Source organism: Rattus norvegicus, chromosome X, assembly GCF_021556685.1.
Source record: "Rattus norvegicus strain SHRSP/BbbUtx chromosome X, alternate assembly SHRSP_T2T, whole genome shotgun sequence".
NCBI classification, from domain to species: domain Eukaryota; kingdom Metazoa; phylum Chordata; class Mammalia; order Rodentia; family Muridae; genus Rattus; species Rattus norvegicus.
Window position 1 is genome coordinate 144,174,584 of NC_141554.1, and position 288,358 is coordinate 144,462,941.

General features: G+C 39.9%; 2 protein-coding genes and 1 pseudogene across 2 annotated transcripts; 1 reads left to right on the forward strand and 2 right to left on the reverse strand.

Annotated features, from left to right (window-relative positions):
- Positions 1 to 1,223: 1,223 nt before the first annotated feature.
- Positions 1,224 to 142,522, forward strand: Tm9sf2-ps1 (transmembrane 9 superfamily member 2, pseudogene 1; annotated as a pseudogene).
- A 36,772-nt stretch (positions 142,523 to 179,294) lies between these two features.
- On the reverse strand, positions 179,295 to 183,211 carry Gpr101 (G protein-coupled receptor 101). The gene is made up of 2 exons (NM_001108258.1): positions 183,058 to 183,211; positions 179,295 to 181,326 (listed from the first exon to the last, which is right to left on the reverse strand). Exon 2 carries the CDS (start codon positions 181,251 to 181,253, stop codon positions 179,727 to 179,729), a length of 1,527 nt encoding a protein of 508 aa, NP_001101728.1. The 5' UTR covers positions 181,254 to 181,326; positions 183,058 to 183,211; the 3' UTR covers positions 179,295 to 179,726.
- A 78,564-nt stretch (positions 183,212 to 261,775) lies between these two features.
- Hmgb4l7 (high-mobility group box 4 like 7) lies at positions 261,776 to 262,470 on the reverse strand. Its single transcript, XM_087601040.1, has one exon. It carries the CDS (start codon positions 262,329 to 262,331, stop codon positions 261,825 to 261,827), a length of 507 nt encoding a protein of 168 aa, XP_087457166.1. The 5' UTR covers positions 262,332 to 262,470; the 3' UTR covers positions 261,776 to 261,824.
- Positions 262,471 to 288,358: the final 25,888 nt, after the last annotated feature.

Consider the following 288,358-nt stretch of genomic DNA (forward strand, 5'->3'; position numbering starts at 1 on the left):
ATGGAGTAAGCTGCAGGCCAGCCATGACTACAGAGTGAGACCCTGTCTAACGCAAAACAAAACAAAACAAACAAAATGAAATGAAATAAAATCAACCCCCCCCCAAAATCTGGTAGATGTATTTTAAAACAAAGAGGTAAAATAATTTTAAGAAAAAGAAAATAACAATGTTACATTGTTTTATTACCTCATTACAAAGACAACTATTTAAAATTAAAGGACTTGATTAATTGTCTCCATTTAAAAATTATTTATTTATCATTATTTTTAAGTATTCACTTTACATCCTGCTTACTGCCACTGGGCCTCTTCTGGTCACCCCTTCCTACAATCCTCCCCCTCTCCCTTTTTCCTCTGAGTGAGTGGGGGCCTCCCTGTGTAGAGACTTGATATACCCCCTTTTTTTGACACATAGTTTCATTGTGTAGTTCTGGATGGCCTGGAATTAACTACCTAGTCCCAGCTGCCTTCAAAGTTCCAGAGATCCACCTGCCTCGGTCATTAGAATTCTGTGATTAAAGATGTTCATTGATGCATGGCCATGAAATCTTTATACCCACCCTTACCCTTTCTTCCAGTATATCTCACTAGCTCTGTTTCCTGAAAAGACGGGGGTGGGCTGATAATACTGTTAAGAATATTTTCTTTTTACATTTTAATTACATTTATTTATTTGATTTGGTGGGGGACATATGCCATGTTAAGGCGAACTTGTCAAGGTCAAAGAACTTGAGCGTGATGAGGGGAGTGAATTCTCTTCTTCCCCTCTGCAGGTTTCTGGGCATCAAACTGTGGTTCTCAGACTTCACAGCAAACACCTTTAGTCACTGAGCCTCACCCCACCCTGCACCATTAGTCTTAGAAAAAAAAATTCCCAAAAGTAAGACTTCATGTGGTTGAAACCACTAACACAATCTCCCCTCCCCCACACTCTCACCATGCCCCTGTGAGGCAGTTTGACTCCTGGCTAAAATAGCGGGAACACTGGGCCTGTTACTGGGCAAGGTTCATGAGGTACATGAAATACAGGCATGCACACTTGACCTGTTCACTCACTTCCGCTACCGGGTGTCCTAGCAACAGGGTCTTGCGCCAAAGGCTCTTGAGCCACAGGCTAGCAAAACCCTCTAATGGTTCTTCTAGAAAGTTCTTATCCCCACACACTCATTGCTTCATTTCCTGGTGGGTTGTTTACAGGTTTCCATCTTCTTTCTCTCTCAACGATGTTTATTCCTGACACAGCCTTTAAGATGGGTCTTGGTGGTCATGGTGTGGAAACCAAGCTCAGTCCTGGCCTCCACGTGCTGAAGTACCGGCTGTTGCTGTGTTTCTTGGCCACTACCTGTGAAGCTTTCTTCTTCCGGGGACTGGTTCCCATCACCTACTGTGAGGAGGGCCATCGCAACTCTTATTGTATGGTAAGGAGCAGGGAAGAAACAGGTCCTTGAAGGCCCAGGTGCTGAAGACAACTGGGTGGTCCCAGACCCAACATCTTGGCACAACGCCCTATTTCTTTCTAAGTTCTGTCCTCGAGGCATCTCTACTGCTTCCCATCCCATCCATTGCCCTCTCGCCCTGCCCATTCCTGCTGATGTGCCTAGGCTGCAGGTCCTCTTCCAGGCTCCTTGGCCTACTACACATCCATTCTGCCCTGGCTCTGGCCCTGTGGCCTACCTCACTCTAGCCTCCTGAGGGGATCCTCTTTCCTGCTCATTACCTCCCCTTGCTCTTCAGTCCCACCTCCCCGCCCAAAGCCTGTCCTCTTCCCTCAGCTTCTTTGCCTTCTTCCCCTCCCACTTGCTTCCTTCCCCTCAAGTCCTCTTCCCTTCCCTCCATTTTCCTGCTGCTCTCACTCCTAGGATCTTTCCAGCTCTGATTCTTGGTTACTTCCTCTGGCTGCTCTGGTCCCCAAAAATGTATTAGCATTCATTATGATGTCTGTTTCTACAGGCAGGTGGTACAGAAAGGGGAGCATTTGCCATGCAGGGCATTTCAAGAAATGGAACTATGGTCTCTGTGCCCTTGTCCTTTCCCTCTCCACCCTCCCACCCTGAGTGCTTTTGAAGTCAGGATTTGCATCTAGGCTAGACTTGAACTCAGCATCTATTCAAGTTCAGACTCAAATGTGGGCGACTAGGCAGCATTATTATTATTATCGTCACTATCATCACCATTATTCAATTTTGGTGGTGCCAGATATCTCCCTGGTAATCACTGTGCTTCACCACATTTGTGTGTGTGTGTGTGTGTGTGTGTGTGTGTGTGTGTGTAAGAAGATCTCACCGTGAGGCCTTGAATTGGCAATCATCATGCTTTCACGTTCTGCTTGCTGTAATGAAAGACGAAAGGCATGAGCTGCAATAAACATCTTTGAAAAAAAATATTGTTTTTCTTGAGTAGCCTAGGCTTATTTCCAAAACCAGCCTACCACCCTTGTGTTTCATCCTGTAGGATGTTGGGATTACTGGGTATGGATTTGTATATCTCATTTCTTTTTCTTCTTTCTTTATCCTCCTTCTTCTCTTCCTTCTCCTCTTGCTCTTCTTCTTATTTGTTTGTATGCTTGTTTTTCAAGACAGGGTTACTCTGTATAGCCCCAGATGTTCGGGAAATCACGCTGCAGGCCAGGCTGGCTGTAAACTCACTCAGATCTTTCTGTGTTTGCATTCCCCACCTACCCCCACCAGTGCAGGGAAAAAAGGCATGTGCCACCACCACCCAGCTTTTAAAAATTAATTTATTTTTATTTTGTGTGCATGGTATTTTCCCTACATGTATGCCTGTGTGAGGGTGTCAGGTCTCCTGGAATTTGAGGGTTTTTTTTTTTTAAGAGAAGGTTTCCTTTAACACAGTCTAGTCTGGGCTCAACCTATGTTTGCCTCTGATGTGCTGGAATTACTGGTTGCACCATAGCACTGGACTCTTGCTTCTTTTATTATTATACTATTGTTGTTGGCATCGTTGTTATTGTTATTATTATTATTTGCATTTTTGAGGCTTCTCGGTAGCTCTGGCTGTCCTCGAACACATTCTGTAAACCAGCCTCTGCCTCCCAAGTGCTGGGATTAAAGGCGAGCACCACCACACCCAGCTCTTTTTATTCTTGAAAACAGTTGCCATTAGCTCGACTTTGTGCACCTCGCTTATTTTAACAACAGAGCTTGAAGGTTATTTTATGTCTTGGCACAGCTCTCCAGCTTCACTCTTCCATAATTTATCATCTTTTCCCATTTTTTACCCCTTCCCTTTCTCTCTTTTTCTTTGCGCTGTATTTTTTTTTCATTTTCTAATCCCCCCTCCCCTGACCCCTGTCTATCTCTTTTTTGCCTTTGCCCTTACTCTTTTTTGTGTGTGTGTGTTTTTGTTGTCCTTCCCGTATTTTTATTATTTCTGGTTCTTTTAATCCTCCTCTCCCTCTTGAGGTTTTGTTCACTTTCTTTTCCTTTCTGTTTCTCACAAAGGCTCTTTCTCCTTTCCTCCTTTTCCCTCTTCTCTCTTCCCATCATCTCTCTGACTTCTTTTGTGTTTTCCCATCACTTCCCACCTCCTTTCCCACTACATTTTGACTTCTCATTCCTTCCCTTTCTCCTCTCCCATTTGTTTCTCCGTCCATTTCTTCCCTCTCACTTCCCCTGTCCCCTTTCTCTGTCATGTTGGCTTGCTTCTGTTTCACCCTTTCTTTTTAATTTCTTCACTACTACTTGTTTCTTTTTTTATTTTGTTTTACAACAGCCAATGCCTTTCTGTTTCCTTTTCTACCTTTGTGTTCCCCTTTCTTTGTCTTTCTCACTTTTTACTTTTTACTTTTTGTTCTTTGAAACTTTCATTTTGTTGTGTTTATCTGAGTCAGGGTCTCCGGTATTCCAGGCTGAATTGAAACTTGCAGTGTAGCCAAGGATGCTCTTGGACTCTGACCTCTTGTATCTACCTCCCAAGTGGTGAGATTATAGGTGTGTGATGTTATTCCCAGACTCATGTCTTTCTTTCACTTTCTTCCCCCATCCTTGTTTCTGTCTTTATTCTTCCCTCTGCTTTTCTGTTTTGTCTTTCCCATTTTCCCTTCCATTTGTTATTTTTCTCTTTTTCTCTCTCACATTTTATTTCTTTCTCTTCATCTTCTTCTCTTCATTTCCCTTTTCCTCTCTTATTTCTGTTTGTTTTCCTTTCACATCCACTCATTCTTTCTCTTTTTCTCCTATAGCTTTGTCGTCTCTCATTCTGTCATTTCTTTTTTCCCTTCCTACCTATGGCATTTCCGTTTCTTTCCCTTTTCATCCTTCTCTTCTCCTTCTCCTCTTTCCCTCGTCCTTCCCTTCCTCTTTCTTTTTTCCACTTTTCTTTCACCCCCCATCATCGTTTCTAACCTCTGTCCTCTCTCATCCCCTTCTTTTCTTCTCTCCCCTTCTTACCTTCCCTTTCCCTCTCTGTGACTTCCTCTTTCTTTTCCTTTTCCTTTTCCTGTCTTGCTTTGTAGCTGATACTCACTATAAAGATCCGGCTGGCCTAGGACTCATGGGTCATCCTCGTGCCTCTGTCCCCATAGTGCTGCCATTACAAATGTGTGTCACCACCCTGGATATATAACTTCCCTCCCCTTTTCTCTCTTCTCCTCTCCCCTTTTCTTCCTCCCTTACTTTCCTGCAACTCTTTTTATTTCCTTTATCTTTTCTTTCTGTGTTCACTAGTTTCTTTCTCTATTTTCTCTCCTTTTTCTTTTTCTCTGACTTTGTTTCTGTCTTTTTAAAGTTTTGCTCGCCGTCCTCTTTTTGTTTCCCTTTTATCATTCTGTCCTTTTTGGTTTCTCTATTTTCAATTTTTTCTGTCTTTCCCTCTTGTTAAACTCCCTCCCTCTCTCTTTGTAAAAATGGGTGCTAAGGTTCTATAGCCAGATTCTTTTTTAAACATGATATAACTCCCATAATGAATAAACTGTCTGACTTAAGTTTTTCAAAAAATAAAGTTTTCTTAAGATTGGATCTGTTTCTTGCAATGATATGATGAGTTGCCAAATGATTGAGATTTTAAATGCTCTGTTCATACTCTTGTTTTATAAATAAAATTTACATTCATTTAAAAAATCTGAATCCTGGCCTTCATGATTGTATAGTAAATGCTCTTAACTGCTGAACTACCTTTCCATCTTGAATTTGTGATCCTCTTCCTCTCCCTCTCTCACCTCTCTCCTGCCTTCTATCCTTATATTTTGCCATTCTCTTTTCCCCTTTCTTGTTTCTTTTTTCTTTCTTCTTTTTCTTCCTCTCTTCCTTTCTCCTCCCTTTCTTTTTGTCCCTATCTTGCTCTTTTCCTCTCTAATTTTCTTCCTCTTCAACTCCTGTCTTTCTCCACTTTCCATATGTTTTTTCCTCTTTCTGAGAGACTCTTACACTGTATCCCTGATTTATTTAGAACTCTCTATGTAGCACAGTGGGTTCCCTCCATCTTCTCCTGAGTGCTGGGATTACAGTTGCAAGGTACTTTGCCTGGCCTTGGTTTCCTCTTTTCCCCTCTTTCTTTTCATCTTTCCCCCTCCTTTATTTATTCCCTTGAAGGTTGGAGGACAATCTTTTGGAGTTCTCAGTTCTCCCACCTTTTCTTGGGTTCCAGGGATGGATCCCAGTTTGAGCTCTGGTTCCTTTTCCTTTCCCCTCTCCAGTTACCAGGATTGCAGGTTTGCAGTCTTCCTGACTCACCCTCCTTAGCATTTGCTTTTGAGTGTGTCATCACAGCCAGTTGTGGGAACTCTTAAGTCAGGAAATTAGTCTTGTCTGGAACATGTGGCAAATACATTTTTTTCATCTTTATCTGTTATCTTTTGGGTTTACATGGTTATTCTTTGCAATTTATACAATTTAATTTCTGTTTCAATTTGGAAATTTAGTGATTTCTGAGTTTTGTATACTATCCTAAAAGGTCTTCCATACTCTACACAAGATTATAAAGTAGTTCTCGTATGTTTTCTTTAGTGTTTAAGGCTATGCTCATATTTATGCAAGATGAATATATCGTTGGTGATTCATGACGTAAGGTCCTGACTGACCTTCACCTCTAGCAGTTATCAGAATGCAATGTACTTTTCTATAATTGGTATGAGAAACTATTATGATTCTTTTGAACAAAACAAGTTTCCAAATACGCATTTTAAACTATAGCCCAAATCTTGTACTTTCTAGTACTACATTGTGAATTTTTGTTCTCTGTCCACTACTATCTACTAACTACAGTTTTAGGGGATCCAGATCCCTCTTTTGGCTTCTTTGGGTACCACAAGCAGGTGGTACACAGACATAGAAGCAGGCAAAACCATAAAATAATAAAAAATTGAAAAATAGTAAAATTTAAAATGTTTTAAAAAACTGATCAGAGAATTTGAAGTGTGTGTTTTTCTGAGGCGAGAAACATTTGCTACTTCTTAAGTAGCTACTTCTTAAAAATGTATTTTGAAAGGGTTTTATATTTTTTTCTTAAAAGTTAAGAATGGTCAAAGCCAGGCTTGGCAGCTTAGGCCTTTAATCCCAGCAAACACTTGAATTGAAAGGCAGAGGCAGGCTCTCAGTGAGTTCAAGGCCAGTTTGGTCTACATACAGAGATCCAGGACTGCCAAGACTACAGAGATCTTGTCTCAAAAACAAACAAAGAAAGAACAGAAGAGATAGAAATTTGACTCATGCAGGAAACCCAGTGTCTTAGTTCGAGCTTCTGTTGCTGTGATAAACTTCCATGGCTACACCAATTTCAGGAGAAATTTATAACTGATGGGAGCAGCAGGAGGCCAGGCTCCCTCTTAGTTGCTTCCTTCTGTGTTTGGAAACACCACTTACTGTATTAGTGAATGCTCTTTTTCTTTCTTTTAGTCCTCAATTCAGGTGTTTGCTGATAAACTGTACTCAGTGGAAACTGTGATATTCTATGATTGTGAGAGGTAAGTGTAGCATAAGTGTTAAAAAAATCACCTTCAGAGATGTAGTTTGATTTTAAAACACTAAATCACGAGAAAGGTTCATGTGGAAGATTTTAGTGACTGATAATGCTTTGTTTAGTAATGTTCTCTATATGACATGATCAGCTGAGTATGGCTTAACATCTGGAAAAAGAAGAATTATCTATATGACTGAAAAAAGACCAACATGTCTTTTGGTATTAATTTATTTCTTCTACTAAAGTCAGGTCTGACTTTCATTATAATGCAAGGCTTAAATATAGGGTAGCATGAGTATTTAAAGTGTAGAAAATGACTTTAAAAAACATTCTCCCATTTATTTATTCACTTTATATCCTGATTGAAATCCACCTCCCTCCTTTTTTCCCAATCTCACCCTCACACCCCTCCTCTCATTCCCACTTCTCCTTCTCCACTGAGGAGGAAAGACAACCCCCATTGCTACCAATCCGCTCTGGCGCATCAAGTCACAGCAGGACTAGGTGGATCCTCTCCCACTGCAGCCAAACAAGGCAGCCCAGCTAGGGGAAGGGCAACAGAGTCAGAATCAGCCCTGCTCCAGTTTTAGGGGACCCCTATGGAGACCATGTTTCACATCTGCTACATATATGTAGGGAGCCTAGGTCCAGCCTCTGCTGCCTGGGATAGATCTTAAGTTGGGCTAATCAAGGTTGTCCATTCCCTTAATCAGTTTTCCATGTTTGTTCCTGTGCATCTTGAACACGGGGCATCTTTTGGATTGAAGGTATTGTTGGGAGGGTTGGTGTTCCCCCTCCTTCCATTGGAAATCCCATCCAGCTATAGGAGGTAGCCTTATCGGCCTCTGTATACCCTGCTGCTAGGAGTCTCAGCTAGGGTCATGCCCGAAGATTCCAGGGAGCCTCCTGTTCCCTGGCTGTACAAATCTTTTGCCATTTAAAATACATACAAGATTTCTATGTATTTTATCTTCTACTTAAGTCATCTTATATTCATAATAATTGAAAGAACATTCTAATTCCTTTTATTTACTAATTTTTTGAGGCTATGGGAATATGTTTAGGTACAACTTTGTTCTTTAAATTTGCTTTGATTAGAACTAATAATCATGGTTTCTGAATATATTGAGTTAGAATTAATGTGAATTTGAAACTGTTGTTTACTCTTTTGTGTAATTTAAAAGTTAACTCCCCCAAAATTGTGAGGTGCTTTTTTCTCTTTTCACCCATGACAGGGTTTTTCTGTGTGTCCCTGGCCATCCTGGAACTCACTTTGTAAACCCAGATGGCCTCAAACTCAGAGATTCTCTTGTCTCTGCCTGGGGAATGCTGGGAATAAAGGTATGCAATACCTCTGCCATGTCTGTGATTTTTTGAAATTGTCATTTCCTATGTTAAGGAACTTCAAGTACAGTAATGAGTCTTTATGTAATGCACTTAGCATTTTATTTGCACTCTTAACAATAGACACTTAAGACAAATTATAAAGATTGATTTCTTGCCAAGTTTTTTTATTTTATTTTTTTTAATTAACTTGAGTATTTCTTATTTACATTTCGAGTGTTATTCCTTTTCCCAGTTTCCGGGCAAACATCCCCCTAATCCCTCCCCCTCCCCTACTTTATGGGTGTTCCCCTCCCCATCCTCCCCCCATTGCCGCCCTCCCCCCAACAATCTAGTTCACTGGGGGGTTCAGTCTTAGCAGGACCCAGGGCTTCCCCTTCCACTGGTGCTCTTACTAGGATATTCATTGCTTCCTATGAGGTCAGAGTCCAGGGTCAGTCCATGTATAGTCTTTAGGTAGTGGCTTAGTCCCTGGAAGCTCTGGTTGCTTGGCATTGTTGTTCATAAGGGTCTTGAGCCCCTTCCAGTTCTTTCTCTGATTCCTTCAATGGGGGTCTTATTCTCAGTTCAGTGGTTTGCTGCTGGCATTCGCCTCTGTATTTGCTGTATTCTGGCTTGCCAAGTTTTAAAATATAGTACTTGAACTTTTTCTTTCTTAGTATTGACTTCTGTCAAGATGCTTTGAAAAGAACACCCTCTGAGACTCTTGGACAAATTCTATCTGGAGAACAAATAACATCATGCCCTTACAAGGTTATTCAGCTGATCTTACCAGTATATCTTATTCTTGAGAGAATTTCTCAAAAGTATTTAACACGGAATCTCTGTTTTAAAGGGAGGAAAGAAAAAAAGAACCTTGTGTTGATAAAGGAGTCTGCTAAAATATCTGTATTAGCTGGGTCCATATGAGAGAGGGGGGAGGGAGGGGAGGGGAAGGGGAAGGAGAAGGAGAGGGAGACAGTCAGAGACAGAGACAGAGATTTAGAGATAGAGACAGATGGGGAGAAAGTATGTGAGATAGTTACTGATGTGTGGGCTCTGGGCATCACATAGCCTAAGCAGGTGAACTTTGGTCCCAGGCTTTTTTATTTTGTGATGGATTCTATTGTGTAGCTCAAGGTGGCCTTGGAGTATTGAGTGTATCCCAGGTTGTCATAGAATTTGGGGCCAAGATTATAGATGTAGCCATCAGGTCCAACCTTTTTCTTGTTTTTCTTTTCTCCCAATGAGAGTATCACACCCCACAGTCCAGATTGTCCTGGAATCCACGTCCATCCTACTTAACATCACAAATTCTGCTATTGAAAGCATGAGCCATAATTTCTGGCTCGCTAAAGGTTTGATTCAAGGTATTTGATTTTTGTTTTGTTTTTACTTTATAAAGAAAAGCTATGAATGTATTGTATTGTGTTCATATTTTGGGTTGGGTGATCTAGGGAGATAAAACTAGATGCCGAATATGCATCCATTTTACTTTCAATGTCTTAATGAACAGGAAGCTAAGACTATTTCAGAACATCAACATTGAAACAACAAAACACTAGAAACAGGGAAGGGATAGCTTAGTTGGTAAACTGCTGGCCATCAAGCCTAACAATGTGATTTGTTGGGACCTAGGTGAAGCATTAAGGCCTAGACAAAATGTTAAGGCCTAGGTCACAGTTAACTGGTGAGCTTGCCATTATAAGGGAACTTTCTCATGTGTTTTAACTGTTACTAGGAAATTTTCTAACACCACTTGGTCTGTTATGTTCTGTGCCCTTGAAAACCAATCACAATAGAAGTCAGTAGACATGTTTTGTATGTTATCCACAATAACTTGGACTGGAACCAACCAATATTAGCATTTCTGCACCATGTATAAGTTTGTATGGTATAAGCTGCTCCTGAGATAGACCCCAAAAAAATTCAATTAGGGAGAACTAATGGCTCAATCTAATCACTTTCAAAGTGGCTCAAATCAAAACACTGTGGTCAGAGGAAATGTTTGACCTCTGTTAATTTCACTACTATGTGACTTTAAGAACTAAGGTTAATGATAAAGAATGATGCTATATTCGTTTTTGGGCACAAATCATAGTCAGACTCTATAATATAATATAATATGGGAAGATAAGTCCCTTCAGGTTAAAAACCTGTTGTATGCACAACTAGAGTAATAACAGTTACAAACAGAAAAGAGACAGTTGAGAATGATGATATACTTACATCTTTGAAGGGAAAAATATACTTGTAAGATAAACTGATTATTTGGTGACATTTGACTTATCACATTTAACCAAATTTCTTAGTATTTCACTTTTTATAGTTTTCTTTTAACAAAGAAGAAATGTGTGGAAAAGTCTGGATAAAATCTTATGGTCCAGTCAGTGAAGATGGAATGAGCATGTTGGCTTTTGAAGAAAGGGAAAAGCAGGGTTCCCATCAGCACGGGTATGTTTGCTGTCCACAAGTGATCTTTTTCTTTTCTTTTCTTTTCTTGTTTTTATTAACTTGAGTATTTCTTATTTACATTTCGAGTGTTATTCCCTTTCCCGGTTTCCGGGCCAAAATCCCCCTAACCCATCCCCCTCCCTTTCTTTATGAGTGTTCGCCTCCCCATCCTCCCCCCATTGCCGCCCTCCCCCAACAATCACGTTCACTGGGGATTCAGTCTTAGCAGGACCCAGGGCTTCCGCTTACACTGGTGATCTTACTAGGATATTCCCTGCTACCTATGAGGTCAGAGTCCAGGGTCAGTCCATGTATAGTCTTTAGGTAGTGGCTTAGTCCCTGGAAGTTCTGGTTGCTTGGCATTGTTGTTCATATGGGGTCTCAAGCGCCTTCAAGATCTTCCAGTTCTTTCTCTGATTCCTTCAACGGGGGTCCTATTCTCAGTTCAGTGGTTTGCTGCTGGCATTCGCCTCTGTATTTGCAGTATTCTGGCTGTGTCACTCAGGAGAGATCTACATCCGGCTCCTGTTTGCCTACACTTTCTTGCTTCATCCATCTTGTCTAATTGGGTGGCTGTATATTATGGGCCACATGTGGGGCAGGCTCTGAATGGGTGTTCCTTCTGCCTCTGTTTTAATCTTTGCCTCCCTATTCCCTGCCAAGGGTATTCTTGTTCCCCTTTTAAAGAAGGAAGTGAAGCATTCACATTTTGATCATCCGTCTTGAGTTTCATGTGTTCTGTGCATTTAGAGTAATTCGGGAATTTGGGCTAATAGCCACTTATCAATGAGTGCATACCATGTGTGTTTTTCAGTGATTGGGTTACCTCACTCAGGATGATATTTTCCAGTTCCAACCATTTGCCTACGAATTTCATAAAGGCATTGTTTTTGATAGCTGAGTAATATTCCATTGTGTAGATGTACCATGTTTTCTGTATCCATTCCTCTGTTGAAGGGCATCTGGGTTCTTTCCAGCTTCTGGCTATTATAAATAAGGCTGCTATGAACATAGTGGAGCACGTGTCTTTTTTTTATATGTTGGGGCATCTTTTGAGTATATGCCCAAGAGAGGTATAGCTGGATCCTCAGGTAGTTCAATGTTCAATTTTCTGAGGAACCTCCAGACTGATTTCCAGAATGGTTGTACCAGTCTGCAATCCCACCAACAATGGAGGAGTGTTCCTCTTCCTCCGCATCCTTGCCAGCATTTGTTGTCACCTGAGTTTTTTTTTTTTTTTTTGGTTCTTTTTTTCGGAGCTGGGGATCGAACACAGGGCCTTGCGCATCCTAGGCAAGCGCTCTACCACTGAGCTAAATCCCCAACAACAATCACCTGAGTTTTTGATCTTAGCCATTCTCACTGGTGTGAGGTGAAATCTCAGGGTTGTTTTGATTTGCATTTCCCTTATGACTAAAGATGTTGAACATTTCTTTAGGTGTTTCTCAGCCATTCGGCATTCCTCAGCTGTGAATTGTTTGTTTAGCTCTGAACCCCATTTTTTAATAGGGTTATTTGTCTCCCTGCGGTCTAACTTCTTGAGTTCTTTGTATATTTTGGATATAAGGCCTCTATCTGTTGTAGGCTTGGTAAAGATCTTTTCCCAATCTGTTGGTTGCCGTTTTGTCTTAACCACAGTGTCCTTTGCCTTACAGAAGCTTTGCAGTTTTATGAGATCCCATTTGTCGATTCTTGATCTTAGAGCGTAAGCCATTGGTGTTTTGTTCAGGAAATTTTTTCCAGTGCCCATATGTTCGAGATGCTGCCCTAGTTTTTCTTCTATTAGTCTGAGTGTATCTGGTTTGATGTGGAGGTCCTTGATCCACTTGGACTTAAGCTTTGTACAGGGTGATAAGCATGGATCGATTTGCATTCTTCTACATGTTGACCTCCAGTTGAACCAGCACCATTTGCTGAAAATGCTATCTTTTTTCCATTTGATGGTTTTGGCTCCTTTGTCAAAAATCAAGTGCCCATAGGTTTGTGGGTTCATTTCTGGGTCTTCAATTCTGTTCCATTGGTCTACCTGTCTGTCTCTGTACCAATACCATGCAGTTTTTATCACTATTGCTCTGTAATACTGCTTGAGTTCAGGGATAGTGATTCCCCCTGAAGTCCTTTTATTGTTGAGGATAGTTTTAGCTATCCTGGGTTTTTTGTTATTCCAGATGAATTTGCAAATTGTTCTGTCTAACTCTTTGAAGAATTGGATTGGTATTTTGATGGGGATTGCATTGAATCTGTAGATCGCTTTTGGTAGAATGGCCATTTTTACTATATTAATCCTGCCAATCCATGAGCATGGGAGATCTTTCCATCTTCTGAGGTCTTCTTCAATTTCTTTCTTCAGAGTCTTGAAGTTCTTATTGTACAGATCTTTTACTTACTTGGTTAAAGTCACACCGAGGTCCTTTATATTATTTGGGTCTTTTATGAAGGGTGTCATTTCCCTAATTTCTTTCTTGGTTTGTTTCTCTCTTGTGTAGAGGGAGGCTACTGATTTATTTGAGTTAATTTTATATCCAGCCACTTTGCTGAAGTTGTTTATCAGCTTTAGTAGTTCTCTGGTGGAACTTTTGGGATCACTTAAATATACTATCATATCATCTGCAAAAAGTGATATTTTGACTTCTTCTTTTCCAATCTGTATCTCCTTGACCTCCTTTTGTGGTCTGATTGCTCTGGCTAGAACTTCAAGAACTATATTGAATAGGTAGGGAGAGAGTGGCCGACCTTGTCTAGTCCCTGATTTTAGTGGGATTGCTTCAAGTTTCTCTCCATTTAGTTTAATGTTAGCAACTGGTTTGCTGTATATGGCTTTTACTATGTTTAGGTATGGGCCTTGAATTCCTATTCTTTCCAGGACTTTTATCATGAAGGGGTGTTGAATTTTGTCAAGTGCTTTCTCAGCATCTAATGAAATAATCATGTGGTTTTGTTCTTTCCGTTTGTTTATATAATGGATCACGTTGATGGTTTTCCGTACATTAAATCATCCCTGCATGCCTGGGATGAAGCATACTTGATCATGGTGGATGATTGTTTTGATGTGCTCTTGGATTCGGTTTGCCAGAATTTTATTGAGTATTTTTGCGTCGATATTCATAAGGGAAATTGGTCTGAAGTTCTCTTTCTTTGTTGGGTCCTTGTGTGGTTTAGGTATAAGAGTAATTGTGGCTTCATAAAAGGAATTCTGTAGTGCTCCATCTGTTTCAATTTTGTGGAATAGTTTGGATAGTATTGGTATGAGGTCTTCTATGAAGGTCTGATAGAATTCTGCACTAAACCCGTCTGGACCTGGGCTCTTTTTGTTTGGGAAACCTTTAACGACTGCTTCTATTTCCTTAGGAGTTTTGGGGTTGTTTAAATGGCTTATCTGTTCCTGATTTAACTTCGGTACCTGGTATCTGTCTAGAAAATTGTCCATTTCCTGCAGGTTTTCAAGTTTTGTTGAATATAGGCTTTTATAGTAAGATCTGATGATTTTTTGAATTTCCTCTGAATCTGTAGTTATGTCTCCCTTTTCATTTCTGATTTTTTAATTTGGGCATACTCTCTGTGTCCTCTCGTTAATCTGGCTAAGGGTTTATCTATCTTGTTGATTTTTTGAAAGAACCAACTTTTGGTTCTGTTGATTCTTTCTATGGTCCTTTTTGTTTCTACTTGGCTGATTTCAGCTCTGAGTTTGATTATTTCCTGACTTCTACTCCTCCTGGGTGTATTTGCTTCTTTTTGTTCTAGAGCTTTTAGGTGTGCTGTCAAGCTGGTGACATATGCTCTCCTCTGTTTCTTTCTGTAGCCACTCAGAGCTATGAGTTTTCCTCTTAGCACGGCTTTCATTGTGTCCCATAAGTTTGGGCATGTTGTACCTTCATTTTCATTAAATTTTAAGAAGTCTTTAATTCTTTCTTTATTTCTTCCTGGACCAGGTTATCGTTGAGTAGAGCAGTGTTCAACTTCTATGTATATGTGGGCGTTCTTCCCTTATTGTTATTGAAGGCCAGCTTTAGGCCGTGGTGGTCTGATAGCACGCATGGGATTATTTCTATCTTTCTGTACCTGTTGAGGCCCGTTTTTTGACCAATTATATGGTCAATTTTGGAGAAAGTACCATGAGGAGCTGAGAAGAAGGTATATCCTTTTGCTTTAGGATAGAATGTTCTATAAATATCTGTTAAGTCCATTTGGCTCATGACTTCTCTTAGTCTGTCTACATCTCTGTTTAATTTCTGTTTCCATGATCTGTCCATTGATGAGAGTGGGGTTTTGAAATCTCCCACTATTATTGTGTGAGGTGCAATGTTGTGTTTTGAGCTTTAGTAGGTTTCATTTACATATGTACGTGCCCTTGTATTTTGGGCATAGATAATTAGGACTGAGAGGTCATCTTGGTGGATTTTTCCTTTGATGAATATGAAGTGTTCTTCCTTATCTTTTTTGAGGACTTTTAGTTGAAAATTGATTTTATTTGATATTAGAATGTCTACTCCAGCTTGCTTCTTCTGACCATTTGCTTGGAAAGTAGTTTTCCACCCTTCCACTCTGAGGTAGTGTCTGTCTTTGTCTCTGAGGTGTGTTTCCTCTAGGCAGCAGAATGCAGGGTCCTCGTTGCGTATCCAGTTTGTTAATCTATGTCTTTTTTTGGGGAGTTGAGACCATTAATGTTGAGAGATATTAAGGAATAGTGATTATTGTTTCCTGTTATATTCATATTTGTATGTGAGGTTATGTTTGTGTGTTTTTCTTCTCTTTGTTTTGTTGCCAAGACGATTAGTTTCTTGCTTTTTCTAGGGTGTAGCTTGCTTCCTTATGTTGGGCTTTACCATTTATTATCCTTTGTAGCACTGGATTTGTATAAGGATATTGTGTAAATTTGGTTTGTCATGGAATATCTTGGTTTCTCCATCTATATTAATTGAGAATTTTGCAGGATACAGTAACCTGGGCTGGCATTTGTGTTCTCTTAGGGTACGTATGACATCTGTCCAGGATCTTCTGGCTTTTATAGTCTCTGGCGAAAATCTGGTGTGATTCTGATAGGTCTGCCTTTATATGTTACTTGACCTTTTTCCCTTACTGTTTTTAATATTCTTTCTTTATTTTGTGCATTTGATGTTTTGACTATTATGTGACAGGAGGTGTTTCTTTTCTGGTCCAATCTATTTGGAGTTCTGTAGGCTTCTTGTATGCTTATGGGTATCTCTTTCTTTAGGTTAGGGACATTTTCTTCTATGATTTTGTTGAAGATATTTACTGGTCCTTTGAGCTGAGAGTCTTCACTCTCTTCTATACCTATTATCCTTAGGTTTGATCTTCTCATTGAGTCCTGGATTTCCTGTATGTTTTGGACCAGTAGCTTTTTCTGCTTTACATTATCTTTGACAGTTGAGTCAATGATTTCTATGGAATCTTCTGCTCCTGAGATTCTCTCTTCCATCTCTTGTATTCTGTTGGTGAAGCTCATATCTACAGCTCCTTGTCTCTTCTTTTGGTTTTCTATATCCAGGGTTGTTTCCATGTGTTCTTTCTTGACTGCTTCTATTTCCATTTTTAATTCCTTCAACTGTTTGATTGTGTTTTTCTGGAATTCTTTCAGGGATTTTTGTGACTCCTCTCTATGGGCTTCTACTTGTTTATTTATGTTTTCCTGGAATTCTTTCAGGGATTTTTGCAATTCCTCTCTGTAGGCTTCTACTTGTTCTCTAAGGGAGTTCTTCACATTTTTGTTGAAGTCCTCCAGCATCATGATCAAATATGATTTTGAAACTAGATCTTGGTTTTCTGGGTGTGTTTGGATATTCCGTGTTTGCTTTGGTGGGAGAATTGGGCTCCAATGATGCCATGTAGTCTTGGATTCTGTTGCTTGGGTTCCTGCGCTTGCCTCTCGCCATCAGATTATCTCTAGTGTTACTTTGTTCTGCTATTTCTGACAGTGGCTAGACTGTCCTATAAGCCTGTGTGTCAGGAGTGTAGATCTGTTTTCCTCTCTTTCAGTCAGTTATGGGGACAGAGTGTTCTGCTTTCGGGCGTGTAGTTTTTCCTATCTACAGGTCTTCAGCTGTTCCTGTGGGCCTGTGTCCTGAGTTCACCAGGCAGGTCCCTTGGAGCAGAAAAGTTGGTCTTACCTGGGGTCCTGAGGCTCAAGTATGCTCGTGGGGTGTTGCTTATGAGCTCTCCGCGGTGGTAGCAATTGGAGGATCTGTGCCGCCGTTTCTGGGAGCCCCCGTGCACCAGAGTCCCAGATGGCGTTTGGTGTTTTCCTCTGGAGTCAGAGATGTGGGCAGAGTGTAGTCTCTTCTGGTTTCCCAGGCTTGTCTGCCTCTTTGAAGGTTTAGCTCTCCCTCCCACGGGATTTGGGTGCAGAGAACTGTTTTTCAGGTCGGTCCCTTCAGGTTCCGGTGGTGTCTCAGACGCCAAGTGATCTTTTTCATTCCCTTTAAAAGTAATTTGTTTTTTAAGTTTTATGTGTATCGCCATTTCGCCTATATATATGTCTCTGTGAGAGTGCCAAATCTTGTAGTTAGAAAATTGTGAGCTGCCATGTGTGTGCTGGGATTTGAACCTGGGTTTCCTCAAAGAGCAGTAAGTGCTTTTAACCACGGAGCCATCTCTCCAGCCCCTAAGAGTAATTTAATTGACATATAACTTATGTTATATTTTTGTGATTTGAATTTCATTATAATTGAACTTAAATATGTGTAAGATAGCATTTATGTTGCTCAATATGAAATGCTTGTTTAACCTTTTATTTAAAAATTATTCTTATTTTAGGGTTATTGATAACATACAAGTAATATGGTGTTATGACATGGAAGATGGAGAACACCATTGTGTATCAGGATTTCCAATCGGATGTTTTAATGCTGCAAATGACCAAGTGAAAGGTTCTTGCTTGATTAATGTAAGTATTGCCAACTTACAACAGGAGTACAAGAATGTTGCTTTACTTAAGTTTTACTTTCTGATTTACTCACTTAGAAAATATTAATGGGACATCTCCCATCTAGGCTGTGTGCTGTGTGTTTGGGGATACAAGAACAAACAATGCACGTTGTCTCTGTCCTAAATGCTCTCTCTGTACCTTTAAATTTGTAGTCTTAAGTCAAGGAAATATGCTTAAAAAGAAATCAGTGCAACAATATGTCTGGCTGTGGGTCTCTGCATTTTTTCCCATCTATTGAAGGAGGAAGCTTCTCTGATTGTGACTGAGCAAGCCACTAATCTGTGAGTATAGCAGAATATTATTAAGAGTCATTTATTGATACTGTATTTTTTACACTAGTGATGCTTGGTTTTGCCCTAGTTGTCTGGGCTATATAGTCTCTGGTTCTTTGTCACCCAAGCAGTGCTAGGCATGGGTTCTGTCTTATGAAGTGCGCATTAAGTCAAATCAGAAATTGGTTGGTTATTTCCATAAGCTCTGTGCCACCATTGCCCTCACATACCTTACATGCATGGCGGATTGTACGCCAAAGGTTTTTTTTTTTTTTTTTCTAGACCAATATGGCTGTTAATTTCTGTACAGTGCCAACTCAACACAGTAAACGGGGATACTTTTTTCCAAAGTTGACAGCACAGCTAAAGTTTCAAAAAATTCAAATTATATATCTGTATATATATATTTATATTTATATAAAAAGACCAATAATAGCAGTGTGTTATGCATCAACAGCAGCAACAGCTTTTCCAGATTCTGCAGTCATCTGAACAAAACTGTAGAGACATCCAGCACACTCCATTAAAAAAAAAAAGTAAAAAAACAAAACCAGAGAAAACAGCACAGTTCTGTTACTCTTGTGGTACCTGGCACCATTTTTTTTTTAAATTAGCTTCTCAATCATCATCTGGAAAGAAAACATTCTGAGCAACATCATTAAAAACAGCTCTGATAAAGCACGGTCACTACTACGTGTCATAAAGCAGGTACAAGCTATTTTACATCCACAGAGGTATGATACAGTACTGTCCTACATCTATAATACTAGAGGATACAATTTAAAAGGCATTATTTGAGACTTGATTCTACTTTTCCAGCAGAGGGCCCAAAGGATGGTGTGACACAGCTTTGTAAAGAAACATACTCTAGACAGGATTTCCTTTCACTAGTGGCACAGTTCTAAGGATTCATTCTCTCCATGAATGTCAGCTAAAACCGTTATTAAAAAAATGAAATATCCCTAGAACAAAACCGTATAACCACCGGATTCACATGAAGATGACCTAGTGGAGACAAGCTGGACCTCACCTTACCAACAAGCTATCAAATCTGTTATGTTTAAACAGTGAGACCTCCAAGGAAGGAGATGCCAAGTAGTGCTTCAAAGATTCCCACAATCAAACACAGCATCCTTTTCAACAGAAGCAGAAGCTCATCTGAATATGCTCAAGGATGCTGACATCAACATTTAATCATCTCCTCACTCATCCAGGAAGAAGGGGAGATCAGTTACTACTGTACTTTATTGTGTTCAACCAAATCACCATGTTACAAAAATAGCAAGCTGCCATAATAAAAAATAAGGCTCCTCTATCCAGCACCAGATAGCATCATTTTACTTTCAAGCCTAGAAATTGCACACTTGTATATAAACCAATCGAAGATGAGGATTGAGAGTTTATCTTGGTGGATTTTTCCTTTGATGAATATGAAGTGTCCTTCCTTATCTTTTTTGATGACTTTTAATTGAAAATTGATTTTATTTGATATTAGAATGGCTACTCCAGCTTGCTTCTTCTGACCATTTGCTTGGAAAGTTGTTTTCCAGCCTTTCACTCTGAGGTAGTGTCTGTCTTTGTCTCTGAGGTGTGTTTCCTGTAGGCAGCAGAATGCAGGGTCCTCATTGCGTATCCAGTTTGTTAATCTATGTCTTTTTATTGGGGAGTTGAGGCCATTGATGTTGAGAGATATTAAGGAATAGTGATTATTGCTTCCTGTTATATTCATATTTGGATATGAGGTTATGTTTGTGTGCTTTTCTTCTCTTTGTTTTGTTGCCAAGATGATTAGTTTCTTGCTTCTTCTAGGGTATAGCTTGCCTCCTTATGTTGGGCTTTACCCTTTATTATCCTTTGTAGTGCTGGATTTGTAGAAAGATATTGTGTAAATTTGGTTTTGTCATGGAATATCTTGGTTTCTCCATCAATGTTAATTGAGAGTTTTGCAGGATACAGTAACCTGGGCTGGCATTTGTGGTCTCTTAGGGTCTGTATGACATCTGTCCAGGATCTTCTGGCCTTCATAGTTTGTGGCGAAAAGTCTGGTGTGATTCTGATAGGTCTGCCTTTATATGTTACTTGACTTTTTTCCCTTACTGCTTTTAATATTCTTTCTTTATTTTGTGCGTTTGGTGTTTTGACAATTATGTGACGGGAGGTGTTTCTTTTCTGGTCCAATCTATTTGGAGTTCTGTAGGCTTCTTGTATGCCTATGGGTATCTCTTTTTTTAGGTTAGGGAAGTTTTCTTCTATGATTTTGTTGAAGATATTTACTGGTCCTTTGAGCTGGGAGTCTTCACTCTCTTCTATACCTATTATCCTTAGATTTGATCTTCTCATTGAGTCCTGAATTTCCTGTATGTTTTGGACCAGTAGCTTTTTCTGCTTTACATTATCTTTGACAGTTGAGTCAATGATTTCTATGGAATCTTCTGCTCCCGAGATTCTCTCTTCCATCTCTTGTATTCTGTTGGTGAAGCTTGTATCTACAGCTCCTTGTCTTTTCTTTTGATTTTCTATGTCCAGGGTTGTTTCCATGTGTTCTTTCTTGATTGCTTCTATTTCCATTTTTAATTCCTTCAACTGTTTGATTGTGTTTTCCTGGAATTCTTTCAGGGATTTTTGCGATTCCTCTCTGTAGGCTTCTACTTGTTCTCTAAGGGAGTTCTTTATGTCTTTCTTGAAGTCCTCCAGCATCACGATCAAATATGATTTTGAAACTAGATCTTGCTTTTCTGGTGTGTTTGGATATTCCGTGTTTGCTTTGGTGGGAGAATTGGGCTCCGATGATGCCATGTAGTCTTGGTTTCTGTTACTTGGGTTCCTGCGCTTGCCTCTCGCCATCAGATTATCTCTAGTGTTACTTTGTTCTGCTATTTCTGACCGTGGCTAGACTGTCCTATAAGCCTGTGTGTCAGGAGTGCTGTAGACCTGTTTTCCTGTTTTCTTTCAGCCAGTTATGGGGACAGAGTGTTCTGCTTTCGGGCGTGTAGTTTTTCCTCTCTACAGATCTTCAGCTGTTCCTGTGGGCCTGTGTCTTGAGTTCACCAGGCAGGTTTCTTGCTGGGGAAAAGTTGGTCCTACCTGTGGTTCCAAGGCTCAAGTTTGCTCGTGGGGTACTGCCTAAGTCCTCTCCGCGGCGGCAGCAACCGGGAAGATCTGCGCCGCTCTTTCCAGGAGCCTCCGTGCACCAGGGTTCCAGATGACATTTGGTGTTTTCCTCTGGCGTCTGGATGTGCACAGAGTGCAGTCTCTTCTGGTCTCCCAGGCGTGTCTGCCTCTCTGAAGGTTTAGCTCTCCCTCCCACGGGATTTGGGTGCAGAGAACTGTTTATCCGGTCTGTTTCCTTCAGGTTCCGGCGGTGTCTCAGGCGCAGGGGTCCTGCCTCTCCTGGGCCCTCCCCTACGGGAACCCAGAGGCCTTATACAGTTGCCTCTTGGGCCAGGGATGTGGGCAGGGGTGAGCAGTGTTGGTGGTCTCCTCCGCTCTGCAGCCTCAGGAGTGCCCACCTGATCAGGCGGTGAGGTCTCTCTCCCACGGGGTTTGGGAGCAGAGAGCTGCTGCGGGCCGGGATCCGCGGGTGTGGGACTTCCGGTAAACACAGGAAGTGCCCGGTACTAGAGGAATTTTGCCTCTGTGTGTCCTGAGTTCACCACGCAGGTTTCTTGCAGGGGAAAAGTTGGTCCTACCTGCGGTTCCAAGGCTCAAGTTTGCTCGTGGGGTACTGCCTAAGTCCTCTCCGCGGCGGCAGCAACCGGGAAGATCTGCGCCGCTCTTTCCAGGAGCCTCCGTGCACCAGGGTTCCAGATGGCATTTGGTGTTTTCCTCTGGCGTCTGGATGTGCACAGAGTGCAGTCTCTTCTGGTCTCCCAGGCGTGTCTGCCTCTCTGAAGGTTTAGCTCTCCCTCCCACGGGATTTGGGTGCAGAGAACTGTTTATCCGGTCTGTTTCCTTCAGGTTCCAGCGGTGTCTCAGGCGCAGGGGTCCTGCCTCTCCTGGGCCCTCCCCTACGGGAACCCAGAGGCCTTATACAGTTGCCTCTTGGGCCAGGGATGTGGGCAGGGGTGGGCAGTGTTGGTGGTCTCCTCCGCTCTGCAGCCTCAGGAGTGCCCACCTGATCAGGCGGTGAGGTCTCTCTCCCACGGGGTTTGGGAGCAGAGAGCTGCTGCGGGCCGGGATCCGCGGGTGTCACGCCAAAGGTTTTTTTAGTTGAGTTGGTTATGTTTCACCTAAACTATTCTTTCTCCCTCCTTGCTTTCCTTCCTTCCTCCCGCCCTCCTCCCTCTCTTCCTCTCTCCCTTCCCTCCTTATCCTTCTTCCTCTCTTTCTCTTTCTTCCTTCCTTCTCTTTTATTCTTTTTTCTTTCCTTTTTTCTTTCCTTCTTCTCCTCCCCCCTTCCCTCCTTCCTCCTTCCTCCCCCCCTTTTTTCAGAGAGGGTCTCATGCAACCTAAGTTGATCATCTTGCTTCTACCTCCAAAGTACTGGGATTAGACATGCACACCACCACATGCGGCAGCTTTTAATATATGTGTTGATACTGAACAATGGTTAGGGATAAAGAGCAAGGGCAAAGACAAGCATAGAACAATACTTAAGGTTCTGTCTTGATTTAGCTGGCTGCTAGCACTCTTGTTTCTTTTTAGTATGAAGGGTAGTTTATAGAAAAATTCAGTCATTCTTGTACTTGTCTGGAGACTTAGCCATAACACTTGTATTATTTGCCTAGTTTTTACATTTTTGTTTGTTTTGTGTGACAGGTTGAATTGGAACCCACTATGTAGCCTAGGCTACTCTTGAGCTCACAAGGAGTCTCCTGTCTCGGCCTCTTAAGTGCTAGGATTGCAGGTGTGATTGCAGATGTGTGCCACATGTCTGACTTTTATTTGCTTTAAAAAAATTCACTTTTTTATTTTTAAGAGGTATACCAAAGTCTTGGAAAAATTCTTTGGGGGTGTAACCATCAAAATCCTTGTCACTCAAATGAAACTCAAGTGAATGGAACCTGAATGCTTGTTTGGTTGAGACAGTGTCACATGCATCCCAAGCTGGCCTTCAACGCACTGTGTAGTCACCCATGACCTGGAACTTCTTATCTCCTGCTTTCTCCCCAAAAGGTGGGATTACAGATGTGTGCCACTGTATCAGGTTTGGACAGTGTTTGGGGTCAAAGCAGACACTTCGTGCACAGTAGGCGAGCACTCTACAATGGAGCTATATCCATAACCCAAGTGTTACAACTTTTACATCACAAGTTATGACCTGGTATTTTTACACAAGCTCCTGTGGAATGTGCACAATCTCTACTCAGTTCCCTATACACAAAATATGTAAAAATAATAAAAATTAAATCATAATGGTTAATTACAGAAAACGAAGCCTTTTTGCCCTATGACCATTCTTCAGCATGCATCAAAGTAGTACCGTTGGATTATATAGTGTTAGAATGCTAGATTAAGAATTTCCTGTTTGAGGGTCTGGAGATGTGACTCAGTAGAGTATTTGCCCAACATCTACAAAGCCCTGGACCTGATTGCCACCTCACATAACCTTGGTATTGTGACATAGACCCATAATTCCAGCACAGGAGAGGAGAGCTAGAGGTAGGAGGATGAGGATGTTCCTTTACTATGTGGCAAGTGGGAATCCAGTCTGGGCTACACAAGACTCTGAATTGAAAACATGTGTGCTTTGACTTGCTGACTTAACTTTCATAAGAGAACAAAACAGAACCCTAGTTCATGGATTTTGGCTTGGAATTAGTGTGAGACTACCCACAGTTTCTGAAACAGTGTTTAACATGTATGACATTTCATACTACACATTTATGCGATGTGGCATTCTTAGTGTTGATTATAAAATCAAAATATTGCTAAATGCTGGAAAACACTGAAGATATTATTTTCTAAAGTGTCAACACTGAGCCAAGTTTTTAATTCTCTGTGTAAAAATAATTAACTAATCTATTTTGTTAGTTTTAAAATTGCTTTTATCTTTGATGCATGCTAAAATTATATGGTACCAAGGAATTAATTTCTTAATGATTTATCAGTAAAGGATTGGGATAAGATTTCATGCACTTTGGCCTAATCCCAACTTGCTATATAGCCGAGGTGGCTTTGCACTCAGGATATTTCTGCCTTCTTCTCTTCCTTTTCCCTCTTCCATTTTCTTGATCATAGATTTTTCTCATACAGTATATACTGATTGCGGTTTCCCTTCCCTTTGCACCTCTCCATTCTTCCCTACTTGTCTTATACAGATCCACTCCCTTTCTGTCTCTCACTAGAAAAGATCAAACTTCTAAGAGATAACAAGGCATAGAAGAATAAAATATAAACAAAACAAAAATCATCACATAGAAATTGGATAAGACAAAAAAAAAAAAAAAGGAAATGAGCCCAAGAGAAGGCACAAGAATCAGAGATCCACTCATTTACACTCAGAAATCCCATAAAAACCCTAAACTAGAAGCTATAATCCATACACAAATGGCCTGGTGCAGACCTGTTCAGGCCCTGTGCTTACTGCTTCAGTCTCTGTGAGTTGAGATGAGCTTTACTCCTGTTGCTTCAGAGAGCCTTGTTCTCCTCATTTTCTCCATCCCCTCTGGCTCTTAGACTCTTTCTGCCTCCTCTTCTATGCGGTTCTTTGAGCTCTGGGGATAGGGATTTGATGGAAACATTATATTGACAGATGAATTTTCCAGGGTCTTTCTGCATAATATCTTGCTGTGGGTCTCTGTATTCGTTCCCATTTGCTGCAGGAGAAAGTTTCTCTGACAACTGAAGGCCAAACTCGCATTTTGCTTAAACTCTATACACTGATTACTTATTTTTTAAATAAAGGCTCCCATTCTAGCCCAGGCCAGTCTAGAACTGGAGTCGGTTCTTTTGCCAAAGCCTCTAATGTGTGGGGTTTTATAATCATGATTAACTATACCTGTATCTATTGATATTTTACTAGTTAATTTTATAACTCTGTATTCTTGTGTGGTAAAAACCTAAAAAAAGACATACTTTTATGAACATTACAGTTTTACAATATTGCTCCTTTAACAACTTTTTAATACAGAGTTGACTAATACTTTAGTTATTAGGCCAAATGTTCATGGTTGCGATTTTGAACTTATAGAAACATAGTTACTCTTCATAAGCTTAAGAAATTTACGTGTATTAGTATTTTGCCTATGTGTATGTTTGTGTGCTATATGTATGTCTGATGCTTGTAAAGGTCAGAAAGGGTGTCATGGCCCCTGGAACTGAACTTACAGCAGGTTGTAAAACACCATGTGGATGCTGGGAAATAAAGCAGGTCCTCTGCAAGACCAGTGCTCTTAGCTGATGAGCTAGCTCTCCATGTACGGTACATTTTAAAAAAGTATTAGTGTATCCAACTTTATTCCATCATCAGGTTTTGCATTTTGTAGTTTCTAGGAAAAAAGTCAAGTTTCACATTTCTTGTATCTCAATTCAACAAAAATAATAGTTTGTACCTCTTCAACCATGTTGACGTTACTATTACGTATCACATGGAAAGTGACACAAGCAGCAAACTTGCAAAGTTGATTAGTTCCAGAGTTGATCCCAGAAGGTGAGGACACCGTTTCTTTTTAAGTAGTTGCAATGATTTTAAAATGGGTTTAAAATGTAGACATTCCTAACTTGATAATGTTTACTTTTAGGAGACCTGTGTAGTATTATATGACATAATACATTTTGTCATCTGTGTAATCCGTATGCTGAGTATCTGAGTATCACAACGTGAGGAAGAATTCAGAAGAACAGATTTATTTAGAGTGCTGTAACTCTTCATTTAGTTGCTGTTTTAGTGTAAAGGGATTAATTAATATAAGTATATTATGATTTGTTTTTCTCGAGAGGGCAGCTTTAGTACCAAGCAACTCTGTTAGGAAAGTATCAGCTACTAATAAGAGCTCTTCATAGCTGAATAACAGCCTCAAGCATTGTTGAGTAGTTTATCCCTGGACACATGTAGGAGGAGCCTGGAGACTGATTTTTAAAGAGACTGAACAGTTAGACATCTACCACTGAACCTTGAACCCTAGTCAGTGTCTAACAAATGGTTCGTTCATCTTCAGTTAATACATCCAGAAGTCAGGTGGGTGAATCATATAGGAACCTCTGTTCACTTTCCCATAACGGCTAAACTAATATAATGGCTAAACTAATTTCCACTACCATTAGTAGTATACATGAGCAATATCTTTCAGTGCTAAATTTGGTAGTTTCTACATAGTAGGCTCTTACATACCTGGGTGCTTACAACTATGATTTCTTCTTCATGTACATAATGTTCTAGCTCTACTGTTAAAGTTACAGGATACTGCATTGAAGAACTGTGAGGCAAAAGGAGAAAACAATATTTTTGGGGGCAAAATTTCCTTTATTCCTATGCACAGGCAAAAGGGATGTTCTTAGCTATGAAGTTTTAGGCAATATATAGAGTCCCATCTGAGAGCTGGTAGCATTTAGAAACAAGGGTATTTTAAATAATGAAGAACTACACATGGGTAAGTTTTGGATTAAATGTAATCTAAACATTTAAAGTCAAGAGGTGGAGACAGATGATTTAAAAAGAGACTTAAGGAATGTAAGAGAAAGCTCAGTTTTCCTAGACTGCTATTATGTGTCTGAATAACCATGAATTGAAAATCTTATTAGTTTCATACACAAAATCCCTCCCAACCTTTCTCGTTTATTAGGTATGAACATTCAGGGGAAGGCCACCTAACTTGCAATGAGCCCCCTTTGGAAATTCCTGAAGAAGATACAGATAATTTAAATGTGATTTATACATATTCTGTGAAATTTGAGGCAAGTATGCCGTGCTCTCACCTTAAATTTTTCTAAATCAGGCATACAAACACATTTTACTTAATATTAAAGCTGAACCTTTCATCAGTTCAAATGTGTAGCAATGAAATTAGAGCATGCATAGGCCACGGTTCCTTCTTTAATCAATCTGTCTGTCTCTATACCTTTGTCTCTCTTACTATCCCTTCCCTTCTCTTCCCCTTTCACCTGCTTCCCCACCTTCGTTCCTTCTCCCTCCAGTGTGTCTGCTGGACCCCAATGCCCTCGAGCTTCTGATTCTCTTGCCTTCATCTCTTAAGTGCTGGGATTACAGCTGTGTACCACCATGTCTGGTTTATATCTCATATCATTTAATTCTCCTTTCCAGAAAATGTAAATGAGTAGATTATTTTATAGAGTTGGTGTGATTAATATGTGGGTCCCAAACAACAGGAGCAGGGACTATCCTAAAAGCTGTTGCCTGTACATGGGATATGTTCTTCTAGCTGGGCTGCCTTGTCTGGCCTCAGTGGGAAGCTCTTAGCCTCTCAGAGACCTGAAGTGCCAGGGTGGGGGTATATCCATGAGGGGGCTCCTACTCAGAGGAGAAGGGGATAGAGGATGGAAGGTGGGGTAAGGATTGCCGGAAAGGATGACAGGGAGGGGGCAGTGAGTGGGATGTAAAGTGAATAAATGAAAAATCAAACACAAATTTAAAATGATAATATATGACCTATGATATATAATAAATATAATTATAAATTATATAAATGTAAACAATTTAGAGTTATATATATTCTTTTAATATATGCTAAATAAAAATAATATATTTTTTATTAATCATTTTATTACTTTACATTTCAAATGATATCCCCCTTTTCGGTTTCCCCTCCATAAACTCCCCTTCCCATCCCCCCACTGCTCCCTCTCCTATACCTCTATGAGGCTGCTCCTCCACCTACTCACCTACTCCCACCTTACCCCTCTAGCATCCCCCTATGCTGGGGAATCAAGCCTCCACAGGACTAAGGATCTCTCCTCTTTTTATTTTCTTTTTTTCTTTTTTTTTTATTAACTTGAGTATTTCTTATATACATTTCGAGTGTTATTCCCTTTCCCGGTTTCCGGGCAAACATCCCCCTCCCCCCTCCCCTTCCTTATGGGTGTTCCCCTCCCAACCCTCCCCCCATTGCCGCCCTCCCCCCATAGACTAGTTCACTGGGGGTTCAGTCTTAGCAGGACCCAGGGCTTCCCCTTCCACTGGTGCTCTTACTAGGATATTCATTGCTACCTATGGGGTCAGAGTCCAGGGTCAGTCCATGTATAGTCTTTAGGTAGTGGCTTAGTCCCTGGAAGCTCTGATTGCTTGGCATTGTTGTACTTTTGGGGTCTCGAGCCCCTTCAAGCTCTTCCAGTTCTTTCTCTGATTCCTTCAATAGGGGACCTATTCTCAGTTCAGTGGTTTGCTGCTGGCATTCGCCTCTGTATTTGCTGTATTCTGGCTGTGTCTCTCAGGAGAGATCTACATCCGGCTCCTGTCGGTCTGCACTTCTTTGCTTCATCCATCTTGTCTAATTGGGTGGCTGTATATGTATGGGCCACATGTGGGGCAGGCTCTGAATGGGTGTTCCTTCAGTGTCTGTTTTAATCTTTGCCTCTCCCTTCCCTGCCAAGGGTATTCTTTTTCCTCATTTAAAGAAGGAGTGAAGCATTCACATTTTGATCATCCGTCTTGAGTTTCGTTTGTTCTAGGGATCTAGGGTAATTCAAGCATTTGGGCTAATAGCCACTTATCAATGAGTGCATACCATGTATGTCTTTCTGTGATTGGGTTAGCTCACTCAGGATGATATTTTCCAGTTCCAACCATTTGCCTACGAATTTCGTAAAGTCGTTGTTTTTGATAGCTGAGTAATATTCCATTGTGTAGATGTACCACATTTTCTGTATCCATTCCTCTGTTGAAGGGCATCTGGGTTCTTTCCAGTTTCTGGCTATTATAAATAAGGCTGCGATGAACATAGTGGAGCACGTGTCTCTTTTATATGTTGGGGCATCCTTTGGGTATATGCCCAAGAGAGGTATAGCTGGATCCTCAGGCAGTTCAATGTCCAATTTTCTGAGGAACCTCCAGACTGATTTCCAGAATGGTTGTACCAGTCTGCAATCCCACCAACAATGGAGGAGTGTTCCTCTTTCTCCACATCCTCGCCAGCATCTGTTGTCCCCTGAGTTTTTGATCTTAGCCATTCTCACTGGTGTGAAGTGAAATCTCAGGGTTGTTTTGATTTGCATTTCCCTTATGACTAAAGAAGTTGAACATTTCTTTAGGTGTTTCTCAGCCATTCGGCATTCCTCAGCTGTGAATTCTTTGTTTAGCTCTGAGCCCCATTTTTTAATAGGGTTATTTGTTTCCCTGCGGTCTAACTTCTTGAGTTCTTTGTATATTTTGGATATAAGGCCTCTATCTGTTGTAGGATTGGTAAAGATCTTTTCCCAATCTGTTGGTTGCCGTTTTGTCCTAACCACAGTGTCCTTTGCCTTACAGAAGCTTTGCAGTTTTATGAGATCCCATTTGTCGATTCTTGATCTTAGAGCGTAAGCCATTGGTGTTTTGTTCAGGAAATTTTTTCCAGTGCCCATGTGTTCCAGATGCTTCCCTAGTTTTTCTTCTATTAGTTTGAGTGTGTCTGGTTTGATGTGGAGGTCATTGATCCACTTGGACTTAAGCTTTGTACAGGGTGATAAGCATGGATCGATCTGCATTCTTCTACTGGTTGACCTCCAGTTGAACCAGCACCATTTGCTGAAAATGCTATCTTTTTTCCATTGGATGGTTTTGGCTCCTTTGTCAAAAATCAAGTGACCATAGGTGTGTGGGTTCATTTCTGGGTCTTCAATTCTGTTCCATTGGTCTATCTGTCTGTCTCTGTACCAATACCATGCAGTTTTTATCACTATTGCTCTGTAATACTGCTTGAGTTCAGGGATAGTGATTCCCCCTGAAGTCCTTTTATTGTTGAGGATAGCTTTAGCTATCCTGGGTTTTTTGTTATTCCAGATGAATTTGCAAATTGTTCTGTCTAACTCTTTGAAGAATTGGATTGGTATTTTGATGGGGATTGCATTGAATCTGTAGATTGCTTTTGGTAAAATGGCCATTTTTACTATATTAATCCTGCCAATCCATGAGCATGGGAGATCTTTCCATCTTCTGAGGTCTTCTTCAATTTCTTTCCTCAGTGTCTTGAAGTTCTTATTGTACAGATCTTTTACTTGCTTGGTTAAAGTCACACCGAGGTACTTTATATTATTTGGGTCTAATATTATGAAGGGTGTCGTTTCCCTAATTTCTTTCTCGGCTTGTTTCTCTTTTGTATAGAGGAAGGCAACTGATTTATTTGAGTTAATTTTATACCCAGCCACTTTGCTGAAGTTGTCTATCAGCTTTAGTAGTTCTCTGGTGGAACTTTTGGGATCACTTAAATATACTATCCTATCATCTGCAAATAGTGATATTTTGACTTCTTCTTTTCCGATCTGTATCCCCTTGACCTCCTTTTGTTGTCTGATTGCTCTGGCTAGAACTTCAAGAACTGTATTGAATAAGTAGGGAGAGAGTGGGCAGCCTTGTCTAGTCCCTGATTTTAGTGGGATTGCTTCAAGTTTCTCTCCATTTAGTTTAATGTTAGCAACTGGTTTGCTGTATATGGCTTTTACTATGTTCAGGTATGGGCCTTGAATTCCTATTCTTTCCAGGACTTTTATCATGAAGGGGTGTTGAATTTTGTCAAATGCTTTCTCAGCGTCTAATGAAATGATCATGTGGTTTTGTTCTTTCAGTTTGTTTATATAATGGATCACGTTGATGGTTTTCCGTATATTAAACCATCCCTGCATGCCTGGGATGAAGCCTACTTGTTCATGGTGGATGATTGTTTTGATGTGGTCTTGGATTCGGTTTGCCAGAATTTTATTGAGTATTTTTGCGTCGATATTCATAAGGGAAATTGGTCTGAAGTTCTCTTTCTTTGTTGTGTCTTTGTGTGGGTTAGGTATAAGAATAATTGTGGCTTCGTAGAAGGTATTCGGTAGTGATCCATCTGTTTCAATTTTGTGGAATAGTTTGGATAATATTGGTATGAGGTCTTCTATGAAGGTTTGATAGAATTCTGCACTAAACCCGTCTGGACCTGGGCTCTTTTTGGTTGGGAGACCTTTAATGACTGCTTCTATTTCCTTAGGAGTTATGGGGTTGTTTAACTGGTTTATCTGTTCCTGATTTAACTTCGGTACCTTGTATCTGTCTAGGAAATTGTCCATTTCCTGAAGATTTTCAAGTTTTGTTGAATATAGGTTTTTGTAGTAAGATCTGATGATTTTTTTGAATTTCCTCTGAATCTGTTGTTGTGTCTCCCTTTTCATTTCTGATTTTGTTAATTTGGACGCACTCTCTGTGTCCTCTCGTTAGTCTGGCTAAGGGTTTATCTATCTTGTTGATTTTCTCAAAGAACCAACTTTTGGTTCTGTTGATTCTTTCTATGGTCCTTTTTGTTTCTACTTGGTTGATTTCAGCTCTGAGTTTGATTATTTCCTGCCTTCTACTCCTCCTGGGTGTATTTGCTTCTTTTTGTTCTAGATCTTTTAGGTGTGCTGTCAAGCTGCTGACATATGCTCTTTCCTGTTTCTTTCTGCAGGCACTCAGCGCTATGAGTTTTCCTCTTAGCACAGCTTTCATTGTGTCCCATAAGTTTGAGTATGTTGTATCTTCATTTTCATTAAATTCTAAAAAGTTTTTAATTTCTTTCTTTATTTCTTCCTTGACCAGGTTATCATTGAGTAGAGCATTGTTCAATTTCCAAGTATATGTGGGCATTCTTCCTTGATTGTTATTGAAGACCAGTTTTAGGCCGTGGTGGTCCGATAGCAGGCATGGGATTATTTCTATCTTTCTGTACCTCTTGAGGCCCGTTTTTTGACCAATTATATGGTCAATTTTGGAGAAAGTATGATGAGGAGCTGAGAAGAAGGTATATCCTTTTGCTTTAGGATAGAATGTTCTATAAATATCCGTTAAGTCCATTTGGCTCATGACTTCTCTTAGTCTGTCTACATCTCTGTTTAATTTCAGTTTCCATGATCTGTCCATTGATGAGAGTGGGGTGTTGAAATCTCCCACTCTTATTGTGTGAGGTGCAATGTGTGTTTTGAGCTTCAGTAAGGTTTCTTTTACATATGTACGTGCCCTTGTATTTGGGGCATAGATATTTAGGATTGAGAGTTCATCTTGATGGATTTTTCCTTTGATGAATATGTAGTGTCCTTCCTTATCTTTTTTGATGACTTTTAGTTGGAAATTGATTTTATTTGATATTAGAATGGCTACTCCAGCTTGCTTCTTCTGACCATTTGCTTGGAAAGTTGTTTTCCAGACTTTCACTCTGAGGTAGTGTCTGTCTTTGTCTCTGAGGTGTGTTTCCTGTAGGCAGCAGAATGCAGGGTCCTCATTGCGTATCCAGTTTGTTAATCTATGTCTTTTTATTGGGGAGTTGAGGCCATTGATGTTGCGAGATATTAAGGAATAGTGATTATTGCTTCCCGTTATATTCATATTTGGATGTGAGGTTACGTTTGTGTGCTTTCATTCTCTTTGTTTTGTTGCCAAGACGATTAGTTTCTTGCTTCTTCTAGGGTATAGCTTGCCTCCTTATGTTGGGCCTTACCATTTATTATCCTTTGTAGTGCTGGATTTGTAGAAAGATATTGTGTAAATTTGGTTTTGTCATGGAATATCTTGGTTTCTCCATCTATGTTAATTGAGAGTTTTGCAGGGTACAGTAACCTGGGCTGGCATTTGTGTTCTCTTAGGGTCTGTATGACATCAGTCCAGGATCTTCTGGCCTTCATAGTTTCTGGCGAGAAGTCTGGTGTGATTCTGATAGGTCTGCCTTTATATGTTACTTGACCTTTTTCCCTTACTGCTTTTAATATTCTTTCTTTATTTTGTGCGTTTTGTGTTTTGACTATTATGTGACGGGAAGTGTTTCTTTTCTGGTCCAATCTATTTGGAGTTCTGTAGGCTTCTTGTATGCCTATGGGTATCTCTTTTTTTAGGTTAGGGAAGTTTTCTTCTATGATTTTGTTGAAGATATTTACTGGTCCTTTGAGCTGGGAGTCTTCACTCTCTTCTATACCTATTATCCTTAGGTTTGATCTTCTCATTGAGTCCTGGATTTCCTGTATGTTTTGGACCAGTAGCTTTTTCTGCTTTACATTATCTTTGACAGTTGAGTCAATGATTTCTATGGAATCTTCTGCTCCTGAGATTCTCTCTTCCATCTCTTGTATTCTGTTGGTGAAGCTCATATCTACAGCTCCTTGTCTCTTCTTTTGGTTTTCTATATCCAGGGTTGTTTCCATGTGTTCTTTCTTGATTGCTTCTATTTCCATTTTTAATTCCTTCTACTGTTTGATTGTGTTTTCCTGGAATTCTTTCAGGGATTTTTGCGATTCCTCTCTGTAGGCTTCTACTTGTTCTCTAAGGGAGTTCTTCACATCTTTCTTGAAGTCCTCCAGCATCATGATCAAATATGAGTTTGAAACTAGATCTTGCTTTTCTGGTGTGTTTGGATATTCCATGTTTGTTTTGGTGGGAGAATTGGGCTCCGATGATGCCATGTCGTCTTGGTTTCTGTTGCTTGGGTTCCTGTGCTTGCCTCTCGCCATCAGATTATCTCTACTGTTACTTTGTTCTGCTATTTCTGACAGTGGCTAGACTGTCCTATAAGCCTGTGTGTCAGGAGTGCTGTAGACCTGTTTTCCTCTCTTTCAGTCAGTTATGGGGAGAGAGTGTTCTGTTTTCGGGCGTGTAGTTTTTCCTCTCTACAGGTCTTCAGCTGTTCCTGTGGGCCTGTGTCTTGAGTTCACCAGGCAGCTTTCTTCCAGCAGAAAAGTTGGTCTTACCTGTGGTCCCGAGGCTCAAGTTTGCTCGCGTGGTGCTGCCCACAGGCTCTCTGCGGCGGCAGCAACCAGGAAGACCTGTGCCGCCCCTTCCGGGAGTTTCAGTGCACCAGGGTCCCAGATGGCCTTTGGTGTTTTCCTCTGGCGTCCGAGATGTATGTACAGAGAGCAGTCTCTTCTGGTTTCCCAGGCTTGTGTGCCTCTCTGAAGGTTCAGCTCTCCCTCCCACGGGATTTGGGTGCAGAGAACTGTCTATCCGGTCTGTTTCCTTCAGGTTCCGGCGGTGTGGATCTTCAATTCTATTGCATTGATCAACCTTTCTGTCTCTGTATCAATATCATGCAGTTTTTACCATTATTGCTCTGTAGTACAGCTTGAGGTCAGGAATGGTGATTTCCCCAGAAGTTCTTTTATTGTTAAAATTTTTTACACTATTATGAACTTTTTGCTTTTTTACATATAAAATTGAGAACTTCTCTTTCCATGTCTGTGAAGAGCTGTGTTGAACTTTTGATAGGGATTGCATTGAGTCTGTAGATTGCTTTTAGTAGGATGGCCACTTTTACTATATTAATCCTGTCAATCCATGAGCATGGGAGATCTTTTCATCTTCTGAGGTCTTTTTCAATTTCTTTCTTCAGGGATTTAAAGTTCTTGTCATACAGAACTTTCACTTGCTTAGTTGGACTCACACTGAGGTATTTTATGTTATTTGTGAATATTGTGAAGGGTGTCCTTTCCTTAATTTCTTTCTCAGCCTCTTTACATTTTGGGTAGAGAAAGGCTACTGATTTGTTTGAGTTAATTTTATATCCAGCCACTTTGCCTAAATTGTTTATCAGGCATAGTAGTTCTCTGGTGGAATTTTTGGGGGTCACTTAAGTATACTATCATGCCATCTGCAAATAGTGATATTTTGATTCTTCCTTTACAATTTGTATCCCTTTGGTAGCTTTTTGTTGTCTAATTTCTCTGGCTAGGTCTTCAAGTACTTTGTTGAATAGGTAAGGAGAGAGTGGGCAGCCTTGTCTGTTTCTTGATTTTAGTGGGATTGCTTCAAGTTTCTCTCCATTTAGTTTAATATTAGCTACTGGTTTGCTGTATATGGCTTTTACTATGTTTAGGTATAGGCCTTGAATTCCTATTTTTTCCAGGACTTTTATCATGAAGGGGTGTTGAATTTTGTGAAAGGCTTTCTCAGCATCTAATGAGATGATCATATATGATGTATGATATATGATATATAATAAATATAACTATAAATTCTGTATAAACATAAATAATATATAATTAAAATTATAACTATATATACTATATAAAATTAGTATATTATATAGTATATATCTTCTTAGTAAATATTCTGTCTGATGTGTCTGTGTTCTCAAGAAGTTTTAGTAAACTGCTTGTTTTTATACTGCTTTGTTTATTTTTGCTTGATATTTCTGGGGCACAGAAAGTTTTTTCCATTATATGGACTGTTTGAAATGTAGTGTGCTTTAATACTTCGAGCTCCTTTCTCTTAATATGACCCAAACTTCAGGGGCTCCATATGACTAGAACCTGTTCCCTTGGTGAAGGTATGGACCTCCACGTGTGCAGTTCCTGTCTCTGTCTTCGACATGGTTTTCCTTGCTTCTCCTACTATAGGGAATTTCATCACAGCCCAGGAGATGGATTGATTCTAGACCCTGTATCTGGGTAAACCGCAGTGTATCATCCTGCTTTGGATCATGGGAAGTCTTACATGTGCCTCTGGCATACAGACATTCAGGAAGTTGGATGGGGGCACAGATGTAATTGTGACATGAGGATGGCAAAGGGACATAAACGGAAAGCCAAATTCTGTAGACATATTGAACTGCTTAATGGAGTTCAATGCCATGCAGTAGGTACATTCCTCTAACTACCTGAATTACAGTCTCTGTGCACCCAGGACCACTCCTGCCACATTAAGGCAGCCAGCCACCTGGCTGTCAAGATTCATGAGTATATGAACTTTTTGGGTGAGATTGGGAGCTCAAACCCCTGATCTGGCAGATGTCGGCCACAGAGAAGTCCAGATGTAGCATAATGGTCTTTAGTTTTCCAGGTTTTGTTTTGTCTGTGTTTTGGGGATAGATGGGAGAAGGGTTGAGATAGAATCACACTGTAGGATGGGCCAGCCCGACACTAACTACAGCACAGTCTGGCCTCAGATTTGTGGTGATTCCTGCTTTAGTCTCCTAAGTGTTGGAAAATATCAGTATGTGCCATCAGGTCTCCATCTTATTTTGTCTTTTATTTAAGAATCTTTGTAAATATACTTTAATGTCGTCAGAGAATGATACATGTTCTCCAATGATACAAAACAGTTTATAATACAGTCATTCCAAAGGAAAGATGAATCATATTAGTCTTTGAGTGAACACTATTTTTATGGCAAATATTTGAATTCTCATTATGAAGTCATTGTCTTCATTACATACTATTATGAAGTATGGATATTGAGTGTCTGTTATGAATCTCTGAATGCTTGTCTAAAAATGCATGTGTTTACACTACTTTTATTTTATAAACTGTTTTATAGCATTGAAAAGGCTGAGGCAGGACAATCATGAATTGGGGGCTAGCATGAGCTACATAGTGAGATCTCATTTAAACATATAAAACAAATACCACGCTTTATGCACTTCTATTTTAACACAGTGTCCATTTAGTGAGAGAAAGTAAATGAACTTTGGAGGGAAAGGTGGTAGGGAATATGGCAAGAGTTAGAGGGGAGGGGATGGGGGATGAATTTCTTTAAAATATACTGTATGCTTGTATTAACTTCCTAAACAGTAAAAACACAACTGAATAAAAACAACCCTTACTTCAAAAAATATTGAAAAATAGATTCTTCTTGTATACAATATGTCCTGTCCAAAATTTCCCCTTCCTTCTCTTCTCCCAGTTCCTCCCCTAGCCTGCATCCCCTCTTCCCCAGATCTACCTCTCCTTTTTGTCTTCCAAAAGGAACAGGTTTCCAAGAGACAACAACCAAACACCACAAAACCAGTCACAATAAGGAAGGACAAAAGCCCCGATACTGAGGCTGAATAAAGCAAGCCCTAGGAAGAAAAGAATCCTAAGAGCAGACAAAAGAGTCAGAATCAGAGACAAAAGAGTTCTTCTCCCACCGTTAGGAGTCCCACAGAACACCAAGCTAACAGCCATGACATATGTGATGCTCAGGGGATGCCGCAGACCCCCGCAGTCCCTGTGCTTGCTGCTTTTGTGAGCACATGTGAGCCTTACTGTTTCCATACTATCAAAAAAAGATGGGCTTGTTTCATTCTAATGATAGAATTTTTGTTGTAAATTCTAGTTAAATAAGCTTTGTTAATGAACTAGCCTGAGACTATACCTACATTCATAGCACTGCCTGTTTGGTTTTGTTTGCAGTGCGGAGTATGGAACTCAGGGCTTTGCATGCGCTAGGCATGCTTTAACACCGAGCTATACCTGTTAGCCTTACGACACTGTTTTGTTGGAAAGTGCGGTTCTGACACTCAGACAGCATAGGCTAATCGTTGATGAAGAATCAGAAGATTCATGTTCTGGCCTGCCTTTAACTTGTATTGTGACTCCAAGCAAGTTCATTCTTCCCTTTCCCTGGGACCCCAGTCTCCTTCTAATAAAATGAGGGAGCTAACCTGGGTCAGGGGCCTTCAACTCTATCAGATTGATGTCCCTTAATAACAAAATATTTTGCAACTCTCCCTATGTTATGCTACCTTAATACTAATAGTTAATAGAAAACAAAACTTGTCTATGCATTTGATTTTAACTAATACCTGTATAACATTCTAACAACATTAAGGAGAGATAGGAGTAACTATTATATAATATAGCCTTTATGTATTTAATCCATTTTATATGTTTGAATATATGTGTGTAGTCATTGTCAGTGTGATAATGGGAAGATAAGAATATAGCAAATTTTTGGTCCTAATACTGCTATTTTTCCAATGTTATGAAATGTCAATCAATTTTGGGAACATTCCAAGACAAGTATATTGCTATTTTTCTCCCAGTTTACATAAGACAGTCCCTTCTTCTGTGGAAATATTTAATGCCTATTAAAATCATATAAAATATTTTATAAAGCAGAATTACCATCAAAGAGTAAGCAATCATAAGCTGTTTCTCACCTACATGAATTTTGGGTGGGACATTTGTAAGGTGTGGGACACAGCACAATTCTTCTCACTTGTCGGTTATGTTCAACCCCTGTGCACAGCAGCAGGATGCCTGGCTTTCGGAAGTCCAGCAGCAGCTGCACAGTTTTGCTATACACTGTAGGGTGCGCTGCTCTTCCTGTTGAAAACCATTAGTTGAAAGATCACGTGCCCTACAAATTTGAGTCTCTATACAGTTTCTGTTGACTGTAACACATATACACTACGTATAAAGAAGTCTTTGTCTCCACCTTGTTACTGTACAACTGGTGCCATCTTGCCAGTTGTGAAAATATTTTCCTATATGCACTTCTCACTTTTCTAAAGCCAGTTCTGTCTCTTATAAGAATTGCTAGCTTACAGAGGTTTTGATGCTTTGGGATAAAGACCAAGAATAACTCATTAATTTAAGCAGATGAAAAACTAGGGTCTCTGTTACTTTGTTATCTTTTATATATTTGTCAGTTTGTTCTCATGTGCCTTATATTTGTAAAATAGTTAATTTTCTTTGGGATTACCAATACATGTTATGATATAGTATTTCCAGAAGATGGCAGTGTTTGGTGCAAAAATGATGCTTTTAAACACTGCTAATATTTTGGCTGAAAAATTTTTTCCTATTTTTCATTTGTTTTGTTTTTGTTTGTTGTTGTTTATTTGAAAATGCGTCTCCTGTAGTACAGGCTGCCTTGAACTCAGCTATGTTGCTGGGCATGATCGTAAAATTGTAAACAGCAAAGTAATTGAGTTGTAGTAAACAAATTGTCTTTTATTTTAACTTAATATTGATGACTATATATTTGTAGATAGTGTATATAGAGTAACTGTAAGAAAATTTTCTACCTTTATTCTCTTAGCCTTAATTTCTCTTTATGAAAGCATAACATTATTTGTTTTCTAGCTTATCCTTCCAGAAAAATGATTGCATCTGTAATTTGGTATATGACTTTCTGGTGGGGAGTGAGATTTTTAAAAAAATATTATTACATGCATGGTGTTTGTGTGTGTGTGTGTGTGTGTGTGTGTGTGTGTGTGTGTGTGTAGGTCAGAGGAAAATTTCTTGGAGTTTATTCTCTTCTTTACCTGTCCATAGGTTCTAGGAATCAAGTTTGCTCTGTGTTTGTCCAGCAAGCACCTGCTAGGTCATCTTTACAGTTGGAAAAATATAATTTTGCTCTATGCACATCTTACTTTTCTAAGAGAGAGATTCCTTGCAATACATTTTGTTCTTTTTAATGTTTTTGCAGTTCACCATCATCTATTTTAATCCAAAAGAACATTTTTGGCTGTGGGTATTTACTTTTACAAATACCACAGTGACTCATTATATAAAATTTCATGTACTTTTGCAAGCACCGTAAGAAGTTACAGTGTAAATGAAAATGCGTCAGGATAAAAGGGAAAAAGGAAGTGTTTGATGGGTTTGGGACTACATATAAATCAATAGAAAGATGCTGTTTTGTTGAATATCAACAAATTTCTTCATAGTTACTTCTTTTACCTTTTCATTTTTGGTTTTAAGACAGAGTTCTTCTATATAGCCCTGGCTGCCCTGGAACTTTCTATGTAGACCAGGCTGGCATTGAACTCACAGAGATCTATCTGCGTTTGCCTTCTAATTCTTTCATGTAATGAGGTCAAGCATTACTAGCGGAAAGCACGTTCATATGTAAAGGTGGATGTCATGACTCCATGAAGCAGGAAGTGGCCAAACTCCATGCAGAGTAGCCTTCTTCATGCTTAAGTGGCAAAGGTCAGGCAAAGTCATTTGGTTTTCTATTTCGTTTTTGGAAACTAAAGCTACTGAGTGGTTCTCAGAAAGGGATTATGATTTGGAGACTACAATTGAGATCAACCTTTAGTTGATTAGGTAAGCACTTCCAAAAATAACACTCAAAGTAGCTTGAGGATTGGAAACATATATGATATGCTTCTCTGTTTGTAGCTGGGGTGGGGTGCACTGGACATTGAGCCTGGGTTTTGTGCACACAAGCCAGGGGCTCTACTTGGTTGTTTCCTCCTATAAAAGCCCTTTAGTTACTATTGTTTCAAGACAGCTCATGCATCCCAGTTTTGCCTTGAAGTTGCTGTATGGCCAAGGGCAGTTTTAAATTCTGTAGCATCCTGTTTCTTTCTCCCATGGGTTAAAATACTTATTTTTAAGTCAAGGTATTTTGTCACTACTGATGATACTGTGTGACATTTCGTTTGGGCCAGTTTCCCCTCTCATTCTCCTCTCCTGCCTCTGAGCATATCTAGTGAAAGAAAATATGTTTTCCATAAACTAATGTTTATCTGAAGGGAAAGGAACCTGTGATGTCATATATACTGTGTCTTCATGTGGACAATATTACATAGACAACATAGTGGTGGTGGTGGGCAAGATATAACTATGGAAGGAAGACTTATACAATGGATGAAAACCAGAGTTTGGCATAGTGACAAAAACTAGTTATCCCAGTAGTTGGAGGACAGTAGCAGGAAGATAGGTCAGCCTGATACTGTGTGGAATGTAGAAAGTTGGCATGAAAAAAACAGAGAACAAACAAAATAGAACACACTGTCTCTCTATGGGCTCAGATGGTCTGAGCAAATCCAAGAGTAAGAAAAAGTTGCAATTAGCTAAGTAGAGGGAGGTTGGGATGCCATGAAAAAACTGGAAAGAGATTATTGAAAGTCTTAATATGATGAGTCAGTAGCTTTTTAAAAGAGAATATCTTTTGTTTATTCTTTGACAGTTTGCCACATGTCAACAGATGGGCCTGATGATACACATTCTTTTTTGTTTTGGTTCTTTTTTTCGGAGCTGGGAACCGAACCCAGGACCTTGTGCTTCCTAGGCAAGCGCTCTACCACTGAGCTAAATCCCCAACCCCCAGATGATACACATTCTTAACTCCCCTTATCTCTCTCCCTGGGTACCAGAACATGTCCCCTCTTCCTTTTTTTGTGTGCTAATAATGTACTGAGTAGAATTAATGCCACCTGTTAGAAACTTGACTGATCTTGTTAAATTGATCTAGTGCAGTTAATCATAGCTGCAATGAGGATTTTTGTACATGACTATGCTATATCCCAAAGCCAGCATTTCATAACACTCACCCCAATCTTGTGGCTCTTATATTCTTTCCTTTTCTCTTTTGTGTGCTCACTTGGGGGTAAGAGTTGATATAGATGTCCCATTTAAGGCTTGACACTCAGTAGACAGTTATTCTCAGCAATTTAACTAGTTATGAGCCTCTGGATTAAGTGCTGACTACTGTTGACAGAAACTTCTTCGATCATGTTTGAGGGCAGAACTAATCTGGACATAAACATAAATATTTATAAGGCAGTTTAACAGCATATCATTTAAATTCCCTTCTTCCACGGCCTGTGAGCTCTCTAGCCATAATGGGCTTTAGGCCATCTGTATAGCAACACCCTAAATTCCTTTCCATGGAGAAGGACTCAAGTCGAATCCAAAAGCAGTTGATTGCTCCAATAACCTCCATGCCACTATCTTGCCAGCAGAGATGTATTGCCTGGAAGGTCAGTACTGGAATATGCAGGCTTGGCTGCAGGTATATCTTTGAAACTTTTCTCCCTAGAAGCTTGCCTAGTACCTTTGGCAAAATGAAAGCTAGTCAGTAGGGAAGAAGTTTTCAGGTTAGTTCAAACTTGACAAACAGCTCTCAAATTGACAATTTCATCAAAGCAAGTTATACAGCTTGGAGGATTGGAAAATAATGTGTGGCAGAGAATCCATTTGATAGGATGTTTGTTTATTTCCTGTTATCCTGAGTACCACTATAGTGTCCACGTGGCTAATGAAATAGAAAGGTCTCTGCTTAAATTATGCTTCCATTGATGTATCTTCTAATTAAAAGATCTTGAAAATCTTTAGGGAACTTCAAAAGGATCAAACCCTTTGATTGGAAATCTGATCATGGAAGGAACAATTTCACTGTGAAATTGAGGGATGGATGAACTGAGTCCACAATGATTGTTGTTATTAGAAAGAGCTGACAATGAGATAGGAAAAGGTGACAGCTTAGGAGATCATGTAGAGAAGAAGGGAAAGTGTATATTTAAAACGTGCTCCATCACTCCCATATTCTATAATAAGACAACTGGGAGCAGAAGAAAGCTGTAAAAGTAAACAGAATGTAAGGAAACGTGTGCCGCTGTGATATATACATCTTTCTCAAGGTTGTGATTCTTCTTAGAACCCATTGCCTTATAAAACGAGACTGGCCTCTGACCCAGATGGTTGCACACACTGTGATTCGAGCACTAAGGGAACTGGATCATAATTTTGAGGCCAGTCTCAGAAAGCAAGACCCTGCCTGTCACAGGAGAAAGGGACTGAGGGAGAAGGAAAAAGAAGGTAGCTTTCCCTTTATCCATATTTTTCACCTTCCTCTTCCATATAGTAAATACCTACAGAAGTCTTCTGTTTAAAAAGTACCACATATTGATCCAGCCACAGACCCAGAAGTTTCCAGTCTCCTTGGATTTTTTATTGTTTAATTGTTTTTAAACACACACACATACACACACATTCACACACACATACACACATATATACACACAAATACACACACACAAACACATATACACACATATATACACACAAATACACACACACAAACACACATACACACATATACACACATATACACATACATACAAACACATACACACACATACACACAAATACACACACATACACACACACATACACATACACACATACACATACACACATACACAAACACACATACACACACATACACATAAACATACAAATACACATACACACATACACACACATAAACACAGACATACACACATATACACATACACACACATACACACACATATACACACATACACAAACATACACAATCACATACACACACATACACACATACACACACATACACATACACACACATACACATACACATACACATACACATACACACACATACACACAAATACACATACACACACATACACACAAACACACACACATACAAACATACACAAACATACACAATCACATACACACACATACACATACACACACCTGCACATACATAAACACACATACACTTACACACATACACATACACACATACACACAAAAAACATACAAACACACATACACACACATACACACACATACACACACATACACATACACACACATACACACATATACACTCACATACACACACATACACACACATACACATACACACATACACACATATACACATACATACACACATACACAGACACACATACACATAATCATACAAATACAGATACACACACATACACACACATAAACACAGACATACACACATACACACATACACAAACATACACAAACACATACACACACATACACACACATACACATACACATACACACATACACACAAACACACACACATACACATACACACACGTACAAACATACACACATACACATACACACATCTGCACACACATAAACACACATACACTTACACACACATACACATACACACATACACACATACACACATATACAAACACATACACACACATAAACACACATACAAATACACACACATAAACACATACAGACACACAAAAACACAGAAACACACACCCATACACACACATACACACATACACACAAGCACACAACTTCACATACACACAAATATACACTCACATACACACAAACACACACATACACACATACAAACACATCCACAAATACACAAATATACACACACATATATACACACATCCACAAACATACAGACGCACACATACACACACATTCATACACACATACACATACACACACACATACACACACATACACACCCATACACACACATAAACATAAACACAGTCATACACACACATACACACACATAGACACAGAAAAACACACATACCCACACACATACACACACATACACACACATACACACACGGATACACACATACACACACATACACACACATACACACGTACACACATACACATAATACACACAACATACACACACATACACACACATACGTACACATACACACACATACAAACATATACACACAGACAATCACACATACACACACACTTATACACACATACACACATACACACACATGCACACACACATACCTACACATACACACACATACACACATATACACACAGACAATCACACATACACACACGTATACACACATACACACACATACACACAGACAAACACATATACACAAACTCATACACACATGTATGCACACACATGCAAACACACACATACACACACACAGAAACACACATACACACATATACACACATGCACACACATACACACACATATACATAATCACACACATACACACATATACATACACACATACACACATATACACACATACACACATATACACAAACATATACACACTCATATAAACACACACACATATACAGACAAATACACATACACACACATAAACACAGATACACATACACATGCATGCACACACATACACACACATACATATACAGACACATACACATACACACACATACATACACATTCACATACTTACACATACACACACATACAGAAACATACATATACCTACACATACACACACATACACACACATACACAAACATAAACACACACATACACACATACACACACATACACACAAATACACATACACACACGTACACACACATACACATACACTCACATGCACACACATACACACACATACACTCACATGCACACACATGCACACACATACACATACACTCACATGCACACACATACACACACATACACATAAAAACATACACCCACATACACACAAATACACATACACACATACACACAGATACACACACATACACACACATACACACCCATACATATAAACACACACATACACACACATACACACACATACACATACACACACATACACATACACACATACACATACACACACATACACATACACACACATACACACAGATACACACACATACACACCCATACACATAAACATACACATACACACACTGACACATACACACACATAGACACAGACAAAAACACATCCCTACACACATACGCACACATACACACAGAAAAACACATATACACACGTACACACACATACACACATACTCACACGTATACACACAGAAAGACATATACACATACACATGTACACCCATACACATACTACACAAAAATACACACACACATACACACACAGAGACACGCATACACATACACATACACACACAGACACACACATACACATACACACGTACACACATACACACACATACACACACCCACAGACAATCACACATACACACACACTCATACACACATATACAGACAAATACACATACACACACATAAACACAGATACACATACACACGCATGCACACACATACAAACACGTACATCTACACACATACACACACATAGAAACATACAAACACACATTCACACACACATAAACACATACATATAAACACACACATACACATACACACAAATACACACACATAAACACAGATATACACACGTACACACATACACACACATACACACACATACACAACCATACACACACATACGAAAACACATACACACACATATACACACATGCACATACACACACATACCCATACATACATACACACACATACACTCACATATACATACACACATACACACATACACACATACACACATGCACACACATATCCATACATACATACATACACACATACACTCACATATACATACAAACATACACATACACACATACACACATACACAAACATATACACACACATACATACACACACATACACAGATAGACACACAAACACACACATACACACACATACACACACATACACACACATTTACACACACACACATAAACACACATATACACACAAATACCCAAACATATACACACACATAAAAAACACACATACACACACTCATAAACACAAACACACACATACACACACATTCACACACATACACAGACATACAAAATACACATGTGCACACATATACAAACATACACACACATACACACGCATACATACACACAAACTCACGCATAAACGCACACATACACACGCATACACACACATACACACGCACACATACAGACATACACAAACATACACATACACACACATACACACACATACACACAAGCACACAAGCACACATACACACAAATATACACTCAAACACAAAAATGCACACACATACACAAATACATACACATACACCCATATACACACATACACACCCATACACACACATACACATGAACACAGACATACACAGACATACACACACATAGACACAGAAAAACACACATACCCACACACATACACACACATACACACAGACAAACACATATACACACGTACACACACATACACACATACACACACGGACACTCACATACACACACATATACACACGTACACACACATACACACATACACACACGGACAGTCACATACACACACATATACACACACATATACACGTACACACATACACATGCTACACACCACATACACACATACACACATCCATACACACACATCCACACACAAGCTTGAACACACGTACACATACCCACACATACACACACATACACATACCTAAAGATACACATCCACACATCCACACATTTCCACACACATGCACACATACATACTCATATACACACACATACAGATACATACACATACACACATTTACACTTACATATACACACATACACATACACACATACACACACACAGATATCCACACACATACACCAATATATACACATATATACACACACGCATGAAAACACACATATACACAAACATACACACACAAACACACACAAACACACACATACACACAGATACACACATACATGCACATACACACACATATACACAGAAAGAGAGACACACACACATACAAATACCTAATGATACACATCCACACATTCACACACATCCACACATAATCATATACACACACATACACACACATACACACACATACACATACACACACATACCTACACATACAAACACATGCACACACATACACAAATACAATCTTACACACACACACACTTATACAGACAAACACACATACACACACAAATACACACAAATATGCACACACATACACATACACATACACACACATGCACAAAAATACACAAATACACAGACACAAACACACACGTATGCCCACATACACAGATACACGTACACACACACACCCACGTATGCCCACATATACACACATATACATAAACACACATACACACGCACTTACACATACACACACATATACATACACACATACACACACATAGAAACATACACACACATTCACACACACATACACACATACACATAAACACACACATGCACATACACACACAAATACACATATAAATACAGACATACACAGGTATACACATACACACACATACACACACATACACAAACATACACACACATACACAAACATACACACAAACATACACACATACACACACATACACATACACACACACACATACACATACACACACATGCACACACATACACACATACACACATATACACTTACATACACACACATACACATACACACATACACACACATACAAAACATCCACACACATACACCTATATATACACACATATATACAAACACACATATACACACACATACACACATACACACAGACGTACAACATACACATGTACACACATACACACATACACACACATACACACACACATACACACATAAACACACATACACATACACACACATACACAAATATACACACACATACACATACACACACATGACACACATACACGCACATATACATGCACATATACAAACATACACACCCATACATACACATACACATACACACACATACACACATACACACACATACAAATACATACACAAATACACACAGAAAAACACATACACACACGCACACACACAGACAAACACACATACACACTTACACATATTACACACCACATACACACACATACACACACATACACACATACACACACATACACATACACAGACATACACATACACACACATACATACACACATACACACATACACACATATATACCACATATACACACACAAACACACACTACACACACTACACACAACATACACACACAACACACACATACACATACCAAACACATACACACATACACTCAGACGTACAACATACACACGTACACACATATACCCACATACACACATACACAAACATACACACACATACATACACACATACACACAGACAAACCCACATAAACACTTACACATATTACACACCACATACACACACACATACACACATACACACACATACACGCACATACACGTACACAAACATACACACCCATACATACACATAGACATACACACACATACACACATACACACACATACAAATACATACACAAATACACACAGACAAATATACACATATGTACACACACATACACACAGACAAACCCACATAAACACTTACACATATTACACACCACATACACACACATACACATAGACACATACACACATACACATACACACACATAGACAAACATGCACATACCTACACATACAACACATACACACACATACACATAAAAACATACTCACATATACAGACATATACACATACACACGTACACACATATACACAAACTCATACACACATGTATACACACACGTGCAAACACATACATACACACATACAAACACAAACACACATACGCACACATGCACACATATACATAATCACACACATACACACATATACATACACACATATACACACATACACACATACACACACATACACAAACGTATACACACATACAAAATCAAACACACACACACATACACACAAACACACACATACACACACACATCTACACACACATACACACAGAAATACCCAAACATATACACACACATAAAAACACACACATACACACATACACACACATACACACACATACACACAGACATACATCATACACACGTACACATATAGACACACACATAAACACATACACAAACATAAACACACACATACATACCCATACATACACACATACACACGCATGCACACACACAAACACACGCACACATATACACATACACAAACATACACATACAGACAGACAAACCCACACTCATACACACAGAGAGACACACACATACACACAATCACACAAGCACACATACACACAAATATACACTCACATATACACACATGCACACACATACACAAAAACATGCATACACACACATACTCATACACACCCATACACACACATACAAGTAAACACAGACATACACACACATACACACATAGACACAGACAAACACACAAACCCACACACATAGAAGCACGTACAGGCAGACAAACACATATACACACGTACACACGCATAAACACACATACACACACAGACACACACATACACACATATACACACACATACACATCCATACACACATACACACACAAACATGAACACACATACATACTACATACCACATACACACACATACACACACATACACATCCATACACACACATACACACACAAACATGAACACACATACACATACACACACATACACACCCACTTACCTACACATACACACATACACACACATACACACAATCATACATACACACACATATACACAAATATGCACACACATACACATCTACACACATATACATAGACATACACAAACATACACACAAGTACGCCCACATACACACATATACATATACACACATGCACACACATATACACACATACACATACACACATACACATACACACACATATATAGACATCCACACACCTACACAAACATATACACACACATACAAACACACATATACACACATACTCAGAGAAACGCAAACATACACACACATACACACACATACACATACACTCATACACATACATGCACACACATACAAACACATACACACATACACACATCTACACACACATACACACAGAAATACCCGAACATATACACACACATAAAAACACACACATACACACACACATACAAACACAAACACACACATACACACATACAGAAACTCATACACACATGTATACACACATGCTAACACACATACACACATACAAATACACATACACAAAAATACACACATATATACATAATCATGCACACATATACATACACACATATACACACATACACACATACACACATACACAAACATATACACACATACAAAAAGAAACACACACACACATACACACACATACACACACATACACACACATACACACATCTACACACACATACACACAGAAATACCCAAATATATACACACACATAAAAACATACACATACACACACATACACACACAAACACACACATATGCACACAAACACACAGACATACAGCATACACACGTACACACATACACACACACATAAACACATACACAAACATAAACACACACATACATACCCATACATACACACATACAGACGCATGCACACACACATACGCACACATACACACATACACAAACATACACATACACACAAACTGACACTCATACACACACAGACACACATAAACACAATCACACAAGCACACATAAACACAAATATACACACACATACACACACATGAATACACATACACATAAACATGCACATACACACACATACACACTCATACACACCCATACACACACATACAAATAAACACAGACATACACACACATACACATATACACAAACACACATACATACCCACCATACACGCAAACAAACACATGCACACCTACACACACATACACAGATATACACACACATACACATCCATACACACACACACAATCATGGACACACATACACATACACACACACATACACACACATACACACACTTACCTACACATATAAACATGCACAACCATACACACATACACACACATACACATACACACATACACACACATACACATACACACATGTACACTTACACACACATACACATACACACATACACACTTACACATACACACATACACATATAAACATACACATACACAAACATACACACACGTACGCCCACATAAACACACATACACATATACACACATGCACACACATATACATACATACACATACACACATACACACACATATACAGACATCCACACACATACACAAACATATACACACACTCATACAAACACACATATACACACATACACACAAAAACGCAAATATACACATACACACACATGCACACATACACACATACACATACACACATGTACACTTACACACACATACACATACACACATGAACACACATACACATACACACATACACATATATACACACATACACCCACATACACATACACACATAAACACACATACACACACATACACATACACAGACTTTCACACACATACACATGCACACATGCACACACATACACATACACACATACACATACATACACACATACACACACAAACGGAAACATATACACACATACACACACATACACACATATCTACACACAGATACACACACATGCACACACATACACACACATAGACACATTCATACACATATACACACATACACATACATACATACACACATACACACATATACACACACATACACATACACACATAAACACGTACACACACTCAGACATACACAGATATACACATACACACAGACATACACACATAACACACGTACACACACATACACACATACACACATGCATACACACAGATAGGCATATACACACACATACACACACGTACACAAATACACATACTACACAAACATACACACACACATAGACACATATAGACACACATGCACATACACACATACACACACATGCACACATATCTACACACAGATACACACACATGCACACACATACACATACACACATTCATACACATATACACACATACACATACATACATACACACATACACACATATACACACATACACATACACACATAAACACGTACACACATACACTCAGACATACACAGATACACACATACACACAGACATACACACATACACACGTACACACACATACACACATGCATACACACACATACACACACATACACTCACGTACACAAATATACTTACTACACAAACGTACACACACATAGACACGTATATACACACATGCACATACACACATACACATACACACAAATACACACACATATATACACACATACACACGTACACACATACACATACTACACACCACATACACACACATACACATACACATCCATATACACACATAAACACAAACATGAACACACACACATACACACACATACACACACATACACATACACACGCACATACACACACATACACACATATACATACACATACACACACATACACACATGTACGCCCACCTACACACTCATACTCATACGCACATGCTCACACTATACACACATACACATACGCACATACACACACATACACACACATACACATACACACACATACACACATACACATACACACATCCGCACACATATACAGACATCCGCACACATACACAAGCATATACACACACACATACAAACACACATATACACACACATACACACATACACACAAACATACACACACATACGCACACAGTCACGTACACAAATACACTTACTACACAAACGTACACACATAGACACGTATAGACACACATGCACATACACACATACACACACACGCACACCTATCTACACACATATACAAGCATATACACACACACATACAAACACACATATACAAACACACTTACACACACAAACACAAACATACACACACATACACACACATACACACATATCTACACACAGATACACACACATGCACACACATACACATACAAAGACATACACATACACACACATTCATACAAATACACACAGACGTACACACATACCTACACAAACACATACACACCCATACACACCCATACACATAAACACACACATACACACTCATACACACATACACATACACACATAGACACAGAGAAAGACACATACTCACACACATACGCAGACATACACACAGACAAACACATATGTACACTTGCACATACATACACACATACTCACACGTATACACACAGATAGACATACACACACACAGACACACATACACATACTAAACAAACATACACACACACAGACACGTCATAGACACACATACACATACTCACACATAAACATACACACATACACACATGCATACACATACACACAGACATACACACATACAGACACACACATACACACACATACACACCCATACACACCCATACACATACACACATACATATACACTTATTCACACATACACATACACACTCAAATACATACTCTTACACACATACACACAGACGCACACACACATAGACACACATACACATACACACATACACATATACACATACACACAGATGCATACACATACACACAAACAGACACATACACACACATACAGACACATTCACTCACATACACATACACACCCATACACACCCATACACATACACCCATACACACACATACACATGCACTCATACACACACATACACATACATTCTCACATAAACACTCCCACACACACATACACACACATACACACACATACACATACCTAAAGACACACATACACACATTCACACACATTCACAGATATCCACACATACTTTTTCATATACACTCACATCCACACATATCCACGCATGCTTACTCATATACACACACATACACACACATACACACACATACACACACATACACATGTACAGACAAACATACACACAGTCATACAACATAAACACACACATACACACATACACACACAAACACACACACATACACATACATACACATACACATACACATACACATACACACATACACACACATACACACACATATACACAGAGATACACAAACATACACACACATACACACTCATCTACACACAGATGCACACAGATACACACACATACACACACACATACACAAACATAAACACACACATAAAAACAGACACATACACAATCACATATACACACATACACAAAAAACCACACACATAAACACACGTACACACGCATAAACACACATCTATACACACATACACACACACGTACACACATACACACACAAACACACAGAGAAATAAAAACACACATACACATACACAAACCCATATACACACATAAACACAGACATACACACGTACACACGTACACACACATACACACATATACACATACACACACATACACACACATAAAGGTACACATTACACACACATACACACATACAGATACACACATATACACTTACATGCACACACATACACATACACACATATACACAAATACACATCCACACAGAGACACAAACTCACACACATACACACACAAACATATACTCACATGCACACATATACACACACATACACATAAAAACATACACACACATACACACACATACATATACACATGTACACACACATACACACCCATACACACATATCTACACACTAATATACACAGATACACACACATACACAAACATATACACCCATAAAAACACACATACACACATACACACACAAACATACACATGCACATATACACACACATACACAAACAAACACACAGATACACACACAAGCGCACACATACACAAATACAGACACATACACACATATCTACACACAGATACACATACATACACACATACACAAACATACACACACGCATAAAAACAGACATACACAAACACACATACACATATACACACACATACACAAACATACACACGCATATACACAGAGATACATACACATACACACATACAAACACATACACTCACATACACATACACACCCATGCACACACACCCATACACATACATACACATACATTCATACACACACATACACATACACACTCACATACACAGACATACACACAGATACACACACATACAGACGAACAGTTACACACATACATATACCTAAAGATACACATACATACATCCACACACATCCACACACATCCACACATACATACTCATAAACACACATACACACACATACACATACACAGACACATAAACACACATACACATACACACACACTGACACACCTACACATACGACACACATACAGAGAGTCATACAACATAAATACACACACATACACACATACACATATAAAAACACAGGTAAACACATACAAACACAAACACACACATGCACATATACATACACATACACTAACACACACACATACAAACACACAAACGCACACATACACAAATACACACACATACACACATATCGACACACAGATATACATACACACACATACACAAACATACACACACGCATAAAAACACACATACACACATACACACACAAACACACACAAACACACACATACACTCACATACACATACAAACCCACACCCACACATACACACACATACAAATATACACATACATACACACATACACACACATACCCAGACATCCAGACACATACATACATATTCATATACACACACATACACATACACACACACCTATATATACACACACATACACACAGTCATACAACGTACACACACAAACACATACACACACATACACATACACACACATACACTTACACATATACACAAACATACACACACATAAACATACACACATACACACACATACACACAGAAACATATACACATCCATACACATACACACATACAAACACATATACACACACATACACACATACACACACATACACCCACTTACACACATACACACACACTTACACACACATACACATAAAAGCACACATACACACACACTTACACACATGCACACATACACATACACACATACTCACACGTACACACATACACACACATATACACAGAGACATAAAAACACACATACGCATACACAAACCCATACACACACATAAACACAGACCTACACACGTACACACGTACACACACATACACACACATACAGAAATATATAAACACACACATAGAAAGACAAACATACACACATATACACACACAAACACACACACACATACACAAACACACACATACACACATACACACACATACACACATACAAACACATCTACACAGAAATACACACACATACACACACAGATACACAGAGATAAACAGAGATACACACAGATTCACACACATACACGCACTCATACACACACATACACACACATACACACAAGCACACAACTTCACATACACACAAATATATACTCACATACCCACAAACACACCCACACACACATACAAACACACATTCAAAAATACACAAATATACACACGCTCACATATACACGCATACATACACACATACACAAACATACAGACGCACACATACGCACACATTCATACACACATACACATACACACACACATACACACACATACACACCTATAAACGCACATAAACATAAACACAGTCATACACACACATACACACATATAGACACAGAAAAACACACATACCCTCACACATATACACACATAAACACACATACACACACGGATACACACATACACACATACACACATATATACACACACATACACATACTACACAACCTATACACACACATACACACACACTCATACACACACATAAACACATAAACACAAATACACACACGGATACACACATACACACACATACACACACATATACACACATACACATACTACACACCATATACACACATACACACACACTCATACGCACACATACACACATAAACACACATACACACACATACACACACATACACACATATACACACATACCTACACATACACAAACATACACACTTATACACACAGACAATCACACATACACACACGTTTACACACATACAAACACATACACACAGACAAACACATATACACAAACTCATACACACATGTATACACACACATATAAACACGCACATACACACACATAGAAACACAAACACACATACACACATATACAGACATGCACACATATACACACACATATACATAATCACACGCATACCCACACATATACATACACACATACACACACATTTACACATACACACATATACACAAACATATACACACTCATACATACACACACATACATACATAGAGACAAATACACATACACATACATAAACACAGATTCACATACACACGCATGCACACACATACACACATATATATACACACACATACACATACACACACATACACAAACATACACACATACACACACATACACATACTTACACATACACACACATACAGAAACATACACATACCTACACATACACACACATACACACACATACACACATACACAAACATAAACACACACATACACACACATACACACAAATACACATACACAGACATACACACCCTTACACATACACTCACATGCACACACATACACACACATACACATATACTCACATGCACACATATACACACACATACACATAAAAACATACACACACATACACACACATACATATACACATGTACACACACATACACACCCATACACACATATCTACACACTAATATACACAGATACACACACATACACAAACATATACACCCATAAAAACACACATACACACATACACACACAAACATACACATGCACATATACACACACATACACAAACAAACACACAGATACACACACAAGCGCACACATACACAAATACAGACACATACACACATATCTACACACAGATACACATACATACACACATACACAAACATACACACACGCATAAAAACAGACATACACAAACACACATACACATATACACACACATACACAAACATACACACGCATATACACAGAGATACACACACATACACACACATACAAACGCATACACTCACATACACATACACACCCATACACACACACCCATACACATACGTACACATACACTCATACACACACATACACATACACACTCACATGCACAGACATACACACAGATACACACAGAAACGGACAAACACTTACACACATACACATACCTAAAGATACACATACATACATCCACACACATCCACACATACATACACATATACACACACATACACACATACACATACACAGACACATACACACACCTACACATACACACACACTTACACACCTACACATACACACACACATACACACAGTCATACAACATAAACACACATACACACATAAAAACACACATACACACATAGAAACACAAACACACATGCACATATACATACACATACACAAACACACACACATACACACACACTTACACACCTACACATACACACACATACACACAGTCATACAACATAAACACACAGATACACACACATACACACATAAAAACACACATACTCACATACAAACACAAACACACACATGCACATATACATACACATACAGAAACACACACACATACACACAAACGCACACATACACAAATACACACACATACACACATATCGACACACAGATATACATACAAACACATACACGAACATACACACATGCATAAAAACACACATACACACATACACACACAAACAGACACATACACACACATACACTCACATACACATAAAAACCCACACCCACACATACACACACATAAAAATACACACACACATACACACACATACCCAGACATCCACACACATACATACATATTCATATACACACACATACACATACACACACACATATATACACACACATACACACAGTCATACAACATACACACACACAAACACATACACACACATACACATACACACACATACACTTACACATATACACAAACATACACACACATAAACATACACACATACACACACATACACACAGAAACATACACATCCATACACATACACACATACAAACACATATACACACACATACACACATACACACACATACACCCACATACACACACATACACACACATACACACACTTACACACACATACACATAAAAGCACACATACACACACACTTACACACACGCACACATACACATACACACACACGTACACACATACACACACATACACACAGAGACATAAAAACACACATACGCATACACAAACCCATACACACACATAAACACAGACCTACACACGTACACACGTACACACACATACACACACATACAGAAATATATAAACACACACATAGAAAGACAAACATACACACACATACACACACAAACACACACTTACACACACATACACAAACACAGACATAGACACACATACACACACATACACACATACACACACATCTACACAGAAATACACACACATACACACACATAAACAGAGATACACACAGATTCACACATATACACGCACTCATACACACACATACACACACATACACACAAGCACACAACTTCACATACACACAAATATACACTCACATACACACAAACACACCCATACACACATACAAACACACATTCAAAAATACACAAATATACACACGCTCACATATACACGCATACATACACACATACACAAACATACAGACGCACACATACACACGCATTCAGACACACATACACATACACACACATACACACACATACACACCCATAAACGCACATAAACATGAACACAGTCATACACACACATACACACACATAGACACAGAAAAACACACATACCCACACACATAGACACACATAAACATACATACACACACGGATACACACATACACACACATACACACACATACACACATACACATACTACACACCATATACACACATACACACACACTCATACACACACATACACACAAAAACACACATACACTCATACACACACATACACACATATACACACACATACCTACACATACACAAATATACACACTTATACACACAGACAATCACACATACACACACGTAAACACACATACAAACACATACACACAGACAAACACATATACACAAACTCATACACACATGTATACACAAACATGCAAACACACACATACACACACATAGAAACACAAAGACACATACACACATATACAGACATGCACACATTACACACACATATACATAAACACACGCATACCCACACATATACCTACACACATACATACATATACACATACACACATATACACAAACAGATACACACTCATACAAACACACACATACATATATACAGACAGACAAATACACATACACACACATAAACACAGATACACATACACATGCATGCACACACATACCCACACATGTATATACACACACACACACATACACACACATACACAAACATACACACATACACATACATACAGACACATACACACACATACACATACTTACACATACACACACATACAGAAACATACACATACCTACACATACACACATACACACATACACAAACATAAACACACACATACACACACATACACACAAATACACATACACAGACATACACACCCATACACATACACTCACATGCACACACATACACACACATACACATACACTCACATGCACACACATACACACACATACACATAAAAACACACACACATACACACATACATATACACAAATACACACACATACACACCCATACACACATATCTACACACAGATATACACAGATACACACACATACACAAACATATAGACCCATAAAAACACACATACACACATACACACACAAACACACACATGCATATATACACACACATACACAAACAAACACACAGATACACACACAAGCGCACACATAAACAAATACAGACACATACACACATATCTAGACACAGATACACACACATACACACATACACAAACATACACACACATACACACATACACACAAATACACATACACAGACATACACACCCATACATATACACTCACATGCACACACATACACACACATACACATACACTCACATGCACACATATACACACACATACACATAAAAACACACACACATACACACACATACATACACACATACACACACATACACAACCATACACACATATCTACACCCAGATATACACAGATACACACACATACACAAACATAAACACCCATAAAAACACACATACACACATACACACACAAACACACACTTGCACATATACACACACATACACAAACAAACACACAGATACACACACAAGCGCACACATACACAAATACAGACACATACACACATATCTACACACAGATACACACACATGCACACATACACAAACATACACACACGCATAAAAACAGACATACACAAACACACATACACATATACACACATACACAAATATACACACGCATATACACAGAGATACACACACATACACACACATACAAACACATACACTCACATACACATACACACCCATACACACACAGCCATACACATACATACACATACACTCATAAACACACATACACATACACACTCACATACACAGACATACACACAGATACACACACAAACGGACAAACACTTACACACATACACATACCTAAAGATACACATACATACATCCACACACATCCACACACATCCACACATACATACTCTTATACACACACATACACACATACACATACACAGACACATACACACACATACACACACACTTACACACCTACACATCCACACACACATACACCCAATCATACAACATAAGCACACACACATACACACATACACACATAAAAACACACATACTCACATAAAAACACAAACACACACATGCACATATACATACACATACACAAACACACACACATACACACACAAAAACGCACACATACACAAATACAAACACATACAAACATGTCGACACACAGATACACATACAAACACATACACAAACATACACACATGCATAAAAACACACATACACACATACACACACAAGCACACACATACACACACATACACTCACATACACATACACCCCCACACCCACACATACACACACATACAAATACACACACACATAGACACACACACATACCCAGACATCCACACACATACATACATATTCATATACACACACATACACGTACACACACACCTATATATACACACACATACACACAGTCATACAACATACACACACACAAACACATACACACACATACACATACACACACATACACTTACACATATACACAAACATACACACACATAAACATACACACATACACACACATACACACAGAAACATACAAATCCATACACATACACACATACAAATACATATACACACACATACACACATACACCCACTTTCACACATACACACACATACACACACACACTTACACACACATACACATAAAAGCACACATACACACACACTTACACATACGCACACATACACATACACACATACTTACACACAGAAAAACACACATACCACACACATAGACACATATAAACACACATACACACACGGATACACACATACACACACATACACACACATATACACACACATACACATACTACACACCATATACACACACATACACATACACTCATACACACACACATAAGCACACATACACACACATACACAGACATACACACATACACACACACACATACGTACACATACATACACATACACACATGCACACAGACAATCGCACATACACACACTTATACACACATACACACATACACACACATGCACACACACATAACTTCACATACACAAACATACACACTTATACACACAGACAATCACACATACACACACGTATACACACATACACACACATACACACTGACAAGCACATATACACAAACTCATAACACATGTATACACACATGCAAACACACATATACACACACATAGAAACAAAAACACACATACACACATATACAGACATCCACACAGATACACACACATATACATAATCACACACATACACACATATACATACACACAGACACACATACACACATACACACATATACACAGACATATACACACTCATACAAACACACACATACACACACATACAGACAAATACACATACACACACATAAACACAGATACACATACACACGCATGCACACACATACACACACATATATATACACACACATACACATACACACACATACACAAACATACACACACATACACACACATACACACACATACAGAAACATACACATACCTACACATACACACACATACACACACAAACACACACATACAGAAACATACACATACCTACACATACACACACATACACACATACACAAACATAAGCACACACATACACACACATACACGCAAATACATATACACAGACATACACACCTATACACATACACTCACATGCACACACATACACACACATACACATAAACTCACATGCACACACATACACACACATACACATAAAAACATACACACATACACACACATACATATACACACATACACTCACATACACACACATACCCATAAAAACACACATACAGACACATACACATACACACACATACACATACACACACATGCACATACACCAAGATACACACACATACACACCCATACACATAAACACACACACATATACACACATACACACACATACACATAAACACATAAACAAAGACAAACACACATACCTACACACATACGCCCACATACACACAGAAAAACACATATACACACGTACACACACTTACACACATACTCACACGTATACACCCAGATAAACATACACACACATACACACCTCACCCATACACATACTACACAAAAAGACACACACACACATACACACACAGAGACACGCATACACATATACACACACATACACAGACACACACATACACATACACACGTACACACCTACACACACATACAAACACTTACACACAGACAATCACACATACACACACACTTATACACACATATAGAGACAAATACACATACACACACATAAACACAGATCCACATACACACGCATGCACACACATACACACACATACACATACACACATACATACACATACAAACATACAAACACACATTCACACACAGAGAAACACATACACATAAACAGACACATTCACATACACACACAAATACACACACATAAACACAGATATACACACGTACACACATACACACATATACACACATACACAGACATACACAAACATACACACACATACGAAAACACATACACACACATACACACACATACACATACACACATACCCATACATACATAAACACACATACACTCACATATACATACATACACACACATACACACATACACACACATGCACACATATCCATCCATACATACATACACACATTCACTCACATATACATAAACACATACACACACATACACACATACACACATGCACACATACACACACATACATAAACATATACACACACATACAAACACACACATACACACACATAGACACACATACAGACACATACACACACATTTACACACACATACACACACATACACACATATACACACAAAAAACCAAACATATACACACACATTAAAAAACACACATACACACTCATAAACACAAACACACACATACACACACACATACACAGACATACAAAATACACACGTGCACACATACACAAACATACACACATACACACGCATGCATAAACACATACACACGCATACATACACACATACACATGCATACACACACATACACACGCACACATACACACATAAACAAACATACACATACACACACACATACACACACATACACACTAGCACACAAGCACACATACACACAAATATACACTCACATACACACAAAAATGCACACACATACACAAACACATACACATACACACATACACACACATACACACAGAAACATATACACATCCATACACATACACACATACAAACACATAAACACACACATACACATATACACACATACAGATATATACACATACTCATATATACACTTACATTCACACACATACACATACACACATACACACACATACACAGATATCCACACACATACACCAATATATACACACACATATACAAACACACATATACACACAGAAACACACACACATACACACATACACACACATACACACATACACACACATACACACATATACACACATACAGAGACACATACACACACATACACATAACTAACGATACACATCCACACATCCGCACACATCCACACACATCCACACATCATCATATACACACACATACACACGTACACACACATACACACACATACACATACACACACATACCTACACATACAAACACATACACACATACACAAATACAATCTTACATTCACACACACTTATACAGACGAACACACACACACAAATACACACAAATATGCACACACATACACATACACACACACATGCACACACATATCCATACATACATACATACACACATACACTCACATATAATACACACATACACACACATACACACACATACACAAACATATACACACATACAAACACACACATACACACACATAGACACACAAACACTCACATACACACACATACACACACATACACACACATTTACACACACATACACACAGACAAACACATATACACACTTACACATACATACACACATACTCACACGTATACACACAGATAGACATACACACATACACACATACACATACTACACAAACACACACACATACACACACATACACACATGCATACACATACCCACAGACATACGCACATACAGACACACACATACACACCTACACACACATACACACCCATACACGCCCATACACATACACACACATACATATACACTCATACACACACAAACATATACACACTCACATACATACTCATACACAGATACACACATACATACACACACATATACACACATACACATACACACTCATACACATACACACATACACACAGATGCATACACATACACACAGACACACACATACACATACACACACATACACTAACATACACATACACACCCATACACACACATACACATACACCCATACATACACATACACTCATACACACATTCACATACACTCTCACTTAAACACTCCTACACACGTACACACACATATACACACACATACATATACCTAAAGACACACATACACACATTCACACACATTCTTAGACATCCACACATAATTTTTCATATAAATTCACATCCATACATATCAACACATGCTTACTCATATACACACACATACACACACATACACACACATACACACATAAACACACACATACTAACGTACACACAAACATACACCAGTCATACAACATAAACACACACAATACACATACATACACACACAAACACACACACATACATACACATACACAGACATACACATACACACATACACACACAAACACACACATATACACAGAGATACACAAACATACACACATACACACTCATCTACACACAGATGCACACACATACACACACATACACAAACATAAACACAGACATAAAAACAGACACATACACTATCACATACACACACATACACAAAAAACACACACAAACACACATACACACACATAAACACATCTAAACACACATACAAACACATATACACACACATATATGCACACACATACACACACAAACACACACACATACACAGAAATTCACACACATACACAAACATACACACGCATATACACACAGATGCACACACATACACACACACACATACACTCAAATACACATACACACCCCCACACACACATACACATACACACATACACACATACAAATACATACATATATACACACACATACACAGAAATCCACACACATACATACATATTCATATACACACACATACACAGAAATCCACACACATACATACATATTCATATACACACACATACACACATACACATACACACCTATACATACACACATATACACAGTCATACAACAAACACACACAAACTCATACACACACATACACATACACACACATACACACAGAGACATAAAAACACACATACACATACACAAACCCATATACACACATAAACACAGACATACACACGTACACACGTAGACACACATACGCACACATACGCATACACAAACATGCACACACATACACACACATAAAGGTACAAACATATACACACATACACATACAGATAAACACATATACACTTATATACACACACGTACACATTCACACATATACACAAATACACATCCACACACAGACACAAACATACACACACAGACATACACACACAAACACAAACATACACACACATACACACATATCTACACACTCATGCACACACATACACACACATACACAAACATACACACACTCATAAAAACACACATACACACACACACTAACACACATACACTTATACACACACATACACAAACATACACACGCATATACACACATACACACACATACACGCAGAGAAACACTTGCACACGTACACACACATACACACAGACACACACAGACACACACATATGCACACACATACACACACAATCATGAACACACATATACACACGTACACACACACTTACCTACACATGTACACATGCACAACCATACAGACAGACAATCACGTATACACACACTTATATACACATACACGCAAACACACATACACACACAAATACACACAAACATGCACACACATACACATACACACACATAAACACACACATACACACATATACATACACATACACAAACATACACACACGTACACATATACACACATGCACACACATATACACACATACACATACACACATACACACACATACACACACATATACAGACATCCACACACATACACACACTCATACAAACACACATATACACACATACACACACAAACGCAAATATACACACATACACATACACACACATACACATACATATACACACATGTACACTTACACACACATACACATACACACATACACACACATACACACATACACATACACACACATTCACACACATACACATGCACACATGCACACACATACACATAAACACATACACATATATACACACATACACACTTACACACACATTCACATACACACATACACACATACACACACATACACATACACACACATTCACACACTTACACATGCACACATGCACACACATACACATAAACACATACACATATATACACACATAACACACATACACACACATACACATAAACACATACACACACATACACACACATACACATACACACACATTTACACACATACACATGCACACATGCACACACATACACATACAGACATACACATATACACCCATAAACACAGAAACGCAAACCTACACACATGCACACATATCTACACACAGATACACACACATGCACACACATACACACACATACACACATTCATACACATAGACACACACATACACATACATACACACATACACATACACACACATTCACACACATACACATACACATATACACATACACACATACACATACATACACACAGACACACACAAACGCAAACCTACACACATACACACACATGCACACATATCTACAAACACATACACACACATGCACACATATCTACACACATACTCACACATGCACACACAAACACACATACACACACATACACATACACACATACACACACATACATACATATACACATACACACATTCACACACATACACACGCACACATGCACACACATACACATACATACATACATACACATAGATACACACATACACACAAACGCAAACATACACACATACACACATGCACACATATCTACACACAGATACACACACATGTACACACATACACATACACACATTCATACACATATACACACATACACATACATACATACACACATACACACATATACACACACACATACACATACACACATAAACACGTACACACATACACTCAGACATACACAGATACACACATACACACAGACATACACACATACACAAGTACACACACATACACACATGCATACACACACATACACACACATACACTCACGTACACAAATACACTTACTACACAAACGTACACACACATAGACACGTATAGACACACATGCACATACACACACATACACATACACACACATACACACATATACACACATACACACGTACACACATACACATACTACACACCACATACACACACATACACATACACATCCATATACACACATACACACAAACATGAACACACACACATACACACACATACACACATACACATACACACGCACATACACACACATACATACATATACACATACACACATGCACACACATACACATACATACATACATACACATAGATACGCACATACACACACAAACGCAAACATACACACATAAACACACATGCACACATATCTACACACAGATACACACACATGCACACACATACACATACACACATTCATACACATATACACACATACACATACATACATACACACATACACACATATACACACACACATACACATACACACATAAACACGTACACACATACACTCAGAAATACACAGATACACACATACACACAGACATACACACATACACACATATACATACACATACACACACATACACACATATATGCCCACATACCCACCCATACTCATACACACATGCACACACTATACACAGATACACATACGCACATACACACATACACACACATACACATACACACATACACATACACACATATACACTTTCATTCACACACATACAGATACACACATACACACATACACAGACATCTGCACACATACACAAGCATATACACACACATACAAACACACATATACACACACACATACACACAGAAACACAAACATACACACACATACGCACACATACACCCACATAAACACACATACTCATACACACACATTTACACACATACACATATGCATGTACACACACATACACATAAACACATATACACTTACATACACACACATACACATACACACGTACACACACATACACAGATATCTGCACACATACACAAGCATATACACACACATATAAACACACATATACAAACACACTTACACACACAAACACAAACATACACACACATACACACATATCTACACACAGATACACACACATGCACACACATACACATACAAAGACATACACATACACACACATTCATACACATACACACAGACGTACACACATACACACACAAACACATACACACCCATACACACCCATACACATAAACACACACATACACACTCATACACACTTACACATACACACACATAGACACAGAGAAACACACATACCCACACACATACGCACACATACACACAGACAAACACATATGCACACTTACACATACATACACACATACTCACACGTATACACACAGATAGACATACACACACAGAGACACACATACACATACTACACAAACATACACACACACAGACACATCATAGACACACATACACATACTCACACATAAACATACACACATACACACATGCATACACATACACACAGACATACACACATACAGACACACACATACACACACATACACACCCATACACACCCATACACATACACACACATACATATACACTTATTCACACATACACATACACACTCAAATACATACTCTTACACACATACAAACAGACGCACACACACATAGACACACATACACATACACACACATACACATATACACATACACACAGATGCTTACACATACACACAGACAAACAGACACATACACACACATACAGACACATTCACTCACATACACATACACACCCATACATACCCATACACATACACCCATACACACACATACACATGCACTCATACACACACATACACATACACTCTCACATAAACCCTCCCACACACACATACACACACATACACACACATACACATACCTAAAGACACACATACACACATTCACACACATTCACAGACATCCACACATACTTTTTCATATACACTCACATCCACACATATCCATGCATGCTTACTCATATACACACACATACACACACATATACACACATACACACGTACAGACAAACATACACACAGTTATACAACATAAACACACACATACACACATACACACACAAACACACACAAACACACATACATACACATACACATGCACATACACACATACACACACATACACACACATATACACAGAGATACACACATATACACACTCATCTACACACAGATGCACACAGATACACACACACATACACAAACATAAACACACACATAAAAACAGACACATACACAAACACATACACATACACAAAAAACCACACACATAAACACACGTACACACACATAAACGCACATCTATACACACATACACACATACACACATACACACACACACGAACACACATATATGCACACACATACACACACATACACACACATAAAGATACACACATACACACACATACACACATACAGATACACACATATACACTTACATACACACATACACATACACACATATACACAAATACACATCTACACACAGACACAAACTCACACACATACACACACACAAACACACACATACACACATACACACACATACACACATTTCTACACACAGATATACACAGATACACACACATACACAAACATATAAACCCATAAAAACACACATACACACATAAACACACAAACACACACATGCACATATACACACATACACAAACAAACACACAGATACACACACAAGCGCACACATACACAAATACAGACACATACACACATATCTACACACAGATACACACCCATACACAACATACACAAACATACACACACGCATAAAAACAGACATACACAAACACACATACACATATACACACACATACACAAACATACACACGCATATACACAGAGATACATACACATACACACACATACAAACACATACACTCACATACACATACACACCCATACACACACACCCATACACATACGTACACATACACTCATACACACACATACATATACACACTCACATACACAGACATACACACAGAAACACACACATACGGACAAACACTTACACACATACACATACCTAAAGATACACATACATAACTCCACACACATCCACACACATCCACATATACATACTCATAAACACACATACACATACACAGACACATACACACACATACACATACACACACACTTACACACCTACACATACGACACACATACACAGAGTCATACAACCTAAATACACACACATACACACACATACACATATAAAAACACAGGTACACACATACAAACACAAACACACACATGCACATATATACACATACACAAACACACATACACACACACAAACGCACACATACACAAATACACACACATACACACATATCGACACACAGATATACATACACACACATACACAAATATAACCACACGCATAAAAACACACATACACACATACACACACAAACACACACAAACACACACATACACTCACATACACATACACACCCAAACCCACACATACACACACATACAAATACACACACACATACACACACATACACACACATACCCAGACATCCACAAACATACATACATATTCATATACACACATACACATACACACACACACCTATATATACACACACATACACACAGTCATACAACATACACACACACAAACACATACACACACATACACATACACACACATACACTTACACATATACACAAACATACACACACATAAACATACACACATACACACACATACACACAGAAACATATACTCATCCATACACATACACACATACAAACACATATACACACATACACACACATACACACACATACACCCACATACACACACACTTACACACACATACACATAAAAGCACACATACACACACACTTACACATACGCACACATACACATACACACACACGTACACACATACACCCACATACACACAGAGACATAAAAACACACATACACATACACAAACCCATAAACACACACATAAACACAGACATACACACGTACACACGTACACACACATACACACACATACAGAAATATATAAACACACACATAGAAAGACAAACATACACACACATACACACACAAACATACACTTACACACACATACCCAAACACACACGTACACACACATACACACACATACACACATACACACACATCTACACAGAAATACACACACATACACACACAGATAAACAGAGATACACACAGATTCACACACATACACACACTCATACACACACATACACACACATACACACAAGCACACAACTTCACATACACACAAATATACACCCACATACACACAAACACACCCATACACACATACAAACACACATCCACAAATACACAAATATACACACGCACACATACACATGCATACATACACACATACACAAACATACAGACGAACACATACACACACATTCATACACACATACACATACACATACATACACACACATACACATACACACACATACCCATACATACATACACACATACACTCACATATACATACATACATACATACATACATACATACACACACATACACACATACACACACATGCACTCATATCCATACATACATACATACACACATTCACTCACATATACATACACACATACACACACATACACACTTACACACACATAAACACTTAAATATACATACACAAACATATACACACATATACAAACACACACATACACACACATAGACACTCAAATACAAACATACACACACACATACACACACTTGCACACACATACACACACATACACACACATATACACACAAAAAACCACACATATACACACACATTAAAAAACACACATACACACTCATAAACACAAACACACACATACACACTTACACACACATAAACACATAAATATACATACACAAACATATACACACATATACAAACACACACATACACACACATAGACACTCAAATACAAACATACACACATACACACACATACACACATATACACACACATACACATACTACACACCATATACACACATACACACACACTCATACATACACATACACACATAAACACACATACACACACATACACACATACACACATATACACACATACATACACATACACAAACATACACACTTATACACACAGACAATCACACATACACACACGTATAAACACATATAAACACATACACACAGACAAACACATATACACAAACTCATACACACATGTATAAACACACATGCAAACACGCACATACACACACATAGAAACACAAACACACATACACACATATACAGACATGCACGCATACCCACACATATACACACACATACACACACATACACACATACACACATATACACAAACATATACACACTCATAAAAACACACATACACACACATACAGACAAATACACATACACACACATAAACACAGATACACATACACACGCATGCACACACATAAACACACATATATATACACACACATACACATACACACACATACACAAACATGCACACACATGCACACACATGCCCACACATACAGAAACATACACATACCTACACATACACACATATACACACATACACAAACATAAACACACACATACACACACATACACACAAATACATATACACAGATATACACACCCATACACATACACTCACATGCACACACATACACACACATACACATACACTCACATGCACACACATACACACACATACACATAAAAACATACACACACATACACACACACATATACACACATACACATACATACACACCCATACCCATAAACACACACATACAGACACATACACATACACACACATACACATAAACACACATACACATACACCAAGATACACACACATACACACCCATACACATAAACACACACACATATACACACATACACACACATAAACATACACACATAGACAAAGAGAAACACACATACCTACACACATAGGCACACATACACACAGAAAAACACATGTACACACGTACACACACATACACACATGCTCACACGTATACACCGAGATAGACATACACACACATACACACCTACACCCATACACATAGTACACAAAAAGACAAACACACATACACACACAGAGACACGCATACACATATACACACACATACACAGACACACGTACACATGTACACACACATACAAACACTTATACACAGACAATCACACAAACACACACACTTATACACACATATACAGACAAATACACATACACACACATAAACACAGATCCACATACACACGCATGCACACACATACACACACATACACATACACACATACATACACATACAAACATACAAACACACATTCACACACACATAAACACATACACATAAACACACACATTCACATACACACAAATACACACACATAAACACAGATATACACACGTACACACATATACACACATACACACACATACACACATACACAAACATACACACACATACGAAAACACATACACAAACATACACACACATACACATACACACACATACCCATACATACATACACACACATACACTCACATATACATTCATATATACACACACATACACCCATACACACACATGCACACATATCCATCCATACATACATACACACATTCACTCACATATACATACACACATACACACACATACACACATACACACACATATAAACACACATACAAACACACACATACACACACATAGACACACAAATACACACATACACACATACACACAGATACACACACATACAGACACATACACACACATTTACAAACACATACACACACATACTCACACATATACACACAAAAAACCAAACGTATACACACACATTAAAAAACACACATACACACTCATAAACACAAACACACACATACACACACATACACAGACATACAAAATAAACACGTGCACACATACACAAACATACACACATACACACGCATGCATAAACACATACACACGCGTACATACACACATACACATGCATACACACACATACACACGCACAAATACACACATACACAAACATACACATACACACACATACACACACATATACACACATACACACTAGCACACAAGCACACATACACAGAAATATACACTCACATACACACAAAAATGCACACACATACACAAACACATACACATACACACACATACACACAGAAACATATACACATCCATACACATAAACACATTCAAACACATAAACACACACATACACACATACACAGACATACAGATACATACACATACACACATATACACTTACATACACACACATACACACACACATACACACACATACACACATATACATAATCACACACATACACACATATACATACACACATTTACACACATACACACATACACAAACATATACACACATACAAAAACAAACATACACCCACATACACACACATATACACACCCATACACATACACACACACTCTACACACACATACACACAGAAATATCCAAACATATACACACACATAAAAACAGACAGATTTCACATACACATACACACACATACACACACATACACACAGACATACAACATACACACATACGCACATACACAAACATAAACACATATACAAACATAAACACACACATACATACCCATACATACACACATACACACGCATGCACACACACATACACATGCACACATACACAATACAAAAACATACACATACAGACACACAAACTCACACCCATACACACCCATACACACACACATAAACACATTCACATATACACACATACACAAAAACATGCATATACACAAACATACACACTAATACACACCCATACACACACATACAAGTGAACACAGACATACACACACATACACACACATACACACACATACACACACATACACACAGACACACACATATACACACATACACACACTAACATGAACACACATACACATACTACACACCACATACACACACATACACACACATACACACACATACACACACATACACACACAGACACACACATACACTCACATATACACACACATACACATACACACACATACACACACACAATCATGGACACACATACACATACTACACACCACAAACACACACATACACACACATACACATCCATACACACACATACACACACACAAACATGAACACACATACACATGCACACACAAATACACACACATACACACACATACACACACACATACCTACACATACACACATACACACACATACACACAAGCCCACATACCCACACATATACACTCACATATACACACATGCATACACATACACAAAAACATGCATATACACAAATATACACACTAATACACACCCATATACACACATTCAAGTAAACACAGACATACACACACATAGAAACAGACGAACACACAAACCCACACACATAGAAACACATACAGGTAGACAAACACATATGCACACGTACTCACACATACACACACATACAAATACATACACAAATACACAGAGAAAAACACATACACACACGTACACACTTACACACACCACATACACACACATACACATGTACACACACATACACACACATACAAATACATACACAAATACACACGGAAAAACATACACACACGTACACACACACAGACAAACACACATACATACACACACCACATACAAACACATACACACGTACGCACACATAAATGTACACACACATACACAAACATACACACACATACACATACACAGACATGAACACATATACACACATATACACATGCACATATACAAACATACACACCCATACATACACATACACACACATACACACATACACACATACACACACATACAAATACATACACAAATACACACAGACAAACATACACACACGTACTACACATACACACAGAAAAACACACATACACACTCACACATATTACACACCACATACACACACATACACACATACACACACATACACGTACACACACATACACAAACATACACACACATACACATATACACACATACACATACCTAAACATACACACACATACACAAACCTACACATACCTACACATACAACACATACAACACATACACACACATACACAAATATACACATACACACACATACACATACACACATGCACACACATACACACACATACACACAGAAACATACACACACATACACAAACTCATACACACATGTATACACACACATGCAAACACACACATACACACACATACAAACACAAACACACATACACACACACATATACATAATCACACACATACACACACATATACATACACACATATACACACATACACACATACACACACACTCTACACACACATAGACACAGAAATATCCAAACATATACACACACATAAAAAACACACATTTCACATACACATACACACACATACACACACATACACAAAGACATACAACATACACATGTACACACATACACACACATAAACACATACACAAACATAAACACACATACATACCCATACATACACACATACACACGCATGCACACACACATACACACGCACACATACACACATACACAAACATACACATACAGACACACAAACACCCATACACACACAGACACACACACATAAACACAATCACACAAGCAAATCTACACACAATATACACTCACATATACTCACATACACAAAAACATGCATATACACAAACATACACACTCATACACACCCATACACACACATACAAGTAAACACAGACATACACACACATACACACACATAGACACAGACAAACACACAAACCCACGCACATAGAAACACATACAGGCAGACAAACACATATACACACGTACACACACATACACACATACAGACACAGACACACACATACACACACATACACACACATACACATCCACACACACATCCACACACAAACATGAACACACATACACATACTACACACCACATACACACACATACACACACATACACACACATACACACACAGACACACATACACTCACATATACACACTCATACACATACAGACACACATACACACACACAAACATGAACACACATACACATACTACACACCACAAACACACACATTCACACACATACACATCCATACACACACACACACAAACATGAACACACATACACATACTACACACCACAAACACACACATTCACACACATACACATCCACACACACACATACACACACAAACATGAACACACATACACATGCACACACAAATACACACACATACACACACATACACACACACTTACCTACACATACACACATACACACACATACACACAAGCACACATACACACAAATATACACTCACATATACACACATGCACACACATACACAAAAACATGCATATACACACACATACACACTCATACACACCCATACACACACATACAAGTAAACTCAGACATACACACACATACACACACATAGAAACAGACAAACACAGAACCCCACACACATAGAAACACATACAGGCAGACAAACACATATACACACGTACACACACATACACACACATACACACACAGACACACCCATACACACACACATACACACACATACGCATCCACACACACATGCACACACAAACATGAACACACATACACATACTACACACAACATACACACATACATATCCATACACACACTTACACACACACAAACATGAACACACATACACATACACACACATACACACACATACATACACACTTACCCACACATACACACATACACACACATACACACAAGCACACATACACACAAATATACACTCACATATACACACATGCACACACATACACAAAAACTTGCATATACACACACATACACACTCATACATACCCATACACACACATACAAGTAAACACAGACAAACACACAAACCCACACTCATAGAAACACATACAGGCAGACAAACACATATACACAAGTACACACACATACACACACATACACACACATATATACACACATACACATCCATACACACATGTACACACACAAACATGAACACACATACACATACTACACACCAGATACACACATGTACACACACATATACACATATCTACACACAGACACATACATACACACACACATACACACAGTCATAGAACATAAACACACCCACATACACACACATACACACGCAAACACATACACACATACACAGACATACACTTACATATAAACAGACATACACATACACACATACACACATATACACACGTACACACACATACACACATACACACACATACACACACATACACAAATATATAAACACAAAAATAGAAAGATAAACATACACACATATACACACACATACACACATACACACAAATACACACACATACACAAACATACACACTCCTATACACATACACACACATACACATGTACACACACACTTACACACACGTACACATATACACACACATACACACACTCACATACATAGATACACATACACATACACATACACTCATACACAACACGTACACACATACACATAAAAACACACATACACATACACACATACACACACACGTACACACATACACATAAAAACACACATACACATACACACATACACACACGTACACACATACACATAAAAGCACACATACACATACACATCCCATACAGACACATAAACACAGACTTACACACGTACAGATTTACACACATGTACACACATACACACATGCACACTCATACACACACATAAACATACACACATACACACACATACACACACATACAGATACACACATATACACCTACATACACACATACACATACACATATACACACATACACATCCACACACAGACACAAACATACACACACATACACACAGTCATACACACACATACACACATATACACATATATCTACACACAGATACACACATACACACATACACTAACATACACACACACATAGAAACACTCATACACACATACACACACAAACACACACATACACATACACACACATGCACACACATATACACACATACACATACACACATTCACACTTATACACACACACAGATACACACATATACTCTTACATACACACACATACACATACACAGATATAGACACATTCACATCCACACACAGAGACAAACACACACACAGTCATACACACACATACACACATACACAAACCTACACACTCATATACACACAGATACAGACACATACACACATTCACACACATACACTCACATACACATACACACCCTTACACACATATACATACACACATACACACACATACACACATACATATACACACATATACACTTATATACACACATGCACATACACCCATATACACATATACACATCCACACACATACAAAAATATACATACATACACACACAGACAAACGCAAACATACACAAATACACACACATACACACATATCTACACACAGATACACACAGATAAACAAACATACACACATCAAAACACACATACACACATACACACACAAACACACACATACACATATACACACATGCACACTCATACACACACATAAACATACACACATACACACACATACACACACATACACACACATACAGATACACACATATACACCTACATACACACATACACATACACATATACACACATACACATCCACACACAGACACAAACATACACACACATACACACAGTCATACACACACATACACACATATACACATATATCTACACACAGATACACACATACACACATACACTAACATACACACACATAGAAACACTCATACACACATACACACACAAACACACACATACACATACACACACATGCACACACATATACACACATACACATACACACATTCACACTTATACACACACACAGATACACACATATACACTTACATACACACACATACACATACACAGATATAGACACATTCACATCCACACACAGAGACAAACACACACACAGTCATACACACACATACACACATACCCAAACCTACACACTCATATACACACAGATACAGACACATACACACATTCACACACATACACTCACATACACATACACACCCTTACACACATATACATACACACATACACACACATACACACACATACATATACACATATATACACTTATATACACACATGCACATACACCCATATACACATATACACATCCACACACATACAAAAATATACATACATACACACACAGACAAACGCAAACATACACAAATACACACACATACACACATATCTACACACAGATACACACAGATAAACAAACATACACACATCAAAACACACATACACACATACACACACAAACACACACATACACATATACACACATACACAATCATACACACTCATATACACACAGATACACACAGATACATACACATACACACATACACTCACATACACATACACACAGATACACACACACCCATACAAACACATACACATACACTCCTACACATACACATACACACTCACATACAGTGACATACACAGACATACGCACATACACACAAACACATACGCACATAAACATACCTAAAGATACATATACACACATCCACACACATCCACACAGTTCCACACATACATACTCATATACACACACACGTACACACACATATACACATACGCACACAATACACACACATACACACATACACATTCACACACACATACACAGACACATACACACACACACACGTACACACACATATACACATACGCACACACATACACACACATACACACATAAACATTCACACACACATACACAGACACATACACACAGTCATACAACATAAAAACACACACATACACACATATACACCCACAAACACATACACACATACACATACATACACATACACATACACAGACATACATATACACACATACACACACATACACATACACACATACACACACATACACACACTTACACAAATATATACACACACATATAGAAAGACAAAAATACACACACATGCACACACATACACATACACACATACACACACATACACACATCTACACAGAAATACACACACATACACACACATGCACACACATCTGCACACAGAAACACACAAGAACACAAGCACACATACACACAAATATACACACACATACACACACATGCACACACATACACAAAAACATAAATATATACACACACATACACACATACACACACATACACACACATATACATAAACACAGACATACACACAATACAAACACATACACATAATCACAGACATACATACACATACACACACATAGACCCAGACAAACACACATACCCACACACATACACACACATACACACAGACAAACACATATACACATGTACACACACATAAACACACATACACACACGGAAACACACATACACATACATATACACACATACACACGTACACATATACACATACTACACACCTCATACACACACATACACACACAGACACATCCTTACACACACATACACACACAGACACACACAGACACACACAAACACGTATACACACACCCTTACACATACACACACATACACATACACACATACACACACATACAAACATACACACACACATTCACACACACATACACACATACACATAAACAAACAAATGCATATACACACACAAATACACACCCATAAACACATACGTACACATGAACACACACATACACACACATACACACAATACACACACATACACAAACATACACACACAGACCCACGTACACACATACACATACTACACACATAGATCCAGACAAACACACATACCCACACACATACACACACATACACACAGATAAACCCATATACACACGTACACACACATACACACACGGACACACACATACACACATATATACACACACATACACACGTACACACATACATATACCACATACCACATACACACACATACACATCCATACACACACATGGACACACATACACACAAAAACACACACATAAACACATACACAAACATATACACACACATACAAACACACACACATACACTCACAAACACAAACATACACACACATGCACAAACATACACACACATCTACACACACGTACACACACATACACACACATACACACACATACACACATACACATTCACACACACATACACAGACACATACACACACACACACGTACACACACATATACACATACGCACACACATACACACACATACACACATAAACATTCACACACACATACACAGACACATACACACAGTCATACAACATAAAAACACACACATACACACATATACACCCACAAACACATACACACATACACATACATACACATACACATACACAGACATACATATACACACATACACACACATACACATACACACATACACACACATACACACACTTACACAAATATATACACACACATATAGAAAGACAAAAATACACACACATGCACACACATACACATACACACATACACACACATACACACATCTACACAGAAATACACACACATACACACACATGCACACACATCTGCACACAGAAACACACAAGAACACAAGCACACATACACACAAATATACACACACATACACACACATGCACACACATACACAAAAACATAAATATATACACACACATACACACATACACACACATACACACACATATACATAAACACAGACATACACACAATACAAACACATACACATAATCACAGACATACATACACATACACACACATAGACCCAGACAAACACACATACCCACACACATACACACACATACACACAGACAAACACATATACACATGTACACACACATAAACACACATACACACACGGAAACACACATACACATACATATACACACATACACACGTACACATATACACATACTACACACCTCATACACACACATACACACACAGACACATCCTTACACACACATACACACACAGACACACACAGACACACACAAACACGTATACACACACCCTTACACATACACACACATACACATACACACATACACACACATACAAACATACACACACACATTCACACACACATACACACATACACATAAACAAACAAATGCATATACACACACAAATACACACCCATAAACACATACGTACACATGAACACACACATACACACACATACACACAATACACACACATACACAAACATACACACACAGACCCACGTACACACATACACATACTACACACATAGATCCAGACAAACACACATACCCACACACATACACACACATACACACAGATAAACCCATATACACACGTACACACACATACACACACGGACACACACATACACACATATATACACACACATACACACGTACACACATACATATACCACATACCACATACACACACATACACATCCATACACACACATGGACACACATACACACAAAAACACACACATAAACACATACACAAACATATACACACACATACAAACACACACACATACACTCACAAACACAAACATACACACACATGCACAAACATACACACACATCTACACACACGTACACACACATACACACACATACACACACATACACACACATACACACACATACACACACATAAAAACACACACATACACACAAACATACACACACAAACACACACACACATACACACATATCCAGACAGACATACAACATACACACGTTCACACATACATACACATCCACACATACACACACATACACTCACACAAACACATGCACACATACACACATACACAACATACACACACATACACACTCATAGATACACACATACACAAACACACACACATACACAAGCAGACATACACACAAATATACACTCACATACACACAAACACACATACACATACACGCACATACACACTCATACACACCCATACACACAAACACACACATACACACACATACACATACACACACATACACATACACACACATAGACACAGAGAAACACACATATCCACACACATATGCACACATACACATAGACAAACACATATACACAGGGACACACACATACACACACATACACACACATGCACACATACATACACACACATGCACACACACATACACACATATACACACACATACACACGTACACACATACACATACTAAACACCACATACACACATACACATACACATACACACATAAACACACATACACACACATACACACACCTACACATTCACATACACATACACATACACATACACACACACATAGACACACATAGACACACCTACACACACAGATACACACACACTCATACCTACACATACACACACATACACACACACATACACACGGACAATCACATGTACACATGCACACGAACAAACATACACACATATACACACATACACACACATACACACAAACATGCACACACATACACATCCATACACACATAAACACACATACAAATCCATACACACACATACACATACACACAAACATGCAAACACACACACTTACACACAGACATACACACACATACACATAGATATAGACACACATACCTACACATACACACACATACACCCACACACATACGCACAATCACACATATACACACACTCTCTTATACACACATACAGAAAAACACACATACACACACAAATACACACAAACATGCACACACATACACATACACACACATACACACACATATACATACACATACACACACATAAACACTCGTATTCCCACATACACACACATACGCATACTCAAACACACATACACACACATACAGACATACACATAAACACACACATACACACACATAAATACACATACACATACACACATAGACACACACGGACACACATACACACACATACACACAGATACACACATACACATAAAAACACACATACACATACACACACACATAAACACAGACATACACACGGACACACGTACACACACATACACACACATAGACAGATATCCACACACATACACCAACATATACACACCCACATACAAACACACATATACACACACACATACACACACAAACACACACATACACACACATACACACATATCTACACACAGATACACACACGTACACACATACACAAACATATACACTCACACATAAAAACACACATACACACATACACACACAAACACACACATACACAAACACATACACACACATACACACACATATGCATATACACACATACACATACACACACATACACACACACAATCATGGACACACATACACAGACTACACACCACAAACACACACATACACACACATACACATCCATACACACACATAGACACAGACAAACAGACATAACCACACACATATGCACACATACACACAGACAAACACATATACACAGGGACACACACATACACACACATACACACACATGCACCCACATATACACACACATATACACACACATACACACGTACACACATACACATACTAAACACCACATACACACACATACACATACACATGCACATGCACACACACATAAACACACATACACACACTTACACATACACATACACATACATATACACACACATAGACACACATTCACACAGATACACACCCATACACATACACATACACATACACATACACATACACATACTCATATATATACACACACATAGACACACATAGACAAACATACACACACATACACACACAGATACACACACTCTCATACCTACACATACACACACATAGACACACATACACACAGGCAATCACATGTACACATACAAACAAACACACATACACACACATACAGAAACATATACACACACATACAAACACACACATACACACACATACACACAAAAAAGACACATACAGAAACATACACACACATACACACACATCTACACACAGATACACACAGATACACACATGGACACACATACACAAACATATACACACACACATTAAAACACACACATACACATACATACACACAGAAACACAAACAACCATACACACACATGCACATGGACATACAACATACACACGTACACACATACACACAAACATCCACACATACACAAACATACACAGACAGACACATACAGATGCACACATACACACATCCACAAACATCCACACACATACACACATACAGACGCACACAAACACACACATACACACACACATACACACACATATACTCACACGTACAGACACACATACACACACATGCACACACATACACATACATACATACACATACACAATTACATACACATACACACATACACATACCTACACATACACATACACACATGCACACATATACACACATACATACACATATACATACAAATATACACACATACACATACATACATACACACACATCCCCATACACACATACACACATACACACATACACTCAAAGATACACAGATACACACATACACACAGACATACACACATACACATGTACACACATACACACACATACAGTCACGTATACACACAGATAGACATACGCACACATACACACATGTACACACATACACATACTACACAAACATACACACACATACACACACATCGACACACATACACATACACACACATACAGTTACACACATACACACACATGCATACACATACACACGGACATACACACATACAGACACACACATACAGACACATACACTTCATACACATACACTCACATACACACATACACATATATACACACCTATACACACATACACACACATATACACACACATACACACACCCATATACACACAAATACACACACATACACATAAACACACACATACACACATACACACACATACAGACATACAACATACACACACATACACACACAAACACACACATACACACATACACACTCATACACACACATACACAAATATACACACAGATGCACACAAACATACACACACATACACACACATGTACAAACATACACACACATACACACACACATAAACCGATACACACACTAACACATACACACACATACTCACAAACACACACACACATAGACACACATACACACACAAACACGTACACACACATACACACACATACACATACACGCACATACACATACACACATACACACACATGCATACACATACACACAGACATACACACATACAGACACACACATACACACATACACAAGCATCCACATACACACACATGCACATACACATACACACAGACATACACACATACAGACACACACATATACACACATACACACGCATTCACATACACACACATGCACATACACTCACACATATACACACATATACACACACATACACACATATCACACACATATATACACACATTCACACACCCATATTCACAAAAATACACACACATACATATAAACACACATACACACATACACACACATACACACAGACATACAACACACACACATACACACACAAACACACACACATAGACATACACACACATACACACGTATACACGCAGAAGCACACACATACACACACATACACACACATGCACAAACACACACATACACACAGATATACATACACACATGCACATACACACATACACACATATAAAAACATATATACACACACATACACATATATACACACACATATACACACATACACATAAAGACACACATACACACATACACACACATACACACAGATATACAATATACACACATACACACACATACACACAGACATACAATATACACACACATACACACACAAACACACACAAACACACATACACATACATACACACACATACACACATATACACACACATGTACAAACACAGACCCATACACACACATATACAGATACACACACTAACACATACACGCTCATACACACACATACACACATACATACAGACATACATATACACACATACACATACACACATACACACCTACACACACATACACACATATACCTACCACCATACACACATAGACACGTACACACACATACACACACAAACACACAGACACATAGACACACATACACACACATATACACACAAACACATACACACACACGTACACACACGTATACACTCATACACATACACACACATAAACACACGTACATACACACTTACACACACATACACGTACAGATACATATACACACAGACATACACATACACACTCATACACACAGACATACTCACATACACACATATACAAATACATACAGACACACATACACACACATGTACACAGACACACCCACACACACTCCCCCACACACATACGGGGTGGAGGCTGTAGAGACAGAGACACAGAGAGAAAAACACAGAGACCCACGTAGAAAGATTTTCTACTTTTTTTAAAAAGACAGTATCTCTTAAACTAGGTGGCCATTTAACTTGTAATCTTGATTCAGCCTCCAAATGCTTGGGTTGCAGGTCTATATCTCCATGCCTATCCTGTTCTTTTGAGATAGTCTCTCACTCTATAGTATAAGCTGGTCATGAAAATTGCCATCCTCTTGCATAGTTGGATCGTAGGCATGCATCACTGCTCTGTGTTATATGTATTTATTTTAAATATACAGACATTAATTTTACTTATTTATAGGTGACAGTGTGACATTTCAGCAAATGTGCATTGAGGCAACTGGAATATCCCTTACCTTAGATACATGTAACTTTATTTTCTTGGGAGCATTCAAAATCATCTCCTGATTTTGAAATATATAGTAATCTTTGTGAGCCATATGTATCTTACTATGCTACAGAACATTGGCATGTATTCTTTTTGGTATCAATAAAATAGTACAAATCTTTTTATTAACTGGTATTTTTTTGAAATCATGTAGATTTGGCTGGGGGTTGAGATGGCAGAATGTATTAGTTTTTATTTTAGAATTAAAAAAATGTTTTGATTTTAGAAACAGTTAATAGTAGATAGATAGGAAGTCCTTGGAGTTTTTGCTCCGACTCTCACAAACATAAAAATCTTAGCCTATTGGCTAAGAAGAAGCCAGTAAGCCTATGACCCTGAACTTAAGCTCTTATTTCCATGCTCCAAAATTACGTTTGTGATACTCAGTTACTTCTTGTTTTTCCTTGGGCATAATTTTTTAAAATTTTTTATTATATTTACCACAATTCCTGTAGAAAATCAAGCCAATCAAATCCCAGCATGGATAAGGGAGACTCCTGAAGCCCTCCCTCTTTCCGAGGAGCTATTGGTAATTGGTGGCTGCTGGGAGAGGCAGAGTCAGTTTTCTTTAGGGATGCATCACCGAGAGGCTGCCCATGTAGGATGCACAGACAGGAGCACCCAGTGGATGCAGTGAGATGAAGGGAAAAGAGCACGTGAAGCTGGGAGGGAAAAGTGGTGGGGGAGTTAGGGGATGAACTGGAAGGCGGGCAGTGGGGGAGGATCTGATCAAAACACACATCACTAAGATTCTTTTTTTTTTTGCATTCTAACCCTAGGTTTATTCAACAGTCCTTTCACTCTACACAAGTACAAACACAACCTTATCTAAAATGCTACAAAGTTATAAAACTCAAAACAGATTTTATAGTACTGACTGTACAACAAAAGCAAAGAGGCAACGCACACACTGCCAAGGTTAACCTGCGACTTCACCAGGCATGGCAGGTGACAATGGGGTGGTCTAGGTTTCATGAGGACCCTGTAGAACTGGTTCACCAATTTTAGAAAGTAACAGAGACACAGGGACAGAAAAGACAACCATTTATGGAGGAATCCTTCAAAGGTTTTTTTTTTTTTTTATTAACTTGAGTATTTCTTATATACATTTCAAGTGTTATTCCCTTTCCCGGTTTCCGGACAAACATCACCCTCCCCCCAACCCTTCCTTATGGGTGTTCCCCTCCCAAACCTCCCCCCATTGCCACCCTCCCCGCATAGTCTAGTTCACTGGGGGTTCAGTCTTAGCAGGACCCAGGGCTTCCCCTTCCACTGGTGCTCTTACTAGGATATTCATTGCTACCTATGGGGACAGAGTCCAGGGTCAGTCCATGTATAGTCTTTAGGTAGTGGCTTAGTCCCTGGAAGCTCTGGTTGCTTAACATTGTTGTACTTTTGGGGTCTCGAGCACCTTCAAGCTCTTCCAGTTCTTTCTCTGATTCCTTCAACGGGGGACCTATTCTCAGTTCAGTGGTTTGCTGCTGGCATTCGCCTCTGTATTTGCTGTATTCTGGCTGTGTCTCTCAGGAGCGATCTACATCCGGCTCCTGTCGGTCTGCACTTCTTTGCTTCATCCATCTTGTCTAATTGGGTGGCTGTATATGTATGGGCCACATGTGGGGCAGGCTCTGAATGGGTGTTCCTTCAGTCTCTGTTTTAATCTTTGCCTCTCCCTTCCCTGCCAAGGGTATTCTTTTTCCTCATTTAAAGAACGAGTGAAGCATTCACATTTTGATCATCCGTCTTGAGTTTCCTTTGTTCTAGGGATCTAGGGTAATTCAAGCATTTGGGCTAATAGCCACTTATCAATGAGTGCATACCATGTATGTCTTTCTGTGAGTGGGTTAGCTCACTCAGGATGATATTTTCCAGTTCCAACCATTTGCCTACGAATTTCATAAACTCGTTGTTTTTGATAGCTGAGTAATATTCCATTGTGTAGATGTACCACATTTTCTGTATCCATTCCTCTGTTGAAGGGCATCTGGGTTCTTTCCAGTTTCTGGCTATTATAAATAAGGCTGCGATGAACATAGTGGAGCACGTGTCTCTTTTATATGTTGAGGCATCTTTTGGGTATATGCCCAAGAGAGGTATGGCTGGATCCTCAGGCAGTTCAATGTCCAATTTTCTGAGGAACCTCCAGACTGATTTCCAGAATGGTTTTACCAGTCTGCAATCCCACCAACAATGGAGGAGTGTTCCTCTTTCTCCACATCCTCGCCAGCATCTGCTGTCACCTGAGTTTTTGATCTTAGCCATTCTCACTGGTGTGAGGTGAAATCTCAGGGTTGTTTTGATTTGCATTTCCCTTATGACTAAAGATGTTGAACATTTCTTTAGGTGTTTCTCAGCCATTCGGCATTCCTCAGCTGTGAGTTCTTTGTTTAGCTCTGAACCCCATTTTTTAATAGGGTTATTTGTTTCCCTGCGGTCTAACTTGTTGAGTTCTTTGTATATTTTGGATATAAGGCCTCTATCTGTTATAGGATTGGTAAAGATCTTTTCCCAATCTGTTGGTTGCCGTTTTGTCCTAACCACAGTGTCCTTTGCCTTACAGAAGCTTTGCAGTTTTATGAGATCCCATTTGTCGATTCTTGATCTTAGAGCATAAGCCATTGGTGTTTTGTTCAGGAAATTTTTTCCAGTGCCCATGTGTTCCAGATGCTTCCCTAGTTTTTCTTCTATTAGTTTGAGTGTGTCTGGTTTGATGTGGAGGTCCTTGATCCACTTGGACTTAAGCTTTGTACAGGGTGATAAGCATGGATCGATCTGCATTCTTCTACATGTTGCCCTCCAGTTGAACCAGCACCATTTGCTGAAAATGCTATCTTTTTTCCATTGGATGGTTTTGGCTCCTTTGTCAAAAATCAAGTGACCATAGGTGTGTGGGTTCATTTCTGGGTCTTCAATTCTATTCCATTGGTCTATCTGTCTGTCTCTGTACCAATACCATGCAGTTTTTATCAATATTGCTCTGTAATACTGCTTGAGTTCAGGGATAGTGATTCCCCCTGAAGTCCTCTTATTGTTGAGGATAGCTTTAGCTATCCTGGGTTTTTTGTTATTCCAGATGAATTTGCAAATTGTTCTGTCTAACTCTTTGAAGAATTGGATTGGTATTTTGATGGGGATTGCATTGAATCTGTAGATTGCTTTTGGTAAAATGGCCATTTTTACTATATTAATCCTGCCAATCCATGAGCATGGGAGATCTTTCCATCTTCTGAGGTCTTCTTCAATTTCTTTCCTCAGTGTCTTGAAGTTCTTATTGTACAGATCTTTTACTTGCTTGGTTAAAGTTACACCGAGGTACTTTATATTATTTGGGTCTATTATGAAGGGTGTCGTTTCCCTAATTTCTTTCTCGGCTGGTTTCTCTTTTGTATAGAGGAAGGCAACTGATTTATTTGAGTTAATTTTATACCCAGCCACTTTGCTGAAGTTGTTTATCAGCTTTAGTAGTTCTCTGGTGGAACTTTTGGGATCACTTAAATATACTATCATGTCGTCTGCAAATAGTGATATTTTGACCTCTTCTTTTCCGATCTGTATCCCCTTGATCTCCTTTTGTTGTCTGATAGCTCTGGCTAGAACTTCAAGAACTATATTGAATAAGTAGGGAGAGAGTTGGCAGCCTTGTCTAGTCCCTGATTTTAGTGGGATTGCTTCAAGTTTCTCTCCATTTAGTTTAATGTTAGCAACTGGTTTGCTGTATATGGCTTTTACTATGTTTAGGTATGGGCCTTGAATACCTATTCTTTCCAGGACTTTTATCATGAAGGGGTGTTGAATTTTGTCAAATGCTTTCTCAGCATCTAATGAAATGATCATGTGGTTCTGTTCTTTCAGTTTGTTTATATGATGGATCACGTTGATGGTTTTCCTTATATTAAACCATCCCTGCATGCCTGGGATGAAGCCCACTTGATCATGGTGGATGATTGTTTTGATGTGCTCTTGAATTCGGTTTGCCAGAATTTTATTGAGTATTTTTGCATCGATATTCATAAGGGAAATTGGTCTGAAGTTCTCTTTCTTTGTTGGGTCTTTGTGTGGTTTAGGTATAAGAGTAATTGTGGCTTCATAGAAGGAATTCGGTAGGGCTCCATCTGTTTCAATTTTGTGGAATAGTTTGGATAATATTGGTATAAGGTCTTCTATGAAGGTTTGATAGAATTCTGCACTAAACCCGTCTGGACCTGGGCTCTTTTTGGTTGGGAGACCTTTAATGACTGCTTCTATTTCCTTAGGAGTTATGGGGTTGTTTAACTGGTTTATCTGTTCCTGATTTAACTTCGATACCTGGTATCTGTCTAGGAAATTGTCCATTTCCTGAAGATTTTCAAGTTTTGTTGAATATAGGTTTTTATAGTAAGATCTGATGATTTTTTGAATTTCCTCTGAATCTGTAGTTATGTCTCCCTTTTCATTTCTGATTTTGTTAATTTGGACGCACTCTCTGTGTCCTCTCGTTAGTCTGGCTAAGGGTTTATCTATCTTGTTGATTTTCTCAAAGAACCAACTTTTGGTTCTGTTGATTCTTTCTATGGTCCTTTTTGTTTCTACTTGGTTGATTTCAGCTCTGAGTTTGATTATTTCCTGCCTTCTACTCCTCCTGGGTGTATTTGCTTCTTTTTGTTCTAGAGCTTTTAGGTGTGCTGTCAAGCTGCTGACATATGCTCTTTCCTGTTTCTTTCTGCAGGCACTCAGCGCTATGAGTTTTCCTCTTAGCACAGCTTTCATTGTGTCCCATAAGTTTGGGTATGTTGTACCTTCATTTTCATTAAATTCTAAAAAGTTTTTAATTTCTTTCTTTATTTCTTCCTTGACCAGGTTATCATTGAGTAGAGCATTGTTCAATTTCCACGTATATGTGGGCATTCTTCCCTTATTGTTATTGAAGACCAGTTTTAGGCCGTGGTGGTCCGGTAGCACGCATGGGATTATTTCTATCTTTCTGTACCTGTTGAGGCCCGTTTTTTGACCAATTATATGGTCAATTTTGGAGAAAGTACCATGAGGAGCTGAGAAGAAGGTATATCCTTTTGCTTTAGGATAGAATGTTCTATAAATATCCGTTAAGTCCATTTGGCTCATGACTTCTCTTAGTCTGTCTACATCTCTGTTTAATTTCTGTTTCCATGATCTGTCCATTGATGAGAGTGGGGTGTTGAAATCTCCCACTATTATTGTGTGAGGTGCAATGTGTGTTTTGAGCTTTAGTAAGGTTTCTTTTACATATGTAGGTGCCCTTGTATTTGGGGCATAGATATTTAGGATTGAGACTTCATCTTGGTGGATTTTTCCTTTGATGAATATGAAGTGTCCTTCCTTATCTTTTTTGATGACTTTTAGTTGAAAATTGATTTTATTTGATATTAGAATGGCTACTCCAGCTTTCTTCTTCTGACCATTTGCTTGGAAAATTGTTTTCCAGCCTTTCACTCTGAGGTAATGTCTGTCTTTGTCTCTGAGGTGTGTTTCCTGTAGGCAGCAGAATGCAGGGTCCTCGTTGCGTATCCAGTTTGTTAATCTATGTCTTTTTATTGGGGAGTTGAGGCCATTGATATTGAGAGATATTAAGGAATAGTGATTATTGCTTCCCGTTATATTCATATTTGGAAGTGAGGTTATGATTGTGTGCTTTCATTCTCTTTGTTTTGTTGCCAAGATGATTAGTTTCTTGCTTCTAGGGTATAGCTTGCCTCCTTATGTTGGGCTTTACCCTTTATTATCCTTTGTAGTGCTGGATTTGTAGAAAGATATTGTGTAAATTTGGTTTTGTCATGGAATATCTTGGTTTCTCCATCTATGTTAATTGAGAGTTTTGCAGGATACAGTAACCTGTGCTGGCATTTGTGTTCTCTTAGGGTCTGTATGACATCTGTCCAGGATCTTCTGGCCTTCATAGTTTCTGGCGAAAAGTCTGGTGTGATTCTGATAGGTCTCCCTTTATATGTTATTTGACCTTTTTCCCTTACTGCTTTTAATATTCTTTCTTTATTTTGTGCGTTTGGTGTTTTGACAATTATGTGACGGGAGGTGTTTCTTTTCTGGTCCAATCTATTTGGAGTTCTGTAGGCTTCTTGTATGCCTATGGGTATCTCTTTTTTTAGGTTAGGGAAGTTTTCTTCTATGATTTTGTTGAAGATATTTACTGGTCCTTTAAGCTGGGAGTCTTCACTCTCTTCTATACCTATTATCCTTAGGTTTGATCTTCTCATTGAGTCCTGGATTTCCTGTATGTTTTGGACCAGTAGCTTTTTCCGCTTTACATTATCTTTGACAGTTGAGTCAATGATTTCTATGGAATCTTCTGCTCCCGAGATTCTCTCTTCCATCTCTTGAATTCTGTTGGTGAAGCTTGTATCTACAGCTCCTTGTCTTTTCTTTTGATTTTCTATGTCCAGGGTTGTTTCCATGTGTTCTTTCTTGATTTCTTCTATTTCCATTTTTAATTCCTTCAACTGTTTGATTGTGTTTTCCTGGAATTCTTTCAGGGATTTTTGCGATTCCTCTCTGTAGGCTTCTACTTGTTCTCTAAGGGAGTTCTTTATGTCTTTCTTGAAGTCCTCCAGCATCATGATCAAATATGATTTTGAAACTAGATCTTGCTTTTCTGGTGTGTTTGGGTATTCCGTGTTTGCTTTGGTGGGAGAATTGGGCTCCGATGATGCCATGTAGTCTTGGTTTCTGTTGCTTGGGTTCCTGTGCTTGCCTCTCGCCATCAGATTATCTCTAGTGTTACTTTGTTCTGCTATTTCTGACTGTGGCTAGACTGTCCTATAACCTGTGTGTCAGGAGTGCTGTAGACCTGTTTTCCTGTTTTCTTTCAGCCAGTTATGGGGACAGAGTGTTCTGCTTTCGGGCGTGTAGTTTTTCCTCTCTACAGGTCTTCAGCTGTTCCTGTGGGCCTGTGTCTTGAGTTCACCAGGCAGGTTTCTTGCAGGGGAAAAATTGGTCCTACCTGTGGTTCCAAGGCTCAAGTTTGCTCGTGGGGTACTGCCTAAGTCCTCTCTGCTGTGGCAGCAACCGGGAAAATCTGTGCTGCTCCTTCCGGGAGCCTCCGTGCACCAGGGTTTCAGATGACGTTTGGTGTTTTCCTCTGGCGCCTGGATGTGCACAGAGTGCAGTCTCTTCTGGTTTCCCAGGCGTGTCCGCCTCTCTGAAGGTTTAGCTCTCCCTCCCACGGGATTTGGGTGCAGAGAACTGTTTATCCGGTCTGTTTCCTTCAGGTTCCGGCAGTGTCTCAGGCGCAGGGGTCCTGCCGCTCCCGGGCCCTCCCCTACGGGAACCCAGAGGCCTTATACAGTTGCCTCTTGGGCCAGGGATGTGGGCAGGGGTGGGCAGTGTTGGTGGTCTCCTCCGCTCTGCAGCCTCAGGAGTGCCCACCTGATCAGGCGGTGGGGTCTCTCTCCCACGGGGTTTGGGAGCAGAGAGCTGCTGCGGTCCGGGATCCGCCGGTGTGGGACTTCCGATAAACACAGGAAGTGCCCGGCCTTAGAGGAATTTTGCCTCTATGTGTCCTGAGTTCACCAGGCAGGTTTCTTGCAAGGGAAAAGTTGGTCCTACCTGCAGTTCCAAGGCTCAAGTTTGCTCGTGGGGTACTGCCTAAGTCCTCTCTGCTGTGGCAGCAACTGGGAAGATCTGCGCCGCTCTTTCCGGGAGCCTCCGTGCACCAGGGTTCCAGATGGCGTTTGGTGTTTTCCTCTGGCGCCTGGATGTGCACAGAGTGCAGTCTCTTCTGGTTTCCCAGGCGTGTCCGCCTCTCTGAAGGTTCAGCTCTCCCTCCCTCGGGATTTGGGTGCAGAGAACTGTTTATCCGGTCTGTTTCCTTCAGGTTCCGGCAGTGTCTCAGGCGCAGGGGTCCTGCCGCTCCCGGGCCCTCCCCTACGGGAACCCAGAGACCTTATACAGTTGCCTCTTGGGCCAGGGATGTGGGCAGTGGTGGGCAGTGTTGGTGGTCTCCTCCGCTCTGCAGCCTCAGGAGTGCCCACCTGATCTCCTTCAAAGGTTTTAAGCCTAGAAGTTGAAGGGTACTCAGCAAGGGCCGTGGGCAGGCCTAACACAACAGAGGCTTGGTCCTTTCTACTGACTGGTGTGGCACAGCCAGGGTTGACCAGGTTGTCTGACAGGTCCTAGGTCATCTGGAAAACGGTGTGCTGCCCTATGTTCCAGTTGGCTCTGCTACCGAACAGACTAGCAAGAACTGAAGGGGCGAACTTTCTAGCCAGAAAACTACAGGGTACCTCTACGGGCACAGTCCTGAATCAACAGTACCTCTACAAGCCAGAACCCTCCTGCAGAGGAAACATCTCAACTGCTGTCTTCAAAGCCTACCTGGTAAGGGATCCTTCTTACAGATCCTCGTTTGGCTAGAGAAAAGAACAAAAAACTGAGTCTGGGGAACATAAGTTACAGAGGTACGAATCGATGTCCCTGCTTATCGGGAGGAGTTGGAGCTGGATCAGCTCCTGTGGCGGCGGCCGGGGGATTGAGACCTCCTTTGCACAGGGGACCTGTGTCTTGGGGATCGAGACCTTCTCCTCATCCGTGGGGGTGACCTACGCCACATGGGAGGTGGTGGAAGCATTCTCTTGGGTGGGCTGAATCGCCGAGGCGGTGGACGAGGCCAGGGTGCCAACACCACAGTAGCAGTGATCTCTTGGCCATCAATTTGTCCTCCATTCATGTGTTTCAGTGCCTTCTCTGCTTCATCTGGATTCTCAAATTCCACATGCGCATAACCTTTTGGATAGATGAGGATGCATCCTTTCTACAGGCATGTCAATCATTTTAATTTTCCCATAAGTAGAAAATATTTCCATGATGTGATCCTTGGTCACATTCCTGGTGAGCCTCCCAATGTGCACTTTGGTGGCTTTAGGTGAAGGGCTCCGCCTTTTCCTCTTTTTCATCTCTTTTAGGTGGTTTGGATTTGGAGCGAGAATGCTGCCTGTTGTCATGTCTGTGCCAAGAAGGGCTTGGGGAGCTGGAGGAGCTGCTGGAACTGGAGCTTCGGGATGTGCTGGAGCTTCCTGAGCGGCTGGATGCAGAGGACGAGCTAGAGTCACTGCTTGAGCCTGTGCTGGTGCTGGAGCCCGAGCTGGAGGTCGAGCTGGTCCTAGACCTGGTGCTGCTGCTTCCGCTTGAAGCACTGCGTCTCTTCCGAGTCTTATCTCTTCCACAATCCTTCTCACTGGACTCTTTAGTGGCCCCTTTATCTTTAGATCGATCCTTGGACTTCTCATCAGAGCAGTCCTTTCGTTTGGTGAAGGAGCCATCTTCCCAAGGCCACCACCTACTCCCGCTCTTCTCAGACCCGGACGCCGGCTCAGCTCTCATCACTAAGATTCTTAAACCACACAAAAGCCCCATTAATTTAGTGTGTATGTATGTGTATCTCATGTACGGTTTGTGAGAGTAAGCTCTTTACTTCACCGTGTGGGCTATAAGGATCTAATTGTGGTCTTTGGGTTTCACAGCAAGGTGTGGTGACTTCAGAAGCACTCCCTGGCTGGCCTCAGACTTGTGGTTCTTCTGTCTCAGGCTCCCAGGCCTTAGAGGTGTGGGAGTACATAAATATGCCTGTCCCGCATGCGTTTAGTCTTCGGTCTAAATTTAATTTTAGAAAATGATAGCCCATGTTGATAACCGTGAATGTCTTTTTTTTTTTTATAGCTCACGTATTTTCTAGTTAGTGTTCAGTTTGACAGTTTGAAATCAGTTGTGATTACTGACACAAGTCCTTTACAAATCTGGCTCTGTTAACATACTGTCTGTCACAGACAGGGAAGCACTCATGAGTGGACTTCCCCAGGGACCTATAAGGAAATGATAGTAGTTCACAAAGCTCCGCCCTTCCCTGAGGATCTATATGCAGTTTAGTGGTTGCTGGGGAGGGAGAGGCATTTTCTTCTATGGAGTAGCCAATGGTAAGGAGACCATACTTCTAGGTCTCCTTATCTCACATCCATGATCTGATAAGCAATCTTAATGAAATTCTTGAATAAATGAATGAATGAATGAATGAATAAAGCTAGAAGAGAAACTAGGTTAGAAGAGGAGGAGATCAGTGACAGGAGAAGGGAAACAGAGCTTAATGGGATAAACATGCTAAAAGTACATGATATATGGATGAAAGAAATTTAAAATTCAACTTCTCAAAACCCCACAAAACAAAAAAATTCAACAGAAATTTAGTATTTTTCTATGAAAAATGTCTTTCTTGCATTTCTGTTGCTGTGAGGAGACACTATGACCAAGGCAACTTATAAAGAAAACATTTAATTGGAGGTTTGCTTCTGGGTTTAGAGGGTTAGCCCATGGTCATCATGATGGGGAGCATGGCAACAGGCAGATAGCCATGGTGCGGAAGCAGTTGCCCACAGCTTAGACCTTTTCAGCAAGTTGGAGGCAGATAGGAAGAAACTGGGCATAGCTTGGGCTTTTAAAACCTCAAAGCTGCTGGGTGGTGGCACACACCTTTAATCCTAGCACTTGGGAGGGAGCGGCAGGTGAATCTCTGTGAGTTCAAGACCAGCCTGGTTTCCAGAGCAAGTTCCAGGACAACCAAGGGTATACAAAGAAACCCTGTCTTGGAAGGAACAAAAAAGCAAAACTCAAAGCCCACTCCTAGTGACACACCTCCTGTAAGAAGGTAACACCTAAGTCTTCCAACTAAGGACTAAGTATTCAAATATATGGGCCATTCTCATTCAGACCACCGTAGGCATTTTTATTTATTCGTGTAGAGTGTGTATGTGCAGGTGTGTGTTTTTGCTTGTATGCATGTGCCTGTATGTGTGTAGAAACAGAGACAAACAACACACACACACACAGAGACAGAGAGAGACAGAGAGACAGAGACTGAGAGACAGAGTGACAGAGGCAGACAGAGACAGAGACAGACACAGAGACAGACACAGAGACACACGAATGGATGGACAGACAGACAAGGGGGAAGAGAGAGGGAGGGAGGGTGAGAGAGAGAAAACATCTTGAAGGAGTCATTTCCTTCCTTAAACTATTTGGGTCTCAGGAGTCAAACCCAGACTGTCACTCTTGGTGGCAGGCACATTTATCATCTGAGTCACCGTGCTAACCCTAACTTTTTATTTCTTTCTGAAAATTTCTAGACTTGTAAACTCCTTTTTTTGTGGTACTTTCCTTGTGTGAACTGGTCGTTAGCCTCATCTTAAGAAGTATCTGTAGAGACATTGCCAAATATGATCGTGTAAAAATTTCTGTAAGTAAAACCTGTACATTTTAAATCAACTTGATATATATTCTGCTAAGTTATCAGTTATTGAATTTCTACTTACAGTATAGCACCTTGACTATAGCAGATTTCTGCTGTCTAGAATTTTATATATTATATCAACGATTCACAACCTTTGTAATGCTGTGACCCTTTCATATAGTTCATGTTGTGGTGACCCCAATCATAAAATTATTTTTGTTACTACTTCATAACTTCAACTTAGTTGCTGTTATACATCATAATGTAAACATTGGTGCTTCCCAATGGTCTTAGGTGACCCCTGTGAAACAGCATTTGACCCCTCCCCCAAGGGGTCATGCTGCACACGCTGAGAACCACTGAATTATACCATCAGAAAGTATAGAGTTGTACAGTTTTGTTTAAAATTACAAGTTTATTTAAAGAATTGTTTGCCATTAACTTTGGTTATATTTTGTGTGCTTCTCATGACTATGAATATCACTTTTAAGAAACTCTTAATTGGCCTGAAACACGAGAGAGATATAGCAAACATTGTTAGGCAGTATACTTTATGTTATACTGTATTTACAGTTTTGGTTTTTGTAAACATTTGCATATTGATGAATTTTAAATTTCTATGAGTCTATTGAGTTTCTTAGGTTAACTCATTTTGCTTGTTTTTTGAAAATACTGAAAAGTGGGTGCTTTATATAAGTAACACACCTAAAATATAAATTAACAGTGATTTATTCTTGTAGCAGGCTCATACAGCATCCAGAAACCTTCTAAGTCCATAGCCATTACTTTCCAGTTAGTCTTGAGTGGAAATTTCCATTGCATCTTACTTATCATATGAACTTAAATGTTTATTAAAGAGTTTCTCACATACAGTTATATGACCGGAGGCAGTTTGGTTGGAGGTTGACTCATGGGAGTGTATTCAGGCTCCCAGAGCATGGAATGTTGCTGTCTATCCTTCTCGGTCAAGGAACTCAAGTTTTCATAATGACATTCCTGTCTCTATGTGAGTACATTTTGGTATAGTTCAAACATTTTTAGTTAACTTGTGACATATATTAGGCTTTGATTCATAAGGACAAAATGAAAAATGCGTGAATTAAGAAAATTCATGTTTTTTATACTTGCATTTCTTCTTTTCAAATTCCAGATGTGAGTTTAAGAATGTTCCTGTATCAGAAACATTCCATAGCTTCTTTAGTTCTAAATAATTTGTTTAAGAACTCCAGCACAATCAGGCATAGTGCCACACACTTTTAATCCCAGTACTTGGGAGGCAGAGACAAGACAGATCTCTATGAATTTTAGGCTAGCCTGCTCTACATAGTGAGTTCTAGGACAGACAGAATTCCATAGTCAGACCCTGACTCAAAAAAAAAAAAAAAGAAACCCTCCAAAACAAACCAAATAAAAAACCCCCAAACTGTAGCATGTTTCTTATCTTGTAAGATAGATGCATTTTTGAAAATTGGTATATGAATAGAATCATATTTTCAGTGGACTGGGGGAACACCTGAAACCCAGGCTAACATTTTGAAATCTCATGGCAAACTTAAGTGCAGGGTTTTGAGGTTTATATTTTTCTGGGTATATATTTTGTTTTGTTTTTGTTAAGAGTTCTCACTGGCCTGGGACTTATCAAGTAAACTAGGCTGGCCAACCAGTAACTCCAGAGAGCCATCTGTCTGCTTCCCTAGAGCTTTGACTACAAGTGCACCACCATGTCCAGACATTTTTTTTTTTTTTGGAGCTGAGGACCGAACCCAGGGCCTTATGCTTGCTAGGCGAGTGCTCTACCACTGAGCTAAATCCCCAACCCCCCAGACATTTTTAGTACAGGTTTTTGATATTGAACTTGGGCCTTTGTACTTGCAAGGTAAGCCCTTTGCAGATTAAACTATGGCCTTCGCCCATAGGTACAGATCTTTAAGTGTATAGATGGAATGGTATTCTAAGTTTTTATATTTTACATGTTGCTTTTAATATGTACTTATCCTGGGTTTTATGTCACTGTGAATGAAATCGAACCTCTAATTGTCTTTTCTCCTCCTCTCACATGATGACACTGTAAACAGACACTTTTCATCACAACCAGCTCATGATCAAACCCAGGACTTCGTGCCTCCTAGGCACTCTACTAATCAAGCCATAGCCCCAGGCTTCTATTTTATTTTTTGAGACAGGATCTATGTAGCACATACTGGTCTAGCTCTTTCTATGTAGCCAAGGCTAGCCTTCTTCTCCTGATTCCCTTGCCTTCACTTCCCAAATTCTGGGATACCAGGCGTGTGCCACCATGCCCAGCCATGGACCTACAGGTTTAGTGGTCATTTTAACAATGGACTATGAATATGCGCTGCTCCTGTTTATGAGCTAAAGACAGCACTTGCCATTGCTGTATAGCCAGAGGAAGGATTTTGGAAGCAAAGTTGCTGCAGAAAGTGGCTCATTAGAGGTTTCGGAGGACAATAATTTCAAATGTCCAATTTGAAGGCACTTTTCCCCTTGAAGCTAAATCTTTAACATTTTTATTCTTCACTTTGGTGAAATGCAGAAAGAAGAAATTTTTGAGGGAAAATAATTTGCTATTCTAAAGATGACTATTAGAATAGGGGAGGAGAGATAGCATATGATTGTGATCTAGTGAAATTAAAGACTAATTCATGTATACAACTTCATATACCTTAAACTGAAACCCAAACCTTTTCACTTAAGAAATTGTCAGGGAAGTAGATAAACAAATAGTTAGATTGAGACATGATTTAAGTACTATCCTTAGAACATTTCCTTGCTTATTGTTTTCAATAGTGCTTAAACTGCTAATACTTAAGTTGTTAGACAATCTTCAGGCTATCCTCATGCAACTTCTGCTGTACTTTTCTGCCTTTAGTTCTGGCTGGCCTCGGTTTTCTTACTCCTACTGATCAATTAAATTGCTTTAGTGAGCTATGGTGTTGTACTGTGGCTTGGCCTGGAAATCCCTGCTGGATACACGTCTGCCCAAATGTACAGGAGTAAGCATTATGGCTGTTGTGATTTCGGAAAGTTGCTGTGTTAAATATAGGAATTAAAAGGCCTTAAAGAAAAACAATCAGAAGAAATTACAAGAAATTTGATCCAATGTACTTGGTTGTAATTAAATTCTGATTACCCTACCGTGTTGGTAAAATGTTATAATTCAAGACATTTCATTAACTATTGTGTTTTTTTACTTCCTTAGCATTTAAAGGTGTAAACTGGAAGATGCATTTTATTTTTGCTGACAACATGGTTATTTTCCAGGTTAGTATCTCATCCTCTTTTACCTCTATACAATAATGTCCTTTTTTAGGTTTCATCTTGGAAGAAAACATGGTGTATGCTATAATGAAGAATAGGAGGGAGTTGAATGACTACTGTGTTTCTGTAGCTGCAGTAGTCCCTTACGTTTATGCTTGCACTCATTCTGTCTTTTACATTTTAGCTTTAGCACAGAGGTGGCAATTGTACATGCTCCATTTTGATCTTTGTTTTTGAAGCAGAATCTCAAAATACTTATCATCAGTAAGCACCTTGCATTGCACATCATACCGTGGTGACAATTCATACGGAGCATTTTGTTATCCTCCTTGTTGCTGTCTTCAGTGATTATTTTTTCCTGTCTCTACTTGTCACTGCAGCGTCATTAGTGGCAGTTGTAGGTTTATTTACACTCAATATGGAGGTGGGGCTGCTGCTGTGCAGTGGATGGGAGAGTAGTTCCTTCAGCCCTTTAATGACCCCCACCTTCTCGCTGTCTCTGTCTGTCTGTCTGTCTGTCTCTCTCTATCTTGCACTCTCACTCTCTCTCCTGTGTGTGTGTGTGTGTGTGTGTGTGTGTGTGTGTGTGTGTGTGTGATTACAAGTATTTGATACTGCATTTGGCCTTATGTAGCACTGAAGATCCAAAGGACCTTCGAGCTTGCTAGGCAAGCACTGTGATGATCAAGATTATATACTCAGTCCTCCTTTATTTCCTTCTTGTAGCATTTTGAGAGGTTTTTAAAATGTGTATAAACCATTTCTCTGAAAACTGTTTCTTGCAGTGCTTGTCTTTTGTATAGCAAAAGATGTGAACGTGGATGTGTCCTGTTGATCAGCGTTTTCTTTAATAGATGTGCTTTTGTTTTGCATAAATTGTATTACTTTCAATTTTTTGCAGCGCTGGGAATTAAAGTGAACACTTTGCACATACAAGGCAGGTGCCTTTTCTGTTGAAATCTTTCCCAAGGCTGATTTGAATTGTGTTTTGTTCTGTTCTGTTTTGTGCTGTTACAGACAAGGTCTCACTATGTGACCCTGGCTGGCCTAGAACTTGCTATATATATATCAGACTGGCTTCATATTTGTAGCAATCCCTACGTTTGTCTCACAAGTATGGAGATTTGAAGCACCATATCTAGCTTTTATTTCACTTTCTAGATTTTGAATTTTTCTGCTGCTTTTGCATTCTCATCATTGGGTTTTTAATTGGTTCATTTCGTTTGTTTGTTTTTGAGACAAGGTCTTGCCATGTAATCCCAGCCAGGCTCAAACTTGAGTGAGTCTTCAGTTTCTTAAGTACTGGAATTCCTCCTGTGCATTACCATGGTCAGCTTCTTTTTCGGTCTTCCTATAAAGCGTAGCTTGCCAGAGATGGAGAGGTGTTTTACTGACACAGCTGTTGCTTAGCATCTATGTTCTATTACTTTATTCTATTACTTTTTGTTGCTGTGATAAAACACCACAACCAAGGCAATTTATATAAAGGACAAGGTTTTGTTTTGCTTTATGATCCCACAGGAAGTGCCCACAGTGTTGGGGAGGGATGGAAGCCAGTGTCTGGAGCAGGAGGCTGGGAGATCACATCTTCAACCACAAGCACAAAAGCAGAACAGACTGGAATTGGAATTCTCCAATCCCTTCCCCAGTGACATGCATCTTCTAGCAAGGCCATACCTTCTAAAGATGCTATAACATCCCCAAGCATCACCACTAACTGGGGACCAATTTTTGAAACACCTCAGCCTATAGGGTACATTTCTGTAATAGACACACACCAAAACATCTTGTCTATGTCTTAGGATGCAATACCACCTCATTCCCTTAATATATTAATGAGCTAAAGGTATATTTTTAATGGATAGTGTCACTTTTTTCAAGTTTATTTTCCCATTTTGAAAATTGTTTTAGTCTCTATATTTCATGTCTTCTTCAAAGGTCTGAAAATATTGCTGTATACATATGTGTGTACATGTGTGCATATACTTAAATGTGTGGTAATATTCAGGCATAGTATTGCGTGCCACAGTCCCAGTACTTGAGAGGCTAAAGCAGGAAGAACCCCCCCCCCCCGCCCAAATTTAAGGCTAGCACGATCTATATAAGTTTTAGGCCAGGCTGGGCTACCAAAGGAGTTCCTGTAAAATATGTGGGGATAAAATAATAAACACTATCAATAAGTAGAAAAGTGTGGCGACCCAGAGCTTCACTGGATGTTTGTCCCAATGTTCCAGTTTTTGTTTTGTCTAAAATTTCTCTCCTTCTCTGTGTCTGTCTCTGTGTCTGTCTGTCTTTGTCTTTGTCTTTGTCTTTGTCTTTGTCTTTGTCTTTGTCTTTGTCTTTGTCTGTCTGTCTGTCTGTCTGTCTGTCTGTCTGTCTGTCTGTCTCAGTGAGTGGGTGGGTGGGTGGGTGGTGTGGTATGTGTTTGTGTGTGGAGAGACCAGAGGAGAACACTGAGTATCTTGCTTCTAACAGTCTGCTTTATTGCTTTCTTTTTTCTGGAAATCTCTTAGGACATTTATTATCTTTAAGTTTTAAGTGTTTGGTCACTTTTACAAGAGAACTATTTTCCAGTCTCCTGTCAGAGGATTACTATCTGAGGGTTAGCTTTCTAAGGTGCTTTGTGTGTGTGTGTGTGTGTGTGTGTGTGTGTGTGTGTGTGTGTGTGTGTGTGTGTGCCTATGCTTTCAGGGTTTAGTGTGCATTTGGGTATTTAAATATTTTTGAGTCAGCTTCTTTGCTGTGCCTGGTATTCTTCAGCTCAGAGAAGAAGCCTCCAGATGCCTGCTGGGAGGGAGGGAGGTGACAGAAGTATCTACTTCTCAAAAGGCTGTCACAAAATTCTTTCTTTAGTCACTTCCCACCTTTTCCCGTTCGTCATAGAATACCTGCTGCTATCATTTTCTGACCCTTTTATGAATTCTGTAGTGTGAATTGTTTTTTTCTCACATTTCTCACTGCCTGCATGGTTTCGGATAGCCTATTGATTTTCCAGTCCCTGTTTTCCTGTTCTCTATGCTCATGTAGATTCCAAAACCAAATAGTTCTGTAAAATGTTTTATATGTGTGTCTGTGTGCTTCTGTGTTAGTATGCACATGGGCATGCTGGCATTTGCACCAGCTAGAAGAGAGCATCAGATCTCCTGGAGTTGACACAGTTGTGAACTTCCAGGTAGATGTGGGTGATGGGAATCAAACTTGGGTCCTCTTCAGAGCACAGATAACTTCTTTTTTTTCTATTAGTTTTGTAATGTTACCTTCTATTTCTTTACATTTCCTATTATATATGTGTGTGCACACATGTATATTTATGAAAGCGCAGACATGATCCTATGTAAATAATGATGATTATGGTGTGTGTGTGTGTGTGTGTGTGTGTGTGTGTGTGTGTGTGTGTAAGTGTGGGTATACTTTGTGGCACAGCATTAGTGTGGTCAGAGGAAAACATTTGGGAGTCAGTTCTCTCCTTCCAGTGTGGAATCCCGGGATCAAACTTGGTTCATCAGGTTCGTGCAGTAGCCAGTTTACTGGAGGAGTTATTGATCCTTTAGTTTCTTTTCTGAGACAAGGTATTTCCATGGGTAACCTATACTGACACAGTGCTCACTCTGTACAGACTAGTTTGTTTGGAGTTTCCTACTGTTGGTGAGATAGTGTCTCACTATACACCCCTTGCTCTCCTGAACTAGCTACGTAAACCTGTTAATTGCATATATCTTTATGCCTCTGCCTACCAAGTGGTGGCTTACAAGTGTGCTACACTACATATAGCTCAGAAAGCAGTCTTTTTATTATTTATTCAGTTACTTTTTAATTGGTTAATTATTTTATGATCCCCCTTGAAGTTTTCTTCCCCTACCACAACCCCCTTCGCCTCTGAGAAGGTGCCCCCTGTATCCCTCTACCCTGGGGCATCAAGTCTTTATAAATTAGTCCATTCCTCTCCCACTGAGGCTAGCCAAAGCAGCCCTGTGCTACCTATGTGCCAGGGGCCATGGACTGCCCATTTCTGCTCATTGGTTGGTGCTCGAACTCTGAGAGATCTGAGTGATCTGGGTTAGCTGATTTTATTGGTGTTCCTATGGGGTTGCCATCTCCTTCAGTTCCTTCCCCTAACTCTTCCACATTAGGCCCTAACTTCAGTCCAATGCTTGGCTGTGCGTACCTGCATCTGTCTCAATCAGATGCTGGTAGAGCCTCTAAGAGGACAGCTATGCTCAATTCCTGTCTGCAAGCACACATGGCATCAGTAATAGTGCCAGGGATTGGTGCCTGTGCATGGGATGGATCCTAAGGGGAGCCTGCCACTGGATGGCCTGTCCTCCAGTCTCTGCTCAATATCTATCCCTGCATTTCTCATCGACAGGAGCAATTTGGGGTTGAAAGCTTTTGTTGGTGGCTGGTGTCCCCATTCCTTCACTGGAGGTCCTGTCTGACTACTAGAGGTGGTCTTTTCATGTTCCATCTCTTCAACTGTTGAGAATTTTGCTAAGGCCACCCATATTGAGTCCTGAAAGCCTTCCTCATCCCAGGTGTCTGGACTTTCTGGAGGTTCTATTCACACTATAAACTCAGCAGCTGCGTATTTCCATTCATTGTTCTGACCCTCTGGGCCACTTTCCTGTCTCCTTTGTACCTAATCCTGTCCCCTTCCCCTCCCCCTCTCCTCTCCCACCCATATTCCTCCCTTCCTCTGCCTCCCATGATTATTTTATTCCCTCTTCTAAGTGGGATTGTAGTGTTGTCACTTGGGCTTTCCTTCTTGTTTCCCTTAGAGTCTGTGTGGTGTATCCTGGGTATTCTGAACTTTTTGGCTAATATCCACTTATCAGTGAGTGCATAACCATCCCTGTTCTTTTGGGTATGAGCTACCTCACTCATTTGCCTGCAGAATTCATGATGCCCTCATTTTTAATAGCTGAATAGTATTCCATTGTGTAAATGAATTACATTTTCTGTGTCCATTCTTCGATTGATGGACATCTGGGTTGTTTCCAGTTTCTTACTATTATGAATAAGATTGTTGTGACCATAGTTGAGCATATGTCCTTGTGCTATGGTGAGGCATCTTTTGGGTATATTCCCAGGAGTGTTATAGCTGGGTCTTCAGGTAGAACTATTTCCAAATTTCTGAGAGGCTGCCAGATTGATTTCCAGAGTTGTAGTACCATTTTGCAATCCCACGAGCAATGGAGGAGTGTTTCCCTTTCCCTACATCCGCATCAGCATGCCCTGTTTTTAATCTTAGCCATTCTGACTGCTGAATGATGGATGTCAGGGTCCTTTTGATTTGCCTTTCCCTGATAACTAAGGATGTTGAACATTTCGTTAATTCGTGATTCCTCTAGAGAATTCCCTGTTTAACTCTGTACTCCAATTTTTGAATTTTACTTACTCACTTTACATCCTACTCACTGCCCCTCACAGTCACTTCTTCTCACAATCCATGCCCTATGTCCCCCTCCCCTTCTTCTCTGAGAGGGTGGAGGCTTCCCTGGGTATCCCACTACCTTGGCACTTCAAGTCTCTGTGAGGCTAGGTGCTTCCTCACTCACTGAGGCCAGCTAGAAGAACATATCCCACCTACAGGCAACAGCTTTTAGGATAGCCCCCACACAAGTTGTTCAGGACCCATATGACACCCAAGCTGTACATCTGCTACATATATTTGGAGAAGCCCAGGTCCAACCAATGTCTGCTTTTTGGTTGGTGGTTCAGAGTCTGAAAGCCCAAAGGGTTCAGGTTAGTTAACTCTGATGGTCTTCCTGTGGAGTCCCTATTTCCTTTGGTGTCTGCAATCCTTCCTCCTATTTTTCCATAAGGGTTCCCAAGCTCCATCCACTGTTTGGCTGTGGGTGTCTGTATCTGTTTGAGTCAGCTGCTGCGTAGAGCCTGTCATGCTCCTGTCTGCAAGCATAACAGAGTATCAGTAATAGTGTCAGGAATTGGTGCTTGCCCATGGGTCTCAAGTTGGGCTGGTTATTGGTTGGCCATTCCCTCAGTCTCTGCTCCACCCCCTACCCCTGCATTTCTTGTAGGCAGGATAAATTGTGGGCTGAAAGTTTTGTGGATGGGTTGATGTCTCTGTTGTTCCACTGTGGTTCTTGTCTGGGTACGGGAGGTGGCCTCTTCAGGTTCCATATCCTCACTGCTGTGAGTCACAGCTAAGATCACCCCAACTGATTTTTCTGTGCCTCATCTATCTCAGGTCTTTGTCTTGTTCTGGAGATGCATGCCCCCCACCCCCGGTCACCTCTCTACCTGCCAGCTGAAGATTTCCATTCATTCTCATGGCCATCTGGCCCTCTTTCCTGTCTCTCTACACACGTGATGCTGAACCTCCTCATTCCCCTCTCCATACCCTCTTCCTCCCAGTTCCCTCCCTACATCTGTCCTCTGGGCCAAGCTAAGCTGCTCTGAGCAGCCTGTTATACACTCTGGGCCTCCATTCTCTGGCCACCTCTTCCCCTAACTGCATCAGACCTGTGTATCTTGAGTCATACAGGTAAGTTTTTATTTCCTCACCCATCTTCCATGCTCTCTGAGCCCTCTTGGTCAAGCCAACCTCAGAGCAGCATGGTATCCCAGGGGAAAGCTCTATTCCCTGTCTATTCTCTACTCTGTCTATTCTCTACCCCCACCTTCATCAGACCTGTACCCCATTTTTAAATTGGGCTTTTTGTTTGTAGTCTAACTTCTTGAGTTATTTATATATTTTGGATATTAACCCTCTGTCAGATAGGATTAGTGAAGATCTTTTCCCAATCTGTAGGCTGCAGTTTTGTCCTATTAACAATGTTCTTTGCCTTACAGAAGCTTTTCAGTTTCAAGTGGTCCTATTTATTAGTTGTTGATCTTAGAGCCTGAGCCATTGGCGTTCTGTTCAGGGAATTTTCTCCTGTGCCAATGTGTTCTAGGCTATTTCCCACTTTCTCTTCTATGAGAAGTGTATCTGGTTTTATGTTGAGGTCTTTGATCCATTTGGACTTGAGATTTGTGCAGGGTGATAAATAGGGACAATTTGCATTCTTCTACATGCAAACCATCAGTTAGGCCAGCCCCATTTGTTGAAGATGTTTCCCTTTTTCTACTGTATGGTTTATTTGGTTTTGTTTCTGTTTTTAGTAAAAAATCAAGTGTCTGTAGGTGTGTGGGTTTATTTCTGGTTCTTCGAGTCTATAACGTTCATCTACCAGTCAGTCCCTCTACTTATTCCATGCATTTTTTCACTATTTATCTGTAGAACAGCTTGAGGTCAGGGGTAGTGTTTCCTCCAGAAGTTCTTTTATTGTTCACAATTGTTTCTGCCTATCCTGGGTTTTTTGTTTGTTTGTTTGTTTTTCACATGAAGTTGAGAGCTGCTCTTTCAATATATGTAAAAAATTGTGTTGGAATTTTGATGGGAATTGCATTGGGACATTCTTAACTGCTAAGCACCTCTGCATCCCCCTTAACTAATAATTATGATTTTTATCTTATTTAGCTATTAAGAATTTGATGCATGGATACGATGCATTTTGGTGATATCGTTTCCTTTTCTTCTTCCAGCTTCTTCCAGATCTTCTGCATCACCCTATCAAGGTCATATCTTTTCTGTTTCTTTTTATCCCACTGATTACAGTTAGTTAAATGTATGTGTGTTGATGCAGGGCCATCCACAGAAACATGGGTCGAATTCAGGCCCAAGTAGTATTGCTCAAAAGTCACCATATCAAACTTCTTTACTACTTTTTACATATGTGATCATTAAATTTTTCCAACTTTTATTTTAATTATGAATTATGTTTTGCCAAATAACATTTTATGTTAGGTTTTTAGTTTATCTCCTTAAAGGTATATTTGAACTCTCATTTGTTCTTTTTTTCCCACCTTCTATGTTCCTGCTTCACTTAAGCCCCACCCCGAACCAAGCATTTTTATGACCTTAACTAAGAGGGCAGTTAATATCTGGTCACCTGCATACGTCAAAGAAAAATAACAGAAGCTCTTGGGGTAGGAAGATAACTGAGGCCAGAAGTGGGTGTCAGAACCCTTGGGACTTTGAGCTGGTTGGGAGCTGCTGTGTGGGTCCTGAGAATTAAACCCAGTTTCTCTGGAAGAGCAGCCAGTGCTCTTAAGCACCAAGCCATCGTGCCAGCCCTGCGTTTCTAATTTTGTGTTCCATTCTCTTTAGTATATGCAGGTTTTGTGTCTCTTCAGAAAAAGTTTTGTCTTGTTTATGCTGAGAATGTAACTCAAATACTTGTGTATGCTAGGCAAAAACTCTACCCTCTGAGATACCGCCCCATCTTGTAAGTTAAGTCCCTTCTTTGCCTCCTGGTGACCAAATATTAACCTGCCTCTTAGTTAAGGCCTTGCTTCTTAGTTCCTTTCCCTCTTCTTATTCAAAATGTTCTTCTTTTATTGCTCCTTCTCTAGTATTGACATTTTCTCTTTTTAAGTCATGGCATTAGATTACATTTAACTAATATTAATCAACTGTGATTTTTTTCTCTTAGGATCATTTATTAAAAAAAAAGTAAAATAATCACAAGCTGAATGCAGAAACACATCAATACATCATCCATCTTAGTCCAGTAGATTTCATTCAAGACATGAAGGGATGATTCAATATGTGGAAATCCATTGATATAATTCAGTATATAAAAACTGAAAAAAGTCACATGATTATATCATTAGATGCTGAAAAATATCGGGAAAATTCCATCATTTCTTTTTTTTTATAGACACCTTCACACTCTTTACTCCCTTTACCTAATACGTCCTTAATGCACAAACAACCTAAAGAATCCAATTAAAAGAATCGAAGTTTACAACACGGCGGGACAGCGAGACCGCCATGGTTCTATATCATGACACAGTGAGTGAAGGGTTAATTTGGAATTTCTGCTCCATAAACTGTTCCCAAATGGTTTGCTGCACCCATAAGAGATAAACACACAATACTGCCGCTGCTGATCCGTAGCGTGGCTTCTTTTCTTTTCTTTTCTTTTCTTTTCTTCTCTTTTCTTCTCTTTTCTTCTCTTTTCTTTTTTTTTAAGATGAGCACAACTATTATCATTTTGTAATTAAAAGCATAAAATATATCTAACACCCAGTCCAACACTACATCAGTTATACAGAATATTTAGTTATCCATTCCATTATTATCCATTATTTAAGAAAGGCCTAAAATCTATATTATATCTTGCTAGCTTGTACACTATCTGATAACTATCCAATAAAATATGTATTTTCAGAGTTAAACAGCCTGATAGGCTATGAAACTAGAATCAGTCTTCAACCCCATCAGAAATCTGAGAACGACCAAATATCTATACACATAGGAAGCCTAACATGGCTTCCAGAACTGAGAGGTTGTAGAGACAAATCTCCACTAGTGCAGTCACCTGTTAGGAACATGTGAGTGCAAGTCTTCAGTCTTCGGGTCCAAAATCAACTGACAGACTCTTGAAATGGAGATTTTGAAGGGCTAATCACCCTGTCTTGGCAGAGTTTATCAGTCAAATATTCTGCATAATTTATCCTTTTCTGGACAGTATAGTCTGCAGATGAAACAGGCAGTTTTGTCAAGTGGCTGCCTAGCCACAAATTATTTCCTCACCTGAAGGTAGAGATGTTCACATTCTTCGTTAAATCCACCAAAGGGGAACAGTTAGGAGCAGATATGTCTCAAAAAAAGATAAATAACTTTAAATCTCATACTTTGTGGATTTCTGACGTTTGTGAAAACCATCTATGTATATGAGACTATCTGAACTGTTGTCTTTATATCTTTTTTTTCAGTTACTACTGTACTTTATTGTGTTCAACCAAATCACCATGTTACAAAAATAGCAAGCTTCCATAATAAAAAATAAGGCTCCTCTATCCAGCACCAGATAGCATCATTTTACTTTCAAGCCTAGAAATTGCACACTTGTATATAAACCAACCGAAGATGAGGATTGAGAGTTCATCTTGGTGGATTTTTCCTTTGATGAATATGAAGTGTCCTTCCTTATCTTTTTTGATGACTTTTAATTGAAAATTGATTTTATTTGATATTAGGATGGCTACTCCAGCTTGCTTCTTCTGACCATTTGCTTGGAAAGTTGTTTTCCAGCCTTTCACTCTGAGGTAGTGTCTGTCTTTGTCTCTGAGGTGTGTTTCCTGTAGGCAGCAGAATGCAGGGTCCTTGTTGCATATCCAGTTTGTTAATCTATGTCTTTTTATTGGGGAGTTGAGGCCATTGATGTTGAGAGATATTAAGGAATAGTGATTATTGCTTCCTGTTATATTCATATTTGGATGTGAGGTTATGTTTGTGTGCATTCCTTCTCTTTGTTTTGTTGCCAAGACGATTACTTTCTTGCTTCTTCTAGGGTATAGCTTGCCTCCTTATGTTGGAGTTCTGTAGGCTTCTTGTATGCCTATGGGTATCTCTTTTTTTAGGTTAGGGAAGTTTTCTTCTATGATTTTGTTGAAGATATTTACTGGTCCTTTGAGCTGGGAGTCTTCACTCTCTTCTATACCTATTATCCTTAGGTTTGATCTTCTCATTGAGTCCTGGATTTCCTGTATGTTTTGGACCAGTAGCTTTTTCTGCTTTACATTATCTTTGACAGTTGAGTCAATGATTTCTAGGGAATCTTCTGCTCCCGAGATTCTCTCTTCCATCTCTTGTATTCTGTTGGTGAGGCTCCTATCTACAGCTCCTTGTCTTTTCTTTTGATTTTCTATGTCCAGGGTTTTTCCATGTGTTCTTTCCATTTTTAATTCCTTCAACTGTTTGATTGTGTTTTCCTGGAATTCTTTCAGGGACTTTTGTGTCTCCTCTCTATGGGTTTCTACTTGTTTATTTATGTTTTCCTGGAATTCTTTCAGGCATTTTTGCGATTCCTCTCTGTAGGCTTCTACTTGTTCTCTAAGGGAGTTCTCCACGTCTTTCTTGAAGTCCTCCAGCATCATGATCAAATACGATTTTGAAACTAGATCATGCTTTTCTGGTGTGTTTGGATATTCCACGTTTATTTTGGTGGGAGAATTGGGCTCCGATGATGCCATGTAGTCTTGGTTTCTGTTGCTTGGGTTCCTGCGCTTGCCTCTCGCCATCAGATTATCTCTAGTGTTACTTTGTTCTGCTATTTCTGACAGTGGCTAGACTGTCCTATAAGCCTGTGTGTCAGGAGTGCTGTAGACCTGTTTTCCTGTTTTCTTTCAGCCAGTTATGGGGACAGAGTGTTCTGCTTTCGGGCTTGTAGTTTTTCCTCTCTACAGGTCTTCAGCTGTTCCTGTGGGCCTGTGTCTTGAGTTCACCAGGCAGGTTTCTTGCAGGGGAAAAGTTGGTCCTACCTGTGGTTCCAAGGCTCAAGTTTGCTCGTGGGGTACTGCCTAAGTCCTCTCCGCGGTGGCAGCAACTGGGAAGATCTGCGCCGCTCTTTCCGGGAGACTCCGTGCACCAGGGTTCCAGATGGCGTTTGGTGTTTTCCTCTGGCATCTGGATGTGCGCAGAGTGCAGTCTCTTCTGGTTTCCCAGGCGTGTCTGCCTCTCTGTAGGTTTAGCTCTCCCTCCCACGGGATTTGGGTGCAGAGAACTGTTTATCCGGTCTGTTTCCTTCAGGTTCCAGCGGTGTCTCAGGCGCAGGGGTCCTGTCACTCCTGGGCCCTCCCCTACGGGAACCCAGAGGCCTTATACAGTTGCCTCTTGGGCCAGGGATGTGGGCAGGGGTGGGCAGTGTTGGTGGTCTCCTCCGCTCTGCAGCCTCAGGAGTGCCCACCTGACCAGGCGGTGAGGTCTCTCTCCCACGGGGTTTGGGAGCCTCAACTGTGATTTTAATTTCATGTAACTCCACTTATTAAGTCTCGTTAATGTTTCCCGAGTGATTGGAGCCCTATTCTTCACAGATACTGAATCATTTCCCTCTATATCTTACTGTAGAAGCTTCAGAGGGTTTTTTTGGTTGTTGTTGTTTTAAATGAGTTTTGGGTCAATTTTTGTTCGAGCTGAGAAATATAGATAAGAGTTTCTGTTTTCCACACAATACTAGAGAAAAGGATGCAGTTCTTAAACTCAGAAACCAGATATGGTTTGTGGGCTATTTTATACTGGGGTTGGAGAGATGGCTAATGGTCAAGAGCACTGTCTACTCTTACACAGAACTCGGTTCAATTCCCAGAACCCACATGGCAGCTCACAACTGCCTGTAACTCCAGCTCCAGGAGATCTGACAGCTTCACATAGGCATGCATATATCAATAAATATAAAATAAAAATAAAATCCTAAGTTGAAAGAATTTCTCAGTTTATAAATGAATGTGGATTTGCATTCATATGCAATAAGACTATATGCACATATATGGGCATATTTGCCCTTCCAGAGATCTTGAAGATTGGAAAATTATTAGGTAAGAACCTTTCATCTATGTAACCTGAAAAGTGATAAATACTAGACTCAGTCAGTGGTGAACGAATGATTGACTAGCATATCCAAGCCTCTGGGTTAAACCTTAGCACTACAGAAGAAAGCACAAGGTGATAGACAAGGAAAAGGCAATGTGATTTGATGGCTATATATTGAGGTATTAAACTGGAAGAAAGCTTGGTTGATGTGACATTCGGTATTGGTTTAGTGACTCTGGTTAAGTTCCATAGCTTCTCTGAATGCCCGTTTCCTTGCCTGTAGTACCTATGTCGCAGAGCTGTTTAGAGACATACATGAACCGAGTGACTGGGAAATTGTTTATGAGCTCTAAAATGTTTTGTCCTTCAAGTTTCTTCATGTGCTCTGTTCATTATTCTACTCTCGTATTTCCAATGTTTCATTGTAATTTATTAGTCTTTGTCTGACTCTATCACCAGTGTTTGTTTCTAAGCATATTTTTTTGATTTCTCTTTGAACATCAGAGCTTGGCATGTATTCAGCAGATGCTTGATGAATAGGTAAGTAAATGTTTTATGTGGAAGACGGACTCAGGTGACCCAAGTTCAACTCTAGTGTTTCTGCTTCTCATGCCATTACAAAGTCTAGAAATAATAAGGTTGACAAAGAAACTTTCAGAATGAAAAGCATGACTTTGCAGAACAGTTATTGATTTGTTAAACTTTCACATTAGCATTCTAGAACACATTTCCAAAGGAAAATTGTTGGGATGGGTTAATTGAGTTTATGTCTAAGAAGGAAGATTATGACTTGTCAAGTGAGAAGCTGAAATTAATCTCAAAAGTAGGAAATTTGGCAAAGGAATATTATGGCCAAACAAATTCATTCAAGCAGAGAGGTATTAAAAATGTTGTGAGAAGTGTGGTTAAATCATCAGAAAACAAGCTTGCCTATAAGGTACAAAACAAGACACAAGGCAGAGGTTTTGTTATTGTTTGAAAGAATTTGAAACTTTATTTACAGAAGTATATTTAGGGAGGAGACTACATATACCTATTGAAAAGGGTGTTGCTAGAAAAGTTCAAATTTGCAAAAGGGAGTGAAGTATAAATAGTAAAATGAATGCATAAATGGTGGAAATTAGTTTAGAAGTCACCAAATGAAGAAGAGAAAATATCCAGCCTCTGCACGAGAAGAGAGACATCAATTGTGAAAGCTATTGGAACCCTAGTTTTGAAATGTGCCTTGCAGGAACTGACAATGGAAGAGTCATTCCTGAAAGTAGAAGCAGCGTTGAAGCTGGTACAGCTCCTGGACTGGCTGCTTCCCCTTTCTCTCGTGGTAGATGTGATTTTGGGGAGAGTTCTGGGATAGATACCCTATTATAGAGATGTTTTCAAAGGTTGACATTTATTGCAAACAGTCCATAGAAAGAGTCTGTTAGGAGCCTGGTGTGATGGGGTATGACTTTAATCGTAGCACTCGGGAGGCAGTGGTAGGTGGATCTCTGTGAATTGGAGGCCAGACAGGTCTAAAAGGCAGTTCCAAGACAGCCAAAGCTACAAAGAGAAACACTGTCTTGAACAAACACCTAAACAAAAATCTGTTATAAACATGGTCAAGATGATCACTAGAAGATGGAATGTTAGTGATTTTCTTCCAAAAGACACTATTCAGATTTGAAACTATGTGCACTGATTACCTGATATGTACATGATTCTGACATGGTAATGCTGTCTTTGACATCAGAATCTATCCTTGTACCTCATTTGTTTTAATTAGAGGAGTTAGGTGGGGGAAGCTTGCTCCTAAAAAGCAAATCAGACATTAAATTCCCAAGTCTGTCTCTTTAAAAAAACAATGGTAATGATTGTGTATGTTATGTGTGTATGTTGTAGTGATGGTAGGGTGTGTGTGACATGTGCCACAGTACATGTATAGAGGTCACAAGGCAACTTTGAGGATTGTTATTCTCCTATTATGTGGGCTTTGGAGATTGGAATTGAATCATGAAACTTTCATGGCAAGTGTCTTTGCCACTGAACTGTCTCACTAGCCCTTAGCTCTGCCTCTTCTCAGTTGTCCACTTGTTATGAAAGTTTTTAGTATTTTAGAAAGATATTAATAATGACCGTTGTCTCTCCCATAATTCTTACATTTTTTTGGTGTGTGCGTCACTCATCTGATTTCTTGTCCTTGTTTTTGTCTCTTGTCACCTGTTCTGCTGCTTTGTTGTGTTGCTTTTTAAGACATTTTATTGAATCTCTCTCTCAACCATTTTATTGAGGTTTTAATTCCTCCTGTCATATTTTTAACTCCCAAGAGCTCTTTTATTACCTCAAAAGTCCTCAAAATTTCTGCTTCTTGTTTTATGGTTGTAATATCTCTCTGCTAATTGCTCCAAGGATGCATATGATAGATATTTGTAATCATTCTCCTAAGTTTGAAGGCTCCTTCTTAAGGGAGCAGACCCTTCAGTCTTCTGCTGAGGTGGGGAAGGGATGTGATTGACCTGTGAGTAGTGGAGAAGGGAATTTGTAGGTTTCTTAGCTTCTTATGCTAACTTTCCTAGTCTCTTTTTATGCATTCTTTGAGAAGGACTTGGCCTCTGAACACTATTTAGCCTTTATGCAGCTCTCAGTACAAATCCAGTTGTTTCTCAGCTTCCCCTGCTGTGAGGTTGGAAGGCAGCTTTCTCCGATATATTGACTTAGTTACCATTTTGTAGAGTTAAAATTTATTCCAGAGATTTTCCTTTTTATGTCATCCAAACTTTTGCAGTTATGACCTTTCATAATCCCTTTACTATAATGTAATGTTATCAGGGTTTTGAAAAGAGGCAGATCCAATGCATGAGTTCCACATTCTATCTTTAGTCAGACTCCTGTTAGTTCGATCATTATGTCATTTATGACAATGTCTTTATGTTTTAACTACCACATTAGATAGAGTCTATTTTGTCTCCTTCCTTTTGCCACATATTTCCACAGGTTGAGCCCCCCAACACACACACACACACACACACACACACACACACACACACACACACACACACACACACACTATGCTATATGTTAATCTTCCAAAGAAATCGCACTTAATTTTAATAAATTGGAGTTTTAAATATCCTCAGTTAATTTTTATTTTATTTTATTTTTGAGCATGGCAAACATAGATTAAAGTGAGAAAGAACTCTTGAATGTAGGAGGGGCTCCAAACAGAGTGAATACCTCTTTAATTCATCCTCAATTTTGATGGGATAAAGTCTATTTTCCTTAACATTCAGACTCTCTATCTATATTTTTTCAACCAGGTATTTTTGGTATTCTAAAACAATCATGCCCATCCCCACACCAACACTTGACTTTATCAGTACACTAATTTATCTGGAACAAGTAGAGACACAATGAGTATTGCCTGGTGATGAAGCTGGTACACTTAGCACTTGAACTGTTGGTTCTGAGTACATCATACAGCCTGTTTCAGACTAGGTTCCAACAGTATGCTTTCTGTATACATTGTTTATTGGGTTCATTATATTGTCTATTAGTATAGTAATCTATACCTTATTTATTTTCTGCTAGATTTTCAAGATGCAAGTATGAGAGGATTTGTAAATCATATTTTATAACAAATTGCTGTTACATGATAGCATGTTTAAGTCTCAGCTCAAGGACCAATTTATATATTGTGATATAGTATTTCTTATAATTAAATAATTCCACCAAAAGAACATTCTGACATTTGCATTAAATATGTTTATGACATTTTCCTGGAAGTATGTTGTAGAATGATATTCTCAATCTTCTTCCTCAGAATTGTCTTTGCTGATGTCTTTATTATGAATCGAATTCTGTGGATGGAAAGTTCATCAGCTGCTATCTCCTTTTGTACACTCTCAAGGCTCTTTGCATTGTGCTCTGGAATTTCCACATCACTGAAGGTTTAGGGAATGGACTTTGGGAAAAGGGAAGAGGTAAATGTTCAGATAACTGCTTTTGACTTTTGAGCGATGCCTAAAATACCTTATTGTGCATATGCTATATAAATACAAAAATATTACTGAAAACAGCATTATAATCATTTATTGAATTGTCAGTATAAAAATAAGTAAATAAAAGACAGTAACATGTTAAAAGATACTATTTAATATATTTTCCACATTATATGTTATTTACATTTCTTTTTATCTCTAATGAACACAATTAAAAGGGCATATTATAGGAAAGTTGACATCAACTACCTTAGAACATAAATGTTTGTATAGTGGGAGGAGAGGGCAAAGAAACAGTGAGAAATAGGATGATCAGTTACTGATCTGAACTTAGCTTAATTTTGCATAGAGGGGAAAATAGAAACAGGTTGCCTAAAAAAGACTAACCCTGGCCAGTCTACAAGGGGACAGTACAAAACTAGTTTGAGATAGCAGGTGGGAAGTTTAAAAATGATGAAAAAGGAGATGAGATTCTATAGAAAGTGGGAGAAAGAAAAAAGATCACTGTTGACAAATTCATTGATAAATTTATTTAAAAGATAAATTCTTAGGTAAGATTGGAGAGAATTTTTAAACACGCTCATTTATTATTAGTATAGTCACAAGTAAATCTTGTCATGTGCTCTGAAATGTATCTGGAAAGGCAGATACTCAGGGCTGCAGGTGTATGTTAGTTGGTTGAGTGCTTGGCTACCATACAGGAAGTCCTGGGTTCAATCCCTCTCAAAAACGGGCTTTGGTGGCATATGCCTGTGTGTAAGTCACCACAGCTGACTTCAAATGATAATATTTGTTATATTAAAGAAAATATACCCCCAAAATTATTTTACCTGTTACTATTTATGCTTTTATGCAACCAGTAAAATCTTAAAATGTATATATGTAAATAATGCACTGTATGTCTGTTTACATCATACTTTTATTGCACAGGATTGATCTAGTTTTAGCCTCCAAGACATGCATGTTCGATTCAAGTTCAAGATTCTGGACTGTATTGCAATAATGTCTGTGAACTTATTTGTTTTATTCACTCTTATTTTTATTTTTAAACAGTTTGAACTTCCAGTTCATACACAAAAGATCCTGAGTGTGAGTCCCCAAAGGACTTTCCTTACAAAAGCAACTATTTCCATTATACTTGGTGGTCTTTTAGCCTTTGGCTGTATTTTTCTGCAACTTTCTTACATTCTAAACTGTTTTTGGTGAGTACTGCACCTCAATAAATTCAAGTTTAGTTTAATACCTAATAATAGTACATATTTATAGTGTAATAGTATAGTACTTGTATGTAATGTTCAAAGATAAAATCAAGGAAGATGAATAGTGTGTACCAAATTAATATAAGAGGAAGTTCTAATGTTCAAAAGCCTATTAAGCCTCTAAGTCTAGCTGCAGTGGACATAACAGCCTCTTTTGGTTTGCACGCATGCACATGTACACACACACACAAACACACACACACAAACACACACACACAACTATTTTTTTTAAAAGGTTAGCTTTAAAAGAGTAGTAAAGTGCAGTAGCTGTGTTGTTTTTTAATAATACTTTGACCATAGTCTTTCAAACAAACCTGTCCTGGAACTATCTCTATAGACATGGCTAGCCTTAGACTCAGAGACCCTCATGTCTGTGTTGCAAATCTTGGAATTAAAGGTGTGCGCTACCAGGCCTGGCTCAAACAAAAATTTTAAGGCCTCAAAAATCAGATTTAGTTGTGCCCATTAAGAACTTATTTTTCTAAACTAGTATTGTGACAAATTGGTTGGAAAGGAAAGCAGTGAAACCTGAAACTGTCAGGTTGGTAATGTAGCTCCATAGGACAGTGCCTGCTTCACATTTCTAAGGCCTAGGTTTAATTTCAGGAAAAAAATCTGTCAAAAAAGTATCAAAACAGGAATCAGTATTTTCTATACTGAAAAAAGAGTGTATAACATGTGCATGTTTGTTAATTATCTCCCTAACCCTAACCCTGATATTTATCCTCACACCCAAATATATATAATTCAATTTATGATTAAAATGGAGTAGTAATTTATGTTTTTCTCTGTATTCTCAAATGGCTTTAAAAATTAATCCTAATTAAGTTAATCGTGCTGGAGACTGGAAGTAGTGCTTTATGTGTTCAAAGCGCGTGCTGCAGCACTGACTTTTAGCCCTAGTGCTCTTTTTAAGTTTGTACTTTAGAGACAGTCTCACTAAGTTACATAAACTGGGCTTCAGTTTGTGATCTTCCTGTTTTAGCTTTCTGCGTAGCTGAGATTACAGGCTTGTCCAGTCATGCTTGGCTTCAGAAGACTTTTAAAAATTCGTTGGTCTTCCCAACATAATCAGAACAGCTTTATAATAATAAAGGCAGTCACTTAGTTCTTTTAGATTGACCTAAATACAACCCACATACATATTTTTTAAAAGACACATGTTTGAAGGATTAATTAACAGAATTATGTGTACCACACTATGAGGACATAGTTGGAGAGGTCACATATCTTTAGAGCTTCAAAGGCAAAGACATAATTGATTCTGTAATTTTCTGGTATATAATGTATCTATTGGTATTTTGACATTTACAGCATTTTGCTTTTAAAAATAAAGTATACTTTTAAATTTGTGTAGAAATATTGATGAGTTCCAAGTGAGAACTTAGTAAACAGTAAACAGAGAAACATGGGTAAGTGGCTACACTTGTTGAATCTAGAAACGATGGGGCTCAAACCTGAAACTGTGTTAGTAAGACATTGTCTTCAGTACTGTATGGTTGGATGGAGGTTTAATCCCAGCACTTGGGAGGCAGAGACAGCAGATCTCTGAGGATGGCCTGGTCTACATAGTGAGTTCTAGTTTCAGGACATCCAGAGATATATAGAGAGACCTTGTCTCAGAAAGTGTGTGTGTGTGTGTGTGTGTGTGTGTGTGTGTGTGTGTGTGTGTGTATTAGAGAATTGTTTGATAGTCTTTTGGATAGATTTGGACTAATCTTTCACTTTGTAATGTTGAAAACTTCAAATCTTGTGCTTGCTTTCAGGTCTCCTCATATGTACTACCTGTTAGCCTTCCTTCTAATCTTCTTAATTCTTATGATTTCCTGTTCAGAAGTAACTGTTCTGCTTTGCTATTTCCGGCTGTGTGCTGAGGTAAGGACATAAATATTAATGTTACTTAAGTATTCTAAATTTACATTATTGGAATTAGTGTGTTCTCAGAAGTGTATTGAAATAAATATTAACTTCGTGGTTTTTACTACTTGGAATAAGTTTTATATTACGTTCTCCTAATGATATATTTTGACTTTGATGTAGCTACAGAGTGCCACTTTGATGCAAGATTGAAAAAGAAAGTGATTTCTCTTTGAGTGGTACAATAATTTCTGCTTGTTATTCAGTTAACGTTGAAAAATATGACAGTGGGGGGTGCTGATTTGAGTATAAAAATATGGCAGTGGGTGACTGATTTGAGTTTAGACATGTAAAAGACCTACTATAGTGGTTTTTAAAAAATAATTAAAGGTTTTTTTTGCAGCTTCAGTCAAGATTGTATTTTGTGGGATCGAGGTAGTTGCTTTACAGGGCCCTTTCTCCTCTTCACTGATATAAGACTTCTGGTTATTTCACTGATATAAGACTTCTGTTTATTTCACTGATAAAAGACTTCTGGTTATTTCACTGATATAAGACTTCTGGTTATTTCACTGATATAAGACTTCTGGTTATTTCATCCTCATTTTATAGACCCCAATGCACTTGAATGACTGGTAGTGTCGTAAAGTAGTGCTTTGCTCTTTTCAGTCTCCCTTTAAAAATGATTTATTTTACTTTGTGTGTGTGTGTGTGTGTGTGTGTGTGTGTGTGTGTGTGTGTGTGTGCATTCCTTAAACTGATAGGCCATCTCCCTAGCTCTACATTATTTCAGAGTTAGGGTTGGAGTTAATCTTAGATTAAATCTCAAAAATTGTGTGTGTGTGTGTGTGTGTGTGTGTGTGTGTGTGTGTTACTGCATATGTACTGTACTTAGCTAGTGGTGTACTCTCTGGTACATTTTTATCATAAAGAGAATGTGTTACAATTACTAAGGAACCTAAAGAAAAAAGCATACTGTGGGTATATTTTTCTTCTCAGAAAATATTTGGGCATCTTAAACATTAGTTATTAACCAGAAGAAGTCATGGTACCAAATATCAGTGTATATATATGGCTAGAGTTTATTATAGAACAAAACCACACATCATTGCGAGCAAGGGAAAAAGGCACACTTCATATGACATGGCAAGACCAGGCTGCATATTGACCTCAGTCATGTCGCTCATGGATCCTAAATTTAGCCAGTGAAAAAAATATTTCATTAGGTATAAGGTACATCTTATATTTCCTTTTTGTAGTTCTAAATATTTTATTTTTATTATTAATCTTTAATCTTTTTTTGCAGTCCAGTCGTTATCCCCCTCCTGGTTTGCCCTCTGACTGTTCCTCATCCCACCCCATCCCCTTCTGCAAGTAGATGTCACCCATCCCCATCCCAGCAGACCTCCACACTCCCTGGGGCCTCAAGTCTCTCCGGGGTTAGGTTCCTCTTCTCTCACTGAGGCCAGACCAGACAGTCCTCTGCTGTATATATTTCTATAGTACTTTTTCTTGTATCTGACCTGAGCCATCACGAGATACAGCACTTTTTCTAATAATTGGTTTCATTATGATGTCTTCTTACACCTTTAATTTTTTAATTATAATTACATTTCTTCCTTCTCTTTCCTCCCTGAATAACTTCCAATTCACCTGCCTTGTTCTTTCAAATGCTGTTATTTTTCATTGTTTTTGTGTGCATATATGTATATACATATATTTTCCTAAGTACAACCTGCTCACTCTGTATAATATTGCCTGTTATGTATGTTTTCAGGTCTAATAATTTGTTATGCAATAACAAATTAGTGCATGTTTCCCTAGGGAAGATTATTTGCTGAATTTTTTTAGTGGATATTTTAGTTAAGTACATTTCATATGTTATCCTCTTTCTTGGTTTCCACTCTGGAAACCTCCTATTCCATCCTCCCTCCCCCTGCTTCAATGGCAGTGCTCCTCCACCAGCACATCCACTCCCACCTCCCCACCCTGATATTCCCCTATACTGGGGTCCTGCCTTGGCAGGACCAAAGGCTTCTCCTCCCATTGATGCCCAACAAGGCCATCCTCTGCTACATATGCAGTTGGAGCCATGGGTCTGTCCGTGTGTACTCTTCATATGGTGGTTTAGTCCCTGGGAGCTCTGGTTGGTATGGTTGTTCTTATGGGGATAAAAACCCGTTCAGCTCTTTCAATCCTTTCTCTAATTTTTCCAGTGGGACTCTGTTGTCAGTTCAATGGTTGGCTGTGTGTATCTGCATCTGTATTTGTCAGGTTCTGGCAGAGCCTCTCAGGAGACAACTATATCAGGCACCTGTCAGCAAGCACTTCTTGGCATCAGCAATAGTGTCTGGGTTTGGTGGCTGTTTGTGGGATGCATGCCCAGGTTCTATTAGTCTCTGCTCCACATGTTGTCTCTGTATTTCCTCCCTTGAGTACTTTGTTCCACCTTCTAAGAAAGATTGAAGCATCCACATTTTGGTCTTCCTTATTCTTGAGTTTCATGTGGTTGTGGATTGTATCTTGGGTATTCCAAGCTTTTGGGCTAATACCCACTTATCAGTGAGTGCACACTATGTGTGTTCTTTTGTGACCTCACTCAGGACATTTTCTAATTCCATCCATTTCCTAGGAATTTAATGAAGTTATTGTTTTTAGTAGCGGAGTAGTACACCATTGTGTAGATGTACCACATTTTCTGTATCGAATTCTCTGTTGAAGAACATCTGAGTTCATTTACAGCTTCTCGCTATTATAAATAAGGCTGCTATGAACATAGTGGAGCATGTGTCCTTGTTATATGTTGGAGCATCTTTTGGGTATATGCACAGGAGAGGTATAGCTGGGTCCTCAGGTAGTACTATGTCCAATTTTCTGAGGAACTGTCAGACTGATTTCTACTGGTTGAACCAGCTTGCAGTCCCACCAACAATGAAGGAGTTTTCCTCTTTTTCCACATCCTTGCCAACATCCATTGTCACCTTAGTTTTTGATCTTAGCCATTCTCACTGGTGTGAGGTGAAATCTCAGTGTTGTTTTGATTTGCATTTCCCTGATGACTAAGGATGTTGAACATTCCTTTAGGTGTTCCTCATGCATTTGATATTCCTCAGCTGAGAATTCTTTGTTTAGCTCTGTACCCATTTTTATTTTTTATCTTTATTAACTTGAGTATTTCTTATTTACATTTCAATTGTTATTCCCCTTCCTGGTTTCTGAACCAACATCCCCCTAATCCCTCCCCCTCCCCTTCTCTATGGGTGTTCCCCTCCCCATCCACCTCCCATTACCGCCCTCCCCACAACAATCACATTCACTAGGTGGACAGTCTTGGCAGGACCAAGGGCTTCCCATTCCACTGGTGCTCTTTCTAGGATATTCATTGCTACCTATGTGGTTGAAGGCCAGGGTCAGTCCATGTATAGTCTTTGGGTAGTGGTTTAGTCCCTGGAAGCTCTGGTTGCTTGGCATTGTTGTTCATATGGGGTCTCGAGCCCCTTCAAGCTCTTCCAGTCCTTTCTCTGATTCTTTCAACGGGGGTCCCATTCTCAGTTCAGTGGTTTGCTGCTGGCATTCGCCTATGTATTTGCTGTATTCTGGCTGTGTCTCTCAGGAGAGATCTACATCCGGCTCCTGTCGGACTGCACTTCTTTGCTTCATCCATCTTGTCTAATTGGGTGGCTGTATATGTATGGGCCACATGTGGGGCAGGCTCTGAATGGGTGTTCCTTCTGTCTCTGTTCTAAACTTTGCCTCCCTATTCCCTGCCAAGGGTATTCTTGTGCCCCTTTTAAAGAAGGAGTGAAGCATTCGCATTTTGATCATCCGTCTTGAGTTTCATGTGTTCTGTGCATCTAGGGTAATTCAAGCATTTGGGCTAATAGCCACTTATCAATGAGTGCATACAATGTGTGTTTTTCTGTGATTGGGTTACCTCACTCAGGATGATATTTTCCAGTTCCAACCATTTGCCTATGAATTTCATAAGGTCATTGTTTTTGATAGCTGAGTAATATTCCATTGTGTAGATGTACCACATTTTCGGTGGAAGGGCTTCTGGGTTCTTTCCAGCTTCTGGCTATTATTAATAAGGCTGCTATGAACATAGTGGAGCACGTGTCGTTGTTATATGTTGGGGCATCTTTTGGGTATATGCCCAAGAGAGGTATAGCTGGGTTCTCAGGTTGTTCAATGTCCAATTTTCTGAGGAACCTCCAGACTGATTTCCAGAGTGGTTGTAGCAGTCTGCAATCCCACCAACAATGGAGGAGTGCTCATCTTTCCCCACATCCTTGCCAGCATTTGCTGTCATCTGAGTTTTTGATCTTAACCATTCTCACTGGTGTGAGGTGAAATCTCAGTGTTGTTTTGATTTGCATTTCCCTTATGACTAAAGATGTTGAACATTTCTTTAGGTGTTTCTCAACTATTGGGCATTCTTCAGTTGTGAATTCTTTGTTTAGCTCTGAACCCCATTTTTAATAGGGTTATTTGTCTCCCTATGGTCTAACTTCATGAGTTCATTGTATATTTTGGATATAAGGCCTCTATCTGTTGTAGGATTGGTAAAGATCTTTTCCCATCTGTTGGTTGCCGTTTTGCCTTAACCACAGTGTCCTCTGCCATACAGAAGCTTTGCAGTTTTATGAGATCCCATTTGTCGATTCGTGATCTTAGAGCATAAGCCATTGGTGTTTTGTTCAGGAAATTTTCTCCAGTGCCCATGTGTTCGAGTTGCTTCCCCACTTTTTCTTCTATTAGTTTGAGTGCATCTGGTTTGATGTGGAGGTCCTTGATCCACTTGGACTTAAGCTTTGTACAGGGTGATAAGAATGGATCAATCTGCGTTCTTCTACATGCTGATCTCCAGTTGAACCAGCACCATTTGCTGAAAATGCTATATTTTTTCCATTAGAGGGTTTTGGCTCCTTTGTCAAAAATCAAATGACCATAGTTGTGTGGGTTCCTTTCTAAGTCTTCAATTCTATTCCACTGGTCGGTCAGTCGGTCTGTCTGTCTGTCTGTCTCTCTGTCTGTCTGTCTGTCTGTCTGTCTGTCTCTGTACCAATACCATGCAGGTTTTTGTTTTTTTGTCACTATTGCTCTGTAATACTGCTTGAGTTCAGGGATAGTGATTCCCCCAGAAGTCCTTTTATTGTTGAAGATAGTTTGAGCTATCCTGGTTTTTTTGTTATTCCAGATGAATTTGCAAATTTTTCTGTCTAACTCTCTGAAGAATTGGATTGGTATTTTGATGGCGATTGCATTGAATCTGTAGATCGCTTTAGGTTAAATGGCCATTTTTAGTATATTAATTGTGCCAATCCATGAGCATGGGAGATCTTTCCATCTTCTGAGGTCTTCTTCAATTTCTTTCTTCAGAGGCTTGAAGTTCTTATCTTATTGTACAGATCTTTTACTTGCTTGGTTAAAGTCACACCGAGGTACTTTATATTATTTGGGACTATTATGAAAGTGTCGTTTCCCTAATTTCTTTCTCAGCTTGTTTATCTTTTGTATAGAGGAAGCCTACTGATTTATTTGAGTCAATTTTATACCTAGTCACTTTGCTGAAGGTGTTTATCAGGTTTAGTAGTTCTCTGGTGGAACTTTTGGGATCACTTAAATATACTATCATATCATCTGCAAATAGTGATATTTTGACTTCTACCTTTCCAATTTGTTTCCATTGGACCTCCTTTTGTTGTCTGATTGCTCTGGCTAGAACTTCAAGAACTATATTGAATAAGCAGGGAGAGAGTGGGCAGCCTTGTCTAGTCCCTGATTTTAGTGGGATTGCTTCAAGTTTCTCTCCATTTAGTTTAATGTTAGCTACTGGTTTGCTGTATTTGGCTATTACTATGTTTAGGTATGGGCCTTGAATTCCATTCTTTCCAGGTCTTTTAGCATGAAGGGGTGTTGAATTTTGTCAAATGCTTTCTCAGCATCTAATGAAATGATCATGTGGTTTCGTTCTATCAGTTTGTTTATATAATGGATTACATTGATGGTTTTCCGTATATTAAACCATCGCTGAATGTCTGGGATGAAGCCTATTTGATCATGGTGGATTATTGTTTTGATGTGCTCTTGGAGTCTGTTTGACAGGATTTATTGCATATTTTTGCATCGATATTCATAAGAGAAATTGGTCTGAAGTTCTCATTCTTTGTTGGGTCTTTGTGTGGTTTAGGTATAAGAGTAATTGTGGCTTCGTAGAAGGAATTCAGTAGTGCTCCATCTATTTCAATTTTGTGGAATAGTTTGAATAGTATTGGTATGAGGTCTTCTATGAAGGTCTGATAGAATTCTGCACTGAACCCATCTGGACCTGGGCTCTTTTTGGTTGGGAGACCTTTAATGACTGCTTCTATTTCCTTAGGAGTTATGGGGTTGTTTAAATGGTTTATCTGTTCCTGATTTAGCTTTGGTACCTGGTATCTGTCTATGAAATTGTCCATTTCCTGCAGATTTTCAAGTTTTGTTGAATATAGGCTTTTATAGTAAGATCTGATGATTTTTTGAATTTCCTCTGATTCTATAGTTACGTTTCCCTTTTCATTTCTGATTTTGTTAATTTGGACACAATCTCTGTGTCCTCTGATTAATCTGGCTAAGGGTTTATCTGTCTTGTTGATTTTCTCAAAGAACCAACTTTTGGTGCTGTTGATTCTTTCTATGGTCTTTTTTGTTTCTACTTGGTTGATTTCAACTCTGAGATTGATTGTCTCCTGCCTTCTACTCCTCCTGGGTGTATTTGCTTCTTTTTGTTCTAGAGTTTTTAGGTGTGCTGTCAGCTGGTGACATATGCTCTCTCCTGTTTCTTTCTGCTGGCACTCAGAGCTATGAGTTTTCATCTTAGCACAGCTTTCATAGTGTCCCATAAGTTTGGGTATGTTGTATCTTAATTTTCATTAAATTCTAAGAAGTCTTTAATTTCTTTCTTTATTTCTTCCTTGACCAGGTTATCATTGAGTAGAGCATTGTTCAATTTCCACGTATATGTGGGCGTTCTTCCCTTATTGTTATTGAAGACCAGTTTTAGGCCATGGTGGTCCGATAGCACGCATGGGATTATTTCTATCTTTCTGTACCTGTTGAGGCCCTTTTTTTGACCAATTATATGGTCAATTTTGGAGAAAGTACCATGAGGAGCTGAGAAGAATATATATCCTTTTGCTTTAGGATAGAATGTTCTATAAATATCTGTTAAGTCCATTTGGTTCATGACTTCTCTTAGTCTGTCTAAATCTCTGTTTCATTTCTGTTTCCAAGATCTGTCCATTGATGAGAATGGGGTGTTGAGATCTCCTACTGTTATTATGTGAGGTGCAATGTGTGTTTTGAGCTTTAGTAGGTTTCTTTTATGTATGTAGGTGCCCTTGTATTTGGAGCATAGATATTTAGGATTGAGAGTTCATCTTGGTAGATTTTTCCTTTGATGAATGTGAAGTGTCTTTCCTTATCTTTTTCAATGACTTTTGGTTCAAAATCGATTTTATTCAATATTAGAATGGCTAATCCAACTTGCTTCTTCAGATCATTTGCTTGGAAAGTTGTTTTCTAGACTTTCACTCTGAGGTAGTATTTGTGTTTGTCTCTAAGGTGTATTTCCTGTAGGCAGCAAAATGCTGCGTCCTCATTAAGTATCCAGTTTGTTAATCTGTGTCTTTTTATTGGGGAGTTGAGTCCATTGATGTTGAGAGATATTAAGGAATAGTGATTTTTGCTTCCTGTTATCTTTGTATTTGGATGTGAGATTATATTTGTGTGCTTGCCTTTTCTTTGTTTTGTTGCAAAACAATTAGTTTCTTGCTTTCTCTAGGGTGAAGCTTGCCTCCTTGTCTTGGGCTTTATCATTTATTATCCTTTGTAGTGCTGGATTTGTAGAAAGATATTGTGTAAATTTGTTTTGTCATGGAATATCTTGGTTTCTCCATCTATGTTAATTGAGAGCTTTGCAGGATACAGTAACCTGGGCTGGCATTTGTGTTCTCTTAGTGTCTATATGACATCTGTCCAGGATCTTCTGGCTTTCATAGTCTCTGGTGAGAAGTCTGGTGTGATTCTGATAGGTCTGCCTTTATATGTTACTTGACCTTTTTCCCTTACTGCTTTTAATATTCTTTCTTTATTTTGTGCGTTTAGTGTTTTGACTATTATGTGACAGGAGGAGTTTCTTTTCTGGTCCAATCTATTTGGAGTTCTGTAGGCTTCTTGTATGTTTATGGGCATCTCTTTCTTTTGGTTAGGGAAGTTTTCTTCTATGATTTTGTTGAAGATATTTACTTGTCCTTTGAGCTGGGAGTCTTCACTCTCTTCTATACCTATTATCCTTAGGTTTGATCTTCTCATTGAGTCCTGGATTTCCTGTATGTTTTGGACTAGTAGCTTATTCCGTTTTACATTATCTTTGACAGTTGTGTCGATGATTTCTATGATATCTTCTGCTCCTGAAATTCTTTCTTCTATCTCTTGTATTCTGTTGGTGATGCTTGTGTCTATGACTCCTTTTCTCTTCCTTTGGTTTTCTATATCCAGGGTTGTTTACCTTTGTGCTTTCTTTATTGCTTCTATTTCCATTTTTAATTCCTTCACCTGTTTGATTGTGTTTTCCTGAAATTCTTTCAGGGATTTTTGTGATTCCTCTCTATAGGCTTCTTCTTGTTTATTTATGTTTTTCTCCTTATGTTTCTCTAAGGGAGTTCTTTATGTTTCTCTTGAAGTCCTGCATCATCATGATTAAATGTGATTTTAAATCTAGATCTTGCTTTTCTGGTGTGTTTGGATATTCAGTGTTTGCTTTGGTGGGAGAATTGGGCTCTGATGATGCCATGTAGTCTTGGTTTCTGTTGCTTTGGTTCCTGAGCTTGCCTCCCGCCATCAGGTTCTCTCTGATGTTAACTTGTTCTGCTATTTCTTACAGTGGCTAGACTGTCCTATAGGTCTGTGTGTCAGGAGTGCTGTAGACCTGTTTTCCTGTTTTCTTTCAGCCAGTTATGGGAATAGAATGTTCTGCTTTCAGGCATGTGGTCTTTCCTGTCTACTGATCTTCAGCTGTTCCTGCGGGCCTGTGTCCTGAGTCCACCAGGCAGGTTGCTTGGAGCAGAAAAGTTGGTCTTACCTGTGGTCCAGTGGCTCAAGTTGCTCATGGGGGGGGCTGCTTTTGAGCTCTCCAGGAGGGTGGCAACCAGGAGGGCCTGTGACGCCTTTTCCAGGGGCCCCAGTGCACCCGGGTCCCAGATGGTGTTAGGTGTTTTCCTCTAGAGTCAGAAATGTGGGCAGAGTGTAGTTTCTCCTGGCTTCCCAGCCGTGTCTGCCCCTCTGAACGTTTAGCTCTCCCTCCCATGGGATTTGTGTGCAGAGAACTGTTTACCGGGTCCCTCAGGTCCGGGCAGTGTCTGGACCCAGGGGACCTGTAGCTGGAGTGCCCCTATCTTCCACTTCCTAAGTCAATCTCTTACTGACCTGGAACCTTCTTCTCTATTGTCTGCATCATGCAATACTAAACTCCCCATCCCATCCCCACCCACCCTGCTTCTATGAGGGTGTTTGTGCTTAATTAATTTGCTTTTGAAATTTCAACTTTTATTATAATTTTAGAAAAATTTGTTTGATGGTTTATGTGAATGGGTATTTTGACTGCATGTTTTTCTGTGTACCATGTATGTACAGCGTCTGCAGAGGTGTGAAAGGGCATCAGATTCTCTGAAACTGGAGTGAGGGAAGAATTATGTGCTACCATGTGCATGCTGGAACTTATACCTGGATCCTCTGGAAGTGCAGTTTGTGCTTTTTACCAGTTAGCCATCTCTCCAGCTACCACATTTGATTAATCTCAATTAATAATATTATAGAGTTCATCTTGTATTATAACAATAATTGCTAGTCCATTTTTTTTATGGTATCACCTGAATAGTATGTTTTTCTGCTTTTACAGGATTGTGGTTGGTGGTGGAGAGCCTTTTTAACCATAAATTTTACATCTGTTTATATTTTATATATGTGCTTCATTTTTTTTATCAAACTTCAAGTCAGTAGCATTGGTAGTACCTTTATATACTTTGGGTATACATTTGTCCTAGTGCTAGCTTTCTTCCTTTTCACAGGTAAGTGACAGCATAATTGTGTAGTATATTTTAGATCTCTAAAAAGTCTTAGATATAGTTGAAATCTAATAAATGTCAACTGATGTTAGAGGAAGGAGTAGGGAAAACATCACCGTGTTCATTCACATGTTTTTGGCATCAAAGATTGTGAAGCCTGGGGAACTGGATGGACCTTATGTACTTAGTTGCAATATTTTTCCTGTGGAAACTTTTAATCAGCAGGGATGTGCTTCAAATGACAAAGTGGGTTAAATGTAATCAACTTTGAATAGTCTTCAGGCATAAAAATTAAGAGATTTGAATAACTTTTGAATTATTGAAATTAACCAAATTATTTGGTCATATATATAATTATATGTCAAGGCAAGATATCTATACTTGTAAAGAATAGAAAATGATCAATAATATTCTGGTTAAATGTAGTGGAAAATGTTGGGGTTTTTTTGCTTAGCTGTTGAATCAGGTGAAAACATGAAATGTTTTTTAAAATGGCTTAGTTGAAGATATAATGAAGTTGCAGAGGCATTAGAACTTTTGAACACAAAAGAGTTAATGTTTTAGCTTGATTCACTATTAAGTCAGAGTTCCGTAGCTCAGATTATATCATGTGTATAAGGCAGATTGGAGAATTTTATTTTCTTTGAGTTAGTATTTAGGATCAGCAAGTATATAAAATGAAAAATAGGAGCTGGGAAAGAAAGTCAGTGTCTGAAGTGTTTGCTGTACAGTCATGAGGGTCTGAGTGCAGATCTTAATCCATTAGTCCTTAGTCATGGCTGGGAGCATGGTGACATGTATGGATGTATGGTGCTAGAGAAGTATCTGAGATCTTTATATCCTCATCTGCAGGTAGCAGGCGCACACACACACACACACACACACACACACACACACACACACGCACACACACACACACACACACGATTTGGCATGAGCTTTTGAGATCTCAAAGCCCACCCCCTGGTGAAATACTTTTTTCCAACATGGCCACACTTCTTCCAGCAAGGACAAAGCTCTTAATCCTTCTAATCCTTTCAAAGAGTTCTACTCCCTTCTGCCAAGAACAAGCCTCAGCTTGGAGATTTCTGAGAGAAAGGGTGTTTGAGAGTGTCTAAACAAATAGCAAGAAGTCAGATCATGGGTTGTAAGCTAGTAGCCTATATCCTGCCTAAGACACCTTTTCAGATTGCTCTGCTTGAGACAGTTCTCAAAGATGTTCTCTCTTCTTATTCTAAAACTTCTCTTTAGAGTTCATCTCTTGCACATCAAAAGCCCAGTTTTCCATTTTACATATCAATTCAGTCATTGTCCTGGGATCCCTTTTGATTATCTCATGAATCAGCATCCCATTACCCCCCACTCCTTCATTTCTTTGGAGACAGCAAGAACATTGTTTTAAGATTGCAAAACAACAGATCTGCCTGTCTCTGTTAAGCATAGACAATAAGCTAGGTGGGTAGGACACCACTATGAAATTACTGTTTCTACCATGCCTAGGCCTAACCTGCTCTGTCCTAGGCCAACCCTGAATTCAGGAATCAGCCTGCCTCTGTTAGCATAAACAAAAAACTTATCTGGGTGTGATTTTGCCCTGTGATTACTACTCCCTAAATGTCTTTATTTCCTTCTTAGTATCTTTCCAACAAGTTGGCATATAGTGCAGCTACCTCTGTTCCTTCAGATCTGTGAAGCTCCTTATAAAATTTATATTGCATCATTATATTTTATATGGTTAATTAATTACACATTTTGCAGGCTGGAAAGATGGCTAAGTGGTGAAGAGCACCGATTGTTCTTCTAGATGTCCTGAGTTCAATTCCTAGTATCCACATGGTGGCTCACAACCTTCTGCAATGGGATCTGATGCCCTCATCTGGTATGTCTGAAGACATCAACAGTATCCTCATATATATAAAATAAATTAAAATAAAAAGAAATTGCATCTTTTCAAACTCATATTTTCAGAGACTGTCCTGAAGGTCCCAGCATTTACCATTTTGCTAAAGACATGTACTTAAGGGCATGCCTATATTCTAGTCAGAGGGATTAAAGGTGCGGGCTTAGGGGTGGGTCACACCACAACTAGAAACAGGGATTTTCAGTAAATAACACAGTTTCTGGGGTTTACAATTTGATCAAATATCTTACAGCACCTATGGGACCATTCTTATTCACTCCATCACAACACGCATTATTGTGTACATTGTACACAAAGTTACACACACACACACCCACACACACACACATACTTCAGAAAAAGTAAACCTTATCTTAGAAACTAGGCATATTTATAGATTTTAAAAAATATACATAAAATTGGATTACTTTTAATATACTGCTGAAATCATCTCCTTAGTAAAGATTCTGTAGGGCACCTATCTTCACTGAGCTACCAACATTTCTAGTTATAATAGAAGACCAGAGCAATTTTCATCATTATAGTTTAAATTGATCCTTCATGTTATTTTCTTTTACCTTTATCTGAACTATACAAGTAGGGCTCAGGAGAGTAGCTCAGTGGCAGAGCACTTGACTAGCATGTTCAAGATCAACTCTGGTTTTAGTTCCTGGGAGTATAAGAAAAAACATTATGTAATTGAATCATAAGTATACAATGTGATGTGTTACCACAAACTGAAACAAAGAAACTTTGTAATTAGCATTCACAAAGATCAACAATATCTGATCGTCAGTCCTGAAACTGAAGTTGGGCACCCTTCTACTCACTATTTTAAATTGGATATCTCAATTATTTACATTTCAAATGTTATCCCCTTCCCCAGTTTCCCCTATACCATCATCCCTCCCCCTATTTCTATGAGGGTGCTCCCCATCCACCCACTCTCTACTCACTTTTTACAACCACAGCCACTACCCTGACCTTTAATAACAGAGATCTTGTCATACACATCTTTCACTTGCTTGGTTAGAGTCACCTCAAGGTATTTTGTGTTATCATGAAGGGTGTTATTTCCCTAATTTCTTTCTCAACCTGTTTATTCTTTGAGTAGAGGTAGACTACTGATTTGTTTGAGTTAATTTCATACCCAGTCACTTTGCTGAAGTTATTTATCAGCTGTAGGGTTCTCTGGTGGAACTTTTGGGGTCACTTAAGTATACGATCATATCATCTGCAAATAGTGATATTTGAACTTCTACCTTTCCAATCTGTTTCCATTTGACTTCCTTTTGTTGTCTGATTGCTCTGGCTAGAACTTCAAGAACTATATTGAATAAGTAGGGAGAGAGTGAGCAGACTTGTCTAGTCCCTGATTTTAGTAGGATTGCTTCAAGTTTCTCTCCATTTAGTTTGATGTTTGCTACTGGTTTGCAGTATATTGCTTTTACTATGTTTAGGTATGGGCCTTGAATTCCTGTTCTTTCCAGGACTTTTATCATGAATAGGCGTTGAATTATGTCAAATGCTTTCTCAGCATCGAATGAAATGATCATGTGGTTTTGTTCTTTCAGTTTGTTTATATAGTGGATTATGTTGATGATTTTCCGTATATTAAACCATCCCTGCATGCCTGGGATGAAGCCTACTTGATCATGATGGATGATTATTTTGATGTGTTCTTGGATTCGGTTTGCCAGAATTTTATTGAGTATTTTTGCGTCAATATTCATAAGGGAAATTGGTCTGAAGTTCTCTTTCTTTGTTGGGTCTTTGTGTGGTTTAGGTATGAGCATAATTGTGGCTTCATAGAAGGAATTTGGTTGTGTTCCTTCTGTTTCTACTTTGTGGAATAGTTTGGACAGTATTGATGTGAGGTCTTCTATGAAGGTCTGATAGAATTCTGCACTGAACCCATCTGGACCTGGGCTCTTTTTGGTTGGGAGACCTTTAATGACTGCTTCTATTTCCTTAGGAGTTATGAGGTTGTTTCAATGGTTTATCTGATCTTAGTTTAAGTTTGGTACCTGGCATCTGTCTAGAAAATTGCTCATTTCCTACAGATTTTCCAGTTTTGTTGAATATAGGCTTTTGTAGTAGGATCTGATGATTTTTTGAATTTGCTCTGATTCTGTTGTTATGTCTTCATTTTCATTTCTGATTTTGTTAATTTGGACACACTCTCTGTGTCCTCTGGTTAATATGGCTAAGGGTTTATCTATCTTGTTGATTTTCTCAAAGAACCAGCTTTTGGTTCTGTTGATTCTTTGTATAGTCCTTTTTGTTTCTACTTGGTTGATTTCAGCTCTGAGTTTGATTATTTCCTGCCTTCTCCTCCTCCTGGGTGTATTTGCTTCTTTTTGTTCTAGAGCTTTTAGGTGTGCTGTCAAGCTGCTAATGTATGCTCTCTTCTGTTTCTTTTTGGAGGCACTCAGAGCTATGAGTTTTCATCTTAGCACAGCTTTCATTGTGTCCCATAATTTTGGGTATATTCAGATTGGGAAAAATCTTTACCAATCCTACATCCGATAGAGGGTTAATTTCCAACATATAGAAAGAACTCAAGAAATTAAGACTCCAGAGAATCAAATAACCCTATTAAAATGGGGCACAGACCTAAACAAAGAGTTCTCAACTAAGGAATATTGAATGGCTGAGAAGTACCTAAATAAATGTTCAACATCCTTAGTCATCAAGGAAATGTAAATCAAAACAACCCTGAGATTCCATCTCACAGCAGTCAGAATGGCTAAGATAAAAAACTCAGGTGACAACAGATGCTGGCAGGGATGTTGAGCAAGAGGAACATTCCCTCATTGCTGGTAGGATTGTAAGCTGGCACAACTAGTCTGGAAATCAGTCTGGATGTTGCTCAGAAAGTTGGACATAGTATTACCTGAGGACACCCACTATACCACTCCTGGGCATACACCCAAAAGGCACTCCAACATATAACAAGGACACATCCTCCACTATATTCATAGCAGCCTTATTTTTAATAAGCAGAAGCTGGAAAGAACCCAGATGTCTTTCAACAGAGGAATGGATACAGAAAATGTATATCTACACAACGGAGTAGTACTCAGATATCAAAAACAATGACTTCATGAAATTCATAGGCAAATGGATGGAACTAGAAAATAATCATCTTGAGTGATGTAACCCAGTCATAAAAAACACACATGATATGCACTCACTGATAAGTGGATATTAGCCCAAAAACTCGAATTATCCATGTTAAAATCCACAGACCACCTGAAGCTCAAGAAGGAGGATAACCAAAGTGTGGATGCTTCAGTCCTTCTTAGAGGGGGGGGGCAAAATATTCATAGGAGGAGATATGGAGACAAAGTTTGGAGCAGATACTAAAGGAATGGCTATTCAGAGCCTGTCCCACCTGGGGATCCAGTCCATAAACATACAGCTACCAAACCCAGACAACATTGCTGATACCAAGAAGTGCATGCTGACAGGAGCCTGATATAACTGTCTCCTGAGAGGCTCAGCCAGAGCATAACAAATACAGAGGCAGATGCTAGTAGCAAACCACTGAACTGAGAATGGGATTCCTAATGGAGGAGTTAGAGAAAGGATTGAAGGGACTGAAGGGGCTAAAGGGGCTTACAACACCATAAGAACAACAATACCAACCAACCAGAGCTCCCAGGGACTAAACCACCACTCAAAGAGTACACATGGACAGACCCATGGCTCCAGCTGCATATGTAGCAAAGGATGTTCTTGTTGGGCACCAATGGGAGGAAAGTCCTTAATTCTGCCATGGCTGGAACCCCCAGTGTAGGGGAATGTCAGGGGAGGGGGTGGGGGGGATGAGCGCTTGAGGAGGGAGATGGGGGTTTATGGACAGGAAACCAAGAAAGGGGATAACAATTGAAATGTAAATAAAAATCCAATAAAAATGAAAAATAATAATAGCAGAGATCAGTTTGTCCTAAATTTGAATATAGAAGCATGTGCTTACATACAGGATAAACTATTTTATGTCTGGTTTCTTTAGCATATGCTTTCTTTCTGTCATTATTGCTTGTGAGAGTGGTCATTACCAATGTGTTTAAATGTAGTCCAGTTTCCTCATATATTTTGTTTTGGATCACTCCATCCCTCCCCATGAGTTGTCTATTTATGTAGTGTGCAGTTAGGTACATATAAGTTTCCTATATTCAAGTGATACTAGTCTAAGACTCTAGGGAATGCCTGAAACCATATATAATACTGAAAAATATATACATAGTTACACACACAGTGTTTTCTTCTACCTAAATTTCTGTAATTATTTATACATCTTACACAGTAAGAGACTAACAGTATTTGATAATAAAATAGAAAATTTAAAGCAATTTACAGTATTATTATGTGATTATGATATCTCACTTTTTCCTGAATATCTTCTTTATTATAGTTTTTCTCTTTTTGTGATCATGTAAAATGATACAGTGCCTACATGTTGAAGTGGAATTAATTATGTAGCCATTTCGATAATGATATTTTATGCAAGGGTTACTTGGACAGAAACATTGTGCCTTGATAGTTGTTTTGAAAACTGAGACACCTATTAAGTGGTGAGTAAGGTAGGTGGCATACACAGTAGAGGAGACAAAGGTATATTTTAGCCTAGACAGAACTGGGAGAAAGGATGCAAGATTTCATCATGCTATTCACAATGGCACACAATTTCTGATTTCTGAATCACTTATTTTTTTAAATTTGCTACTCAATATATTTTGGACTATTATTGATTCATACCAGGCTTTTTATGTGTGTGTGTTCATATCAAACTTAAATTCTCATATTTATGTAACTAACAAAACAAAACAGCAAGCCCCAGAAAAGAGGCATTTTACCAGACAAAACACAACCATTTCTGGCTTTTTTCTTTCTTTAACGAGTACTTTAAGTCAAGTTGCCTTTTCCTGAGAACCGTATTACAAGACTTGTTCTTTTTCTCTATAATAGATGCAGTCTTTAATGGTTATATTGTCATCTCCCTTACCATTGATGTCTCTAGCACTTTCGTTCTTGTTCTTTTTTAATCGTAGTATGCTGAATAGTTAACTTCCAATGATAGAGTTCTCTCTCTTTAAAGATTTTATTTTGTGTGTGCAGGTATTTTGGCTGCATGTGTGTTTTCACAGCATATATGTACACTTCCCATTGCCAGATAGTGGTAGATCATCTGGATGTGGAGTTACAGATATATTGAATCATCTGGAACTGGAGTTACAGATCTATTGTTAACAGTTCTATGACTGCTGGAAATGAAAAACTCGGTTCTCTGAAAGAGCAACCAGTGCTCTTAATGCTACGCCAATTCTCCAGCCCCCGATAATGGTCTCTTGAGAAAGCAAATTGATGTTCTCTAATACATTCTTTAACGTCACTAACATTACTCATATTTCATATAATAGGTTTGGGTAATGTCATATGAATTTTAACATCTGCATTAGTCCCCGTGCCCCACTCTATGTTCTAATGCATTCCTTTTTTTCTGTCCTTTAATTCTGACTTTATTACCCTTTTAATCCATTAGTCTTTCCTTTCTGTACTTTCACCTTTTAAAGTTTATTCATTCCCATTGCTTTTCTCCACAGTGCTCACTGCTCTCCATTCTGTATCTTCGTCACCAACTGTATTTCCCACAATTGTATGTTGCATTGCTACTTTACATCACACAAAAGTTTCCTAACTGAAGTTAGTACCCTGTTTCCCCAAGATATGCATAATCTTCTCTCTCTCTCTCTCTCTCTCTCTCTCTCTCTCTCTCTCTCTCTCTCTCTCTCTGCTGCACATTTGGCTGGTTTGATCTTGTATATGTATTGTGCATATAAACATGGCTATTATAAATTCATGATTATGGAAACCATGCCATATATAGAAAATGACATTTCACAGCACTCCTCATCTCATGTCCCCCAAAGAATTGGAATTCCCTAGGGGACACAACCTGTTATACTTGTTCATGAGTATCATTCTTGAATTGCATAAAGCCTGGAAGACATGAGATACTATCATGCTACCATGTTTCTGTATCAATTTTAATACTAAATTGAAGGTGCGAGAACTGTCTTAATTATGGTTACTAATCAGTTCTTGGAAACATTAGATCATAAAGTGTGATTTTTGGCATATCTTTTTACAAGACTGTTCTTTTTTGAAGTTCTGTCTGTCTGCCGTATCTTAAGTGGAGTACTTATTAGCATGTGGCATTCCCTAGAGTGTAGTTGATATACTCAGTGTCTCTCCACTGAAGAAAACTGATTTTCCTAGCAGCTATCAATTACACATGAGCTCGTGGTTAGGGGTTGAGACCTTGTGTCCACATTCCTTTCACCATTTTAGTATTTTTGTCTGGCTTGAGCTTGTGCAGCTCTCATGTAGGCTTCCACAGTTTCTGTGAGTTCGTATATGCTTCAGCCCTGATGTTTCTTGAAAATTATTTTTCTTTCCAGTCATCCACTACCTCTGGCTCTTACAGTCCTTCGGCCTCCTCTTCTGCATAGATCCATGAGCCTCGAGAGGAGTGATGTGATAATGACATCCCATTTAGGGCAGAGGATTATAAAGTTTCTCACAGTCTGTACATTGTCCACTTCTGAGCCTCTCTCTTAATTACCATGTAACTACAAGAAGAAACTTCTCTGAGGAAGGCTGTGTGATGCACTGATCAATGGATATAGCAATATATTATTAGGAGTTATTTTATTGCCATTTTCATTTAGCAGGATAGTAGTATAATTTCCTCTAGGGTCTATAACCAACCTATCTTGTTACAGGCTTTTGGCCTTATTAACACTGTTGGGTATTAATTAGTTCTCTGTCATGAAGTATGGTGTAAATCCAATCAAAAAGGAGAGATGATTACTTGTACAATGTTTATGACACTATTGTACCAGTGGGTATATCATGCAGGCCTGTCACTGTTATAGCTCTCACTGTTCATAGTTGGGTAAGAATAATGATTGCTTTTCTACTCTAGAGATAGTATCTTTCAGTGCTATCTATGAAGGGTTGTCAGTAGAGGTGAAGTTTCTTTCGTGCTAGAATTTATTCATGGCATCGAGATGTATAGGACTTCAGCTTTCAGTATTAAGCATTGTGGCTGCAAGAAGATACTTTATGCCTGAGATTTTCACACTCACAGGAAGAGAGACAAATCCTTCCTTTGGATTATTTCCTTAAGATGGTTTTTGAAATAAGCTGACAGAGACAAATTCTTTTATGTTTCCATATGTTTCTGCTGTCAGCAAAACACAAAGGTTTCAGTCTTCGCTAATGTTGAGTATGATTTGTAAAAAGAAGGTAGTTTCTAATTTTTTCATTAAGTATTGAATGCATACTTTCATAACATGGTATTCCATTGTTTTCTTTTAAGTCAACAGAAGCCACGCTCTGTGGCTTGTGTTCTATTCATTTTTTTCATTTGGTACAAAGCTTAAGACATATAATGATAAGTCAAAAGAAGACTCAAGGAATGGAGAGATGGAGGATAAACATAATATTCTTTTTTATTGGATATTTTATTTACATCTCAAATGTTATTCCCTTTCCCAATTTCCTGTCCATAAATCCCTTATCCCACCGCTCTTTTCCCTTCTTCTATGAGAGTGTTCCCCCACACATCCATCCAGCCCTTCTCGCCTCCCCACCCTGACATTCCCTTACTCGGGGTGTGGGGGTGGGGTTGAGCCTTGTCAGGATCAAGGTATTCTAATAAAGGGTAAATGAATTTGAGTCAATGTTGAAGGACTTATCTAAAATCTTAACTAGTCTTTGTTTTAAACATGTGTATTACATATTTTAATTTGATTTCCTTACACTGTGAGTGACAAGAATGAAGAAAATATAGTTTTCTTTACATGATGCAGCAGTAAGTAATAAGGAAAGTGTTAATTGGGTATTCTGAAATTTTTATTGCAGTGAAGTAATATAGGACTTGAGACTCCTCATGTTTATTTTATGTGGTATAGTGTGCAAAATCCTAACTAGTCCTAACCAAACAGTCATAATGGCTGTTATTTTATCACAGAGTTCATGAATTTCACCCTTAGAAAATTAATAGAAATGCCATATTCGTATTTTGATGTAGGAGATGTAAGGCCACAGTAACTGACTGAGAACCAATATTTGAGCTTCCTTATCTTACAGTCTGAGTACATAGGTAAGACTCCATGGTTAAGAGCATTGACTATTCTTCCAGAGGATCCAGATTTGATTCCTAGTACTAGCATGTTGAGTTAACACTGTGTCTAATTCCATTTTCAAAAGATCTGCTGTCTTCTTCTTGCCTCCATGAGTACTGCATCCATAAGGTATGCAGACATACATGTAGGAAAAACACTTATACATATAAAAATAAAAATGTAGGTAGATTCTTCCTATTTTCTACATTGTTCTAGGATAGGGGCCATCAAGACTAATATAAACTCTCAATAATTACACAACACCATCAATTCTACACTAGTTTGATTTCCAGTTATATTTATGAACCAAAGAAAATGTTAGGATTTATAGGCCAAGATAGAGCTGTCTATGTTCTCCTGATTATGGAAAATATTTAGATTCTGTTATTTCGGTCAATGCAAAGAGTCCAGCTCTATTCCAATGCTGGACCTTATACTGGCCAGTATTCTTGTTTTAAATATGATATCAAAAAGATTGAATGTAAAGGTATATTCTGCTATTCCCAAAGTGAGTGTATATGCTGGCATTCTTAGATGGTTGTGTATTTTACACTCCCTGTAAGACACATCAGTGATTGGTTTCTGCCCACTACACCCTCCAGCTTTTCCTGTATAGCTGCTGTTAGTTCATTGGTGTCTTTCTGATGAAGTTGTTTCTGGTCATTTTAGACCATTTTGATACCGCCATCTTAGAGAAGTCACAGAAAGAGCTAGCCTTGTATCTCATCTGGACTGCTTATGGGCTTTGTATTCCAATGCAAGTTGCTTTAGTTATCAGAGCATTTCCAGGACTAGAGAAAATTGCTTTATACACACTGGATCAAATGTGGTAGCAGGAAATTTGGGTTCTGAAAATCCTCCTCTCTTTTTTTATTTGATACTTTTTCTTTACATTTCTAATGTTATTTCCTTTCTCGGTTTCCTATCCATAAGCCCCCTATCCCATCCCCATCTCTCTTCTTCTATAAGGGTGTTCCCCCTCCCCAACCACTGCCCCTTCCTGCCTTTCCGCCCTGACATTCCCCTACACTGAGGGGTCCAACCTTGGCAGGACCAAGGGCTTCTCCTCCCATTGGTTCCCAACAAGTCCATCCTCTGCTACATATGCAGCTGGAGCTATGAGTCTGTCCATGTGTACTCTTTGAATGGTGGTTTAATCCCTGAGAGCTCTGGTTGTTTGGCATTGTTGTTCTTATGGCGTTGCAAGCTCCTTCAATCCTTTCTGTAACTCTTCCAACAGGGGTCCCATTCTCAGTTCAATGGTTTGTTGCTAGCATTCGCCCCTGTATTTGTCATGCTCTGGCTAAGCCTCTCAGGAGACGACTATATCAGGTTTCTGTCAGCATGCACTTCTTGGCATCAGCAATATTGTCTGGGTTTGGTGGCTGTATATAAGTGGGCTGTACACCCATGTGGGGCAGTCTCTGAATAGCCATTCCTTCACATTCCTTCAGTCTCTCTCTAAACAAGTTTTCCCTTTACTTCTGTGCAATAGCGGAGCTTTTTTTTCTTGCACCTTAACCCCAGTTTCAAATTCTGTAATTAATAGATCTTAGATGTTAACTTCCTCGGTGACTAAACAAAGACTCCTTAAAGGTTTGTTTATATTGAATATTGAGTGATAGACTTCCCAACTGTGTTATTTTCCTAGTTTCTCAGAACTCACACCTTTGTAAAATATACATATGTGACAACACTGGCAAATTTCCACCATATTTCAGGGTCCTTATTTATGTTTGCATTTTCTTTGCAGAACCAGGGTCTCACTATATATACAGCTTTGTGTAGAACTTGCTATTTAGCTCAAGGTGACCTTGAAACCTCAGTCCTTTTCCCTCTATCTTGATAGTGTTAGTATTATATGCACATGCCATCATGCCTACCTTTTACATTTTTTTACAAAGAATTGAGACAGGAAAGAAAAAAAGGTAAACAGAAAAGACAGGCTCATTGAGAGATTCTGAGCCGTGGATTCATGTTCAAACCACCTGGGAAGCATTCTAAAATATTTTAGAAAAAATTGTATTTACTGTATGTGTGTGAATGTATTTATGTGCACCACACATGTATAGAAATCTGCAGAGATCAGAAGAGGTAATCACATCCACACAGCTATAGACAGTTATAAACTACCTTGAGATGCTAAGATCCAAACCCAGGTTCTCTGCAGGAACAGCAAGTATTCTTAATTGTTGAGCCATATCCTCAGCTTCTCAAAATCTTGATGGTCAGACTTTGTGTACCATGTCAATGAAGTCATAACTTCTGAGCTCGAATCCCACAGGTTAAATTTCAACTGGCATTTCCAATATGAAATCAGTGTTCAGGAATATTATATTTAGATAAATCCCATGTAACAATATGTATTCAAGTCCAAGTCAGAAGATTTGTGTTGTTTCTTGAGCACTAACTTTGATAGACATTCTAATATATCTTACCCCTTTTCTCTCAAGAAAATCTTTAGTTGAATGATATATTAGCTACTTTTCTGTTGCTGTGATAAAATACCTGACCAAAAGTAACCTATGGAAGAGTTTATTTTGGCTTATAGTTCCAGAGAGGTCAGAGTCCATCATAGTGATGCTGGGGGTGCATAGCAGCAAGTGGTAGATATTACAGCAGGAGCAAAACTCATCAAGCATAAAGCAGAGCATGGACTGGAAATGGGCTAATAAACTCTGAAAGCCTGCCCCTAGTGATACACTTCCTCCAACAAGGCTGAACAGTTAGTTTAAAATGTTCTACCAAGGACCAAATAACCTGAGTCTATGGAGAACATGCTTGTTCAAACCCCCACAGGTGGGAATATCATTTTCCCATATTAGAAATGGAGGAAGTACATAGCTTACTCTCTACAGCACATGGCTAAGTGTTGTCTTAAGTTCATACTTCATATTCTTTAGCTCAGTACCAGAACAATGGTAAGATTTATGTTTGTTTGTTTCAGGTAGAAGACTAATGTGTATTATTATAAGAGCATCAAAAGTTGAGATTATGTGATTATGTTCATAGACATTTTAATGAGTTACAGGGGACAGTAAGCAAACTGAAATGAGGGATGTTTTAGATCCGGGGATATGTGTTAACTAGAAAACCCCATCTCTTGAATCTTTCAAGTTACTAGACTCCTAGGAACAAATACCATCATCCTCACTTTTGGCTAAGAAAACAGGCTTGGTGAGATTGTTACTCATCAAATGTCAAATATCTTGTAACAAACAGAAGAAGATCTAGGCTACTCCTGTCTAGTTGCTCCATACTGACCCTGGATAGGGAGATTTGAAGGAATGGTATTAAGATGGTATCATGATTGGATGGAAAGTTACTCGATGTTTGGATATAATCAATAAAAGAAAACATTGAAACCCACCTGAAACTTCTATAATTCTGTTATTGAGAAAGATATTCCCCTAGACTCATTGTGTTGGGTACTTGTTAGAATATGGAAATTCTGTTAGAAGTTTCTTCAGTTACATTATTAAACTTTAATAGCCTCTCTCTCTCTCTCTCTTTCTCTCTCTCTCTCTCTCTCTCTCTCTCTCTCTCTCTGTGTGTGTGTGTGTGTGTGTGTGTATGTATGGTTTTTTAAGACAGGATTTCTCTGTGTCCCTGGCTGTCCTGGAACTTGCTCTGTAGACCAGGGGGGCGTCAAACTCAGAAATCCACCTGCTTCTGCCTTCCAAGTGCAGGGACTGAAGGTGTGTGTGACCACCACCCAAGTTCATTTGAAAGTTCTTATAATAGGAAATTATATAAAAAGGAGCATTTGCTTATAATTTTATCAACCTGAAGTATAAAGGTATCTTTTACTGTCCATGTTCTGTTTTATCTAATCCAGTTTACACCAATATTGAATGGTGTGATGTTTGGGAGCTAAGATATAAATTTCTTTATACCTAATGCCATCTATAAAGATTATATCCAGTCTTGGAGAAATAGGCCCGTAATCCTAGCACATGAAACGCTAAGGCAAGAGGATCACCTGAAGTTCGAGGCCATTTCTGAACTTGTCTCCAAACAAACACCCCCAAAATCATCAACCAAAGATTTCTCCATACTGCTTTATTAGTCTTTATATTCATCATTTTTGGTGACTATATTTCATTTTTTATGTAGGCTGCAGTATAGCTAATAACTTTTTTGAGAAACATTTTTGTTTGTAATTGTTGTTTTGTATGTTTTAAACCATAGTATTAAGATCAATTTTTTTTGTTAATAAGTACTTTTCTTCTATACGATTATGGGATTTTTAAAACATGAGTCCTCAGGAATAGAATTATTTTCATGTTTATGATAACACAATTTGATTTGAAAACTAATAGGTACTCTGAATATATATTCCATTTTACTATGTATAACGCTAATGATATCTTATATTTGTCTTCCTGTGTGTATGTCTGTGGGGAGGTGTATAAGCATAGGCTAGACACTCATGTTAGGTGTCTTCCTCACTCACTCTTCACAGTATCTTGTGAAATAGTTATTTAACCTGAAGCTAACCTATTGACCATCCTATTTGGCTGATGCACTTCAGAGACTACAAGTTTCTGTCTTCCCACTACGGGGATCATAGGTGTACCCCATAGCAACCAGAATTTAAGGGGGTACTGGGGATCTGAACTCAGTTCCTCATTTTTGTGTGGCATACACTTTCCTGACAGAGCCACCTTCACAGCCTGGTTGCTGACAATGTCTAAACATTGAAGCATATTACAAGAAGTAAATATCATTAGAAGATAACCTCAAGCTTCTTTGAAACGGAGAACATAAGATGATCATTTTTGTTTAATTTTGGCTCTGGTTACATACAGACTCACAGAATTCCTTCAGAAGGAGTCTCTCAGTTTATAGGTGATGACTTCCTGGCCTCACTGCTCATCCTGGTTGTGTAGCAAGAGAGCCTGACAATTGTTTTGAGAAAAGGTCTTACCCTGGAGTCCAAGATGGCCTTGGATTAGTTTGATCTTCCTGCTTCAGCATCACAGATGCTGGGGATACTGGTACTTAGACAGCTGAACCTGGTGACTTTATTTGCTAATATGTAAATCTTGAGATTTAAAAATTTAGCAGCCTTCCTTGAAACAGATATGTTTGTGTTTTTAAGAAAGTTTATTTGAGGAGACCTCACCGCCTGGTCAGGTGGGCACTCCTGAGGCTGCAGAGCGGAGGAGACCACCAACACTGCCCACCCCTGCCCACATCCCTGGCCCAAGAGGAAACTGTATAAGGCCTCTGGGTTCCCGTAGGGGAGGGCCCAGGAGTGACAGGACCCCTGCGCCTGAGACACCGCTGGAACCTGAAGGAAACAGACCGGATAAACAGTTCTCTGCACCCAAATCCCGTGGGAGGGAGAGCTAAACCTACAGAGACGCAGACACGCCTGGGAAACCAGAAGAGACTGCACTCTGCGCACATCCAGACGCCAGAGGAAAACACCAAACGCCATCTGGAACCCTGGTGCACGGAGGCTCCCGGAAAGAGCGGCGCAGATCTTCTCGGTTGTTGCCGCCTCGGAGAGGACTTAGGCAGTACCCCACGAGCACACTTGAGCCTCGGAACCTCAGGTAGGACCAACTTTTCCCTGCAAGTGACCTGCCTGGTGAACTCAAGACACAGGCCCACAGGAACAGCTGAAGACCTGTAGAGAGGAAAAACGACAAGCCCGAAAGCAGAACACTCTGTCCCCATAACTGGCTGAAAGAAAACAGGAAAACAGGTCTACAGCACTCCTGACACACAGGCTTATAGGACAGTCTAGCTACTGTCAGAAATAGCAGAACAAAGTAACACTAGAGATAATCTGATGGCAGGAGGCAAGCGCAGGAACCCAAGCAACAGAAACCAAGACTACATGGCATCATCGGAGCCCAATTCTCCCACCAAAATAAACATGGAATATCCAAACACACCAGAAAAGCAAGATCTAGTTTCAAAATCATATTTGATCATGATGCTGGAGGACTTCAAGAAAGACGTGAAGAACTCCCTTAGAGAACAAGTAGAAGCCTATAGAGAAGAATCGCAAAAATGCCTGAAAGAATTCCAGGAAAACACAATCAAACAGTTGAAGGAATTAAAAATGGAAATAGAAGCAATCAAGAAAGAACACATGGAAACAACACTGGATATAGAAAATCAAAAGAAGAGACAAGGAGCTGTAGATAGGAGCCTCACCAACAGAATACAAGAGATGGAAGAGAGAATCTCGGGAGCAGAAGATTCCCTAGAAATCATTGACTCAACTGTCAAAGATAATGTAAAGCGGAAAAAGCTACTGGTCCAAAACATACAGGAAATCCAGGACTCAATGAGAAGATCAAACCTAAGGATAATAGGTATAGAAGAGAGTGAAGACTCCCAGCTCAAAGGACCAGTAAATATCTTCAACAAAATCATAGAAGAAAACTTCCCTAACCTAAAAAAAGAGATACCCATAGGCATACAAGAAGCCTACAGAACTCCAAATAGATTGGACCAGAAAAGAAACACCTCCCGTCACATAATAGTCAAAACACCAAACGCACAAAATAAAGAAAGAATATTAAAAGCAGTAAGGAAAAAAGGTCAAGTAACATATAAAGGCAGACCTATCAGAATCACACCAGACTTTTCGCCAGAAACTATGAAGGCCAGAAGATCCTGGACAGATGTCATACAGACCCTAAGAGAACACAAATGCCAGCCCAGGTTACTGTAAACTGCAAAACTATCAATTAACATAGATGGAGAAACCAAGATATTCCATGACAAAACCAAATTTACACAACATCTTTCTACAAATCCAGCACTACAAAGGATAATAAAGGGTAAAGCCCAACATAAGGAGGCAAGCTATACCCTAGAAGAAGCAAGAAACTAACCGTCTTGGCAACAAAACAAAGAGAAGAAAAGCACACAAACATAACCTCACATCCAAATATGAATATAACAGGAAGCAATAATCACTATTCCTTAATATCTCTCAACATCAATGGCCTCAACTCCCCAATAAAAAGACATAGATTAACAAACTGGATACACAACGAGGACCCTGCATTCTGCTGCCTAGAGGAAACACACCTCAGAGACAAAGACAGACACTACCTCAGGGTGAAGGGCTGGAAAACAACTTTCCAAGCAAATGGTCAGAAGAATCAAGCTGGAGTAGCCATTCTAATATCAAATAAAATCAATTTTCAATTAAAAGTCATCAAAAAAGATAAGGAAGGACACTTCATATTCATCAAAGGAAAAATCCACCAAGATGAACTCTCAATCCTAAATATCTATGCCCCAAATACAAGGGCACCTACATACATAAAAGAAACCTTACTAAAGCTCAAAACACACGTTGCACCTCACACAATAGTAGTGGGAGATTTCAACACCCCACTCTCATCGATGGACAGATCATGGAAACAGAAATTACACAGAGACGTAGACAGACTAAGAGAAGTCATGAGCCAAATGGACTTAACAGATATTTATAGAACATTCTATCCTAAAGCAAAAGGATATACCTTCTTGTCAGCTCCTCATGGTACTTTCTCCAAAATTGACCATATAGTTGGTCAAAAAACGGGCCTCAACAGGTACCGAAAGATAGAAATAATCCCATGCGTGCTATCAGACCACCACGGCCTAAAACTGGTCTTCAATAACAATAAGGGAAGAATGCCCACATATACGTGGAAATTGAACAATGCTCTACTCAATGATAACCTAGTCAAGGAAGAAATAAAGAAAGAAATTAAAAACTTTTTAGAATTTAATGAAAATGAAGGTACAACATACCCAAACTTATGGGACACAATGAAAGCTGTGCTAAGAGGAAAACTCATAGCGCTGAGTGCCTGCAGAAAGAAACAGGAAAGAGCATATGTCAGCAGCTTGACAGCACACCTAAAAGATCTAGAACAAAAAGAAGCAAATACACCCAGGAGGAGTAGAAGGCAGGAAATAATCAAACTCAGAGCTGAAATCAACCAAGTAGAAACAAAAAGGACCATAGAAAGAATCAACAGAACCAAAAGTTGGTTCTTTGAGAAAATCAACAAGATAGATAAACCCTTAGCCAGACTAACGAGAGGACCCAGAGAGTGTGTCCAAATTAACAAAATCAGAAATGAAAAGGGAGACATAACTACAGATTCAGAGGAAATTCAAAAAATCATCAGATCTTACTATAAAAGCCTATATTCAACACAACTTGAAAATCTACAGGAAATGGACAATTTCCTAGACAAATATCAGGTACCGAAGTTAAATCAGGAACAGATAAACCAGTTAAACAACCCCATAACTCCTAAGGAAATAGAAGCAGTCATTAAAGGTCTCCCAACCAAAAAGAGCCCAGGTCCAGACAGGTTTAGTGCAGAATTCTATCAAACCTTCATAGAAGACCTCATACCAATATTATCCAAACTATTCCACAAAATTGAAACAGATGGAGCACTACCGAATTCCTTCTACGAAGCCACAATTACTCTTATACCTAAACCACACAAAGACACAACAAAGAATGAGAACTTCAGACCAATTTCCCTTATGAATATCGACGCAAAAATACTCAATAAAATTCTGGCAAACCGAATTCAAGAGCACATCAAAACAATCATCCACCATGATCAAGTAGGCTTCATTCCAGGCATGCAGGGATGGTTTAATATACGGAAAACCATCAACGTGATCCATTATATAAACAAACTGAAAGAACAAAACCACATGATCATTTCATTAGATGCTGAGAAAGCATTTGACAAAATTCAATACCCCTTCATGATAAAAGTCCTGGAAAGAATAGGAATTCAAGGCCCATACCTAAACATAGTAAAAGCCATATACAGCAAACCAGTTGCTAACATTAAACTAAATGGAGAGACACTTGAAGTAATCCCACTAAAATCAGGGACTAGACAAGGCTGCCCACTCTCTCCCTACTTATTCAATATAGTTCTTGAAGTTCTAGCCAGAGCAATCAGACAACAAAAGGAGGTCAAGGGGATACAGATCGGAAAAGAAGAAGTCAAAATATCACTATTTGCAGATGATACGATAGTTTATTTAAGTGATCCCAAAAGTTCCACCAGAGAACTACTAAAGCTGATAAACAACTTCAGCAAAGTGGCTGGGTATAAAATTAACTCGAATAAATCAGTAGCCTTCCTCTACACAAAAGAGAAACAAGCCAAGAACGAAATTAGGGAAACGACACCCTTCATAATAGACCCAAATAATATAAAGTACCTCGGTGTGACTTTAACCAAGCAAGTAAAAGATCTGTACAATAAGAACTTCAAGACACTGAAGAAAGAAACTGAAGAAGACCTCAGAAGATGGAAAGATCTCCCATGCTCATGGATTGGCAGGATTAATATAGTAAAAATGGCCATTTTACCAAAAGCGATCTACAGATTCAATGCAATCCCCATCAAAATACCAATCCAATTCTTCAAAGAGTTAGACAGAACAATTTGCAAATTCATCTGGAATAACAAAAACCCAGGATAGCTAAAACTATCCTCAACAATAAAAGGACTTCAGGGGGAATCACTATCCCTGAACTCAAGCAGTATTACATAGCAATAGTGATAAAAACTGCATGGTATTGGTACAGAGACAGACAGATAGACCAATGGAATAGAACTGAAGACCCAGAAATGAACCCACACACCTATGGTCACTTGATTTTTGACAAAGGAGCCAAAACCATCCAATGGAAAAAAGATAGCATTTTCAGCAAATGGTGCTGGTTCAACTGGAGATCAACATGTAGAAGAATGCAGATCGATCCATGTTTATCACCCTGTACAAAGCTTAAGTCCAAGTGGATCAAGGACCTCCACATCAAACCTGATACACTCAAACTAATAGAAGAAAAACTAGGGAAGCATCTGGAACACATGGGCACTGGAAAAAATTTCCTGAACAAAACACCAATGGCTTATTCTCTAAGATCAAGAATCGACAAATGGGATCTCATAAAACTGCAAAGCTTCTGTAAGGCAAAGGACACCGTGGTTAGGACAAATCGGCAACCAACAGATTGGTAAAACATCTTTACCAATCCTACAACAGATAGAGGCCTTATATCCAAAATATACAAATAACTCAAGAAGTTAGACCACAGGGAGACAAATAACCCTATTAAAAATGGGGTTCAGAGCTAAACAAAGAATTCACAGCTGAGGAATGCCGAATGGCTGAGAAACACCTAAAGAAATGTTCAACATCTTTAGTCATAAGGGAAATGCAAATCAAAATAACCCTGAGATTTCACCTCACACCAGTGAGAATGGCTAAGATCAAAAACTCAGGTGACAGCAGATGCTGGCGAGGATGCGGAGAAAGAGGAACACTCCTCCATTGTTGGTGGGATTGCAGACTGGTACAACCATTCTGGAAATCAATCTGGAGGTTCCTCAGACAATTGGACATTGAACTGCCTGAGGATCCAGCTATACCTCTCTTGGGCATATACCCAAAAGATGCCCCAACATATAAAAAAGACATGTGCTCCACTATGTTCATCGCAGCCTTATTTATAATAGCCAGAAGCTGGAAAGAACCCAGATGCCCTTCAACAGAGGAATGGATACAGAAAATGTGGTACATCTACACAATGGAATATTACTCAGCCATCAAAAATATCGAGTTTATGAAATTCGTAGGCAAATGGTTGGTACTGGAAAATATCATCCTGAGTGAGCTAACCCAAACACAGAAAGACATACGTGGTATGCACTCACTGATAAGTGGCTATTAGCCCAAATGCTTGATTACCCTAGATGCCTAGAACAAATGAAACTCAAGATGGATGATCAAAATGTGAATGCTTCACTCCTTCTTTAAAAGGGGAGCAAGAATATCCTTGGCAGGGAAGAGAGAGGCAAAGATTAAAACAGAGACTGAAGGAACTCCCATTCAGAGCCTGCCCTACATGTGGCCCATACATATACAGCCACCCAATTAGACAAGATTTGATGAAGCAAAGAAGTGGAGAGTGACAGGAGCCGGATGTAGATCTCTCCTGAGAGACACATCCAGAATACAGCAAATACAGAGGCGAATGCCAGCAGCAAACCACTGAACTGAGAATAGGACCCCCGTTGAAGGAATCAGAGAAAGAACTGGAAGAGCTTGAAGGGGCTCGAGACCCCATATGTACAACAATGCCCAGCAACCAGAGCTTCCAGGGACTAAGCCACTACCTAAAGACTATGCATGGACTGACCCTGGACTCTGACCTCATATGTAGCAATGAATATCCTAGTAAGAGCACCAGTGGAAGGGGAAGCCCTTGGTCCTGCTAAGACTGAACCCCCAGTGTACTACACTGTTGGGGGGAGAGCGGCAATGGGGGGATGGTTGGGAGGGGAACACCCATAAGGAAGGGGAGGGAGGAGGGGGATGTTTGCCCGGAAACCAAAGAATTATTATTACGTATTAAATAAATTTAAAAATAAAGAAACAAGAAGGCAGTCACACTTCAAAAAAAAGTTTATTTGACTTACTATGATATCTGGTTAACAGAAATCTTTTTCTTTTGATTTTAGAGATGATTGTATTTTTTCTTGCTTTTTATTTGTTACTACAATCTGTGGTGTGATGAAAGTGGATTAATGAATTCGTGCGAATATTTCAAAGCACATAAGCCTGCTTTCAAATAGTTCTGTATCTGTACACACACACACACACACACACACACACACACACACACACGCACACACACACACGCACACACAATACTCCAAGTTACATTCAGTTAAACTATTTATAAATGCAAAACCTTACTGTCTGGCCTCAGTTTCTTTGATAAAAAATAACTGATTAGTGAAAGAAAAGATTGGTAGAAAGACCTGCGGATCCCGGCCCGCAGCAGCTCTCTGTTCCCAAACCCCGTGGGAGAGAGACCTCACCGCCTGATCAGGTGGGCACTCCTGAGGCTGCAGAGCGGAGGAGACCACCAACACTGCCCACCCCTGCCCACATCCCTGGCCCAAGAGGAAACTGTATAAGGCCTCTGGGTTCCCGTAGGGGAGGGCCCAGGAGCGGCAGGACCCCTGCGCCTGAGACACCGCCGGAACCTGAAGGAAACAGACCGGATAAACAGTTCTCTGCACCCAAATCCCATGGGAGGGAGAGCTAAACCTTCAGAGAGGCAGACACGCCTGGGAAACCAGAAGAGACTGCACTCTGTGCACATCCAGACGCCAGAGGAAAACACCAAACGCCATCTGGAACCCTGGTGCACGGAGGCTCCCGGTAAGAGCTGCGCAGATCTTCCCGGTTGTTGCCGCCGCGGAGAGGACTTAGGCAGCACCCCATGAGCAAATTTGAGCCTTGGAACCATAGGTAGGACCAACTTTTCCCCTGCAAGAAACCTGCCTGGTGAACTCAAGACACAGGCCCACAGGAACAGCTGAAGACCTGTAGAGAGGAAAAACTACACGCCTGAAAGCAGAACACTCTGTCCCCATAACTGGCTGAAAGAAAACAGGAAAACAGGTCTACAGCACTCCTGACACACAGGCTTATAAGACAGTCTAGCCACGGTCAGAAATAGCAGAACAAAGTAACACTAGAGACAATCTGATGGCGAGAGGCAAGCACAGGAACCCAAGCAACAGAAACCAAGACTACATGGCATCATCGGAGCCCAATTCTCCCACCAAAGCAAACACGGAATATCCAAACACACCAGAAAAGCAAGATCTAGTTTCAAAATCATATTTGATCATGATGCTGGAGGACTTCAGGAAAGACATAAAGAACTCCCTTAGAGAACAAGTAGAAGCCTACAGAGAGGAATCGCAAAAATCCCTGAAAGAATTCCAGGAAAACACAATCAAACAGTTGAAGGAATTAAAAATGGAAATAGAAGAAATCAAGAAAGAACACATGGAAACAACCCTGGACATAGAAAATCAAAAGAAAAGACAAGGAGCTGTAGATACAAGCTTCACCAACAGAATACAAGAGATGGAAGAGAGAATCTCGGGAGCAGAAGATTCCCTAGAAATCATTGACTCAACTGTCAAAGATAATGTAAAGCGGAAAAAGCTACTGGTCCAAAACATACAGGAAATCCAGGACTCAATGAGAAGATCAAACCTAAGGATAATTGGTATAGAAGAGAGTGAAGACTCCCAGCTCAAAGGACCAGTAAATATCTTCAACAAAATCATAGAAGAAAACTTCCCTAACCTAAAAAAAGAGATACCCATAGGCATACAAGAAGCCTACAGAACTCCAAATAGATTGGACCAGAAAAGAAACATCTCCCGTCACATAATTGTCAAAACACCAAACGCACAAAATAAAGAAAGAATATTAAAAGCAGTAAGGGAAAAAGGTCAAGTAACATATAAAGGCAGACCGATCAGTATCACACCAGACTTTTCGCCAGAAACTATGAAGGCCAGAAGATCCTGGACAGATGTCATACACACCCTACGAGAACACAAATGCCAGCCCAGGTTACTGTATCCTGCAAAACTATCAATTAACATAGATGGAGAAACCAAGATATTCCATGACAAAACCAAATTTACACAATATCTTTCTACCAATCCAGCACTACAAAGGATAATAAAGGGTAAAGCCCAACATAAGGAGGCAAGCTATACCCTAGAAGAAGCAAGAAACTAATCGTCTTGGCAACAAAACAAAGAGAATGAAAGCACACAAACATAACCTCATATCCAAATATGAATATAACAGGAAGCAATAATCACTATTCTTTAATATCTCTCAACATCAATGGCCTCAACTCCCCAATAAAAAGACATAGATTAACAAACTGGATACGCAATGAGGACCCTGCATTCTGCTGCCTACAAGAAACACACCTCAGAGACAAAGACAGACACTACCTCAGAGTGAAAGGCTGGAAAACAACTTTCCAAGCAAATGGTCAGAAGAAGCAAGCTGGAGTAGCCATTCTAATATCAAAGAAAATCAATTTTCAATTAAAAGTCATCAAAAAAGATAAGGAAGGACACTTCATATTCATCAAAGGAAAAATCCACCAAGATGAACTCTCAATCCTCATCTTCGATTGGTTTATATAGAAGTGTGCAATTTCTAGGCTTGAAAGTAAAATGATGCTATCTGGTGCTGGATAGAGGAGCCTTATTTTTTATTATGGCAGCTTGCTATTTTTGTAACATGGTGATTTGGTTGAACACAATAAAGTACAGTAGTAACTGATCTCCCCCTCTTCCTGGATGAGTGAGGAGATGATTAAATGTTGATGTCAGCATCCATGAGCATATTCAGATGAGCTTCTGCTTCTGTTCAAAAGGATGCTGTGTTTGATTGTGGTCCGAAGCTTTGAAGCACTACTTGGCATCTCCTTCCTTGGAGGTCTCACTGTTTAAACATAACAGATTTGATAGCTTGTTGGTAAGGTGAGGTCCAGCTTGTCTCCACTAGGTCATCTTCATGTGAATCCGGTGGTTATACGGTTTTGTTCTAGGGATATTTCATTTTTTTAATAACGGTTTTAGCTGACATTCATGGAGAGAATGAATCCTTAGAAGTGTGCCACTAGTGAAAGGAAATCCTGTCTAGAGTATGTTTCTTTACAAAGCTGTGTCACACCATCCTTTGGGCCCTCTGCTGGAAAAGTAGAATCAAGTCTCAAATAATGCCTTTTAAATTGTATCCTCTAGTATTATAGATGTAGGACAGTACTGTATCATACCTCTGTGGATGTAAAATAGCTTGTACCTGCTTTATGATACGTAGCAGTGACCGTGCTTTATCAGAGCTGTTTTTAATGATGTTGCTCAGAATGTTTTCTTTCCAGATGATGATTGAGAAGCTAATTTAAAAAAAAAATGGTGCCAGGTACCACAAGAGTAACAGAACTGTGCTGTTTTCTCGGGTTTTGTTTTCTTACTTTTTTTTTTTAATGGAGTGTGCTGGATGTCTCTACAGTTTTGTTCAGATGACTGCAGAACCTGGAAAAGCGGTTGCTGCTGTTGATGCATAACACACTGCTATTATTGGTCTTTTTATATAAATATAAATATATATATATACAGATATATAATTTGAATTTTTTGAAACTTTACCTGTGCTGTCAACTTTGGAAAAAAGTATCCCCGTTTACTGTGTTGAGTTGGCACTGTACAGAAATTAACAGCCATATTGGTCTAGAAATGTTGAACTTAAGTTTTTTCCATTTGTACAGGGGTAACACACTGTATTAAATATGTAAGTTCTTATATACGTGGGTTTGATTACAAAAACTAATAAAGTATTCTCCAAATTAAAAAAAGAAGAAGAAGAAGAAGAAGAAGAAGAAGAAGAAGAAGAAGAAGAAGAAGAAGAAGAAGAAGAAGAAGAAGATGACGACGACTCAAAATTGAGTGGGAAGTTGGGGGAGGGAATATGAATATGTTCTAAATGCATTGTATGAAATTCTCAAAGCATTAATAAAAATATTATTTAAACAAACAAACAAAAGATTGGTAGAAAGATACATTCTAAGACATAGTTTCTTGGAACAACAAAAAGATTCTATTTAAAGTAATCGGCACAAAGCAAAATAGTTTTAAACTTTTTAGTGATTCTTTGTGAATTTCACAGCATCCCACTCATCTCCCTATGTCTCCGTATACTCCCTCTGACCTTGCAACCTTCCTGCCAAAAGGAAACAAAACCTAAAATTTAAAAGAAAACAAAAACATCTTGTCACGGAAGCTGCAATATGCTATGGTGTGTCCCACCTTTTTGCCCAAACAGCTTTATTCGGAAATGTTCATTGCAGTGAGTCAATGGTCTGGTTTGAGGCCTACTGGCTCTGCTATACCATCAATACTGGATTCTCACCAGGTCTCCTCTTAGGTATCCTGTTGTTGAAAGAGATCCTTCAGCTTTGATTCTCAGGACTTCCCCCTTCATGAGTTCCAGCAGGTCATAGATGGGGTAGTTGTGGGGATGGGCCAAAGCAATGGCCTGGATCTGGGCCTGGGTGGTAACTGAGTTGGTCAGCCTGCCAGCTCCCAACTCTGCCCAGGCAATGGGGAGGGCCAGCTCTCCTGCCTGCCACAGCCAGCAAGGTGTGGGACTGGCTTTTCTGCTGGAGTCAGCTATAATGTGCTGCCCAGGTAAGGTACAGAGCCCACTCTCCAGAGTGCTCAGGCTGTCAAGGGACCGACTCATGAAGCACAATTTTTAATTAAAAAATTATTTATTTACATTCTAGCTGTTGTCCCCCCATACACAAAGTTCATCATCCTATTCCTCCTCTCCCTTGCCAAGAGGGTGCTCCCCTTCCCACCAGACCTACTACTTCCCTGGAGCTTCAATTCTTGAGGATCAGGTGCATCTTCTCCCACTGAGGCCAGACCAGGCCTCTGCTATATATGTGCTGAGGGTCTCAGACTAGTCCTTGTATGCTGCCTGGTTGGTGGCTCATTGTCTTGAGAGATCTTGAGGGTTCAGGTTCTATGAGACTGCTCTTTTTCCTATGGTGACGTCATCCCCTTCAGCTCCTTCAATCCTTTCCCCAATTCAACCATAGGGTTCCCCGATGACATCAGTCCAATGGTTGGATGTAAATATCTGCATGTGTCTCAGTCAGCTACTAGTAGGGCCTCTCAGAGGACAGCCATGCTAGGAACCTGTCTGTAAGTACATCATAGCATCAGTAATAGTGTCAGAACTTGGTCTCCCTCTAGCCCCAAGAAATGGATCCCAAGTTGGGCTGGTCACTGGATCCGCCTTTCCTTCAGTCTCTTCTCCATTTTTGTCTGTGCAGTTCTTTTAGACAGGAACCATTCTGGGTCAGAAGTTTTGACTGTGAGTTGGTAACCCCATCCCTCCACTTGAGGCCTTGTTTATCTACTGGAGGTAGACTTTTCCAGTGCCCTCTCCCCATTGTTGGGCATTTCGACTAAGGCCACCCCCATTGACCCCCAAGAGTCTCTTACCTCCTGGGTCTCTGGTACTTTTTAGAGGGTCCCCCCCCCCACATTTCTCACATACCCCCAGGCTGCATATTTCCAGTCATTCTCCTAGTTCTCTGTGCTTCTCTCCTACCCTCCCCCACTCTGACCCTGTTCCCCCTTTCCCCTCCTACTCCCCTTTTCCACCCAGGTCTGTCCCTCCCTCTGCCTTCCGTGATTATTTTCTCCCCCCCTTTTTTTCCGGGGCTGGGGACTGAACCCAGGACCTTGCGCTTCCTAGGTAAGTGCTCTACCACTGAGCCAAATCCCCAACCCTTCCCCCTTCTAAGTGGAATTGAAGCATCTTTACTTGGGTGCTCTGCTTGTTAAACTTCTTATGGCCTTAAAAGTTAAATACATTGGGTTTTTCATGTGAAGTCTTTTCTCTCAGTTCTGCATCCTCACGCTGTTTAGAGCATCTGGTTTCTCTGCCAGAACCAAAGTTTCATTGGTATTACCTAACAAGTTTTAGGTAAAATCTTGTTTTTCTTTTCTAACTAAAGATGATGATACAAGCTCTATGGTTGTTTTAAAAATGTCTGTGTTTTACTTTAGGGTATTAATACTATGACAAGACACCATTACCAAAAGCAAGTTGAAGAGGAAATGGATTATTCAGCTTATACTTCTTCATCCACAGTCAGCATCAAAGGAAATCAAGACAGGAATACAAACAGGGCAAGAACCTGAAGGCAAGAGCTGATGTAGATGCCATGGAGGGATGCTGCTTACTGGCTTAGTCTCCATGACTTTGCTCAGTCTGTTTTCTTATAGAACCCAGGACCACCAGCCCAGGAACAGAACCACCCAAAATGGGCTAGGTCCTTCCTCACCAATCACTAATTAAGAATATGCCCTACAGGCCTACAGCCCCAACTGATAAAGGCATTCTTTCATTTGAGGCTCCTTTTTTTTCTGATGACTCTAGCTTGTGTCAAGTTGACATAAAACTAATTGATTTAAATTAAAGAATTTATAAAAAAAATTAGACAGCTCTGTCTTAATGCTCACATAATCCAATGCATTTCCAGTTGTTTGTAGTACATTTCCTGTAACATAAAAATATAATTTGGAGACTGCGCCCGGATCTGAATGGACCTGGTCAAACAGCTCACTGCACCCAAATCCCATGGGAGGGAGAGCTAGACCTTCAGAGGGGCAGACATGCCTGGGAAACCAGAGGAGACTACTCTCTGCCCACATTTCTGACTCTATAAGAAAATACCTAGTGCCATCAAGGCCCCCTGCCCACAGGGACCCAGAGGTAGGGGCAGGCCCTTCTGGTTGCTGCCTTTACTGAGAGCTAAAACCCAGCTCCGAGGAGCAACTTCAGGCCCAAGACCAGAGGTAACACCAACTTTTCTGCTCCAAGTGACCTGCCTGGTGGACTCAGCACACAGGCCCACAGGAGCAGCTGAAAGCCAGTGGACAGGAATGATTACACAACTGAAAGCAGAACACTCTGTTCCCATAACTGGCTGAAAGAAAACAGGAAGACAGGTCTACAGCACTCCTGACACACAGGCCTATAGGATGGTCAAGCCACTGTCAGAAATAGCAGAACAAGGTAAGACCAGAGACAACCTGATGGCAAGAGGCAAGGACAGGAACACAAACAACAGAAACCAAGACTACATGGCATCATCTGAGCCCAATTCTTCCACAAGAGCAAACACTGAATATCCAAACACACCAGAAAAGCAAGATCTAGATTTAAAATTACATTTGATCATGATGACGTAGGACTAGAAGAAAGACATGAAGAACTCCCTTAGAAAAATGCAGGAAAACACAAGTAAACAAGTAGAAGCCCTTAGAGAGGAAACACAAAAATCCCTGAAAGAATTCCAGGAAAACACAAACAGGTGAAGGAATTGAAAATGGAAATAGAAACAATAAAGAGAGCACAAAGGGAGACAACCCTGGATATAGAAAACCAAAGGAAGAGACAAGGAGCCGTAGATACAGGCATTACCAACAGAATACAAGAGATAGAAGAAAGAATCTCAGGAGCAGAAGATATCATAGAAATCATCGACTCAACTGTCAAAGATAATGTAAAACGGAAAAAGCTACTGGTCCAAAACATACAGGAAATCCAGGACTCAATGAGAAGATCAAACCTAAGGATAATAGGTATAGAAGAGAGTGAAGACTCCCAGCTCAAAGGACCAGTAAATATCTTCAACAAAATCATAGAAAACTTCCCTAACCAAAAGAAAGAGATGCCCATAAACATACAAGAAGCCTACAGAACTCCAAATAGATTGGACCAGAAAAGAAACTCCTCCTGTCACATAATAGTCAAAACACCAAATGCACAAAATAAAGAAAGAATATTAAAAGCAGTAAGGGTAAAAGGTCAAGTAACATAAAAAGGCAGACCTATCAGAATCACACCAGATTTCTCACCTGAGACTAGGAAAGCCAGAAGATCCTGGACAAATGTCATATAGACACTAAGAGAACACAATTACCAGCCCAGGTTACTGTATCCAGCAAAACTCTCAATTAACATAGATGGAGAAACCAAGATATTCCATGACAAAACCAAATTTACACAATATCTTTCTACAAATCCAGCACTACAAAGGATAATAAGTGGTAAAGCCCAAGACAAGGAGGCAAATGTCACCCTAGAGAAAGCAAGAAACTAATCGTTTTGCAACAAAACAAAGAAAAGGCAAGCACACAAATAAAATCTCACATCCAAATACAAAGATAACAGGAAGCAAAAATCACTATTCCTTAATATCTCTCAACATCAATGGACTCAACTCCCCAATAAAAAGACACAGATTAACAAACTGGATACGTAATGAGGACCCAGCATTTTGCGGCCTACAGGAAATACACCTCAGAGACAAAGACAGACACTACCTCAGAGTGAAAGGCTGGAAAACAACTTTCCAAGCAAATGATCTGAAGAAGCAAGCTGGAGTGGCCATTCTAATATTGAATAAAATCGATTTTGAACCAAAAGTCATTAAAAAAGATACGGAAGGACACTTCACATTCACCAAAGGAAAAATCCACCAAGATGAACTCTCAATCCTAAATATCTATGCTCCAAATACAAGGGCACCTACATACATAAAAGAAACCTACTAAAGCTCAAAGGACACATTGAACCTCACAAAATAATAGTAGGAGATTTAACCACCCCACTCTCATCAATGGACAGATCATAGAAACAGAAATTAAACAGAGATATAGACAGACTAAGAGAAGTCATGAACCAAATGGACTTAACAGATATTTATAGAACATTCTATCCTAAAGCAAAAGGATATACCTTCTTCTCACCACCTCATGATACTTTCTCCAAAACTGACTGGGCACAAAACAGGCCTCAACAGAAACAGAAAGATAGAAATAATCCTATGTGTCCTATCAGACCACCATGGGCTAAAGCTGTTCTTCAATAACAATAAGGGAAGAATGGCAACATATACATGGAAGTTGAACAATGCTCTACACAATGATAACCTGGTCAAGGAAGAAATAAAGTAAGAAATTGAAGACTTAGAATTTAATGAAAATGAAGGTACAACATACCTAAACTTATGGGACACAATGAAAGCTGTGCTAAAATGAAAACTCATAGCTCTGATTGCCAGCAGAAAGAAACAGGAAAGAGCATATGTCAGCAGCTTGACAGCACACCTAAAAGCTCTAGAACAAAAAGAAGCAAACAAACCCAGGAGGAGTAGAAGGCAGGAAATAATCAAACTCAGAGCTGAAATCAACCAAATAGAAACAAAAAGGACTATACAAGAATAAACAGAACCAAAAGCTGGTTCTTTGGGAAAATCAACAAGATAGATAAACCCTTAGCCAGACTAACCAGAAGACACAAAGAGTGTGTCCAAATTAACAAAATCAGAAATGAAAATGGAGATATAACAACAGAATGAGAGGAAATTCAAAAAGCCATCAGATCATACTACAAAAGCCTATATTCAACAAAACTTGAAAATCTGGAGGAAATGGACAATTTCCCAGACATATACCATGTACCGAAACTAAATCAGGGACAGATAAACCATTTATAACCACCCCATAACTCCTAAAGAAATAGAAGCAGTCATTAAAAGTCTCCCAACCAAAAAGAGCAGAGGTCCAGATGGGTTGAGTGCAGAATTCTATCAGACCTTCATAGAACACCTCATACCAATTCTATCCAAACTATTCAATGAAAATTGAAACAGATGGAGCGCTACCGAATTCCTTCTATGAAGCCACAATTACTCTTATACCTAAACCACACAAAGACCCAACAAAGAAAGAGAACTTCAGACCAATTTCCTTTACGAATATCGTTGCAAAAATACTCAATAAAATTCTGGCAAACCAAAGACTATATACATGGACTGACCCTGGACTCTGACCTCATAGGTAACAATGAATACCCTAGTAAGAGCACCAGTGGAAGGGGAAGCCCTTGGTCCTGCTAAGACTGAACCCCCAGTGAACGTGATTGTTGGGAGGAGGGCAGTAATGTGGGGAGGATGGAGAGGGGAACACACATACAGAACGGGAGGGGGAGGGGTTAGGGGTATTTTGGCCCAGAAACTGGGAAAGGGAATAACATTCGAAATGTAAATAAGAAATATTCAAGTTAATAAAAAAAATTCTGGCAAACCGAATCCAAGAGCACATCAAAACAATCATCCATCATGATCAAGTAGGCTTCATCCCAGGTATGCAGGGATGGTTTAATATACGGAAAACCATCAACGTGATCCATTATATAAACAAACTGAAAGATAAAAACCACATGATCATTTCATTCGATGCTGAGAAAGCATTTGACAAAATTCAACACCCCTTCATGATAAAAGTCCTGGAAAGAACAGGATCAAGGCCCATACCTAAGCATAGTAAAAGCCATACACAGCAGACCAGTAGCTAACATTAAACTAAATGGAGAGAAACTTGAAGCAATCCTACTAAAATCAGGGACTAGAGAAGGCTGTCCACTCTCTCCCTCTAGAGCGCCCTCCAGTGGTGAACAACGGCACTGCGCATGCGCAGGTTTTGCACCTGGCGTCAGTTGGCAGGTAATATGCTAATGAGGGGGCGGTACCATGCTAGTGAGGTAGTGAGGTGATTCATTCTCTGCCAATCCCTGGAGGACAAGTAGCAGGGGTGATAGTGGGGTGATTCATGCTCAGCCAATCCCTGAAAGACAATTAGCTTAGCCCCAGCCTGTTGTGTATATAAGGCGAGTGCTTTTGCTGCTGAAAGTCCCCGTATCAGCAAATGAGGTAGTCCTGCAATAAAGGCTGTTGAGAAGAATCCAAAGGTGTTGCGTCTTCCTTGCTGGACGAGGTGGGTTCGACATCTCCTTACTTATTCAATATAGTTCTCGAAGTCCTAGCCAGCACAATCAGACAACAAAAGGAGATCAAAGGGATACAGATTGGAAAGGAAGAAGTCAAAATATCACCTTGTAGATGATATGATAGTATATTTAAGTGATCCCAAGAGTTCCACCAGAGAACTACTAAAGCTGATAAACAACTTCAGCAAAGTGACCGGGTATAAAATTAACTCAAATAAATCAGTAACCTTCCTCTACACAAAAGAGAAACCAGCTAAGAAAGAAATTACGGAAACGGCACCCTTCATAATAGTCCCAAGTAATATAAAATACATCGGTGTGACTTTAACCAAGCCAGTGAAAGATCTGTATGATAAGAACTTCAAGCCTGTGAAGAAAGAAATTGAAGAAGATCTCAGAAGATGGAAAGATCTCCCATGCTCATGGATTGGCAGGATTAATATAGTAAAAATGGCCATTTTATCAAAAGCAATCTACAGATTCAGTGCAATCCCCATCAAAATACCAACCCAATTCTTCAGAGAGTTAGACAGAACAATTTGCAAATTCATCTGGAATAACAAAAAACCCAGGATAGCTAAAACTATGCTCAACAATAAAAGGACTTCCGGGGGAATCAACATCCCTGACCTCAAGCAGTATTACCGAGCAATAGTGATAAAAACTATATGGTATTGGTATAGAGACAGGCAGATAGACCAGTGGAATAGAATTGAAGACCCAGAAGTGAACCCACACACCTATGGTCACTTAATTTTGGACAAAGGAGCCAAAACCATCCAATGGAAAAAAGATAGCATTTTCAGCAAATGGTGCTGGTTCAACTGGTGGTCAGCATGTAGAAGAATGCAGACTGATCTATTCTTATCACCCTGTATAAAGCTTAAGTCTAAGTGGATCAAGGACATCCACATCAAATCAGAATTACACTCAAACTAATGGAAGAAAAAGTATGGAAGAATCTCAAACACACTTGGGCACTGGAGAAAATTTCCTGAACAAAACACCAATGGCTTATGCTCTAAGATCAGGAATCGACAAATGGGATCTCATAAAACTGCAAAGCTTCTGTAAGGCAGAGGACACTGTTGTTAGGACAAAATGGCAACCAACAGATTGGGAAAAGATCTTTACCAACCCTACAACAGATAGAGGGCTTATATCCAAAATATACAAAGAACTCACGAAGTTAGACTGCAGGGAGAAAAATAACACTATTAAAAAATGAGGTTCAGAACTAAACAAAGAATTCACAGCTGAGGAATGCTGAATGGCTGAGAAACACCTAAAGAAATGTTCAACATCTTTAGTCATAAGGGAAATGCAAATCAAAACCACCCTGAGATTTCACCTCACAACAGTCAGAATGGCTAAGATCCAAAACTCCTGAGATAGCATATGCTGGCCAGGATGTGGAGAAAGAGGAACACTCCTCCATCATAGGTAGCAATGAATAGCCTAGTAAGAGCACCAGTGGAAGGGGAAGCCCTTGGTCCTGCTTAGACTGAACACCTAGTTAAAGTGGTTGTTGGGGGGGAGGGTGGTAATGCGGGGAGGATGGGGAGGGAAAGCCCATATAGAAGTGGAGGGGGAGGGGTTAGGGGTATGTTGGCCTGGATACCAGGAAGGGGAATAACAATCAAAATGTAAATAAGAAATAGTCAAGTTAATAAAGATTTAAAAAAAAAAAAGAAGTGCAGGCTGACAGGAACTGGATTTAGATCTCTCCTGAGAGACACATACAGAATAGGGCAAATGCATAGGTGAATGCCAGCAGCAAACTACTGAACTGAGAACCGGATCCCCATTGAAAGAATCAGAGAAAGGACTGAAAGAGCTGAAGGGGCTTGAGACCCCATATGAACAACAATGCCAACCAACCAGAGCTTCCAGGGACTAAGCCACTACCCAAAGACTATATACATGGACTGACCCTGGGCTCCATCTGCATAGGTAACAATGAATAGCCTTGTAGGGGCACCAGTGGAAGGGGAACCCCTTGGTCCTGAAAGGCTGGACCCCCAAGGGAATGGGATTCGTGGGGGGAGGGCGGTAATGGGAGGAGGATGGGGAGGAAGCCCATATAGAAGGGGGGGGCTAGGGGAGATGTTGGCCCGGAAACCGGGAAGGGGAATAATAATTGAAATGTAAATAAGAAATACATAATTTATTACAGATGGAAAAATATATTTTGTCAGCCTGTTTCTGTTTACTGTCCTTTGGCGGTCAAGAATGTTCAATTTTGAATATATATACATATACACATATACATATATATACATATACATGTATATATCATCCAGATTTTTAAAATTTTTTATAATTTTTGTGCATGTGGGAGATGGGTGTGCAATTGCCAAGGAGCATGTGTCTAGTCAGAGGACATTCCACAGGAATGAGTGATCTTCTAACCATGTGGGATCCAGGGGTTGAACTTAGGTCATCATGGTTTGTGACAATTACCTTATCCACTAAGTCATCTCGCCAGCTTATGTTGTCCAGGTTGATTGTTATTATTACTGCTATTATTATGTCTTATTATTTGTACATGTGTATGTATGTGTGTGTATATGTGTATGTCATAGGTCACAAGTGGAAGATAAAGAAAAACCTGTGGTATTCAATTCTTTCCTTCCGCCATATGAGTTCTAGGTTTCAAATCCAGGTCATTAGACTTGGTGGCAAGGTCTGAATCCACTGGGCCATCTTTCTGGCCCCAGATAATTTTATGCATTGGCTTTGACTAAACAATAGGTTATTAACTCTAAATATTGGACATTTGTATTTCAAATGTCCTCAATCTTCTTTGTTGTTTTAGAGGAACAATCAAGAAAATCTTCCATTTGATGTGGTAAATTTTATTGGTCAATATGTCTCATTTAGAAAAATATTTAAATGGTAGGCACAAATACCCTTCAATTTATGGACATTCTGAAGCTATCCTAAAGCTGAGGAGTTGTTCTTGTATGCCTGGATTGTGGGGTCAAAGGGATCATTTTGCCCTTGAGGGGAAGGGCAGCTAGAGTGGAATGGGGAAGGAAGACATGATGGAATGAGTGAGTAACTGGGATTTAATTGGTTAACTGTTGGAATAAAATGAGTTACTGCCTGGGTAGCTTATCCTGCCTTTATCTGAACTAGAAGGGTCTGTATTGTGCTTGATGGCAAATGAGCCTGAAGCCTATTGCAACATTATTGGAGGAGTGGGTACAGAAAACCACAGAAGGTGTCTAGACTGGAGTTCCCAGAAATCTCAAAATCTAAGGCTAGGCCTTAGATTTGCCTGAGAAGAAATTGCTTTCATGAAGCTCATTGGGACTGATTCCATTATTCAAACCCTTTAAACTAGATGGTGCCATGTTGAGATTCAGGGAGCACTGTTACTAACAGGTTAGCTGTCGGGTTGTTTTCTGTGGGCTTCAGTTTATTTGCATTGAAGATATTTTTTCTAGACAGGAAAATGTATTCCTTCAGAAAAATGTGTAATAGCCTGATATTCAAAGATTAACATGAAACAACCATCTTTGAACAACTTCGAAGAGTGTGTAAGTAGTCAGTATTAGATCGGTTTTGGAGTTAAGGGGAGAAGAGCTCTTTGATTGGAATAAGGCTGAGTAGCATCGTGAGCCTTCTTGTGTGGTACCATGAATATCACTTCTGTGGTATGAGTTCTCAGTTCCTTCCATTGTTCCTAATGAAGAGAAGCTAATAGGGCAATTACTTTGTCTCATAAGGAAATAGGGGTTCTTAAATATCAGACCTTTTAACCTGTTGTATCTGTGTACTGTTTTCATATGTGATGGCTGCATTAGAGTTATTACTGCTGTATGAAGCTGAGAATTGGAGGAGAATGCTTTCACTCTCCTGTCCTACAGACCCTGGTGAAATGGGGTTAAACTGCTTCTTTTAAAACTGACAGAAAAAAAAAAAAACCAAAAAACTGAAGGCTGTGAGAGCATGGGTAATTAGGCCAGCTTAAACTGAAAGGTGCTGAAGGGAGTGCTCCGAGCTGAAATAAGAAAGCAAGGGCTTTCCTTGTTGCCAGGCAATGCAGGCACAGCAGGTGGGCAGTTAGAAGAGACCCTGAGACACACCTTCTATCCCCTCTTACAGCGGGAGTCAAGATGATGTGTAAGTGTATGATGGAGGGATTGGAGAGAAAGGGCAGCTGAACAGTTTGAACACTATCAAGACAGGTGGAACTAGAGACACAAGGGAAATGAGGAATAGTGTGATATGAATAACCTGCCTTGACATGGTGATGTCCTGGCCCATGCTGCTGTTCAGAGCCTCTCTGGGTCCCTGTCTATAAAGCAGCAGGGTTCTGTGTCAATGTCCATGGCCCATATTACCAAGAAAGGCCATGTGGACAATCCCTGGTCTAGGCTGCTGGGGCAGAGCTGGCACCAAACTTCACTGGCTTGAGCACTTGGGAGAGCTGGACCAAACCTCATCTGGGCAGCACAGTAGTGTTGGCTCTGGTGGTGTGAGTGTGTGTGTGTGTGTGTGTGTGTGTGTGTGTGTGTGTGTGAGAGAGAGAGAGAGAGAGAGAGAGAGAGAGGCCGAGAGAGAGACAGAGACAGAGACAGACAGAGACAGAGACAGACAGAGACAGAGAAAGACAGAGAGGGTGCTTGTACCAAGGGTATGAGGGCATGTGGTGTGGGTACAGGAGAGCTGTTGGGCTGACCAATTTAGCTACCACTGATGTCCAGATCTGGGACTTTGAGTTGTCCCATCCCAACAAATACCCCATCTGTGAACTGCTGGAGCTCATGAAGGGTCTAGTCCTGCAGATCCAAAACTGCAGCATCTCCATGACACAGGCAACAACTGGATAGCTGAGAGGAGTCCTGGTGATGGTCTGGTATTGATAGTGTAGCAGAAGCCAGAGTTATTGAACCAGGCCAAGACTCATTGCAATGAAAATCTGTAAGTAGAGCTGTGTGAACTAAGGGGTATAATGTGGGACACACTGTGACACAGTGCTGCTTCCACGAAGAGACTTTGTTTTATTTTGTTTGTTTATTTTTTTCTTTTCTTTGGGGAGTGGGTTGCAAGGGCAGAGGGTAGAGATGAAGAGATGAGGAGCTGAGTGGAATTGGGATACATAATGTGAAATTCATAAAGAAAAAATAAAAAGTTAAAAAAGAAAGAAAGCAAAAGTTTGAGACTAGTGGTGGTGACTCAGGTACTGGGTAATGCTGTTTTTTTTTTCCCGTTTTTTTTCTTTTTTAACTTGAGTATTTCTTATTTACATTTCGAATATTATTCCCTTTCCCAGTTTCCGGGCCAACATCCCCCTAACCCCTCCCCTTCCCCTTCTCTATGGTGTTCCCCTCCCCATCCTCCCCCCATTGCCGCCCTCCCCCCATAGTCTAGTTCACTGGGGGTTCAGTCTTAGCAGGACCCAGGGCTTCCCCTTCCACTGGTGCTCTTACTAGGATATTCATTGCTACCTATGAGGTCAGAGTCCAGGGTCAGTCCATGTATAGTCTTTAGGTAGTGGCTTAGTCCCTGGAAGCTCTGGTTGCTTGGCATTGTTGTACATATGGGGTCTCAAGCCCCTTCAAGCTCTTTCAGTCCTTTCTCTGATTCCTTCAACGGGGGTCCCATTCTCAGTTCAGTAGTTTGCTGTTGGCATTCGCCTATGTATTTGCTGTATTCTGGCTGTGTCTCTCAGGAGAGCTGGGTTTTTGTTTTGTTTTGTTTTTGTTTTGTTTTGTTTTGTTTTGTTTTTTTAAGAAACCCCTTTCCTGTCTACAAGCATAACAGCATAACCCTGGGCTCCAACCTCAGTGCTTGCCCATGGGATGGCTCTCGAGTTGAGCTAGTTATTGGTTGGCCATTCCCTTAGTCTCTGCTCCATCCCTCATCCCTGCATTTCTTGTAGACAGGATAAATCTGAGGTCTAAAGTTTTGTGGGTGGGTTGGGGTCCACATCACTACACTGGGGTTCTTTCCTGGCCATAGGAGGCAACCTCCCCAGGCTCCATATCCCCAATGCTATGAGTCACACTAAGGACACCCCCATTGATTCTTGGGCACCTCCCTTTTCCCAGGTCTCTGTCTCCTGGAGATGCCCCCGCCCTCCACCTCCTATCAGTTACAGATTTCCATTCATTCTCATGGCCATTCTGCTATCTCCCTGTCCCTCCCCACACCCAACCCCCTTACCCCCATTACCCTCTTGATCCTCCTCCAACCCTGTTGACTCCCTCCATCTGCCTTCCACAACCATCCCATTCCCTCTTCCAAGTGAGACCAGCATCCTTGCTTGTGTGCTCCTTCCTGTCCAGCCTCCTTGGGTCTGTGATATGTAGATAGAAGCTAGCATGGCTGTCCTCTGAGAGGCTCCACCCACCAGCTGACTCAGGTAGATGCTGACACCCATAGCCAAACAGTGTATGGAGTTTGGGGATGCTTGTGGAAGAGTAGGAGAAAGGGTTGCAGGCCCTTGAGGGGATAGGAACTCCACAGGAAGACCATCAGAGTCAACTAACCTGGTCCCTTGGAGCTCTGTCTCAACTACCAATCAGAGAATGTAGGGGCTAGGTCTAGACTTTTCCACACATGATGTAGCAGATGTGCAGCTTGGTCTTCATGTGGGTCCTGAACAACTGGAATGGGGGCTATCCCAAAAGCTGTTGCCTGTATGTTGGTAATGTTCTTCTAGCTGGTCTGCCTTGTTTGATCTCAGTGGGAGAGGACGAGCCTAGCCTTGTAGAGACATAAAGTGCCAGGGTAGGGAGATATCCATGGGGGAGCATAAGCTCAGAGGATGCTCTAGGGGAGGGGGAAGGGATTGTGGGGAGGTGACCAGGAAGGGGACAGTGAGTGGGATGTAAACCGAATAAGTGATAAATAAAAAACATTAACTAGCTAACTAAAGAAACCCCATTTGGAGAGATGGCTCAGTGGTTAAGGGCATTTGTTGATCTTGCAGAGGGCCTGAGTTTGATGGCCCACACCCACATGTTAGCTTATACCTGTCCATAACTCCAATTCCAGGGATCAGATTCACTCTTCTGACCTCTGAGGGCCCAAGGCATGTGCACATGTATACACACACACACACACACACACACACACACACACACACAGACACACACACATACAGACGCATACACACATACACACACACACACACACACACACACACACACACACACACTCACCAGGCATGCACATAGCACATACAGACATGCAGGCAGAACACGTCAACACACAAAATTTGTAAAATGTAATATTTTGAAATTAAAAAAGCCGGGCTGGAGAGATGACTCAGTGGTTAAGGGCACTGACTGCTCTTCCAGAGGTCCTGAGTTCAATTCCCAACAACCACATGGTGGCTCACAACCATCTGTAATGGGATGCTCTCTTCTGAAGTGTCTGAAGAGAACTACAGTGTACTAATATATAAATAAAATAAATAAATCTTGAAATTAAAAAAGCCCCCATCTGTTTAAATCTCATTGACTTTGGAATGAATGTGACACTCGAGAACCTTAGGGATCTGGGTCCATCCATATTTTCTCTCTGATCACCCCAGTTCACTTTGAAATGTATTCACACAGGACCAAACTAATGTCCTCTCTCCCAACAAACTCCTTCTAATGGTCAATACTCCATAACCCTTCTATTCCTACTTTGAAAAATGGTTTGTGGGTATGTGTGTGAATGCATGCATTCACATGTGTGCAGTTGCCCATGGAGATAACTTGATGCAGTGAAATGCTTCTTCTGACTCCACCTGTCTCCCTCTGTTCCCAAAGAGCACGATAAAAGAACCAGATTCACACACAAAATGAAACTTTATTTAGCATATTTTAGAAGAATGTACCAAGGACAGATTTACAGCACCTATTTAAGAAACACAAAAATATTAATACTAGTTAAACCACAAACGTTAATCTCTCTGCATTCCCCAAGCAGGAGTCTGTTGTTCCTGTATAGCACTAAAGGCATCATAACCAGTTTAGATGCGTTCAATTAAAGTCAACCAACATATGAAAGCGTGACTTTGGGCAGAGTGTCTGGGACTGCCTGCCCTTTTAACAGTATCAATTCATAAATTTGATTGGAGTGTGAGGGGATTTCTCTTCTTGCTGACAGGTGGACAATAAATTCCAACCTATTTGTGCACCTGAAGGTAAGTTGTGCCAATGGGAACTTGGTCCCAGGACTATAGTTTTGAAAATCCTTTGAAAAGGCACTTTTAAATTACAAACCTTTTGTTTTAAAAGGAAACTTTTAAATTTAAACTGGAAAGTCCTAAAGAGAACTGGTTTATTGACTGAGTGTACTTGTCCTATTGTTCTCAGTCTCAGAATAGCACATGAAATTTGGTATTAAAGGCAGTTTTAGAAATGATTTAATGAGAATATATATAAATATATATATCCTCTTGTAATACTTTTGCTTTCAAAATATAATAAAATAATCTGAGTTCTTTGCAAATATATTTGATCTGTAACTGTAACTCTTCTAACGCCTGAGCTGCAATCCCTGCCCTCCCCCACCCCCAAATTCTCACTGTGTCTTTATTAATACTGCATCTCATCGGAGACAGCCAAAGAGGAAAACAGCAACAAAAACAAAACAGAGCAGCCTTCTTCTGGGTCTCGGCACTTCTCTAGGAGGGCAGGGATCATCAACTATAGGTCAGCTAAATGCAAGTCTGATTAACTTCCCAGTCAGGTACTGGTTCCTGTTTAGGTCTTAAAATGGCAGTATACTTTTTCCTCCTGCTATCAGGACTCCAATAGCCTGTCCTGGGGTTCTTGCTCTTTTATGGGGACTCGTCTTCTTTGATTTCGAGTTCTATGTACTGAAGAAAACAGGCATACCAGTGCCAGTGGGGTGGAGAACTGCCGGTGAGGACTTCAGCCAAGAAGATAATTTAGTTCACATCTATTCTCAGGTGTACCAGAATAAATTCTTGCTTGTCACATACCGGGGATGTAAGGAATGAAAGGCACCTCTTCCCGCCATACCATTGTGGAGCCATGTTACATATCCTGTAGTATACACTTTTAAAGGTAAATAAATATACTATGTTCTACTTCAAAAATTGACCAAATTGTGGGTCATGTGTAGAATACTGCATGCATTTTGTTAACACACACGTCACTCACTTTTTACTGACGACACTAGCCACGGACACACACGATCTAATATCTAGCACCGTATTCCCAACAACACACTTTATATACAATTAGAGCTTACGTTAGAAGAAATACCACAAGAGAACACAGCACTAACACAAGACAAAAATAGTAAATTGTCAATAAAGTTAGAACAGATGAAGAGGGGAAACTCCGCTCACGTCTGAAGCAGCAAACTAAAACCAATCTTGTTTTTTGTCTCTTTTAACGCTAAAGAAAGACAGCAGTCAATCTTTACACAGCAGACCTTAAGTGTACACATTGCTGTGGTTTCCCCTCAGTGTGTATACTGCTAAGATATGGAGGCTTTGGGAGGCAGCGATGGAAACCTAACTTCTATTGGCAGCCTTTGTGTTCTTTGAAGATTCTTATCCTACTTACCAAAAAACCAATAAACTTGTCAGTGACCTGGCAGTGGCCAAGTTCAGTACATTTGAGTTTTCCTGTACCTTTCTCTAACCTATTTTGTAGCTTATAGCCTAAGTGTGCTAATGTGCACGTTAAACATTTGCCAAAGAGAAAGATCTCACATATAATTGGAATGGTTTCTGGTCTTCATGGGTTTTAGGCTATAGTTTGCTGTTTCCAGCACATGCTTCTGCCTTCTTAGATGCTTAAATTTGAGAGTGGTATGAGGCCTTTAGAGGCCTAGAGTAATAAGAAGAAATAGAAACACAGTTAAGTCGGGAGAGTGTTAAAGGCCCTGACCAGATTCCTTATGTTAACACTTAACTTGCACCCAATTGTTCCTTTAATCCCTTTTTTGTTCCCTGGAAGATGTTGTATGTGTTGTCAAATGGACTTACCACACTCGTACAGGTTCTGGTTCCATTTGGATTTTGGATTTTGAGAAACAATTTTCTTTGTTACACTTTGCTGGGGGCTATTGAGCTTTCAAAATAAAATAAGACGTTCAAGAAAAATGTTGGAAACACATTTGAAGTCTTGTTTTCTATGTAAGGATGTGAGAATTTCTATTGATATGGCAAGCATTGCCACCTCTGAAGTCCCTTTAACTACTAATTTTTCTATTTAAATTGTAATGGAAAAATGAATGGAAGTGCGAGGGTTAACTTTAGATATGATGCCTTGTCTGAGGTTTTCACAAGTTCCAAATTAGTGAAGTTGAATTCAATAAACTTCTCGTGGACAGACTGATCTGACAGGCCATTTCAACATTATTTGGTTGTATCAACTCTACTGCATTCTGCACATGGTAATCCCACACCCTCACAGTTCACAACCGTTTACCTTTCCTCCCTTGAAGAAGCTCATGCTGGAATCTGTGAGGAGGAAGAGATAAAACGTCATTTCTGACACATATTCTCCTCTGCATTTGTACAGAGAACTTACAAGCTTTAGAGGGAGCCACCAGTTGAAAAGACATAGATGCATGTAGGAAGGAACCTATCTATTCTCATATGGAGAACCTACTTTATGTTTATTAGGGTACAGAGATAAAAGAGACTTCCTATGGATATAAAATTTATTGGCAGTGTGAGTTTTCTAGAACCTTGGCCGTTCATACTTGAATTTCTTTCTTTTTGTCTTTCTTCTTTCTTCATTTCTTCTTGAGACCTGAAAATACTGTTTACTCAAAAGATCAGTTTGAAATAAAAGAAAGTAAAACACAGTGGCTGTCAGAGGTCTAGAGAATTCTTATGAGCATCTCAACTCAGTCACAGAAGGGAAAGAGAAAAATAGTGGCCAGATTTCTTTCCTGCTGTTATTCAAAAGGGAGACAGAAAACATTTGTGTCAATTGTCCTTTTGCCATTTGCAGAGTGGTTAGTCCCTGCCCCATTTAGTAGGGGAGGGGAGGGTGCAGGAGAGGAGAAGAGAGATAGATAGAGAGAGAGAGAGAGAGAGAGAGAGAGAGAGAGAGAGAGAGAGAGAGAAACACACGTTGTTTAGCTTCGTGAATATGACTTATTTCTCCATTTCTTCCTTTGACCTAGCTCCTCATTTCAGGTTTGCCCTTTTCTGGATCCCCTTTGAAGACCTAGAAGCTTTCTTTATGGTCTCACTGTACAATCCACCTTTGTTGCAGCTTGTTTTATAGTCTTTTCACCATACCACGGGACTCTCTGGTACAGAAATCTGCTCCTATGGTGATCCATCCATCTAGCTCTGCTTTTTGGGCTCCATACGTGATTTGGTCAATTTCTTTTCTTTCAGCTGAACACAATAATGTAGCCCCGACCCATGAGTTCCTGACCTGAAGGCCAAGCAGTCCTTATGTCCATAAGCATTGCACTTCCTTTTCTCAGAGCTAAAGCGGACATGTGATAGCTCTGGGGAGACAGGCAAAATACCACGAACAGTTCCAAAGCAGATAGCCCTTGCTTTGGGAAATCTAGAGCCTAATATGTGTATATCTGTCTATATATTTGGTGGGGATCCTAAGTCCATGCTTTTCAGGAAAGATCCAAGTCCCTACTTCTTCCTTCTATTTATCTGCCATGTGGTGGGAAACGATGCGTGTGCAACACCTTTGCCTGAAATGGTAAGCACTGGCACTAATGAGATTGTGGGCGGTGCGCTGAATAGAAAGCTGCTCTTGGTTTCTGTTTTTGTGTACAATTAAAGTTTGCCTTAGTGCTAACTTTAAGGTGAAGTAGCCGAATCATGAGAGGGGATAGCCTTGCCTTCAGTACCTCCCTCTGTGCCAGCTTCAGTTTCGCGAAGCTCAGGATGGCTATCGTCTACAGAGGTGCTTTTCTTACAGGTTAACTTCTTCAGTACCTCCTTGATTTCCTTCTTAATGCTCTTGTGCATATAGCCATAGACATATGGGTGGACGCAGCACTGCAGGAAAAAAAGCCAGATTATTATGGTGATCACCCACTGGGGTACCTGGGAATCGATATCCACCCACACAGCCAGCACTGCCAGGAAGCAGTAGGGCCCCAGAGACAGCACATAGGAGAAAATGATGATGAAGATCACTCTAGCAGCTTTGCACTCATAGCATGGAGGCAAAGGTGGGTTGCTGGTGCTGTTTCGACGACTGGGTGGACGGCTCTCTGGAATACGCATTGCCTCGACATCATCCTCGTTGAAATGGATTTCATCCATGCCAAACTCTACGTCATCTTCGCCCACGTAAATGTTGCACTGATTGACATCTCTGCGGTCCGTGTTTGCCTTTGCGCTGCTAGCCTGGATTTCAGTGCTCAGTTCCAGCCCCTCCATGCTCCCATTACTGACCTCTTCACTGCCCATAGCCGCCAGGATACTTGCACAGAAATCCAGGCTTCCTGCTCCGGTCTTCATGCTGCTGTTCTCAGCTACCATGGCACCCTCATCCAACATGCTGGTGCTTTCCTGACCACCTTCATCTTGGTCCTCAAACTCATTCTCGTCCTGGCATTCATCCCTCTTTGCTCCCTGTTCATTCTCATGCACCACAGAGTCCTTGACTCTGACCTGGAAGCGGTGGCTCTTGGCCTTATACAGGAGAGCTTGCTGCCTTCTGGCTGCACCAAACACCACTGAATAGCAGGCAATCATAACACCCAGTGGAATAACGAGGAAGGATACCACACTGACAACGGTATAGGCAGGACTGTCACCCCAGATCATGGAACAGAAGGCATTACGGTCGTCAAAAGTGGCGTGGCCCCAGCCATAGAGTGGAGGTGTGCTCTGCAGGAAGGCTGCAATCCAGGTGCCATAGAGGAGAATGTAACTACGTCGGTTGGTCATCTTGGATGGGTAGGAAAGAGGGTGGATGATGGACAGGTAACGATCTATCGACACCACCACAATGGTATTGACACTGGCAAAGGCAAATAAGTGGGTGAGGCTAACCAGGGCAGTGCAGAAGTGGATGTTGAGAGGCCAGAAGAAAGGAATGGCAGTGGACACCACCCAGGGGGCCACGAGAGCAACCTGCAGCAGGTCAGTGACAAGCAGGTTAAATATGAACCGGTTGGTCACCTGCAGCAAGTGTGGCTTACGGTGCAATACATAACCCAGCACTACGTTACCCACAAAGGCTACACCAAGGATGATGAGCAGCACAACGGAGCGGATGATGCCGTGAGCGATGCTAATAGGCATCTTGGAGAGGGGCAGGCACACTCGGCTGCTGTTGTTCTCTTGAGTACTGTTGGTGCAGCTGGATGGCATGGTGATGTCACACAGGCAGGAGAGAAGATCCAGCTCAATGTCTGCCCTAGTAGGCAGCGATGCTGCACACTATCTATATTGAGGACGAGAAAAACATGTGGGCATTCTTAGTGCCTTGCAGAGACAAGCCTCTGAGACCAGCAGCATTGCTGCAGGACCCCTTTCTTCCATCCCTGTGCAGTCCTAACCCCGATCAGAGCAGCTTCTCTGGCTCTTTGACTAACGCTTGGGGTCTCAGTGCTGGGGGCTCTTCTGTGTTAATGCTCTTTGTCTTAATTGTCCTTTCTGTTAGCAGTGAGCACTCCCTTAGCATGTCCCCTTCAATGTCTCTTGGGTTTTCTTCTATCTGGCTGACACATCTGTCTCACTGACACATGCACTCGTACTGTGTATCTGCTGCCTATGCATCTAGAATTCTCTCTCCAATGTTATACTGGGGCACTTTTCCTCTGTACAGAATATATGCCCCTGTTTCTATGGGCATTGTCTCATCCTTCACACTCTAGTCTGTTTTTCAGTTCCCCACTGGCATGGGCATAGTCAGTCTATGTCTGGTAGTGGCATTGTCTGTCTTATAATTCTCTCTCTCCCTCTTGCCCCCTCCCTCCGCTCTTCCCTCACTCCACCCTCTCCCATTCTCAGTTCTTTGTCTCTCACTGTCTCTCAATCTCTGTGTATTTTTTCACTAGTGAACTTACCCTATTGCTATGTACGCTCTTTTTTTCCTTGGGTCTCACACCAACACCTGTGTGATTACTCTTTCTCTATGCTTCTCTGTATCCCTTCCTGTCTTCATGTACTGGTGTTCTCAGTACCTAAATTCTGCTTCTTGCCTCACCTTTCCCTCTCCTGGTCTCTAACCCTCAGGTATTTCTAGGTATAAATTCTAGTTAATCTCTGTCTCTCATTCTCAGCACCCCAGTACCACTGCCAAACTCTTTCTCTACCTCTTTTAAGGGACACACATCACTGTCTCTCAGCAGCCTTCTCTGAGAGCCCACCACCACCTTAGTTTCCCCCCAGCTGGATCTTTATCTCCTTGTACCTTTCTCTGCTGACTTTATCTTGCCATGGAAACCAGTTGCTGTCGTGGCCTCAAGGGCTTTATCAGATAAAAAGCAGTTTTTCAATAGCGCAATGGTGGTTGAAGCATGCAAGGTGGATACCTATTACCCTGCCCCATGTCCAAAATTCACTATATTCTTCAAAATTCACTATATTCTCCAAAATTTACTATATTCTCCAGCGGGCTATCAGTGTCACCCGGAGGACTGGAGGTGAGGGGAGCGAGCTGGGAAGAATGAAAATAGGGAAAGAGCCAGGTGTGAGCAAGGACAGGAGCAGGGGTCTGAGAGGGCGAGAGTGAGATACCCCAAGAGGTGGAGAGAAAAAGAAGGGAAATGGGAGACATAAAGAAAAGTAAGAGACTGGTTTAGAAGGAGAACCAAGAAGGAACAAATAAAATCTTAAGAGTGGGAGAGAGAGGGGGAAAGGGAGAATGGGAGAGAGTAGGGGAACAGTAGGAAACGGGCATGGAAAGATGGAGAAAGAGCTAAACAGAATAAGAAAAGAGGTTGAGAAGAGAGATTGTAGGAAAGGAAACAAGAAAATTAGGTAGGAAGAGAGGATACATTAGAGAAAGTGCCCAGGATATTCAAGGGCAACCTGAGAGCCCTAGCTGACCGACCGGCGCGTGCCACCTTAGTTACCTCTAGCCTTGGCAAAGGGGTGCTCTGGCGCTTGGGGTAGGGGACCGTTTGGGATGTAGGACTCGCTAAAACCAGAGCGGAAGCCCGCAGCTTACCTGTTGCTGCAGGAGGCTTTGCGCAGCAGGAGCTGGGGACCGATCCCTCGGGGCTCGCCGCGCTGTCTGGCCACCTTTCGGGGCACAGGCGGCTGCGAGCTCGCACCGAGTGGAAGGAGCAGCGGGCGCGGCGGGAGCGGGGCACTGAGCCTATGCCCGCACGTCCAGCCAGCGCACAGCGCCACAAGCTCTGAGCTGTGGCGGGGGCGCGCGGCTTCTTAAGGCATCGCGGTGCCCTCACCTTGAGGCGCCCCCCCTCCCCTTTGTCCCCGCCCGCGCTGGTGACGCACGAGGCCCGAACCCAGAGGAGCTAAGCTGGTGGCAGCGGCGGTGGAGCGGGAAGGAGGGAGGGAGGATGACTCGCGATGGACCCACACAGATTCTGTCACCCTGCATCCAACTGCAGGCACTCTGATGCTCACAGACTGGAGTTGTCACCAGGGCGAATTTTCATGCAAACCCTAGCTTCTAGCCTCTAGCTCCTAGCCCCTGGATTTTGGGCAGAGTCACTGCCACTGACTTTCAGAGTATTTATAAAGAGAGGTTGGGAGATTCTACTCTTGATCTCTGAAGACCTTCCCCAAACATGGGCTGCCTTAGATTCTCAGAGAGGAATCACACGGCTTTGATTTTTCACTAGCTCCTATAAACAACAGTGTCTTACCTGTAGGCTTCAGGACCATACCACATGTCATCTTAGTTAGACAAGCTGGGTAATTTATCCATACTATCTGTTTAAAGCCTGTTTGCCAGTCTCTCTGCGTCTGTTTCTGTCTCTGTCTCTTTCCCTTTCTCCCTCTCCCGTCTTCCCTTGTTGCCTCCCTCCCTTCTTTGTCCTTCTTTTTCTGCTTCCCTCTTCCCTTCCTCTTCCCTTTTTCCTCTCTCCTTCACCCTATAACATCTTCCTCTGTTTTCAGATGCAGCAGAACAGAAGGGTGCCCCCACCTTGTGAGACAAATACTGCTTTCCACTTCCTAGAGACAGAAGCAGAAGCCAAGACTATTTTATTTGCCCGAGTTCAAGTAGATATCACAGTTATTTGATGAACCAAAACATTCTGCTCTTTTGAAAACTTGTTGAGCATATACGTAGAGCAGGCCAGAGGAGGAACCTTCTTAGGATAAGGGAGCATCCGGGAAGGTGTCTTTGATGGATCAGGGAGTGTTTTCACTTGGCTGCTTCTAAGAGAGGAGGAAATTCCTTGTAGGCAGCAAAGGAGACAGATGCTCTGTTACATAGAAGTGCATGGTCAGAGATAGGGCTGCATGCCAAGGTTGGGAAATACAGAAGAAAGGCTGTGTGGCATGGCATTTTACAGACAGCCTTGGGAGACTTGGAAGGCAAATCTGAGGACTTTGGGCTTTAACGTGACAGAGAACTGTTGGAGATCTGTTCTATTATGAGCAATTTAAAGTATACACAATTATACTGAAACCAAATAACCCATTATGTTCTTTTCACTCAAGCTGAATACTGACATGTGTTAAGCCATTTGTGTTCATTGATTTCTCTTTTATTCACATGCAAGGCAGTGTGGTGAGGTTTCTGCTTCTTCATGCTCTGCTTGGGTGGAGGCAGATGGGACATTGGATGGAGAAATGGTAGAAGAGATGATGCCATAGGAAACACAAGAAGAGCTTGACAGGGCACACAGAAGAGTCTCCAGGAAAGGAGAAATTAGCACTTGAGAGGAACAAGAGGCAAGAAATATTAGGATGTTACAGGATGACCACAGGATTCTGAGATAGTTGATTTGCGGAACAAAAACATTCTCTCTTCTTCCTACTACTTGCCTCTGGGACAGGGAGATGAGGCGGGTGCATCATGTCCCAGGATGCTCTTTGGATTTTAAGTCCTGCTTTTTCTCTTAGATCGTTTGTCTTTTTCTGCTAGGCCTGATTTTATCTTCCCAAGGTTGAATGGTAAAAAAGCTGCTCGTTTTTCCTGGAGACAGTTTCTCTAACAATCCCCCACTATTATTAATCGTAGCTTCACACTGACCGGAGTGTAGAGTCCTGGGCAGCACACACCGTTAAGCATCATTTAATTCAGACTCGATTATTTTACAATTGCTTACGAAACAGTCAAGCTCCTTGCTCCAAATGGCCAGAGACAAACACCATTCTTTCCTGCTCCTTCTTCTTTGTTCCTGGGGATTCTCTTGAGACTGCCAGAAGTCGGCAGAGGACCCTCAGATAACCTGTGCATACATGTCCAAGGTTGGCGTCCCAGGGCCAGTTCATGAAGTCCACAGCTATAGTCATGAGTACAGTGAGAGCTGTTTGATTGGGATGGAGTGTGTGTGTGTGTGTGTGTGTGTGTGTGTGTGTGTGTGTGTGGTAAAGCATTGTAATTCATCATATACTAATAAAACCAAGAAAAAGCTGGGGAGAAATGCAAGCCACTTTTGTGTACGGGGACATGTACTCCACTGCTTCATTCTCAAGGGACTTTCCACTTCATACCTGAGCGGACTTGATGCCTTTGAATTTCAAAGACATCTGGATATCAACTCCTCAACATAGGACACTGGAAGAGCACTGAGGAAGGCAGATGTGACTTTAAGCCCTGGTCGTTCTTATTTTTTAATGACTTAAGGAAACCTTCAACTAGAAAGCCTTTGAAACAACAGAACTACTTCCATAGTAGCAAAGGGGACACTAAGAAGATGGTACTTAGACAGTTAGAGGAGATGGCAAAATTCTACTAATAAGAGAAAGTCCTAGAGCCCAAGTAAAGTAAAAAGCTGGAATATTGGTCAGCAGCATGGTAGCCTCCAACTTGTCAGATTCGGAGGTCAAGTTTATCTACTAACAGTGAAGGAAGAAGTTGGGAGGCCTGTATCCTGGTCAGGTATTGTTTCTTATCATTGCTGCTGCTGCTGCTGCTGCTGCTGCTGATGATGATGATGATGATGATGATGATGATGATATGATGATGATGACGACTGGATGACATAATTACCAAGAGGTCTTGGAATGTTTATCAGGCCCTATGCTTACTTTACTGTATTTAACCATTGAAGACATTCTGCTTTGGGGGATTAGTACTGTAGTTTTAGAGGGGACAATATCTTGTACACCATTAAGGAAAAAAAGAGGCTGGAGAGATTGAGCAGGGACTAAGACCACTGACAGCTGTTCTAGAGACCCCGAGTTCGATTCCCAATACTCATATCACAATTTATATCCTTCTGTAACTCCAGTTCCAACGGGGATATGATGCCTTCTTCTGGATTCTGTGGGTGCTGCATGCCCACATGCAGGCAAAACATACACAAAATAAATCTCAAAAACCAAAAAAAAAACCCTGCCAATTGTTCATTGTTTGAAAGGGGCTAAAATATGAGATGACTAATTAATTATAATGCTAATGTGCTATAGAGCAATAACTGCCCTTACAGAGAGTTTAGGTCTATATTATTCAAAATAATCCAGTTAAGTATTGAAGCTAATTGTTAAAACCAATTCTGGTTGAAACCAGCGTTTCCTAGGCTACTTTAAGGAAGGGTAAAGACAGCAGGGTTTATTAAGACTTAGGCAAGACCAAAATATTTGAGTTCAGGTGAAAAGGGACTAGGAGTCATTGGTCTTGTGGGAGTACAAATACCACTACAAAAAAGTTGGCTTTCTTTTAAGGAAAGCAATCTAAATTCTAAATCACATGCCTTCCTACATAGGAAGTTCACAATAAATCAATGGAGGAAATATATAGTTTTGTCCTGGAGTGACTGCCATGCAAATGTTTTAATTTTTCAATGCTTTGAGGTACTCTGGTAGTATTTACTTTCAGACAACCCCTAGGAGTTGTGTCTGCAAAATTCAATCAAAATGAAATAGCATCTAGGTGGGAGTTAATAATTGTCCATTCTATAGCCCAGGGAAGCATGAAGTTTGGATTTCAAAGCTAAAATCTATCCACATAAACTGGGTTATAAGAGGAACAGAGTAGAAAATCACAATGTGAGTGAAGGCTTGATTTCTGTGGCCAGCTTACAATGTGACTTTGGGAAGGCACCACCTTTCTTGATCTCTGTTCTATAATACATCGAATGAAACCTGCGAGGAGATGGGTAGGGATGGGAGTTCTGAGAAGGGAGGGAGGAAAGAGGGAAGGAGCTGCATAAGGGGGTACTGGGAAGAAGGGGGCTGATATTGCCTTGTAAAGTGAATAAATAAACACATATACTAAAAAATATTCTGACCAGTTTATAACTCAGACTTCTTACTAGTTATCTGGTATTACTATGAGTGTAAAACCTAGTCTAACCCAGATATGTTTTGATGTAGAGATACACTCTGTGTCTAGCCATTGAAGAATAACAGGGGGTGGATTTAGCTCTTTACCTCATGCAACTTTTAAAAAATGTGCCAATCACATGAAATAATGACCCTTAGACGTTTGGAAAAAATTCCATACAAGACAATAATCCTTAAAGGAGGGGTGAGTTCTCCAGTTGTTCTAGTGTGGGACCTAGAGAGAGTGCCCATGAAGCCCAGACTGAACCTACATATCCCTAAACTGAAGAGACATTTTAAATAGAACTCAGGTGGTATGAGTGGCCCCAAAAGAAAGCTCTGGAATGTCTGTGGTAAGTTCCTCACATGTCTTTGGCTGCATTTTGATCACATTCACATGAAGAAACTGTACAAGGTCAGAGCAAGAAACACTCAGAAAGAAGAAAAGGGATTTCTAGAGCTCTCATAAGTCTAGGAGTTGCTTAGTCTTTCAATTGTCAGTCAGAAAATGACCACACACTATTCAAGTCATCAGGCTGAGTGCTCAGGAGAAAAAAAGATTGCCTCAATGATAGAGTCCAGTGAGCCTTAGTGCAGTTTGTCTGTTCCAACATAAGAAAGCTTAAATAAGCATTGGAAGGCTCCAACTACATCCTTGCCAGCATCCACTGTCACCTGAGTTTTTGATATTAGCCATTCTGACTGGTGTGAGGTGGAATCTCAGGGTTGTTTTGATTTGCATTTCCCTAATGACTAAGGATGGTGAACATTTCTTTAGGTACTTCTCAGCCGTTTACTATTCCTCAACTGAGATTTCTTTGTTTGGCTCTGTACCCCATTTTTAATAGGGTTAAACTATTAAACTATCTGGAGTCGAACTTACTGAATTCTTTGTACATATTGGATATTAGCCTGCTATGGGATGTAGGATTGGTAAAGATCGTTTCCCAATCTGTTGTTTGCCATTTTGTCCTAATGACAGCATCCTTTTCCTTACAGAAGCTTTGCAATTATATGAGGTCCCATTTGTTGATTCTTGATCTTACAGCATAAGCCATTGGTGTTTTGTTCAGGAAAATTTCTCCAGTGCCCATGTGTTTGAGATGCTTCCCCACTTTTTCTACTATTAGTTTGAGTATATCTGGTTTGATGTGGAGGTCCTTGATCCATTGGACTTAAGCTTTGTACAGGGTGATAAGCATGGATCAATTTGCTTTGTTCTACATGTAAGCCACCAGATTCCACCTCATACCAGTTAGAATGGCTAAGATCAAAAACTCAGGTGACAGCAGATGCTGGCAAGGATGTGGCGAAAGAGGAACACTTATTCATTGTTGATGGGATTGCAAGTTCGTACAACCACTCTGGAAATCAGTCTTGAGGTTGCTCAGTAAATTGGACATAGTACTGCCTGAGGACCCAGCTATACCACTCCTGGGCATATACCCAAAAGATGCTCCAACATACAGCAATGACACATGCTCCACTATGTTCATAGCAGCCTTATTTATAATAGCCAGAAGCTGGAAAGAACTCAGCAGAAGAATGGATACAGAAAATGTGGTACATTTACACAATGGAGTACTACTCAGCTATTAAAAACAATGACTTCATTAATTTCTTAGGCAAGTGGATGGAATTAGAAAATATCAACCTGAAACTGTATACGGCCTCTGGGATACGGTAGATAGGGGCACTGGAGCTGCAGGTCCCCTGCGCCCAAGACACCACCGGAAACTGAAGGATCAGATTAACAGTTCTGTGCACCCAAATCCCGTGGGAGGGAGAGCTAAACCTTCAGAGAGGCAGACAGGCCTGGGAAGCCAGAAGAGACTACACTCTGCTCACATTTCTGACTCTAGAGGAAAACACCAAATGCCATCTGGGACCCTGGTGCACGGGGGTTCTCGGTAAGGTTGACGCAGGTCCTCCTGGTTGCTGTCCTCACAGAGAGCTCATAAGCAACACCCCACTAGCAAACTTGAGCCTCGGGACCACAGGTAAGACCAACTTTTCTGCTCCAAGTGACCTGCCTGGTGAACTCAGGACACAGGCCCACAGGAACAGCTGAAGACCTGTACATAGGAAAAACTACACGCCCGAAAGCAGAACACTCTGTCCCCATAACTGGCTGAAAGAAAACAGGAAAACAGGAAAACAGGTCTACAGTACTCCTGTCACACAGGCTTATAGGACAGTCCAGCCACTGTCAGAAATAGCAGAACAAAGTAACACCAGAGATAATCTGATGGCCAGAGGCAAGCACAGGAACCCAAGCAACAGAAACCAAGACTACATGGCATCATCGGAGCCCAATTCTCCCACCAAAGCAAACACTGAATATCCAAACACACCAGAAAAGCAAGATCTAGATTTAAAATCATATTTGATCATGATGCTGGAGTACTTCAAAAAAGACATGAAGAACTCCCTTAGAGAAATGCAGGAAAACATAAATAGACAAGTAGAAGACTATAGAGAGGAATCACAAAAATCCCTGAAAGAATTCCAGGAAAACACAATCAAACAGTTGAAGGAATTAAAAATGGAAATAAAAGCAATCAAGAAAGAACACAGGGAAACAACCCTGGATATAGAAAGCCAAAGGAAGAGACAAGCAGCTGTAGATACAAGCATCACCAACAGAATACAAGAGATAGAAGAGAGAATCTCAGGAGCAGAAGATTCCATAGAAATCATCAACACAACTGTCAAAGATAATGTAAAGCAGAAAAAGCTAATGGTCCAAAACATACAGGAAATCCAGGACTCAATGAGAAGATCAAACCTAAGGATAATAGGTATAGAAGAGAGTGAAGACTCCCAGCTCACAGGACCAGTAAATATCTTCAACAAAATCATAGAAGAAAACTTCTCTAACCTAAAGAAAGAGATGCCCATAAGCATACAAGAAGCCTACAGAACTCCAAATAGATTGAACCAGAAAAGAAACTCCTCCTGTCACATAATAGTCAAAACACCAAATGCACAAAATAAAGAAAGAATATTAAAAGCAGTAAGGGAAAAAGGTCAAGTAACATATAAAGGCAGACCTATCAGAATCACACCAGGTTTTTGTCAGAGACTATGAAAACCAGAAAATCCTGGACAGATGTCATACACACCCTACGAGAACACAAATGCCAGCCCAGGTTACTGTATCCTGCAAAACTCTCAATTAACATAGATGGAGAAACCAAGATATTCCATGACAAAACCAAATTTACACAATATCTTTCTATAAATCCAGCGCTACAAAGGATAATAAATGGTAAAGCCCAAAATAAGGAGGCAAGCTACACCCTAGAAGAAGCAAGAAACTAATCGTTTTGGCAACAAAACAAAGAGAAGAAAAGCACACAAACATAACCTCACATCCATATATGAATATAACAGGAAGCAATAATCACTTTTTCTTAATATCTCTCAGCATCAATGGTCTCAACTTCCCAATAAAAAGAAATAGATTAACAAACTGGATTGCAATGAGGACCCTGCATTCTGCTGTCTACAGGAAACACACCTCAGAGACAAAGACAGACACTACCTCAGAGTGAAAGGCTGGAAAACAACTTTCCAAGCAAATGGTCTGAAGAAGCAAGCTGGAGTAGCCATTCTAATATCGAATAAAATTGATTTTCAACTAAAAGTCATCAAAAAAGATAAGGAAGGACACTTCATATTCACCAAAGGAAAATTGCACCAAGATGAACTCTCAATCCTAAATATCTATGCTCCAAATACAAGGGCACCTACATATGTAAAAGTAATCTTACTAAAGTTCAAAACACACATTGCACCTCACACAATAATAGTAGGAGATTTTAACACACCACTCTCATCAATGGCCAGGTCATGGAAACAGAAATTAAGTAGAGACATAGACAGACTAAGAGAAGTCATGAACCAAATGGACTTAACAGATATTTATAGAACATTCTATCCTAAAGCAAAAGGATATACCTTGTTCTCAGCACCTCATGGTACTTTCTTCAAAATTGACCATATAATTGGTCAAAAAAATGGGCCTCAACGGGTACAGAAAGATAGAAATAATACCATGCGTGCTATCAGACCACCATAGCCTAAAGCTGGTCTTCAATAACAATAAGGGAAGAACGCCCACATATACGTGGAAGTTGAACAATGCTCTACTCAACGATAACCTGGTCAAGGAAGAAATAAAGAAAGAAATTAAAGACTTCTTAGAACTTAATGAAAATGAAGGTACAACATACCCAAACTTATGGGACACAATGAAAGCTGTGATAAGAGGAAAACGCATAGCTCTGAGTGCCTGCATAAAGAAACAGGAGAGAGCATATATCAGCAGCTTGACAGCACACCTAAAATCTCTAGAACAAAAAGAAGGAAATACACCCAGGAGGCGTAGAAGGCAGGAAATAATCAAACTCAGAGCTGAAATCAGCCAAGTAGAAACAAAAAGGACCATAGAAAGAATCAACATAACCAAAAGCTGGTTCTTTGAGAAAATCAACATGATAGATAAACGCTTAGCCAGACTAACGAGAGGACACAGAGTGTGTCCAAATTAATAAAATGAGAAATGAAAAGGGAGACATAACTACAGATTCAGAGGAAATTCAAAAAATCATCAGATCCTACTACAAAAGCCTATATACAACAAAACTTGAAAATCTGCAGGAAATGGACAATTTCTTAGACAGATACCAGCTACCAAAGTTAAATCAGGAACAGATAAACCATTTAAACAACCCCATAACTCCTAACGAAATAGAAGCAGTCATTAAAGGTCTCCCAACTAAAAAGAGCCCAGGTCCAGACAGATTTAGTGCAGAATTCTATCAGACCTTCATAGAAGACCTCATACCAATACTGTCCAAACTATTTCAGAAAATTGAAACAGATGGAGCACTACCAAATTCCTTCTATGAAGCCACAATTACTCTTATACCTAAACCACACAAGGACCCAACAAAGAAACAGAACTTCAGATCAATTTCCCTTATGAATATCGACGCAAAAATACTCAATAAAATTCTGGCAAACCGAATCCAAGAGCACATCAAAACAATCATCCACCATGATCAAGTAGGCTTCATCCCAGGCATGCAGGGATGTTTTAATGTACGGAAAATCATCAACGTGATCCATTATGTAAACAAACTGAAAGAACAAAACCACATGATCATTTCATTAGATGCTGAGAAAGCATTTGACAAAATTCAACACCCCTTCATGATAAAAGTCCTGGAAAGAATAGGAATTCAAGGCCCATACCTAAACATAGTAAAAGTCATATACAGGAGAGAGAGACCCAACCGCCTGGTCAGGTGGGCACTCCTGAGGCTGCAGAGCGGAAGAGACCACCAACTCTGCTCACCCCTGCCCACATCCCTGGCCCAAGAGGAAACTGTATAAGGCCTCTGGGCTCCCGTGGGGGAGGGCCCAGGAGCGGCAGGACCCCTGCCTGAGACACCGCCGGAACCTGAAAGAAACAGACCGGATAAACAGTTCTCTGCACCCAAATCCCGTGGGAGGGAGAGCTAAACCTTCAGAGAGGCAGAGAAGCCTGGGAAACCAGAAGAGACTGCTCCCTGCACACACATCTCGGATGCCAGAGGAAAAAGCCAAAGACCATCTGGAACCCTGGTGCACTGAAGCTCCCGGAAGGGGCGGCACAGGTCTTCCTGGTTGCTGCCGCTGCAGAGAGCCCGTGGGCAGCACCCCACGAGCGAACCTGAGCCTCGGGACCACAGGTAAGACCAAATTTTCTGCTGCAAGAAAGCTGCCTGGTGAGCTTGGGACACACCGAAGCAGAATTTCTCTAGGACCGGGCACGTTCTGTGTTTACTGGAAGTCCCACACCCGCGGATCCCGGCCCGCAGCAGCTCTCTGCTCCCAGACCCGGTGAGAGAGAGACCCAACCGCCTGGTCAGGTGGGCACTCCTGAGGCTGCAGAGCGGAAGAGACCACCAACACTGCTCACCCCTGCCCACATCCCTGGCCCAAGAGGAAACTGTATAAGGCCTCTGGGCTCCCGTGGGGGAGGGCCCAGGAGCGGCAGGACCCCTGCCTGAGACACCGCTGGAACCTGAAAGAAACAGACCGGATAAACAGTTCTCTGCACCCAAATCCCGTGGGAGGGAGAGCTAAACCTTCAGAGAGGCAGACAAGCCTGGGAAACCAGAAGAGACTGCTCCCTGCACACACATCTCGGACGCCAGAGGAAAAAGCCAAAGACCATCTGGAACCCTGGTGCACTGAAGCTCCCGGAAGGGGCGGCACAGGTCTTCCTGGTTGCTGCCGCTGCAGAGAGCCCGTGGACAGCACCCCACGAGCGAACTTGAGCCTCAGGACCACAGGTAAGACCAAATTTTCTGCTGCAAGAAAGCTGCCTGGTGAACTCAAGACACAGGCCCACAGGAACAGCTGAAGACCTGTAGAGAGGAAAAACTACACACCCGAAAGCAGAACACTCTGTCCCCATAACTGACTGAAAGAGAGGAAAACAGGTCTACAGCACTCCTGACACACAGGCTTATAGGACAGTCTAGCCACTGTCAGAAATAGCAGAACAAAGTAACACTAGAGATAATCTGATGGCGAGAGGGAAGCGCAGGAACCCAAGGAACAGAAACCAAGACTACATGGCACCATCGGAGCCCAATTCTCCCATCAAAACAAACATGGAATATCCAAACACACCAGAAAAGCAAGATCTATTTTCAAAATCATATTTGATCATGATGCTGGAGGACTTCAAGAAAGACATGAAGAACTCCCTTAGAGAACAAGTAGAAGCCTACAGAGAGGAATCGCAAAAATGCCTGAAAGAATTGCAAAAATCCCTGAAAGAATTCCAGGAAAACATAAATAAACAAGTAGAAGCCCATAGAGAGGAGACACAAAAATCCCTGAAAGAATTCTAGGAAAACATAAATAAACAAGTAGAAGCCCATAGAGAGGAGACACAAAAATCCCTGAAAGAATTCCAGGAAAAAACAATCAAACAGTTGAAGGAATTAAAAATGGAAATAGAAGCAATCAAGAAAGAACACATAGAAACAACCCTGGATATGGAAAACCAAAAGAAGAGACAAGGAGCTGTAGATACATGCCTCACCAACAGAATACAAGAGATGGAAGAGAGAATCTCAGGAGCAGAAGATTCCATAGAAATCATTGACTCAACTGTCAAAGATAATGTAAAGCGGAAAAAGCTACTGGTCCAAAACATACAGGAAATCCAGGACTCAATGAGAAGATCAAACCTAAGGATAATAGGTATAGAAGAGAGTGAAGACTCCCAGCTCAAAGGACCAGTAAATATCTTCAACAAAATCATAGAAGAAAACTTCCCTAACCTAAAAAAGGAGATACCCATAGACATACAAGAAGCCTACAGAACTCCAAATAGATTGGACCAGAAAAGAAACACCTCCCGTCACATAATTGTCAAAACACCAAATGCACAAAATAAAGAAAGAATATTAAAAGCAGTAAGGGAAAAAGGTCGAGAAACATATAAAGGGAAACCTATCAGAATCACACCAGACTTCTCGCCAGAAACTATGAAGGCCAGAAGATCCTGGACTGATGTCATACAGACCCTAAGAGAACACAAATGCCAGCCCAGGTTACTGTATCCAGCAAAACTCTCAATTAACATTGATGGAGAAACAAAGATATTCCATGACAAAACCAAATTTACACAATATCTTTCTACAAATCCAGCACTACAAAGGATAATAAATGGTAAAGCCCAACATAAGGAGGCAAGCTATACCCTAGAAGAAGCAAGAAACTAATCGTCTTGGCAACAAAACAAAGAGAATGAAAGCACACAAACATAACCTCACATCCAAATATGAATATAACGGGAAGCAATAATCACTATTCCTTAATATCTCTCAACATCAATGGCCTCAACTCCCCAATAAAAAGAAATAGATTAACAAACTGGATACGCAACGAGGACCCTGCATTCTGCTGCCTACAGGAAACACACCTCAGACACAAAGACAGACACTACCTCAGAGTGAAAGGCTGGAAAACAACTTTCCAAGCAAATGGTCAGAAGAAGCAAGCTGGAGTAGCCATTCTAATATCAAATAAAATCAATTTCCAACTAAAAGTCCTCAAAAAAGATAAGGAAGGACACTTCATATTCATCAAAGGAAAAATCCACCAAGATGAACTCTCAATCCTAAATATCTATGCCCCAAATACAAGGGCACCTACATACGTAAAAGAAACCTTACTAAAGCTTCAAACACACATTGCACCTCACACAATAATAGTGGGAGATTTCAACACACCACTCTCATCAATGGACAGATCATGGAAACAGAAATTAAACAGTGATGTCACAGACTAAGAGAAGTCATGAGCCAAATGGACTTAACGGATATTTATAGAACATTCTATCCTAAAGCAAAAGGATATACATTCTTCTCAGCTCCTCATGGTACTTTCTCCAAAATTGACCATATAATTGGTCAAAAAACGGGCCTCAACAGGTACAGAAAGATAGAAATAATCCCATGCGTGCTATCGGACCACCAGGGCCTAAAACTGGTCTTCAATAACAATAAGGGAAGAATGCCCACATATACGTGGAAATTGAACAATGCTCTACTCAATGATAACCTGGTCAAGGAAGAAATAAAGAAAGAAATTAAAAACTTTTTAGAATTTAATGAAAATGAAGATACAACATACCCAAACTTATGGGACACAATGAAAGCTGTGCTAAGAGGAAAACTCATAGCACTGAGTGCCTGCAGAAAGAAACAGGAAAGAGCATATGTCAGCAGCTTGACAACACACCTAAAAGCTATAGAACAAAAAGAAGCAAATACACCCAGGAGGAGTAGAAGGCAGGAAATAATCAAACTCGGAGCTGAAATCAACCAAGTAGAAACAAAAAGGACCATAGAAAGAATCAACAGAACCAAAAGTTGGTTCTTTGAGAAAATCAACAAGATAGATAAACCCTTAGCCAGACTAACGAGAGGACACAGAGAGTGCGTCCAAATTAACAAAATCAGAAATGAAAAGGGAGACATAACTACAGATTCAGAGGAAATTCAAAAAATCATCAGATCTTACTATAAAAACATATATTCAACAAAATTTGAAAATCTTCAGGAAATGGACAATTTCCTAGACAGATACCAGGTATCGAAGTTAAATCAGGAACAGATAAACCAGTTAAACAACCCCATAACTCCTAAGGAAATAGAAGCAGTCATTAAAGGTCTCCCAACCAAAAAGAGCCCAGGTCCAGACGGGTTTAGTGCAGAATTCTATCAAACCTTCATAGAAGACCTCATACCAATATTATCCAAACTATTCCACAAAATTGAAACAGATGGAGCACTACCGAATTCCTTCTACGAAGCCACAATTACTCTTATACCTAAACCACACAAAGACACAACAAAGAAAGAGAACTTCAGACCAATTTCCCTTATGAATATCGACGCAAAAATACTCAATAAAATTCTGGCAAACCGAATTCAAGAGCACATCAAAACAATCATCCACCATGATCAAGTAGGCTTCATCCCAGGCATGCAGGGATGGTTTAATATACGGAAAACCATCAACGTGATCCATTATATAAACAAACTGAAAGAACAAAACCACATGATCATTTCATTAGATGCTGAGAAAGCATTTGACAAAATTCAACACCCCTTCATGATAAAAGTCCTGGAAAGAATAGGAATTCAAGGCCCATACCTAAACATAGTAAAAGCCATATACAGCAAACCAGTTGCTAACATTAAACTAAATGGAGAGAAAGTTGAAGCAATCCCACTAAAATCAGGGACTAGACAAGGCTGCCCACTCTCTCCCTACTTATTCAATATAGTTCTTGAAGTTCTAGCCAGAGCAATCAGACAACAAAAGGAGATCAAGGGGATACAGATCAGAAAAGAAGAGGTCAAAATATCACTATTTGCAGATGACATAATAGTATATTTAAGTGATCCCAAAAGTTCCACCAGAGAACTACTAAAGCTCATAAACAACTTCAGCAAAGTGGCTGGGTATAAAATTAACTCAAATAAATCAGTTGCCTTCCTCTATACAAAAGAGAAACAAGCCGAGAAAGAAAGTAGGGAAAGGAAATCCTTCATAATAGACCCAAATAATATAAAGTACCTCGGTGTGACTTTAACCAAGCAAGTAAAAGATCTGTACAATTAGAACTTCAAGACACTGAGGAAAGAAATTGAAGAAGACCTCAGAAGATGGAAAGATCTCCCATGCTCATGGATTGGCAGGATTAATATAGTAAAAATGGACATTTTACCAAAAGCAATCTACAGATTCAATGCAATCCCCATCAACATACCAATCCAATTCTTCAAAGAGTTAGACAGAACAATTTGCAAATTCATCTGGAATAACAAAAAACCCAGGATAGCTAAAGCTATCCTCAACAATAAAAGGACTTCAGGGGGAATCACTATCCCTGAACTCAAGCAGTATTACAGAGCAATAGTGATAAAAACTGCATGGTATTGGTACAGAGACAGACAGATAGACCAATGGAATAGAATTGAAGACCCAGAAATGAACCCACACACCTATGGTCACTTGATTTTTGACAAAGGAGCCAAAACCATCCCATGGAAAAAAGATAGCATTTTCAGCAAATGGTGCTGGTTCAACTGGAGGGCAACATGTAGAAGAATGCAGATCGATCCATGCTTATCACCCTGTACAAAGCTTAAGTCCAAGTGGATCAAGGACCTCCACATCAAACCAGACACACTGAAACTAATAGAAGAAAAACTAGGGAAGCATCTGGAACACATAGGCACTGGAAAAAATTTCCTGAACAAAACACCAATGGCTTATGCTCTAAGATCAGGAATCGACAAATGGGATCTCATAAAACTGCAAAGCTTCTGTAAGGCAAAGGACACTGTGGTTAGGACAAAACGGCAACCAACAGATTGGGAAAAGATCTTTACCAATCCTACAACAGATAGAGGCCTTATTTCCAAAATATACAAAGAACTCAAGAAGTTAGACCGCAGGAAAACAAATAACCCTATTAAAAAATGGGGTTCAGAGCTAAACAAAGAATTCACATCTGAGGAATGCCGAATGGCTGAGAAACACCTAAAGAAATGTTCAACATCTTAACTCATAAGGGAAATGCAAATCAAAACAACCCTGAGATTTCACCTCACACCAGTGAGAATGGCTAAGATCAAAAACTCAGGTGACAGCAGATGCTGGCGAGGATGTGGAGAAAGAGGAACACTCCTCCATTGTTGGTGGGATTGCAGACTGGTAAAACCATTCTGGAAATCAGTCTGGAGGTTCCTCAGAAAATTGGACATTGAACTGCCTGAGGATCCAGCTATACCTCTCTTGGGCATATACCCAAAAGATGCCTCAACATATAAAAGAGACACGTGCTCCACTATGTTCATCGCAGCCTTATTTATAATAGCCAGAAGCTGGAAAGAACCCAGATGCCCTTCAACAGAGGAATGGATACAGAAAATGTGGTACATCTACACAATGGAATATTACTCAGCTATCAAAAATATCGAGTTTATGAAATTCGTAGGCAAATGGTTGGAACTGGAAAATATCATCCTGAGTGAGCTAACCCAATCACAGAAAGACATACATGGTATGCACTCATTGATAAGTGGCTATTAGCCCAAATGCTTGAATTACCCTAGATCCCTAGAACAAACGAAACTCAAGACGGATGATCAAAATGTGAATGCTTCACTCCTTCTTTAAATGAGGAAAAAGAATACCCTTGGCAGGGAAGGGAGAGGCAAAGATTAAAACAGAGACTGAAGGAATACCCATTCAGAGCCTGCCCCACATGTGGCCCATACATATACAGCCACCCAATTAGACAAGATGGATGAAGCAAAGAAGGGCAGACCGACAGGAGCCGGATGTAGATCGCTCCTGAGAGACACAGCCAGAATACAGCAAATACAGAGGCGAATGCCAGCAGCAAACCACTGAACTGAAAATAGGTCCCCTGTTGAAGGAATCAGAGAAAGAACTGGAAGAGCTTGAAGGGGCTCGAGACCCCAAAAGTACAACAATGTCAAGCAACCAGAGCTTCCAGGGACTAAGCCACTACCTAAAGACTATACATGGACTGACCCTGGACTCTGACCCCATAGGTAGCAATGAATATCCTAGTAAGAGCACCAGTGGAAGGGGAAGCCCTGTGTCCTGCTAAGACTGAACCCCCAGTGAACTAGACTATGGGGGGAGGGTGGCAATGTGGGGAGGGTTGGGAGGGGAACACCCATAAGGAAGGGGAGGGGGGAGGGGGATGTTTGCCCGGAAACCGGGAAAGGGAATAACACTCGAAATGTATATAAGAAATACTCAAGTTAATAAAAAAAAAAAGAAGCTAGAAAAAAAAAGCCATATACAGCAAACCAGTCGCTAACATTAAACTAAATGTAGAGAAACTTGAAGCAATCCCACTAAACTCAGGGACTAGACAAGGCTGCTCAATCTCTTCCTACTTATTCAATATAGTGCTTGAAGTTCTAGCCAGAGCAATCAGACAACAAAAGTAGATCAAGGGGATACAGACTGGAAAAGAAGAAGTCAAAATATCACTATTTGCAGATGATATGATAGCATATTTAAGTGATCCCAAAAGTTCCACCAGAGAACTACTAAAACTGATAAACACCTTCAGCAAAGTGGCTGGATATAAAATTAACTCAAATAAATCAGTAGCCTTCCTCTACACAAAAGAGAAATGAGCCGAGAAAGAAATTAGGGAAACGACACCCTTAATAATAGTCCCAAATAATATAAAATACCTTGGTGTGACTTTTAGCAAGAAAGTAAAAGATCTGTACAATAAGAACTTCAAGCCTCTGAAGAAAGAAATTGAAGAAGACCTCAGAAGATGGAAAGATCTCCCATGCTCATGGATTGGCAGGATTAATATAGTAAAAATGGCCATTTTACCAAAAGCGATCTACAGATTCAATGCAATCCCCATCAAAATATCAATCCAATTCTTCCAAGAGTTAGACAGAACAATTTGCAAATTCATCTGGAATAACAAAAAAACCGACGATATCTCAAACTATCCTCAACAATAAAAGGACTTCTGGGGGAATCACTATCCCTGAACTCAAGCAGTATTACAGAGCAATAGTGATAAAAACTGCATGGTATTGGTACAGAGACAGACAGATAGACCAATGGAATAGAATTGAAGACCCAGAAATTAACCCACACACTTTTGGTCACTTGATTTTTGACAAAGGAGCCAAAACCATCCAATGGAAAAAAGATAGCTTTTTCAGCAAATGGTGTTGGTTCAACTGGAGGTCAACATGTAGAAGAATGCAGATTGATCCATGCTTATCACCCTGTACGAAGCTTAAGGCCAAGTGGATCAAGGACCTCCACATCAAACCAGATACATTCAAACTTATAGAAGAAAAAGTGGTGAAGCAACTCGAACACATGGGCACTGGAGAAAATTTCTTGTACAAAACACCAATGGCTTATGCTCTAAGATCAGGAATCGACAAATGGGATCTCATAAAACTACAAAGCTGGGGCTGGGGATTTAGCTCAGTGGTAGAGCGCTTACCTAGGAAGCGCAAGGCCCTGGGTTCGGTCCCCAGCTCCGAAAAAAAGAACAAAAAAAAAAAAAACTACAAAGCTTCTGTAAGGTAAAGGACACTGTGGTTAGGACAAAATGGCAACCAATAGATTGGGAAAAGATCTTTATCAATCCTACAACAGATAGAGGCCTTATATCCAAAATATACAAAGAACTCAAGAAGTTAGACCGCAGGGAGACAAATAACCCTATTAAAAATGGGGTTCAGAGGTAAACAAAGAATTCACAACTGAGGAATGCCGAATGGCTGAGAAACACCTAAAGAAATGTTCAACATCTTTAGTCATAAGGGAAATGAAAATCAAAACAACCCTGAGATTTCACCTCACACCAGTGAGAATGGCTAAGATCAAAACTCAGGTGACAGCAAATGCTAGAGAGGATGTGGAGAAAGAGGAACACTCCTCCATTGTTGATGGGATTGCAGACTGGTACAACCATTCTGGAAATCAGTCTGGACGTTCCTCAGAAAATTGGACATTTACCTACCTGAGGATCCAGCTATACCTCTCTTGGGCATATACCCAAAAGATGCCCCAACATATAAAAAAGACATGTGCTCCACTATGCTCATAGCAGCCTTATTTATAATAGCCAGAAGCTGGAAAGAACCCAGATGTGCTTCTACAGAGGAATGGATACAGAAAATGTGGTATATCTACACAATGGAATATTACTCAGCTATGAAAAACAATGACTTTATGAAATTCATAGGCAAATGGAGGGAACTGGAAAATATCATCCTGAGTGAGGTAACCCAATCCCAGAAAAACATACATGGTATGAACTCATTGATAAGTGGTTATTAGCCCAAATGCTTGAATTTCCCTAGATGCACAGAACACTTGAAACTCAAGACGGATGATCAAAATGCGAATGCTTCACTACTTCTTCAAAAGGGGAACAAGAATAATCTTGTCAGGGAATAGGGAGGCAAAGATTAAAACAGAGGCAGAAGGAACACCCATTCAGAGCCTGCCCCACATGTGGCCCATACATATACAGCCATCCAATTAGACAAGATGGATGAAGCAAAGTAGTGCAGACCTACAGGAACCGGATGTGACACAGCCTGAGAGACACAGCCTGAGAGACACAGCCAGAATACAGCAAATACATAGACGAATGCCAGCAGCAAACCACTGAACTGAGAACGGGACCCCCGTTGAAGGAATCATAGAAAGGACTGGAAGAGCTTGAAGGGGCTCGAGACTCCATATGAACAACAATTCCAACCAACCAGAGCTTCCAGGGACTAAGCCAATACCCAAAGACTATACATGGATTGACCCTGGGCTCCAACCTCATAGGTAGCAATTAATAGCCCAGTAAGAGCACCAGTGGAAGGGGAAGCCCTTGGTTCTGCTAAGACTGAACTCCCAGTGAATGTGATTGTTGGGGGGAGGGCGGTAATGGGGGGAGGATGGGGTGGAGAACAGCCATAAAGAAGGGGAGTGGGAGGGGTTAGGGGGCTGTTGGCCCCGAAACTGGGAAAGGGAATATCTTTCGAAATGTAAATAAGAAATACTGAAGTTAATAAAAGAAATGAAAAAGTAAAAGAAAATATCATCCTGAATGAGGTAACCCAGATACAAAAGAACATACATGGAAGAACAGGGACACAAAATGGAGCAGAGACTGAAGGAAGGGCCATTCAAGGAGTGCCCCACTTGGGAATCCATTCTGGCTGCAGACACTAAACCCAACACTGTTGCCCTTGCCAAGAGGCACTTGCTTACGGGACCCTGGTATGACTGCTTCTTGGAAGATTCAGCCAGCAACTGACCAATACAGATGTTCATTCTTTTAGACTGAGCTTAGGGACCTTGTAGGGGATCTGGTAGAAGGACTGGGGGAGCTGAGGAGGATTGTCACCCCATAGAAGAAAACCAGCTGACCAGACACCCAGTACTCCCAGAGACTAGTCCACCAACCAGAGTGTACAGGAAGGGATCTATGGCTCCAGATACATAGGTAGCAGAGGATGTCCTTTTCTGACATCAATGGAAAGGAGGGGAGGCCCTTATTCCTGTGGAATTTTGATGCTTGTGGAGGGGTAACTGGTAAGTGGGATATCATTTGATATGTAAACAAGTGGAATGATTAATTAAAAACTATGATAGGAAGAAAGAAAATCTCCAACTATTTTCCGAAGACTGTTACAACTTAAAGCAAGGCTCATTAGTAGTTAAAGGGGTAGCCAGTATTCAACAATATATAATTCCTCAAATCCAAAATCAAGGGAAATTTCTAAGGTATGCGAAAATAGAAAATGAGTCCCACAGTGCAAAGGAAAACTCTTAAGTGATAGCTAGCATAGATGAAAGAATTGGTAAGCAATTACATTAAAATAGCTTCTTCCTATGCTAAGAAGGCACATCTTACATCCACAGATAAAAAATGTAATACCAGATATAGAAACACAGTGTATAATAATATTATTATGTCATACATTGTTGAAGAAAACACTAGTGACATTTGAAGGCTTCACAGTAAAAAAATGTTCAAAATCAAACGCAGAGAGAAATAAGATAACGTAAATGATCAGAACAACAGAAAGATGTGGGGCACCTTCCTAGAGTTTTAGTGCATGTGTAATTGGAGCCCCAGATGTAAATAAGGAGGCAAAACATTATTTTAAGAGGTAATGGCTGGAGCTTTTCCAAATTTAATCGAAGTTCTAAATTCCAAGAACCTTGACAAAATTCAAGCATAAAGAAATTGGAGAAAATTGAGCTAAGGCAAACCACAAAGCTTAGTTTCTCCCTGAGTACTCACCATATAGTTAGTGAGGAGTCAGAGAAACCCGATGTCTTGACATTGCTTTTGGAATGAAAAACAGTACAACCTATTTGAATAGTAATTTGGTTAGTTTAAACAACTTTAAAGAGAAACAAAATATTTGTCCACTGCAAAGCTGGAGGCAAGTGCTTATAATACCTCCATTTGTAGAGATTAAACCCTGGGAGGAGTCTTAATATGTATCAACAGGTAGGTGATCTATACATGCATGAAAATACTCTTCAGTAAACAAAGAGAATGAAGTTTTAGTGCATGGAACAGTGGGTGTTCATCAAAATAATGATGCTGAATGAAAGAAACCAGATGCAAAAGATTATATATTGTATGATTCCATTTATGTGAGATTACAGAAATTCTAGCTAAAGTGATAAAAAGTAGATCAATGATTGCTTTGGGATGAGAGATGACAGGAGAGGAAGGAGGCTTAATTTACAAAGTTCATGAAGAATCTTTTGGTGGTAACACAAATGTTCATCATCTTGATTGTGAGGATAGTTTTATAAGAATATACTATTAACATTCATCAAATTGCACTTGTTATGTATGTACAGTCTAATTTACATATGTTACACTGAAATAAAAATTTTAGAAGATCATGAAAAATAAAACCCAAAAATCCATGGTTTGCTTGCCGAGGTTCTTACCTCTAATGTTAAAACACCAACTGGCATTCCCAAATGGAAGAAACCAAGCCTTCTAAAACTTCCATTTTGGCTAACATCTGTCTACCCCTGTGTTGTAGAAATCAGTTTTGCTCTGTCTTCCCTACGTAAGCTATGTCCAAATGCTTGCAGAATACCATCCACCCTCTTGGAACTGCCTAGCAGCCCCCAGTTATTGAAGATTTGTACTTGACCTCTTTTGGCTCAATTTCATGACTACTGTGAGGTAGATGCTATGATTACAGATGGGAAACTGAAGGTTAAGAAGCCAGCACGGACTTAGAATCAGTTACTCAGGAATTTGTGGGGCTGGCAGCTAAATTTATAGTTGACTGAGTTTACAGCCCTGGCATTTATATACTATGTTATTTTGCTTCTATATCCTAAGGGGTTTTTGATGCCTTACTGGCATGTAAGGAACTTTATTTTATCTAATCTATGATTTAACAATTGTAAAATGTGTTAATATTCCTTATTGTATAGCTATGAAACAGGACAGAGAAACTATAAAATTTGCCTTCGATTAGCCCAACAACAGGTGGATAAGGGACAGCCTATCCTCTTTAGCTGCTTGACTTACCATCATGCCCAGGACAGGCAAGGTTTAGCTTCACTCATCCAGGAACCAGACCTTCTTAATCAATTTTTTAGTCATTTTGCCCACAGGCAACAGTGTTCACGACCTAAAGTACAGTGAGTACCTAGCGCCATGAGGAATACATCCCATTCCAAAACTTGTGTCCATCCAGTGGAGGTCCTTTTTGATCAGAACACAGCTTAATCAACACCAAATGCTTAAAGTATCAACTTTGTCCAACTTGGTATGGTTCTGCATTAAATATCAGGACTTGCAGTGTTTTTCTAAGACTAGTTGATGTTTTGTTTGTCATTGAGTTAAATCATTTTGAAGTTTGATTTCATGGAACAGTATAAGCACTGAGGTGACAGATAGGAATCTAAAGAGCCCGTAGCCTAAGCACAGAAAGGCCATTCATCTCAGGCTCTTAGGTGTTCTGTTGAACTGTTAGTGTGTTTTGTTGGGTTGAGGAATAGTACCCAAAATGCCCCCAAAATAGTCCATAGGAAATAGAATTATTCTGCTACAAATAGGAAAATATTTCCACTAGGATCAGAAATTAGCACTAGAGGAAGTCATAGTAACCTGCTTAGTCCATGTAAGCATTTGAATTCTGCTTAGAGGAATGTAACTGGTGGCAGCACTTTCTTAGAAGAGGTTTATGCAAACCTTCCAAAAGGAGTGTTCTTGAGTCACAGTATAATGTCCAGAGTCAGTCTGAACTTGTCTGTGGGTACTCACTGTTAAATTCTACAAATAATAATTTAAAATCAAATGGCAAAATTATAGGTAAATATATTTAAAATCATGGAAATAGTCAGAAGATGTCATTTTCTCACTCTATTATCTTACATTATACTCCTTCGTCTGGTGGCTACTTTGGTTTATTGTTCGTGGAAGGAGCCATTACTCTGGAACAAGTAGCTCCACGTTGCTCCCTCCCCACACTCCACCCCTGCTGCCATTCACTTAAAAAAAACTGACTGCTTGACAAAAAACTAGAGGACTATTTTTCCTCATGGAAACACTAAACACTATAAATAAAGCTATTTCTCCCACTGAGAACCAGAAGTAAACTGTATGCATCACTGCCTATAGAACAGATCACTTTCATTTTCATTAACTTACTGAGATATAGTGTCCATACTGTAAACTCCACTTAACCTGACTTCTGTCCACTCACAGACATGTAGAGCCATCATCACAGTCCACTTTAGAAACACTATAACTTGTAGCTAATCGTTTTCTGCTGTGCCGTACCTCCCAGTCCCCAGAAGCCACAGATTTTCTACTTTCTATGAATTGTTCATTCTGGAAGTTGCATATAAATGAAATCATACAATATGCAGCTTGTTTCTAATGGTTACTCCCACACAGTGTAATATCTTCAAGCTTCATCCAATGGTGACACATCTCAGTCCTTCATTTCCTTATTTTGCTAAAGAGTATTTTATTTTATATCTGCATCTCCTTTGGTTTATTATTACATTAGCTGATGCCCACTGAGGCTCTTTTCAGTGTTCAGATATTGTAAATAGTACTTCTAGGAGCATTCCTATAAAAGTCCTTTACAATATTGACTTCTACTTCTCTCTGGTATCAATACAAGAATGAAATTGCTGGGTCATGTTTTATTTATCAAGGGTATACCAAATTGTTCCCCATAATAAGTGAACCACTTCATGTGCTCACTTGCAATTTGTTAGGGTTCTTCATCCTCTTCAATACTTCATGATGTTTCTTTTACATTTTTTTAATTCACTGCTACCCCCTGGAATGTGAAGTGATAGCTTATTGTGATTTGGGTTTGTATTCTTCTACTAATGATGTCAAACATCTTTTCCCATGCTCATCTCCATTTGTACATCTTTATTGAGAAAAGTCTATTAAGATTCCATTGACTTCTTTAAAAGCATTTTAAACCCACTAATAAGGTTTTTAAATATGTGTGGTGGTTCCTATTTAACAGACAAGGCAATTTATACACAAGGAGATTAGGGTACTTGTTCAACCTGCATAAAACTAGAAGTGGAGCTAGACGGGATTGTATCTAACTTGGAAAGTCATGCTCTATCCATTATAAGACAGTATTTGCTAGACCCTTGATCTTCCAGTTGATACTTAAAGATTAGTAAACTCGTATCTAGTGTTTGATGTTCTGGACAAAGTGCTCTGGCGTGGATTCTGCTCCTCTGCCTGTCCCTGGCCCTCTGTAGCTTCATCTATCAAAGGAAGACTTTAAGTGAGATGACCTTTGAGTTACTCAGCTGGTCTAAAAGCCGATAAGCCTTTTCATTTGGGGTGCACGAATCTCAAGGAATTGCACAAAGGAGGCTTGATTGCTTGATGTGTTATTTTTGAATGGTTAATGGAATTCTTTCTCAGTGCATTTTGCTATACTTGCCTACACTGATGCTCACCTGCTACTTTTCAGCCCACTCACCCAACCTCTCAGCATCTTCCTGCAGTTCAATCTAAAAAGTTTAACATGCTACTATCTAGAATGCTTGGATGTTGCCTAGAAACCTGACATTTTTACCACACTGACAGTTTCCACATAGGTTTTGAGTATTTCAAATGAGACAGATTCCTCTACAGTTTAAGGGAGGAGGTCACAGCATCTACTCTTATCTCCATAAAGAAAGTCATGTTTATGCCTGTTTCCTATCTCTATATCTGTTGTTTGTTTCATTTGCATGAAGCACACAGACTAGGTACATTTAGAGACAGAAACTAGATGCAGGTTTCCAGGGACTTGGTGGTATAGACAGATTGAAAACTTAGATGAATAAAGTTTAGAGGGTTTCCTTTTCTTTTTGAGATTTCACATTTCTGTGACCATCCTATGATTCCCCCCCCCCCAATCTCAGAGTGACTGAGCTCTCTGTCAAAAGCTTTGGTTCTCACATTCTCTCTTTTTTCATCTGTGTGTGACTATCTTGCTTAAAACTTATTGGTCAGTCCTCTATTCTTCCTCTGAGAATGGTTGTTCCTGTGGTCATTCATTCCATCTTTATCATAAATATGTTTTCTTCAACTGCTATGTGGGATGGTTTATGTTCTTACTTTATAAAAGAAACAGCTTTGGCAATGGAGCTCTTCATTTAGGATAGGGTGCATCTTCTGGCCTAAGTTCATGGGGAACATTTTAACTCTGAGTCTTAGTGAAAAGGAAGGCTATCCTTTAGGCCTTCAATAGTGACATTTGTCAATGTCTAGGCAAGTGACTTGGATACTCCCAGTGGTAGCTAAAACAAACTAGAAATCTCTGTTATATTCAGTTTGGTATATGTTCACTTTCTGGCTTCCCAGGAATGACCATTTTCTTGACTGAGGTCCGTTCCACTAATTTGTCTTACTATCATTTCCCATAGGTAATATCATAATAGCCTTTATCCTTTGACCTTCAAGTTCCTTGTCTGGTTCCTCTTCACTCCTGTTAGTCTCCTGTGGTTTTAGTCTCTGTCCTTCAGCTGATCTGAAGTGTCTTCTTCCTTTGCTTGATGTGTCACACCATATGGACATTTTTAATACTACCCATCATTTTTACTTAGCTACTTAGTTGTTTAAAAATGTTTCTTTCCCAGTTTCTGGCATTTTGAAGTCAAAAGTCTCTTGTGGTTATTGGATTTAACTCTTTCTAAAACTAATGTTTCTATTTGTTTAGGATTCCTTCTGCTATAATGAGGTAAGCATGAGGTGTTTTTCTTTGGCTTTTCATCTCCCACTGGACTACTGGCTTTGGTTTTGCTGGCCCTCATCCACAATTGTTTGATGTGAATTTGTTACTGATGATAGGTCTTCCACAAGTGTCCAGGATTACAGAACAAGGTGGAAACAGGGATGGGGTTATGTGGCTATCTGAAATAGAGAATCTGAGTTCTAGCCTGTCTCAATTACTATATTAGCTCAGAGTACCATAACAAAGTATTACATACTGGGTGGGCCATAAACAACAGGTATTTCTTTCTTATGATATTAAAGCTAAAAATCTGAGACCAGGGAATCGGCAGGGTTGAGTTCTGGTGGATTGTGGTCTATTTTCTTTCTACTGTGTCCTTACATGGGAAGCAGACAGCTAGAGAGCTCACTGAAGTTCCTTTTATAAGTTCACTAATCCATTTCATGAGAGTGGAGTTCTCATGACCATTACAGCTCCTAAAGGCCCTGCTTCCTCATACAGCCACATTGGGGAGAGATATAAAATGGCAAAGGAATACCAACATTCAGTCTCTTTGATGGTAGACTGTTTTCCTTCTGTGTACAATTTCCTCATTTGAATGAGGCAATGAGCCCACAGGGGCATCAAAGATGTGTTCATTTTTGTCCCAATGTTTCTATTCCCATTATTTTCCAGTATGTATTAATGACCATAAGTAAGGAATTCAAAGGTTGACACAGCTATGGAAAAGCTATGTGGATCCTTCTAGTATCTCTATGCTAAGCTCTGGATTCCGGTATGTGTGACCACTGAGACTGAGTTGTCTGCTTCTGGAGAAAAGGTCTTAAAATAACATTTTCAATTCTACCACATCTGCCCTGGACTCTGCCTATTAATTTTCCTGAAGTGAGTTGTGATACACAGTTGTGTGACACTTTTAATGGAGAGAGGTAACACACACATGTCTATTCACCCAAGATAGGGAACCCAAGACAGACTACAGTACAGATGCCACCAAAGTCTAGCTTAGTGAACCCCAGTTTTACTGGGGCTACTTACAAGAATATGGGTGAGAGGTCACTTACAGGAGCAGAAATGATTCAAAGATAGCTACATCACCAAAGCCTACTCCAGGATGGTGGCAGCTCATAAAGTGGAGAACCTGGTGCATACTGCATAGTCTACAGGCAGCTCAGTAGGTTAGAGAATGTCCTTTGCAGGTACATCAGATGGCATAAGCTGATTCCAGTCAGTTCAGCTGCTCTCTGCTCTAGGTGACTTACTTGTCTGAAATTAACTTTCAGCGTTGTTTTCTGATTATATGCTTTGGAAAAGGGAGGAGCCTAAGTGAATCTGATCAGTTTCAGGAACTTCCTGAAGCTAGTTTGAGTTATTTACTTCATTTCTTAATAAGCTGCACCACAGGATAGAAGGAAATTTTAGAGGAAACTGCCACACAACATGCTCTACTGATCAAATTTATTGTTTCTTGAGAACACAGCTTCAGGCCTTCTCTGAGCTCAGTATTACCCCTTGTACCTTGGTTATTATGCTCTTATGGACTAGGACAAATGTGGATGTTCAACAAACTAGTAGAAGTTATGCAGAGTTTTTCTTATTTCTAGAAGGAGCCACTCACTCAGAAATTCCATAGCTGGGAAAATTGTATTAAGCTCTTCCAACACTGAAAGGGATCTGAATGAGTGCTACATGTGCAGATTCTCCCAAGACCTTAGGGTCACGGAGCTTTCCTTAGTGAAAAGGTTGTTTAGGTGTATAGAATGGCCAGGAAATACTCTTCTGAAAAAAATTACTTTTTATCACACAGTCACCAATGTCCTTTAAAAAAATCAGCCCACTAAGGAGAAAGGTAAATGAGTGTGAAAAATGAGTAGACCTCAAAAGCAGGAAACCTTCCAGAGAACTTAACCTGAGAAAAAGAGTGTGGGAAAGGTGAGGGAATGTCTCAGAGTTTTTCTCACTTTGATTTCTTGTTTCTCAACGGAGATGTCACGATTTTCTCTGAGACAGTGTGTTTGCTCATCTGTGTCATAGAGCTGTGGGAAACATTAGGATACAGAGAGTACATGACAGCTCAGAATCCAAAGCTGTGTCTGTCCAGCTCACATTTGATAAAGCTGAGCACAGATCACTGGGGTAGGCACTGTGTAGTGTAGGCAGGTCCTTCCTGCTTGTAACTGGATTTTATCCAGTTAGGAATCAGAATGCCTTTTCAAATACCATGCTGGATTAATGAGTGTTTGTTCTATAGACCACCAGTGGTGAATAATTATGTATACCAATAAGGATATAGCTAGTTTGGTACTAGTAGAGTCAACAAATAGAGGGAAAAGGGTACCTGCTAATTGGAGTTGGTTGTGTCAACTTAGGGCATCTGCATGATATTATAAACTTACTTCAGTGTTGAACCCTCCCAAAAGCTGGAGTGGTGGCTAGAGAGGGACTATAACAGGAATAGAGTCCTACTTTCCCCATAGTGTACCCAAGTAGATCGAGCCAATGGGGCTTGGAGGTTGAATAGCTTTCTCTGCTCAAATGTAGTGCTTTCCCTGCCTGAGGCAATGTGCCATATCTGTAGGTGGTTGAGAATGCATTCATAGGGTAATAACCCAGGAAGCACTTATAATCAAGCATTTCAAAGGCAATAGGCATGAACTAATGAGCCACTTATCATCACTTGCCTCACTTCAAGTAGGCAGAGATGAGCCTGGTCCTTCAGTCTGTTTCTTTCCCTTCACTTTCCTTTCTCAGCATCATTATAGACAGAATTTGGTGACCATAATGAAGATGCCAAGAACTGTTGGCCAGCCTGGTGAAATAAGCTTTCATCTTTGTGGTAGTTCCTTGAGTCCCTTTAGTTCACACTTAGGTGTCTTTCTGAAGAGTTTGATTTGCCGTATGCTATCCAAGGATAGATTGGGCCACTTTCCATCACATGCCTTCATTCTCATTTGATGAACTATGCTTTTGCTTTCAAGCCCAACTCCTGGAGCCATGTCCATCAGAAACCATGTCAAAAGTAAAATCAGTTTGTTTCAAGCTCTATAAATGATTACAAAAAAGTGCTATATGGAACATGCTAGTAGATTGTGTTATGTTCATTTCGAGGTCAAATGGTTTGTTCTTCAATCCTGTATCCAGAGACCTACAATCATATCATTTTGTGTGTTAGATTCGGTTTTTGATACTGATGTATACCACTTAGACATGAAATGGGCATCTGGCGCAAGGCTGACCACAACCTATGCTGATACCAAGGGTTTGTACCTAAAAGTAGTCCCAACCAGGCCATGTACACTATAATTCCTAGGATTTGGACTAGAGAATGTCAAGGCTCTGGGTAAAAAGGCTGTGAAAGCAGGCAAGTGCTATAGAGATCATGGATGGCAATGTAGAACTGAAGCAAGCTATTGGGAGAGAAACAGGCCCTTGAAGAAGCCCTGTCCTGATGACTTTCTATCTCTAAGCTCATTCTTTTTCTTTCAAACATCTTTATTGTGGAAAATTCCAAGTATAAAGCTAAAAACAGTATCTAAATAAGTCTTGTGCACCCAAATTCATGGCCAATCTAGTTTCTTTTAACTCCTACCCATTCAGTCCTCCTATCCCCTATAGCATTTTTGAGGCACCATTTACATTCTATAAAATTCACTGATGTGACAATAAAATTGAATGTCTTTATGTAAATTTACAAAATTTCAAAATATTACCATAATCAGTCCGACAAGGTGGATCAGAAGGTAAAGTTGTTTTTTTGCCAAGCCTGGCAGACCTGAGTTCAATTCCTGAGACTTATATGCTAGAAGCAGAAAAATGACTTCTGCAAGTTGTTCTGTGACTTCCACATGTGACCTGTGGCACACATAGTACTTGCATCCTCCCCCACAAGATAAAAGTTAAAAATGTAGTATTTTTCATTTTTATTGGTTATTTCATTTATTTATATTTCAAATGTTATCCTCTTTCCCATTTTCCCCTCTGGAAACCCCTATCCCTTTCCCCCTCCCCCTGCCTCTATGAGGGTGCTCCACCATTCACCCACCCACTCCTGCCTCAGTGCCCTGGCATTCCCCTACCCTGGGTCAATGGACCACCACAGGATCAAGTGGCTCCCCTCCCAGTGATGCCTGATAAGGCCATCCTCTGCTACATATCTAGCTGCAGCCATGGGTTCCCCACCCCATGTGTATTTTTGGTTGGTGCTTGTCTCTGGGAGCTTTAGGGTGGTCTGGTAGTTTGATATTGTTGTTCCTCCTATGGGGTTACAAACCTCTTCCACTCTTTCAGTCCTTGTCTTAACCTCTCCACTGGAGTCCCCTGTGTTCAGTCCAATAGTTGGCTGCAAGCATCCACTTCTGTATTGGTTGTGCTCTGCCAGAGCCTCTCAGGGGACATCCATATCTGGCTCTTGTCAGCAAGCACTTTTTGGCATCAGCAATAGTGTCTGGGTTTCATGTCTGCAGATGGGATGGATCCCTAGGTGAGGCAGTCTCTGGATGGCCTTTCCTTCAGTCTTTGCTCCACTCTTTATCTCTGCACTTCTGAGATTATTTTCTTCCCCCTTCTGAGTAGGACTGTAGCATCCACACTTTCATGTGACCTTTCTCCTTGAGTTTCTTATCGTCTATGAGTTGTATTCTGGCTATTCAAAGCTTCTCAAAATGTAGTACTTTAAAGACCACCATAATCTAGTTTTAGATGGTGATTGTTCTAAGAAAATGCTTTAGACCCATCCTCTTTACCTTTCTTTTCCACTCTTTCATGGCAACTACTGGGCTTTGCTTTCTCTCTACAGATTTAAAACCAGCACTAATCTCAATAGCCAAAAGCAGAAAGAACCCAAATGTTCATCTATTGATATAGATAAAGAGAATACACGATTGTTTGCACTCGCTAAGACTTTGCTTTTGGATCTTTGTTTCTATATATGGTGTAATTTTTTTTTAAAAACAGCAGAACTTATTTATTTATTTATTTATTTATTTATTTATTTATTTATTTATTTATTTTGGTTCTTTTTTTCGGAGCTGGGGACCGAACCCAGGGCCTTGTGCTTCCTAGGCAAGCGCTCTACCAGTGAGCTAAATCCCCAACCCCGCATGGTGTAATTTTTTAAAGCTGATATACCAGTAAGTATTTTCTCAATCAGTACTTCATACATTTTATGGCTAAGTAATATTTCACTGTATCAATATACTATATTTTCCTTTTCTATTCACTGGTAGATAAACATTTGGATGGTTTCTACTTTGGGCTACCACGAATAGTGTTTTAGGAAATTCTGAAGCAAACTCCAGATACATCATTTAATCTTCATGCATTTCAGTACGTGTGTGTGTGTGTGTGTGTGTGTGTGTGTGTGTGTGTGTGTGTGTGTGTTTAAATTAAACTCAGCAGCAGTTTACTATTTAGAGGATGAAGGATTTAGTTTAGCTTACAGTTCCAATTTACAGTCTATCATAACATAGAAGCCATAAATAACATCAGGAGCTTCGAGATGATTGATTACATCAGACCCATAATCAGAAAGCAATGAATTTATGGTTAGTAGCCCTCAGCTTGATCTGTCTACTTTTCTTCCTATTTATGCCTTTTAGGTTCACACGTATATACCATGTCTTTACTTCCTCTCATTGCATGTTCACTGTAATTCACTGAGTCCATTTAGTGCTGCCAGCTCTTGATCTCGCTCAGGTTTTGTGCAGGTAACCATAACTGTGAGTTCATAAGTGTAATGATCATGCCATATCCAGAAGCCAGCATTTCACAGCACTCCTTTCTCACCTCTGGTTCTTATATTCTTTCTGCCCCCTCTTTTGTGGTGTTCTTGAAACACAGGTGAAGGATACTGATTATATATATATATATATATATATATATATATATATGTATGTATATATATATATATATATATATATATATATATATATATATACATACATACCTTTTGAGGATAAATACTCAGCAATCACTTATTCTCAGCATTTTGACCAGTTATATTTTGCTGCATCAACTGCTTCCCACTGCAGAAAAACGCTTCTTTGACCAAGGTTGAGAACATTCCAAGTCTATGGGTATACACACAAACAGTAGTTGACACAGCAATTTGGCATAACAACAGTAGTAGGTTTCTTTCTAGGCTTATGACATCCTGAGCCTTGGACTGGTGACCAGATTTACCAGCCTGGTTATGGATTCCTGTTAGTGGTTCTCAAATCCAATGAGAAAGCAGTTGGTTGCTCCTGTCACCTTTATGTCATTATTACACCAATTAGACAGATATGGTCAGGTGGGTCACTGGAGTCTTAAAGAGAAATGGAAATTGTCATCATATTAAAAATAATAGAAAATATCAGAAATCTCAAATAAATGTTGGAACAGCTCTTAAATGCTGTTGGAAATTTTCATTTCGTAGTTTCTTAGAGTTGGGTTTAAATAATCTCTACATATTACCATAGTTTGATATGTGTTTTAAAACATTTTTTCTAAGATTCTCTCCCTCCGATTTATTTGTTGGAGTACTGAGATCATTTGTTCTGGTAGAGTTGCCTGAAGTTTACCTTGATTGCATTCCTGCAATGCCTTTTTGATATGTCCCTTTGTCCTTTGCATTTCCCTGAAATTGGCAGTTTGATTGCAGCTTGATCAGATTCACACTTGCCTGCTTCATAGATGGTGTTTTGGTGCTTCCATCAGGAGGCTGATGATGGCTGATTGTCTCTCTGTCTGTGGTGTCAGCACCCACTGGGACTCATTGACTTCATTCATTCATTTTCGAGGTGGACTCTTTTCTGAATGAAACTCTCGCTGTGTATTCAGCCCTAAGCAACCAACCAGCCCGAGGACCTCACATTTAAGCTGTGGTAGCAGCTCAGCACGAAGTGGTCGGTTTGGACCCTCTGGATGGGATCACTTGGGTAGTTTTTATGGTCTATCTCGATGCCGCACACCTTTAGAGTTTCAGGGGGCTTAGTTATTAGCTTCTATGGCATTCAACTTGGCTTCCTCATTTTTCGAGGCTACTCCCCTGTCTCCTCTGCCCCTTTCAACATGTATCTCTATCACTTCTCAACCTCACTGCACACCTTCCATTTCTCCATGGTAACCACCAGTTTGGATACTGTCCTATAGAGGAATGAGGAGGTGCCCAGTTCAATGGGTCTGATCACAGTCTACAGAACTAGTAAGTGGTGCATAGAGATCTACTGTACGGAAGTATGTCTACTTAAGAACAACCTAGATCTGTAATGTAAATGAGCAACTCTCATCGAAGTTGCAAAAGAGAGATGAAATAGGAACCCACGTGAAAAAGGACGACACGTTATATACTGTGCTGTGCAAAGGAAAGCATTCAGATTTTTAGATTTTCCCTAGTCTTTTTTAAAATATAAATTATACCTGTCACTAGACCTCACTGTTTTAAAGAAGCAAACCAAAAGCCAGAAAAAAGCAAACAATCCCAATCCACCTGTTTAACTAACTGATGGAGAGTGGTAGATTTTGTACTTAGAGAAGTAGTCATAATTCAATTTCACAACCCTGAGAGGCACTGGCAGTCCAGTGACAGCATGGCTGCTGCTCCTGCTGTTCTCACCTGCTCACTGGTGAGCTAGGTACACAAGAGAGAACCAGAGAAGACATGGAAACAAGCAAGTTGCTTCATGAGGATTCATAAGTTGAGCACTGGGAAGAAGTCAGTAGCAGAAGAAACTACTATGTGCTCAAGGCTTCTGGGAAGATATCAGACCTTGACATCAGCAGCTTATCCTAGTGTAGCTCTTGATGATTCTGAGGCAAAGGAATACTTGTCCATTCCCTTGTGTGCTGAAAGGCTCCTCACATGTGTACTGCTAACCCCTAACTCAAGCCAGGAACCTTAAAGTAGTTTGACACACAGCACCAAAGAGCATCCAAGGGTAGTGTGGGGACATTTCCAAAATGGAAGCAGATTACAATTAGAGATGACACTTTATGCACCATAGGAATCCTTTTAGCTCTGTTATTTTTGACAGTTTGAAGAAGGAAGGGCGCAAGCAGCCGTTAGGAGAGTTGCTTTTTTTTTCCACCAGGGAAGCAATGCACAAAACTGTAATGAACATGGGCCGTCTGTGAACTTGGAAAGAATTTATAACCCATTTGAGCCTCACTTTCTCCATTTGCAACTGCCAACTAAGAAGGTTTGGTGAGATTGAGGCATTAGATGACATAGTGTGCAAGTGATCAGAACCTTGATGCTGTTCTCATTGTGAAACAGTTCCATTCAAAAGCCTCCTGGGTATATAGGGCTCTTACATCAGTGAGATGGAGTGTACTTTAGGACACAGCTAGCGCAGGAGTGTGGAATGTGTTGAATGATAGTCTGATGATGACAAATGCTCATCCTAGGCAATTTAAAAATGGCATTTGGTCCAGCTTCTGTACATGCTGCAGACACTTCCCTTCCTTTATTTCGTTTTCTGGGTTGTCAGTCTAAAAGCTGGTCTGATGTTCCAGAGATGCTCAGACTTCTCCCGGTGGGCTGCTCAGGGAAGACTAGGGGTGGTGTGGGCAAGCAATGAGCAGAGAGGTTCCTGTAGGTTAGTCTAGACTACTGTTGGTTCCTGCTCTCCTAGAGGCCCTAACTCACCCGCCTTCACTCACCTCAAGGCCACAGCAAGCTGAGCGCAAGGCGCCCTCTGGTGATCCACTGCTGTCACTGTGCGGGTGCCAGTGGTCCGGGTTAGCCTGGACCCTCTAAGGGGTTCTACTAAAACCGCCTGCTGGCACAGTGCAACACACACTTCCTCAGACTTGTAGGATGTAGACTTAGGGTCACTCTGCCTCCTTTAATCCTTTAGCAAAACTACACCCAAACCCAGGGTGCTTATTTTGCGTGTCCATGTCCCCAGGGGCTTCTTCTCACAGGAGCTGGCTTTCAGCAGTTCAGCCAAGGTTACCCGCTGCAGCATCCTGTGGCAGTTGCCCAGGGCTGTGGGGAGGACGTCAGAATGCTCCTACAAGTTCTTTTTCTCCCGGGGCCTTCGTGGCTGTCATTTGCTGCCCTTGTCACTATTTTTGCTTGGGGGAAGCACTCCAAAGGAAAAGGGGCAATCTACCTATAAGAAACAACCTGAAAGCCCCTAGTACAGCCCCATCTCTTCAGAAGATGTTTTGGTGCCACAGGAGTTCCGGTGCTGCTGCTTTAGAAAAAGCCGGTATCTGATCAGACACAGACATCGATTTCCACCCCCGCTCAGCTTCTGTCTACTGCTCGGCAAACTATTAAAGTAAACTGGATTTAACAAAAGGAAAATAAATTTGCAAGGACCTGCTGTGCCGAAATGTAGCTTGCTATCAGCACCGGTGCTTAACGAGGAGTGAATTATCATTAAAACGTGGACAAAATTTATAGTGCATCATTAATACTTCTGAAAGACAACATTCCAGGCATTGTCTACCTCTCCCTTCTGCAAATATGGATGGATTTCAAAATGGGTGTCTGGACCACCTATGCAGTTTGAATGACAATCTAATTGTCATTCATTTCCAAGTTTGGCCCTGGGGCTTATAATACCAGTACTCATTTTCCCTTGCTCCCCATTCTTAATGGCCCTGTCCGGTCCTAATGAATTGTGTAGTATTGAATAGCAGAGGCTGTGCGGAGGTGTACTCATACCTTGAAATGGTCTAATGTTTTTAACTTCAACAGTGATAATTATTAACATCATAATTACAGCATTATCTTCTCTTACATGAGTTCCCCCCTCTCCTTTTACATAAAGCGATAGGAGAACATTCCTTTAATATAAACTCAACAAGTAGAGCATCCAGATTCAGCAGCCATCATCAAATGTCGAGGTTATTGAAAGAGACTGTAAGAGATCAGCAGGGGAAAATGCTAAGAGAAATATAATTGCAAAGCGAACAAACAAACAAACAACAAACGACTGCATGCCACCTTCAAAATCTCTAAAGCTTTTAGAACATGGTAGGATGCTTTCCATTTTAAAAGATTTATTTCTGTTACTCTAAATTATGTGTTTCCCTATATGTGTACGGCGAATGCCTGCAGAGTCCAGAAGAGGGCGTTAGATTCCTTAGACGATGGAGATGCAGGTGGCTGTGAGCTGTCTTGTGTGGGTGCTGGGAACCAAACTCTGGTCCTCTGGGTGGGGCATATGAGCTCTTGACCACTGAACCATCTCTCCAGTCTGTGCTTTCCCTTCTCTGTTCCTGCTTTCCTCACGTTTCTAATTTCATTGTTGCATATGTGTCAAGGTCAAGGCTCAAACCTGATTTCTTCTGCCAGTATCTAAGTGTTCCCTGCAAAAACTGCTACACAGAATACTGACAAGCTTGTGTACTTTGCGGAAAGTAGATAGGATGGCTAAGAGAAGTAACAAATGCTGGAGAGTCCCTTACCACTCTGACAGTTTATTTTGTGTACTTCAAACTTCAAAGAAGTTTGAAGATTGGTTTAATAGGTGCATTTCAGAGTAGACTCACAGAATGGACTACTTCGTTGTTTTCATGATATCACTAGCAGTTTTGAAGGCAGCAGCCATGACTTTGATCAAGGTCCTTGAACTCCAGGCAAAGTAATGAAGACCTGAGTGTGCCTGGGTTTTTTTGATGTATTGAGGATGTCTGGGAGTTAGAACTAGGGATATTGGCTCTTTCAGTGTTTGCGCTCTAACTCTAAGTCTTGGTTTCCTTGCAGGAGCATGGAGAACAGCAATGTCTAACTGGAGAGAGCTTCTGAGAGGCTGCTGAAACGTGAATCTCTCAGAACTAGTTTCTGTTATTGTTCCTCCTACTGTACTGAACTTGTGTATAGTGAGTCCTCTATGGGGTTAGGGGTGTGGAGGGAAAGGAAGGCTGTCCATCGGAGTTCCTTTCACACAGAGATAATAAAGTGCAGTGACTCCATGGAGAGGTACAGGTTCATTCATGTTCACAGACACTAATGCCAATATCATGATTGAATGGAAACAGTTCAGACTATAAACCAGTGGGTAAGGCTGAGCTAGAAAACAGAGGATTTATCTTGAATTGGGCTGAACCATCATCAAATCTAAAATACAATGTAAGGAAAACAATCCCCCAAGTGATGAGGCATACTGAAATAAGGAGGAAGCGTAGTGGAGGGCACACCAGAAAGAACTCCATGAGTGTTTGGAAAAGGGAGAAAACAGAAGCTCATTTTCTGCAGACATCAAATCTTTTCCAGAGAGCTACCTACATCTGGGAGCATAGCTCCTTTGATGGGAGAGCAGTGGAGTGGATGCCTCTGGAGGGACCCTATCTGCTCCAGCATTCCTGTATAAACACACAACTCTGTGTTTTTCAGGGGCAGCTAAAATTGATATCTTCTCTGTAGAAGTAGAGTGAGCAAAATATTTGCAGAGACAATGTTCTCCTTTCCTGATCGCTATTATCCCTGAAATTGATTTTTATTGAGAGTAGCTTTCTATTCATACACACATTGCCCCCCACACAGAACATGCCTGATCATCAGAACAATTTTGGTTTTTACCAGGCCACAAGCAGCCAGGTTGCTATGGTATCTGTCAGTATTGTTTTCACTATATAAGCTCTGGTAGAGCCTTCTTTTTTCCTATAAAATCTGCACGGGACTTCAATCCTACCATTACTTTCTTTTTTTCACATGTGAGACAGTTGTAGCATTTACAAAGCTTTCCTGGGCAATGTGTACCCCCCCTCCCCGTCAAGGATTAACAATGCCAGGGTAGCTGTGACATTGCACTTCTTAAAAACTCTTTATCAGGAATTCTGTACAGATGACGACTTTGAATGTTGCATTCTTTTCTGCCTGGCTGAAAAAGTCAGCTTTCACAAATACATTTGAGGGGAAATTAATCTGTAGCTAAGTGGGAGTGAGGGAGGCATGTGACATGTTATATAAGCTTCTAAAACCTCTTCTTTTTTTTTTTTTTACAGATACAATTGAGAAAAATCCCTCTGTGACTAAAAGTCAATTTCTTCTGGAAGTGGCATTAGCTTTCATGAGAAGCGCGATGGTATGTTTGCTATTAATTATTAATTGACAGCTTCTCCTTCTTCTGGCTGCCTCCAGGAAGAGTGGGATCAGCTTTTCACTCCAAATTGGTTTGGAACTGGAGGTTGATGATGTCATACATGCACCAAGGCAGTATGAAAAGGCATAGTTACATTATGAGTCTTTCTGGGCATAGGAGGGCAGGCACCAGACAAAAATCCACTCTAAAGATCTTAATTTAACCTGCAGATCTGCACCATTCCTATTTTCAGGGTCACATTCATAGTCACTCAGAGTTTGGGCTTCAACATCTCTGGGGTGGTGCAGTTCAACACATAACATATTTGAAAGACCTAGTATAACAAAAAATAATGCGAAATATCTCATTACAATGTCGCTGGTTACACATTGACATCAGAACGTTTAGAGCTATTATCAAGTTACATAAACATTAAAACAAATCACACTTGTTTCTATTGACTTTTTAAAATGTGGTTATCAGAAAAAGTATTAATTATTTATGTGGCTTACAATTCTCTCACAAATTGTACTCCTTATTAAATAAGACTTCCCTAAAAGAAGAGTAAGCAGTGTGAGGCCTGCACAGCACATCCAGCCCACTGCCACTGCTGTAAATGAAGTTTTACTGGAACACAGGCATGTTCGTCAGTGTGAAGATTGCCTATGGCTGCTTCCACGCTGCGACAGAACACTGATTGTGTCTAAAATCTTACAATATGGCCATGTTCAAAAAAAAAAAAGGTTGCTGACATTTGCTCTCAAAGCATTGCTTTAATCTGGTCACAGCTCTGCTCTGGAACCCAGAGTCTCCCTATGACATAATGAGAACTGTCCAGCCATTCCACCCCACCTCTCATTGTGCTTCATTGTTCCTGGCGACCATTAGAGACTGTGTTCTTTGTAGCTAGAGGCTTCCCTGCTTGGCTCCTCTTGAAGAACTTCATTGCCTAGTCCTGTCCGGTACTCTAAGGCCATAAAAGACAGTCATTGACTTCATTGAAATGTCACAGACATCTGATTGGGGTAAGGATGGGATATTAGGAGAAGGGACAGTATAAACAGAACTGAGGTTGGAAGGGCTTCTGTTACCTCTCATCAGATGTATGATGATGAAGTGATATTCAGACAGTGTCAGGTTACACCTATAAACACTACAGGTTTGCATGAGTGTTGAACTAATATTATTATTTTTTATATTGTTTTGAATAACTGCAGCCATCATTTACTGAGAGTTTATCATGTGCCAGGCCGTTTTGTTAAGGCATTATCCATGGGACTATTTTGTGGAGTCTTCCCAAGTTGGGATGACAGTATAGTCAGTTCTTCTAGAGAGTCTTGTTATGAAAATTGGGAATTCGCTCTAATGTGATTGATGTATTACGGAATAATTTGAGCATAACAAGAACTTTAATTTTGCTTGGGTGCCATTTCTTCTACTGAAAAACAATGGGATGAGCACAGTAAATTGTACCTAGCTAGAGTGAACCATATAGAAATGCATACAGTACAGGCACGTGTGCACAAGCCCATGTGCTCCTGATCCCTCAGTTCACCCAAATGTGCCAAACCCCAGCCCCTGTCTCAAGCTTGACACGATTGCTCCATCTGTAGCTTCACAAGAGCTCACGGACTGCAGCTCTTTCAATCCTCCACTTTCAGCAAATTCCAGGTTCTTTGAACATGCGGAGTTCAGTGCAGGCCTGTGGTTGTGTTTACTAGGCTCCTATTTTTTAGGATGAAATTTCGTAGCACTACCTCTCTGACCACATGAATGTACAGTCTTTTACACATACTTTTGCATGGCATGTTGATTTCTAGGGACACATAGTGCTCCCTTGCAGCAAAACTGACTGTTCCAGAATGATTCCCATTAAGGATGTAGGCTTAAGTGGCAAAGTTAACTACTCTGAAATGACAGAGCTAGGATGTATTTATTAGTTTATTATAAAACTTGGTGTTTTAATCTAGATCTCTTCAACTCCCTGCTTTAAGATTTTTAACTGTCTCATTGTATCAGTTCACAGCCTACAAAGTAAATTGTGTTTTGGGCTATTTAAACTTTAAAAACCAAAATTGGAGAGATTTGGTGGAAAGGAGGTAAAAAGCCTCTAGTTTACTTGTGAGCCTTTGATTTCAAGGGCTTTACAAATATACCTCGGGGTTTCGTTGTTCGACACACTTGTCCAATTTCACTACCGAGGGTGAAGGGGAGTCTGGGAGCAGCAGGCGAATGAACAGGAACCTCTTATGGAGGCTTCGAGAGGAAATCAATTCTCTCCTTGCCTGCAGATGCGAACATAATGGAAGGATCTGGACGTCATAGGAGACCACAAAGTGAGTCAGCAAATCAATGTTGTTTTTTTTTTTTTTTTTGAAAGCTAATGTGCTGTGATGTGTAATAATAACAGCAATACAACCTGCAGGAATCATAAAACCATTCTTAGCATCGATCAGAGCCTTATTAGAATAGTGTGATCAGCCTGGGGTCTGTAATTGCAGAGGGATATGAAACAGAGGAAAGGCAGGGGCAGCAGTGGCTTGGTCCTGAATCCTCCCTGCTGCAAGGACTCTACACAGACTCCCCCCACCAGCTGTCACATTTTGGTGTTGCAATGACATCATACTGAGTCGTTGGGCTTTGAGAGAGTGAGAATTGGAGACTGGGCATGGGAAGAAGGGGCTTGTCTAGAAGCAGAGAGCCTGAGTGGTAAAAGCAGAGCAGGGCTTAGATCAAAACACAGCAGAAAGCCAGAGCCTATGCAGAATGGCTGCAAAGGGACAGGGACTTAGCTCTGACCTAAGCCAGGAAGTGCTGTTTACACTGCAGTCTGGAGGAGGAGTGGGATTGTCAAGGGAAAATCAGAGTGGGTGGTCACAACAGGCAAGTGTGAGGTCATGACTAAAGATTGGACTAGACCATTGATCTCCCGAATCGCTGGTCCGATAAAAGCAAAATGATTCATTAAAAGTCTGAATATGAAAGCTATGTGTAATTATTGCAAGGGATTTGGAAAATGAGGAAAGCAAAAGACTAGAATGTTAATTTCCTCCTGCCTACCACCTAGAGATAAGGCACTGGTAACATTCTGGTGTTTTTCCTCCCAGCTTTTTTGCTACTAATGTATGCAAAAGTGTGCATAATAGAAACCGCACTGTTAAAGAGCTCTGGCTCCAGAATGGACTTCTTGGGTTAGGCACATGCTCTGTCATTTATTAATTAGGATGCGTCTTTGAGCAAAGTCACCTGTCCTTTTAGGTTTTCAGTCTTACCTGTAAAAATTGTGACCATGCCACCTACTGTCTGACTCACAAGGATTATGGGAAAGTTTAAATGAGATATACAGGCCATAGGAAGCCTTGACACTGAGCTTGACACCTAATGGTTTTAGTCATTTGATAACTATATTCTATATAGCAGATTGTATGCTTCTAGTGTATTGAGCCAGGCACCATTATGTACCATGCACCTTTTTGGTTGCTTTCATACCATCAGAAGGAGGCAAAAATCAGTGCATATTGCGTATATAATTTGGGGTTTTTTTCTTGTCAATTTAAATTGTATTATGAGCATTTCTCGATGCTGTTAAATATTCTTTAAAATTACTACTTTTACTGAGTATATAGTAGCCCTATATATTACTAACCAAGTACCTGATTGCTGGACAATTTTACCTTTATAGATGAGTATCCTTTTCTGGCCTTACACAGACCCTACTCAGAATTTATGAAGGAATATCCTCCTCTCTCTAAGTAGCACTTCTAGTTTCTAATTTCTTGGGCTAAAAAAAATTGTAAGATTTCTGGAAGTATTCCCGAAGGTTTATGATGTGATAGGCCAGAATGCTTTTTGGGATGGACAGCGTGCATCTGTCTCCTTCTCCTACCTCCTCTCCTAATTGTTTTTACAATATTGGGGAGCTTTATTTTAATGCTTTCTGGTATGTATATAATCTGTGGGGTATGGAAACAGCCTGGAACATTCAATGTTGCCATTTTCTCGTATGGCAAGTCAGGACTGATGAACATAGTGTGGGGTTGGTGATGCACAAGGCATAAGGAAGGCAAATTGTACTGTGGCCTTTCTTTCCATTCTTCCTTTTTTCATGCTCTCTTCCTTTCTTATGTGCCTAATGTATCCGCGTGAAGGAATGGCCTATGATGCAGCACCAATATCATATGTGAATAAGTTTAAGTCATGAGAAATGTTGCCATTTAACATAGACTCAGGAATCCAGACAAAAGTGTTTCTAAAGTTGGTATTCGAATAGCTCAATGAAAGTCCCTCGTACAGTGCATCACAGTATGATAGCCATTGTCTTCTCTTTGACAAGTTCAAATGAGGTATTATCTGTGATTCTAGGGGATAATAATTTGGGTTTAGCTGGATTATTTCTGGCTTATTATTATTTTGATTTATATAGATTATTTTTGTTAAAATAAGTGTGTGTGTGTGCACATATGTTTACATTTTTTATTATGGCATGTATGTGGAGGTTAGAGGATACCCTTTGGGAGTCAGTTCTCTTCTTCCTTTAGGTGGGTTCTAGGGATGAACTCATGTCATCAGTTTGTGCAGCATTCACCTTTATCCATTGAACCTTTGCTCTGTCCCCCAGCAGAGGAAACTCTTTAAGACCCATAACCTCTCTAGGTAGACTATACATGTATGAAGAGAGATTTGGTATGATTTCCTGGTAGACTGCATGCAAAGCTTCAAACCAAGAAGAGACAATGTTACAACAAAATTTTTGGTCTTTGTTGCTAGAGATATAAGTGCTCCATCTGTCATGAGGAGCTCCTTCGAAGGTGCTAAGTAGGGAATGCATAAAAGAAACACCATCTGCATGCCTGTAGATTTTGTCATGCACACATGTAGTCCATGATTCAGTTCCTGTACTAATGAATCTTGGAACAGGATTCTATCCATATCGAAGGTTCAATTGATACATTTTAAATGTGCACGAGGGCTATAAGAGCTAGTATTGGACCTGTGTGAACCTGATGAAAGGTTAGTAAGTAACTAACTCAGGAATAAGAGGTGATTGGTTAGTTAAGTACATGCCCTTCTGGGGAAAAGTTACTGGAGGGCTAAACTGCTTCTCTATGATGGGATAGCCCTATGGAAGAGTCATTGTCAGGCAATTTGATGATGTGTTTTGTGTCCAAATGGTCATTGTTGTTTTTGCATATGGTTCCAAATTCTTTGACTGGGAAGTGACAACCATTTTCCCACCTGTATGTGGTAACGATCTTTGTATGGTTATTAAATTATTAGAAAATTTATGTTACTGTCATGGGTAGGCATATAGAGTCATAAAGAATCTACAAATTCACAATGTTAATTCAAATACCCATTGTTATAAACAGAAACAGTTTTATTTTTATTTTTTTGGAGGTTAAGGAAGCTTTCATTGTTTAGTCCCACTGGGAACTTGGGGTTAAGTTGGGTTCAAAACATTTATACAAGTAAGGGACAAAGGACCTGAATTTTAAACCACTATCCCCACCCATCGTTGATTGACAACTTTTTTTCAGACTACTAACTCCTGTTCTGTGAGGCTGACCCATCACACAAGTGGGTCTATGTACTGCTGCCCAAGGGCAACTGGCAGAGGGAGAGTGCTTATTTAAAATGTGGAAAGAGTGAAGGCTCTGGGCATATGAGTAGATACTGCCTATCCTACTGCTGTCTCCTCATTCCACATTTCTCCTACTATCCATCTAAAAAGCATCTTTGGAGTTGACTTGTTATTTTTTTTTTTTATTAACTTGAGTATTTCTTATTTACATTTCGAGTGTTATTCCCTTTCCCCGTTTCCGGGCAATCATCCCCCTAATCCCTCCCCCTCCCCTTCTTTATGGGTGTTTCCCTCCCCATCCTCCCCCCATTGCCGCCCTCCCCCCAACAATCACGTTCACTGGGGGTTCAGTCTTAGCAGGACCAAGGGCTTCCCCTTACACTGGTGATCTTACTAGGATATTCATTGCTACCTATGAGGTCAGAGTCCAGAGTCCAGGGTCAGTCCATATATAGTCTTTAGGTAGTGGCTTAGTCCCTGGAAGCTCTGGTTGCTTGGCATTGTTGTTCATAAGGGGTCTCGAGCTCCTTCAAGCTCTTCGAGTTCTTTCTCTGATTTCTTCAACGGGGGTCCCATTCTCAGTTCAGTGGTTTGCTGCTGCCATTCGCCACAGAAACAGTTTTAAAGACGAACAATATTGAAGTGAGATAGCTACCCTGAAGCTACCAGATGGCAGAAACAACAGAGAGGCAGCCTTTCTGGGGGACAGTTCCAGCTAAACCCACTTCTACATCATTCTGCAACAGGTACCAGATATGAATGTGGACGTCTTCAGAGGATTTCATTTGTTAACTTGTGCAAGTCTCTTTTCAGCTAAGCAGATACCAAAGAAGCAGATAAGAGCTTTTTTTGTTTTTTTCCTTGCAATACTTCCCCCAAACATTAACTACTGGAATCTATGGACACAGGAAAATGTTGGGTGTGTTATCCTGTTAAATATATGGAGGTGTTTTCTTTGCAACAGTGAATAATTGGAAAAGTCAGTCTGGCTTCCGAATGGAGAATGGATTGGGAGCACAAGAGTTGAATTAGAGGGCTGCTGTAGACAGAGTAGCCTGGGCTAAGGCTGGATGAGAAGGCAGAGAGAAGAATGTATATTTGAAGTTAGGTAGGAAGCTAAATCCAAAGGACTTGTGATGTGTCCAGGATAGGGAGTAAGGGAGAGCTGGAAGCACAAGAAGATGGCCAGGCTTTAGTTTGAATGACTGCTTATACTGCAGTGCCTTCAGCAAAACAAGGAAGATTGAATGAGGGACAAGAAGGAGTAGGGGTGGAGGGATGTCACTTACAAGTTCTACTTTGGATCTTGGAGGAACTTTTGCAGGAGTCATGAGAAAAGATGATAATGGCTTGGAGTTGGCCATTTACAAAAGGGAAAGAGAAGATGGTTCTAAACTAAGAACAAGTAAAGAGGTGAGTCATCAGGACTTCATCGGGAGTGAATTGGATTCTTAGGACACAGAACTCAAAATTATAAAAGTGAAACAAATTGTAAATTAGATGTGATTGGTAATCTTGACTGACGACTTGGTTAGATTTAGAAATGCATAGTAAATGAATAAAGGACACTTTTTAGATATGTCTGTGAGTATGTGGAAGAATTACCATGAATGTGGGTGGTACTGTTCCACAGCACGTGAACTCAGATGGAATAAAATGGAGAAATAGAGAAAGACATCTAGTACAGGTCCCCATGATAAGAACTATTGCTCCATTGCAATCCCCACCTTGATTATGCAACCCTCTGAAACCATGAGCAAAATAAGACTTCTCTTTGTTGTTTCAGGCATTTTCTTCTTCTTCTTCTTCTTCTTCTTCTTCTTCTTCTTCTTCTTCTTCTTCTTCTTCTTCTTCTTCTTCTTCTTCTTCTTCTTCATCATCATCATCATCATCATCATCATCATCACCTAACATACTGGCTTTCAGCAAAGAATGTCTGTCCTCAAATCACACCATTCAGGACTTGGTTAAGTAAGCCAATATCCACAATATCCAGAATATCTAGAATAATTAGAGAATGATTATAACTCAATAATAAGACAATTCAACATAAGATTAATTTAAGATTTATTTTAGTTTTACGTGTGTGTGTGTGTGTGTGTGTGTACATGTAAAGTATGTGTATGTGAGTGGATGTACCAGAGGAGGCCAGAAGATGGAGCTAGATGCCCTGTAGCCAGAGTTACAGGTGGTTATGATCCATCTGATAGGGTCCTGGAAGCCAATCTGTACTCCTCTGTAGTGTGTTATTAACTACTAACCCACCTCTCTGGCTCCTTAGCATGTTTTTAATAGATGCATCCCAAGAGACTTTGGATAAACAGCTTATACAAGTGTGAAAAATCGATCAACATCCTTAGTCATTAAGTAATTAGAGCAACTATGCACCGTTGATAGGATTGTAAAGTTCTACATTTTGGGGAAAACAAGTGAATATTTTCACATTTTCCTCTCTCTACACCCATCCAATGCTCCAGCAGTCTCACTTCTAGGCATTTACACACAGAAATGCAATGGAAGCTTATCACCACAGGCCAATCCCTCATAATGAAAGCTCATGGCAGCTTTTGTTAGAATACTCTCCTATTGGGCTGTATAGAACCCAAATGTCTAACAACTGGTGAAGGGACAAACAAATTATATTCTTCTTATGGAATGGAGTTCTCCTCAGTAATAAGAAGAAAGGAAACGGTGAATAGATGAATAACTATGGAATGAAAAAGTTTTAGCCAAAGGAGTGCTATTGTTATTATTATTATTGCTATTATTATTATTTTTTTTTATATGAAGCACTACTACATGCTATCATGAAAACAGTGAGACCAGTGGTTAAGTCTAAAGGATGTGTGTGTGTTTGTGTGTATGTGTGTGTGTGTGTGTGTGTGTGTGTGTGTGTGTGTGTGTATACTCGTTATTAGAAGGCATGAAGAAATTTTCTGGGATTTTTGAAGTGTTTTATATCTTGATAGGACTTTGAGTTATTTCTTCCAATATATGCTTTTGTGAAAATTCATCAAATGATACCCTTAAAATGAACTTCTCTCTGGCAAGATCATCTTTATTGACCTGACCAAAAGAGCTACCCATTCCAACTTAGAACTTAAGGTTCTGTTGAAGCACAAAAGGTTCCCCTACCACTACTTTTTCTTTCTGTTTTTGCTTTACTCTTTTTTTTTTACTATTCTTTTTTTTTTATTAACTTGAGTATTTCTTATATACATTTCGAGTGTTATTCCCTTTCCCGGTTTCCGGGCAAACATCCCCCTCCCCCCTCCCCTTCCTTATGGGTGTTCCCCTCCCAACCCTCCCCCCATTGCCGCCCTCCCCCCATAGACTAGTTCACTGGGGGTTCAGTCTTAGCAGGACCCAGGGCTTCCCCTTCCACTGGTGCTCTTACTAGGATATTCATTTTTGCTTTACTCTTAAAGTATAAGAAGGACCATCGAGAATGTGGCCATACTTGTGTGGTGAGAAATTTCTCAAGTGAACCCAAATCACTCCAGTTCTGAGCTCTGCTCCAATGCTCTCTTCCTATCATTTTACAGCTCTCTTCCATTCTGAACAGAGCAGTTGTTAGACTTCAAATTTGCAAATTTGCCTAAGGACTTTTTATTATGATCAGTCCAAACACAACAGGGAGAAAGCTCTTATCCTTGCATAATTATTTTCAGTAATTGGGAGGGCCAAGGAGTATGAAAATACTGCGCATTATTTTTTTCATAGCATGACTACTTTATTTGCTACTCCTCACTAGTGTGAAAGTTCATAGTATCACCTGTGTACTGATATGAAGATGAAATAACTGTCTGAGCAATGGGTGCATAGGCAGGTCCCAAGGAGATGCAAGTTGGGGGGGGGAGAGAAAATGCAATTGTTTGCGTCTTTATTTGCTCCTGCTGATGCACTAATGAATAAAGCATGATAATTTTTTTTGCACTGTGATTTTTCTTCCTGCTTGTTTCTGATGCTGAGGAATTGGGTGATGTCATGTGACATTGTAGAAGTCATGCAAGTGTGATTCTGGAAAATGGGCTGCTAGATTTCAGGCAACAGACACTGAGTGTCTGGGGAGGAAGAAATTTTGGGTGAATGCCAGTAGTTTTGATAGACACTTACTCCTTGCAACACAGTCTATGTTTGCACTGAAAAGATTAAAAAAAAAACCTTACTGAGGCAGGTTATGGTGGCTCTGATGTGATTATTCCCATAGTTCCTCTGTCTCTTATCACCTACATTGACTACAACTCCTTTCTTCGTTAGTAATGGAACAAATATTAACATATCAGTATCTATGAGTGAGTTGAGGTTCCAGGCCTCGTCCTAGACAAGGCAAAATGTGTAGTATTCTCATCATTTAGAGAAGGAAGAGAGTAGCAGAAATCTCACCTTCCTTGCCTCAGAGTTGTCGGGAAGAAAAACACAGAACAATATACAGCAAAGAACTTCAAGAGATTATAATAGAAATATAAGTTAGTATATTTCTGAAAGCTTTGTCGTATACACAGTATGTTTAAGATTATCCAGTGACAAGTCATTATTTGGTTGTTGGTAGTGGACTTAGGCATAAAGACTTGTATGAAGACTAGCTGGGAAGAAGTTGTTTAGTATGCATCTGTGAGCCCCATGAGAAGCAAAAGCAGCTCCATCCTCAGATGGGAGATGGGAAATGAATGGCTAACAGCTATGTGGCTATGAGTTGGTCCTTTGTAAGTAGTAAAGTAGTCATTCTTCATCATCTTCCTCTCTATTTGGCTTGTACTCATTGGGTAAACTGTACTTTCCTCCTGGAAAACTCTACATGTCAAAGTAGAGGTATCTGACGCCTGGAGAGTAAGATGCAATCTGTTAAGTCTTTTCCTCCATCTGGCCAGGGTGGGCTTGTGAGTTAATGAGTACTTTTTCAGACTAGGTACAGCATGTATGACACATGCCTAAAGGCATGGAAATACACCAAACTATATTTACTCCTATGTAATGTATATAATCAAATATATATAATCAAATCAGATGTGCCTGTATGCACTGTATGCAGTGCAGGGGCCATTCAGTCTATCATCTTCTCAGTTTGATTTTTGAATATCTCTGTAGCCCCATACAAAGGGCATTGCAACTTTCTGTATTCAAATGGACGAAAAAAGTTCAAATAGATAAGATGACTTGCCTTTGGTTGGTACAACGAGAAAGAGAAGAAACTGGATGTGAATCCAGGTGACGTGGACAAGCATCCCAGGGAGTTAGTGTGGAGAACAAACCAAACTCAGCTGTATTTTCCCAGTTGATAGAGAAGCAGTTTCAATGTTTTAGAAAAAAAAGCACACATTATTTTCTTGAAGAACAGGAGAAACAGTTGTTTTTATTTTTCATTTGAGCTAATATTTGGGGTTGAATGGGTATCAATATTGCTATTCCAAGATATTGAAGTAAGTTGTACACTTTTTACACCATAACTGCCATGTGGTGATAAGCTAAGTCATCTCATTCCTTCTCCCTTTCTCTGTGCCTGTCTCCATGGTCATTCGGTCCTATCATCTGTTAACAGTAGGAGAAGGCATGTTTGCATTTGAGAATGATGGTTACTATAGCAGTCAGTTGCTTATACTGGTCTATGAAGCATCTAGGACTGTCCCACAAACAAGAGAAGGAAAAAAAGCCAAATGGAGGGCTTTATTTGATCAGTAATTTTTATCGTCAATATATAGTTAAATGTCTTCTGGCCAAGTAAAGAGAGAAATGCTTGGTGAATCAACAATGAATAGTAGTCTTAGCGATGGCCTGAGGCTAATGGAGACCTCTTATATCTGTGATAAGAGTGGGACCCTGGTTTGTATTGATTTTGCTGAACTCACACATATATTTGCTAGTGGTTCTAAATAACTTACAGGAGAGGAATGGACTTCTGATTTGTCTTACAATTTCTCAGCTTATGATATGATTTCAGAAGCTATCTCAGGGACATTCTTGTTACCATTACTCCTATAACCCAATATTTAGACTTCTATCCTGAAGAAATGGCATATGGGGAGTTTGCAGCAACATCAACATAGGATATTGAACAGGAAGCACATGTGGTCTAAATGGTGAGTAGTTCTCTGTTGTCCTAAAAGCAGAAGATCTTGTCTAATCACATCCCAGAGTGCTAGAGGAGGCTTTATTAGTACTTTCTAGGACTCAGAAACTGCTAAAAGGTTTGAGATGTCACTTGAAGTTCAAAAGGGTATGCGACATTTTGAAGAGATATGCAGGAAAAATGTTTCTGGTTTCAAATGAAATTGCTTTTAATCAAGCCAAATGTTTCTACCAACCATCTTCAGCAGCTCCAAATCAGCCTTTGAGAGGGACGTTTCTCAATTCACCTGTGGCTGGCAAGATGTCACGCTAAAGAAAATGACAAATAGGGAATATTTATTCTGGAGATGATTGTCTCCAGAGAGCCATGGACATCATGAATTCCTCAGGTTAATTTACCATACGGTCCACCAAGAAACCCACTCACTGTGAGACAGAAGTTTCTATGCAGGAAAAGAATGTGGCAGAAGACAAAAAATCCATTAGGTGTTACAGCTTATGGCAAGAAAAGCAAAAGACATGTGGTGTGTGTGTGTATGTGTGTGTGTGTGTGTGTGTGTGTGTGTGTGTGTGTGTGTGTGTGTGTGTGATAATGCCCTGTTAGTATGGATCCTATTCACGGGGTGAATGTACAGCAAGAACAGGTAATGTTTGCGAACCCCCTTTGAAGCAACACTTACTACAACACGGCACCGCCTCACAAAACAATCAGAGCAATGTCTTGTGCTCAAGTTACATGCTGGACTACTTTTCCCCTTGCAGAGTATTAAAAGTAGACTAGAGAGGGAGAAGGACTAAGTAACTGCTCGCAGGCTTGCACATTCACAATCCAGACAAAACAAAGGGTGTTTTTTTATTACTTTTTTTAATTAACTTAAGTATTTCTTATATACATTTCGAGTGTTATTCCCTTTCCCGGTTTCCGGGCAAACAACCCCCTCCCCCTCCCCTTTTTTATGGGTGTTCCCCTCCCCATCCTCCCCCCATTGCCGCCCTCCCCCCAACAGTCTAGTTCACTGGGGGTTCAGTCTTAGCAGGACCCAGGGCTTCCCCTTCCACTGGTGCTCTTACTAGGATATTCATTGCTACCTATGAGGTCAGAGTCCAGGGTCAGTCCATGTATAGTCTTTAGGTAGTGGCTTAGTCCCTGGAAGCTCTCTGGTTGCTTGGCATTGTTGTACATATGGGGTCTCGAGCCCCTTCAAGCTCTTCCAGTTCTTTCTCTGATTCCTTCAACGGGGGTCCTATTCTCAGTTCAGTGGTCTGCTGCTGGCATATGCCTCTGTGTTTGCTGTATTCTGGCTGTGTCTCTCAGGAGAGATCTACATCCGGCTCCTGTCTGCCTGCACTTCTTTGCTTCATCCATCTTGTCTAATTGGATGGCTGTATATGTATGGGCCACATGTGGGGCAGGCTCTGAATGGGTGTTCCTTCTGCCTCTGTTTTAATCTTTGCCTCTCTATACCCTCCCCAGGGTATTCTTGTTCCCCTTTTGAAGAAGGAGTGAAGCATTCACATTTTGATCATCTGTCTTGAATTTCATGTGTTCTAGGCATCTAGGGTAATTCAAGCATTTGGGCTAATAGCCACTTATCAATGAGTGCATACCATGTGTGTTTCTCTGTGATTGGGATACCTCACTCAGGATGATATTTTCCAGTTCCAACCATTTGCCTATGAATTTCATAAAGGCATTGTTTTTGATAGCTGAGTAATATTCCATTGTGTAGATGTACCACATTTTCTGTATCCATTCCTCTGTTGAAGGGCATCTGGGTTCTTTCCAGCTTCTGGTTATTATAAATAAGGCTGCTATGAACATAGTGGAGCACGTGTCTTTTTTATATGTTGGGGCATCTTTTGGGTATATGCCCAAGAGAGGTATAGCTGGATCCTCAGATAGTTCAATGTCCAATTTTCTGAGGAACCTCCAGACTGATTTCCAGAATGGTTTTACCAGTCTGCAATCCCACCAACAATGGAGGAGTTTTCCTCTTTCTCCACATCCTCACCAACATCTGCTGTCACCTGAGTTTTTGATCTTAGCCATTCTCACTGGTGTGAGGTGAAATTTCAGGGTTGTTTTGATTTGCATTTCCCTTATGACTGAAGATGTTGAACATTTCTTTAGGTGGTTCTCAGCCATTCGGCTTCTTCAGCTGTGAATTCTTTCTTTAGTTCTGAACCCCATTTTTTTAATAGGGTTATTTGTCTCCCTGCGGTCTAACTTCTTGAGTTCTTTGTATAATTTGGATATAAGTCCTCTATCTGTTGTAGGATTGGTAAAGATCTTTTCCCAATCTGTTGGTTGCCATTTTGACCTAACCACAGTGTCCTTTGCCTTACAAAAGCTTTGCAGTTTTATGAGATCCCATTTGTCGATTCTTGATCTTAGAGCATAAGCCATTGGTGTTTTGTTCAGGAATTTTTTTCCAGTGACCATGTGTTCGAGATGCTACCCTACTTTTTCTTCTATTACTTTGAGTGTATCTGGTTTGATGTGGAAGTCCTTGATCCACTTGGACTTAAGCTTTGTACAGGGTGATAAGCATGGATCAATTTGCATTCTTCTACATGTTGACCTCCAGTTGAACCAGCACCATTTGCTGAAAATACTATCTTTTTTCCATTGGATGGTTTTGGCTCCTTTGTCAAAAATCAAGTGCCCATAGGTGTCTGGGTTCATTTCTGGTTCTTCAATTCTATTCCAATGGTCTGTCTGTCAGTCTCTGTACCAATACCATGCAGTTTTTTTTTTTTTTGTTTTTTGGTTTTTGTTTTTGTTTTGTTTTTTGTTTTTTTGTTTTTTTGTCACTATTGCTCTGTAATACTGCTTGAGTTCAGGGATAGTGATTCCCCCAGAAGTCCTTTTATTGTTGAGGATAGTTTGAGATATCCTGGGTTTTTTGTTATTCCAGATGAATTTGCAAATTGTTATGGGGAACTCTTTGAAGAATTGGATTGGTATTTTGATGGCGATTGCATTGAATCCGTAGATCGCTTTTGGTAAAATGGCCATTTTTACTATATTAATCCTGCCAATCCATGAGCATGGGAGATCTTTCCATCTTCTGAGGTCTTCTTCAATTTCTTTCTTCAGAGGCTTGAAGTTCTTATCATGCAGATCTTTCACTTGCTTGGTTAAAGTCACACTGAGGTATTTTATATTATTTGGGACTATTAAGAAGGTGACTTTTCCCTAATTTCTTTCTCAGCTCGTTTATCATTGTATAGAGGAAGCCTACTGATTTATTTGAGTTAATTTTATACCTGGTCATTTGCTGAAGTTATTTTTCAGCTGCAGGAGTTCTCTGGTGGAACTTTTGGGACCACTTAAATATACTATCATATCATATACAAATAGTGATATTTTGACTTCTACCTTTCCAATTTCTTTCCATTTGACCTCCTTTTGTTGTCTGATTGCTCTGGCTAGAAATTCAAGAACTATATTGAATAAGCAGGAAGAGAGTGGGCAGCCTTGTGTAGTCCCTGAGTTTAGTGGGATTGCTTCAAGTTTCTCTCCATTTAGTTTAATGTTAGCAACTGGTTTGCTGTCTATAGCTTTTATTATGTTTAGGTATGGACCTTGAATTCCTATTCTTTCCAGGACTTTTATCATGAAGGGGTGTTGAATTTTGTCAAATGCTTTCTCAGCATCTAATGAAATGATCATGTGGTTTTGTTCTTTCAGTTTGTTTATATAATGGATCACGTTGATGATTTTCCGTACATTAAAACATCCCTGCATGCCTGGGATGAATCCTACTTGATCATGGTGGATGATTGTTTTGATGTGCTCTTGGATTCGGTTTGCCAGAATTTTATTGAGTATTTTTGCGTCGATATTCATAAGGGAAATTGGTCTGAAGTTCTCTTTCTTTGCTGGGTCTTTGTGTGGTTTAGGTATAAGAGTCATTGTGGCTTCATAGAATGAATTCGGTAGTGCTCCATCTGTTTCAATTTTGTGGAATATTTTGGATAATATTGGTATGAGGTCTTCTATGAAGGTCTGATAGAATTCTGCACTAAACCCGTCTGGACCTGGGCTCTTTTTGTTTGGGAAACCTTTAACGACTGCTTCTATTTCCTTAGGAGTTATGGGGTTGTTTAAATGGTTTATCTGTTCCTGATTTAACTTCGGTACCTGGTATCTGTCTAGGAAATTGTCCATTTCCTGCAGGTTTTCAAGTTTTGTTGAATATAGGCTTTTATAGTAAGATCTGATGATTTTTTGAATTTCCTCTGAATCTGTAGTTATGTCTCCCTCTTCATTTCTGATTTTGTTAATTTGGGCACACTCTCTGTATCCTCTCGTTAGTCTGGCTAAGGGTTTATCTATCTTGTTGATTTTCTGAAAGAACCAACTTTTGGTTCTGTTGATTCTTTCTATGGTCCTTTTTGTTTCTACTTGGCTGATTTCAGCTCTGAGTTTGATTATTCCCTGCCTTCTACTCCTCCTGGGTGTATTTGCTTCTTTCTGTTCTAGAGCTTCTAGGTGTGCTGTCAAGCTGCTGACATATGCTCTCTCCTGTTTCTTTCTGCAGGCACTCAGAGCTATGAGTTTTCCTCTTAGCACAGCTTTCACTGTGTCCCATAAGTTTGGGTATGTTGTACCTACATTTTCATTAAATTCTAAAAAGTTTTTCATTTCTTTCTTCATTTCTTCCTTGACCAGGTTATCGTTGAGTAGAGCAGTGTTCAACTTCTATGTATATGTGGGCGTTCTTCCCTTATTGTTATTGAGGACAAGCTTTAGGCCGTGGTGGTCTGATAGCACGCATGGGATTATTTCTATCTTTCTGTACCTGTTGAGGCCCGTTTTTTGACCAATTATATGGTCAATTTTGGAGAAAGTACCATGAGGAGCTGAGAAGAAGGTATATCCTTTTGCTTTAGGATAGAATGTTCTATAAATATCTGTTAAGTCCATTTGGCTCATGACTTCTCTTAGTCTGTCTACGTCTCTGTTTAATTTCTGTTTCCATGACCTGTCCATTGATGAGAGTGGGGTTTTGAAATCTCCTACTATTATTGTGTGAGGTGCAATGTTGTGTTTTGAGCTTTAGTAGGTTTCATTTACATATGTACGTGCCCTTGTATTTTGGGCATAGATAATTAGGACTGAGAGTTCATCTTGGTGGATTTTTCCTTTGATGAATATGAAGTGTTCTTCCTTATCTTTTTTGAGGACTTTTAGTTGAAAATTGATTTTATTTGATATTAGAATGTCTACTCCAGCTTGCTTCTTCTGACCATTTGCTTGGAAAGTAGTTTTCCACCCTTCCACTCTGAGGTAGTGTCTGTCTTTGTCTCTGAGGTGTGTTTCCTGTAGGCAGCAGAATGCAGGGTCTTCATTGCGTATCCAGTTTGTTAATCTATGTCTTTTTTTGGGGAGTTGAGACCATTAATGTTGAGAGATATTAAGGAATAGTGATTATTGCTTCCTGTTATATTCATATTTTGATGTGAGGTTATGTTTGTGTGCTTTTCTTCTATTTGTTTTGTTGCCAAGACGATTAGTTTCTTGCTTTTTCTAGGGTGTAGCTTGCTTCCTTATGTTGGGCTTTACCATTTATTATCCTTTGTAGCACTGGATTTGTAGAAAGATATTGTGTAAATTTGGTTTTGTCATGGAATATCTTGGTTTCTCCATCTATATTAATTGAGAGTTTTGCAGGATACAGTAACCTGGGCTGCCATTTGTGTTCTCTTAGGGTACGTATGACATCTGTCCAGGATCTTCTGGCTTTCATAGTCTCTGGCGAAAATCTGGTGTGATTCTGATAGGTCTGCCTTTATATGTTACTTGACCTTTTTCCCTTACTGCTTTTAATATTCTTTCTTTATTTTGTGCATTTGATGTTTTGACTATTATGTGACAGGAGGTGTTTCTTTTCTGGTCCAATCTATTTCGAGTTCTGTAGGCTTCTTGTATGCTTATGGGTATCTCTTTCTTTAGGTTAGGGACATTTTCTTCTATGATTTTGTTGAAGATATTTACTGGTTCTTTGAGCTGAGAGTCTTCACTCTCTTCTATACCTATTATCCTTAGGTTTGATCTTCTCATTGAGTCCTGGATTTCCTGTATGTTTTGGACCAGTAGCTTTTTCTGCTTTACATTATCTTTGACAGTTGAGTCGATGATTTCTATGGAATCTTCTGCTCCTGAGATTCTCTCTTCCATCTCTTGTATTCTGTTGGTGAAGCTTGTATCTACAGCTCCTTGTCTCTTCTTTTGGTTTTCTATATCCAGGGTTGTTTCCATGTGTTCTTTCTTGATTGCTTCTATTTCCATTTTTAATTCCTTCAACTGTTTGATTGTGTTTTCCTGGAATTTTTTCAGGGATTTTTGTGATTCCTCTCTGTAGGCTTCTACTTGTTTATGTTTTCCTACATTTCTCTAAGGGAGTTCTTCATGTCTTTCTTGAAGTCCTCCATCATCATGATCAAATATGATTTTGAAAATCGATCCTGCTTTTCTGGTGTGTTTGGATATTCCATGTTTGCTTTGGTGGGAGAATTGGGCTCTGATGATGCCATGTAGTCTTGGTTTCTGTTGCTTGAGTTCCTGTGCTTGCCTCTCGCCATCAGATTATCTTTAGTGTTACTTTGCTCTGCTATTTCTGACAGTGGCTAGACTGTCCTATAAGCCTGTGTGTCAGGAGTGCTTTAGACCTGTTTTCCTGTTTTCTTTCAGCCAGTTATGGGAACAGAGTGTTCTGCTTTCGGGCGTGTAGTTTTTTCCATCTACAGGTCTTCAGCTGTTCCTGTGGGCCTGTTCCCTGAGTTCACCAGGCAGGTCCCTTGGAGCAGAAAAGTTGGTCTTACCTGTTGTCCCGAGGCTCACGTTTGCTTGTGGGGTGTTGCTTATGAGCTCTCCGTGGCAGCAGCAACCAGGAAGACCTGCGCTGCCCTTTCTGGTAGCCCCTGTGCACCAGAGTCCCAGATGGCGTTTGGTGGTTTCCTCTGGAATCAGTAATGTGGGCAGAGTGTAGTCTCTTCTGGTTTCCCAGGTGTGTCTGCCTCTCTGAAAGTTTAGCTCTCCCTCCCACAGGATTTGGGTGCAGAGAACTGTTTATCTGGTCAGTCCCTTCTGGTTCCGGTGGTGTCTCAGACGCAGCGGACCTGCTGCTCCTGGGCCCTCATCTATGGGAACCCAGAGGCTGTATACAGTTTCCTCTTGGGCCAGGGATGTGGGCAGGGGTGGGCAGTGTTGGTGGTCTCTTCCGCTCTGCAGTCTCAGGAGTGCCCATTTGTCCTGGAGGTGAGCTCTCTCTCCCACGTGGTTTGGGAGCAGTGAGCTCAACAAAGGGTGTTTTACTGTGCTTTACTTCTGGTACAAACAGCACCAAACAGCACTGTGGAAAAAATCGACCACTTCCAGGTCACGTGAGGCTATGGATTTTATTCATTCATGAGACTCTTACAGACATGTTTACTGTAGGATGTTCTTTTTTTTTTTTTTTTTTTTTTTTTTTTGCAGAGCTAAGGACCGAACCCAGGGCCTTGCGCTCGCTAGGCAAGCGCTCTACCACTGAGCTAAATTCCCCAACCCTGTAGGATGTTATTTTTATGTCAGATCCTTCATGTGTGTCCCAGATGTGCTTCTTTTGAGTCTTTTATTTCATAGGGTTAAATGCCTGGTTGAGACAGTAAGTTGTTCCTGGGCTGCCCCCAAGATTGGCTTTCTGAGCTCTGTAAGAGTTACTTGAGAGAGCCATCATCAGACAGACAAATGGGGAAGGCTGGGAGTGAAAGCGAAAAGAGAAAGATGGTAGAAAGGTTCAAAAACGCCTGGAGGATCCAGTAAATTACCCTGCATAGCTCTGTATGAGATTTCCAATGATTGTAAGGGCACATGATAGGCTCTACTAATACTTCAGATGAATTGTTCTATTCACTGTGTTATTTTAAAACAGGATCATGAAGGCCCCTTTCTCCAAGGCTTGCTAATTGCAGTGATCCCAGGCATTTCACAGGTGGAAGATGACATTCAGTTACAGCATCAGTGTCACTCAGACTATTGGGTCTCTTTCACATTTGCTCTGGGGCTAGCCATAGCTTGATCATTTCTTGTTCAAGTCCATTGAAGTCCTTCCTACCTTTGTCGTTCCCCTCCTGCCCAAGCCCAGGATTCAATGAGCCCCGTTGTTTGGCCCAGGGCTGTTAGGCTGCTACAGTATCCCCAGTCCCCAAATAACAATTCCTCTTAAAGTCCATCGTGACACTGAAATGCAAAATGTTTGCCACTTAATGGAAGTATTAAATTACTGTGATGTACTATTTGCATGAAGGTAATTGAACCAAAGAACATATTTCTTCCTCAGCGATGCGGTTCGGTACAGCCAGCTTATGTTGAGATGATTACTTCCAGCGCAATAAATATTCTAGAATGTTTTATCAGGAGGAGCAGGAAAGACAGCTTGAAATATGCATTTAAAGGAGGTGGCAAGGACAACCAATTGGCAGTTGGTTTGCCAGTGCCCATTATCTCCAAGAGACCACCTGGCAAAGGGGCTTGCTCTTTCTTCTCCTAGGCATACAGCACAGAGAATAGGAATAGAATTTTATGCTGGCAATTAACTTACTGCTGGAGAAAATAGTTCCAAGGAGCATTGTGGTGAAAAGTAGTTTATTTCCTGTTTCACTGTGAACAACTCCTTGGAGGCCAGTTGGATTCTGGCCACTCCAAATAAAAGGCCAAGTAGCAACTGGTTTCTATTGATTTCCCTTCTAGGATCTAGGGAAATCTTCTGGAGAATGCAAATATTTTGGTGGTTGGTCATTACATTCAGAGGGATTTTTTTCAGGGTAAAGTTTGTTTGTTTTCTAGCCCAGAGAGGAACTTTTTGATTCCTTCCTGCTTTGCTCACTGTGACATTTTGAGAAGACAAGCCAGATGCTAGGTGTTGGGGTGGAGGGAGAATTCAATTGTTAAATTGCATTCAGAGCCTGTTGCATGTTCCCTTGATCTTCTCAGTGGTGACAAATCTCTGTCCTCTGAGAACAGGCCATATTTGAACAAACAGCTAGAAGTCATTAAGAGCCCACACTGATGAGTAAGGTGGGTGTTCATGCTTGGCAATGAATATTTTGGATTTAGAACTGTGCTAAGTCTCTCTGCTTAAGACACAAATTTGCCTGAACAAATTAGAGGTGTGCTTTGGAGGCAGTCCTGACAAATGGGAAGCAAAAATTTTGGAGCAAGTTTTATGTCCTTAGAATCAGTATTATATCCTCTCATGAATGAATATGAACTATAACCTATAACACCCAGAGCTCCTTATGGTATCTGCTTGATTCTGAAAACACAGTGTGTAGGGGAGGCAAAGGAAAAGTTGATCCACACAGATCTGGCTTGGCAGTATCTCAGATAAGCTTCAACCAAACTGCTCTGTGGATTACATTTTGATTGAGTTTTCTTCATCTGTGAAATGGTGTAACGGTGGCAACTTGTTTGGCAATATTTTATGAGCATTGTATAAGACCATGTTCAATAAAAATAAGTGCAGTCAATGCATAGGGGATGCAACTGGACACTAGCATTTTTGTGTAAGAAACAGTGGCTTCTAGGTGCAACATTGTTCAACCATTCAGGTTACCTCTCTCCTTTTTTAAATTGGTTTACAAAGTAGTAGGTTTCGGTGTGCTTTTTAATAGATACTTCTTTTTTGGTTAACCCTTCCTCCCTGCCTCCTTTTCTCCCCTGTTCCACACTATCCCCAATTGGCTTAACTTCCTACTCCTAGAGTCCCTCCTCTTCACACTATCTCCCATGTTGTATTAAGCCATCTTCCTGGTAGGTACTATCACCAAATGGCCTCTGTCTACTTTCTTGGCTTCTATGGGTGCTTTAAGTTTAACACACATACATACACACACACACCATCCCTATAGATTCAAACATAATATATACACATGGGAAATAATATGTAGCATTTATCTCATTAAGCCTCGAGTCATAGAGGCCCTAGAAACTCCCAAAACAATATAGGCTATTTCCATTCCTCTTGGTCGCCTCCAAGAATTAGGTGATAAGATAGTACTGACAACAACACCATGCATCTTTGTTGCCAGATGCAGAGAAATCGAGCTGCGACTGAGATGGAAGCCCCTCTCCTGCTGGCTAGCTCTTGTAATGATAGAAAGTTCTATGCTGGTTGTTAGGGGAGATAAAGCATCAATGATCTTACCCATCTGTGACCTCTATGAACTACAGTGTCAACCTAGGAAGCAAGATATGCCCACTAGTGTAATAGTAGCCCACCTGGTATGGAGATAGCCAACTGCTTTCAGGTTGGATTTGAGACCCAATTCACAAAGGGGAATCCATGCTAGTACTGTAAACTCAGTTAACAACCCATGGCTGGAGAGGTCATAGATCCAAGTTAGGAGCTTATTACTGTCATTTAGCTAGATTGACATGATAGCAAACTACATTCTAAACATTCATGTTTATACATATTGTCAAATGATACCCATATCATTCATTAAAGAATTTCCTTGCAGTCGAAGGTGATAATTGCACAAACAGTTCACAGTGCTGAGAATAAGTGATGGCTGAGTGATCTGCCCTAAGCAGCACATTAATGTCATAAGGTTCAGAGGACAATGCAGGAGAGAGAACAGAAGGAGAAGAGCCAGATGGAAGAGAGGGAGAACGGCTGCAGGACAGGATCACTGAAAAGCCGATAGCACAGTAACTGAGAGTGTCTGCATTGGTCCTGCATGGACATTGGGCTTTTAAGTAGTCCCTCATTGATTTGGACAGAGCTTATGGAGCCCTACCCACTCCTGATGAATTATTTGCTACTGACAGATTCTTGGGCAGGGACAGTCTTCAATTGTGTACCCAATGGTAATCTCACCAGGTTCCAATGGATCATTTCAAGTCTGTGGACACGAGACAATCCTGGCTAAAATTAGTGGCTCACAAAACAAAATGATATGACTGCCATAAAGGGTCCTGTAGAGAAGAGTGGGCTATGACAGGGATGGAAGGGAAATTGTGAAGATGGACACAAGAGGATTCACAGTGAACTATATGTGAATTGTCAAAAAGGAGATTTATGAAACACAAAGAAATAGTTCCAGGTCTAATACCAGAGACTTAATAAAATGAAGCTATGGTAATTGTCATTGTTTTATCGTCATTGTCATCGTCATCATAATCACCACCACCATCATCATCACTGCAATTACCCAATGTCTGAGCATGAAATAAGGATATATTTTTAAACATTATCTGAAAAACTGAGCTTACTTGAACCTTGACAGTTTGAAGTCAGGGAGGCATGGAGCAAAAACAGCAAAGGTTACTGGCAGAGATTAGCATAAGGACACTGTAAGGACAGCAAAAAGGTTATTTGGGTGCTCTCAACTCCATCTAAGTTTTGGTCTTTCAATTTTTAGCAGATTATGATTGATTTTGTTAGGGAAGCTTGTAATGAGAGATTGATTTAGAGTTTATTAATGCAAATGATCAGGGGTCACAAAGCCATATTGATGCTCTCCTCAATTAGGCAGGAAATATATAAAACCATTAACAATTAATTTCCCTGTATGTATGAACATTGAGACAAATTAAAACATCACAGATGGGCCAGAAAACAGCAAACAAATACAATCTAGCTAACAAAACCCTAGCTTCAGTAAAATGAAAATTTGTCAGAGTGGCTTTTCTGTTCTCTCTGAGGTACTACATCCCCATACACTCTGTGCCATTAGGTCTCTCCTTTTTCCTGATGAGTTTAAGGTAATGCGGATATTTAAAGTTGGGCTCTGGGGTTTTAAGTATGTATTATGGATTCGTTTCATATGTGTACTCAGTGACTCATTTGATCCATGAGCTTATCCAAAGGCTCATGTGGAATGACTTTGAGAGAGCTTCCAGTAATCGGGAACACGAGTAAGACGAGCAGCTGCAAATTACTGAGCACCATTCCTTAGAGGGATGGAAAATTTCTAAATATCAATTGAAAGGCAATTGATGGGGAAAATGCTTGCTTCATGCTCTTCTGCCTCCTTAGTGTCTTACCCTGAAGCAAAGCTTACTAGCAGGATCATAAATAAGAAAATGCAGAAACCACACTAATGAAACAGAGGCGTGCATGCATGTTGAGCAATGCCTGCATCAGAAATGAAAGGCAACTCGGGAGATGACTGCAGCTGTTGCCCAAAAGCCACCCAATATTTGGGATAGTTCCCATAGAATCTCATTTCCCGACCTTTTAATTATGGCTCCAACAATTAGCCTTTCCATAATAATGGTTTTAAATGTACACTTCAGTAGTGTCAAATATTTTGACACAGTGACATATTTTTACAACTCTTTCCATCTTGCAACGCCAAAACTCAAGGTCTACTAAGCATCAACTTTTGTCCCTCTCAGCCCAGCTCCTGATATCTACTCTCTGTCTCTGGAAAATTGGCTGGTCTAGTATAGCACATAAGTGGAATTATGAGGTGCATTGTATCTTGTCACTAGCTTATTTCACTTAGCACATTGTCATCAAGATTTGACTATGTTGTAATATGTGACATTATTATTTGGAGAAAGAATGGTTTTCCATGGCTGAATAGTATTTCATTGTATGGATTTACCACCTTTTGTTTCTTCATCCGTTAGTGGACATTACGTGTATGTTCTGACTTTCAGGGGATCTTATGTTCGTTGCTCCTCTTTTACCATCCTACACAGCCTAACATGTCAAAAGTAAGGAAGATTCCAAACACAGGTGAAGTGCATTGAGAAGACTGGCAAAATGATGGAAGAGAGGAAAACATTCTTTAATTTACCTTGATTAGTATTATGACAGAAACCCATCAGCTGAAGAATAAGTCAAAAATTTTGTAGGGCCAGGGTTTTCTCCAAGTGTACTTTTTACAGATACCAAATCCCTGCTTTCCCTTCAAGAAAACAATGGGCAGGTTTTCTATATATGTAGAGTTGAGTTGTGGTAGCTGATTAATATTTTTTATAAAAACAGAACATGTGTTGTAAAATATAACACAATAGCTATAAAAGGTTCACTAAATATAAGAAAAATAGTAGTTAAATACAATTAATCATTCCATGTAATACATATGGATTGCATGATTCCTTTGGGCAAGGCCTTAAAGAATGTTCATTAATGTTAGCAAGTTGGGGAAGGCATACGATGACTCACATCACTGTAATTTCTTGCTCCTGTCAGAAACACATTTTGAGACAAAATTAAGAAAGGCTGTTCATGTACACAAATGTAGCTATCACTACCATCATAGTAGGGTCAAAAGAAGGGAAGCAAGTTTATTATAGATAATTAAGCAAAAGCACCGGGATTGCCCCAGACTGGCAAATATGGCATGAGGCTAGCATGTTTTGAAGTAAAGAATTTTGCAATGGTCTTCTGGTATATCTGGCAGTGTTTGGTATTGGTGGTATGGTACTAAGCAATATGTTTGAGGCTCTCTACAAAGAATAAAGATCATTAAATGTTAAGAGCATTCTAGTGAATGTGCCCATTCACTAGAACAAATTTAGGCTGCTGGATTGTGGGGTTTTGTTGTTGTTGTTTTGTGTGTGTGTGTGTGTGTGTGTGTGTGTGTGTGTGTGTGTGTGTGTGTGGTGGTTAAACTGTTGCTATGGTTATTAAGATGGAAAGTCACCACAGTCAGCCGCTCTCAAGTACTTCTTACATGCACCGGGTGACTAACACAAGGCAAGTCATTCTGATCACCACAACTGAAGGGGAAAAGCAGAAAGCTGCAGCACATACAGGTCACACGACTTGTCTGAAGACACACAAATGCTGAGTCAGAGAGTCAGGACTTGAGTGTCCTCCTCTGAAGCCACCTATAGTATTCCCACCTACAGTGTTTTCTTACAGAAAAAAGAATGGGGAAAGAAAGATGCTGGCTTTTGTAGAAAGGATGGCCAAAATATTTTCGGGGAGGGGGGCACATTGTGCTCTTTTCATTAAAAGCATCTTCATCGTCCTATTACATAATATTTATTAAGTACCCTAACTCCTCCTTCTCTATAGGCCTTTGGGATACCAAGAAATAGATTTGTTTTTATCAGTGAAAAAAGGGAACATTTTGTGATTTCTATTTTTTTTAAAGTTTGGCCATGCACTTTTCCTTATTTTAAGATAATTTGACTTTATTTCTCTTCAATTGCTACTGCCTCTAAAAAGAGAAAATGAAAACAATTGCAGAACAAAGTGCTTCTTAGCATAAATAATCTGCACTGTCATTTCTGAGAAGTCCCAACAAGAGATTAAAGAAACCCTTGATGGGCCAATGAAGGAAAAGAGGGGGTGGTTCTCATCTCAGGCATTTAAGCAAGGCTTAGTTAAGTGTTTTTGATTTTGAATTTGATGGGTAAGAAGGCAAATACTTGACATTAAGTACATTCTGTTAAATTCAGTTTAGCTCACTATGACTTGAGTATGGCTTGCCCTCCCCAACACTCATGTCGTGACCTAACTTCTCATTAAGAAAGTTTTAGGAGGTAAGTCTTTGTGGATGTAGTTGATTAATAGAGTGCAACCTTCTTGAATAGATATTAAATCAGTTTCTCAAGGATTTATAGGGTTTGTTGGAACAAGTTATGTCTCTTGAAGTTGGATTACTTACTGGGAGAGGGGGCAGATGTCAAACAAGCTTGACATCTCCCTTTATGTTTGTGTGTGTGTATGTGTGTGTGTGTGTGTGTGTGTGTGTGTGTGTGTCTGTGTCTGTGTGTCCTTCTTTTGTAGGTGACTGTTTCCATTTTCTGCTTCTCTACTATGATATGATGCAGTAGCTTTTCTCATTGGAAAGTCAACCCATGCAGTTGCCCAAATAAATCTCTTTGTAAAAATTAAATTTTACAACTTCAGTTATATTTATTATAGCAACAGGAAATAGAATAAGATGGAGTCCTAAAGCCCAGCAGAAAAGCAGTGGAACATTCAAAAAAAGCTTCTTTCGATAGTCTTTAGACTAAGTGGTGTGGATTCTAACAGGTGCTGAAAAATAATTAAATATGTTTTTTTCTTTTTTCCCTCACCTACAGTTCATTTCTCGAGCAATTTCTTTTTTGGAAGGAAAAACAAATAGAAAATATAAAGAGGTTCCACCATGGAAACCACCAGCATCGCGGTAATAACCACAGCCACAAAACAAGTGATTAACTGACTCTCCCTGAGCATCCCCCAGCACTGCCAACATTACTCTGCAAGAGACCTAAGAGAGATACATGGATAAGAACCTCAGAACAACACTGAGACATCTGCTCCTCTGCCTGGGAAAGGTGCCGACAGGGACCTTGATGAAAATCCTGATCATCAATTGCCTGTTATTGGATGTTCACTAGCCTTGGCAAGAGCATGCTACTTATGTCTTAATCCTCGGCAAGACCAAATGTGTGTACTAGAATTAATATCTCCATTTTATAAAAGAGGAACCCAGGACTCAAAGAGGTAACACAATATTCTCAAAGTTACAGAGCTAGGATGGTATGGAGCATGGGAAGCAAACCCTGGCTTGTTGGCTCTATCAGAGTTTGTGTGGCTTGAATGAAAATGGCCTCCATAGACACATATATTTGAATCACCAGGAAGTGGCACTATTCTAGAAGGGTTAGGGGGTATAATCTTGTTGGAATAAGTATATACTTGTGGAGCAAGTATGTCACTGGAGGTAGGCTTTGAGATTTTCAAAAGTCCAGGCCAGGCACAGTATAGTGTCTCTTTCTTCCTTGCCTGGATCCAGATGTAGAACTCTCAAATACTTGTCTAGCACTATGTCTGTCTGTGTGTCACCATGCTTCCCACCATACTGAGAACGAATTACTAAACCTTTGAAGCTGTAAGCAAGCCCCAAATTAATTGCTTTCTCTTATAAGAGTTGCCTTGGTTATGGTGTCTCCTCACAGCAAGAGAACAGTGACTAAGATAGATGTGAGATGTGATATTACTTCTCCCTCCCCCTCTGACATAGATTCTAATCTTCATGTTATATATTAACATCTGCTCAGTGAAGATAAGGGAAGGTTCGGTTTTGAAAGCGTGATTAGAATTGAGATCCGGGAGACCTTGGGGGAGTTGGTTTGAAAAGGCTGAAACAAATCCAAAAGTAATTACCAATTGTCAGCCTTTGAGACTTTGGCCGTTTAGTAGAAAGCAATTCGAGGAATTCGAGGTAGTATATCAGATAAAGATGCTTGGGTAGTTAGACAACAAAAGTTAAGAGAAATAAACTTGGATCTGGAGAAGTCTTTACAGGTACAATCTGGAAGCCATTTCCCCACTGAATTTATTTACTATCTTTATTTGACTAATGAGGAAACGGAGACTGAGGCATTGCCAAAGACATTAGCAAGGTGACACCCTGGCTGATCACATGTGGTGATGGCTCTCGTTCTTCCCAACATCTGAGCTCTGTCTGCTCAAGCAAACTGCCAGAATCTGCTCTGAGGCATTTCTTTGTTCCTTAAGCACTATTGCTAAAGACAAGAATTGGTGGTGGCAGATTTGGGACATGAGAATGTGGGTAAAGAGTTCTTTACTGCATTAAGATGGAGGGCCAAGAGAGGTGTGGATTGAGTGACTAGGCTTTGAGGAACTGGGGCTCAAAGAAACCGTGTTGGTTACATTCACCATTTACTACATGGGCATAGCCTTACCAATTTGCCTCAGTTGAAACATTTATGATATAGACTCTTGTCTGTTATAAAGCAGCCACTTAATCCTGGTTGCTGATATTTAAATATGGCCTTTGGTCCAATAGTGGTGCATAATGGCCACCAGAGGTAAGCTGTGAGAGTAAGCTGTGAGTGACTCATAGCTGTCATAGAAGCCAAGGACATTTGGACACTATCACCAATATTTTCGTTTGGTGTGTATGATGATTCCATACAAACAATCAAATGTGCTATTTACTTCCAATCCCCAATCCCTATGTGGACCTTTATCGGAGGTAGTTTTATTCCCTATGTCAGATGTCATAAGGTTTTCAGAGAAAGCTCAATACTGCTTACTATCCCAACAGAGCCTGAAAAGACTCACTAAGATCTTCCCTGACCTTATTTGCTTGCTGTTACATATGCATTGCCTTCATAGCTTCCATAGACTCCTAGGAAAGAACCTCTCCACCCTAAAGAAACAAAGGAAGAGGTCTGGAGAAGTGGTATGCATGTGGGGGCTAGGATATGGTCTGTAAAGGCCTCTTTAGCCTGACTTTTGTATTTTCACCTCATTTCTTTCCAGGCTCTGGATGGTTGGGCCAATGCTAATTGGTACAGCTGGTTTGATACTTAAATGATTAAATAGCAGGTGGAGCAGCTGGTGTGGCACAAGACCCCTGGGAAAGGTGAGGATGTGGCTGCTGCTGGAGGGGGAAGCATCTAGTGGAACTTGAGCCTTTTAGAGGCTGCTAACAAGAAGGAATGAGGATCTGCTCCTCTGCTCCCTGCTGGGTTTGATGCTCTCATATCTATCTAGATTCTAACAATGTTGGACCACCAAAATGAATGACACAGCCTATTTTGAGTAACTGAGCAGTGAAAGCACAATTCTTTACAAACATTTAAGAATCATTAAGATCACAGGTCTCGATTCTGGCCACACAGTATAGAATTTTAGGTAAACATGAACACCCATATCACATAAACCAGAATTCTCACAACTTATTCTTGCATTCAGCAAGAACTTAATAGTAACAAGCAATAATAAGCATTTATGAAATGTTTGCTTATGTGTGTGAGACATATTTTAAGCACTTTACAATATTAGGTTGTTTAATACTCATTAAATCACTGTGAAGACTGCCCTGCAAGTGACACACTGATGGCCCAGCTTCTAGTCTAAGGTCCAACAGGCATTCTGACTCCACTATCTGACTGCTTTTCTCCCATAGTATGGATCAGCTGGCCTCCAAGGTCTGGTTCATTGAAGTCATTTGGTTCCTATGAGGACACAAACCATAAATTTAAAAGTTTAAAATTAGAAGGGACCCAAGACCTGGAGGCTGCTGTGTTTTTGATGGTCGCCTGCAGTGTGCCTTGCATTCTGGCAGATTGGGTTGCTTGCCTTGGGCTGATCTTACCCTTCCCTTTCCTTGATTAATTCTGTAAATACTAATGCAGCCTAGGGCTTTATCCTCTGCCACAATCTCTTGAATTCCAAAGCTTCTCTTGAATTCCAAAGCTATATAGGCATTTGTTCTTTTAACAATCTTCTCTAGCTCCACATACCCACCACTTTGTTTGCAAGCCATTTCTTCTCTGTTTGTATCACAGTGGAAGCATCACCGTCCATTCAGTCACTCAAACTCAACAGCTGGAACTTGAGACTCTTTCCTGTCATGTATACCCTAGCAGTCTGAGTTTGAGATGAGTCCTAAATGTCTGTCTCAGACCTCATCTTCAGTAACAAATAAATAAATCAATCAATCAATCAATCTAGAAATTATAGTATCTACCAAGCAGACTTACCTGACTGATGAAAAACCAAAACCAAAACCAGTGTAGATAGTGTAGCCTCAACAAGTGTCAGGATTTGTCATATATCTCCTCAGAAAGTTGGCTGGGTCTCTATGGGGTGTGAGAGAATTGAGGCACAAAGGTAGAATGCAGGGTTATAGCTTAGATCTTCTAGCTTAGAGTTACCATTGAGATACCTTAAAAAGGGATGCCTTCCTTAAGAGTACAGTGGGGAAGCTCTCACCTAGCATGCACAGAGAGTTTGTTTGGTAAGGCCCCAGTCACACTGAGAAAACATTCCCAATAATTCTGGCAGGATTCTTGCCATTGCATTATTCTACCATCCTTTGGGAATGCCTTGGCTCTAGGTCAGTGTTGAAGCACAAGCTCTATTCATAGTTGTTTTGTAGCAGAGGCTGAACAGGTGCAAAGCCAAGGGAGAATATTTGGCTACTAAAACCTTGGAGGCCATGGAGTTTAGCATTGACTTCCTTCCTTTTGGACCTCAAAGTTTTTACCTTGCTTTTTGTGCATTGCAGTCACACATTTCAGATCCTTAAACTCAGGATAATTATTACAGACAATTATGCTAGCAACTTCCCCCATGATGCCGACTTTGTTCTACAAATGGCAGGTTCATAGTGTATTATTTTATGCACTACCATAAAGCACCAAGAGTCATCGGATATATCACTGAAAAACATAAGTTTTAGAGAATTTAAAATGAACTGGTAAAAAGTCAGATGATACTTTTAAAATATTATTCATTTAAAACCAAAGTTGTTGCCCAGAATAGAAAATCACAGATGATTAGCTGGCCTTGGCACTGGGGTTTGATTGGTAGAGTCTGGTCAGAACCTTGCAAATCAGAGACGAAGGGAAGACACTAGGATTTGAGCAGTCTCAAAGTTTATCCCCATGTTCCTGCCTTGGCTCTATGCTGCCTATATTTGCCTGTTCTGAGTTCTCCTCTGGTTCTCTGCTCTACCCTCCTCTAGGTTACTCTTGTCCATTTCCTGGCATTCTTTTCAAGGCTACCTATTTTTTCAGGCCCCTGATGATGCTCTGTCCTCTGTCTATTGGCAACGGGCTCTTTCCTGTGAATCCACAGAAATCTTTGTGAGGAAATGGAATTCTACCATTTGTAGAACTGTAGTTATATATTTAATAAAATTGTGAAGTCAAAAATAGTATGAACGAACTATAGCTACATGGTGATATATGGGTAAGTCTTAAAATGGTGTCAAATGAAAGTAGGAAGACAGAGCAGCTTTGATTCTAGTATTCAGCCTACAAAAGAAGAGACACAATATGTCTTCCATCTCATATGTCAGATTCCTTGCCATTCCATACAGAACCAGGCACAACCGTTAGCACACAAAAAGTATCAACAAACATGTAAGTCTTCAAATGAGTAGGAATGACCAATTTCTATATTGCAAACATCCACTTGTGTTTCTGCTTGACAAGTTAGCTACAGGAGTCAGTCCATTCAACTCCCTCTTCACGTCCCAGGTTCTCTTTATATAGCCCTTGTTTTGTTATTCTTCTAACAACAGTGTATTTGAAAACAATACCCTTGATATTTATCTTACCCTCCTCCCTCTCCCTCTCCCTCTCCCATTCCCGTCCCTCCCCTTCTCTTGCTCTCACACACCTTTACTCAGGAAGTCAGGGACAGTGCTCCTCTTGGTTACGAGTTTGTCCTTGGTGTCCACTATTAGGTCATCTATGGATTCAATGAATAAGCACAACCGTTCACTGACTTGGATAAGTTATTCTACCACATGTTTGTGCTACGCTTTGCATAATAGAAACTTATAATCTAGAGAGCAAAAGCCATGAGTCCTATGTTTCTTGTTCCTTGGTAGACATTGTAGACATAAACCAAGCACAGTTCATGATGGTTGGGATCCTAACACACAATGATAGGATTCTCTTTCTTCTCACTGAGACCAGCTGAGGAGGTTTTGCCACCAATGCACAATGGCAAAACTGATTTTGGAGGGAATAAAACAGTAGATGCAAAATTTGATGGTCTATGCTGACCAACAGAATGTGTTTTAATGCATTTTGAAAGTCAGGACCAACCATCTTCATTATGAATATTTATAGCCTTTTGTTCTCATCTGTGGCCGTAGAGAATCCCAACAGAGGCTAGCAGTCATAAAAGCCTGAAAGCTAGCAAGTAGGTTAGTTAAAGACAGTAGCTATAGAAAAAAGTGACCTCCTCAAACCTGCGGTCTAGGAGAGTCTTGTGATTGGGAGCCATCTATCTACCCTGTAGCTGCAGGCATTGCCCTAGCATGTTGCCCCAAAAGATTGCTGTGGTAGAGTTACAGGAAGAATGGCCTCTGAGTCCAGGAAGACATTGTGTTAAGCAATTACAGGAGCAGATGCCGAAGCAGACTAGCTCCTCATGTAAATGAACCTAGAGGCTGTGAGGCAAGGCGGCTGGTACCACTCTTAATTTCCCCAGTGGTTTGCTCCTGCGCACTATGTGGAGCCACATACACAGAAGGACTAAGAAAAAGAATAACTTTGGTCCTTCTCTAACTAAAACAGAGATTGTTGAAAGACCATTAAGATGGTTCCTAGCATGTACTGCCTGAACGATGATCCGCTGAAAAGGAATACAGAACACTATTATAATTTGGAATTCTCCCAAGCAATTAAGATGTTTGGCTTTTCTATCCTTGACTATTATCATAGGTAAGCTATAGGATCCCTGAGTCCTAAAATCCACCAGTAAGGCAGGGGGGAGGGCATACCTGATAAATTGCAGTAGCAAATTGAATAGCTGAATTTGACCATGTCCTGTGTTGCCTTGGGGTTCACATCTCCACTGGGGTCTGCTGCATACACCAGTAGGTAGATAACTGAAGACTGCTCCCTTTGCTTCTCCATAACATTCATAACTAGAACTTGAATCCATGTTGATTCTACTGGAAAGTCTCTGGTTTAAAACGATCATATCTGGTTAATTTATTAATTCAATGTACATCTGTGGATTTGCCATGGTTTGCTACAGATTGTTGGATGTTATGTATACAAATAAATATTAAGAACTGGCTTCACCCAACTTCTGCAAGTTCTTCTGACCACCATATACATATGGTGGTATATGGGGACCCCCCCAACCCACCCTCTACATGAAAATAAGTGAATCTGAAATAAAATCAAAACAAGAATTAAGTTTAAGCTGTGAGAAAAAAGTCTCTGTATGGAAGATCTTTCACTTTAGTGGGAGATAGATATGTAATTTAAGTACAATACACCAAGTATCATATTATATATAACACTTTAATAAAATATAAAATGCACAGTACATTGCAGGGTGTCTTAATATCATATGAAATCTATTTATAAAGTTCGTTCTACTTGTCGATGGATTCAACCAGCCTTGGATCAGAAATAGTTGAAAAGAAAAATTTCATGCATTATTAAAAGACTGAGGACAAAGTTGGGAGTAAATGGGCAGGTATGGAGTGATTCTGGGACAAGTTAAGGAGAGAAGGAGGAATAAATATGTTCAAAACACACTGTAAAATTCCCAAAGAAGAAAAGTATTATAAAAAAAGTAACGGCATCTGTACTAAGCATGTACAGAATTTCTTTCATGGAATTATTCTGTAAACAATACATTGTAACTGGTTATGTAGGATTTACATTGTATTAGTATTTATTGTAATTAATACATGGTGATTTAAAGAACAAAGGAGGATGTATGTAGTCTATATGCAAATACTATATCATTTTATATTAGGGATTTGAGTATCCACAGAGTTTGTTATGTGTGGCTATGGAGTTAGAATTAGTTTTTGGCCAGTATCTCCTTATAATATCTCTTGGGCTGTTACAGGAAGATGGACTTAGCATGAAAGGATGGGCTTAGATAGAAGTAGGGAGATGGAGACTCTGGCGTCACACTCTTGGTGCAAGAACTGGATGTAAAGTTGGTGGCAGTAGAGTTGGTAGGAGTAAGTGGTCTTGAGAAACAGGAACCAACATTTTCAAGACTTTCCAATAGACTGGTTGAGGGGCTATAACGGAGGGAAGAGCAAAGTAGGTTTTTTGAGTTACTGACACAGAGAATGAGAGAGAAGGAGGGCCATTAGCCAAGGTAGGACTCCTAGGAAGAAAAGAGTAAAGTTCTACCATGTGAAAGAAAATGGCAGCTGGCGATATACCTAGCACAAAACTTTCTATATTTGTTTTCTTTTACCTTAACTGCAGTAGTAGGGATTGAACCCAGGGTCTCACACAAACTAAGCAAGTGCTCTGTCAATTAATTTGCATCTCATCTCACTTCTCTGCAACTCTATGTACATTTCGGTGGACTTTGGTTATAAATAAAGGTTACAGAAAAATTTTACCGCAAGGCCTTTCATTCTCATAAACCACAACAAATAGTTCTCAGTGTATTGTTCAGTATTCTATTGTGGGAAAGCTGTTATGCAAAGAATAGTAGTATAGGAATTATCCAGGCCAATTTTTTTGGTTTTAAAATTGCTATTTCTATTGAAGCCTAGAGAGGGGAAATGATTTCCACTAGGTTATGATTTGTAGCATGTCAGGATCTAGAAGGCAGGTATTTTTCCTCACAGCTTTCTTGCTTGTTCTTTCTCAATCCCAGAATTAGAGCTGATTATATTCTTTGCAGTTTCCTCTTCTCCATGTACTCTGCTTGAGCCCATGTATGAGAACTTCTACTGAATTTCTTTATAAACAGATCGTATATCTTTTATTTATGAATATATATGATATTAAAATATTTATGGCCTCTTGAAAATTTAATTTTGAAGGTATTAAAAGAAAGAATTAAGATTAATAAAAATGTTATCTTAGAAAACAAAAGGTACACAGAACAGACACTTTCCTTCATTCTGAGTCTGTTATGTTGTTTACTTGGAATTCTAGGTTCTTTTTGTGTTTTTTTTTCTCTCTCTCTGTCTCTGTCTCTGTCTGTCTGTCTCTGTCTTTCTCTGTCCTCTGTCTCTCTCTGTCTTTGTCCCAGTCTCTGTCTCTGTCTCTGTCTCTGTCTCTGTCTCTCTCTCTCTCTCTCTCTCTCTCTCTCTCTGTTTTTTGGGGGGGAGGGTCTCTGGGACACCTCTGACCAACACTGCTAAGGGATACTAGTGATCCCTCCCTCAGTCCTTCTTTGCCTGACCATCCCCCCAACTCCCTACTTATACCTGCCTCCTCATCTCATTATTCTCCTTTGGCCTTTGAGTCACTGTGCTCTACTACCCCCCTCCCCCAACACACACACTTTAAGATCTTTCTTCCACTTAACTATCAATGGTCCCTTTGTAGGTTTCTGGACTCTTCAGGCATTGCACATTAAACACATAAATCTAAAGGTTTCATTCTAAGAACCATAGATGAGTGAGAACGTGTGTCATTTGTCTTTGGGTCTGGATTACCTTCTCACTCAACTGTTTTCTAGATCTGTTTACCTGTAACTTCATTTTTGTTTAAAGGCTAAATGAAATTCCACTGTGTATATGTAGCACACTTTAATTATCCATGTGTTAGTTGATGTATACCTAGAGTGCTTCCATTTCCTGACTGAATGGAGCAGCATAGAACATCGCCAATCAATTATCTCTCTGTTGGACATAGAGTGCTTTGGCTATGATTGGTATAGTGGGATCAGATAGTAAATTTGTTTTTTAGGCTTTTAAGGCACTACCACATTGACTTCCACACTAGCCTCACCAATTTGCATGTCAGTCAACAGTGCATGAGTGTTTTCCATCCCCCATTCTTTCTAGAATTTGTTGTCAATTTTCTTAATCTTGGCCATTCTGAGTAGGAGAAGATGAAATGTCATGGCAATTCAAATTTGCAATTCCCTCATGACTTAGGATAGTGAACACTTTCAAAACCATTTCTTTGCCATTTATACTTCTGAGAATGTTGAGTTTCAAGCCCTTTATTTATTTATTTTATTTATTTTCTTTTAAGAAAGTTTATCATTAGTAATTTTTCTTTTTCTTTTTGTATCTCCAATCCCTGCCACTGTACCCTTTCCTTGCTCCCTTTTGAAATCATGGACTCTTTTTCTGTTTAATTGTTATTTGTTATCAATTTAAATTGTTATTAATTGGTGTGTATCTATATGCCTAAATATGTACATAAATAAAATATAAATATATAATACTTATATTTATATTTTTGTGATATAATATATTTATAATAACTAGATTATATTTATAATAGATAGTTGCTTGTATGTATATAAGTTTAGGGCTGGCCACTTGGGATTGAATAACCAACTCATAGGATTATCCCTGGGAAGTACTATTTTTCCACTCTCAACATTCTGAAGTTGCTTATGTGTTTCTTTTTTCCTGAGATTTCTTCTTTCCATGTTAGAGCATTTATTAGTGTTGTCATTTGTTCATGTCTTGTTTAGGCAGCCACGTTGTTGATATGTCACATGTGAACCCATTTCACAGCTAGAGAAGTACGACAGTTGCCCTAGGATCATGGAATCCATTGGTCTTACCATGTTCCATCGTAAAGCAGCTAGCCTGATAGGACAATGGAATGGCCTTTTGAAGACACAGTTACAGTACTGGTTAGGTGTCAGCATGGAAGACTGGGGCAGGGTTCTCCAGAAGACAGTATATGCTTTGATTCAGCATCCAATGTATGGTACAGTTGCTCCTATTCCCAGAATCCATGGTTCAGGAATCAAGGGGTAGAAAATGGAACAATCACACTCACTATTATCCATAGTGACCTACAGTGCACTCATGTTCCATAAGACTGGATGTCTCAGCTTGTCTTCTGCATATGCCAGAATTCCAAAGAAGTAGGTTCTAATGCCAGTAAAGGAATGGAATTTACAGCAAGAACCGATAAGCAGGCAAAGAGTGTAAGTTTTCTTCTTCCATGTCCTTTATATAAGCTGACACCAGAAGATGTGGTCCAGATTAAAGGGGGCTCATCAAAATCAAAATATCTGGATTAAGAGTGGGCATTCCCACATAAAATAATTTAATTAAGAAAAAAATTTCACAGATGTACCCAGCCACTTAGGTGTTTTTTTTTTTTTTTTTAAATTCCAGATGTAGTCAAGTTGACAACCAGAAATAATCATTGCAATCAACATGGCTGCTAAGTAATACATATTTTAAGTATGTTCTCTCAGTTATTTGAATTTCCTTAATGTTTACTGCAATGTCTCATTTTTCACATCTCATTTTATGAATTTGGGCCTTCTCCTTCTGTAAGTTAATTTAGCTAAGAGTTTGTCGATTTTCTTTATCTTTTCAAAGAACCAACTCTTCATTTGATTGACTCTTATTATTCCTTTCTATACTTCCTATCCAGATATTTATTGTTTGTCTCCAATGAATGTTTTTAGATTCGTTCTTGTTTTTCAATCGGGTTTATTATTAGGTCACTTGTTTGAGATCATGTTGATGTTTTAATGTAGACAGACTTACACACTTCCCTGTTAGGGCTGCCTTTATCGTATCTCATACATTTGGCTATGATGTTTTATTTTGTTCTAGGATTTTTAAATTTTCCCTCTTGATTTCTGCAATAACCCATTATTCAGAAGTATGATATTTAATCATTTCTCTCTTTTTCTAATTTTTTCCCTTGAGGTAGTTTTACAGATCTTAAAGCCAACCTCCAACTGTAGCTAATGATGGACTCCTAATGTTCTTGCTTGAGGCTTCCGAGTTCTTGGATTACAGGTATGAGCCACCACCTGTAGCTCCCTTTTCTAACCTCCAAAGGCATATTTAATGCATATCTGTTTATCGGAAGGCATGACTAGATAGATTTTTCCCTTGCAAAAAGCATTTGTTGCTTTAGCCATTGGGAGTGTTTCATGATGTACTTGAGCCCTGAATTTTCTAAATTTAGTCTCTAACATAATTCTGGAATTTTAGTTAGTCCAATGTTTACTGTTCTAGTTGGCGGTGTGAACCAGGGAGAGCAGGATCTAAAAATAAGGTGTTCTAAAGTCTTGTGCAACAGAATTTGCATCCGACAATTTATTCTCTGAGGTTAAGAAGAGTCACCTGAATGAAGTATACAGTCACAATGACAAGCCACACATGGGAAAACAAATTTTTCCAATGAGACATATGAATAACAGCAGGTGAAGGAAACCCACTCCTATCTGCAGCACCTGGGAGGAGCACACAACACCTGGGAGGAGCACACAACACCTGGGAGGAGCACACAAACACATTGTAACAGGAACAGTCTCCTGGTTTTAAGAAACTGGGGTCATGTGACTTTTGTTTTCTTGGAGTTTTCTCATAAATACTCATTTTTCCCATAAGCTTGATGCCATTCTTGAACTGTGTTCCAATAGTCCAATATTAGAACACTAAATACATTCTCTATCTAATTTTGGTCAGTCCAGCATTAAAACTCTTCCTTCTTCCCTTGTACAGAAATTGACATTGCCAAGACTGGTGAGCTGACTATTGCTGCTCCATGTGGACAGATGAGGAATTGTTAGCTATTTTCCATAATCTACATGGAATTCTACTTTTATGGTGTCTTCCTGTCATTATTTCGCTCTCTTTTACTACTTATCTGGGGTGATCTAACTTTTTCTCACTTTGACCATCTACACTTTTTTTTTATTAAGAAAATGAACATTAAGAATAGGATTGACATACCGAATTCCAGGTTTACAAAAGTTTTTGAATCTCATAAGAATCCAGGGGGTTGGGGATTTGGCTCAGTGGTAGAGCACTTGCCTAGGAAGCACAAGGTCCTGGGTTCGATCCCCAGCCCCGAAAAAAAAAAGAAAAAAGAAAAAAAAAGAATCCAGAAGTATAAATATTCACAGTGCCTGGTGCTGTTTACCTATTATTGAGTGCTTATATCAACCAAACACTAGGCTAAGGGATTTGCATAGATTAGCTCATCACATGCTCAAAGTAATTACCAGTGCATAACTTGTGATATATTGAATTTTGTCTTTCCATTCATATCTTGCAAAGCTACTTTTTAGTAACTTCAAATATGACTTTATTTGGAGACAGAATCTTTATACAGGTTCAATGATTAGTATTAATTGTTAACTTGATAGAATTTAGTATCACCTTGGAATCAAGTCTCCAGAAATGGCCATGACAGATTGATTATCTTAACTGTGGGAGGAGACCCTTCTACCTAAATGTGGGCAGGTTCATTCTTTGGCATGGGACCCTAGGTATAAACAGCAAAATAAATACTAGCCAAGCAGCAGTATTTATCTCTGCTTCCTAACTATGTGTTACCTATTTGATGTTCCTGCCACTGTGCAGACTATCACAGCCATGGTTGTCTACAACCTCAGACTGTGAACTCAAGTAAATTCTTCTTTCCTTAAGCTGCCTTTGTCATATGTTTTATTGAAGCAATGTGAAAGTAAGTAATGCAAGAGATAATCAAGTTAAAAATTAGATTGTCAAACCAGACCTAAATTCAACAGGAGTACTGTCTTTATAAAATCTGGAGAATGTGACAATAGACATATCTGGAAGAAGAAAAGCATGAGCAAGTGAAGACCTTCATCAACAAGGCAAGGTGGGTCTTGAGCTCATTTTCCCTCAGGAGACACACTGGTCCACAGATTTTACACTTCTACCTTCTAGAACTCGAAGGTAGTGTATTGTATTCTTTAAGAACTCTTGGTTGATGAAAAAGGTGACCATGAATTTGAAGAATGAGGGATATATGGGAGAGTTGTCAGGGAAGAAAGACAAAAGACAAATGTTATGATTAAAATAAAATCTCAAAAATAAACAAAAACAAACAAAAAGATACTCTTCAAACCATGACTGTCTATAAATACATAATTGTGTTCTCTGGAAATTTTCTATGTGAACAATTGGTTTTTGCAATTTTAAACCAATTTAAACATTTTATTTAAACCAGAAAGTGACAATTCAGGCAAAGCAATATATTTTGAATGAGTCTTAAATACTGAAATTACTTGATTTGTTAAAATAAGTCCAAATCCATTAAAGAGAATATGAATCAAAATTTAAAAAAGAACAATTCCTTCTCCTGTATGTGCTTTTCTACGGCAATCCTAACAATAGTATATACACACTAGTCTACAGGCAAGGAAACAGCTACAGAAATAAATAAAGTAGTCAGGAAATGTACTGGGACTAGAAATCAACTGTTTCTGACCTCACATCTGCTATCTACTGTCCAAATTGATGCAAGTGTGGCATATCATTGCTTTTTCCTAAAGAGTTGAATCACCATCCAAGCATACCCTCTTAAATTTGAGAACTGCATAGAAATATATTAGTAACCAATGGGCAGAAGCTGCTGATTCCTGTGGTTGAATTAGGGGAGAACTGGAAGAAACTGAGGAAGAGGGCAACCCTGTAGGAGGACCAGGAGTCCCAATTAACCTGGACACCCGAGATCTCTCAGTTACACTGGAACACCAACCAAGATGCATACAGTAGCATATATGGGCCCCCCAACACATATACAGCAGAGGACAGCCCGGGTCTGGGTTTAGTCAGAGAAGATGCACCTAACCCTCAAGAGACTGGAGGCCCCACATGGACCCTTTCCTGTCACATGGACTTGATGTGTCGAAATCCAAACAACTTGGTTCTAAACCCAGAGTTGTAATCAAAATCAAAATGGCTGCCTGCACAGACAGCACAATTTGCTGTCTTTTTGGCCCCATTCTCATGAGATGGCAAGCCGCAGAAAAAGCTAGGATTTGTATTAAGAAATCTCTGAGCCTATCACTATACTTTTTGGTCCCAAAAGCAGCTGTGGAGCTCGCTCCCCGTACACAAATGGCTTTTCACGTGTGCTTGACCACCCAGGTCAACCTAGGCCATTTGGGTCCTGCAGCCAGTTCCTGTCTTAGAGCTGCCTCTCTGAGAGCCATCCTCCCCAAGGCTAGACCTGAATCAAACCACTCACTACCACAGCATAGCACGCAAGGACAGTCTGAAAACACTAAACACCAGAGCCAGAAAGCCAGTTGAATGAGGTTTATTGTTTCAGACTGGGTTTGCCCCATCCCTTGAAGTTTTACTCCCCGCGCTGGCATTGGTGGTAGTAGGCCTCCCGCTCTTCAAGGTACTTGGCCCTCAGAACCGCAGCCCTCTCCTCATAGGGGATCTTATCCGCTTCTGAACACCTGGCCCACATCCTCCCTGCAGCCTTGGCCACCTGCGCCACAGTCCAGTTTGGGTGTTGTTCTTTTATCTCCTCAAAATGGTCTTGGGAGAAGAGCAGAAACGAGGATGGTGGCTTCCGCGGTGCATCTGGATCTCTCCTTCTTCTCTCCCTTCTCGGTCCGGTATAGTTTCTCATTTCACGTTGGTACCGATCTTTGTCGCGCTTGGCCAGGGCTTCATACTTCTTTTTTTCCTTCTTTGAGATGGTCTTCCATTTTTCAGAACACTTTCTAGAAAATTCGGTAAAATCATAATAGGTGTTTGGCTGTTGCTCCCTTGTTTGATTTCTGAAGTCCATCATAAAATGGACATAAGGCGAGACGTTCACTTTCGGTCTTACTTTGCTGTCTTTTCCCATGTTTATAGAAGCACGAATTCCGATCCTGCTGATTGGAGAGCAGCGATTGGTCTTCACGTCAGGAGCAGCCTAGACAGTGTCCTCCATGGGGTGAAATCTTCCCTCTGTGTGCGCCTCAGCCAGGGCCCAGCCTTTTCAGTGCTGGTGGGCATTGTTGGGTCAAAGAAGGGAAAATGTGATGTCATCCCTGAGCTGACCAATGGCTGCCAAGCTCAGTCATTTACAGGTAGGTCCTCTACTTTTTTTTTTTTCTGTGTGTTTTTTTTTTCATTATTAGAAAGATTTGTGTGTTTGTTGTGTAGATTTGAAGTACTGGGGAGGGAACTCCAGGCCCTACACATGCTAGGCAGGGACCCTACCACTGAGCTCTATCTCTAACCCCATTAGAGTGGTCCATAAGCAAATGCACTGAGGTGGAGATGTGGAAGGCAGAAGGAACGCTATGGGCAGTTTTCAACACACACACACACACACACACACACACACACACACACACACACACACACACCTTGGCCCATATGTGTTGGCACTACTTGTGATCTGAGCCTCTGACTGATCAATCAAACCTTCCACGTATCCCACAATTTCTGTCCCATGATGTGTTTCCATACTACAGATTAAGGGACATCTTCCCCTCTCAACCATAATATCCAAACTTCAGCATGAGATATCAAGCACCTAACTTACTCTACAGAGACTGTTCCCCAGCTCCTATGATATGAGCTGTCAAATCCCAGGCACAGATGCTCTCCTCTCCACAATGTGATGGGGTTGCCACCCCACAGTCAAAACTCTGACCCAGAATTGTTCCTGTTTGAAAGAACTGCAGGGACAAAAATGGAGAAAATCCTGAGGAAAAGAAAGTACAGAGTCAGGCCCAAGGTCGGATCCATCTCAAGGGGAGGTCCCAAGACCTGACACCATTACTGAGGCTATGGGACACTCACAAGAAGGGAGCTATCATGACTGCCCTCCCAAAGACCCAACAAGCAGCTGAAAGAGTCAGGTGCAGATATGTGCATCTAACCAATGGACAGAAGCTGCTGACCCCTGTGGTTGAATTAGGGAAAAGCTGGAGGAAGCTGAGGAGGAGGGTGACCCTGTAGGAGGACCAGTAATCTCAGTTATCATGGATCCCCAAGATCTCTCAAACACTGGACTACCAACCAGGCAGTATACACCAGGTAGGTTCTACAAGTACTATCTCCCCACTGAAGGGCATTTCATCTAAGGTCCCTCCCTTTGAGTCCTGAAAGTCTCTCACCTCCCAGGTCTCTGGTACATTCTCAAGGGTCCCCTCACCCCCTACCTCCTGGAGTTGCCTGTTTCCATTCTTTCTGCAGTCCTTCAGGGCTTCAGTCCTGCTCCCTCCCCCCAATACCTGATCCTCTTCCCCTCCCTGTCCCCTTGCCAGCCAGGTCCCTCTCTCCCTCCTCCCCACACCGTGATTGCTGTCTTCTTCCTCCCAAGTGGGACTGAGGTGTCCTCACTTGGGCCCTTCAGCTTGTTCACCTTGAGTTCTGTGGATTGTATCCTGGGTAGTCTGTAGTTTTCTTTTTTTTTTTTTTCTTTTTTCCCCTTTGACTAATATCCACTTATTAGTGAGTACATACCATACATGTTCTTTTGAGTCTGAGTTACCTCACTAGGAAGATATTTTCTAATTCCATCCAATTGCCTGCAAAACTCATGCCTACAAACAGGGGCCTACCATGACTGTCCTCTGAAAGCAGCTGCTAAAAGAGTCAGATGCAGGTTTTTTCACCCAACCAATGGACAGAAGCTCATGACCCCTGTGGCTGAATTAGGGAAAAGCTGGAAGAAACTGAGGAGGTCGACCCTGTAGGAGGACCAGCAGTCTCAATTAACCTGATCCCCAAGATCTCTCAGACACACCGGACCCTCAACCAGGCAGCATACACTAGCAGATATGAGGTTCCCAACACATACACAGCAGAGGACTGCCCCCCGTCTGGGTTTAGTCAGAGATGATGCACCTAACCCTCAAGAGACTGGAGGCCCTAGGGAGTGGGGAGGTCTGGTGGGGTGAGGAATGGAGGGTGGGGACATCTTCATTCATAGGGGGGTTGGCAGGAGGTATGGGAAGTGAACAATTAGAGAGTGGACCAGGAGGGGGATAAAGACTGGACTGTTAAAAAAAGATTAAAGAATAAAAAAGAAGGCAGTTTTATTTAAAAAATAAAAACCATATTGAAATGCCCTTGGAATTAAGAACTATTTTCACTGTGAATAGCTGAAATATAGATGCTCTTATTACTGAAAAATCATTCTTGAGACATCCAGAACAATTTTTTTAGCCTTAAGCTGTCAAGCCAATATGACCCAACAAACTGGCTTCTTTTGTTCATGGTTATTCCCTATGATATGGAGCTCTGAGACCCGGTGGTTTAGTCTCTTCTTGGGGGTAACTACCTGAGAGTGATTAGAGCAGCAGAGTCTAAAAATGCCTTCCTTTTGCTCATGTTGGAGAGTGATGGGAAGACAACAGAAACACCAAATCATCTCTACATCACATGTTCAAAATTTTTAAGTCACTTTCTATATAACTATTGAGTCTAGATGTACTTAAGGTGGATCCAAGTTTCTCCATGGAAACATACCGGGCTATTAGAAACCCTACCAGGACAGGTCAGCAGCTTGGATTATGTCGCAAAAACATTTCAAATCAAGTCCTATGTGATGCTAATGGTTTGTATAAATGCGATGGTTAGATAAAAGGGGTTTGGGGAGTTATGCTTGAAGACACTAATTAAATTCACATCAACAAATCAACGTATTGGTCTTGCATAGACTAAAAGCACTTTGGAATTACTTCTTTTGTTTGAGTAGCATTAATTAAACTCACACATTTTATTGATATTGAATAACTACCTTAAAGCACAGACCAAGTTGAACAGCCCTTCTGAGTGCATTGCTGTGAAGCTGAGTAAATTAGAAGTTTTTCCCTTTCAAGGAGATAATTTCCCAGAATTTTCTAAATCTCACAGCAGATAGAGCTGTTGACTCTTTCTTAACAAATTCCATCCAAATGATACATACTTTTACTTAACTGCTACAGGGTTAACTTCAGTTTTAAATTATCCTCAATGCAGAGGCAATAAAGCATTTCAGTAAATATGTCTCAGAGGAGATGTTAGGAGGAAAATGTGCTAGCATTCTCAGTAACCACTGTCCAGGTCACCATTTCAAAGTGCAAGCAAGACACATGTGAAAGAATTATGACTCGCCATGGGCAGTGTTTGTCAGAGTTAAGAGTTTATAAATATCTCAAGAGTCTAAAGCCATGACTCCATGCAGGGATACTTCATTTGAGAACTAAATTTCTGCAACCTTGTCAACAAAATTAGATTTCTCTGTTATTATTTTGTTTCTACTTATGGCTGCTTCATAGTGGAAACCTAGAGAGAGGATGACTGTATGAGGAGCCTTCAATAGCTGCTGGAAGAAGACAATTTATTTCTTGATACTCCTTTTCTTAGATCCGCAAATCAGGAGTTGCAACTGGCTGAAAGGAGTTGTTCATTTTGCTCAACATGACTAAGTAATCCTAGCTTTTAAATGCTAAGATAGAGCATTAAATTTGCTTCAACACAACTTGATCTAGTGATGACTGTGTGTAAAAGTCTTGCACTTGGTGCTGGCAAAGGACTGTAGAGGGAGGCAGGGTGGTAGAGGGGACAAATATGAGGTGATGCACAACAAATGGCCTCTACTTAATAACAGTGCACATAAATAATCATCACTGAATTCAATAATTCTATCAGTAAGTGTCATTTTTATATCCAGTATACAAATAAAGAAACTAAGGCTCAAACAGGAAGTGACTGCTGCTCTCTTTCATCCTGTTAAGATCATTTCATAGATCACCTAACTCTGGAGTGTCTCGGGCTTTGTCTTTAGATATCTTGGTCATAATACTCTTCCCCTGTTGTGTTTTCATTTAGTTTCCTGCCTTTAGAGACATCTTGATTAATTAAATAGGTATCTCCAGAATGATAGGTCCTACTTAGAGTTCCCAATGGTGTCTCTGCCTGCCATTTCCCCAAATGTTCCCCTTGCTGTCTCGTTATGAGTTGACAGACTTTCCATCTTAATATTCTTATTGGATAGTCTCACATCTTTCAAGTAGCTCCACGGCTACTATTTCAGCCTGAGTTGCTTCTTCTATTGCTTGAATTTAGTACCATGGCTTTTTAATTGCTCTCCCAGCTTCCTCTCTTGATGCCCATTGCTGCATAATAAATTACCACAAGCTTAGATACTTGAAACAACGTTCATTATCTCATGGTTCTATAAATCAGCAGTATGAAGGGGTAGGGTGAATTCTCTACTTAAGATTTCACCAAGCTGAAATGAAGGTGCAAGATGGGCCATGATCTTACCTGGAACATTCCAGTAGGGGAACAATTACCTTCCAAGATCATTCAGAGTATAGGCAGAATGCATATGCTTGTGGTTCTAGGTTTGAGGTCCCATTTTTCTCACTGTTTGCTTGCTGACCAGGGGTCAGTCACTCTTGGATTTCTCAAGAGTATACCCATTGCTCCTCAAATTGTTCTTTCCATCATCCAAAGCACCATGAGAAGCCTCGTTTGCTACCAGCACAAGGAAACCATCTGCTTTGGAAAGGTTCATTTGATTGGGTCCAGCCCACCCATATCATCTCTGTCCTGAGTTCTGATAACTGAGAACTTAAAAAGTTCCTGCCAATTCTGTTCTAGAACAATGTTCTGTTAACTAAGTAGATAAGATACTTGCTCACTAGACCCCCTTTCAGTAAGACCCACCATAATAACTCTATCTCAGGGTCTGCTTCTTAAATTCATTCCTTCAATCCATAACACAGAACATAAGATTTCATAAAATAGCATGTACTATATTTTTTTTCTGGAGCTGGGAACTGAACCCAGGGCCTTTTCGCTTGCTAGGCAAGCGCTCTACCACTGAGCTAAATCCCCAACCCCGCATGTACTGTATTGTATGGGTTATTGTCTGTCTTCTTAAAATGTAAGTTTCACAAGGAACTTTGCTCATCTGTGTCTGGAATGTATCAGGCACTCAGCAAATGAGTGTTAAACGAATGGATCAATGACCATAAACACCAGCAAATGGAAGAATTTGAAAGTCAATATATTAGACAATTGGAATCTGTTACCTGATTAGAGCTTATAGCCTATGGATAATGATGAGGTTCAAGTTTAAGACTGTAATAAAATGTTTCTAAAGGAAAGTTTTCTCCGGCAGGTACTAATCAAGGATTCCCATGATAGACACAAAGAATATGACAATATGAAGAGAGAGTCAGAGACTAGATTACTGAAGCCATGCTCTAAAAAATACTCAAGGAATCCCAGAAACTGGAGCAGCTTCTAGCATCATTAGAATCAATGTAGCTCCACCATTAGTGTTAGTTCAGACTTCTGCTACCCGTAAAGGCAAAAAGATCAAGCTCCATTTACTTCAGCCTCCAGCTTTGTGGTATTATGTTAAGGCATTCTCAATACACTACTGAGTATGGTTCGAAGGATGGCTAGGATTGCTGTGGATCCTTTGCAACACTTTCTTCATCTCTCTCATGTCTGAAGGACCTGTTTCCCCAACTGCCTAGTCTGTATTGTATGCTGACCTTCAGTCAACAACCACTTACAGGAATGGCCGCTATAGAAGAGGAGACGGTGTTCCAAGTCAAGTTCGCCTCCTGTAGATAGCTTGTATCCAGAGACTGGTGAACATGGGGGTTATATTAGTTGTCAATAAGTATCTGACAATGAGTTAAAACAATACACATTAGTCATCCTAACTTCTGTGGGTGAGGAACAGGGATAGAGTGTAACCAAGTTCTCTCAGGAAATTTCCAGGCTACAATCACATGCACAGTCATATATTGTCCTCATTTAGAGATTAGACTAGAGAAGAACCCACTTCTGGATCCTGGTAGTCATTAGAAGTCATTCCTTGCTATTTGCAGCTAGAACTGGAACCCTAGCTTCTACTATTCGTTAGTTAGAAGTCTATCATTAGTTACTGGTATTTAGAATCACAGCATGGCTACCTTGTCACATTATTAAGGAGCACATCTCGAGTGTGGAAGGAAGCCTAAGGCTAATATACATTATATACCTGTGGAAGTTACTGCCATTTTTTAAAATCACATTTTGTTTGTTATTCAAGTAGGACCAACTAGACTTGAATACTAGAGTTTTTGCTACAAGAGTGAGCTGTGTAGAGAAGGGACCATGTCAACTATCACTCATTATTTTTGTTAGGAGGCCTCTGGCTTCAAAGAGCTGAACATCTAACTTAAAGTAGTTTGAAAAGTCATAAAATGTGTTAAAACACTTGAGATCAGAGGCTAAGAGCTCTTTCAGGTTTCACTAACTAAACAACTTCTCAATTCCAGGTTAGCTACTTGGTATTACCTCACTCCAATGTCACAGCTTTTCTGTATGTGCACATACTGATTAGCATTTAGTCTTTTGAGGTCTCTTACATGATGTTGGCATACATGTCTCTTAACATTTGTTCCTTGGGCACTGACAGAAAATTGCTCAGAAGCCTCAACCACAGAAGTGGACCAAGGGTCTTCTTCTCCTGAAGCCCTTCCTACTGTTAGTTCATTCTCACATTTCCCTAATTAATGTACACCTGCTCTGCTGGAAAAACAGAAAGAGAAGAGGGGAAATCTAGTACTTGGGTTTCCTGATCCAAATTTATGTCTAGTTGTGAGAAATCTATAGTCGCTCAGTCTTCATCAATAATTATGACAATGAATCTTTTAAAGTATTTCTCTTTGTCACTCATTTTCTTTGGAAGGAAAGTGATTCTGACTTATTTCATCTGCAGTGATGAGAAAGGAAACTTCAGGTTTAATCTCTAAAACAAGAAGGCACAGAAGCTACCCAGATAACCCTGTGATGCTTATTGAGTACGCTGGCTATTTTGGTTGTCAACTTGCCTATATCTGGAATTAACTAAAACCCAAATGGCTGGGCATACCTATAACGTATAATTTTTTTATTGATTAGATCCCTGGAAATGAGAAGTCTCATTTCTAATATGAATCTTTTGAGATGGGAATACCACTTTTAATCTGGACCACACTGTCTGCTGGCAGCCTAAATAAAGAACATGGTAGAAGGAGTTTTGCTTTCTTTGCCTACTTTCTCTTGTTCTCCCTGGCAAATCCATTCCTTCACTGGTATTATAGCCTACTTTTGGGAGTGGGGGGTTGCAGCCAATACAGAAGGCCAGCTGAGACATCCAGCTTTGTGAACTTACTGAGCAGCCATTTAATTTTTGGACTTCTGTCGGTAGGCAGCTATTGTTGAACTAGCAGGACCACAGCCTGTAAGCCATTCTTATCCCCCTCTTGTCTGTCTGTCTGTCTGTCTGTATCTATCTATCTATCTATCTATCTATCTATCTATCTATCTATCTATCCATCCATCCATCCATCTATCCATTCTATTGGTTCTATTCTAAAAACCACCAACTAAATACAAATCTGCCTTCTCTCCTAAGAGAGCACCATAACTCTAAACTTGACTTTACCATTTCATGCATTTTACATAGTTAAACAATGCATAGTAGGGTTTTTTGTAATCTGCAACATTCTCTGTTGAGCATTATTTTTCTGAGTTTTATCTATTTTCTATGTTAGTCATACAATGCATTAATTTTAATCATTCAAATAATTTCTTATATGATTGCACCACAATGTCCTCATTTCTTCTTCTGGTGCTAGATCTTAGGTTGTTTGTGTTTTCAAATGTTCAGTTTGATCCAGCAAGATTGATGCAGGCAAGGGTCATTCTCTCCAGGGTGTTTACTTAACCATAATATTTGTATCTGACTCAACCAAGATGAGAAAGCAGTGCCCCTTAGGCACATGTGGGGCTGAAAATGAAAGTTTCATGCTTACAGCTGTCCAGAGGGAAATTTAAAATCCTCAATTGATAAATGAAGACCAGATCTTGATCTTTGCAAACCCCTTTGAATAGAAATGTGTTCAAAACTGAAGGAAGGGAGGATCTTCTACACTTATGCAAAGCTGTCTACCCGTGCACATTACTGAACTGGTCATTGGGCAATGATACCAGATGTCTAGGGGTTGCTCTCCAGAAACGTTTATGTAGGGCTACATTATAGAACTTTCCCTGCCACTTACAATATGGGCTATTCTGATCCAATACCTTATCATCTTCATATCAGTACTTTGAATTATTTACAAAACTTTTTTCCATTTTTATAAACGTTTAGATCTTATATTTTCCTTGATTCTGATGCTTTATCTTTCTTTTCTTTGTCCTTAATATTTTATTATGGAAAACTTCAAATACATAGCAAAATTAAAATAAATTTACAGTGAGATGTCACATATCTATCACTGGATTTTATCATGAAAAAAAGTTCTCTTTCTACTCATTTCATGTACCTGTTTCCATCATCAGTTTTCACCTTCAGTTCATTTCTTTATGAATATGAAAGTAAGTTGCAGATTTCTGTACATTTTTACCTTTTAACAGTTTGCATAAATATTGTTATGTTCAATATTTGCTTATTTTTTAAACTAAGTTTTGTATATAGTATTCATAGATCCATGAATGTTAATCTTACCTTTTATGGAGTTTGATAAATGCATATACTGCATAATTCTAATCTCCATCAAGATTCAGAATGCTGCCAGCATCCCAGAAATCTTTTTACACCTCTTTCTAGTCAATTCCCACCCCACAGGTAACCATTGCTTGATTTGGTTATTTTGATAGTTTTTATTTGGAAATTATTTACAACCTGATGAAAAGGGTGCAGGAAAAGTAATGACTTTACAGATGGATATGCTTCACCCAGCTTCACCTCTCTTCAACATTTAACTCATTACATTTGACACTTGCTTCCTCTGGGTATACAGACTATTTTTCTGAGTCATTTGAGACTAAGTAGCTCAGAACCATGGATTACTTTAGCCTGTTCTAGTGCTCCAGAGAAACAGAATCACACAGCATGACTTTACTTTTAAATTTTTTATGAAGAATGTATTTACATAGTTAAAAAAAACCAATAGTACTGGAAGGTTTAATAATGGAAAGCAAAAGTCCTTTCTAACTTTTCCCACAAATCAGTCTTGCCCTCTAAGGAGTTGATCTCTTTTAACTCTTAACTGGTCATTGAGGTGGTTATTTCCATGTTTCTAAATTCATTAATATTGTTGGGTTTTGCTTAGAACATTTCGTTTTAGACGTTGCTTTAATTTGAATCTTAAATATTCTCCAAAGCCCCACGTGTTAAAGGGTTGTCTGGCTGTGGTGCTGTTTAGAAGGGGTGAAATCTTTAGACAGCACAGTGTAAGGAAATGGGGCCACTGGGGCTAAGCTCCTGAAAGGTATATGGGTACCTCTTTTCTCATTCGTTGCTTCCCAGTTACCACGAGGAAGAACCCTTTCTCGTTTATATGCTCCATACTATGGTGTCCCTCCTTGTCATGGGCTCCAAAGCAATGTGGCCACACCTTGGAGAAACAAATAAAAACATTGCTCCATTTAATTGGTTATTTTAAAGTTTTTTTTGTTTGTTTTTTATGGCAGCAATGGAAAGGAGACTAACCTGGGCATTTTCTAGTCATTTTGTGTTCTGGGAGACCCCTTCAGCTTTGTATATCATTATGATACACATTAGCAAATGTCTCCTGGTTGGAAATGAACTTTTATGTTGGTTTTGGTCAGAAACTGTCAAAGTGCTTTTATTTAAGAAGCGTTAGTAAGAGTTATAGATGAAGGTTTAGTTGCTTTATGTCCTCATCCAATATTTTTCAGGATTATTGATTTTAGTCTGAGTAAATGTGTAGTTGTGTCTCACTGCAACAGTCATTTTCTTTCCCTGATTGAACTCATAATGTAGAACCTGTTTTCTGTGTTTATAGTCATTGGTAGCAAATCTTGGGTGAAATGTATATTCAAATGTATATTTAACACATTAATATTTTTAGCTTTCAGGGCTGGGCAGATAACTCAGGGGTTAGGAGCACTTGTTCTTGTAGAGAACCTGGGTTTGGTTTCGAACTCCCATATGGTGACTCACACCTTTCCATAAGTCCAGTACCAGGGAGTCCAGTGCCCTGTTCTTACTTCTGTGGGCACCAGAAATGCACACGATGCACATGCATATATGTAAGATTGATAGAGGGAAAAAACCCTCATACACATAAAATTGAATAAATATATGAAGATATTTTCAATTTCTTACAGTTGAATGTTTATTCTTTCTGGTACTGGCAATAGCACACAGGACCTTGTTCATGTGAAACAGATGCTGTGCCACTGAAATACACACCAAACTAGATTGTTGAAGACTTTTTTTAGAATTGTTTTTGCCTGGGTATGCATACTGTGTGTGTGGGTGAGCACATGTGGATATGTGTGCCCCTACACACTTATAGAGTAAGTGTTTTTGATGAATTCAAGCTGTCCTTGTACCTGAGGTCCATTTCTTTTTTGATCCTGCAAGTTCCAGTGATTCTGCTGTCCTCAATGCCTTCAGAAATAGGGTAACAGATGTGCACTGACCACTGGGCTTGTTATGTGGATACTAGGATCCGAATTCTGGTATTCGTGATTGGGAAGCAGGCTGAGCTATCATCCCAGTTCCCATTGCTGAGTTTTAATAGTTCTTTTATTTTTCTTTTTTTCCCTGGACCAGAAGATAAAAGTCCATGATTACTAGTAGTATGTGCTGGGGGAAGGGAAGGTAGCCATGGGACATAGCAAGCTCACTCACAGCAATAGCTGCTAGTGAGAATCTTGGCATTTGAATGTTGACAGATACAAATGTTAATCCAGAAATCCAGAAGATCAGAGTTTGCATACAAGCAAAGTGTAGGGAAAGAAAGAGGCAGGAATGACAGACAGGTCTGGGGAAATCATGAGAATTATTTGGTGAGGTCAGAGTTATTTAGAGTTGATTGAAAGTACGTAGATACAACTGGCTGCTGTAAAGGGATAGAAACAGTGTAAGCAGCAGTGCAGCTCCATTACAACACAAAGTCCATGAGGACAGCCAACCTCTGCAGCCCACATTGGTACAACCCAGGCGCTTTCTTAGAACAGAGAGCTCCAGCCTCCCCAGTGCAAGGATGCCCACCTTCGCAAAAGAAACCTTACTAAAGCTCAAAGCACACATTGCACCACACACAATAGTAGTGGGAGATTTCAACACCCCACTCTCATCAATGGACAGATCATGGAAACAAAACTAAGCAGAGACACAGTGAAACTAACAGAAGTTATGAACCAATGGACTTAACAGATAATTATAGAACATTCCCCTAAAAGAAAAGATTATACCTTTTTCTCAGCACCTCATGACACCTCCAAAATTGACCATATAATCAGACACAAAACAAGCCTTTAAAGTTCTTTGTAGACTTTAGTAAAAACCCCTTTTCAGGTGTGTGGTTTTCAAAGTCCAGCGTATTACTTTTCTTTGTTCATTTCCTACTTTTGTTTATTTAATTCTTGGTTTTTGTAGATAGAGTCTTGCTTTGTAACCTAGGCTGGCCTTGAACTCATGGCAATCCTTCTGCTTCCACCTTGTGAGTGCTTGGATTTTTTAAAGCATGCACTCCTATGATTAGTGCCTGCTTTCTTCCTCCATCCCCTTCTATCTTTTGTTAGTAGAGGAAAGTTTATAATTTTATGAAGTGATATTTATCAACTCTTTTAAAAGATGTGTTTATTTTATGTGGATGACTGATTGAATATATGTGTTGCACTCTTAGTTACTTTTCTATTGCTGCGATAAGGCACCATGACCTATGTAACTCATAGAAGTGAGATTTTATTGGAGACAGGCTTGTAGTTTCTGAGGGTTAGAGTCCATGATCATTGTGGTGGATGTGGATCATGGCAACTGGTAGGCAATTATGGTTCTGGAACAGCAGCTGAGAGCTCACATCATGAGACATCTATGAGGGGGAGAGAGAGAGAGACAGAGACACAGAGATAGAAACACAGACAGAGATAGAGATACAGAGGAAGAAACAGACACATATACATACAGACACACACACACACATACACACACACACACACACACACACACACACACACACACACACACACACACGGAGAAAGACTGACTGACAGACTTTCAGCAAGGCCAAAACTTCCCAAATAGTTCTACCAACTGGAGGCCAAGTATTAAATATATGAGTCTATGAGGGCCATTCTTATTGAAACTACCACAGACACTATGTATATTCCTGCTGCCTGGAGAATTTAGAGAAGGTGCCAGACTCCCTGGAACTGAAGTTATGGACTGTTCTAAGGCACTATGTAGGTGCTAGGAACTGAACTCTGGTCCTTGACAAGAACAGCAATTAATGTTAACCACTGAGCCATTTCTTTAGCCCATCTGTTTATTAACTCTTTTCTTGCATTGATAATACTTTTTGGATTACTTGTATTGATAATACTTTTGGTGAAGTATTGCAGGGCTTTATAAAAAGAAGTAATTCAGGCATTGGATTTGGTGACTTGTATACAAAAACAAAATTGCCAAAGATTTCTATTTTTTTTTTTAGATTTTTTATGCTTTTCACACATGTATATGCTGACCACATTCCTCTGTTAATTCCACTTCTTCCCTTAGATATTTTGGTGGAGCCATTTTATTGTATATGAACACAGATGGCATAAGTAGTTGTTTAAGTTCAACGTGCAGAAAATATCTTTTCCCCACGAAGGTTGCTTTGCCCAACATCAATTGAGTATGTGTGTGTGAGTCTCTTTTTGAATTCTGATTTTTATTCCAATAATCTTTGTGTCTCTGTATTCCTTTCCTTTGTGGTAACCACTCTTAATGCTGTGTATACTTCCAGTGATATTCTATGAACACATAACTACATACTTAAGTGTCCTTGCATCTCCTTTTGCATTTGTATCATAATTTGCCAGCTTCCTATGCTGAATATTCATATCTCCTCCCACACCTGATATTACAAACCAAATCTTCAGTACATGGTCTTGTGCATATTTAAATCTCCACATATATAACAGTCACTGCAAGATAAATTCCTAGACATGGAATATGTAAATAATATCTACATATTTTGTTAGGTTTCTATCCTAGAAACTTTTTAAAAGACTAATTCTACCATCAACAATGTGTTAGAGTACCCATTCCCCCCCACAAACATATGTTTTCTTTGTCAATATGATGGGTTAAAATATTTGTTGTAGTTTAAAGATGTATTTCCCTTTATGAGTAAGGCTGAGTATTTTTACTAAAGAGCTAGTTCTATCTGTTGAATGACTTTGGTGGTTTGTTGAGAGTTGATAGAAACTCCCAAGATCTAGTTAAAGGGAGTGGGTCACTGGATGCACGGCACTGGGAGACTATATTTTGCCTAGAGCATGTGTTCTCTCTCCCTCCCCCTTTCTTTTCCTCCCTCCCTCCCTCCTTCCCTCCCTCCCTCTCTCTCTTTCTATCTCCCTCTTGTTTGCCCCATTTTCTCCATCATTTCTTTTCTGTTTTTCTGTCTCTCTTTTCTGACTTTTATTACAGGGGTGACTTTATTTAACCATGGATCTCTTAACTACTATATTTTGTTTCATCTTGGGTCCAAAGTGAGGGAGCTAATTGATCATGTACTAAAGTCTATGTAACTATGAGCTAAATAGAATATTCCTTGCTTCTTGTTTTTTGATTCAGGGTTTCACATATCTGAGACCGATCTTGAACTCACTATATGGTAAAGATGACCTCGAGCTCTGATCCTCTTGTTTCTGTTTGTGAGTATTAGGATTATATTATTCCCAACTGAATGTATCTCTGTGTGTGTGAGTGTGTGTGTGTGTATGTGTGTACAAATGTATGTGTTTCCTTCCTTTGACTATGAGACACAGGAATTTTTTTGATGAGAGAAAAACCCAAGTATAGAAATTATAGTGGCTGTATTGATTTCTAGAATTGGATAGCTGGATTAAGTTATCTCATATTTTTGAATCCAGAATTACATATTTAGTTGTTAACATATCTGCTTTTTATAATAATGTCTATAGCATTCATGTGGTCTGCTATTGTTTTAGAAATAAACATTGAATTTTTAGGAAGAGCAACTGAGGCTCCAGGGAGTGGGGAGGTCTGGTGGAGGGGGCATCCTCTAGGAGGGGAGGAGGAATGGCATAAGGAACTGTGGGAGGGTGACCCAGGAGGGAGGCAACAATTGGACCACAAAAATTAATAAAAAAATAGGAACTATTGCAAAGTTTTATGAACATGAGTGACATGCTATATCTTAAAAGTTACTCATTGCTAATTCTGTTGAAAATAAGGACATTATTAAGAGAGTATTGCAATAATCTATGTGAGAGACAGACGGCCCATGTAAGCATGGTGAAATAGGAGATGATGATGATGATGATGATGTGTGTGTGTGTGTGTGTGTGTGTGTGTGTGTGTGTTATGAAAGAAAGAGTGCATGTAATTATTGTTAACTGGTACTACAGAGAAGGGTGGTTTGGGCAAGGATCCTCACGTCTTACATGTAATGTTTGGAGAGTATTTTGCTCACACTTGTCCTTTTCTTCAGCTATTCCTCATATGGTAAGACACTGTTTGCAGACAGTTTTAGAGACTAATAGTTGAGAAGTTGGAGTGGAAGAAGCAACCTTAGTGTTTCAATACAGTTTCAGGAGTTCCTTTTCTTTTTTATTTTCCTGGTTTACGGGCCAACATCCCCCTAATCCCTCCCCCTCCCCTTCTTTATGGGTGTTCCCCTCCCCATCCTCCCCCCATTGCCGCCCTCCCCCCAACAATCACGTTCAGTCTTAGCAGGACCCAGGGCTTCCCCTTCCACTGGTGCTCTTACTAGGATATTCATTGCTATCTATGAGGTCAGAGTCCAGGGTCAGTCCATGTATAGTTTTTAGGTAGTGGCTTAAGCCCTGGAAGCTCTGGTTGCTTGACATTGTTGTTTATAAGGGGTCTCAAGCCCCTTCAAGCTCTTCCAGTTTTTTCTCTGATTCCTTGAATGGGGGTCCTGTTCTCAGTTCAGTGGTTTGCTGCTGGCATTTGCCTGTGAATTTGCTGTATTCTGGCTGTGTCTCTCAGGACAGATCTACATCTGGTTCCTGTCTGCCTGCACTTCTTTGCTTCATCCATCTTGTCTAATTGGGTGGCTGTATATGTATGGGCCACATGTGGGGCAGGCTCTGAATGGGTGTTCCTTCTGTGTCTGTTTTAATCTTTGCCTCTCTATTCCCTGCCAAGGCTATTCTTGTTCCCCTTTTAAAGAAGGAGTGAAGCATTCACATTTTGATCATCCGTCTTGAGTTTCATGTGTTATAGGCATCTAGGGTAATTCAAGCATTTGGGCTAATAGCCACTTATCAATGAGTGCATACCATGTGTGTTTCTCTGTGATTGGGTTACCTCACTCAGGATGATATTTTCCAGTTCCAACCATTTGCCTACGAATTTCATAAAGTCATTGTTTTTGATAGCTGAGTAATATTCCATTGTGTAGATGTACCACGTTTTCTGTATCCATTCCTCTGTTGAAGGGCATCTGGGTTCTTTCCAGCTTCTGGCTATTATAAATAAGGCTGCTATGAACATAGTGGAGCACGTGTCTTTTTTATATGTTGGGGCATCTTTTGGGTATATGCCCAAGAGAGGTATAGCTGGATCCTCAGGCAGTTCAATGTCCCAATTTTCTGAGGAACCTCCAGACTGATTTCCAGAATGGTCTTACCAGTCTGCAATCCCACCAACAATGGAGGAGTGTTCCTTTTCTTAAGACGAAAGACTTAGCTCTGGGCCTCAGCATATTGATGTCTAGTAAGTTCTGAACTCACTATATGTTTCTTGCCATGATACTTGGGGATTAGGGTGAAAACTTCAAGAGAGCCTTCAATCCTTATCAGAAACACTCAGCCAGGACTCAGTTTTTTGCTCTGCACACCACACCTCATAACAATTGCCTTCTATAAGCTCTACAGGACAACACAGCAGCGTTATCTTTAGTATCTTGCTCTGTAGCTCCTCCTCTCTACTCTCCCCCTGGGAGTTGTGTAACATTCTCATTCATTGATGTCTCCTCTCCTGAACCTTTTAGGTCTTCCAGGTTTGACCTCTCATCCCTTTTCAAAAATCATTTTGGAATATCTTACGAGGGAAAGGAGATAAGTATGTGCCATTAACAAGCACCGTAAATTATCTCAATAGTTTTTCCACATTTCTTGTGACCCTCGGCCAATTCTGATTTCATTTTTCCATGCTGAGGACCAGAAGTCTATTATGTTATGTAATAGTCAGGGGTTTTAGGGAGTAACAGAGTTAGGAGTTCAATTTCCAGGTACACTGGAAATTTAAAAGGCTATAGAGTATGAAAGAAATCACTCACATTTAAGGAACCTCTTTTTTTTTTTTTTTGCTTTGTTATTTTTTTTTTGTTTTTTGTTTTTTATTATTAACTTGAGTATTTCTTATATACATTTCGAGTGTTATTCCCTTTCCCAGTTTCCGGGCAAACATCCCCCTCCCCCCTCCCCTTTCTTATCGGTGTTCCCCTCCCCACGCTCCCCCCATTTTCCCCCTCCCCCCAACAGTCTAGTTCACTGGGGGTTCAGTCTTAGCAGGACCCAGGGCTTCCCCTTCCACTGGTGCTCTTACTAGGATATTCATTGCTACCTATGAGGTCAGAGTCCAGGGTCAGTCCATGTATAGTCTTTAGGTAGTGGCTTAGTCCCTGGAAGCTCTGGTTGCTTGGCATTGTTGTACATATGGGGTCTCGAGCCCCTTCAAGCTCTTCCAGTCCTTTCTCTGATTCCTTCAACGGGGGTCCTATTCTCAGTTCAGTGGTTTGCTGCTGGTATTCGCCTCTGTATTTGCTGTATTCTGGCTGTGTCTCTCAGGAGCGATCTACATCCGGCTCCTGTCGGTCTGCACTTCTTTGCTTCATCCATCTTGTCTAATTGGATGGCTGTATATGCATGGGCCACATGTGGGGCAGACTCTGAATGGGTGTTCCTTCAGTCTCTGTTTTAATCTTTGCCTCTCTCTGCCCTGCCAAGGGTATTCTTGTTCCCCTTTTAAAGAAGGAGTGAACCATTCACATTTTGATCATCTGTCTTGAGTTTCATTTGTTCTAGGCATTTAGGGTAATTCAAGCATTTGGGCTAATAGCCACTTATCAGTGAGTGCATACCATGTATGTCTTCTGTGTTTGGGTTAGGTCACTCAGGATGATATTTTCCAGTTCCAGCCATTTGCCTACGAATTTCATAAAGTCGTTGTTTTTGATAGCTGAGTAATATTCCATTGTGTAGATGTACCACATTTTCTGTATCCATTCCTCTGTTGAAGGGCATCTGGGTTCTTTCCAGCTTCTGGCTATTATAAATAAGGCTGCGATGAACATAGTGGAGCATGTGTCTTTTTTATATGTTGGGGCATCTTTTGGATATATGCCCAAGAGAGGTATAGCTGGATCCTCAGGCAGTTCAATGTCCAATTTTCTGAGGATCCTCCAGACTGATTTCCAGAATGGTTGTACCAGTTTGCAATCCCACAAACAATGGAGGAGTGTTCCTCTTTCTCCACATCCTCGCCAGCATCTGCTGTCCCCTGAGTTTTTGATCTTAGCCATTCTCACTGCTGTGAGGTGAAATCTCAGGGTTGTTTTGATTTGCATTTCCCTTATGACTAAAGATGTTGAACATTTCTTTAGGTGTTTCTCAGCCATTCGGCATTCCTCAGCTGTGAATTCTTTGTTTAGCTCTAAGCCCCATATTTTAATAGGGTTATTTGTTTCCCTGTGGTCTAACTTCTTGAGTTCTTTGTATATTTTGGATATAAGGCCTCTATCTGTTGTAGGATTGGTAAAGATCTTTTCCCAATCTGTTGGTTGCCGTTTTGTCCTAACCACAGTTTCCTTTGCCTTACAGAAGCTTTGCAGTTTTATGAGATCCCATTTGTCAATTCTTGATCTTAGAGCGTAAGCCATTGGTGTTTTGTTCAGGAAATTTTTTCCAGTGCCCATGTGTTCCAGATGCTTCCCTAGTTTTTCTTCTATTAGTTTGAGTGTGTCTGCTTTGATGTGGAGGTCCTTGATCCACTTGGACTTAAGCTTTGTACAGAGTGATAAGCATGGATCGATCTGCATTCTTCTACATGTTGACCTCCAGTTGAACCAGCACCATTTGCTGAAAATGCTATCTTTTTTCCATTGGATGGTTTTGGATCCTTTGTCAAAAATCAAGTGACCATATGTGTGTGGGTTCATTTCTGGGTCTTCAATTCTATTCCATTGGTCTATCTGTCTGTCTCTGTACCAATATGATGCAGTTTTTATCACTATTGCTCTGTAATACTGCTTGAGTTCAGGGATAGTGATTCCCCCTGAAGTCCTTTCATTGTTGAGTATAGCTTTAGCTATCCTGGGTTTTTTGTTATTCCAGATGAATTTGCAAATTGTTCTGTCTAACTCTTTGAAGAATTGGATTGGTATTTTGATGGGGATTGCATTGAATCTGTAGATTGCTTTTGGTAAAATGGCCATTTTTACTATATTAATCCTGCCAATCCAGGAGCATGGGAGATCTTTCCATCTTCTGAGGTCTTCTTCAATTTCCTTCTTCACTGTCTTGAAGTTCTTATTGTACAGATCTTTTACTTGCTTTGTTAAAGTCACTCCGAGGTACTTTATATTATTTGGGTCTATTATGAAGGGTGTCGTTTCCCTAATTTCTTTCTCGGCTTGTTTCTCTTTTGTATAGAGGAAGGCAACTGATTTATTTGAGTTAATTTTATACCCAGCCACTTTGCTGAAGTTGTTTATCAGCTTTAGTAGTTCTCTGGTGGAACTTTTGGGATCACTTAAATATACTATCATATCATCTGCAAATAGTGATATTTTCACTTCTTCTTTTCCGATCTGTATCCCCTTGACATCCTTTTGTTGTCTGATTGCTCTGGCTAGAACTTCAAGAACTATATTGAATAAGTAGGGAGAGAGTGGGCAGCCTTGTCTAGTCCCTGATTTTAGTGGGATTGCTTCAAGTTTCTCTCCATTTAGTTTAATGTTAGCAACTGGTTTGCTGTATATGGCTTTTACCATGTTCAGGTATGGGCCTTGAATTCCTATTCTTTCCAGGACTTTTATCATGAAGGGGTGTTGAATTTTGTCAAATGCTTTCTCAGCATCTAATGAAATGATCATGTGGTTTTGTTCTTTCAGTTTGTTTATATAATGGATCACGTTGATGGTTTTCCGTATATTAAACCATCCCTGCATGCCTGGGATGAAGCCTACTTGATCATGGTGGATGATTGTTTTGATGTGCTCTTGGATTCGGTTTGCCAGAATTTTGATGAGTATTTTTGCGTCGATATTCATAAGGGAAATTGGTCTGAAGTTCTCTTTCTTTGTTGTGTCTTTGTGTGGTTTAGGTATAAGAGTAATTGTGGCTTCGTAGAAGGTATTCGGTAGTGCTCCATCTGTTTCAATTTTGTGGAATAGTTTGGATAATATTGGTATGAGGTCTTCTATGAAGGTTTGATAGAATTCTGCACTAAACCCGTCTGGACCTGGGCTCTTTTTGGTTGGGAGACCTTTAATGACTGCTTCTATTTCCTTAGGAGTTATGGGGTTGTTTAACTGGTTTATCTGTTCCTGATTTAACTTCGGTACCTGGTATCTGTCTAGGAAATTGTCCATTTCCTGAAGATTTTCAAGTTTTGTTGAATATAGGTTTGTGTAGTAAGATCTGATGATTTTTTGAATTTCCTCTGAATCTGTTGTTATGTATCCCTTTTCATTTCTGATTTTGTTAATTTGGACGCACTCTCTGTGTCCTCTCGTTAGTCTGGCTAAGGGTTTATCTATCTTGTTGATTTTCTCAAAGAACCAACTTTTGGTTCTGTTGATTCTTTCTATGGTCCTTTTTGTTTCTACTTGGTTGATTTCAGCTTGAGTTTGATTATTTCCTGCCTTCTACTCCTCCTGGGTGTATTTGCTTCTTTTTGTTCTAGAGCTTTTAGGTGTGCTGTCAAGCTGCTGACATATGCTCTTTCCTGTTTCTTTCTGCAGGCACTCAGCGCTATGAGTTTTCCTCTTAGCACAGCTTTCATTGTGTCCCATAAGTTTGGGTATGTTGTACCTTCATTTTCATTAAATTCTAAAAAGTTTTTAATTTCTTTCTTTATTTCTTCCTTGACCAGGTTATCATTGAGTAGAGCATTGTTCAATTTCCAAGTATATGTGGACATTCTTCCTTGATTGTTATTGAAGACCAGTTTTAGGCCGTGGTGGTCCGATAGCACGCATGGGATTATTTCTATCTTTCTGTACCTGTTGAGGCCCGTTTTTTGACCAATTATATGGTCAATTTTGGAGAAAGTACCATGAGGAGCTGAGAAGAAGGTATATCCTTTTGCTTTAGGATAGAATGTTCTATAAATATCCGTTAGGTCCATTTGGCTCATGACTTCTCTTAGTCTGTCGACATCTCTGTTTAATTTCTGTTTCCATGATCTGTCCATTGATGAGAGTGGGGTGTTGAAATCTCCCACTATTATTGTGTGAGGTCCAATGTGTGTTTTGAGCTTTAGTAAGGTTTCTTTTACATATGTAGGTGCCCTTGTATTTGGGGCATAGATATTTAGGATTGAGAGTTCATCTTGGTGGATTTTTCCTTTGATGAATATGTAGTGTCCTTCCTTATCTTTTTTGATGACTTTTAGTTGAAAATTGATTTTATTTATATTAGAATGGCTACTCCAGCTTGCTTCTTCTGACCATTTGCTTGGAAAGTTGTTTTCCAGCCTTTCACTTTGAGGTAGTGTCTGTCTTTGTCTCTGAGGTGTGTTTCCTGTAGGCAGCTGAATGCAGGGTCCTCGTTGCGTATCCAGTTTGTTAGTCTATTTCTTTTTATTTGGGAGTTGAGGCCATTGATGTTGAGAGATATTAAGGAATAGTGGTTATTGCTTCCCGTTATATTCATATTTGGATATGAGGTTATGTTTGTGTGCTTTCATTCTCTTTGTTTTGTTGCCAAGACGATTAGTTTCTTGCTTCTTCTAGGGTATAGCTTGCCTCCTTATGTTGGGCTTTACCATTTATTATCCTTTGTAGTGCTGGATTTGTAGAAAGATATTGTGTAAATTTGGTTTTGTCATGGAATATCTTGGTTTCTCCATCAATGTTAATTGAGAGTTTTGCAGGGTACAGTAACCTGGGCTGGCATTTGTGTTCTCTTAGGGTCTGTTTGACATCAGTCCAGGATCTTCTGGCCTTCATAGTTTCTGGCGAGAAGTCTGGTGTGATTCTGATAGGTCTGCCTTTATATGTTACTTGACCTTTTTCCCTTACTGCTTTTAATATTCTTTCTTTATTTTGTGCATTTGGTGTTTTGACTATTATGTGACAGGAGGAGTTTCATTTGTGGTCCAATCTATTTGGAGTTCTGTAGGCTTCTTGTATGCTTATGGGTATCTCTTTCTTTAGGTTAGGGAATTTTTCTTGTATGATTTTGTTGAAGATATTTACTGGTCCTTTGATCTGGGAGTCTTCACTCTCTTCTATACCTATTATCCTTAGGTTTGATCTTCTCATTGAGTCCTGGATTTCCTGTATGTTTTGGACCAGTACCTTTTTCCATTTTACATTATCTTTGACAGTTGAGTCAATGATTTCTATGAAATCTTCTGCTCCTGAGATTCTCTCTTCCATCTCTTGTATTCTGTTGGTGAAGCTTGTATCTACAGCTCCTTGTCTCTTCTTTTGGTTTTCTATATCCAGGGCTGTTTCCATGTGTTCTTTCTTGATTGCTTCTATTTCCATTTTTAATTCCTTCAACTGTTTGATTGTGTTTTCCTGGAATTCTTTCAGGGATTTTTGCGATTCCTCTCTGTAGGCTTCTACTTGTTTATTAATGTTTTCCTGTGTTTCCCTAAGTGTGTTCATGTCTTTCTTGAAGTCCTCCAGCATCATGATCAGATATGATTTTGAAACTAGATCTTGCTTTTCTGGTGTGTTTGGATATTCCATGTTTGTTTTGGTGGGAGAATTGGGCTCCGATGATGGCATGTAGTCTTTGTTTCTGTTGCTTGGGTTCCTGCGCTTGCCTCTCGCCATCAGATTATCTCTAGTGTTACTTTGTTCTGCTATTTCTGACAGTGGCTAGACTGTCCTATAAGCCTGTGTGTCAGGAGTGCTGTAGACCTGTTTTCCTCTCTTTCAGTCAGTTATGGGGACAGAGTGTTCTGCTTTCGGGTGTGTAGTTTTTCCTCTCTACATGTCTTCAGCTGTTCCTGTGGGCCTGTGTCTTGAGTTCACCAGGCAGCTTTCTTGCAGCAGACAAGTTGGTCTCACCTGTGGTCCCGAGGCTCAAGTTTGCTCGCGGGGTGCTCTTTTTTTTTTGGAGCTGGGGACCGAACCCAGGGCCTTGTGCTTGCTAGGCAAGCGCTCTACCACTGAGCTAAATCCCCAGCCCCTTAAGGAATCTCATTTTGTGTTTGAAATGTGATATGCGTACACACAGTAGATTATTAACTACACTTGGACTATGAGACTAGTTCTCTATTGTGTGTAGTATGTGCATATAGATATGTTTTAATGTGACAATTATTAAATGATATATGTGTCTACCAAATCATGTATACCAACCAGTATAGATACTTTGCATCCTTCAGGTAGACTGTGGAAAAGGAAACAAAATAGGAATGATCGTCATAATAAGTGAGAGGGAGGTTGTAAGAATTAACGACAAATTACCACATTAACGATTTATTACCACAAATGTTCATAAATGCTTCTATATACCATTATTGATAGTCTTTTGCAAGTCTTTTAATTTTCACAAAGTTTATTTCCTCTGCTGGGAGGAAGAATAGCTATTACAAAAACGGAGTATAAGTAAATCGCACAGACCGTGTCTAGGCTGTTTGGCTCTGTAAGAGGCATCTATTGTTTACATCACTAAGAACCACTCAGGAAGTTGTGTGGAGATTGCCTAATTAATCTCATTATAAAGTGACACTAACATAATTATTCATTTTGTGTTTCATTCTTTAGTTATATAATTTGTCTAATATTTGCTAAGTTTATACCATGTGTTAGGCACTCTGCTAGATGTTGGAAAATATTTAAGGTGAATCTCGGCAGAATAGGCAGACAGAAGTCTTGTCCTCAGTGACAAAGGAACCCTATGTGAGTGTGCCTTCACATTGTTGTGAAAGAATAACTAAAAACTAATAGAAGATAAAAGGTGAAGAGTCTCGAACACAAGGGCACTGAGGAAATTTTTCTGAATGACTTATGCTCTAAGATCAAGAATAGACAAACAGGACCTCATAAAACTGTAAAGCTTCTGTAAGGCAAAGGACACTGTCAATAGGATAAAATGACAACCCACAGACTGGGAAAAGATCTTTACCAATCCTATATCCAATAGAGGGCTAATATCCAACATGTACAACAAACTCAAGAAGTTAGACCCCAGAAAACCAAATAACCCTATTTAAAAATTGGGTATGGAGCTAAAAAAGAGAATTCTCATCCGAGGAATAATGAACGTCTGAGAAACACCTAAAGAAATGCTCAACATCTTTAGTCATCAGGGAAACAGAAATCAAAACAACATGGAGATTCCACCTCACACAAGTCAGAATGGCTAAGATAAAAAACTCAGGAGAGAACAGCAGATGCTGGAGAGGATGTGGGGAAAGAAGAGCATTTCTCCATTGTTGGTGGGATTGCAAGTTGGCACAACCACTCTGGAAATCAGTCTGGCAGTTCCTCAGAAAATTGAACATAGTACTGCCTGAGGACCCAGCTATACCACTCTTGGGCTTATACCCAAGAGATGCTTCAACATATCACAAGAACAAATGCTCTACTATGTTCATAGCAGCCTTATTTATAATAGCCCAAAACTGGAAATAATCCAGATGTCTCTCAACAGAGAAATGGATACAGAAAATGTGGTGCATTTACACAATGGAATACTACTCGGCTATTTTTTTTCAAAGATACAAATACATTTATTTACTAAACTATACTGTTAATATTTTCCAGAGGTATAAAATTTAACTCTTGAATTTCCCTTGATGATTGCCTAAGAATCTCATTATACTACCATGGTTTCTTGTTTTGTTTTTTTTTTTAATTAACTTGAGTATTTCTTATTTACATTTCTTTTTTTATTATTATTATTAACTTGAGTATTTCTTATATACATTTCAAGTGTTATTCACTTTCCCGGTTTCTGGGCAAACATCCCCCTCCTCCCTCCCCTTCTTTATGGGTGTTCCCCTCCCTATCCTCCCCCCATTGCCGCCCTCTCCCCAACAGTCTAGTTCACTGGGGGTTCAGTCTTAGCAGGACCCAAGGCTTCCCCTTCCACTGGTGCTCTTACTAGGATATTCATTGCTACCTATGAGGTCAGAGTCCAGGGTCAGTCCAGGTATAGTCTTTAGGTAGTGGCTTAGTCCCTGGAAGCTCTGGTTGCTTGGCATTGTTGTACATATGGGGTCTCGAGCCCCTTCAAGCTCTTCCAGTCCTTTCTCTGATTCCTTCAACGGGGGTCCTATTCTCAGTTCAGTGGTTTGCTGCTGGCATTCGCCTCTGTATTTGCTGTATTCTGGCTGTGTCTCTCAGGAGCGATCTACATCCGGCTCCTGTCGGCCTGCACTTCTTTGCTTCATCCATCTTGTCTAATTGGGTGGCTGTATATGTGTGGGCCACATGTGGGGCAGGCTCTGAATGGGTGTTCCTTCTGTGTCTGTTTTAATCTTTGCCTCTCTATTCCCTGCCAAGGCTATTCTTGTTCCCCTTTTAAAGAAGGAGTGAAGCATTCACATTTTGATCATCCATCTTGAGTTTCATTTGTTCTAGGCATCTAGGGTAATTCAAGCATTTGGGCTAATAGCCACTTATAAATGAGTGCATACCATGTGTGTTTTTCTGTGATTGGGTTACCTCACTTAGGATGATATTTTCCAGTTCCAACCATTTGCCTACGAATTTCATAAAGTCATTGTTTTTGATAGCTGAGTAATATTCCATTGTGTAGATGTGCCACATTTTCTGTATCCATTCCTCTGTTGAAGGGCATCTGGGTTCTTTCCAGCTTCTGGCTATTATAAATAAGGCTGCTATGAACATAGTGGAGCACGTGTCTTTTTTATATGTTGGGGCACCTTTTGGGTATATGTCCAAGAGACGTATAGCTGAATCGTCAGGCAGTTCAATGTCCAATTTTCTGAGGAACCTCCAGACTGATTTCCAGAATGGTTGTACCAGTCTGCAACCCCACCAACAATGGAGGAGTGTTCTTCTTTCTCCACATCCTCCCCAGCATTTGTTGTCACCTGAGTTTTTGATCTTAGCCATTCTCACTGCTGTGAGGTGAAATCTCAGGGTTGTTTTGATTTGCATTTCCCTTATGACTAAAGATGTTGAACATTTCTTTAGGTGTTTCTCAGCCATTCGGCATTCCTCAGCTGTGAATTCTTTGTTTAGCTCTGAACCCCATTTTTATTGACTTATTTTTTTTTTTGGTTCTTTTTTTCGGAGCTGGGGACCGAACCCAGGGCCTTGCGCTTCCTAGGCAAGCGCTCTACCACTGAGCTAAATCCCCAACCCCTGAACCCCATTTTTAATAGGGTTATTTGTCTCCCTGCGGTCTAACTTCTTGAGTTCTTTGTATATTTTGGATATAAGGCCTCTATCTGTTGTAGGATTGGTAAAGGTCTTTTCCCAATCTGTTGGTTGCCGTTTTGTCCTAACCGGAGTGTCCTTTGCCTTACAGAAGCTTTGCAGTTTTATGAGATCCCATTTGTCAATTCTTGATCTTAGAGCATAAGCCATTGGTGTTTTGTTCAGGAAATTTTTTCCAGTGCCCATGTTTTCCAGATGCTTCCCTAGTTTTTCTTCTATTAGTTTGAGTGTATCTGGTTTGATGTGGAGGTCCTAGATCCACTTGGACCTAAGCTTTGTACAGGGT

Bases quoted from the DNA above. Each gene is read 5' to 3' on its own strand.
- Hmgb4l7 (XM_087601040.1), bottom strand. From the start codon at position 262,331: ATGGGAAAAGACAGCAAAGTAAGACCGAAAGTGAACGTCTCGCCTTAT.
- Gpr101 (NM_001108258.1), bottom strand. From the start codon at position 181,253: ATGCCATCCAGCTGCACCAACAGTACTCAAGAGAACAACAGCAGCCGA.